Genomic DNA, 218,042 nt, shown 5'->3' with positions numbered 1-218,042 from the left:
TGTAGATAATTTTGGGCAAATAGGTAGGTACCTGTTATTCTATTTCTCGTGATTTTCACAGAGTAGATCAGATTAGGGAAACAATTTTAAACTTGCGATTCTACTTTTAAACAATGGGCTGAGCCACCTTTGACTACGCCATTCAAATGAGCATGGCTTTCGACTGCCAGACTGTTGCTTCTGTCTAAAGAATCCGTCCCGTAAAGAATAAAGATATGATATACATACGAAGTTAAAAACTTCTTTTTCTAATTTTCTTCTACCATCGTATTGCGGGAGACGTCTGAGTTAAACAAACGTTGCTGGTTTATTGGGATCCCAGCACACATACATATATAACATACTTATTACTACGTCTTACACTACATACACCAAAGGGGCTTTTTTAAAAAAAAACAATGTTTACATTTTTTTATTACTACGTCTTACACTACACTACAGTATGCACAACACATGTTTTGAACTTAAGGTGAGCCGTTAGTGTTTTCCTTACTAGTAAATTAGTTGATTGAAACGCAAAAATTGAAAATTAAATAAACAGGTAGAACGTGTCAGAGTTTTTGTTTCAGAAATGTATCGGCTGTAGAAAACAAAAAGCCGCTCCCAGCTCCTAATGGCCGGATGTGGTACTTGCATAATGCATGTGCAGGAAAGTAAGTAGGCACGCATCAATGGAGATAATTGTGTTGGTGTTAGAATACAGTTTAATTCAAATGAATAATTAAGAAAAATTACCTACTACAAATATGAGAAATAATAAAAAAGAATACAAAGTGAAATGGATAAAAAGTCTTACTCTTGTCTCTCGATATAAATAGATATGGCATCATAACAGGTTGTTATCGAACACTAATAAATAGATTATTTTCATCCTAAAAGTAAGTACGTACATACATACCTACACTTTTGAGACCTTCACACGTGAAATAAAATTTATGTGCACTTTTTAAAAAATGCTACACTTTTGAAGTGCATTGCTTACATTACTGTCATTTCTACTATCTCTTCACTTCAATCTTCACGCAAATGCATTTAATAACCTAACGCGTAACTGCCTTTAAATACTTGGAAACAATGTTAGTGGCGAGCTAGCATTACTTATTTAAGACCTGAAGGTGTTGAAAGACTGGACAAATGTTTGCTGGTTCGTAAGTTGCTCTATTATTTGTATTTATTTGGAATTTTTCTCGTAATACTAGGAAAGTGATAAAAAAGTTAGTATAAGCAACCAAAGAGATCTTAATTTATGATTTTGATACACCATAATACCTACATTTCCTTTTTTTGACCGTTCCAGAAAGTGACTTATTGAACGTAAAATATGGTGTCTCTCTTGTACGCTGATAAATGAAGATCAAGAATGTAGATTTTATTTTCCAAATGTATTTACTCCAATAATTAAAGCTGGGAAAGAATATAAAAAATAGTGCACATAAATTCATACAAAAAAATAAATAAACAAAAATTGTTTTTTGTTCCGCCTGCCTCATCTCAATCTACCTTAACGCTGCCTCCTGACATTTTTAAGTTATGTTTTTATATGAATGGCGTGTTATAAATTAACTTCCAAGTTTGCTAGTTCATAAAAAATATTGGCAGGTGAGCATCACGTGGAACAGATGCGCGTACGCGTAGCACACCCCACGGCAATCGTGTGAACGGAAATGTTAGTAGGTAGCGTATAAAAACGACACTTAAAAAAGCAATAAAAAGTTCTGTTATGTATCCGAGACCGTCAAAAAATCTACCATGAACTAACCACCATTAAATATATCAACAATTCGGTCTTTTTTTCTTTATTGACCTTTTAATTTATGGATATCCGCTTATATCAGACATCAACTCTCTTTGTTTAAGATGAACCAATATATTCGCCGTTTAGTTTTCATCAAAAGTCGCCCATTTAGTACCCAACTAAGTGAGCTATTGATTGGTTTGACCCTAATTATTTGATAAACGCTGACTTTTAACGAAATGGCCTCGTTTCGTGTTTGCTCACGTGGTACTGTTTGCGCTTCGTTGGTATTTTATATTTAATGATATATTAAGAAAAACCCACATACATTCAGTTTGCAACCTTATTTTCTGCCGTTAGGTAGGTATGTATATCGAGCACGCAAGGTAGGAAAAATGGAGATGTGTGTTTGTCACGGCCTAACTCAAAAACTAAGGGTAAAAATAACATTATACTATTTATAAATACTACAGGTATTAAACGCGCACGTAACGTATATTTATTTTATCTTGGATGTTTCGCTTCATGTCACTATGATCCGTGGTCATCGAACGACTCAACGTCCGAGATTAAAAATAGGCTTATCATCTGAAGTATTAATAAATAAAAAAAAATGATTGGAATTTAATGGAATAAATTTATTTATTCAGAGGAAACTAGTTAATAAAATTTTCAATTATATAAGAGAAACCTCGATGACCTCTCACTTACATCTTTGCTTTTTCCAAGTATCCTCCTGTAACGTATAAGTACTTATTAAAAAAAATATATATTTACAGACTTAAGTTAACAGTTACAGCATTAAGCTTTTGGATCAAGTTATTAAGAAATGTAGTCTAAACATAGTTTTGCGTAACTTTAGATTAAGTACTTTTTAAAATATCATGAACTTTTTGATGATCAACTCTACCTCGTATCTATTGATATCTTACGAAGAATCTTTGCCTTCCCACGGTCATTCGTGTAATAGTTTTAATAGCAATCATCAGATACAATATCAACTGTTTCTTCTAATGGAAATTCATGGAAACAGTTATTAACAGTTACACAATAAAGAATAAAATTTTGGAATTTTGAATTTGATTTGAAATTGACGAGGATTTCACGGAAATTACATTGCGACAATCGGATAATAAAAGATACCCATTGATTGAGACGTTTAAAAAAATCTGGACATGTTGTATTTATTTTTTAATTAACGCCATCTTTTTTATTACATAAGTATAAAATGTTTATAGTCCAAGTATTTGACTATTCAAACATTTCTGTGTATAATTTTTGTACACACAAAACATATACATATATGTGCCGTGTGGCTCCCGGCACCAATACAGTGCCGTGTGGTTCCCGGCACCAATACAAAAAAGAATAGGATCACTCCATCTCTTTCCCATGGATGTCGTAACAGGTGACTAAGGGATAGGCTTACAAATTTGGGATTCTATTTTTGGCGATGGGCTAGCAACCCGTCACTATTTGAATCTCAATTCTATCATTAAGCCAAATAGCTAAACGTGGCCATTAAGTCTTTTCTAGACTGTTGGCTACGCTACCCCGCAAGGGATATAGACGTGACCACATATATGTATGTATGTACAAAACATATTTAACAAATAAGTATTCTTTCATTTCTTAAATCCTAAAACAAATACAAGCCCTTTCTAGAATAATAAACCCTGCAAATTGATTGGGAAATAGTGAAAATGATACCAAATCGATAGCCTAGAAACACCTTAATTCTATTAGGGGAATCCAAACCCAACTCAGGTTTTCATTTTGGTAGGCAGACCCTATATTACCTTATAGTGAATGGTCTAATTTTTTATATATACCAAAAGGTGAACTTTACGTAACTTAAAAAGACCAAGAGAGATCAATCAATGGTTTTTATCAAGAGAGTGGATCAATCACCTAATGGTAAGAATGAAAAGCGACAACATAATTATTTTAATCCCTGAGATAGGCAAATAAATCCAAAACAATGAATGTCTAGTCTATGGTTGGGAATGTTACGGCCTTTCTCGTCCACATTATGCAATCAGCTAAGATCGTTAAGATACTGAGAATAATGACAGTTGTGTATTTTAATTACAATGGTTGATACTTTAAACTTACATGTATGAAATTACGACCTCAGTGAAAAGTTGTTAAGGGACTTACTTAAATACGAATAAAACTAGAAATTTATATTATCTAAGTATACAGTGCAGTAGAGACAATAAATATGTTGTTGTTCTATATATCTGCTTAAATTCGCAGGATCTTGGAATAATTTATTTTTATTCAAAAGTGGATAAAGTTGTGAAATTAATCTCTGTCCAATGGATGTTGTAAAAGGCGATTAAGGGATAGGCTACTAAACTTAGGAATCTGCTTGTAGGTTATGGGCTAGAAACCTGTCACTATTTGAATCTCAATTCCATCATAAAGCCATATGGATGTGGCCTTTCAGTGTTTTAAAGACTGTTGGCTCATAGACGTGACTATATGTATGTATATAATGATCATTGAAATTAATAAGTGCTTGTATTACTTACCAATACAAAAATCTTTGGAAGCTGTGTATTTCAATGAAAGTAAAAGCGTAACAATCTGTGTACCAAAACTTTTGAAGCCATTAAATCGTAGTCGCATCTTTATAAGTCTTTAAAAAATTGACCCCATAAGACCCTGTCGGTATGAATTTCACTCGTTCACACGCCTGCCAGTGAAAACCGTAGCCACCTTGTAATAGCCAAGCTTTCTCACGCCATAGCACCGTCACGGTCGACGGGAAAATACTACTGCGTCGCGTGTCTTATTTGTTTTTCATCGTCATCTCACGACAATCATGGGACTGTTTCCGCGAGTTTGAAAAGAAAGGAGATTCATTGAGATGCGTTCGGTTGCTTCAAAAGTGTTCACGCAAGTAAAATTTGCTTCAAAAGCAGCTTTTTTTGTTCAGAACTTTGCAATTGACAAAGTAAGCGTGCTAAAAACGAGTCGATTTTTTATTCATTTAGGTAATTTTTACAGTAGGTATGTTTGGACTATGAAACTGATTAAGTTTACATCAGCAAAAAGCAAAAAAATTATAATAATTTTCCATACTAAGACCGATCAGCTGATCCATCATCATATTCAATGGGAGGGTACCTATTTTTTACATTTATTAAGTGTATTTGTGTTATGTTGACTGAGGTTATGTCATCCTCCCGGTAATCAAGTTTGGACCTCACCTCGTTAGAATGAGCCCTGAGTCCGCCTGTTACCAGCTCCAGTCTACGCCGATAAAGAGATACCATCATGTTTGTTCATACATACATACATATAATCACGTTTATATCCCTTGCGGAGTAGACAGAACCAACAGTATTGAAAAGACTGATAGGCCACGTTCAGCTGTTCGGCTGTTTGTTTGTATTCCAAAGAAATATATTTAAGTGAAAACAAAAAGTGAACGAACCATTTAAGTTCGATGTCGTGTCAATCCGATAAATCGTTGAGTAATTCAATTCAATGTGCAATTCATTCTTTATTATTCCAAATGAGAAATGACAGTAAATTTGCACATCGTCGATTTAAAAACGAATTAAGCGACATAAATCAATTTGAATTGATCAATTGACTTGTTTTTGCAGTCCGAATAAAAGTTGATTTAACAATTGACTCTCTAAATAAGTCCATTTTATAAGGATTGCATCTACTTATATGCATTTTTAATAAGTACATTTAAAGGCAGTAAAAAATTTTTGGTCTTCCAATTTCCTTAAGTGGTCCATTGGCCACCATTTTCCATGCGCGGAATATAATACTCGCGTTGTCTTATTTTATTTATTCTAAGTGTGATCTGCAGTCAACTAACGTATCGTACATACATTTACAACTTTGGAATTTTCTTTTAGGCGATGGGCCAGCAACCTGTCTCTATTTGAATCTCAACTTTCAAGCTAAACAGCTGAACGCGGCCTATCAGTCTTTTCATTGGTTCTGTCTACCCCGCAAGGGATTTAAACGTGATTACATATTAGTATGTATGTACGTTTACAAAAAAAATTTATAACATTGAAATAACAGTTAAGTAGATATACTTTTGGAATTTCATTAGTTTGTATCTCGGCGGCGCTAGCCCTAAATATCCAGACGCTTCTCGCTTTTTGTTTGTTTATGGTAGCGCCGACGGCGGACGATTTCGGATGCCCTCTTGATCATTATAAGGGCTAGTCTAATGAGGGCTATATATATATAAATATCCATAATATAAATGGGCAATTTGTTTCTTTGGCTGCTTTTCACGTTTTTCACTGCCAAATACAATAAGTTGCATGCAACCTTCTAAATAAATAAAAACAATTGAATTTGTGTTCATGATATGACTACACGTACCCAATAAACGTTGTGAGTGGTTATATAATTTTGGTTTTATTAAACACGTAAAATATTATTTTGAAACGAAATTTTTTGTTCAACAGTGTAGACGCGTCTTAATGGTAATCAAGACTGCTATTCTGTACAAATAAAGGAGACAATTTTATTGTTAAAAAGTTCAAAAGTTTAGTTTCCTTTTAAGTTTAATTAAAGAATTTTACTAACATGTCTTGTTTCAATTTTATTTTTATACAGAAGATTTTTTATTTGTAAGTTAAATGTTGTTGTGTTTGTTTGGAAATATCTATCTTCTGCTTATCACAGTTGAGGAAATTCTCAATTTCTTCCTCATCTAGATGGCGATGAGGAACAAAAAAAATATTTGTCGAATCGTTGTTGTAAAAAAAATCATTTTTAAAAATAGCGAGGCTCTCTGCTTGAGAAAGTTTATGGCTGAATTAAGTAGAAGCATAGTTATACCAAATATTGATTTAATATACCTATTAGAAATATTATTTTAGTCACGGTTTACAGAACCTCCTCGGTTTGGTTAGTCTTTTTCTTTAAATTCGAATCCGCGAATAGACTTTCAATATAGAAAGTAGGTACTAATTGCATAAACTAGACGAGCTAAACATACGGTGCACATTGTAAGCATCATGTGATGTAAGGCTGGGTTTAGTGTGGGTTTTACGATGAGTCGTAAACCCCATCAATTAAATTGGTATTGGTTCTAAAATTGTACGAATTTAGTTCGCTAGAAACAGTTACATACTTATTGGCATTCTTCGATATTGAAAGTGGTTTTTAGCGGAATTTATAACACAAACTAGCAAAACTTTCTTCGTTTTTGTCTGAATAATAACTTTTTAATTATTTTTTAACAAATTTAGCAAGATAAGAAAAGAAATAAAATGAGTGGTAGAAAATAATCGATTCATGTCATTTATGCACAGATAATTTTGTTTCTCTCTCAGAAGAATAACATTACCTCTTTTATAAAGTAAGTAAAGATTGAAATGCGATTTTAAAATCCTTAATAAGGTTATCTTGTATTTTACTTAAAGCCGAAAGAATCTCATCTTCAACGTGAAATCATCTAATAATCCATAACAATAAGAAATTATCTAATTTCGCCGTTGTAATATTGTAAGAAACAGATGAAATAATCAAAATGGCATTTAGCATGACGAGCACAGCGGGCGGTATTGAATAAGAATTTACTGCACAGGAGAGTTTCTAGAAAATACTTTGTTATGTAAATCCTACACTGTAATAATTATTGAAGGCTTGAGAGCGTCGAATTCAAAAAGCGGATCAAATGCTATCGCAGCCATAATGACTTATTGACTTTTTCTGTTTTGTTATTAATTTCTATCGCTAACCAAATGCTCTTACGGTGAGGTAAAACATTGTGACGTAACCTGCACATTTGTCATTTTGATATACCTAACCAAAACATGACTCAATATACGATAAGATCAGAGGAGAATTGGTTCTTCTTCGTAATCATAGGCTCCCTCTGGTCTCCTCTGCATAGATATGAGAACGTCACTGGCACATAAGCTCTAGTTTCTCAAAAATGCGCGTCTCCCATTCCAAGTTTGAAGATCTCTGGTTGCGTAGCAAAGAAAAAGAAAAGGGAAAAATCGAGGTCAGTCTGTTATCACGATCTCAAAATGGGTAAGTCAAGTTTTTACCTACACGAAATTTATCCCGTCTGACCTCCGCAACCTTTGCAGGGTAACCTAACCCATATTGAATCATCTACTGGTCTGAATATACAGGTTACCTCACGATGTTTTTCTAACAGTATTCCCAATCAAAGCCACCAATCATTGTTATGGCGGTATCTAGCAGCATGAATAAACAATGTGTTACGAGAAAGGAAAGTGCCTTTCTGTTAGTAATGAAAATCTGAGTTATGAACACGATGTGAACTGCGAACACTGTTCAACCATTACGATACAATTTTGGCTATTTAAATACATCTTCTTAAGTCGTTTCACCCTTGATTCTCTGTCTTCTACAATTAGGAATAACATCCCTCTTGTGGAATTTCAGCCCTACTTTGTAACGTTAAGGTAAAACAGCAAAGAGAGATGAGAGATAATTTAAAGATCCATAGAATAACTACAACCTTTTTGGGTGGACTAGTTTATAATTAAGTTAATATTTACGAGGATGTGGGTTTAGCTATAGACACGAGATCTAGCAAGTAGCCTCCAGAGGATAATGAGCTACTTAACTTGGTGAGCTCATCTGGCCAAATTATTCTAAAGTACAGAGTATCACATTAGAGGTCGTTTAATTTTTCCGACCATAACTGGGACTTTCAAGCCATTAATAGAAAATATACAACAAAATTTTGCAGTTAATTTGAGAGGTAATAGGTTTTTCAAGGTATAAAGAGAATAATATAAAGACTGAGAGTTGGTGTTTTATGTAGAAATTTGACATACCTTAGTACTTAGACAATACAAATAACCCGACTTATATATGAACAGAACACAGATATTGTTATGCTATAATAATTAAGTTTTTAATAAGTGAAAAAACATTAGTTATTCCACTAGAATTTATGAGAGAATCGTGAAGGCCTTTCACATTGTAACCGCAAATTACCTGATCGTGTTAATACACTTACCTAATCCTGGCTTCTTTGAAAGGCACGACATCTTTTATTACTTTAACATGACATGTAACCTTAGATCATCATGTAACTAGTAAAGTAAATAAGGTATGTATATATTTCACTAGGCCGACTGCGTGGTTTCCAACACTTCAGAATCATTACACTCCATCTCTTTCCCATGTATATTGTAAAAGGTGACTAAGGGTTAAGCACCCTGGCATATTCGTCAAGTGAAGCTTTTAACCGTAATCCAATAAGGGTTAGGTTCTCCTGCAAAGATTGCGGAGATTAAACCAGGGTTAGTTTCGTGTAAAAACCAGACTTATACAATACAGGGCCTTGTTAAAAAGGCGCACTAAGGGCTCCTCTCCAGAGAGGTTACGATGTGACTCACATTAGTAACATCAGATATTAAAGTGCATATTTCCAGATCTATCATCCATTTTTGACCTTATCAGTCTTCTTCCTCCTGGCTTTAATGCTTATAAATATGTTTTAGGTTCTTATGTGTTAATAATTTATGACTGCGTGGAAACGCATTTATCCGTATTTTGGCTAAACAATTAGATTTGAAACTTGTGGTAAATTCTTTAGATATTAATCGTGGTGTCAGTACTTTCTGCTTAACATTCGTTAGACGATATTTTAACAATAGCTTCGCGATAAAATGCAACGCCGCTTGGCTCATTGGAATACAATGAACATTGATAACAGAAAATCAAAGGAGTTGATTAACTTTTATTTTTGGGAAAATATTGGTTCTTTACAATCATTTTCTCCTCCGTGTCCCTTCTTTTCCCCGAGGACCTGGGGTCCGCAATGGCTCTGCTCTCTTGTGGTCCTTTTTACATTGGTACATGCATACATACATATAATCACGTCTATATCCCTTGCGGGGTAGACAGAGCCAACAGTCTTGTAAAGACTAATGGGCCACGTTCAGCTATTTGGCTTTAAGATAGAATTGAGTTTCAAATAGTGACAGGATTTAGACAGACATTTTACATTGGTCTTCCCTCTATATTGTATTTTCTTTGAAGTGTAAGCAAATCAAATAAATGAATTATCTATCTATTTGTGTTTCCTCCATGTTGCTCATTGCTGTCGGGTTTTGTCTAATGATTAAGGAGGTTGTGGGTTCAAATCCTAGGTGGAAAACACCTGATGTTCAAATAAGAAAGTTGACCGCAGTCTCCTTAAGTGGTGATACCTTTTATAAATATGTAAATTCGTCACTAATACTGGACATTAGGGATATTTTTTGTTTGTGATTTATTTCATTAAAACATCAATACATACTCATACAAAGTCAAAGCAACATAGCCAAATCATTACAAAAAAAAAAATATATACCTACAAACGTCGGGACTTCCAAAAAGTCATGTTCTGGCACATCTACTATATACAGGTACAAGTTAGAATTCAAAGTAACAGGTAAATTGAAACCATGTCAGTTGACCGGTCATCACTTTATCGTGTCATCGTGATGAAGTATTTCACACTCATGTTGAACATTCGTTCCTGAATCACTAATGCATGTGAAACATTATTTAAGCTTAAGAAATATCATGATTTTATTAAAATGTGGGTTTCCTAATTTGGAATTAAATGTACTGCAATGAACCTCTTCCATGTTTTTAAATTTTTACTAGCTTTTGCCTGCAACTTCGTCCGAGTGGTCTTTTCCGTAATAAAAAGTAGCCTTTGTTCGTCCTTGTTCTCTTGCACACTCAGTTTCATCAAAATCGGTTCAGTGCTTTAGACGAGAAAGCATAAGGCACAGACAGACTAACATTTAAATATTTGTAGGGATATATCTAAATTCAGGCGTCAAAGTCCTATAGACAAATGTTTTCTCCAATTTAATCTAGCATTAGTCAAGGTTGTAACAGTAGGTATCATTAATAGAAGTATTCCCAGTCTACGATTTAGTAAATAGGTAAGTAGAAAAATTAAGAACACAGACCATTAAATTATTAACGTGAATGGAAACGTTAGAAGAAAAATGCCTAGACGAACATACCTATTTCGATCAAATCCGAGAAATATAACAGAAAGAAATCTATACCTAATCCATCAAAGCAGAGGATTAGGTATAGATTTCTTCTTCTTCCAAGCAAAAAAATAACCAAGAAACTTTATGAAAGATACAATAGTACACGAATTAAATGAGCAATTCCGCCTTTTGATATTACAATCACCGATTATAGCCGCGCGTGCGATCACGACGCCTTGCCCACGGGTGGGATAGTGGGTCGAACATTGTAATCAAGGAGAATGTAGTAATTTCATAGCGAGAGATCATCTAGATAAGTGTGTTTCAATAGCTTTTCTTTGAGTTCGTGTTGTTGAATTATTGAATAAGTTATCATTCATGTACGTCCAACATTCGTTGCGTGTGGTTCCCGGCACCAATAGAAAAAAGAATATGACCACTCTGTCTTATTACCATGGATGTCGTAAAGGGCGACTAAGGGATTGCTTGTAAACTTGGTATTCTTCTTTTAGGAGATAGGTTAGCAACCTGTCACTATTTGAATCTCAAGTCCATCTTAAAGCCATACAGCTGAACATGGCTTCCGTTATGTTCAAGACTGTTGGCACTGTCTATCCCGCAAGGCATATAGACCTAATTATATATATGTAAGTACTAATTCCATGTCTCCTCCAAAGTTTCAAGTCACCGAGTGTGAAATGTTTGTCAATGATGCGCTACATTCTGAGCGACATATTTTCGGGAAAGCAAATAACATTACGTAAGCAGAAATATTAAAATGTTACGAGTTGCAGTACCTACATTAGTTTAACGATAAGATAGTCATCTTGGCTGTATGACGACACTGAGGAGGAAAATGAGTAAGGTTTGCTGTGAAATTTAAGGATAAATAGGTACTAGCTTTACATAGTTTGTGCCTACTCGCTTTACATACTTTGTGCTTCGTGCGACCGCTCACGTGAAAAGTTCTTTAACTATATTCTTCATACTCACATTATGTACTTATGTAAAATTTAATGGTAATCAGTTCGTTATAATATTTAGTATGGATGTATTTCACTCAAAGTATCCAACACAATGCCTCATTTGTTTTGATAATCCGCGTGCAATGACCCGATGGACGCATGGACATATCGCATTGCATTCTGCATAACACAGAACAATGAAGATCTGGTTCAGCGCTCTGTGGTATAACATAACATCGTACTAGCGCGTGCCGTAATCATACCTTTATTGGCCCTACCTTGTGTCGGGATTCTTCTTAGAAAAGGTTTTAAGAAAACCTTAAGTAAGTATATGATGCAATATTCGTTGGCTGGTTTTATTATGTAAGTAAAAAGATAAATAGGTACCTAATTAACCAACACGTGGTAATAATACTGAGACATACCTACTTACATACATACATACATTCACAAGACCCAGGCCAATCAGAAAAAGTTCTTTTCTCATCATGCCCTGGCCGGGATTCGAACCTCCGATGTCACAAACAAGCGAACTACCGCTGCGCCACAGAGGCCGTCAAATACATTATGGTGTTAAACTATTTCTCAAGCCAAGTAGTCAAAATTTTGCGGAGTACACGCGTTAGAAGAGATTTCTTTAGACATAAGCATAACCCATGTATCTACTATTGTTTCTTGTGTTTATCATTCCTATATGTTTTCAGTGTAAATATTGGTAAATAAATCTGCTGTTTCAGACTACAGTGATGAAAGTAACTTACAAATTTACCGGTAACATCGAAAAATTTGGTACAGGTAATACAACCTTTCGATACATCATGAATGGGACATTGAAACCATAAATACCCTTTCTACTGTCAATGGAAGCGTGGAGTACCCCAGGGCTCGGCTCGTAGTACCAGCTCATGGTACCAGGCGACCAGACAATGGCAACAGTTGCGCTACTCCTTCCTGTGTGAACAGTAACAATGGCCATTGTAGTGGCCGCTACCATTTCACTCTTATGATCAGGGAAATGATGAGATATGGCTGTGGATTTATTGATTTGATCGGTGAAGTCATTATAAACTTGGATAGTTAATAGATAGTATTTTAATTGATTCGAATTTAGATTCGAAATATTAATGTGATCTTTTGATTGGTCTTGGTTGGTCTTTTTTGTAAATATGATAGCCTAAAAAATGCTATAGTTATTTTAATTAAGGCACAAAGATAAACTTAAGTTTTATTCGGCTAAAACGTAGGATACTTATAGAAATTACCATCAATCAATTAACTTTTATTCACTGTGTCATATTTTTGTCTCCCTGCCTACTTGTGTTCAGATTTTTATTTCTTGTCAAACTCAAACCCAAAATATTTCTTGCATAAATGTGTAGACATGTAGATGGAAATACATTTAACAGTATCAACAGTTTGTCCCTTCAGGCATGCAATATTTTTTAGTATTGAAAATAATAGATAATTATATAAAATAATACAGACACAAAACTTTTTCTAAACATAACATTGCATAGAATATTGTTTATATCTGATCTAAGTTTTTATGCTTAATTTTTGCAGAGGTCTTAATAATACAATAACAATAGCGAAATAATCATTAATTTATTGAAACTTTAAAATGTGTAGTAGTTACATCTCCTCGTATTCCTTTAACAGCGATTCCACTAATTACGTACACATGGCCGCTGCAATCACACACCTTATTATTCCGACGGTGCCTTCGTAACAACAAATTAATGAAATGTCATGTTTGCGTTCTGCTTGTAAACAATCATGTGAAAACGAATTCAATGACAATCATTTTAAGTAATATTATACATTTTCGTCGTCAACGCTAATAGTATTTTTAAGACAGGTAGGGTTGATTCACGAACGTTTAAGACATAGTATATCATATCTCCCCTCAATTCCTTATTCTGCGGTTTATACATTGAGTTTATATCAAAATGAGGTGGATAGGGAAAACTATTCTACCTTTCTTATTTTCTGTGGATGTGTGTATGTTTGTTACTCTTTTACGCAAATCTACTTACGGATTGTGATAAAATTTTATACCCGGGTAGAATGTAACTTGGAACTTTTTGGAAGCAAAGCCCCAGGGTGCAGCTAATAATACGCCTTGCCATCAAAGAGTCGGACTCGGATTTCGATGTCCGACACAAAAGCGGGCCACGGCTATTAAAACCAGCAGCCACATTCAGACTTATTAAATTTAAATTTCAATACTAACCTAATCGTGGTCAAAGTCTGAACCTAGGATTCTATTCTTGGAGGATGCAATATGGACTAAGGAACCACTAAGAAAAAATTTCGTAATATCGTGAATCGTGACCATAAGGTAGGTACATCTTAAATATGACGTCGCCACAGTTCTTGATAAGCAAAACTGTAAATCGCGTTGCTTGAACCCGGATGGGTAAGAACTTTATCTTGAGTTCTTCCTTCGTTTTCCAATGTGCTATTTTGGTTGTAAGTTTTGTGGTTGATGTGCCTTTATGCTATGTACTAACCAGTACCATTTCAGTTACTCGTACATATTCTAACAAAATATCAGTATAACAGTTTTTCCCTAAATCATATGTAGCTAACTAAGTTTTGACCGTGGTTTTGACTGCGTACATTACTTCTCTCCCATGGTTGAAAATGCGATTAAGGAATAGGCTTTTATTTACTTGGGATTCCGCTTGTTGGAGATGGTCTCGCACCTGTTACCATTTGAATCTCAATTTCATCGTAAAGCCATATAGCTTAACGTGGCCTTTCAGTGTTTTTATGACTGTGACTCTGTCTACCTCGCCATACGTGACTAAATGTATGTATGTATAGATATGTGCTGTTACTCTCATATCAGTACACTGACCGTTCGCAGCTAACAACAGAATCCATACAAACTAACCGTAACCCCGCCGTTGCGTGTCGATCGAAAGCCGATCGAAACTCGGTCAGCGATCGATTACAATTCGATTGCGTTCGCGGGTCATTTGGCGCGGACAATGGTACGAATGGGGAACTAATCTGTGGTAGGTCAGTGGAAAGTGGGACGTCTTGGTCCAACATACGAGTGTTGTGCATAGCAATTTACTCGTGTGGTTTTACCACTGAATTTCATTAGGTCTCAAGAATTTCTGACTGTACGTTATGACATTTTATATTCCAATATGGAATAACTCGGCGGTAAATTAACGAGCCATTTAACTAAAAAGAGCTTCTTCAGGTTTTGAAATTTTTTCACTCTGGTCTTTGAATGATTATATGAGAAGCTTTCCTTCTTAGAAGTATTATTATTTGTAGTTGGTACACATTGATTTTCACTAAACGTAAAGACTACAGGAGGAAATTTTGATTAGTTATTTGTATGTTACCTCAATAATTACATACAGTTACACCACTAAACCAATCTCAATTTACATATATATGATGTATGAGCGGAGCAGCGGGCGATAGCTAGTAAAATATAACGTAAAAGGGCCAGCCAGCTAAACAATATGGTATATAACTCGAAATAACGTGGGAAGGTGGGAAGGCAAATGGAAATCTAAGATGACAATAAATAACAAGACAATAGGTTTGTTTGGCCCCAAACTAAATACATAAATAAACGGGTTAAGTTCACATTTGTAAGTGATATTGAAGCCTACTCGATTCCCACAGCCTTTTGTGTTCTGACCACGTAGAACCAATTAGCACATAAATCCGACAATGTGATTTGAACTTATCTAAACATCATTAGGAATAATTGTGTATATTATATTCTGTCGTATATCTATATTTATAAGAATTACCTATATAGATTTTAAAAACAAAATCATGTATATTTTTATTTATTTATTCTTTATTGTAACAATTACCTACAATTAGTAAAGTACAATAGGCGGACTTAATGCTAAGAATTTTATCTTTTTTATATTAAAATATAAAATTTAATTTTATTGATGCACATCATAACGTAAACATAATTTTTGAAGAATAAATCTGTATATTAGAATAATTACAGCGTGTATATTTTTAGGCAGTTACCTCGTTGTGTATTTAATTAAAAATAAACCTATAATGTAAATACTATTGAGTAGATATACAACCTTACTTGATACAGCTTTTGCTACTGGATTTGTATTTATTTTCTTTGCACAATTACGAATACACATAGGTACAAGCCATATTTCCATACTAATTAATTTCTAAAAAAATATTTTGGAAATTACTAAAATACTATGCCGACCTCATGTAAAGAGTGAAAGGGTAACGACAAAGAAGAGAGATTACTCGTATTAATTTATTAAAACCACTGAACATGACATTCATATTGTGTGGAGTAAGTAGGGAGAAGGACATGGAGAATTTTTCACGCGGGCGAAGGCGCGGGAGAAAGCTTGTATTTTGTTATACATCCAATAAAATCCCTTACTTGGCTTTTACGTAACACCCTATGCTAACCACGACATGAGGACATGACCGCTATTGTGTAGTCTTAATCGGCGAAACGTGTTCCCAGCCCATGTCGTGATTGTCATGCGCTGAGCATACAATTTGAACTCGAAAACGTTGCCTAATTTCGCGAGATTGATGCACTTTGCGCTTTAAATGTTACGGTCGTTTGTAAACCGCAGAACAGAAATATAACGAAGATACTAATCGCTGCAGCACAATATCAACAGACAGTAAACGTATCAACTTGAGCAACTGTATTCTTTGTATGAAATTCATGTTTGCATTTTTAAATCAACATTTAAGAATGCAACCATAACTATGCTTACATGTAGGTACTCAAAAATATTCAGATAAGTTTGAAATATGGAAAAATTTAGACGTAGCTATATTAAAATGAGAACATCGATAAAAATAGCCGCGTGAAGTCGATCACATCGAATGCACTGTGTCACGACACCGATAAGATACCAGCGGGATCGCACGGCGATATGCAGTGCCACTACTTATTTAAATAACAGGTGATATCTTTTAACCGACTGCAACATATCCATGGCTATGTTTTGGTAAACTTTGATTGCATACAAACATATCTACATAATTACGTCTACATGCCTTGCGCGGAAGACAGAACCTACAGTTTTGAAATAAGGCCACGTCTTTATGGCTTAATGATGGAATTGAGATTCAAATAGTGAACTGTTGCTAATCCATCGCCTCCAAGAATAATATCAAGTTCATTAGACCCTCCCTTTATCAGGTTTTATGATATCCATGAAAGATGGACAAGTCCTATTTGAAAGTGCCGGACACCAAACTTTTGGCTTAATGAATTTAAAGCCGTGCTAAGTACGCCTGAAATTGGGAGATGACTGATAATAATCGGACTATTCTGTTGTTACCTATTAGTTTACAAGTTTTCGCCTGGTCTTCGCCCCCCATTAAAATTTCAAATATTCGTATCAGTCCGTATACTGTAACCCTGGAGCCTAATTTTCCTGAGAACGAAGACCACAGCACGTAACTACTTCTATGTTATTAATGAATTTTTGTTTTAATAAGGTATTCAACCTATTTTCTTTAAATATTGACTTACTTAACACTTCACGAATACAAAATAAGATGTATATTAATATTGTATTAGTTTAAATAAGCTGTCTTTAGCTGCCTTGGATGTTGATGCCAGTTCATCTCAGAACCGGTTAAAATTAAAATCACACACGCTAAAATGATTTGCGGTAAAACTCTTGTCTTAATAAAATAACTTAAGGAGTTAAAAGAGTAAACAACAAACACTTTGTTACTTATATTCCTGCCGATTTATTTCAAGCTTTATTTCTTAAATTTTATATCTTATCTATTTATCGAGATAATTTGTTCTCTAGTGTATTGTTTATGCTTTACATAAGATGACAGCTGTCGACCCCGATACGATAAGAACAAAATAACGGAGTTTAATGTTTTGACACGTCCTTTCACTTAAGGCAAGGTGCCGATTTCTGTGGTGTCGCCTGATGGCGGACCCTGGGTTTCGAAATTTATTTATTTATTTATTTATTTATTTATTGTGACAAAAACGGTTTACACCTATTACAATTATCACACTTTACAATTTGAAACACAGGTATATCATATTAAGTTAACCATATTAAATCATATAAAAAATTTGAATAATGAAATTAAATTTGAATACACATAAATTAAAAACAACAAAAATAATATTTTAAAAATTTTGTCAATAAAAGTTTTGTCCGTCAGATCTTATATTTAATACAATAATTAAGTTAATCACTTTCGTCAGTGTCAGTGTTATTGGTATTAAACCACTGGTCACTCAAATTTTCACAATATATTAGTAGTGCTCGTGCAATGGTTGGCCAGTTGTCAAAATAAGGGTCAAAATCAGTGTTGGCGCTACGAAGTACAACAAAGTACGAAGTACTACGTTTTCAATTACAGAAGTGGAGTAGCAACAACAAGGTATTGCTCCAGTTCATCGGTCAAGATAATCAGAAAACAGCTCCATCAATTCACATTAAGGCTGACAACATGGTAAAAGTTCTGGGCATTTGTTGGAACAGAGATTCAGACGAATTTCAATATACCGTAGAGTTACATGAAGTTAATAAATCACCAACAAAGCGCCAGGTGTTGTCTGATATTGCTCGTATATACGACCCAATGGGTTGGATTGCTCCAGTTGTTTTAACTGCAAAGGTTTTCATTCAAAAATTGTGGAAGTCTGGGTTGTCTTGGGATGATGAACTTCCTGAAGATTTGTTACACGAATGGCTCAAATACAGAGCTCAACTCTCAGAACTGAAAACCATATTTATTCCAAGATGGCTAAATTTTAATCAGGGTTGTGAAGTTGAACTGCATGCCTTCGCAGACGCATCTCAAATGGCTTACGCTGGAGTGGTGTACTTTCGAACAATAAGCTCTAATAACGTAGTTCGCGAATTGAACAAAATTGAAATATAGCAGCGTAAGGTTCAACTGGGAATACGCAAAAATGAGAGAGAGATAGAAGGAGAAGGGTTGCTAAACTTTAACACGTACTTACGAGTATCATGTGAAAGTTTCGTAATTTGAAGTTTTATTACATTAATTAAGGTTTATGGAAATAAATTATTATATGTGTCTCATTTGATATCATATTTTATTGGTATAAGAATCAAGTATCCATCATCTATTTACTTAAGTATGTTTTTTCTTACGTAAGAGAAGCGACATAAATTATGACAATTTTGATGCGTTGAAGTCTTTTCTATGATGGGATTAATATATTTTTTTAAATCTACAGCAGCAACACCTCGGGTTAAAACTTTATTAAGCCGTAATTTCGCTCCCGTGAGAATGTCTTAAAATCATATCTTGTCGTATGATAACGACATTATAGTATTATTACTTAAAATTTTACCCAAAACTATTGAGTGAGGTAATCTATTGATACGAGTACCTTTTAGACGCAGGAACCAAACTCTGCTTGATGAAAGTGATTTTTCCTTTAGTCACGCGTGACGACATCCACGGGAAAAAGATGAAATGTTCTAAAGTGGCAAGAACCATACCGCGAATAGAAACTATCGATCGAATTTTATCTACCAATACAAAAATAAAGTCAATCACGTCGCTGTAGTAAGTTTATACCGAGACTCAATTTGCTTCAGAAATATTATCAAACCGAGGCCGATAGAGTTGTTAAAAATCATTACGCGCATAAGTAAGTTATTGTCACGCTATTTCTCCATAACATTCACATGCTTCAGAAGCAATTAACATTGTCAGATTTAACCTCGAATATGCTGACATTATATTGGGAATGTTGACCTTATAGCTAAGTCATATTAGATTGGTTTGTTGAAACAGAATTTTAGTACCCAATGTTATAAAATTCATACTAACCCTAACGTGTAGAATAACATGCATAATACACCGCGGGATGAACAGATTCACACATGCCATGTAGTACTAATGACTGGCCGGTGCGGTGGTAGCACCTTTAAGGTGTCCAAATAAAACGCATGATGCACCAAGAGTCACAGGTTCAAATGTTTCTACGGCCATGTATCAATAATGAGTATGTTATTAGTAAGTTAATAGGAGGAAATAAATGCCGAAGAAACCTGCACTTTCAAGCAACTGGATGTTCGATTAGTTCTTTTTTAAAATAAACTAATAACCCAAAGATGATGACATCGCTGACGTCACTTAACAGAATTAACTACATTAATTCTAAGTATATCTGTGGATTTTTTATACAATGATACTACATCGCGTGGTAAATAATCCCACGTTGACAAGTAAGAAGTTTCACCGTAATTTTGCGCCTGCGCTTTCCACCATCCGTCAAATGCTGCAAGTTATGCGCGCCACTACACCGCGTCCAGTCGGAGAGCTATCTCACACATGCAATGTTATCGTTAACATAGAAGGCGTTTTCATACCAAAATTTTAGACAATACACATGTTAAATAGACAATAAAATTAATAAAATAAAATATTTCTTTATTTTATTAATTGATAACTATGATCCAAATCTGTGGTCCAACTGGTGATTCATAATTTAGCTTACCTTATTTTTTATTTTTCTATTTAAATTTTTCTAATAGAAAGATGGTGCAGTGCATCGCCTGTTTCATGTTGCAACCAGTATGGGCTATTGATAAGACATACACTAATTTTATTTTATTTCTCTCTCCGATTTCACTTTTATCAATATGTATACACATATGTTATTCTTCCGTACTGAGAGTGTGCTTAGAAAACACAGCTGAAATTACTGAGCGTAGAACGTTGAAAATTGTTATAAATGTTCCTTGGCGAGTGTAGGGGTGCACTAGGAGAGGTAATTATATCTTATAAATATTCGTGAATAGCCCCACAGATGCTCGAGGGTCTCTTCCTTTTCCGAGAAATCCGAGGAGTCCAGTGCTACTCGGAATATAAACAATACTCACCAAATTGATGAGATACTTATCTGATTATGGGATGCTCCTTCTGCACGTTTTATTTCTATGCTGTCTTGCATGTTGAAGTTGTTATTGTATCGTTAGCATTCAGTAGCACTGGATACGTCCAATGGAATATTGATTGAGCAGTGATGTTCAAAATGATGACGAATAACTTTGTAACAGTTTAAAAACAATCATTGTCAATAGAAAGTAAGTACAACCGATTAAAAAGTCATTTTTATCGTGATGAAATACCTTGATATCTTAAATTTCCATCATTCCGTTTTTTAGGTTAAACAAATTTCTTTCTATTTTGTACGCCATTGATATTGTAGTTTTTTTTTTTATAATAAAACAATCACGTATCCTATCATACTTCGTAGGCAAATTGCTATAAAACTCGAAGATCATTATAATAATGATGCAAGAAATTATCATAACAACAATAATAGTTTTTGTTTTGATTTCTAAAGAGTCTCGATGAAAATTCCAATGCAAAAAAAAATTAAGAACTTTTTATCATTTCATTAAGATTATACCAAATAAGTTTCTCTAACTAATATACCTAACTACGAAAGTAACTAAGAAAGAAAGTTTTTGTTTGAATTTTTACATAATCGAGATAAAATTTTTGCGTTTTTTTTTAATTTCTTATAACTTTTTCCAAAACTTATTATGATTCTGAAAATTAGAGTAGTCAATGTTATATTTGTTCAAATTAGTTTCTTTGATAAAAAAAAAATAGTTTTGATATTTGCAAAACTATTATATAGACGTAAAATTCAAACGAGTTATTGTCGAAAGCGAAACGAGTCAAATAAACATATCACCAAATTGCAATTCAAATGAAAACGACTATATTATGACATTTAAGGTAATGCGACTTCAAATGTCTTGTTAATATGGACAACGCCGTCCAATGCTTTATTGATTCTCGCGGGAAAGTCTCACTAGGTATTCTTATAAATATGTAGTAGAACTGTTCTATCTAACTAAAAAAATTTGAAAATATTATTTCTAATACTTCTTGCTTGCTTCTGCGCGGGGCTTCCCGTGGGAATTTCCATAAAAAAGTAGTATCAAATTTCATAAAAATCGGTTTAGTAGTTTTTGAGTTTATTCATTACAAACATACAATTCTTTTCTCTATAATATTATTTTTAAAGGCCCATAATGATAAAATCCTTACTACAAAAAAGTGTAATGGAAGTATTAGAGGGAAAGACTCCATGAAAGGAGTTGATAGCGAAGGAATCTTCCAAATGTCTGACCAACTGCACAGCCGGAACTACTGGGCGTAAAAGGCTGCTATTTCGTAAATTCCTCACTAAGTTTCCTCAGGAAGTGTAGAAGAGTAACTTAAAAATATCCGAAGAGAAATATAGTGTTACGAAAAAGAAATACTTATACACCCGTTAAGGACAACTTAATAAGTTAACGGTAAATAATATTTATCATATTTCAATGATTCACCAACATAAATATCTAAGAAGTATCATGATTCAAACCGTACATTAAACTTTCCTAATTCGATTACATCGATTCGATTACATAACACCAAGTTTTTTTACAAAGGAAGTCGGTCACCCATCGCGTCAGCACTTCAGAATACGGACGCTAGCTCAGCATGTAAGTACCGTATGTAGCATGTAGTTGAGAGGTTTCCGAGAAATACTCGCAACCCGCCTGACGAGTCGAAACGATACTTTCATACTGATTGTGCCGTGTGGTTCCCGGCACCAATACAAAAAAGAATAGGATCACTCCATCTCTTTCCCATGGATGTCGTAAAAGGCGACTAAGGGATAGGCTTACAAACTCGGGATTCTTTTTAGGCGATGGGCAAGCAACCTGTCACTATTTGTATCTCAATTCTATCATTAAGCCGTTAATAGTTTTCAAGACTGTTGGCTCTGTCTACCCCGCAAGGGACATAGACGTGACCATATGTATGTATGTATGATTGGTATCAAATGCGATACTTGTTTATGGTCGAGCAAAAACGCGAATGTAAGGTTCGGTGTAGTTTGAGACTTTATGCATTCTGGGGTGTGACGATGGTATATGTCTATTCAGCGTGCGCAAACCCTAAATAGAGTTAAAAATATTGTTAAACTCAATTTTCTTTTTTATTTATAACTTCTCAGTTGTAACTCTGGTTCATTGTCCATTCTGGGTATGTTATTTATCTTGGGTCTTTTTATGTAGGTTTATAATATTTGTAACATAATTATGTAGGTATATTGACAATAGAATAAGCTATCAGTTCACTTAGCGCCACGTGCATAGCTTTTTTCTGGGTGAAGTTTTATACAAAATTTACCAGGTAACCCGAAGGAGATCGCTTTTTGTGATAAGGTCGACTTTTGCTGCTATATTTTAATACATCATTGTGAATTTGCTGCAATTTATTGTAGTGCAATAAAGAGTAATTGTATTGTTTGTATTTTATTTTAGTGATGATTGGTGTGAGAGTATACTAGTATGTATCGTAAAGTGATTATTAATTTATAATATTCTCTATATCGACAGTTTTCTAGTCATTTAAATACACACACCTAAAGGGTGTGACGTCATAAGTGTATATTTAAAGGATTCACAAATTAAAATATGGCGTGTTAACGAGCCTTTTCTCTAAAGCTGCGCACACACCGGACCATCGAATTGATTTCGCTATCTTTCGGTTCTGTATGGACGGTTGGGTGAACGTAAATTTTAGGTCTATATTTTTAAGCCTAAGAATGAGCATGCCTAAATCCGGTCTTCGTTGGCTCGGGGTATACGCAGCTTATTTAAAATGGATCTTGAATGGATCCGGATATAAAAGATATAAAATAATTTTTGTATACTTTACTGCACAATTTGTAACTTTCATTCTTGCCATATCTCACAAGCTTATGAACGATCGCCTTTCATTTCCTGTTATCAAGATATCAGTTGGAAAGTAACAAGCTATTGTTTAAGATTTTGCAGTAATTTAGAACCCAAGATTTACAAAAGTTCTTGTCAATTAAAATATTTTACTATAGTAATGTTAAGTTATTTATTGAGCCATAAATCTTTATGTGAATTCTATGACATAACTACTTACAAGAAACTAAGAACTGATACAAAAACAATATGATTCAGGAGTCAGCTCGGTCTTTATTCCAGGACTCTTCCGTTCTATCCATCACCTCTGGTGCATCATCGCAATATGCTCTGCCCAAGAAAGTAACCATTTCGTCAAAATTTAAAAAAAAATAGGGTAAAATGCTTAATACCTGTGGGCGAGCGCAGGTGAATTGATACACTATTTCTAGTCCTACAACAAAAAAATTATATCGAACAGACAGGTTATAGTCGCGAAAGCTCCGTCAATGGGCGTGCGCATGTTTTGCTGGCAACGATTCAGCTCATTCCATATAGTATATCTACATACGCAGCAGTACGTCAACTTCGTAAGTTCATGTCGGTCAGTGTTGAGAATTTCGTTTATTACAATGAAGTATATACAAAATTATATTATTAGTATATTTCGTATTCAAATTTCTCGCATAATAATTATATGAGAATTTTTGAAAATATACTGGAAAATTACCATAAATGGGTGTTGAAAGACTACAACGAAATCGAGTTCACCAAATCCATACTACAAATCATGAATTGGTCAGCCAGATGATTTCGATTATAATGCGGGCAATACATCTTACTTTTTTATCTTAATTATATATTTTCCACCTTATTCTTATAAAAATTCTTTAAATATTAATTGTACTTAATTGGTGTAATGAATAATCTATTATCTAATGAATAGTCTATTCATGCTGTTTTTTTTTTGTTCTTTTATTGGAAAATTAAGTCGATAAACCAAAGTGTGTACAGTATATCGAGCTACAATAATATATACCTGTGTATTTAAAAAGAGGCTAATATAAAAAACTCTTTAAAATAACCCTGTTTACATGACAAGTAAAATCTTGAAAACGCGGCCCCCTTTTTGCAGGTGGCGCTTTCTCACAGTTAACTTTCTTATTTCTTTATACTGCACCCAGTGTGAGAATGTGAAATGCATCATATCAATGTTTGTTTCTTTCTGTTTTCTTTGTCCCCAAGTTAATTCGAAAGTAGTTACCGTACCGTCACGCTCAGAAAAGAACAATGTACAGGTGAGAATCCGTGGTAGGTGACAATTTATCTTGTAATTAATATTTTATCAATATCTTTCCATGTTATTATGTTATCAGTTGGTTTATCGGTCAGACTGTAAACAAGGATTTTATTGAGTTGACCGATTTTAAGTGCTATTAATTCCGGATCAGCTGATATTTTATTGTTGAAATACTTACTTACCATACTATAAAAAAGAGAACTTATTTAGAAAGTGTAAATAAACCTGATCCTGCTTTGATTTTGGGTTGCATTAATAAAATGGTGGTGGTAATTTTTGTTACTGTAAACTAGAAAAAATACTTTCTTAGATTAATAGCGAATTAAAATCATCTGTAATAAATTTTAATGGCATCAAAAACAATGAACAAACAAGAAAAGAGAAATGCAGCGTATTAAAATATAGAAATCTTAAAACAAAGAATATCTCGTTAAGTTACGTAAGGATAGTTAAAAATACAATTTAAAGAAAGTAGATCACTGTAACGAGTGGATATAAAAAGCCCTTAAAACAACTAATGTAGAGTAATGTAGAGCGGATGAGTGATAGAGCTGGCGGGGCGCCAGTAACGAGCTATTTCCTAGCTTTCGTATCAATTGAGTAAACAAACAATACCTACTGCTGTACAGTGTTTCAGTTTTACGTTATTACTCGAACGCGTATTTTGATCTATATTTTAGAGTAAGTAAGGAAATCTATTACTGTTCCGGCATTTGCTATTCGTCAAGGCTGAGTGTATGTATTGTCACACTCAATTTGAGTGCAAACTGGTTATAAAATAGGTAAATCAAAAAGATGAATACGTCATGCCACACGCTTAAATTACATTCATAATTTCATTCCTTTCCTAAGTCGCCTCTTACGAAATCAACAGGCAACAGATGTGGATTGGATTTAAATTTGATAGGTACTACATAACACTTTTACCAAGGGTACCTTTGTGGACAATAATCATATACAAATGATCATTGTACTTTCCACTTCTAATTTACAAGTTTGAAATCACTTCCGTCCATTGCCTCTTTCACATAAAGGTTTTTGATTTGGGTTATTTCTATTTTAATGTGGTTGACTGGAAGCAATCCCAATTGGGAAAAGCCGCCATTGTAAGAACATATTTTTTAATTCTAGAAACATCATTTTATCATGTTTTTTTTTTGTGCAATAAAGAGTTTACAAACAAAGGTTAACGTAGAAATATATTGTTAAGTGTTCATGGGGTTGAAAAATGAGGAAAATTAAGGAGGGAGTGCAATGTGGCGGAACGCCGTACGTAGGTGGAGCGTGGGTTGTCGGCTGTGGGTTGTTTTGTACTAAACCCCAGTTTCCTTACGATACCCGCAAAGGTCGAAGTTCACCGACTTTTAAACTGTTTTATTGGTTGTTTTAGAAAACCTCAACTATGCTGTTGTGGATTTCAGGATCTAATTTTAGATTAGCTTCGGATTTTTGTAAGGCTGGCATGTTCCTGACCTGTAGAACCATCTTCTTCCCAGTATATCAGCACCCACTTTTAAGCCATTGGAATTCACAATTTCATGTCTTTTTCAATTCTTGTTACTATCAATGTGTATGAGGATCAAGGTTCGATGCACTATGAATAATGTTTTTCATTCCTTTTCATAGAATTGGCATGCCTTTTTGAGTGTAGGAATTTGTGTCATACAGGACACGAAATCCGTTGATGTTGTCAATTTATTAACATTTACCACCAATCTTATTAACATACGTATAATCTACATAACAACATATCCGGCACATGATCATCAATAACACACATAAAATTGAAAGTTCCATTATAGTGCATTAACTTTTCGAGCTATAAGTACCTATTCATGTTTTTTTTACCATTAATTATAATTACCAGTAAAGTTCATGAGTTTCTTTTCTTGAGATTGGTATCGTTCCGCTTCAATAAAGCAACGACTTTTTTATCTGAAGCGAGATCGTATAATGCGTTTCGTAAAATAAAGCTAAAATCTTGGTGGAAATATATTCACATCACATCACATTTCAAATATATTAATCATAATAATAGGTAATCAATACATAGCTTTGCCAAGAGGGAATTGAAAAATGCTGGCTCAATTAATGCTTTCTGTGCAGGCTGCGTACAAAACATTAAAAGTGTTCAAACTTTATTTAATTCTATAATATTATGCGATAACAAAAATTGGCTAGAAAGAAAGAACCAGCAACTTGTAAAACAGAGGTTCACTATACCTTCGACCCTGGAATGATTAAGCAAGTATTTGTGCATCCTTCTTATATGATTGTTACAAAGGTGTAATTTGTAAAAATGTTGTGTTGAGACCTGTTTGTTAAATTTGTTATTTCACAAACAGGTTTTGGAGCTAAACGACTTTCTCTAAAATCCTCAGATTTGTACTGGTAATCGTCAGACTACAGAATTAATATATAAAGCGGTGAGACGGAAGATTAATCAGATGTCTTCTAAAAATAGTTGCGAGAGACGCGTCTGAGGACCGAAATAGAAACTGGACGTATTCGCAAAATCAATACCAAGTACAGACTCTTCTTGTCGAAATGGTCATATTTTAAATTATTTTTGACCTTTTAACGTCATTCTGCCATCAATCGTTTTTAAACATTGATTACACCACTTCGCAAATAAAGACATCATCTTATGATGTGGTCTTTTGTTCACCAAAACTTGACCTTAAACGTGCGAAGTTTTTACTCTAAGTTCTATCTAACTGCCAATTCTACATCTTTTGTCTCTTTAATACTGCTTCTTTGGTTGACGCAAATCTTGAGAATCTACGAATTCCGGAACTTTTACTTAAATTTCCGACAACCCTTGTCTCCCCATAGTCTGCGTTGTGGTACCTAATGGCCGTTATGGATGTGTGCTTACAAATTAATAAGAATAAAATTAAAAAATATCCCTAGAAGCCTGGCCAAAACCGTCCAGACCAGCGGTTTCACTGGAGCCCGTAAATCTAGTTTCGGTTTCCTTGCAAGGGGCACCGGCACAGCTGGGCTGCCGGCTGCATGTTTTTTTTGTTGCAGCAGACGATAGTTCCACGAGGAGAGATCGCGGCGCGCACGACGCTCCGAGCCAGTCATCCGCCGCACCCCGCCGCGCGCGCCCGTACACCGGCAACGCGCATTTTGTAGTCCGTAGTTCACCTGCCACCGCACCAAATCGACGACCGTTATATGACAGCCTAATGGACGAACGGAGAGGTAGTCCATGCATGCTCGTGTTAACTTTGTGACAGTGGAGTGCAGTGTTGTGTCTATGCCATGGAGGAAGTTCGCATTTCGGATTGGCCTGATCCACCCGGATCGCATGCATGGCTGCCTGCTTATGGTTTCCAGCATGAACTAATGGATAAAGACGACTATTTCTGTTCCAATGGTGAGTGCCGCTCTCTCCGAGCTGCGGTCGCAATCGGTTCCAAGTTTATAAGAACTGGAACTGACCGGAAACCTCATCACACTTGTTTTGAAGTTTCTTTCACTTATTCGATGTCGTTGAACTAAAAGTTACAATGGATATAACTCGCCGAAGTGAATTTCATGAAGGTTGATCATTAGATTCTATAGAGCGTTTTTAAGAACCGATCGAATCGGTCAATTCGTGACATTGTTGATGAAATAGTCCAAAGCATGAAAATGAATTAGTTGTTAGTGCTAACAATAACAATCGTTTTTCATTGTTTCTTTAACAATCTGCATGGTGTTACTATCTTACAAATAGTGTGATCGTGTTCGGATAAGACCATTTGTTTTGTAACATTAATTGCTTTTGATGTAAGACGTTTAAGTAGGTAAGTACTGTAGTGTAGGCACTGTAACAATGGACGTTCTAAATGATAAATTATGTTGTGATTTGGCAACATCATCCATCCATTCAACAAACTGAATAACTATGAGACACTTAGAAACAAATGTTAACTCCTTATTTTGAATTATGGTATCGCCATTTACTTATCAATTTACTAAATTAAATCTATTATTAAACAACAATAATCGCTGGTGATCAAGCAGTTGCGACCGAATCTACAAGTTACGAAACCACAATCAAACTAGCTTTCAAAACCAACAATAGATTTGATTGGCAACAATAAACATAAAGGTGTCTATAAAGCCAAAACACATGAAGAGGTAACTGACACTGAGGGAGACATTAATCATAAACAAAAAGAAAATAAACATAACAATTTCCGACTGCACGCATGATCTCTACACGAGACTGCAAATTGCTGGGAAGGTAGTTCTAACTAATATGCAAAAAGTGAGAGTTTCAGATTTTTCTGAGGAAAGATTCATCATTCATTTTAATAACAGTATTTTAAACATTCCTAGAGAAACGACTAGTCGGAGAAAGTTCGTTAATAGATGATAAGTATGTTTGAAGTATCAAATATCATAAAACGTTATCAAATCTTTGCCTATCTAGGCATTTCGATTTTATAGACATCTAAACAGTGAAATTTGCGAATCTATAAATGTGACGTTGCATAGATATAAAATTCGTTTAGGTAGTTCACTGAACTATCTGTTAGGTGATAGTCTATTCGATAATTTGTTAAATCATTGACTCCTGCTGATATTTAAGGACTAGAGATTTTACCAAAATGTATTCAATGAAGTAGGAAGCGGCCCTTATTTTAGAGTAACTTTAACCACGTAGATACCTCCCTAAAATCCCCGAGTTCAGATGCGTAAGAGTTAAGGCAACTAGATACGCAAATTTGTGTTAATTATGTATTTATCTAGTGTCACTAGATAAAAAGATAGTTAACACAAATTGCCTACGTGGAACCAAAACTCGAATCTTGGGTAATAGAGAGCTTTTGTGGTCAACTCTAGTCAAGTCAAGCTGCAAATTATAACGTTGTAACCACAACCAAGTAGGTATGTTGGACATTTCGTGACCTACTATGATATTGTCATAATGTATTGCATTATTTAGATTTTCTATATAAAAAAACTATGTGAAAGTAACTTTTTGACGCTCTTCATCGAACCCAAATTTTGCCAATATTCGGTCGCCATTTTAACACCTAAATTAGCCACAAAATAAAACTAAATGGAGCCATGAGCACGTAACCACTACTTTGGCCAGACTAAAAAGATTAATTCTAAAAGGTACGCATTTAGGGCTGTCACAAAATTTTTCGAATATTTCCAGAATACTAAAACAAGAAGTGCAAAAATAAATAAATGTCACGAACCATATACGAAGTTGTTAAGCATAACCACATTAAATAATAACACAGGTTCACTGAAAAGCTATGAATTTTCATTAAAATGTCCGTATAATTTAATTTTAAGTCCGAGAACCCTGTTCTGGTTAGAAAGAGCAATTCTCAGAGCGTCAACGACCTCACTATGAATCGCTTAACATATATAATGAGACTATGACAACATTAGACTTAACATTATCACACAAATTTCACGTACACGAGCAATCATCCGCCGCGAATTGCGGGTAATTAATAAAATAAAAACCCCAGAGCCTTAATCTGTGTTATTAATTGAATTCCATCACGCCAAGATTCTCAGTTTATGGGAGTATTCAATCAGACATGAAATAAACTCACTGCGCGTTCATTAACACCTATGTGCACCTTCCTACTAATATCTAAATACGTGAAAATAAAAATTATTAGAAAAAAAAAAATATTGGTTTGAGATTAGAGTGCTGCAGAATAATTATACTGTCAAATTGCTCTTGTGAACTAACATATTCGTGTACTGCTAACTTCTTTTAGATAATATTCTCACTCACATACAAATTGATCAAGTAATACTCATGTTTTATGTACGAGTATCTACGAATATCTATACACACAAGGGTAAACTATGTTGATTTAATCTAAGCAGTCTTTCGTTCAAATTATTGGATTAACACAAACTTTCTCGAGCCATGATAAACCAATTTCCCTTGGGTTGCAGGGTAGCTGTAATTAAGTTGGGAGGAAATAAACCAATGAAATAATTAAATAGAATATCATTTAGACATACATAATGTGGAGATGCAAGATAAATTTCGCAATTCGTGACCACGATGTTGATGTCATAATGTGAGTCAGAATTTAGGATATCAATTTTGTCGGCAATAACTAAAATATAAAGGTATTGTCCATTGCTTTATCCCATGCATGAGCTTTTGTCAAAAAAAAGGCTTCAGCCCTCAATATTATGAAACACTTATTGTTCTGTAGATTCGTTAATCTAAAAACAGCCTTTAATGACTTAAAAGTTTTAATATCAATAGTTTTAGTATGTGCCGTGTGGTTCCCGGCACCAATATAAAAATAAATAGGACCACTCCATCTCATTTCCCGTGGATGTCGCAAGAGGCCACTAAGGGATAGGCTTTTAAACTTGGGATTCTTATTTTAGGCGATGGGCTAGCAACTTGTCACTATGTGAATCTCAATTCTATCATGAAGCCAAACAGCCGAACGTGGCCTGTCAGTCTCTTCAGGACTGTTGGCCCTGTCTACCCCGCAAGGGATATAGACGTCACTATATGTATGTATGTAAGTTTTACTATAATTTTAATATACGCAATTTATAGAGTTTAATAAATAAAACCTATACATGACCTTGTAGAACCCTGGTATTACATTTCATAAACGGAATAACCAGAGTGTAATGTCTCCGTTCGATACAAAACGAAACCAGAGAGTTTTTCAATGAAACCCGTTTTACGGCCAGCGTTCGTGAGACGTTATAAATTCCATAACGGATACGAGGTGAATTTGACCTTTATTCCTTTCGTAATAAAGGTCGGGTTTGAAGTAAAGGTTGGAGTTTAGCTGGTACTGAAGCATGCAGTCGGACCAGTCGCAGCCCTAAAGGTCATTTGTTATCTGTGGGCGAATCGCATACCTTATGCATTCCGCATATTCTCAAACTCCCATAAACAATGGGAATATTAATAGTTAGATTAATCAGAATTTATAAATGTATGTTAAACTATTTTTTCTAAATGTACTTTTTCTTGCTTCATGGCCTGTTAAAAATATTAATGGTCAACTGATTCCGTATTCTATCTCTTTTTTGTTATTCCTCCTAAACTACAACGTTCCTATGAAGTCGCAATTTGGGCCCAAATCAAAGTATAAAGTAATAGCAATTAGGTATTTAAATTTGTTTATTTTGATAAAATTTTTATTGGATACAAATGTTTTGTTTTGCTAAAATAGTTCTACTATTTACTTTTATACCTACGACACAGTTCAGTCTAAGTATTTTTCTTTGATAAACTCATGCCAAGATGAATGGAGTCCTTGAGGTGTCTCTTCTTGACATTTGAGATAAACCTGAAGATAACTCCGACAGTAAACCGGCTAATTTCAGTAGTTCCTATTTCATAAACTTGTTCATTTTAATACAGATGTGTATGAAATTGGTCGGGTTTCACCTACTAAAGAACTGTTTGTTATTTTGCCAGGCTCTTGGAATTCTGTTTTGCAATACATTGAAGGTTACATTCGGGACATAGTCATGATGACCACTTGATAAGCGTTATTACAACAAAACGATCGCCTTATGATTATTGCTTCCATTACTTTCCCACGATGTTATCACATCATCATTATTATAACACTATTGTTTACGTATAAAATAATATAGTACGTAATAAATGTATAAGTTTTTTATGATAGTGTCAAGATAATTAATAGTTTTTATATTCATTATCTTGACACTATCATAAAATCTCAATTTGGAGAAAATGAAATTAATATATTCAGCTATAATAGCACTACCTCAGGCTCTCCAATTCTAATGTTTTAAACTAAAACAAAGTCACCGGCGGAAGTTCGTTGCGTAATAAATCTGGCTGAGAGCCGAATCAAACAGGGTGTCTGCCAAACAGTTTCCAATATTCTTCACAAGTGGAAAACTAGGACAGACGAAGCTTGGCGGCACGATTAGTATTGTAAAATATTTGAAACAGAAGAGCCTGATGTGTAAATTATGTGTTTGAAAACAACCCACAACAACACAAACCTTTCGTGGTCCTGTTTAATCAAACAAGGCTTTTGGTTTCGTTCTACGTATTTCCACTAATTTTATAAATGCGAAAGGATGTGTGTGTGTTTGTTACTCTTTTACGCAAAATCTACTGGACGGATTTCGTACACGGATAGATAATAACTGGAATGACATTTGAGGAACTTTTTATCCCAAAATTCATACTGGGACGAAGCCCCAAGGCAAGAGCTGTGTTCCTCTGTTGGTTATTTGTTTTAATAAATTCTGTTTGACAACCATAAGAAATAGGTTGGTGTCGAATCATGAAACCGGATGAGTGCCGTGTGGTTCCCGGCACCAACAGAAAAAAGTAATAGGACCACTCCATCTCTCTCCCATGGATGTCGTAAAAGGCGACTAAGGGGTAGGCTTATAAACTTGGGATTCTTCTTTTAGGCGATGGGCTAGCAACCTGTCACTATTTGAACCTAAATTCTATCATTAACCCAAATAGCTGAACGTGGCCTATCAGTCTTTTCAAGACTGTTGGCTCTGTCTACCCCGCAAGGGATATAGATTATATGTGATATGTGAATGTGTGAAACGAAGGGTGTGTGTTTAAAAAAACCATATTTAATCTATCTATAATATATCTGACATAAAAAGAACAAACACAATTCGATAGCGTTGATTTTTCTGATAGTGAATTTAAGTGTAAATAACTCTATCAGCAGATGATAAAGTAAGGACGTCACAGTCTAGGTCGCGTCTTATCGTTGGATTAACTTGGTTTATATGACTCTTGTTAGCATAATTTTTATGACCGAATAGAATTGTTTATTCACTTCAAAGAACATTGATAATTTAGTTCGCCAATACGGCTTCTTATATCTTAAACAATTATAATAGGTATTCAAAGTAAAAATGTCTGCACAAGCTTCATGGTTCGATCCGCGCTCAGTTCTTGATAAAAATCTGTGTGGGCTGAATCAGTGTAATTTGTTTTAAAAAACGTTTGTGGAACACAATATTATCTAGGTACTGTGTACCAGCTGTTTCAGTTGCCTTGCAGATTGTAAAAGTCAATCAAGGGTAGTTTTGATAAGCATGAGACTTTTCTTAAAAGCGATTGGCTAGCAATCTGTCACTTTCTGATCTCAACCCCATCCAGGCAGCGTTCAGCTGGATGACCATTGCCTTCAAGACTTTCGGAACTATTTGCTCCGTCTACGCTAAGGGATACAAATATTTCCATCAAAATTTATCCTACCATTCAAACCAAATGATGTTTATACAGCTTTGCGATGGACTATGGTATCGCTTTGTTATCGTGCGAGCAGCCAAGATCAATATCTCATAATCTCTTGCACAACCATATTTTAGTTTCTAAATTAACTTGATTGAATAGCTGAACGTGGCCATTCAGTCTTTTCTAGACTGTTGGCTCTGTCTACCCCGCAAGGGATATAGACGTGACCATATGTATGTATGTATGTATTAACTTGATGTGGTTCAAATATGTGTACTCGTAGCGTGTAGTGATGTCGATAACTAAGTTTAAAACATGTTTCTAAGTTTCAATAATCGGTTACCATTTTGAAAATTCGTCGTTTAGTACGACTATGTATATGTGGGATGGCTTTATGAATGTGTCATGTATCCTGTTTAAATATAAACTAAATAGTAAATTTATGTTACGCTTTATGTGGCTTTTTAGCTATTATTTTTCAATATTTTCTTTCACGTTTCTTCATTTTCCATTATTAAAGAAACTGTTAAGTCTCACTCTGAGGTCTTGCTCACTTTAACGCTTTTCTTAAAACTTTACTGGTCAAAACCTATATATTGGTTAAAATTTAAAGTTTTAAAACCCCACGTCTCAGTTTATCTTATCAATATTATGTTATCTAAATTGTTTGAGGTAATTTCATAACTCTCATAGCTTGTTATTTATTGGGCACTTTGTCCAAGTCCGCCATTGTCTCAGCAAGGTTGTTGGCAAGGACGGGTGATACGTTTGAAGTTCGCACATTATAATGCATGTATTATGTTTATGCCGTGTAGAATAGAACCACTTCGTATTTTCTTCTTTCCCATGGATGTTGTAAAAGACGACTAAGGATATGGCTAGTAAACTTGGACTTCTTGTAGATGATGGGATGTAGCAACCTGTCATTATTTGAATTTCAAGCCATACAGCTGAACGTGGGTTTTCAGTTTTTGCAAGACTATTAGCTCTGTCTGGCTTGTCTGTAATAGACGTGTTTATATGTAAGTATGTATCACATAAGGATTTTTATGACGTGTCTATTATAGCAAGAGCCGTGCACTCCTTCCGAAAGTCTGCCATAACTGAAGGCCGAAAAATAGAGCTAAAGGCTGGTATGAGATAATACCACAATTACGGTACACTATGTCTTCTTTTAATCTGAAATGCTAAATAACATAGTTCCTGAATCTTTATACATGGCAGTTAGTGTTCAGGGATTAAGTTTTCATGTTTTAAATGTTGATTAGCTAAAAAAAAGTGGTAAAAGCGTCGGTCTAACGTTCTCGGAATGTCTTCGGAAGTCGCTAAAATTTCCATATTTCACAAAGGTGTATGATGAATTCGAATGTGTGTTTGATATACGATAAAAATTACCGCAACACGCTGACGTAATAAGAGTCAGTGACACGAGGCGATAAAAATATCTATTTCAAGGGTGCGAAAATATTTAGATTTTTACACACGATGACTTTTAATATCTTAGTATATTTTTCGGTTATCATTAATAATAAATAAATATATATTATTAATGATAACACAGATTGAGTTAACCTCGAAGTAAGTTCAACATTTTTGTGATGATTACAAACTCAATGGTTTAATATTTTATAATAAATACTTATATAGATAAACATCTACCACCCAGGAAAATCAGAAAAAGTTAATTTCTCATCATGCCCTGGCCGGGATTCGAACCTGGGACTTTTGTCCGGGAAATTTGTGGAAATTAAGACCCAAGGTACAGCCAAATTACCATTATCCTTATTTAAATACCAATTTAAACTTTTATTTAAAATGTCAGCTGGGGCCAAGTACTCTTTCTTTCTAGCCTCTAGGCAACCTTGACATTAGTAATTGCGGTAAACAGTTCATTAAACGTGACTAAAATAGCATTAGTTTCATTAGAACCAACTTAGTATTGCCTAGTATCATGCGAGCAACATAGGACTTGAACAATAGCCTGTTAAAAATAAATCTCCGATTTAGTTTAATAGTTTCTAAGTAATTACACAAAAAAGACGTGTTTATACCTATAAGAAAGTGTTCTTATATGCATAAAACACCTCTTTTTTGTATCACCAGTGAGATAAAAGTTTATATTTTATAAAATATATCAGAATACTATTATGAGGATGAGAAGATCAACTAAACGGAGTGAAATTTTGTAAGATGTGGACGTATGACCGGAGAAAGATAGCCTGTTCATAGGCACCACTAAGTTTGGGTCTATTTACTATTCTGAATAGTAAAATATTGATAGAACTTAATGAAAAAAATTATTGTCAGGTTGGCTGAAAGAGATCCCACTAGAGGATAAGCCCGCTATTGTACACAGTTTTATATTTAAAATGTACTCCTTTAGTGAACAATAAAGCATTTACTTAAAAACCATAGTCAAAATTCTATCCTTGTATTGTTGTTCACTGAGAGAATAAATTAGTCGCTCGTTTGTTTGAAAAGAAACAAAGATCGGTTTTTGTATAGTCTGCAAATAAAGCGTATAACCAAACCAATTGTCGCCTTTTGAAAAAGTGAATTCTTAAGAAATTATATTCGGACAATTATCTTATTCCTTAACGATTATCATCTGAAGGTCATTGAACTAGTAGGACAATAAGATAATCTTATTCCGTAAAATTTTCACAAAATATGTATATCACCCCTAAATAAACTGGACATTATTTTGATTAATCTATCTAAAGTTATTATAAGGTAATATGAATTTGCTTACAGTGCAAAGGTGTTTTTTATATTATATTATTATCATATTAGCATGACGCGAATAGAGTTCTCGTATGAGTATAAATGAGCAAGGGATTATTATCTGAATGGTAAACTTTTGCAAGAAGCATGGTGGCATACTTTCGAACAATAAATATGTGGGTGTGCGGAGAGATCGAGATCTATACGCCCTATTAACTGCAAAAGTAAGATTAACATGTTAATAATGCACAATATTGTACAACAACACTACAAGCTTAGGATAATCTTTTTTTTTTCAGTGCGATTAAATCTCTATGAAACAATCCTTGACGATAAACGATAAATTAGTCTTCTGTTTATTTATATATCAAATTATTTATTTATTTAATCAATACTGCTAATAAAAATACAGAAATAAGTGTATGAAATTGACTTATTGTTTAAAAATGGGCAAAAACATCTGCGAAATTATTTTAAAAATAATGTCTTGTATTAGAAAAATTGGGCAGTGTAACTCACAGTTATTGAAGCAGAATTAAGTATTTATTAAATAATTAAAGTACACATTAGTAAATATAAGTAAGTACAAAGTTTCAACTTATAAACGAATATTTTAACAGGCATGTGATTGAAGACATGAAAATAATATTGTCCTATCACGTGTCTGTTATGAATTTGAATTTTCTTCTGAATAAATGATTGAAGTTTGAACTACGACTAAAGCTAACCAATTTATAATTCCATCAAGTACTCAGTATGTATCGATTCCCATGAAACTATATATAGCCATGAAAAGGCCTTGAGAAAGAAACATTGTTCCCGTGAGCTAAGAGGTCTTTTTCTATGCGCTAAACTGTTCCAAGAACTATCTCCTTAATGCGCTCCCAAGCATTGTTTACTGGTTCCCGAGTGACTAATTTAAAGCCCTATTGTCTTGAGAGAATCTGCTGAGAGTTCATATAATTTATAGTCGTTTGAAAAACTTATTTTGGCCTATTTTGATGTTTGGAGCCTAGTTGTAACATCGAAAGGTACAACTTTCATCTTTCCGTGTCCCTAAGTCGAAACAAGGGAAAGGTAATTCATCAATTTCTATTAACTATGTGGCAAACAAGATTCTTTATCTATTTATTTATTTATATTAGGGATGTGACATTGCTGATAAAAAATCGATTTTTATATAATAGATTTATTTTTTAAGTATGAAAAATCGATTAACAAATAATCGATTTTTCTTAAGAAAATAATCGATTTTATTATATTGATAGATTTTTTTCTAATTTTTCAATTTATGTCAAAATAAACGCCATATAAATTATATCAATAGATTTATTCATTAAAAATAAACAATAGAAACAGTTAGTTTTTATATAATCAACACAAATTAAAGTTTTTAACAATCAAGTTTGAAAAATGAAGTTTCAGCAACGAATAATGAATAAAATATCAACCGAATGTCGGTAAAATACTGTTCATCGACTAATTCCATCTAGAGAATGTTTGTTTAAATAAATAAATATAAATGTATACGAGACAAATTACACAGATTGAGTTTGCCTCGAAGTAAGTTCGAGACTTGTGTTACGAGATGCTAACTCAACGATACTATAATTTTTTAATAAATACTTATATAGATAAACATCCAAGACCCAAGCCAATCAGAAAAAGTTCTTTTCTCATCATGCCTCTGGGACCTCAGGTGTCACAGACAAGCGTACTACCGCTGCGCCACAGAGGCCGTCTATAAAGTAAATTAATCATCTAAACTGTTTTAAGAGCACAGAAAGAATGCACAGATGGCGTTAATGTAATATTAAACACTGTACGCTATTCGAAGCCTATAAATAAATGAGAGTGGCACTTCCGTTTCCGTATTCTGTCGTGTTTCCGGCTTGATTTACCGATATTTACCCCCTCCTTTCCCACCGCCACAGGCAGGCCACGTATTAGGTTGTGCGTGGCTCTTGCCTCATTGGCGTCTGTTTCCCCGTCCAAGACGGTTGTATTCTTTGTAAGTCAAAGAAATAATTTTCAGATATTTTTTCGTACAGATACGTAGTCGTAAAAAAAAAAAAAAAAAACAATTTCATAATTACTGGAATTTTGGTAAGATACCTACCAAATTTTTATTATTAATGTTTGCTTGAGCTGCTGCTTCGTTCAGGTAATTTATATTTTCTTACTAAGTTTTATGTAAGAAGACTACAAAAGGTATTTGTAAACAGGTACTTTTTTACCCTCTGGCAAAAGGGTAGAATAATATTTTTCCTGCGGCTACCTTTTATTACTATTTGATGCTTTTACGATAATACGATTTTTTAATACTACCGGCTACCGATTTATATTTTTATTGTGAATTGTAGATTTAACATGAATAATGCTAATAGTAAAGACGATGGTGAGAACGATAACCGAAAAAGTGATAGTTCCAGCAATAGTTCATCAAGCAGTGATTCGGATTCATCATCCAAGAGACGGAATCGTAAGAAGTATAAAAAAGACAGGAGATCAACCAGGCTGCTTAAAAAGCTATCAAAAGAAGTAAGTGAATTACGTAATCAAGTTTTCCATCAACAATGTCAATCTACCCCAAATTATGTTGCTTTAGAGAACGATAATTTTATTGAAGCTAATATTAGTGGTGATTTATTCAGTCCAGCGATAAATATTACGTCTCCCAGTGCGGTGTCTCCTATTAAGGTTACAAATGAACAAAGTTTTAGCATTTGTTTAGACACTAGTCTTAAAGAACCAACTATTGCAAAAGCTTCCGCTGAATATATCACCGCAATAAATAGTCTTCAACGTTTTGGTGACTCTACTTGGAGTGACGTCCGTTACTCTGAGGTTCAGAAAACTTATAGTCACTCCCCGGGATTTATTGAATTAGAAGTAAATGATGAAATTAAATCATTTGACACGGCTAAAAGTTATTCCTTCATTGAAAAAAGTTATGCTACCCTAACATATGCATTACTAAAACAAAAAGAAACTCTGGAATGTGGCATACGAGATTTTCTTAAGTGGTCCCAGGAATCGGAAATGATAACTTATTTAGACATAAAGAACAAGATGGAAGATATTTTCTTGAAAGGTGATTTTCACAAGGTGTCTTCAGACGCTATGCAGTTAGTATGTGGACATAGAGCTGACACGATCCAACAAAGGCGCGACTCCATTTTAAAGTACGTTAAAGATCCCTTAGTTAAAACAGCTCTGAGGAAGATTCCACCATCTTGTTCCCATTTATTTGAAGAGCAGACGTTTACATCAGTGTTGGACAAATATGGCGGAATAAGGAAAATTTTCTGGATGAAGCCGAAAGCCAACAAACCTTCTGTGCAAGCAGGTCCACATAATATATGTCGTCATCCCGCACAGGGGTCTAGAAACAAGCCTGCGCAAGGCCATAATACAAAATATCGCCCACCTGCGCAAGGGGGTAGTTATAGAAAATATTCATCTGCCCAAGATGAACATTATGAATACCGTTCTGCGCAAGAACGCGATCATCAGGGCATGTCAAATGCTTCGCAGTCATTTCGTGGCCGCTCGGGACGTGCTGAAAAAACAAATGACAGACGAACGTCAAAACGAGCCGCATCACCTGCATGGAGAGGAAAATCCCGTGACAAACGGAGGCGATCCTGACTTCAGGAATTTTCAAGCCGGCCAACTCCAGTATTACTGCCAACAATGGCGGGACATGAATGCACCGTCATACATTCTAAAAATAATTCAGGGATATCTCATTCCCTTCGTAAGGAAACCTCCTCTTATAGTTCCAGAACAGGGCACTGCATTACAAATCCCCTATTCTCCGGAAATGTCAAAGGTAATACAAAACTTAAAACACCAGGGAGTACTGGAGATGGCTGTTCGAAGTCCAAGCTTTTTATCAACCCTATTTCTTGTACCCAAAAGCGACGGTTCTTCTCGACCTATATTCAATCTAAAAAGGCTCAACCAGTATGTTCACATGCAACATTTTCGACTGATAAACATTCACAGCGTACCCGACTTCTTGCAAAACGAGGACTGGTTAGTGAAAATAGATTTAAGTCAAGCCTACTTTCACGTGCCCGTAGCAGAGAGACATCGTTGCTTCCTAAGGTTGCTTTTCAAAGGAGAATTGCTACAAATGACGTGTCTACCATTTGGATTAAGTTCGGCACCGAAGGTGTTTGCGACTATAACAAATTGGATTGCTCAGATCCTTCGAGAAAAGGGCATCAGGCTTCTAGTATATTTAGACGATTATCTTTTAGCACATCGGGATCGGAATATTCTGGAAGATCAAGCTTTGACAGTCATCAAAATGTTAGAGCGACTAGGTTGGAAAGTAAATATGGAAAAATCAATTGTTACGCCTCAACGACAAATAGAATACTTGGGAATTTTATGGGATCCCTTGGGAAACCAAAAAGCCCTTCCAGACAAAAAAATACAGAAAATCGTTTCAGTAGTGAAAACATTGCTTGGAGCCAAGAAAATCGGATTGAAACAGTTACAAAGCCTTATAGGTATGCTAAATTTTGCCAGCTTCGTAGTTCCAAGGGGTCGACTACATTATCGGCACCTTCAACTTCTGTTAAATTCCGTTGTATCAAAGAAAGGCAAGTCATTTTTCCAAATCACCTGGGAGGCGAAAAACGAGTTGGCGTGGTGGCTAGAAAACTGTCACACGAAGTCATTGCTGAGAGTACCCGCACCTACTCATTTTCTGACTACCGACGCTTCCGACATAGCGTGGGGTGCGAAACTGAACAACAAAGAGTTGACCGGAAATTGGACTACATCCGAAAAAATGCTGCACAGCAATCAAAAAGAACTGTTGACTATATTGAAAGTACTACAACAAGGGCATCGATTACAGCTGGCAAATACCTCTCTTCTTATTCAAAGCGACAATCGCACTGTGGTAGCCTACTTACGGAACGAAGGAGGAACTCGATCGATGCCACTTCTAGATCTGACTTTTCAGATATTCTCACTGTTAGATTCTTACCAGGCTCATCTAAGAATCTACCATCTACCGGGAATGTACAATTCCGAAGCAGATCACCTTTCCAGGCAGCGCCGCCCTCCTCAGTGGCATCTCTTGCCAATAGCGACTCAAGTGGTATTCGAAAAATGGGGAATACCTTCAATAGATTTATTTGCATCCCAGATAGCCCACGTAGTTCCGGATTATGTATCAATCGACCTTTGGGATCGCCAAGCTGTCTACCACGATGCTCTCAGCCGGAATTGGAACTACCAATTAGCTTGGGTATTTCCACCACCGTGCCTAGTACCTCGAGTATTACTACACATGAACCAAGCAAAGGGCATATTTTTAATAGTGGTTCCACGTTGGGAACAAGTATTTTGGCGCACAGACCTCGAGAAAAGAGCAGTAGCACCACCACATACAATTTCGGAACTGCACGAGGTCCTTATCGATGCGACTACCAACCGGCCACCACCGAACATCAAATCGATAATTCTAGAAGTTTGGAAATGTGGGGGTGGGCCAGTGACCTAACTGATTGGACCGAAGAACAAAAACATATGCTAAAATCTGGATGGCGACAATCAACTTTAAAAACTTACAAGTCTGCATGGATGCGATGGGTTCGTTGGGCAGAGCAAAATCATGTTAACCGTAATGATCCACAAGGATCAGACTTAGCACGCTACTTGATTGATTTATCTCAAAAAGAGGGTCTGTCTTATAAAACTATACTCTTGCATAAGTCCGTAGTAGCTACACTCAGTAATACTAATTCATCATGTTTGAGTTCTCATATATTAGTCAAACACGCTTTGAAGGCAATTTCTTTAAAATCACCAGTTCCAGGAAAACCACCTATATGGGATGTTTCCCATTTATTAAGCTATTTGTCTAACTGTCAAAAAGAAAACAGTAGTTTGTTCAGAATATCCCAGCTAACTGCTATTTTATTATTGCTTTGTTCTGGAAGGCGTGTACATGATTTGACCCTGCTCGATGTCACACCCCAGCACATGATTATAAAAGAAAACTGCATAATCCTTTGGCCGCGCTTTGGGTCAAAAACTGATTCCTGTGATTATAGACAGTCTGGCTGGAAAATTATTGCAAATGAAAATTGTCAGTTATTAGACCCTGTTTATTGGATAAAACAATTAGTAAATGCGTCCCAATCAAGGAGACTAGAATGTAGTCAAAGATTACGCAATGCTCTATTCTTAACAGTAAGAGGTGACCCTAAACCTGCCTCTCGCACCGTGATCGGAGGCTGGGTAAAAGCCTTACTCAATGAAGCTGGTATTAAAGCTACTCCTGGTAGCGTCCGAGCAGCAGTAGCTTCTAAGAATTGGGTGGATAACTTTCCTTTAGATTCAATTCTAGCTCAAGGAAATTGGCGGTCAGCAGAAACTTTTCGCCAATTTTATCGTCGTGAGATTATGCAAAACAATCTATATAATGAAAATAGAAATAATATTAGCATTTTATTTAATCCAGTCTAGCAGCACTTGCTAATTAAAATGAATGAATATGAAAGTTAACATGTTTTAATTTACACTACGCATACGTAGTAATATTGTTTTAGTTTTGTTTGAGAAAATAGAACTTTGAATGATTATACTTAAGTCAAGACTTATATATACCTATATAAAATAAATGATATTTTTGCAATTATTTACTTTAACTTCCCCTCTATCATACAGCCTATCTTCTCAGAAATAGCATTTCCAGTGTGTTCTCGTCAATTACAACGACATCACATTGGCGCTTTCCACCGCCAGGCGATAACAAACACGTCTCTCATTTATTTATAGGCTTCGAATAGCGTACAGTGTTTAATATGAGCGTTTTACCTTACAATAAAACGCTTATTAAATACTTACCTATTCGAAGCCTATACAATAATACCTGCCTGGCTCATAAACGAGACACAATGAGGCAAGAGCCACGCACAACCTAATACGTGGCCTGCCTGTGGCGGTGGGAAAGGAGGGGGTAAATATCGGTAAATCAAGCCGGAAACACGACAGAATACGGAAACGGAAGTGCCACTCTCATTTATTTATAGGCTTCGAATAGGTAAGTATTTAATAAGCGTTTTATTGTAAGGTAAAACGCTCATATTATGGAGCTATGATAGTATTCTTTGGCAGTTCGCGTTCCGGGCTCCAAGCCAGAAGACAAAAACGTAATGTCGGAGGGCATTAATTGTATGATTATAAAAATCGATTTTTAATCGATTAATAATTTAAAAAAAATCACGTAATTAAATCGATTTTTACTTAAAAAAATCGATTTTTAATCGATTTTTTCCATAATCGATTTTTTTTTCACATTCCTAATTTATATATTTACGTACCTACATCAAGAAAAAAAAATAAGAATAGAACTTTATCTAAAGAGAAATACAGTACAAGGGCACTACTTATTTCTAGAGAAATTTGTTCCAGCAGGCCCACGACAGGAAAATGTAAAGACAGGCATTGGCTTGTGTACTATAATAAATAAGATATAAACTTACTGATATTAATAAACCTGAAATATATTATCAGATTATTCTTTCTCAGAAATCAGACAAATTTCTCAAACTTATGTTTGACTTTTATTAGCAGCATTTGTAAAGCTGGAGGGAAAGTTGCTAAAGGAAATTTATGCCGCGGAAAAAAGGTGAAATGTAACTGGTTGTGTTTGTTGTTAGCAAATGTTCTCAATGATTCACAAGGTTTTTGTACGAATAAATTAGACAACTACTGAGCAATTACAGATATATGATCAATATGGAGAGCAATAAACAACACTAGCTGACGAATAAATAAGCATTATCAAGGAGTACTTCATTAAATTAATTAAAATTTTAATTACATTTGTATACCAATATATATTTAAAATGTTAATATAAGATATAGTAGCGGTGAATAGTTAATTATTTGTGCATATAGTTTATAGCACATACATACATTATAATCACGTCTATATCCATTGCGGGGTAGACAGAGCCAACAGCCTTGAAAAGACTGATAGGCCACGTGGCCACGGCCATAGAATTGAGATTCAGATATGAGGTTGCTAGCCCATCGCATAAAAAAAGAATCCCAAGTTATCTATCCTATCCGCTGGTCGCCTTTTACGACATCAATGGGAACGAGATGGAGTGGTCCTATTCTTTATAGTACAGTTTAACCTATCCAAAATACCTTTGTTGATTATTATTTTATCATTGACCGATCCCATTCACTTCCTTAAAGTTTATACACTAATTAGAAGATTGGAAATTATACCTATGTTGCCTAGGTCCGAATTTAAATTGTTAAAGTGTATATCGACCGGCATAATTTATTCACATGTTATATGTATATAATACAGATTAGCACTTGCTCATACTTTGTTGCCTTTTGTGTAAACGTGCGTGGGAGAACTGGTCGTGTTAATGCCCTAATGAGCTACAGTTTCTTTTTCACGTATGACATCAGTAGTCAGAAAATATTTAAAAAAATAAGCAAGAAGGTACCTCAGATAAAGGCAGGATATATGTAAATTCTATGGAAACGCTGAAACTTTTTACACACTTCTATTTTTTTATACATAGTTACTTACCATTAAATTATTATGAAGAGAAAAATTGCTGGATCAATTTTGTACAAATATGGCACAGAGATAGATTAGATCTAAATAAAAGTTAAGGCTTAATTCCGATCCGATATTATCTCGAAAGCGAAACCACGGGCAATAGTCAGATGTTTTTACATAAATCCTCATCTATTTGAAAACATAAAACGTCGTTTTTAAGCAGTAATGTAAAAATATTAAGAGCTACCATATATGAGAAAGTATATCGGACCTTCATAAATCTTCGTTAATAAGTGGTAATTTCATAGTACACCGTTTTCAAGCCATATTTTTCGGTCGGTTGCCTTCGGTTGCTTTACTTTCTCTTTTTATAAGTACTTAGAGTGATGAGTCGAATATTAAAATTGAAGTTGTTTGAAAACAACAGCCTATGGTATTTACATAACTTCTTAACCTTTTTGACAAATGTTTGGAGTCAGACGTGCAATAATCTAGACAGCATATATATACACTACACATAGATATTTCAAGCAGAAAAGCGACTCTTGGCTGTAACACCGAAGCACAAAAAGATTGGGAGTTCAATCCCCAAAATTGTAGGAATCTCCCACAAATTACGGTGAAAGATTTGAAAGAACGTGCTTGGATTGACTTAGTTTCAACGCCAACAACCGGCTTCAGTATTAGCTTAACAATAAACACTTAAAGACTCCAAACATGAATGAGGATGAGTTTGTTTTGGTAATTTACAAATCTATTCAAATATTTACATATACATATTTACGGCTGGCGCATTCCTTGCCTTAGACCGATTTACATAACCGACCATTAGAGATACTGAGGACAAACTGACAGACCGACACACTGGAGCCTTGGTCTTGACATACGGTCACTCAGCACGCATATTAATAGATCCAAGTGATGTGAATCACTTTAGTTTAACGAAGCTCGTATGAGCGACGAACGCGCGGAGTGTTCAATAGTTTGTCAAAATGTGTGATGCAGATTCAAGAGATGTGGAGTGATGTGTGCGTGTGTGATGTCCCCGAGGAGGTGCAGAGTAGGTTAGTAAGGACCAACTGAGACATCCTAATATTGCATGATCTGCAACCTTATCAACATGACATTCCTGAGCTATTTAATAATAATGTTCATTGTCTTGTATGCGTACCGTTGACCACATATAAAAACTTTATTATACGTCTTCAATAAAGTTTATATATAGACTTAGTTTATATTTAAGACTGCAAAGATTAGGGGGACTTGTGTTGTTTTACGACCAATCATTGGGTCAAATAAAAGTCTTCTTGTCTATTCTTTTTTACTCAATTCTACCTAGTTAACATCAAACTGAATACTTCAACGAATATTGCAAAAGAAACTCTTTACACAACAAAAATCTGAATACTAGTATTTTTGTGTCTTAACAGGGTCTATAATACATATTTTCATATTTTCAACCTTTAAATATGGTATTTTAATGAATATGCGTGCTATCTATATGAATGAACTCAAGGGTTAATATTTCTTTCTCAAACTCAGTCCAGCTTTCAGAACTATCCTTACGATTTAGACCTTAAAGTCGCAGAAGTTAAGCAGTCTATATGAATTAGTAACTTCGACCAATTATCTCTATTAAGTCTCCGGGCTTTATCGCCTACCAACTGATGTGAGAGTACGTAACAGATGTTTAAAGAAACTACTTGAATAGACTAGTACATAACTTGTATTATTCTAGCACCGCCGTAATTTACACATACGTACCAACCTTCCGGTTTTACGAGCCGAATCACAGAAGGAGCGCCCTGCTCTCGCGTCTGTTCTCTAACAACGCACCCTTTCTTAACTCCGTACAAAATCTCTTTAGTGTAATACCTTTAGTTGTGATACGAATGAAAGAGAATTCATAACAGTTATTGCTCGGCGTAAGAAAGGATCCTTTGAATGGATGTCAGATAATGGTTCTGGCCTTACTCTAATATTAGCCCGTCACGTGTTACTGTTAAAAGCCTTTTTAATAATCTATACACACACGTATCACGTAAAATCCCTTACGGGGTAGACAGTGGCATCTAACCGATGGTATTAAGATTTAGATAGTGGGAGGTTGCTGTTCTTGTGTTGCTGTGAGCCAATCGCTCAATCCTTTTTAATTTAACAATTTTTGGCAAGAGGATATATTAACTATAATCAAGATTAATGAAGAGACCAGTACGAATCGTCTAATTACTTGATAACATGCAAGATTCCATTGACAATTGATCGAAAGATAAAACAAGCCGACAAACGGTACACGTTGTTATTGAGATACGGTTCTATAAGAACAGTTTTTAGAGCGTCTTAAACGCCATGTCCCACTTGCTCATCGGTTGATTCTTGAATTGTTTTGTGAGTCTCTTTTTGATTTGATGATCCATTTTAAGTGTTGATCCCAGTTACATTCTTCTTAGGGGTATATCCACTAACATTAACAAAGCATTATGTATCACTATACCTGAGGTTTACCGTAAATATAGAAAAAGGAAAGATTAATATGTCAACCTTGTCAACTTGTCAATGTTGAAGCGGCCCACAAAGGACTGTGGCGGAGGGCGCAACTAGAAACAGGCAAAGACGAGAGACAGAATTTAAAACTAGTTGTTCTAATTTAAAATGCTTAAAACCACAAATCAATATTTTCTTTCATGTAGATAGGGAAAGATAAACTTGAGATTCTTCTTTGAGGCGATGGGCTAGCAACCTCTCACTATTTGAATCTCAATTCTATTAGCAGGCAAGCAGCTGAACGTGGCCTATTAGTCGTTTCAAGTCTGTTGGCTCTGTCTTTCCCGCAAGGGATATAGACGTGATTATATGTATGTATGTATAGACACAGTTGGTATTGGTTTGCATTTCATTAGTTGTGCGACACACCTGTGTAATGTTATGAGTCAAATTTAATCATTTGTCGAATTACTTAATTATAATTGCGTAATTATATCATCATTTGTTTAACCTGTTATTATTTATTTGAACAACAATGTCATCTGCATGGAAATAATTTTATATCTATCTAACTCGTGTGGTAAAAGGGTGAATAATTACTGATTTTTCTTTACTAAACTCGTCTATTATGACTTTAAAGGTCTCTCTTTACTGACAAGGGATAAAGAGCTTTTTTGTCTACACGGTAAGCGTTAAATTTAAACGAGCTTGTGTCTAGCCTGACTTAGGTCTGTGATCAACTGCAGTCAAATTGTGCAAAATGATCCTATCCTATTTATATTATATTTGCAAAAGTTTACAAAGATTCTTGCACAAATTACTTAAGGGATTTTCATAAAACTTTGGAGTAACAGTTATGAAGCTTAGATTTATTTAAGGCAGACCAAGTCGCGGGCAACTGCTAGTATATTTATAACTCTACAATCAACATTCGTGCTATCAGCATAAAATAGGCAGTGTGTCGTGCATTCCATAGTCTGTGTATAAATAAATTATATTAAGGTGTCTAATTTACAACCGGTTTTATATCTAGATGTAAAGACCGGTCTTACAGTATATCATTGCAATGTATTAATGTTTTTATTATTGTTATTGTACAGTTAATAGAGGAAATATATGATGATTATATAAATAAAAAAGAGAAAGGTTTTTCTTCATCCTGGTGTAAGTTCTGGTAACATCTCTGAAGACGAACCGGGGGTGTCCATTTAAGTTCCGTTCCTCTGTCATTGACTTTATAAATTCTCTAAAGCCATAATATTGTGTCAATTAAGTTATTTTTAATAGACTAAGTCACATATAATTAATGTTAAAGAACGAGCGATCGAATAGTTAGTTTTTTTATCTAATATAACTGTATGAGCTATGTACTCGTAAGACAAACATTGTATTACTATTCAGACATTAATACACGACAAAAAATAAACTCGTAAAATTGCAAACAGACCGTAATTAGCAATCATTCATATGCATTATTTTTGCAACTCATATTCAATTGAATACAGTCGCCTGAATGTGCAGGTTTCACGATTCTCTTACGCGATAGGACGAACTATGTGTTTATTTTTTTATAAAACATTGTCATAATATCAAAAAAGTCCTTTGGCTTGCCAAAGCCTTGGTTATTTAACCTGTGACAGCGACCCCGGGACCGGTTAGGTTTCCTGGCCAAAGCCTTAATTACGGTTCGCGATAACAATTTAATTGCCGTATCTTTAGCCTCAAGGACAGTAAGCTCTATGGTCGGTCGAAAAGATAATATAGCTCTCATGAAGGTTGATATGGCACTTAGTTTCTTTAACGGAAGAAAAGGAAAGAGAATAATTAAAATGTGTCTTCTAAATGTCCGAGAAATACGGGTTCTTCTCACGTATCAGCAGCTTATATTTGTGGATGTATGTTTTGCAATTATTTAGATCTATATAGTCTATCTAATAGATTTATAAACCCGATGTGTATAATTATTCCTCTGTACCGTTACGGGACGATTTTCGCGCGTTAAATTAAGGTTTTTAAATGTTTAAGAACGAATTAAAATATGTGTACCTACTAACCATTGTTAATAACGAAAAGCGATCCAATTAAAGATGAATTATAAATTCAACTCATTCTTCTACTACGAGTACCTATTTGCGGCACCTGATAAAAATGAAACGGTTAATTTTGCCTCAATTCAAAAAGGTGCGCGCTCTACCGCGTCTCATGCATATTCGAGTAGATCTCATTTCATGATTTCATGAGAATAGCACTTAAACGAAAAATAATAATATCTGTTATCGCCTTAATAGTTGAGTGATAAGTGAAAAGAAAAATGTTTAATATAAAAAAATACTTTGAAATATTTAGGAGGTCAGCCTATCGCATAAAAGCATTCCAAGTTCATTAGATTTTCCCTTGATTGACTTTTACAATATGCACGGGAAGAGAAGCAGGCATAATATTATTTGTCCGTTACCAGACTACCATGTAAGCTCTGCATGGAAGCTATAAAGAAATGAAGGAATATTTATATGTATATACATTTGTATGTTCTCAAAATCAGACATTCCTTGCGTGCAAACATCTAATTGAATTTAAATCGTCATGAGGCAACGCCATTGAACAATTTAATTCAAATCAGAATCAATTTTGAAAGGAATTTATTGCAGCGGGTCGCACGTCAGTGTGAGACATGGTTTCTACAACATTTATTTCATTAAAAAATGTATAGACCTTTACCTAGCAACAAGTTAGTTATTTTTGGTGGTATTAAACCCAGTTAACGAACGTTTTATAAGTTGTGGTGGTTGGTTATAAGAAATATATTTGCAAAACATTTTGCGTATGCGAATGAAGCATATATGCGAAATAACTTAAACGAAAATTCTCTATCTAATCTCCAGACTCAAGCCATTATTGTGCCATCCTCGGATATAGCCATAGGTCATCAAGCAATGTGAAAACGTATGAATGATAGCTCATGCAAGAATTTCGTTTAATATTTTCCAGTACGGCTAACCGCATACTTTTGCGTAGAATCTTAGGCTGACGTTGACGGCTGCTTACTATAAATTATTCAAACCGATTTCTCAATGGATTCCTGAACGCAGCTGCAACCGTCACCGTCTATTGGCTGCTGGACGCCGCCATTTTCAAATTAAAACTTTTTTATCAGGTGCCATGCACCTTGGTTTTTTGCTCGAGTTAACGTAATGCTTGTAGAATGTTACACTGTAGTGGAAATCTATTGTGTCGTAATTGTGACAACTATTATGATTCAGTTGAAATATGCAGTATTTAAATAACTGAGATATTTAAACAAGTAGGTACGAGGTAATAAGTGTAATTTGTTACTTTAGAGTTCGATACATATCGGAAAGCAAACCGATCACCCAATACCTGACTATGCCAAATTAATTAACCAACCAAATGACAAGTAACAAACTTCCATAATAAAAGAACGTTAAAATCATGATAAATAATTGATTGCTTGCTATATTTTGATTTTAGTCGATCAATCTTTAGCGCACAAACTTCCTGCCTAAATTTATATTTATATAGAAGTAACTGGAGATAATATACTCTGTATGCGTCTTTTCTTTAAATACATTTCTGATATTAAGCATGGTTATTTTGCAAAAGTAATCCATTATGACAACTGATGACGTTTTGTTTTTCTTCTATTAATATATTATTCAACAAAAAGACAAGTCAAGTATACCTTTATTTTAGTACTATAGAAATGGGCTTCAGATATGCCATCCTGCCGTGAGATAAGTATCACATGCGCGGGAACATAAGCATCTTACTTTAATTGTGAATATAATAGAAACAGGAAACTGTTTCATTCTTTTAAATATATCCCTCAATATTCCTTTTAATTTATATTTTTTTTTACCTACTCGTGACCATTTTTCTTTTATTCCTTCTCCGGACACGAAAAAGGACGAACCGGGTCTTCGTGACTCTCGCTTTTTTCTATCTTTGCATGTTCCCAAAAGCACCGAGCGCCAATTCTCAATTGCCAAAGTAATAAATAAAACAATCCTATCATGCGTTTATATAACACGCGAACCATGCACAGCACACTTGAAGTGCGTAAGAGATTGGGACAAATCAGAGCAATTAACTGAATAGAGCAGCCGCCACGGTATATTAAGTGGAATTGAGTGCTGGTAACGTTTTCAAGGTGATTGCAATTCCTTCACGTGATCTGACTGGGTCTGTTTAGATCAATTTTTGCATAAATTACTTAAAAGTGGTGTTAAGCTTAATAAACTTTTTTTTCGACACACTGACTAGGATTTTCAAGAAAAGATACTTAGGTCCAGATATCAAAAAATACAGATTAAACTGTTGTTCTACTTATAAGTACTCTTCTAAATCTATCGCTGTCCCGTTTTACGTGATAATAACAAGCGAAACAGCGATAGTTTTTCCGCGCGATGCTGTGCTTCATGACCCAGGTCCACTTTTCAACATCTCTTTTCTCTCTCAGCTCAGAATCATCATTACTTATCCTTCTGAGACGGGATTTTTTAAAAAATCCGAACGAAAATACGACATCGGTATTTTATCTGCGTGCTCAAATCCGCTACCTGTTGAGCACGTGTATCCGAGTGGTTTCTGTCGTCACAGCGACCGCAAACGGGTCCACCTCGACCATGACGAGATAGCGGTCTGGATATAATGTTGTTACAAGTTACTTACTTAAGTACTTCATAGTACCTACTACCAGTGGTAGGTATTATGAAGTACTGATTTTTCACATTTCACACAGAGCTTTTGCACATCATGCAAACCCTTCAGTGTGTAAGTTCCTAGAACCATAGACTAAAAAATGTTAATATATTTTACCTAGATGATTACCTACACGGAACCTCAATTCCAGAAAAAAAGTTTTTAATTTAACTTAAAAAAACTGATAACACATAATTTCAAAGGCTTGAGCCATATAGAATAGGTTCGTTATACAGCTGGTATGATGTTGCATGAAAATAAATTCCATCTCTGGTATTGTATTTAGATGAGCGATTGTGAAATTATGTAAGGTATATATCTATTCATTGGTAATAAGTTTATTTAATAGTTATTTATTTCTGTAAACATTAATCTATAGTACAATGGCACACAATGATAAGATTGAAAACTAGTGTCGGAAAGAATAATACTTGTTTTAATTTTTGTTGCCATTGGTTTCAAAGTCGTGAAACCAATTAATTATAATCATTGGAAATAGGGGAAAAGGGGAAAGATATGTGGAACCCCAAAAACAATTTCTTTTTTAGACTATTATTCCCTTTAACTAGGTAAATAAATAACGATATGCACCGTAAATTTTATGAAAACGCAAGGTTATTTATTCCTTATTTTTATTGAAATAGCGCAAAGAGAATATACATATTTTTTATATCATTATACATTAAAGTAACTTTACAACAATAAACAAATCAAATTAAGATTTTCCATTTTTACATTTGAACTTGCAGACTGAAAGATCCGAAGTAACACGAACTGGATACCTTTTCACTGAGTTCCTAGTGTTATTTAAGCGCTATTACACTGCTTATATCGATAAATGGATTATAAATCATGGTTTAACATTACCTGTGCAATGTTATGCTTTTTGCTATCGATGTTATATACCGATCGGATTTCCGTGAACGATCCGCTTGAGCGCAATTTGCTATTAACTACTGAATGACTAAAGATTTTCAATTAATATTATTAAAATTGTGAACAGGAAAATACTTACCACTAGTAAAATAAGGAATATATTATATATATACCTAGTATATTCCTTATTTTGCTATCGCAAAGGTACGTCTCATTTCTGGAATTTCACGGTGTCTACGGTACGTGAAATTCCAGAAATGTAAAAATGCTTATTTACAATTCTAACCGGAATCAATAAAACAGCGACGCAAAAAACGCTTATCGACCTTACGGGGCATTCTTGAAATTTTTAATATCTAACAAAAATACCCTTCCTTTGATCCACCTTACGAAAGTGGCGAGGTCTAGTTTTTTCTATACTTTGTGTTTGGCATAATGTTCCTTTATTTGGGTGCATTTTTTGTCCACATTCTAAAAAGAGTTTTGGTATGCGTCCCTGTTAGCGAAGAGATATGAAGTAAGATTTGTATGTAGGTAAACAAAAGGTTACAGTTTCGTCAATATTATCCTCTATACATATATAAAATCACGCCTCTTTCCCGGATGGGTAGGCAGAGACTACATCTTTCCACTTGCCACGATCTCTCCTCTATTATGATATTATTGTGACATTTCCTTTTTTATAATATTATTTTATAATAAATATTTTTAGATAGTAGCGCCATGATGTACATAATAAAGGTTAATTTATAACAGAATTTCCTAAAGCTAACTTTCACTATTGAAAAATATTGTGTCATAAAAAATCTATGATTGAACAATACAATGGTTTTGCAAGTTGTTTTGCATAGAGATTAAGAAAATTATTAATTTTCATTGTACGTAATAAAGTTATTGTGTCTAACAATAAAAGTAATTGTAATCTACATAGCGCATTTTACAATTAGGTACAAGTTTAAATAAAAGTAGCGCGTGAAATATTAGCTGATGGCTTTTTATCTATATCACAATAGGTAGGTAATAAATATATAACACTATTTTGTAAATGCATTTGCAATAACATGTAATGTAATTTAAGTCTTACGTTAATCATTTAAGATTGATTATTGACTGACACTTAATACGTCAACGCGAAGTAATGCTCAATGAACTAATTAGTCTGGTCAATTGGCGTATCATAAGGCATTCCAGAATTATCTAAATATTGCGACGTTCATTTGCACAACTTGTAACATACAACAATGCATGCGAATTACATCAAAATGTACTCTTTTGTGATACAATTATGGTCTTGTAGTTTATTTAGGTAGGTACTATATAGTATACCAGCCATATTTTGACTAAGTAAAACATAAAAGTACTAACCTTCTTTCTCCTGGCTTTAGTCCCTGTTGCATCTACACCTTTCTGGAGAGGATTGGGTGAGTCAGGTTTTTACTTCACAAAAGTACTTACCTACCATGACCATTCCCAATTATACTTAATTAAACTTAAAGTCGAGTTAACGGCGGTATGGTTCATAATTTGTTTTTTCCTAACTTAACAAAACAATAATTTATAAATTCTTATTTTAAGTCAAAGTAATTTCTCATCACTCAACCATACTTTTTGTTCCTACCATTTAAAAACCAGATATAAATATGTAGGTATATATCTTCCGGGGAAAATTTCTATACAAACTGGTTTCTTAGGTATGTTAATCCACCTGGCGCCTATTTTGGAAAGTCAATGAACTGTGATTCCATTACCTTAATGAACTAATATAAATTAGAAATTGATTTAGTGATAATGACCTTACAAGTTTTGACATTGATCAATGATTTTAATAATATTCTTTGGGTTAATTCACAAGGTTAATGAATGAAATGGCAATTAAATATATATAGAAATAGAAACAACTATCTATTTTATTTAGTAAACTTTTTTGTATACCTTTGTTCTTCTCTTTATGTAAAGATTATTCATTAACTTACAACTCATTAAATTAATGATCTTTATATGTACAGTGTGAAGTACCTACTTACTAAGGTACCAAAAATCAACGCAGTACCTACTTCATTTAGCTGTACTTCTTTTAAGCTGTTCCCTGTTGTAAAGTATACTTTTTTATTGAGAGTTGTAGCTTTCTAGTGAAAGGCAAATTTTCATCCGTTCTTGAATTTAAGAATTGACATAGTTACAAAAAAAATCAAATCTTTCCTAATCATTTCCTCCAAATTATAACCCCAGGTATAATACCTACTCGTTAAAACATTTAAAAGTTGCAATACAAAGTAAAGCATTATACTAAACAGCTACTGAGAACATAACAAATGAAGCATTTACTCGAAGCACGTAGGATTCGAACTCTGGTACCCTGAATACGAGCGACCGTTATAACATCATGTCCGACAGGTGTACACCTGCTATTCCCACGCGGGCATTTGGTTTGTAGAACAACTATAAGGTCAGAATAATAATACCACAAAAATGACCACAACCCGGACACTGTTAAAATTTATTTTGCACTACATGTATCTTGCCCGCGACTTCGTTCGCTGTAAAACGAAATCTTTACGTTCACTGATAATAATCTCAATAAAAAAAAGCTGACTCCCTTTATTGCCCCCTTAGAAAGATGGGGGAGAAACTTTTGTATATTTGTTTATTTGGACAAAGCCTAACACATCTGCAAAACCGCATTCAATTCGAAGCAATAATTTTCCCGTGATGCGACTACAAACATACGTACAGACAGATTTTCTGATAATCACAATTTTTGCTTTGTTAGTCATATATATATCAATCCTATATCATTCATTCACACGCTTCATGAACATACTTAATCCTTTTGCTTCATTCACATTCTTTCTTGTAAACTTTAAGGTTATATTTTGGCAATTTTTTAAACTATTTAAACAATTCCCATAATAAGTAGTTGTGTTATTGCAAAAACTGTAGTGGGCGGTATTTGGTTGAGGTGATAGACAGATGGGCTTGAACAAGCTTGCACGTAATGTAAGTAATTATAACGACCTAAATTTATGCAACCAAACGACGGGTTAAATTTTGTAATCTTGGTAATAAATTGCGTCTAATAGTGCGCGGTCTTTGGGGTCACTCTAAAATATCAACATAATTTTGATAGAAATATTATACTTACTTACTAGTAGATAATTTAATTTTTAAAAAGTTTAAATAGAAGGTAGTTTAGATTTCATGAAATGAAATAATACTAGGTAAGGCAGTACCTACATAGGTATATTACATTTCCATGAAATTTTGGCAAAGAATTTTGAAAAAAGATCACTAAAGAAATTATTTTTTTACAATAAAAATAAATAAGTCGACAAAAAAAATAGTGAAAAATATGAAAAAATATTTGTGCTGTTTAGTTCCCGGCACAAAAATAAAAACAATTAATAGGTTCACTCCATCTCTTTCCGATGGATGCCGTAAAAGGCGACCAAGGGTTAGGCTATAAGGGTTGGGTTATAAACTTGGGATTCTTCATTTAGGCGATGAGCTAGCAACCTGTCACTATTTGAATCTCAATTCTATCATTAAGCCAAACAGCTGAACGTTGCTTTTCAGGTTTTATGTAGAAAAATAGGAGAAAATTTTTTCAACAAACGGTTCAAACTGAAAAAAAATACTAAGTCCCCTAAGTTGGAATATTAAACTCTTTAAACTACGTTTTGGTCAAAAAAAAAACAACCGAATCGAAAAAAAAGTTCCAGACTCTAAAATTCAAGACGTGAGCAGTTCTCACTATCCGGAATTTGTCGTTACTATTATAATCATATCACGATCATGACATGAACTAGGAAGTCGTTATGTGTGTTCATAAAAAAATCGGCCTGGTGACCACGCATGCGCGGTTCCCGCCATCCGCTCCGCTGCGCCGGCGCCACCTGCCGGCCGTTCACCTCTAGCATAAAGCTGAGGTTATCTTAACTAATATTATAAATACGAAAATAAGTTTGTTCTTTATCTCTTTAAAGTAATGAACCGATCTACCTATTTTAAATTTTAAATGAAAACTGAAAGTTTATACCTGTATGATTTCATTGTTCATAATGATATGCTTATAATAATCTTGTAGCACGTGAACTCCACTAAACGAAAAGGCTGAAAGAGATAAACAAAGAAATAATTCGTTGTCAAAATTTACATTTGTTTTTTCATCTATTTGCTAGCTAAAGGTTGGCTGTCAGATAACTTTAATCTGAAAGAAAGAAAGAAAAATCTTTATTCGGCGCAAAAGGTAACATTACATTGTTTATAATCATAGAAATAAAAAATTACATACATACATACACACATACATATATCACGTCTATATCCCGTGCGGGGTAGACAGAACCAACAGTCTTGAAAAATTACATGATGCGATCAAAAGAGTTTCCACTCAGCATATGCATGTGTATGATGAGGTAACACAATGCGATGATTTTCAGTGAAACATAGTATCAGTCTGTATTCTTTAATGTGATAATTTGTCCGCTTGAAGTCAAACCTTAGCCTATAAGTTGATCACATTCGCTGCACTTTGCCACTTCCTGTGTCATCAAACTCTTTTAATTAGTAAAAAATGGAGCAGTGTTCTTTTATTTCATTGGTGTTTCATAACTTTCGATAACGTTAATAAACGAAACACTTAAAATCCGGCTCGAAGGATCATGAAGATTTAAGTAGTTGACAGTTTACATACAAACATATGTATAATCACGTCTTTATCTCTTATGGGATAGAAAGAGGTCTTGAAACTTAAAGGCCACGTTAAACATTGTCACAATTTTTTTATTTACCATTTGTAGGTACACTAAAGAAATTAGTTTTCACAATAAAAATAAATTAGCTCACAGAAAAATAAGAGATATTGTTTTCGTTTCAAAGTAAAAATAAAAGGCTGAATATTCATTGTCAATTATATTATTATACTTATATACCTTTGGTCCTGTCAATAATACTTATAATATTATTGTACACCTTTGGTTGCTGATACATACGACTAGTTAGTAGCTACGTGTAACTCGATGATTAAGTAATACCGATGACTTAGAAATAAATAAGCTTATTTATTATTTACCATAAATAAATATATTTAATGATATATATGTATGTTAGTGCAAGTGGCTGACACAAGCAAATTAGAATTTATATTACATCCTTACTTGACTTTGAATTTAGGCGATAGTATTTTTCATAAGAAATTAAATTAATAACATGTGGTTTATGTTATAAGATAAATTAAAATATTTAGTAAACTGACACCTGGAGGTCGTCGTAAAAACCGTCTAGACGCGGATGCAAATTCGCTGAGCGTGCGAAACGGAACTACCTAACACAGTAAAGAGTTAAACTGTACTTATATAAAAAGTAAAATAATAAAATGGTGGTGTCTTTTTCCTCATCACATGACTAGAAGCGTTTTTAGTCCCTTTTCTGGTTATCTGTACTTCCATTTTTTCTAATAATAATAAAAAGGCAGAATTATTGCAACTGTTTATGTATTTCATGTGGAAAATAGCTTAAATATACATAAGACAATATTAGGTAGTATATAGTAACGGGAATTGAAAAGGGAATGATTAGATGGTTTGGTTATGTCGAGAGGATGAATGAAAGTAGTGTGAACAAGCAAATATACATATACATATTAAGGGAATGTGAATGGGACGGGTAGAGTGGGGAGGCCTAGACGAACGTACTTTGATCAAATCGGAGACGTTCTGGCAAAAGGTCAGGTCAAGTCAAGAGTACCCGGAACCGACGAGCTTGCTAGGATGAAGCGAAAGAAGTATGCAGGGATCGTGGCAAGTGGAAAGATGTAGTCTCTGCCTACCCCTCTGGGAAAAAGGCGTGATTTATAAATGTTTATAGGTAAGCGAACTCTCGCAAAATACCTACTATCTTATAAATACCTATTTGGAAAAAGAAGCAAATCAACTTGGTATGCGAATTCGAAGTACTTAGACTAAATTTCAGTACTAAAAATAACGGCCGAATTGAAAACCTCCTCCTTTTTTGAAGGCGGTTAAAAATATACTGCACTAATTCATTTTCTTAACTTCCAAAATGAGCTATTCTTTAGGGTATAAAGTTTAATCCTTAGATTTTTTAATTGGCATTTACCTACCTACATGCCTAAAACATGACTGTATCAATTATTACATCAGCTTAATGGAGAGAAAGTTAGGGGAACAATGGTTACCAGATAATAATGTTTACAATTGAACATGCGTCACTTCACTGTTATGGAATTTAGATAGGTTCTTTATCTCAAATTGGTTATGATTTAGTAGAAATTCTTCAAACAGAATAGCGTAAGCTAAAAATCTAACATTGCTTTCAAGTTGAGGATGTTTCAATGATTCTTGTTAGTTTAAGTTCGTTTTATCATTGAAGAAACAGATATGTAAAGAAAACTAATTATTTATAAAATAATTACTTCCAAAGTAAGTTTATAACGTCTGTGCCTGCTTATAGTGATTTTTGAAACCATGCCTGAAAAATACTCGTAGCGCCATCTTTTGTCGAGTAGTAAACAATAAAAATTAAATGTTTTTCTTTACTTAATATTGTAATGAAATATATCTTTTTGTTCCCAGGTGACAATGGCAGTACCCATGCTTTGTACCTCGAAACGATAGTGGAAGAGACAAGCGATGACTTACGCTCAGAAAGATCTTCAGCTGCGACCTGGCTTTCTGATTCAGATGCTGACTCCGTCATACAAGTCCGCGGGACAGCAGGTAATAAATTTATTTTAATACGATAAAATAATTATTAAAAATACAAATTCTACACAACTATCTTCAGTTTATTTTCGTAGATAGCGCCATCTATTAATAAGTAGCGTAACTATATCATAAGGTTCCACCCAACAATATTCGTTGTTCTTTGAAATATGTAAAGATGGCGCTGTTGCGATTTTATATCATACAAGACAATGTATAACACATTTGGGTGATAACGGCAGGTATTTTAATCAAATGTTATAAAGGATCGACTTCTCTATGCATCCTTGTAATAGTTTTTAGATTTAAAGTGAAACCCCATGTCACGGGCAATTTCTTTTATTTCCCATTTAGTCCGTAGATTTAGTGTGACATTGAGGGTTGAATTGAGATTTGGACTTCTTCCAAATGTTTTATGATTCAAGACAAGAGTGAGCTTCAAATAAACAATTTAGTGTCACTGTCATTACCAGCGTCGCACTGTTGCGATTGCGACGTATTTCAGTTCGGTCTGCATAGTATTTTCATAGTGACACTTATCCTAGGTTCCGAGGACAGCGAGTCAGAGCGGGAGTGGGCTTGTCCTGCGAAGCGGAGACGGCGCGAGCGAGCAGCGTCGCCGGCCAGCTCGGGGTCGCTCTCGCGCTCCTCCAGCCTCGCCCAGTTCGAGTCCCTCGAGCGATCCTGCGCCGCTCCCGTGTCGCCCAGCCTCTCGCCGGACTCCCTCGAATCACCGCCCGCCTCACCGCCACCCACACGAGCGCCTGCGCCCCGCACGCATCTCTCCGCCGAAAACCTCAGCGAAGACAGCGGCTACAGCGAGCGCTCGCGACGACCGCCGCCGCCCGCGCAGCGCCGCCCGCCAGAAATAGCTCACCGGCCGCCCGCCGCCGGCAGCACGCCGTGTCTCGCCTCACCCAGTGCAGAACGCCGCCCGCCCAGAGCTGCGCGCGCTCTATCGCTGCCCGCAGAGCTGGACGTGTGCGCCGAACCGCTGCGGCACGTCACACATCGCGCACATTTCCGGCAAACCTTCGAAGTCAGCGAGAGCCTTACCGTCAGCGTGGCCGACCTGACTGCCCTCGACTACCGTGGCGGCCCGCGCCGCCCGCGCTTACCACCGCCGCCGCCGCCGCCGCGCGCCGCCCGCCTGCCACTGCCTCCCCCGCCGCCGCCACCGGTAGAGGTCATCACGAGATGTCCGTCGGCGTCACCTTCGCCGGCCCGCGAGCCGAGCGCCGGCAGCGACTCCACCACGGAGTCGGAGCGCGCGTTTGCCCGGGAAATGGAGACCACCGCGAAGCGTCTTGACGAAAACGCGCGAAGAGCCCTCGCGGAAAGTGGTGATTTCGATCGTGGACTGTCAGTGTTGACCGCGACAAGACTGCAAGAATCTTGGGGCGTGTGGGACGATGTGTTAGATGAGTTAAGAAGACGAATGGAACCCCAATCCGCCACTCCTACCCCGCCGAGAACGCCGTCCCCGAACCCTATTAGAGAACCAGCATTTACTTCGACACCCTTAAGATCGGGCGATGCGCGAGTACGCTCTACCCCTGAATTACGAACGCGAACGACACCGCATCGTGAAACACCTGAAGAACTCCGCGCGTCATTACAATTAGTAGCGCCGCCTCCGCCCGGCTCGGCACCCCCGGCGCGCTCCGTGTCCGCGGGCTCTAAGGGAGTGACGTTCTCGCCGGTAGTAGCGGAAGTCAGCTGGCGAGAGACGAGCACGACCACAACAGAGAGCGAGACGACTTCGAGCGATGACGCGGCGGACGCTGAAGTAGTAGTGGTAGTGGAGGGGGGAGGCGAGGAAACGCGCGCGCCGTCCACAGAGTGTTCCGCCGTCATGACGGATGCGGGCGCGCGCGTGCCGCGCAGCCGCATCGCCGGCTTCCTCTCGCGGTTCGCGAACTTCCGATTTTCGGGGCGCAAGGAGAAAAAATCCCGGGGCGCAGGCGCGAACGGCAGGCCGATCCAGACCGCGTCTTCGGCGGCAGACGCGGGGCAGGGACCGCGCGGGGCGGCCGCCGGGCCGCAATATGTGAGAATCCCGCTGAAGGAGGAGGGTGTGTCGCGGGCCGCGGCGCCCCCGGTGCCGGGCGGCGTGGCGCACAAGCCGCCCCGGCCGCGCCCGCCGCCGGCCCCGGCGCCCGGCGTGCTGGAGACCGATGTGGACACGCAGCGCACCGTGCTGCACGCGCGATCCTTACTCGCGCTCGCGCCGCCCGACCAGCGCGCTCCTCGACCGCACAAGTCCATGGAGTTCCTGCTCGACAAAGAGAGCGCACAGACTGTTCAGGTGAGTCTACATTTCCTATAAGTCTAGAAGACGCCCAATGTTTACAAACAGCGCGATCGATGCCGGCCGACGACCCCCGCCGCACACGGCGCGACCCTCTTTGCCATTAGACATCTGATTGTTCACACAATACATATTCATGCGACCCGCCAACGAAGGCGGCGAAAGTATGGATAGCATCACGTCCGAACTGCGTGCTACTGCAGTTTTCCGAAACAATAGATTTTCGAAACTGTTCCCAATAAAAAGCATGTAACAAGTAATGCCGGTATTTGATCCCAAAGCCATATAGTCACACGGGCTGATAACTAGATACGTAATAAATTACGAAGGGCCCGTTGCCCCGAGAGGGCATTACGCCATTCGGCCGTGTTCACACGCGACGCATTCGCACAGGACGGAGGTGAAAGTGCGCACATCTGCACATTGCCGCTGAGCATTATAATAGCGACACTACACTCCACATTCACAGCCACAGTGGGCGTAACTGTAATTTTATCGCAGTGAGTGCGTAGATACTGATATTTGACTACATTCCGAAAACTAAATGATACGAACGATACATTATGAATCCAAAGATATTTAACATTATCATAGAATAATGGAATTTAAGTTGAGGGTCGAGTAAGATCAAGATAAGATAACAAAGGGACCCTTAACAATAGAATCTGGGACTGAACAAATACGTCATCACATCCACAAAAAATACCACAAACAATTCCCACGAGTTCTAAACTTATAATCTATATAACTTATTATAAATAGGGAAAACGACACTTAGATGCTTGTTAAGTTTAAAAAATACCATGATTTTAACTTCTAGATTATTCATATTGATAATTGTCCAGTCAAAGTCGAAGGTATTGCTTAATGCACATACGTATATAAATATTTGTTTGCCATGCCGTGTAGGTTTGTTGGTTCTAGACAGGGCGTGGCAAATGTCTGCTGTTCACATCTGGAATCCAACTAAACCAATTCTAAATTAAGACTTCGCAAAATTTACTCTACTTTAATGTGCAAAACATAAGAAAAATACATAACAGGAGAAGGCTCGCGCGTGTGAAGTGCATTTCATGTACACTCACAGCCGAAACCACTGTAGCAATTTCTCTAAAATCAACATTTATAAAGATACTAGCCCGCGGCCCTGTTCACATGAAATAAAAAAAAACAAATTCCAAAAATCCTCCCCTAATAAATCTTCATACCAAATTTTAATGTTCCACGCTCAGTACTTCGGTTGTGCGTTGCGCGTCAGCCACTCAGTAACAATGGAATTATATATATATTGATGAATAATCATCAAAATACCTGTACGCAATCAATATATGTATGTGCAACGCATTATAAAGGGTTCTTCCTTCTCTTCCTTCTTAGTCTACTACACGATCCGAAAGTAAGTTTCACTGGCTCCGAATGGCCACCCAGATTGCATTAAATTTGCAATTTGTTTGCAAATCCCTATTGTTAATGCGAAATGTTACAACAAAATGTCATATAATGTTAATAATAGCGCATCTTTCAAATGTCGGAACGTGGTTGCGACAAATTCAATTTTTGTTTTTTTTGACGACAGTGCATGCAACGTGTATGATATCACTGTTTGGTGTTATAACCGAACATAATAATGGAAAACACTTGCATAATTCAGAATACATTGAAATGGAACCAAGTCCCAGTGGAACAGTTAGGAAATACGATAGTAACGTCGAGTGTTGCATAACAATGATCACCCATGACACAGTAATCGATGTAATGATGTCATTCCGCCTCCGACAGTAAACAATGCTACCAAATTACAAGTATTTTGCTCAAACGCTTAATATTATTGTCTCTTTATGGGCAGGCAAAAACTATAAGGAGGTCAGGCTGGAGTAGATTTGTTTAAATATCTGATGTGGTCGCGACGGACGGGCACAAACGGCAGAAGGAAGCTGTGTATTATTGTTAATTCAAAAGACGAATTCTATAATTATCTCACAAACGTGACTAATTAACACAATGATCTGTCACGCCCTACACCATTCTACAAACGCAATATTCCTAAAGTTTCCTGTCGAAAATGTCCTTATTTACTCACACGTGAATCATTCTCACGCGCCATTCATGTCTTATCCCTAACGTATATAATATACGTGCTTCGACTAAGGAATGTTACTGTCTCGAACATTATCAGAAGATAAAATTTGCCAAACAATAAGAGTTCTTCACTTTACGTTTAATTCTTTAAACTGAATTCTTCTGGAGCTGTTCCATAAACACTGATAAAAAAACAACCTAACGGACTATCAATCATGCTGAAAATATTTGAGCTCCGTCGTCTGAAACAACAATGCATCGGCCATGACCACTTTGGTCACCTTCAGCCTTGGTACGCGTATTCACTTTCGCCATCGATAAATACGATTTCTAAGATGAGATTTACTATGAAGAAACACGTCCTAGTTTCGAAGGCAACTGTTTTAAGAGATTATGCAGAAATTTAAAATTGTAAAACAAAGAGATTTCACGAAATATTTCTTTTATATTTTAATAACAATTACCTTCCTGAAATCCTGCTTTTGATTTTGCAAAACCTTAACCACTGATTAGTACCCGAGTATAAAGTAAATAAAGTTTGTGATCTTTCTTCAGCCAATCTAAAAACTCCGGTTCAAGAAAATGCTAAGATTGATCTTAATTGGCTGTAATCCTCGCATCACGTGTGCTAGAATTAAAGGCTTAAAGCGTAGATTGCAATCGATACGTTTCCGTTAAAGCCTGGCTCACGATCGTCCTTTGATTACTTAAAAAAATTAGTAAAAAACAACGGGTAAAATCTTTTATCTAATTATCCTAGAATTTATTCATTTGTAACCCAAACGATTACATAGAAAATGTTAAACTAAAATAATTATTAGATTTCAAGTTATAATAATTATGTAACCATTGAGAAAACTTAGGTTGACTTCATTCTTATATTAGGTAAACCTTAGCCGTATTGCTTCTTGGCTACTCAACTCATTCCACTTATTGATTTAAGGTCACCTTCATAAGAAAATCACCTACGATAAGAACCGTGAAAAGATGAGTGCACATGATCACATGATAGATAAAAAAAAACACGGATCAGTGGTAATCTGTTTACTTGAAGACAAGATAAGTAGAAAATGTAACAACACAAACCCTCAAAAACATACAAGAATTCACTTCGAACTTGAGGAATTAATTAAAATTAAAAAAACAAACATAATGTCAAATTGTTATTAAACGTAAGACAAATAATTGAAATCTAACCAGCATGAATCATTCTCATGAGAACCATGCTATTATCTAAATAAAGGACAAGGTCATTTGCTGGATACTAAACTGTTAATTATAATCATTACGACACAAAAAACCGAATGACAATGACAAAATTATACAAACCGATATAAAATTTACAGTTATCTGTCAAAACGGAAGCAAAGCTCAAACTGATAAAGCTAATAATGTGAACCACGATTTCCGTGATAATCTATATATTGATATTGCATATATTCGTGTACTGCTAGGTAAACAAGGTAAGTACCCACTGCTTGTAAATAAACATAGATGGGTCAACAAATCCTTACATTCTGAGCCTCAAACTGGTTTGGTCACATCTCAGTTTAGCGGCCTTGTTGTGCTTCGTCGCTTGCATAATAACCTATGCAAACTGTAAACTACCTACTACATCCTCCTTATAAGTGCATAGCATAACGCCCATAGATAATACTTTACCTTGATATTGTTTTTATTCTTCATTAAATCCTTTATTCTTAGGACCTTATAATGGATTCTATCTTTGATTTTCAATTCCATTGGTAAAACATCCAGTCTAATGAGGCCTTCAATTCTTCCGAATAAATGCTTTGTCTTCCTTGAAAGGACTAATGATGTGACATATTATTATATGTTATAAGGGGTTTCTTTATGTATATGTGAAATCAATGGGTTGTAGCGTCCCCTGAGTGTAGTGTACCCAACATTTGTTAAAAAGGCGTTTAATAAATTATAACTTTATTTGAAACAAGGATATAATACTCTTGTAAATCTACTGGCTATAAAAAAACCTGTCACCCCTTGAGTCTCTAGGGCCTATAGGCCAAACAATTTTTTTTAATTGCTCAGCAATTTCGTACGAAAGTTTTTTCCGGAATTAATAACTTGTCAGTCACCTTTTTTAAACATTAAACCTTTCATCTGTCGGTTATATCTTGCAGATACCATTTGTATTCATGACATAACTATTTGATGGAAAAGTTACCGAAAGTCAGACCAAATGAATGAACTTTCATGAGAGGAATGACTTCGAAATCCATCATTTAATTACACCGTGGCCTCTCTACACCAGTTATTAGTAGCAATAAACACTTGTTTCTTTTGAGCCAAGCTTGTGGTGTGAAATAATAAACTGGAATGCAGCTTCGTTGGATTGTGCGCCTGCGCACGTGTATGTGAATCATTCGGTTATAAGTGGCTGGTTGTGTAGGTGCTTCTAACTAATAGATGGAATAGAATTCTGGAGAAATGTCTCTGACCTCATTTCACATGAGTCTTTTTTTAATTCCGCACGCATAAAGGATTTTGTAAGTTTTTGTTGATACGTACAGGGATATATAGGAAGAAGTTGACGCTCAAAGGATAAGAAGTTTTGATGATTACAGAAATATTTTGATAGATACCATGGTTAGGCTTATGGAACAATCATAAGAGATAATTACGAGTAAGCTCCTCGTATACCAAAAAATTGAGTCGTCTCATATGTTGTTGGAACTTGAAGAAATATCGAACAATTTCTTTACATGCTTTCTTGTACCTAGTACAAGAAGTTTAATATTATAACTTCAAATTTATTTGTACGCTATATACATACATATTTGTCACTTACTATCTTTTTGTTCAATTGATTACTAAAGGTTTACCGAAAGAGTGACACGATTTTTTGCATAGATATTTCAAATATTTGTAGTAGATTATCTCCTCTGATGGCTGTGTTATGTCATTATTGTGGAGTCACCTTCAACGTAAGTCCTATTTATAATCACTTAACTATTCAAAATCCAAACAAAAACTACAATGCATAATTATCTGCCCCTATCTGTGTAACTTCGGAATTATTATTGCCTATTGTAGGGTTTATTTATTAACATTTGCTGTATATATATATTATGATCTTAATTCGTTATCTTTATAATCGTGTTGCTGACGCTTTAAATCTCTATTTGGAGACGTTTTTACAAAATTTACTACAAATTAACAATATTAGTATCAGTTATACTTAACATTAATTGATGTAACAATTTATTTGATGAAAGATAGACTAAATAATTGAAATAACACTTAGGGCTAGTTTTTAAATTGGCTGGCCGAAAACTAAGTAAGTTTATTTAGTAGCGGGAAAGTCACCATTGGCAATTAGTATGGTTGTTTTTTGCCTATGACCTATTAAATAACCTAGCTCTATATCGTCTAGTTCTATACCACAGTATATGTATATAATAGTAATAACTTAAACCCAAAAGAGACAAAAAGCAATTAACTCGCCCGTCCGTCGTTCCTGGATACGGATATTTGGTATTACGCATATCCGGGCTGGGTAGGACGTGTCCCGTTAATTGACTACCAAATCACCAGCACTAGGCACGCTTTGTGTCTAGTACCTACATTTTCTAACCAAAAGTAATAAGATTTAAAATCAACGAACTGCCTATTGTTCTATTATTTAAATTTGATTATTTGATTATATCATGGGTAGATTCGAAGAAAATGTACTGTATGTAAATTAAATACTAAATAATGTAACTTTATAATGTACTAAATTAAAAATGTACGATTTCACATCGGAAATCTCTCCGTATGTAATTGACAACGCATTTCTCATGCCTGGTTTCAAGAAAATTTCGGAAAAATATGTTAGTACTCACGATACATTCCAGATTGATTTGTTGCAGCCTGTGTCTATTTATCATTTAATGAACCGTTTTCTTATTTTCCTCATACTTACTTAACTAAGGAAATAAGCGTCAAAGTACCCACAAAGTGTCTCAATGTAATGAGCCATCAACCAACGTTGAACGACAGTTATTTTTGCTCACCGATAATATATTTTATAGCTTCAGCCAGACACTGAACGGCTTTAGAGGCTATGACGTAACATTTTTGTTTTTTAACTAACCAGATGGTGATCAGATATTATTTTAAGTGGGGCCAATAGTCTTCGAATACTATACAATTTGAAGTCTTCGCTTTTTTTTTAAAACTCCATTGGCAACTTCAAGTCAATTCAATCTTATATATGAACTTCTCGTATCACAATGTTTGTTTCCGTACTCCTCCGAAACGGCTCCGATTCTTATGAAATTTTGTGAGCATATTGAGTCGGTCTGAGAATCGGCCAACATCTATATTTTCATACACACAAAATGCATAACATCGGTTGCCGGGACAGCTAGTATTTTAATAAAAACTTAATTTAACGCGGGTGGAGCCGCAAATGTACTTCTACATAAAAATTTGATTTGCCAGTAGAAAATATGTTAAAAGAAGCTGTTTTAAATCATTAACTATATGGATGCTTATAGCCAAAGTACAAAACCGAACCTACACCTACATACACCTGTGTAGATTACTTGTAGATAAGACACAAAGTAACTTTCGTTTGCTACATGTAATAAATTTATTTTTATTACTCTGCCACCAACTAAATTGTAAATAAAAAAGTATCTTTATTATGTCGAGCTGAGAATTTCGCCTCAGTAGGTGTCTATCCGGTGTCCCACTTCCAGATATAGCTTATCCGGCCGCTCCAGCCAGCCGGTCATCCGTGGAGATACGGTGTTACCTAACCATACAAAGTAATTGAATGAGTTTGCTCCACTTAAAGGTATCTCTCCCGACACATATTGTTCGTTATTTACCACTGGATGTGAATTATTGTTGTTAAAATTTATTCGGTTGCAATAATAAAATAAGCAAAGGTAGTCTCAAAGGGCTAGCAAGTGACAGGTAACAGGTACTAGTAATAGAAACATGAGCGCAGAAGGCATATTTTTTAAATTAGTTTAAAAAAATTGTGACAGTGACAAATTGGGATGGAGATCGACCTCCGACATTTTTGATAGCGATAACTCTCAGATCAATTACATAGGGTTCTTTGGATGGTAGTGGTATCTAAGGAAATCTGCAGGCTCCTATACATTTTGATGAATGAACCAAAAAAAAGTCGTGTTTTTAAAACTATTGTGATTTTGCTATAACATCGTTACTTTATTAAGAAAGGATGGTAATCAATAAAAATAAGTTTGCAATATCAGCTACTTCCTTCGTCAAAGTGGCAATGATTCAGCAGCAAAACGTTTCGTCACAGTTCACAGGCATCCAGACCTGCATTTCTCTGTACAAGTTCAATACAAGCAAAACATCAAGAGAAGATCTTATAAATCAAAAACTTCCTATTTAAAATAATCATTATTGAATCATCATTACATATATCAGTTTTTTCTCTGTATGCGCGGATGTTCTTCGTAGGTATATACTCTTCTTCTCGTTAGACAGCTAAGATTAGTAATGGCGGGAAATAGAATGTCACCTGTCAAACAGCTGTCATCGATTTGTATCCGTTTCCCTCAACTAACCAAAACTTACGGTGTATGTGTAGCTTGTTGCCTTCTTTCCGTTTTATAGTGATGTGTTTAGAAAATATCAAGAACCTAAAAATATTAAAAAATATACTGTCGAGTGTCAATCCGTAGACCAACAATGTAAGTACGTCAGATTGCCATATTGAGTAACGATTAGCGGAAGCAAATTTAAATTTGGAATTACAACGCAACCATAGACGCGATCTTCGAATGTTAATTTAATTCCAGAAGCAATTTGAATTCTAAACATGCTGGCGAGTTATACTTTCCGAGGCAAATTGAATTCCTTTGCTAATATAAAAACATTTACACGCATTAAGTATTTATATCTGGCTGCATGTGTCGGACAGAGTAATCATTATAAGGTGAAGGTTCACACTGCTCTCTTTAATTAAAGATCATAATGTTACTGTCAGTGCATTAACAACAAACAAAGGTTTATTGAAATTAATACAAGTATTTCAATAGCTTAGTAAATTATGTTCCAAGAAAATAACCTTGTGCGATCAAAAATATCATAACAGACATTCTTAATTTTCGTCGAATTAAGGCTGTATGAAATACACAAAATTATCTTAAACGTCTGGCCAGAATGAAAACGTCTGACCTAATTATCTAATTAAGCGCTTGTTCATAACAAATTGCATTATCCCGGACAGAGTTTGGTCACTGAATAACAAGTAGGTAAGCACTTACCTAGATCTAGCTACAGAAAAACACACGGATACTTCAATAATCTAAAAATTACGTCCACTTTCAATTTTACTTCTGCTTTTATTGAAATATCCTTTTTTATGATGCTATAAAAAGAGTTTAACGCCGTTGTTCCAAATACATTGGCGCGGTCGTCCGAAAGACATCAAGCTGCAATAGTTTACCGATTCAATGTACACGGAAATTGTCGTCTCCAGATATCCCATAAGAGACGCTTTATGGCCTCGTAATAATGAAAATAGTTTCCTTTAGTCGCTATAAATCCGCAATGCGTCCAGCTCTATGTGAACTCAGAAACGGATGCGCACATAAGATAAAAAAATATACATACCAGCTTTCGGAACAGAAATAATGCATAATCTGTTTTGGTAGTAGATTCCCAATCTAACAGGGAATACTTAATTAAATAAAGTCTAATATTTTCACTAACACGATCATCATGTTTTGTGAGTAATTGAAACTGAACAACTAAATTAAATTGAAAAGAGGCTTCATACTTTGTGCTACTTTCATGACCTCATTTCCGTTCCCGGGCTGGTTCCACTTAGCTACAATATTGTGGATCTGTAGTGCCATAGACAACGCTGACGGTGTACTATTGTATCGTGTTAGAAAGTTGACTATGGTTTAATATATAGATCCGGGTGAGATGTAGAATACCTAACATGACCAACAATAATAGGCTTTACCTCAGATTGACTTGTGGGAACTTTCATAAACGTTTAAGCCCTTTGGTGTATTCTTCATCCCATCATGGCTTTCCATCAGAACCATTCCCAAGGCACAATTCACTACATAGTATAAAACAAAGTCGCTATTTTAGTCTGTTTGTCTGTTTGCTTAAATCTTTAAAATAACGCAACGGATTTTGATGCGGTTTTTTGTAACAGGTAGAGTGATTCAAGAGGAAGGTTTTTATGTATAATAACATTTATAATTTTGCACCCGTGCGAAGCCGGGGCAGGTCACTAGTTAGATATATACCAAATATAAAAAATAACAAACTGCTGTAATATTTTTATACATAAATATCCAATATAATTATAAGAGAAATAACAGGTTAAGTACTTGGTTATATTATTTCCATACTGATAGAATCTCAAACTTTTTTGTAAAAAATCTCGAAGTCATAACAAAACAAGACAAAAACAAAAAAAAAAAAAACTAAACACACGCACCGTAATGGATAAGTTTCGTTCTACACTGAAAAGATTAAAGGTCACCGTTGTGTTATGACGAAAAAATAAGGATTCCGCAAATTCCATTAAGAATTTCCATGCTTATATTAAAAACGCGGAAATATATCAAGCAGTGAAAACTTTGTCAAATTAAACTGTATGTATAAACTTAAATATTTCAGTTTCTCCACAGAATGTAGATGAAATGTCTTTATTCTGTGAGACTCTCCATACCTTTAGTTAGACGTACAATATAAAAAATAATTTTATTAATAAACTTTGTATCAATGTTAGGTTCTTCAAACAGTACTACGCTATGGTTAGATAAAAATATATAGAAGCCTAGGGGAGACGATTATTATTCTTTCGGGTCGTAAATGGCTAATTATGTCACGAAATACATACTATAGGCAATACTAAAACCACACAGGGAGAGCCGACAGCAAAACAGTTATTTCAAAGCCTCCGAGAATATAAACGTAGATTATTGCAATTTGCATAATAAATTTGATTAAGCCAGTAAGTTGTTAGAAGCAGGAACAGGTATAACGTGGAAGTGGAACCTTGGCGTGCAGCCAAATGGAAGATTTGAAATCAGCTCCCAAACGAGCGCTCTTCAGAGCACGTTGACTCCAATTTTCCACGTTCATGCACTTGTCTATAAGCAGTTACATGCATTTCTGCAAAGACATGCAGAAGGGCATGAATATATCACAAAATATATATTTTTTGTGACGGCAACGATTGAAGTTGGCTTCAAAATCCATAGTAATATTATAAATGCGAAATTACGTTTGTGTGTAAAGTTTCGCGGCTAAACGCTGGACGATTTTAATAAATTTTCGCCTAGATTTTATCTTAATAGTATATCTTAATTATGCTATCCGAACTAATTTGTAAATTTTCACCGGTGTGAAAAAGAAAAGTAATTTTAGTAGTAAAAAAGTAAGGCTAAAATAAAAATAATAGGCAATTAAACACGAAATCCTGCTTATTTAACCTAGAAATCTAAGTATGTACACATACTTAGAACTTGCAGATTAAGGTCTTTCGTTCGAAATTAGAAAATTGATAAGGAAGAGGTATGCTGAAGTGCTTACATGAAAAATCTTTCATTGTATCATATTTGTTATTTTCTATCATAAGCTTAATATATCTTCTAGCTGGCTCAATGCCGAAGGAAATTAATAACAAATCGTCTAATGAACGGTCTGTGTGTTTATCATAAGTCCATAGGACTTTCATTACTGTTATGGGCCATTTATTTAATGATGATTGTGGGGTGCGCTGCCTCGTATTTGTTCAGACATTACAGGATTTACGTATCAATCCCATGAAAATACTTTTACTTCTCTCATTTCACTTTGCTCAATATTTCAGCCAAAAATATTTTCAATGTCAATCAATGTTGACAAAATGGAGTTTGCATTTTATAGAATTAAAATATTATAAATTTTTACCGTGTCATATATACCTACTCATGTAAAGTTTTGAAGGATCAATTTGTTCTAATAAAATTGATTTGGACAGACCATAATAGGCTACAGTTTAATAAATATTGTTGAAATTTGTATTCAGAAGAAGTACGCGGGGATCGTGATATTGGAAAGATGTAATCTCTGCCAACCCCTCTGGGAAAGAATCGTGCTTTTATGTAGTACCTATTCAGTCACACATAATTCCTCAGCGATTGCCACAGGCTCATGAAACGCATCTGTGGCCAGGGGCATGTAGTTCCGTGTCTCCAGAAATAGTTCAAACCCGGGATCTCCGCATTCCAGTGGTAAGATCGACGTATAAAGAGCTTACTGGCATAACTCCTGTCTGTACTCTGATTTAAAAAAAAACATGCCAAATTGTTCTCAAAATTTTTAAATAAGAATTTTATTGTGTCAATCATATTTCGTTAAAGAAAAAAAAGTCTTTTAATTATTTATTCGTGAGTTTTAAGCGTTTACACTTTTATAAAATCGGAGTATTTTTGTTAATCATAAAAAAAATCTAAGGATAGTGGATAAATATCTAACCTAGAAAACTGAAAAGGTCAAACTATTGGCATTTAAATACCGTTACACTCTTTATGAACAAGAGACACTCGTTTCCCGCGTTAATGGATATAAATAAAAGCAAGTCCACCTCATTTAAAGAACTCATCTTCTAAACATTATTTAAAGAATATTATCATTATACATATATAATAATTGCAATTTTTTTTTATAAATAACACTTTTATTGTTGATTCAAGTAACTTGAATAAACCCATGTAATGAGGTAGATTTTTCTTATAAAATTCTCCCTATGAAGAGGTTTCCCCTAATATTTAAATTAATGAATAATTTGTTTTAGTTGACAATTTACTGTCTGATTTATCCAAGTAGATGTATTTATTTGTTTTTGTAAGGTAAAACCAATTTCCATTATTATTATTGGCAAACTATAGTAGTTACTTTTATGCTGTGTACACCTCGTGGGGAGAGGCTGTGCTTAATTCAAACACCAGTCTCTCACAGTCATTTATAAGTTAAACCATGTAACTTTTACTATAAGTCTGTGTCATGTTTAGATTGTGGAGAAAAATAAAGAAATTTGAATTTGTCCTGACTTAACATTTTTTTTCAAACGATAATAATCAAAGTAGGGTATAAAAAGAAATTAATTAAAAGCAAACCCAGTTCATTCACCATTTAATATTCCTCTTGGTAAAGGCTTGACCACAACTCGCTTTATTCCTAGAAAGGTATATGCCACTTCACTGGACTTAAGTGGTCCGAGGTGAAATTATCTGCACATGCGTGAACCCTTTGATGTGTCCGCCAACGAGATAAAAAGAATGGATGAGTTTGCTTGAGTTAATATGACTAAATCTAATGTCATTCTAATGCTTAACTCATAAACTATTATTACTAATTAAGTTTTTTATCACCTGGTTTGTTAAATCAGTGCGCTTCTTTTGTACTCGATCATGGTTTTATGCTTCGTCGATAAATAATTATAGAGTGCCTCAAACACACAACACAACCTACATCGTATACGGTGTTTGAATTTAAAATACGACAATTCAATGTGATAAAGCAATGGTGACACATGACTTGGTTGCAAAAACGTTAATCGCTTTACGATCTGTCTATTGTTTTTGCCGCGTCCAGTAGTTTCTGCTGTTGTCCATGACCATTGCATTGTTTATGGTGTATTTGTAGAGAAAGCCGGCCTCGCTGGTTTTATTGCAAGCGGTTCTTTTGTCGGTAGCTCGCTCAACGATAGTGCAAACATTCATTACCCACAGATGCGCTCCACAAAGGCAGCCTGTTCCATTCAGTTGTAGGTCTATGGAATTTTTGAAATATAAGCGCTCGTGTTCCATTTTTAAGTTGATTGAATTAGTTCTTGCACTCGTGGCCGTATCGTAAATTCCACGCAGCCAGAAATAAATACGCCTCTGTATTTCGTATTAGGAATGTTATGCTGAAGACATTATGAATCGATTGCGTTTATTTCTGGGTTAATGAAAATTATAAAGGTTCCTATAACTGGAATAGGACTATCTTTTTCTTGATTGAGATTTGCAGGATTTTATTAAATTTGGATTCTTCTTCTAAGAAATGAGCCAGCATCCTGTTATTACCTAAGTATTTGAATTTCAATGTTATCATTAAGTCATCCAGCTGTTGGTTCTGTCTACCCCGTAAGAGACAAGAACGTGATATATTTATGCATGAATTATTAAAAAAAACATACGAATAAGAATCGAACACCCGTACGGAAATATGTTCCTCGTGTTATTTAAACATTATTCGTTCCCCATCTATTTCTACAATTGTTTACAGCGGGAACACGCTCCCCCAAAACTAAAACAATCAAACAAATCGTTTGAGAGTACTGGCCAAGGCCCGGCCTCGAACGGCACCTTGATAGTGAAGCTATTTAGGCTCACTCGATAATCGAATCGATATAAATCGATTCTATTCTCGATTAGCTTTTATAGACAGCCAAGTTGAACAGTTATGTAGGTGAAGCAGAGGCTTTCCTTTGGCAATTACAGCTATACATGTAAAAGGCTTTAAATTTTTAAATTTAGTTTTACTCTTCCAAAAACCACATGCCTCCTTGGCTCCCTATAAGACATTTTCTCTATTATTCTTGATTGAGTATTCTACTCTATAGAGGAGTGTAGTCTATCTGGAGCCAACTGTACTTACTTGCTGCATGTGCACCCTTAGAACGGGCACGCTTTTCTAGACGTATATTTTAACCACACGACCACCGGCCCCCTTTATGCCATCAACACATAATTATGCTAATAATGACCATAACATCGTCCCATATGAGTCACAGAGTCGAGGTATGCGGGTGAGGCCTGTGTTGTATTGTCAGAATAATTATTAAAATTTATATCTATGTATGTATGTCTATTGAGGGAGTGCAGAGTCACTGTTGATTACCTGACCTGATTAATCAAAATCTAATGTTTTTTAAAAATCAGTGTAGTGTACATTAGGTACAAATCTGTGAACAGCATTTGAAAATAGGTAGTCTTTAATTTTTATAGCAGACTTTATAAAATAAAAGTACACTTATAGTCACATCTATATCCCAATTTTTTAAGCGTATCCCTTAGTTTCCTTTTACAACATCCATGAGAAAGATATGGTTCTATTCTATAGTGCGGGAAACCACACGGCTCAATAAAAGTAAGTAGGTATTCCAGATTTCTAAAATAAAAAGTATATTCATGTTTCTACTTCGTACCTACTTACGGTTTGTGAGCATATACTCTGGCTTTTAAAAGACTAGAACGAAGTTACCTAAAACATACCTATCCTGACTGAAAACCTCAACGAAACTAAAAGTATAAACAAAACTCATAATACATCCATCATTTCGAGTCACTACAAAAATAGCCACAATATTTAGACATAATTCGTCGTGAGAAGGGTAGAGCTGTAGCAAGAGACCGGAAACATTTCTTTTTATCATTTTTTACACGTGATTTCTTGTGGTCTTAAAATAGTAAATACATACATAAACGTATATATTTTAAAATAAATAATACATATTTTCTGATATAGCGGTACAATCTATCATATCTTGTCTCATCGTGGCTAAAAAGCATTTGCCTGGTAACATTATTAATTTACATGAATGCATATGGGTGTGTAGCGAAAGAAGTATGCAGGGATCGTGGAAAGTGGATGTCTCTGCCTACTCCTCTGGTAAAGAGGCGTGATTTTATTAATGTTTTACTTACCTACATCTTAGAAACTCCTACGGGAACTGAAAGCTATTTTCATAAACGCTTAAAGAAACTAGAATTTTATTCATCAGAATTTCAAAGTAAACAATGAATTAATTAAAGCAATGAGAACAGCAGCGGCCATGTTGATGACGTCACGTATTGCACCAGCAGGAACCTAAGCCAGGAATGCACTGATAACAATGTGGGGGGCCGCGTTCTCGAGATGAGATAAACTAGCTTTAGTAATTTGCTTTTATGATGCCTCTCGAAAGTTGTTGGCAAAAGATCATTTGAATTAAGAATGATATTTTTTTTATTTCGCTTCGTTTTTAAAAATTTCTATTAAATATTCACACAAGTAACATTTGGATAAGAAACCGTTTTAAAATATAAGTAAAAGAGTACAGTGCACCTATTGCTTTATTCAAGCTTCATTCTGATCGTATTTCAAAAAAATATACTGTGCCGTGTGATTCCTGGCACCAATACAAAAAAGAATAGGCTTACAAAATTCTTTTCTAGGCGATGGGCTAGCAACCTGCCACTATTTGAATCTCAATTAAGCCAAAAAGCAGAACGTGGCCATTCAGTCTTTTCAAGACTGTTGGCTCTGTCTACCCCGCAAGGGATATAGACGTGACCATATGTATGTATACTTACCTACTCCATCAAATGTTTAGTCTGCTCATAGCCACTAAGATCCCACAAATAGTCTGTGGGCTACAACCCACACTAGCAATCTGGTTCGCAATATTTCGCAATCCGCCATATGGCGTCTACTGTCTAGGTTATCTAACTGAAAACTCACAATGGGTAGGTATATTATTTTAATCACAATAGTTAACGTGTATAGGGAAATAAAGTAGAAGAAAAAAATTGTTGGCTTTTTTTAATCACACAGATTGAGCTAGCCCCAAAATATATTCGAACCTTTATGGGTTAAACGCAACTACTTATATTTTACAGTAAATACCTACCCAAAATCCACTAACCGTTCATAAGTACTTTACTTTTGATTTAAAAACATGTTTGAAACTTAGGTATATAAAAATGCTATTTTGCTCGTTTACATATTTTTCGAAGGAAAACTGCACATTTAAATAATTATCTATCATCATGTGGTTTACACAGGTTTAATATTTTACCATTTCTAGAAAAATTATAAACATTTTAAACGAATTTCTGAACTTTCCATTAGAATTCCATTTACAAAACCTGAGCTGCAGTGCAGTTTGTTACCGCTTCTTCTGCACTGACGCGGCAGTAAACTTAATTTTAAGCAATTTATTCGATGTCAACCAATGTTGTGAAATCAAAAGTTATTGAATATCCCATAATAATGAATAAAAATTTCGAATTTGAATTTTTTACTTAGTGACACGCTCAAAGTTCTATACTCCTTATATACGCTCTAAAAGTTCTCCCATTGTACAATATCAAAGAGTCGATCGTTTTAGAATTGTTTAATACTATACGCGTCTCGCATATTTCCAGTCTGGCAGTAAATTCGAAAATAGCTCTCCAGTAAGTGTAATATTGGCACAGCTTCCAGGCATATTCTATAGGCACCCATTACTCAGCTGAGAAAGGAAGTATTCGATTACGGCATAATCCGTTGCGTCTGAGAGTAGCCATATTCAGTAAATAGATAGTTGTTAGTACGGTGTCGGTAGCTGATACTGGTTTTGCTAACAATATGCATACTAGTCTATTGCAAATTCGTGTAGCATCACTATAGACAATTGACAAAACACTTGCCGAAGTGCCAATAAAAAAAAAACTTTATATCTCTCTACAATCTCTACAATTTTTCTTCTTGAAATGAGCTGAAATACAAGTAATAAATTAAAGAAAGTAATATTGTGAGAGACTGGCGTCTGAACTCTGAACTGAGTGGAGTTTGTACCTCAGAGCGCCAGCCTTTCCCCAATAAGAGTATGGCAGGGATATACTTGTCAGAATTTACATAGTATAGTATTATTGCCGAATGTATGTATACATTAGCTTAATACGAGGAAACTTACCTTAATATGTAACAAAGATCCTTCTTCGACAATTTTTACGCAAATAATATTATTTATGTTTATGTACCTATCCAATTAAAAAAAAGGAAAACATCAGCTTTTCTAATATTTAGGACAATGGAAATATTAAAATACAATCGAGCGTTTGTATATTCGAGAGCTTTTAAAAAGGACATTGATAGATTCCCATTAAGTATATATAAGTCCTCGGATTTTAATTATAAACATAAAACTAACTATGCTTCTCATTTTGTTTCAGGTAAATATTTACGGCAGATAAGCAGCATTTTCACCTGTCTAGCAGTTTCTTATTTTATCTATTTCTTCTGGTGTCGGGTATGATCAACGCACTACTTACCCAGCTTATATTTTAGACAAAGCCAATAAATAAGTCGACGCGATCTCCATCTAAAGTTTGCTATAGAAACGCCGTGAAGTTTTTAGAAATTCCTTTATACCATACAAAATATATTTTTTTCTTTTATTTTATATATTTGGATGATCAACAGCAAGTTTTACAATCATTAGCTTATGAAATATAGATTTAAAAGCCAATTATATGTCTTCACTAATAAAAATTGTTTACAAAAAGAAAATTTTCGAGAATGCAAACTTTCACCTTTTAACTCTGTGTGACTATAAACAACAATGATATATTTACATCATTTGTATGTAAAATACCCGTGCTGAGTGCAGACTGTAGAGTTAATTTTCCGTTCAGCCAGTAAATTGGATTAACCGAGTGTCGCTGAGTGCCCTTTCATCCAATTTAGTATCTGCTTTTACAACGGCAATGTTTTAATTAAATATCTCAAATTGTGCAATGAGTATGTACTTGCATGGCAGGCGTCATAAAAGATATTAATAAGTTCTAGTAGTAATTAATGCTACTTTGTCTAACAGCCCGTAGCAAAATAACCAGTTCAGCCAAATATATATATAGTCTTTCCATGATATAAGAGGTATTATATATATATAATGGATCGACAAGCGACCTGCCCCGGCTTAGCTCGGGTAGCATTATAAATTACATACAGAGGAAGACTTCAAAAAAAAATTACGAGTAAATATTTTTGGTACATGCATACCAAATTTCACTTTTTCACTTCGCATGTATAATATTAGTTAGGGATACTCTCCTCAGCCTTGTAGGAAAATATAAAAAGTTAGATATATGTAGTTACCTTGAAGGAAAATATAAGCTGAATATAAAAGCGAGAAAGAGGACAGTAACACTCAGAATCCCTGCATCCTATCCCATTCACCCGCCAGGCATTAGCCATTCAGCCGGCGTTCATTTTGCGGTGCATTCAGCCCCGCTCGTTCAATGGACCCTTTCAGTCTACAGGTGAATATAAAACGCTATGTCTTGAAGGATGCGGAAAACATGAATTATTTTGCGGTCTCGTTAGTTTTGAATAAAATGTTTATAAAAAGGGAATGGTAATAGTGACGGGTTAGTATAAAAAGTACTACACCTTTTGACTATTCGGTCTTAGGTGGACCTTGAGTACCTCCCCAGTAACTGATACAAACGCGCCATTAAGATGACGATAACATTATTCTTTTTTCTTGTTAGACGTAAATAGCTAACTTGAAACATTTCATCAGTCACTTGTTATCAAAAGGAGTTCTATCCCAAATCACAAGGAAACACTCCAATTTCCATATATGTATGTCATACTAATAATACTCCCAAATTGCGTTTGGAAATTTTACAAAGATTGGTTAAACATATAAAGCGTGACGAGATTACAAGCAAAAAAATCTACTAACCCAGCTCTGCATACTTAAACGAACAAACACAAAATCTAGATAAAATATTTACCACAATCAAACGCCTCACTCTTCAAGACTTTAAACCTGTGGTTTAAAAAATACTAAAACACTCCTTTCCAATGTGCAGAGAAGGTAACATCTTTGACCGCTGTTATTTATTTGTGTAAGCTTAAATTTTCATTAAATAATTTTCGACAAAAACGTGCATTAAAGCTGAAGGTAATGTTGCGGTAAGATTATAAAAAAACTAACATTACTAGAGATGACTGTTACGGCGAAATGTAATTTTCCCAACCGCATAATAATAAAGTATGCAATCCACCGAAGTAATTTTTAATTCGCGTCGTCGGAGTTGTGCAACGGTAACTCGTGCCAAGAAACGTTTTCCTCCCAAAATAAAGTCACATTTAGACTCTTTTATTTCCCAATATTGGATATAATCATAGCAGTCGCAACTGATGGCCATTCACAAACAGCATTTACATATAACAGTCACCATAATGTTAAAACATTGCATTTTAATTCTGACTTTTATTTGACACCAACTGCTTAAAAAACTCATCAATCGTCACGTCATTCATACAGTTTTAAATACAAGATAGCATTTCTCTTGTCTCATAATATTCTGCTTTCTACTTGATGTTGTTGACGTTAAAATCAAAGCTTCCGAAATGTACATCACAGCATTTTTTTAACGACGACGTCTCAATTAAAGCTATAATTCAAACGGTAGATACTTTTACCAAAATGTTTAGTCCTATTTGTTAGATAGGTGTGATAAAATGATTGTATCCGTACCCGGTTTTAAATTATAACACTCCGAGAGCAGTTGAGCAAACATTTTATTCAATTACACCTCCATTCTGTCCAAAATAGCCCGTAACCATCCGACGGATCCCAACCCGTCTCAATCGAAATAAAGTCATTCACTTAATTAAATAGGCGTTCCTACCAGACCACCGTTTAGATCTAAATTTGTTTCTTTTCTCTACCATTTTAACGTTTCTATCGAGACTGTTTCTCGTGGCTTTGCTCCGGTGGGAATTTCCGTAAAGAAAAGAAGCCAATGCTTTTCAAGTCTACTCGCTGTGCTTAATTTCTATATAAATATGTTTGTTTTTAAGCTTTTCGTTTGAAATAAACAAGTTTAACTTTAGAAAAAATATATAAAAATACTTTCAAATTATGGAAGAAAGTCCACTATTGTGCATAATTGTTGGTATCATACTATGATTTTTGCCATTCTGTTATGTACTCAGAATTAATTATTTTACAAACACACAAAACTCTCTTAACTATTAGTCCATTTGTATGGATAGTTCCATCCTGGTTTAAAAATAGACTTCTAAAAGCGGTTGCACTGAAAACGACGTCGTCCACCAACACTTAATGTTATTTTTTGAACTTTTACTTTTGTTTACATCGTAACAACTTCATTCAGTTTTTACGATGACTGATGATCTTGTTAATCGTGGCCGATAAATAACTTTGTTTTTTATAGGTAGATGATTTGTATTTATTTTTAAGTACGCTTTTCGACCTACGCAACGTAACACTAGATATGACGGTATATGATTTATCAAAATTACATGTGCCCCTAAGAAGTATGCAGGGATACTGGCAAGTGGCGAGCATACATATTTCAGTCTCTGCCTACCTCTCCTTGAAAGAGAAATGATTTATGTATTTAAGTACATATGTATTCTTAAGATATGAACTTATGTATTGATGCCGTGTGGTTCCCGGCACCAATACAAAAAAGAATAGAACCACTCCATTTCTTTCCCATGGATGTCGTAAAAGGCGACTAAGGGATAGGCTCACAAACTTGGAATTCTTTTTTAGGCGATATGCTAGCAACCTGTCTCTATCGAATCTCAATTCTACCATTAAGCCAAATAGCTGAACGTGGCCATTCAGTCTTTTCTAGACTGTTGGCTCTGTCTACCCCGCAAGGGATATAGACGTGACCATATGTATGTATGAACTCACGTTGTATGTAAAATCGAAATCTCTCAGACACCTCTTTGATTATTTTTGCTAAAGAAATTTTAAGTCGATCAGTCAACATTACCCTACACAATCAATCGAATAGGAAAATGTAAACACGACCTGTCTTTCTAATTTATCACTTCGATTTAACTCTTCAGCTCCCAATGACTTAGTTTCCAATAGACATCACTCATCGTTAGTCCAGTATTTCCAAATGGTTCTCTATCGTGGTCAATTTAATCCAATTTAGCTTTTCCCGCCGCACCCACTTTAGATAGATTGGACAGATGGCAGGATATGGATTAGACGCTAACTTTTATATATAAGATCACGTGACTTAGCTTTTCAGGCCTTTGCCACTCGCGGGATAGGCAGAGCTAACAATCTCGAAAATATGAAATTGACGTTGTTGAAGAAAATGCTGCAGTGCAGGTTGCAGGTTTTTTACCGCTTTTTCTGCTCTGGAAGCGGCAGTAAACTTAAGCGGTTGTGAAACCAAAAGATATAACAATTATTAAGTGATGTTGAAGTGTCCCATAATAATGAATAAAAGTTTGGAATTTGAACTTATTGGTAGGCCACGTTCCGCCTACGATGGAATTGAGATTCAAATAGTGACAGGTTCCTATGGCATAAAAAGAGCAAAAGAGCTTATAAACCTTTCCCTTGATTGACTTTTACACTCTGAATGTAAAGAGACGCATGAACTTTATATTTTCTTCACTACTAGACCAGCATGGAACCTTGCACTAGATAAATGCGCCTTAATGAACCGCGCCATTTCTCTTATTCGCCTTTTACGACATTGATGAGAAAGAGATGGAGTGGTCCTATTTCAAAGTAACGGGAACCACACGGCACTGCGGAAGAGTTGTTTGAGTTTTACAGTTATATATACTTTCTAAGTCTTGTGAAATATGCAAATTGCGATCCGTATTGATATCTGGCACTTCCCAATCTGAACCCACCATTAGCATTCACCATGACGCCGCAAGCCCACCACTATTAGCTACCATCGTTTATCACCATGACTCGTAAGAACCTATCGAGCTATTAGAAAAGGTGTACATTGGGAAAGTTGACTTATTTATCGAGCAAGTACTGACTTTATGCCAAATCAGCTTACAGCAAATAAAAATCATTTGATTGATATATACATACATATGGTCATACATACATACGTATGGTCACGTCTATATCCCTTGCGGGGTAGACAGAGCCAACAGTCTTGAAAAGACTGAATGGCCGCGTTCAGCTATTTGGCTTAGTGATAGAATTGAGATTCAAATAGTGACAGGTTGCTAGCCCATCGCCTAAAAAAAATCCCAAGTTTGTAAGCCTATCCCTTGGTCGCCTTTTACGACATCCATGGGAAAGAAATGGTGTGGTCCTATTCTTTTTTGTATTGGTGCCGGGAACCAAACAGCAGATCGTTTTCTTGACGATAAATCTCGTTGAGAACCACTATACCATCACATCTACAACCTTACAATTAAACGAACTCAATCATGTGAGGGTTCTCCTTTTCCCCTTGACTAGTGACTCCCTACAAAACCTATTTAATATCATTTAGTTCTGTATTTCTAATTCCTTATAATAAAGAGGGCTGACACAATTTACGCCTCACGTAGCTGGTATATCGCATGCTATCACCGAAAGTTTATCCTGAAAACTTGCATTTAGAGTCACTTTTTTAAATTTACAATATCCAATCCTTGAATTAAAGATAAAAGAATAAACAAATGATCTAAAATAATACGGGTAATTATTAAAACTACTACAACTCATTTGAAAATCACTCGTATCAAGCTTTCCAATTTTCGTTTCTAATCAAAACATGAACATACGAACTCACCAACTTCTTTGTTCACCAACTTCTCTAATTCCACAACGCTGTCGTGGCTAGTGGAATGTGGAGCAACTAGTATAAAGTACTCACCATTTCACTCGCCCAATGTATTTGCATTTACCTTGCACTTGCCATCCGTTTTCATTGCGAGGGCAATGTACTCCAATTAAGGGTTTATTTTCCTTTAACACTGTTAGCGTGAGATAAGATAGCGTGCCGCGACTGACGTAACTTTCAACTAAGTTAAAAATTATGGAAGCGCTCGTGTATTTATTTGCGTTTGTGTTAAGACCGCACAAATTAACATGTTTCTGTATTAATTTAGCATTTTTGATAGGTAAAGTTTTTTTTGCGAATTTCTTTTACATTTTGTAAAATTTTTGAACATCGTCACGCCATTGTGATCATATAACACAAATTGTTTCGTCTACATGGCTGTAAAGAATTTTTGAATTTCTCGTTGCCAGTAGACTAAATGTGGGCACAAAGTGCATGGATAGGTTATTTTTAAATTGTTTAAATCTCTAACATATTTTTTTTTATCGTCTATGACTTTTATCTTAAAACATTCCTTTAGAAACAGAAACACCTACCTTAATTTCATTCATTCATATAATCACGTCTATATCCCTTGCGAGGTAGACAGAGCCAGCAGTCTTGAAAAGACTGGTAAGCCACGTTCACCTGCTTCGCTTAATAATAGAATTGAGATTAAAATAGTGACAGGCTGTTAGCCTATCACCTTAAAGTAGAATCCCAAGTTTATAAGCCTTACACTCGCCTTTTACGACATCCAAGAGATGGAGCGGTCCACCTGAATTTGTTTGCTTTATTCTTATTACAACATTCAATCTGTGTACATGGATTGGTAGTTTACCTGAGACGTCGTAAAGAGAAACGAGAAGTGGTTCGATCTTGGCCTCGCGCCAGCGCATCAGTTTGGAAACAAATGGAACGGATAAAAATGTAGGTTTGTCGTTTGCCGTCGGCCTTTTCACGAACGTTTAATAATCTCTTACTTATCTTTTCTCTCGCTCTATCGTTTCGGTCGACCTGATCAATAAAAAAAGAGAAAATATAAAAGCATACTGCGCTGTTTGTAAAGCCGTAATCTATATCTGACTGGTTCGTACTGGATGTAGTATTCTTTTCTAAATATGCTATGTATTTTACACAAATTTTCAGAAAAAATAATATGACAACAGAAAAATGATTTCGAAAAGTATGAGCGTGGAACTTTCAATTTTAAGAAAATTAGTTAGCAAGTAGGTATGTTTATTCATATTCAGTCATACCGATGCTATGTCACGTAATAACCAGATATGACAATTAATTAATTTGCATTTGTCCATGAGACAAAGTCTTATTCATAATGGTCGAGCGATTCTTGTGAGTATGAGTGTTAGCGAAAAATGAAACTGCAATTAAAAAACTGAAGTGTAGATACACTCTACAGGGTTTTAAGAGATCAAGCGTTGTAACATACTAACATTATACAAGTAGGTATATAAAATAATAAATGTACTAATATTGTGTCGATTGATGATAGGTACTTACATTGATAGATAGATAGATAAAACTCTTTATTGCACCATAAGAGTAAAACATACAAAACAGATAGAGATGGTACAAAGGCGGACTTATCGCTAATGCAATCCCTTCCAGTCAGTCAGTCAGTCATTGCACCATGATTCTACATGGGCAGGCTCCTACAAAAACTAAATCAGAAGCGTTTTTATGTGTCACAATAAAAAAAAAATCTGATTTCCTCAATCCTCGCTCACGCAAACGGGACACAGGTATACAAGATTGGAACGCACTTCTACGCAAATACAATTTTTTCTAAGTCAGTCTTATTTACAAATAAAAAATGAGAAATTCCCCTCGGCCAATGTGAAATCCGTCTCATCACGAGGCGACAATTACAAGTAACTCGACTCTCATTAGAGGGCGAGGCGCAAATTGTGCCTATTAGCACTTCCAGCTGCATACACCTAGAGCACTTGCTAATTTGTTGCTCTAAGGAAAGTGTTTTTGAAAACGGTTAACAATAAAGCGCTTGTTTCATGATTGATATAATAATTTTTCATGCAAGTTGTCCACTGCGAACTTAAATCTCGCGAACTCTTAAAATTTTCACAATTTTGTGAATATCTCAAAAATGCAATTCGATTTTCTTGCCTTACGAGCTTAATAATCTATCCAATAGATTTTTAGAAAAACAGAAAAAAACATACATCTTTTTAACAAAATTTTCTAGCTGTCTCTACGATATTATGCTACGAAGCTACGGGTTACAGTCCGATGCTACGTTCACGTAGCTTCGTAGCACGCTTAAGTAATATAGTTTTTATAAAGTTTTTTTTTAACTTTTAACGATATTACGTGATAGAAAGTGAACAGCCAAAAAATAAACTAGACGTTTATTTATTCCACTGAATGACTTTAAACTATAACCTAATAATGTTCAAATTGCGTGTCACAAAACCTTTGTTGGCAGTTCACTTTCACTCAGTGTTAGGTAATACATTTCTTTTATAATAATCGGTCAATTTTAGTCTATACACAATTCGTATTTAATGGTCAATCGTGGGGAAATTTTGAAGGTAATGTTAATTCTGTGAATGTTTTCATAACTAGCTTTCGCACACAGCTCCGCCCGTGTTAACGTTCCCGTTTTTCCCTTTCCAAAGTCTAAGCCAAATATTTGTTGTACTAAGTTTTATCAAACCCGGTTCAGTAGTTTAACTATGAAGAGGCTACACATAAATAAACTTACATAATATCGCATTTATAATTTCAGTTGAGATTAGGATTCGCAACTTAGTATATATTTTCTTTACTACTGGAAAATTTACTACTGGCAAACTGGAAAAACAGAAACATTTTTAGTTTCGGATATTTTCAGACATACACTTAAATAGTCTATACCCCGCTATTAAGTCTGTACCCATTTCATTCATTTCTCAAAAGGTCACGAGACGATTAATCTACCCAACTACTCCTAATGGAATAACTTATTAGGATTATCAAACCCAACATCACTGGCCATAAATTTTGAACGATTTGAGTATTTATCGAACTAATTTGAAACGTCGTAATCATACTTAGGTTCTTTGACTTTATGGAGGCTTTATTTGATTACAACTGGTATGCTAAGGCGTTAAAATATAAAGTCTGCCCGTAACCCGGCACTCACGACGCCGTTTTTATCGCGCGTTTCAAACTATCGCTGTCTCGTTTCACATTTTAATAAAAGCTAAATAGCGGTAATTTTTCGCGCAATCTAATTGTCTGCGAATGAGGGGATGCTAAGATAAGCCATCTTTTTAAAATTTCGTCTTCTTACGAAAGTTAGCGACCAACTGCTTAAAATCACCGTTTAGAATAGAGATAATCGTATGCTTAGTCAGTCTGTTCAGTTATCTTTCCTTCATTGTACCATGTCTATTGATTTCAAGCAGTATTTGTGACTTCTCATTACATGTACCGTAATATTATTTTCATTGTTTTGATGATTTTTATTATCTTTACATAGTTCCCTATTCTCTTCAGGATTACTTTGTTGCTTATTTAATTTTCGTCATAAGTCTCTCATAATCTTGCTTATTTGTAAAATAAGTTCTCTGTACATTTCTTCTGCTCTGACGCTTTGGAAACGGCACTTAACTTAATTTTCATTTATTCGATGTCAACTAATGTGAAACTAAAAGATATGACTCCAGATGTCACATAATCTATACATATAATAAATCTGTAGAAGGGTCAATTCTGTACATTGAAAATATTGAAAATATAAATAGCAGGGGGTGTTACTGGATCGATACCAAACACAAATATGTGATTAAAAAAATTTTTGTCTGTCTGTCTGTATGTTCAGGCATCACGTGAAAACTAACGGTTCGATTTTGATGAAACTTGGTATAATTATACCTTATTATCCTGGGCATAAAATAGGATACTTTTTATCCTGAAAAAATATAAAGAAAAAAAAATCTTAACTTAGACGTTGTTCTGTAGAACCGCGAACACACGTTACGTTATCCGCAGTGGATTCAGCGCCGTAACATGTAGCGCCGAAAGTCGGATTTAGCTTGAACCGTTTGCGGCACACGCGGGCCGTTACTAATTACTATGAAAAAAATACTTTAGTCCGGTCAATCTAGACATTCGAAGCTACATTAATTCCCATTAAGCTGAGAATGAGTATAATTGTTTAAAACACAATCAAAAGCATTATTTCAAAATTCCCATGATTCCGGTTTAAGGAAAAAATTACCCAAGGTCAAAGGTAAAAAATGGGTGTTTCGCGATTTTCTTCAAAATGGTAAGTTTTTCAAATCGGAAAATTACCTCAGACATAAATTGTAGATCATAAAGTTATCTATAAAAAAGGTATCAATAATTGTTTTCAATAAAGCTACCGTTTCTGAGATATAACGATGCAAAAAGTTGCAAGTGTCATAATATGCACACGATTCCACGCCACCTCTGAGGTAGTGTACTATTAGCGCGTTTTTTTAAACATTTTTATTATTAAACTTGAAAAAGTCTGAAATAGATTAGAATAAACACGTGTTTTTACTACGCAGTGGTACTCAAGACTAACATTCGCATTTATTATTTAAAAAAATTTGAATAACCCTAAGTGAAGAAAATCATCTTAGGGCAATAATAGATGCATATGATCATGTCTATATCCCTAGCGGGGTAGACAGAGCCAACAGTCTTGAAAAGACTGATAGGCCACGCTCAGCTGTTTGGCTTTGTGATGGAATTGAGATTCAAATAGTGACAGGTTGCTAGCCCATCGCCTAAAAGAGGAATCCCAAGTTTATAAGCCTATCCCATAGTCGCCTTTTACGACATCCGTGGGAAAGAGATGGAGTGGTCCTATTCTTTTTTGTAATGGTGCCGGGAACCACACGGCACATCACACACACAATAATAGAGATTACAATTAAATCAAATTAAAACTAAAACTACTTATAAAAAGAAAGAAAAAAAGATGACTACAAACTAAAATTTAATTTATAAATTGTACAGTCCCTTGCATAGCATCAACATGCGGGAGTGTGCCCAAAAGGCTGGCAGCATTGCCAATTTGAATGGCAATGCTGATTCTCTGAGCCACATAATTTCCAGCCCTCCGGTCAAGAGATACCTCAGTCAGCTTTTTCGACAATTGTCGGAAAAGCTGATGGGCAGATAGGCCCCCGGTCCCAGAGTTTCTACCCCAAAAGGTTCAAAAGTATAGGTATTACCGATACCTACATATTTGCGCCTTTTGAGGTTTTTTGCCTCATATGAAGCAGAACCGGCCTTAGATTTAGTAACCTGAAGATGAGACGGCGCAAGTGTGTCGACACAAGTAGCATCCCACACCAAAGGCCGCCCCAATCTCCAGGGTACCAAAGTCATACTTTCCGGTCTCTTGGCATCATCCCGAACCAGACCGTTTAGTTCTAGAATGGCTGGAACATGGATGGAGGCAAGAGCATGGAGGATTATATTATTTAGGGCGGCATGGCGCCCTAAACGGCCGGCACTCCTAGGGCATGAGAGGCTGTGGTGTCCATAGCCGTCAACGGTATCCCCGCAAGGACTACTATTATTAAATACTAACGGTATTTCATGTGTTGAGCATTCTTAGATAAAGCAGGTATACGACCCTAGCCACGTATACAATTAAACAGAGAGACAGATGTTGTCTAAGGTTTCACTACAGTATAAATGAAGGGACTGGGTTTAAAATTACCCACAGAACAATATTTTTACTTATATTACTGCTACACAGAGTATATACGAGACGATTATGACGCTTGCAACTTTTTGCATCGTTATATCTCAGAAACGGTAGCTTTATTGAAAAAAAATATTGATTCCATTTTATAGATAACTTTATGATCTACAATCTATGTCTGAGGTAATTTTCCGATAAAACTTACCGTTTTGAAGAAAATCGTGAAAACCCCATTTTTTACCTTTGACCTTGGGTAATTTTTTTCCTTAAACCGGAATCATGGGGAATTTTGAAATGATGCTTTTGAATGTGTTTTAAACAATTATACTCATTTTCAGCTTGATGGGAATTAATGTAGCTTCATTTTTATTTTTTGGTCTAAATTGACCGGACTACTTACCACAAAACGCGAACTCAACAGCAGTAGCTCAATAGAGGGATCACCTTAATTATTATAGGCCTAGCCGTAATTGGGTCCAATAGATATTTATAAGATGTCATTGTCAGAGTTACTCAAAATGGAGAAATAAACCATCCACGCGAAGACCGACATCCGCGCGGACGGAGTCGCGGGGGAAAGCTAGTAATGAATAAAAAGTTTAAATTTGAATTTCCATGTTACATTTCAGCTTATATTTGAATTGACAATGGAGGCTGTAAATCAATTAGGTTAACCTTGTTCCTATTTATTAATTTGGGTCATTGGATTTCAATCACGTCACGCAATGCCACACCCTCTGAAATTAAAAGTGCACAACTTTTTTATATGATCTATAATAATTCCAAATTTGTAAGGGACAAGTAAATAAAAACTAATTAAAGTTGGTTATAAAAGATTCACAACCATGTAACCGCTGTACTATAACTTATACTTATGATCAACTAAAATGATAAATAAACGAAATAATTACACTGCTACTCTTTCCAATAAGTCAATATCCAGCGGTTGAGTTCCCATAGACAATAGAGACGTGTGGACACCCCGTTACGGAATGTCGCGTGTCAACCTGCATTAGCGACGAACACAAAGCTAAGAAGAGCCGTACCATCTCAATGTTCGCATTGTTGAAGCCACTAGAAAACTTAGTAAAGGGTGTGAGTACGCGTGCGCGCTGGCCAAGGACACGCGCCGCGCCTCAGTCTCGCCGAGGCAGCGCCGCGGCCGCCTGTCTCCGGCTGCCTCTATGTACCATGCGGAGACCCGCAGTGGCCGACGCGTAAGCCCGACCCCAGAGCAGGCCAGAGCCGACCCTCACACTGGCCCACCACGCAGAACGAGCCTAAGCTCCGAAGCCCCGCGATCACTCCGTTTCAGTCTTGTAATTGGATATGTCGTTCAATAACCGTTATTCAGATTTGATTGGCGAACGCTTTCCGCTTCGATATTGCAGCTTGCTTCTTCACTTCCTCTAAGAGGCTCAGTAGGCTTTGGTTGTAGCGCTTTATTTGTTTTTCAAGTATTTTATCAGTGCGATATGAGAACTTACGTAACGGTATTACGGAACCACTGGTGCATTACGATGCGATAATAGGATACATGCGTATATGCAGCGGACTGGCCGTGAGTGCGAGGCCCTGGTCTGGACATGACTTGTTGGGAAAGTGTAGGATTGCTGGGCCCGTGCGCGCTACTCGCCTCCTCTGACCCCAGGGTGAGTCCTCATCCCCAAAACGCATGATATCTATTATTTTGCAGCCCCGTTATGTTCTGACTTCGATATGAATTCTATATTCAAAGTTTCGGACCTAACAACTGACCCTTGAAATTGTTCCAAAACTTATTTTCCGATTCAGTGAACCATGCTTCGCACTAAAGTTTGGAACTGGATTTCCATTACAATAGTTTAAGACGATTAAGTTGTGATATAGCACGGTGACCTTAGCCCATAATATCAGTATAGTAAAAGTAAGTAAATATATTACGTTATTTTTTTGTAATTGTTTGTTTACATATGCATTTCATTAACTAATTCAATCATTTAACTTCAAAACATTTTAATGTGTTTACATCTCATTAAAGGTAGCTTAAGCGCCTTTAGAGGGATTATTTTACAAATAAATATGCACAGACAACAGTTTGGCTGGGAGGTAGTAACTTTGTTTCAAAATGGTGTCAATAGTGCTACTTACAACTGAAGAGATATTGCAAAGAAATCGATACTGGCATTGCTTAGACAATATATGGATCACAGAAGACCTGGAGCCATTTGAAGAAGTAAAACCGGAACATGTGTTCTCTAAACCTCTCTCAAGAGATCTGTATTACAACAAGTTTCCAGATATACCAAGAAGTGAATCAGAAGACGAAACTTCTATAAGTGTTAATGGATTCCGAATGAAACATTACGAATGGAAAAATAAGATTATTGTTAGAAAATTTGAAGCACAGCGTAGAAATTCATTACAATCTAATGGAAGCATACGCTCGACAAACAGCAATACATCAATCAATAATAAAAGATCTGCATCGGTCGGAGATAAGATCAACGAGAATTCTTTAACTGCGGCTAACTTCAAAACAAATGATGATAAAGTTCGCGATTTCTTCCAAAGATTACTTGAAAGTGTTCCGCCGCCGCCCATGCCCGTAGAAGATTCACAACAAGATGTTCCTAAATTAGATTGTTCAATAATTCAGAAGCCAGTGGAAATAAATGATATGGATGATATAGATCTACCTGATTATGAAGATTTTGAGAGAAATAAGATTCCACAATTAAATGTTGACGCTGCTCCTAGTAGTTCCACTTTAAAAAGATCCCAAAGAAGAGTGAGCTTTAACTTTGAATCTTTGAAGCGCGATCGTAATGATTCTTGGTATGAATCAATTTATGGCGTCTCAGATGTGATGATAGAAGATTTTGATGGGATTAATAGCTCCCAAAGAATTGAAAATGAATTAAATTTTATGAATACTGAAGATACCAATCAGCCTGAAAATATGAATAATTCCGATTATTTTGAATCATGGAGTGAAATAGTAAATGAATGTGGCATAAATGGCAGCATTCTAAAAACTGGGGAGTGCTCTATGGAAGAGCTTATAAGTAGATCGCACTGGGTCGCAGCTGCAAATACAGATTGGTCTGATGACGAAGACGAATCTATTGGATATGCTAGATTTGCGATTTATAAAATACATCAAACGCTAAAAATTGAAGCAGGAATGATTGATTCCTCCCCGCTGAAGAATCTTAACGAAGAAGAGAGTGGCGATGAAATAAAAAGTCGTCCTGAAACTAACACTTCATTTCATGGATCACTTTATTGTTTAGCGCCTAATGATATTCTTACTGATAATCCGGTAAATGTGAATTAATATTTCAATAAATAAATTTATTTAACGATCATAAAGTTGTTTTATTTCATTATTGCCAGGCTTTCCTTGTTGTAGTTGGGCGCTGACTTAGGTATATGTTTTTTCTTTATACTTATTTTTATAAGAAGAAATATTATTTTAACGTAGAATATTGTTTATTTCAGCCTCCAGAGAACGAATTGCAGAAGAATTCTGACCGCGTGCTGTCGGAGCACGAGCTTCGGGTACAAAGATCGCTGCAGAAGCTCAATGTTCCGGAATGGTAGGTGTATCTCTTTTTTTGTAAAGCATTTGGCACCCAAAAGGTAGTTGAGATATATTTATCAAGGTATATACTAGCGGGGAATATCCTAACTAAAATTCCTGCTTTTTTGTAAGTACCCGTTTGAATTTCAAGGAAAACGTAGCCTTTATTTATTTAACAACAGATAATCAACTATTTACAAGTAATAACATAGCGAACGTATGGATAAATAATATGACCAATTTTCTATTATTTCTGAATTATTATCCTTACCTTACCTTAATATCAATTAGATTTACGAAAATCAGAAATGTGATGGCGGTCTTGGTGAATTTTGTGTATTGAAAGGAGTACCTCCTTGCATTAATTTTATTCATGTATAGAAGTTATTCCAAGCTATTATTTTAATTGCATAACGCCCAGCTGATAGGAAGTGTACACCATTTCAGTGCCTACTACGTAGAAGTATCACCCTTAAGAGACACCAATTGAATAGTTTTAAGGGAAATATAATCAGTATAATACTTGTGACCATGGTCTCACGCTCCCGTGCCGCTCGGCTTGCCTTTGTTAATTAAATGCTAATTGTAACTCGTGCGAATACGACTTGTCAACCATGCGGGAATTATGAAGTCTATGACAAACGACTTGTTACACAATCACCTTTATATAACTTGAATAAGTACTTATTCAGGTTATATTTGTAAGATTATCTCTCGGAAGCTGGTCTGGTAGCAAAGAAAAATCATGGTGTGGTTCGGCTGCTTTTCTGCGCGTGAGAAATCGAGAGAAAGTTTTATTAACTTGGAATTCTTCTTTATGCCAATAGGCAAGTGATATATGTGAATGCGTATGTATTATTATTCACTTGTATTTTGGATTTAGGCTTCGCACCCTAGCATTAGTCTTTTGAAATTCTGCCATTTCTTTCTCTATTTCCTACGAGTTTAAAATGAACGCGCCCGAATTGTGTCAACGAGACAATTTTGTGGAAACATAAAAATGTGACGCTAAAATATATTCATCAAATTTTACATCTCAGTTACTTTTACTCTGCAGTTAATCTCCAACATGAAAAGAGAGAAATTAAGACATGGCTTGTCAACGTTCGTTAATAAGGGGTTAAGTCAGAACTTAGAATAGCAGTAGTACGAATAACCGACCCAATTAATACTGTCACAAAATCCACCTTAATGGCAACAATGAATTACCATTCCAGGTATAAGAACGCGCCTGCCCCACGCGAGGGCTTCCTTCTCCGTAAGCGGTTATCTGACGCGTCGGCATCAGCCACGCGATGGAGTGGTCTCAACTCGAAGACCACGTCTCTTGGTAGCCTGGGCGGTGCCAATGCCCAGCCGCCTCCGCCTCAACTGTCTCCGCATACGACCAGCTTCGGCCGGTGGTCTACTAGCAGGCTTAATTCGAACCAAGTAAGATTATTAACCGCTTCACTTTTTTTTAAATACATAAAATCGCGCCTCTTTCCCGAAGGCGTAGGCAAAGACTACCTCTTACCACTTGCCACGATCTCTGCATACTTCCATCGCTTTATCCACATTTATAACTCTCTTCATGCAAGCTCGGCGGTTTCGGGTAACTTTTTTATACAAGTGGTTATTACCTGTTTTGGATGATACAGATTAGTAAGAATATAGAGAAGTTGTTTTTACACATGAGCTATCGTTTAGAAAAAGGTTTAAAGCACTCTTGATTGCAACGCAACAAGTTAAATTTGATCCTTTTATACATCTTCTCTCTCTGGTCATAGGGGATGCTCGATTTAATTTTCTCAGCTAAAAACTAAAATCTGCACATTTAGCACAGTTTTTCGAGCCTTTTTTGGCTGACATTATTTCTTTAAAAAGTCTAATCTAATTATTAATTTTAAAATTAAAAAGTCTAATCCGTTATTTTTTTTTATATTGTTATAAATCAATAAAAACAATGTCAAAATTGCAGACTTCCCCGTGCTCATCGACGCGCAGCAGCATCCGAGGCACCAGTCCACTATGCTCGCCCTCCGCCAGATCTTCGTTTAGCGCGAGACAGCCCTACCTCGGCTGGCGGAGTCAGGAACGGCTGAATAACACGCCGCGAACGCCGCATGAAAGGTAACCCGCCTTTATATATCTTATATATAAAATTTTCGTGTCACAATGTTCGTTCCCGTACTCCGCCGAAATTTATATTATATTGAATTTATATATATATAGTATATTGAGTAAGTCTGAGAATCGGCCTACATGTATTTTTCATACCCCTTAGTGATAAGGGTTGTCCACCCTTAACGTTTTTTTATTAAAACCGAAACCAAGACCAATGCTCAAGTTTATCTGCATAAAAGACAGAAGCTTATACAGTACTTAATAAGTACATAGTATTTTAGTGATAGTAATGTAATGTAATGAAGGTAGAAAAATTACTAACTCTATACAAAATCTTTCCAGGCTAGCTTCATCTCTCCTCCAGCAGTCAGCATCTTCTAAAGCCTCCGAGGAGATCCAGACGTCTATCAAAGAGGTGACGTCTGCGATAGTCCACTACGTGTCTGGGTTGGAGCCAGCGAACGGAGATATAGACAGACAACCCTCGCCTCGATCCAGTCAAAAACTGTACTGGCTTGAGAGTTCCTTTGTTGGTAAGGAATAATTCTTATTTTTTTGTATCAAGTCCATCTAGGAAGCCATGCCTACGTGGCAAGCGCAATCAAGGCAAAGGACGGAATGATACTAAATGGGAGTTATTTTTATAATGAAATGGCCAGAGCCAAGCGGTATGTTTGGTACCGTTTTGTAAACTTTAACGGTTTTTGTCGTTTAATGAAGTTTCCGTTTCTTTTATTTTCAGGTACGAAACCTCTAGACTCGCCCCAGACACCTCTAGTAGTGTCCGAGGCGCTACCTCCCCCTCACCCCCGGCCGCCGTCTTCCCTCCGCCTCGACCACCGCGCGGCGCCCGGTGAGCGAGCGTGACTACACCACGTTCACCACTGCAGGTTCAGATAGATGATCAAGCGCTACATTCCCATATAGTACAGCAATGTACGCCGAAATTTACCATGACCACGGAGCTATACAATTTCGTGACGATGCTCGATTAGTGTTGCTATTAAAGAAAAGTCAGAACGTTTCGGTAGAAAAATTATGCATTTAGTCTCTAATATCTGAACCTCCAGTGCCTATTTGTTATTTAATGTTACGTTTCAAATACTCGTGCATTATTTTTTGTGCTGTTCTATGTATTTAGTTTGTAAAAATGAACCCCAGTTTGTGAACTGGGTTCATTATGTTGAACCTTGTGTAATAGAGCTTTATAGACTGTTTAAGACTCAGGACCATTACGATATGATATTATTTTAATTTGTGACTGTATGCACTATTTTTGGAATTCCAATTTGTATTCATTTTGTACAAGTGTTACACTGCATTGTGGATTTATAGCACCAGCTTGTAGTGGCTTATTATTTTATTTATTTAATGGACTCGTCTTCCTTGATTTGGCGGATTTAAGTAAGGTTGCCAGTACAAAATATTTATAAATAAATAATGGCATCTCCGCTAATTTCAGTAAGTTGAACTCGTTACTACCACTTCAAGAAAAATGTTTATTTTTGCATTTCTTAAGTGTGGTTTATTCTTATAATAAAATTAGTTATTAATTATTTTTCAACATATCAATGCACCCATTAGTAAATTTGGTACCTAAATCATTTAAATAGTCAATAGTTAAGAAAGTCTAAGAAGTATTGCCATAAATGTAATTCATTAGCAATATCGAACGTAAAACCAGTTATTTCTTTTCGCAATTTCAATTAATGTACAGAATAAATTATTTTATTTGTGTGTTTATTTTAAATTCTTTAGTTTTTATTTAAAGCTAGTTCATAGTGTTGTAAATAAATATTATGTTGCTATATTTTTTAGGTGCTAACTTGACTATATTTTATTTCTATTTTATTATGATTCACTTGATTTCTTGCTTAATTATATTCAGTCGTAACAATCAAGTATTTTTGTGTCACAAACTAGCGTCCATCACCTATTTCCAAATATATTTATAGCTAAGGCAACAGTTATCAGAACCATAAGTAAAATGTGGTGGTGAGAAGTGACCTATAAGACTGAAGTCTCTAAAAATCAAGTTCCTTCTACTTAAATCACCTCGTAATTTATGTTAGGGCTTTGAATAGTCCCTTAAGTAAATTACTCGGGTTCTGATTAGGTTAGAAAACGTAATGCGTTCCAAATTCGCACCGCCGAAAATTCGAATTATTCGCGCCACGAACATTTAGTCTATGGACTAAACGTTTAGAAATTTAAAACAGATTTTAACATTTACAATTTTTTTTTCATACTTATATATTTAGCTCATTTTTCTAATAACAGGCGCCCAAAAGTAACTGTTAGCTCTACAATAGCTTCATAATTCCAAAAAAAACGTACATGCAGTAAATTATGTAAACCTGTTGCTACGTAGTATAGTGATATACCTATGTTATAACTATAGAATCTCGGTACCTTTGTATAGTTACAGAAATGAAGACAAAGATATAGCACGTCTTCTTTAATTATTTTGATCATTGTACGTTTAGTTATGTTTTAATTTTAATGATAATTGAATATATTCTTTTTATTTTATATATTTTGTTTTATTTGTTTTTCTTTTTTTAAGTTTGATGAAGTACATTTTATTAACAGTATTTTCACCAAGTTCTGGTACGTGACTAACAGAAAGTAAGTATTCATGTTATTACTTTTTGAACCCTTACAATGCATCGCATCGTTTTTTAACTACATATAATTTTACTTAAATAATACAAATATGTATCTACCTACCTAGATTTTATTTTATCTAATTTCTAACATGCAATTTAATCCAAAATTGTACTTTTTAGCAATGTTTTCACAATCGCACACTCAATTATAATTTAATCACTCACTTGAATCCTCAAATGTTGTCTCCAAATATATTTACGTTCTCCTTACAACCCCAAAAGTATCAGTCCAACCCTAAAACGTTTCGAAACTAAGAATTTTAATAGCAAGCTATATGGATTGGTTCCTGCTTTCAGACTGGCAAGATTCGCAACGGTCCCTGAACCTGGGCATAACTCGGCCATCGCCGGGGTCGACGACCTTAGAAGACGTGCTGGACTCGCTGCTGGGCTTGCCTTCCCAACCCACTAGGATACCAACTCCTCAACCTAGTCCTCGGAAAGCGACAAGCCCGTATTACTTAATGGGTGGAAAGGTACTTCACAATAAAACTAAATAGTTATTACTATTACATACTACTGAACTCTTAAATTTTATTACTGGTTGGGACAAGGTAAGTCATTCAATGAGTTAAGATAAAAACAAAAAATCCCACACTACTCACTAAGTATCTATTTTTTCACATATTTCACAACGTGACCTAACTTAAAGGAACAAAATTCTAATGATATTTATATCTCCATTTGGCCATATTTATGTGACATTAAGAAATCAAAATTCTATTTCTCTGTAAATAGTTAAGTTTTCGCCGAAAAAGCACTTGTATGTTTGGAATAAGGCAAATCAGAGAATATTTAATCAACTTCGGTAATTTAGTGTGAGGTTTAAAAATATTATGCTCCTCAGAGCCCTCGGTACGAGCAGTTGGCTAGCAGCGGCCACAGCAGCAGCTCCCCTGCTTCCCGCTTTCTGGGCACTCCCAGCGAAGGTCTTAGCTCCATAACTGACCCCAGTCCAGACCGACCAGGTAGGAACGATATGTAAGTCTGAGCCGTTCCAATTTTTATATCTTACCTACCGCTAACACTAATCCTATAAGGTCTGTCATGAGTAAATTGCACTACGTAACGTTTAATTACAAAAGTCTCAATTAGCTGATGTAGTCGTCTTAGTAATGTACCTAATGTGTCGTCAGGACAATTATTAACGTACTCTGCTTAGTTATAGTGGGTCTATGGTATAAAGTAAAGTTTATTTTATTTTTCGAATGTAATTCAATAATTCTAGTACAAAGGTGCTACTTATTTCACAAGAAATCTCTTCCAGTAGACCCATGAGAGGAAAGATGAATTTTAGAGCGGTATGGCGTGTGCATAAATAACGTTTAACATATTTAACTAAACATACATGCTAGTACTTAAATAAATGACAGTAATAAACTACATAAACATACCAATATATATATAATATATATAAGTCTATTTGGAGAGATAATAGTCTTTAACTCGTCGTTTGAATGAAGAGAGAGTTTGGGAATCGCGAATATCATGCGGTAAGGAATTCCACAGTCGTACAGCATGAGTAGAGAAGGAGAAAGAGTAGAAGGAAGTCTTGTGGGTAGGAATAGTAAGAATGGTGCGCAAATGGGATCTGCAAGGAGAATTAGACGAATGACGGAAAGAGAAACGATCTTTAAGATAGGAAGGAAAGGCGGGATTAAATAAAATATTAAAAAGAAGACAGAGAATGCGAGTATTTCTACGAAAGCGAATGGGAAGCCATTTCAGCTTAGTACGGTAAATGGAAACATGATCGTATTTTCTTAAGCCAAAAATGAAACGGATACAGAGATTTTGTAACCGTTCCAATTTATCCAGTTGCTCCTCTGTGGCATCAAGATAGCACGCATCAGCATAGTCCAGAATAGGAAGAATCAGACTCTGCATGAGAGAGACCCTTGTTTGAAAAGGTAGGAAATATTGAAGGCATCTTAGAGTATGAAAAGAGTAGTAGATCTTACGACTAACCTCCTTAATATGGGCCGACCAGTTAAGGTTTGAATCTATAGTAAGACCAAGGTTCCTTGCAGATTTGGTGAATTCAATTGGAGACCCATTATAGTACAGGCTTGGCAGTATATCAATGTTGATTTGATTGCACATATAATAACTACCAATTATCATAGCCTTAGATTTGACAGGATTAACCAAGAGACCATAACACTTCGCCCATTCAGAAACCCGATCAAGTTCCGCATTCATCTCCGCAATGGCTGTCAAGGAGTCTTTCTCTTTAAAATGACAATATATTTGTAAATCATCAGCGAAAAGATGATAATTGCATGTCAGTAGTTTAGAGACTGATGTTATAAATACCGAAAATAGCAACGGCGAGAGTATACCGCCCTGGGGCACACCAGCACTAAGTTTACACCAATCAGAAACCGACTCACCAACACGGACAAGCTGTGATCGATCGCGAAGATATGAATCAAACCATGATAGGGAAGAGGGAGAGATATTACTTGACCGCAGCACGCCCAACAAAACGTCAAAGTCAATAGAATTAAATGCACTAGTGAAATCCAGTAACACAATCAAAGTGAGTGACTTATTTTCCATTGCCCAACGGATGTCGTCCGTTACATTAATTAGAGCGGTGGTTGTGCTATGTCCAGGTCTGAAACCAGATTGAAATGGGCTAATAAGATTATTTTTATAGAGAAATGAAGAAAACTGGTTGTGAGAGAGATGTTCAAGAACTTTAGAGAGGTATGGTAAAATAGATATAGGACGAAGGTCAGAGAAGGATGAAGGATTAGAAGTTTTTGGCAATGGTATAACATTAGCCCGCTTCCAAGCCAAAGGAAACGTACCCGATGAAAATGAATAATTAAAGATGTGAGTTAGTACTGGTAGTAGTATGGGTAAAAGTAAACTGATCATCTTGGAGCATACTAAGTCGTTTCCCACTGCATCAGAAGAAATATGTTGAATAGCTTTAGTAACGTCATCTTGAAGAACTGCAGAAAACTCAAAGGCAGGATAAGTGGGGGTGGGTATATCTAATAATTTGGAGAGAGTAGCAGATTTAATAGTTGGATCTAAACTTATAGGGGGATGTGAGAAATGTTTATTGAGATCATTAAGGTTAAAATGAGAGAAAGTAGAAGAAGAGGATTTTCCCACACCAACAGACCTCAAAAATTTCCACGTCTCGGCAGGGCTTCGATTCACAAGCGATTCGTAATGGTGAAACCTAAAAGTATCTATTTTTTAACCTATAAAAATATTGATCTTTTTTATTTACATTTTTTTGTAATAAATCAAACTTTTACTTAGATGAAATTAAAGTGTGTAAATACCTACCTGTTTTTTACAAGTTACTTGCAAAAAATATCATGACAGATTTTATACATGATGCAAACTTCTTTTCTAAATTAGTATCTACAGATATTTTGATTGTACTATATTATTATTTTTCTAATCATGAAAATTTGCGTCATGTTTTATTAAACGCTCCTCTACACAAATATGAAATAATATTTTATAAATACTCACATAATCTTTTTATCTTCTAGGAAAAATTTGTGTGTCCACCGGATATATAACAACTTACTAATATAAGTTTTGATGAAATTTTTCTATTTATCATACTTAGCTTTTTTAGTCTAAATACTTTAATAACTTTCCTTTACGTTTTTAAATAAATTAGATATGTATAATTAATTACCTGCATATAAAGATATATTTTTTAATATAGTGAAATGTGTAGAGCAGCCAAGAATTTATTGTATTCACAATAGGAAGTCCGCTTTGTACTTCTAGTTCTTTTGACTTTTATAACTAAGAACCTGTTAAATATAAAAACAATCATTGTATCTTAATTTTCATCACTTATTTTATTTTGCTAGATATATTTATTATCCCTAATAATTTGTAATTATTTTATCAGAAATTCAAGATATGTTGTAAGTAGCAATTCTTTAACGCGTGCGTTAGGAACCCTGGTAAAGCGTTGTTATGTAAGGCATGATTGTCCCTGTAGCATGACTGTCCTGTGATTTTGTTTTTGCGTAATGTCCAAAATTTCGTTTTAAGTGGTTCTGAGTCTTAATATATACATATTATCCTGGTAAGAAAAATAAGCAATATAGATGACATTGTACAAAAAAAATGCTGATATATTTTTTGTACATTTACAGGCAAGGATATAGTTGATACTCCTGGAACGATGCAAGAGCCGAGACGGTCGAGGTCGGCGCAAGGCGAGCACTCGCGCCGCAGGAGTGAACCCTTTGTCCAGCCCAACGCAACCTTTGACCGCCGCACCAGTCTTGATGCAGCAGCCCTTAGACCCTCTGAGTCCCAACTCACCCACCATGATTCTAAAGCCTCCCTAGCCTCTTTACAGACAGAAAATAGCACTGATGAAACTTTCATCAAATGCAAATACCCTAAATGCACCTCCAGAGCTCCACTTGCGGATGCCAAAAGACATTACAAGACATGTCATAATTGTTCCACTATGTACTGCTCGAGGGAATGTAGACGAGCACATTGGGAAAAGCATAGAAAGGTATGCCTACATTCCCGAGCCAGTGCACTATGTCGACAGATCATAGCAGCAGCGAAAGAAGACGCTGATTCCCTGCATCAAATCAGCACGATAGCTCACAAAGGGTATCTCGCACAGGGAAGAGGAGTTGTCAAAGTATTTTTCACCAGTCCCGAGTCGGCAGAAAAGTTCACAACACATGGATACCAATATCTTTCCGAACCAGAATTCGTGAAATGGACAGCCCTCCAACCGAATGAAATGGGAGTAGAGTTATACACCGAAGTGGTGAAGTTATGCAAAGCTTACAATCCAGAGACAAGGGTAATCTTGTATGTGGCTGTGTGCATCATCAGTGAGGTACCAACCAAGGGCGCAGTTAAGTGGGAGAGGCAAATGGTGTCAAGATGCGCTAAGTTGCGACTTAGTAAGACAGTTACAGCTGCTATACAGGAGCAGAATCGACGGCGTCACAGAAGAGACAGCAAAGGAACGCCGGAAGATAGAGAAACGTTAATTTTAACATCTAAAGCCCCAGTGTTGCAAGGCGAAAAAAATGCTGCGACAGCCCACAAATTTAGAGAAATTTGTTTTAGAAACATATCGAATGAGTTGGAGAAGCGAGGCGTAGCACTGAAAAAGCATTTTCCAGAAGTCTTCTCGCGTTTGGCAGCGTACGTGGACGGAACGAGCGATAGGTTTATTCCGATGACAATTTACCCAAAAGACGTGACTAGTGGCAAATCCTTTATGTGCGTGATCATGCCGGATAGTGAAGTGGAATGTGTAACACCGGTAGACGGAAAAGTTGTGACTATCGATGTTGGTGTGGACCGGTCGAGACATCAGCTGTCAACCCCCATGTGAAAATGACAGCTTTCGCTAGTTAGTATCATTAGACTATGCATGAGATCATCGCCTGACGCTTCTCAATTTGTCATCGTTATTATAACAGAAATCAAAATAATTCCGATTTCTGTGGTAACGATAACGATGTTTTTTTTTTAATTTACATTAGATCTCCTATTATGAATCTCGTTTCTAAATTTAAATCTAATGTGCCCTTCAAATTTATGATTATTTTCTATAATTACTTATCTAACTTATATATATAGATAAGAGAAAATAAATTTTCTGGATAGCATTTATTCACATTCCTAAGAATTAAAAAAAAAAATAAACAAAATGATCTTGCGACTCTTAAAAGTGAAAGCTGATTGATTACTTATCAAAAGTTTTCGTATAATTAAATATACGAAATGTTGGCAAAAATAGTCAAAAACTTAGAAAAATATTTACTATTCGACATATTATATTAGTCCGGAACTGATGGTTAGAAAATATAAAAAGTGTTCTACATATTTAGTGCTTATTATTATCATTGTTAATTTTCTCTTTAATGAATGTGCACTTATTTTAGATAATTTATGTAAATTATACAATGTTGTGAAGCGTGTTACCGAAGTAAATTTCTTCTATTTATAAGCATTTTAAATATATGTTATTTAAGAAATTGTTTCTGCAATTTGACAATAGTTTAATTAAATCCTATTTGTTGGTAGCCAAATAACTCAAAAGTAGGCTTTACTTATTTAAATATGAAATAATTAAAACAATATGCTTTAATGACTCAAAAATCAATTTTATACAAAAACACTGCAATACATGCTTTAAATGCATGCGTGCGAAAAAATTAAGTGTTTGTCTTTAGATAGAAGAAAAATAGTACCTATGAACATGAAACAATCCTACTACTATTATAAAGGCGAAAGTTTGTATGGATGTATGGATGTTTGTTACTCTTTCACGCAAAAACTACTGAACCGATTACCATGAAATTTGGTATGTAGGTAGCTGAAGACCCAGAATAACACATAGGCTACTTTTTATCCCAGAGTTCCCGCGGGATTGATAGGGTTTCCATGCGGACGAAGTCGCGGGCGGCCTCTAGTATCATATAATACGTCTATAAAGAGAGGCTTAAATCCTTTCTCTGAAGTCCTGATTTTATATTAAAACCGTAAAAATACTTTGGAACATCCCATGAAAAAGTTGTTTAACGGCACAAAACTAAAATATATTTTAGAAATGATAGTGCCAATCGATTTGTACCTACATACGTACAATGTAAACGTAGTTTGGTAATCGCTTGTCGAAAGGTTTTTCACAGTAAACACTTATTGTTATATTACCATTCCTTATGTTGTTTTCTATTAAAGTTTTAATAAGTACAATATATTTAAAGACATATTAACAACTACAAGTGGCCAAGTCCTAATATTAATGAAAAATAAATTATGTGTTATGATAATGATCAAGAATAAATTCGATGTGATATGTATTAATGATGACATATATGTATGTATTACTAAATAAAATTCGAAATGAATTTTATTAACCTTCCTTCGATCAGTTCATCTAATTTAATTTTTTTTAAAGAATGTATATAACCATAAAAATGCATTTTTACCCAATAAATAATACTGTTTTCATTTGAACTACCATTTTTAAATACTGTATACTATACGCAGGTTTGAATGCGCACATACATACTTATATTTTTAGTATGAACTTGTTCAACCTGTGTAAATTACAATTTATACTTAATAGCGCAAAACGCAAAACTATCTATATTGTACTACAGGTAGTAATTTGAAATGAAAGTTGATCACTATTTATCAGTATTTTCATTAGAAACTACGGTAATTTCTAGTCTTTTCGAACTAATTTTACCATACCTATCCTACTAAATACGCCTCTTAATTATAAATGTATAAAAAAAAACAATTCATACATTGCTATATATTCATAATGTTGTCATATCAGTTGTTTTTCATAGTCTGGAATACAGATTTTTTATCTAGTTGTCCCCATATAATGTATTTCAAATAAACGGCCCAGCTATAATTTCTGCTTTATTTATTTCTACCTTGCTCTGAACTAATGCAATAAAAGGTTTCCTGTGTTGTTGAATGGGATGTCAAAGTCGAATTTAATTCTTAGGTACGCAAGATGCTTCACAAGTAGGTAGGTAGAAAAGCAAGTTGCTTAATGCTGTCAAAGTGCTAAACAGCCCACATAGGTACATTGATATCATCACAAGAAAACCTGCTAAGTCAGTCAGGTTAACGTAGGTACTAAGTTAATTCATCATTTAGGTACCTATTAAGAATATATATTATATACATACGTATACCTGAGCTATATAAAACAATTTTAACAGTTACAGTTTCTCTTTCTGGTTTTTACTGTACATTTGTATACAAACAAAATTGGTAATAATAATACCTATATATACATACGAGACTATCTAGCTCGTATTTTATTTTGCATCAGCATAAGGTGACTTTCATCTACCTAACTAAATGCTCTGCATGCAATCCGCATTCATAACGTTGCTTGTCAATTATGAACCAATTTTAAATACTTACTTTATATATATATATTTATATATATAATATATATATATATTTATATATATAATATATATATATATATATATTATACGGGACAGATTACACAGATTGAGTACCCTCGAAGTAAGTTCGAGACTTGTGTTATGAAATAATACTAAAACAACGACCTTGAAACCATAAAAACTGCTGATAGATAAGATTCGAACCTGGGTTTCTCTTTCCTTTAGTAGTAAACTATATAGAATATCATTTTAAGAATCACGAAGTAGTTTCTATTCTGTGCTTAGATAGAGTTTGAGGATATGAACAGCTATCTCTATCTATGACTAATTAATGATATGGATCAGACACCAATATATAAGCTTGAGATAAGACGACAAAATCATAAAAGCGTAGAATCTGAGTGATTAAATTCATAAATGTGGAATACAACACATTAGCGCATTATGGACATTTTTAATACCAATATTATTAAATAAATAAATGAAAGTGTGACGTAGATTACAACAAACTTCAAGACATAACCACACTTTGTGTCTAAGTCGGCTTTTGTATCAATTATTTTTGCCGCTAGTTTACCGGTGCCTGCCATGCTTGAAACATTACAAATGTTTCAATCGTATGGTAAGTAGAAACATGTTATGGTGAATGTGTACTGTTTATCTGATAAAGTAATTAATTCAATAATTCTTACAACTTTAGTACGTAGTAAGTGACATTTTGGAAAGATAAATTATCTCTTCATGAGATATTTTGTAGAATTTCAGAACTATTTCCGAACGAATTTATTGTCTATAACCTTTGACCATTTGACATTTCTATGACATTTCCTAAGTGTTGAGTACATTGCGCACCGCGTAGTTTTTGTTGAAATTAAACTAAATTAAACTAAAATACTAATAAAAACAAAATTAACGATGGCTTCTTCAGCAGTTCTTTATGCGGCCGTTCCAGTATCAGTGATCGTGGCCTTAGGCTTGTTCCGTAAGTGGAGGTCAAGGAATTGGGCGAAATGTTTAAGTAATACCTGTCTGAGGGGTAAAACATTCTTAATTACTGGAGCCAACAGTGGCATTGGGCTCGAGACAGGCAAAGCTCTGGTTAAGAGGAAGGCCCGAGTAATTTTTGCTTGCAGAGATCTAAGTAAAGCCAAAGAAGCAATCGCAAACATTAGGAAGGGTCAGCCCACTGGAGGCGAAATGGTTAGTTCTTATTTTTTATTTACGTTTATTTCCTTCCTTGTTGTAAATTTATCTATCTCTCTTCTATGTTTTTTTCTTTTCAAGGCAGTAATAAGGAAACAATAGAGCAGATAAAATGACATTAGTTGTTAGATGTAGGTAGTTCGAATATTTTATTAAGTCTTACTAGACAAAAGATGTTTTTCCTATATATCCTTAGTAATTGAAAATAATGACAACAAAGTTCTAATAAAAATTTTCTTCTTTAAGATTCCAATGCAATTGGACCTAGCCTCATTTGAGTCAATAGAAAAATTTGTAGAAGTTATAAAAACTGGTTTCCACAAGATTGATGTGTTAATAAACAATGCTGGTGTGGTGGTGCCTTTAGACAGAGATGTTAAAACAAAGGAAGGTTTTGAGATACACTTTGGAGTGAATCACTTGGGACATTTCTATCTCACAAACCTGCTGTTGGATCACCTTAAGAGAGCATCACCAAGCAGGTATGTAAGGACTGGTTAAGAAGAGTATTCTATTTTTAAAATCAAAAATGTGACATTATAAACATTATAAGCAAAAAAAAGCAAACCACAAAAAAATTTGGTTCCGTTAGTGGCCTTTCTAAATGAAACATGTTTTTAATGCAATGTTTAAATAGTATTTTCTTTTAAAGTCACCTTAATACCAGTAAAAGATGAAATTATTACTAATTTAATTGGAGATATTTCACACAGTTGAATTATCTGTGGAAATTTTTTAAATCACATTTGCACTCAGTAATCAATCATCTTGCTACAGCAAATAGTCCAATCTCATTCCTTTCCAGTCCCAAAATTTTGTTGGGGATGCAACAGGAAGTGAGATAAGTGGATGGCAGTGCCTTTGTTTTATCATGATGAAAAATTAAGTAAATATAATTTAATAATTTACAACAGATAGACAAAGTTTAAGCACTGTTTAAAATATATACATAAAATCACGTCTATATCACTTTCGGGGTAAAAAAAATTAAACTACTCTCTGAAAATAAAATAAATTAACATTGTTAGATCCCCCAGCAAATTGTAACCTTGTACCACAAAAAGTATGTTGCTATAATATTGAATGGCTTAGTTGATGAGATGTTATGGACCCAGGATTAAACCTATAGTCTTGAATATGTAGTTATATGTACCATCATTGTAGCCTTCATGACAAATTACCTTGAAAATTATTTTAAAATATACTTCATTGACAAAAAAAGTGTAAAAATTTACCTAAAAGATATGAAAAAAACCCCAGCAAATTTTTATCACTACTATTGTTCTAATGTAGGTATAACTGTAAACGAAAACAATAGCTTGTGTTTTAAATATGAAATGAGAATTTTCAATGCTTGTCCAAACAATGAGGTGTTGAAATATGTATTTAAATTTTTTAGCTCTCATCCCATACAGATTATAAATTCAATCAAAGGAAATGTTTAACATGAACTTCGTCTTTTAGGCAATGTGCTAGCAACCTTTCACTATCTCACTACCATCACTAAGCACACAAGGTAACCAATAAAATTCCCTGTCTGCACTGTAAGGGATAAAAATGTGATAATTAAAAGTGAGAATTGGTATAATTATTTCTTATGCCATCAAAACTGTTAAAACTATATGACAGCCTTGATCAATCATTCTGACCTTTCAGTTATTATCACTGACCTTAAAATGCTGTAGGTACCTTTTACATACACAAATGTTTAAGATTAAATGAATATCTACACCACATAAAGATATAGTTCAGAAAGTAGTTCTAGTAACACATACAGCCCTAAAATAAATAAATAATCAAACAAGATTGTCGTCTTTACTTAAATACCAAACTATTGTGTCAAGTAATGTTAATTTCTGTACATAAAAGAGAAACAGGTAATTTGTAAAAAATTAAATAAACTTTGTTTTGTCAGCATCGCCGTCACGTTTGACGTATATGTAGGCCTATAATAGTAGGTAGATAGCATAAAAAAAAACAATTTTCTTGGGCGATAAATTATAGACGATAACTAATAAATGAAAAAAATCACTAAATTACCTCCTGTAATGGGTATCTATGTCGGAGGTTAATTAGTTTTTATTATCAGTTATTAATTTGATTTAAGGCAAGGTGTCCGAGCGACGTTCAAACATGATATGCGGTTTACTGTCTTACGTACAGTAAACAGCATATCAACCTACCCAAATTCGTGTGTTTTACCACGTAATAGTGTTCCATGCAGGGTAACTTAATCTGGGCATGATTGCACTCTCTTCCCGAACAATGGGTAGTGGATTATAATAATGATAACGCATTTCGATTCCCGGGTTATTGGGTTATTATAATGGCCATAATTATTTAAAAAAGCAGAAAAAACATGTCATTTAATATACAATAGATAAAAGAACTTCAAGGCTACATTTAATTTATGCATCTATGAATCTTAACCTTTGTTACCTAACTAACTGACTTTGTATTTTTATTGTAGAGTACATCCTGTACTTAATTTTTTATCTTATCATAAAATTGTTATATGAAATTGTCAAATAGGATTAATTTTAATTATGCACTTGATATGTACTTACGTAGATATAAATAAATCATATATATTAGGTGTCCTATATGTGAATGAACTGTGAATTTTTATCAGTAATATTGTGACAAGAGTTCTGGAATTTAAATTCGTTGTGCGTTACTGTAAGACTTTCATATTGTGTATAAGAATAGTCAATTAGACCAGAATGCGCCGTTTACCGAAAATTACCCTGTTTGTACCTATATGTATGAGTTACATATATTATATATATGTGGGATTGCTCAGTTGGATAAATAGCAAACAAATATTTCTTAATTTTTTTTTAATAGGTCTTACATCTTACAAACTTAAACATCTTCTTGACACTCTTTGACATTTCACACATCATACTTTTTTTTCTAAAATCAAAGTTGCCAGTACTAACAATAAAAAAAATAAATAACGAAAACGACTTACTTAATTAAAACACGTTCACAACCCACACACACACATATATATATATATATAGAGTTATCAATAGTTAAATTTTACAGAATCGTGATCGTATCATCGACCCTCCACCAGAGCGGAAAACTCGACTTCGACGATTTGAACCTGACGAAGGAAATTGAGGCTGCGAAGCTTGGCCGAAGCAGCGCCCGCCGCAACCCCGGCTACTGTAACTCAAAGCTGATGAACGTGTACTTCGCCAAGGCGCTGGCCGACAAGCTGAGCGGCACCGGCGTCGATGTGTACGCGTGCTGTCCCGGGTTCTGTTACACGGATCTGTTCAGGTAGGGGGATGCGTTTTAAATTTATGCTTCGAAATAGAAAGAGATAGACTCTTCCTCTTTGCCGTGTTGTTTCTTTAGAATAGAAACACTCCATATCTTTGCCATGGATGTCGTAAAAGGCGACTAAGGGATAGGCTTATATACTTGGGTTTCTTCTTGTAGGCGATGGGATGGCAACCTTTAACTATTTGAATCTCAATTCTATCATTAAGCCAAAGAGCTGAATGTAGCCTTTCAGTTTTTTGGACTGTTGGCTCTGTCAAACCCGCAAGGGATATAGACGTGATTATATGTATACGTATGTACATAAGTATCTAATAAAATAATAAATAGGTAGTTCAAATGAAATACCTAACAAGGTACTTCATTTCAAACGCTACAGCGTTTGCCAACCATTATCACCTTAAAGTGCTTGCCTTTCACAATTTACTTTCAACTTCAATGATTATTGTTGAGACTGACAATCTTATCCATAATTAAATAATACTCCATTCAATAGAATAGATAGGGGATTGAGACAAACAAGATGATAGCAATTTAAATTAAGCAATGTCCTAATCTTGCATCTATACTTATATTATAAAGCTGAAGAGTTTGTTTGGGTGTTTGTTTGAACGCGCTAATCTCAGGAATTGAAAAATTATTTTTGTGTTGAAGAGACCATTTATCGAGAAAGGCATTAGGCTATATAAAATTACGGTGCAACTTTAGGGAGCGAAGAAAATGTGAAAATAAAACGGGGAAATGATTCCTCCTTGAGGGCTTCAATGATGCCCAAAATAACTATTCCACGCGGATGAAGTTACGGGCACAGCTAGTCTTTATATAAAAGGGGGCAATGACTGATTGACTCACTTATAATCAGATCGCCTTTTACGACATCCTTACTTTACTAGGAGTTACTCCATCTCTTTCCCATGGATGTCGTAAAATTCAAACACCAATAGAAAAAAAGAATAGAAAGGACCACTCCGAATGGTGTATGTGTGTGGTGGTGAGTGGTGAATGACTTCTTCTTATGCGTTACACTCTTGTCAGAGTGGTCGTGGTCGTACAGAAGGGTTAGTGGCTCGCTTTACAATCCTTCGCCACTCGTCGCGCATCGCTGCCTTTCTGGAGCATTCACAGAGAGGGTCACCTAGTGCTGATTTTATTTGATCTGTCCACCTCATGGGTGACCTGCCTCGAGGTCGAGTACCCTCAACTCGCCCCTGCACCACCAGTTGTTCAATGGATGCCTCGTTACGACGCGACACGTGCCCGAAGAAAGTGAGCATTCGAGCCTGCACTAAGGAAGATAAGCGATGCTTGATTCTGAGTTCCTGGAGAATGGACTGATTGGTGCGAAAGTCTGTCTACACTACTCCAAGCATTCTTCTCCAGCACCACATCTCCAGAGCATCTATGCGTTTTCTCTCAGTGTCTCGTAGGGTCCACGTTTCCGCTGCGTAAAGGAAAATTGGGAAGATCAATGCACGTACAAGCCGGACTTTGGTCGCTTATGTGATTTTCCGGCTCTTCCAGATCTTCCTCATCCTATCCATGGCAGATCTTGACATGGCCATGCGTCCCTTTATCTCCTCGGCGCATCCTCCATTGTTGGTGATCAACGCTCCCAGATATATGTATGAATGTACAACCTCACAACCCGCAATACTAGTGACTTCTGTTTCGGCCATTTCATAGAATCAAACGCCTTTGAAAAGTCAACAAAACATACGTAAACCGGTTTATTGAATTCTCGGGCTTTTTCTACGATTTGGCGTACTATCAAGATCTGTTCCCGAGTGCCCTTACCTTTGACAAAACCAGCCTGTTCGGGGGCAATTTCACTAGATAGGTACGCTTTGAGACGCTCATTCAATATATGCAACAGGATTTTACTTGCATGCGAAATGAGTGCAATGAGTCGGTAATTACTACATCTCTTTGTAGACCCCTTCTTGTGAAGCGGAATAAAAACAGTGTGACACCATTCCTTAGGCCACATTCCCGTTTGCCATACTTTGTTGCACAGTACATGGAAGATCTGAACGCCATATTCACCAGTAGCTTTAATTATTTCGATTGGTAGAAGGTCTCTTCCCGTCGCCTTTCTATTCTTGAGGTGTTTGATTGCAGACCTGACTTCGTCTTTTAGAATACTTGGCTCTAGTTCAGATTCCATAGGTTCCGTATTCTCAAAACAGTGCGACTGCGGATCTAGATATAAGGATTGACAGTACTCCTTCCAAGTTTCGGTTATCGCATCAATTTCCGTATCAACCCCTCCACGAGAATTCTCGATTGCCCAGGTTTTAGAGGTAAATGATTTCGTGATCGCTTTAATTTTCTGATACAGATCTCTAGCTTCATGCTTGTCTGCATGAGCGTCCACTTCCTCCCAAACACTTTTGAGATGACGATTCATATCTCGGCAGCAGGCTGCTTGAATTTGGGCCGATTTTATGTTTAGTGTCCTTACGTCCACTCCCAAGGATTTATGTTTTCGTCTCTCCTCCACAAGTGCCAATGTATTACCGCTCATCCAATGTTGGCGTTTGCGAGTTGTCTGAGCATCAGTTTCGGATGTTTTAACTGATGTTTCTATCAGCTCACGTGATCGTTCCCATAGCTGATCCGGGGTTTCTATGCCACCGTCTACATTTGTCCATTGCATCTAGTTTTGTTCCAATGCAGCCAAAACCCCCGAAGGGTCCGTTGTTTCCAGTCTTCTTTTGCGTTGCAATTTCCTGGCCGCTCTTAGTTTCAGCCGAATTTTAGCAATAAGCAGTTGGTGATCAGAACCGCAGTCGGCCCCGGGAAGGGTATGTGTTGATCGTACCATCGTTTTCCATCGTGCTTTCACCATGATGTAGTCAATTTGGTTTCGGTAATTACCATCAGGCGAGGTCCAGGTGTATAGCCTTTGGCGATGGTTCTGAAAGAAGCTGTTCGATATTACCAAGTTATTTTCCGCCGCAAACTGTATCAAGCGCTCTCCTCTCTCGTTGCGCTGTCCAAGTCCAAATTTCCCGACACAATCACTAAGCTGATGGGCATTCGCACCAATTTTTGCGTTAAAACTGCCAAGAATCAACAGCAACTCTCTGTTAGGGATTTTGGACATTAATGTCTCTAGTACCTTGTAGAAGCTTTCTATATCCGCGTCGCTAGAGGTACTGGTTGGGGCATAAGTTTGGATGATATTTAGGTTCACTGGCGTTGATCTGAGCTTAATACCTAAAACTCGATCGCTGACAGCCTCGTATCCTATCACAGTATTCATTAGGTTTTTTGGAATGAGACACGCTACACCATTTCTACTGCTGGTTTCATTTCCTGAGAAGTAGACTGCATGACTCTCTGTGAGAAAGTGACCGTTACCCTTCCAATGGGTTTCGCTAAGGCCGCAGATGTTAAGAGGACACCTTTTAATTTCTTCCTCTACAATTTTTAGTTTCCCGGGTTGGAGCAAACCTCGCACATTCCACGTTCCAATCCTTTGGATATGCGCCATTTTTATGGGTTTACCAGTCGCATATTTTCCATGTGATGCCTGGTTCACCACATCAGCACGGCCGGTAGCCAATTTCTCACCGTCTGCCCCGGACGCAGTACGGCGCCGGTTGCTAAGCGGGTCGTCAGGCTACGTTACTTTCATTATTTTACCCTTCATAACGACTTTCTTGGGAAAATAGTGCAGTGGTTTCCCGTTGCCTTCTGCACCAGGCATTTAAGACGTTATTTAATACGTCTAGGTCGCTGTGCCCTCTTCCAGTCTAGCCGACTGGGTGAATGGTTATACCGCCATTAACTCGGTCGCCAGAGCCTCGTCTGTTGTCTAGCAGGGAGCACCGTGACACTCGGATGAGGGCCGCCGCCCAGTTATTCATACGAACCACCAGACGCGAGCAGGTGAGGTTGACTATTGGGTCGGATAAGTTGTTAGTTCCGTTCCCCCTTACTCCCTGACTGACTTAACGTGACCTATAAAGCGAGTAGAAAAAAAATCGAACATCCTGTAATTTTTTTTTCATAATATAATTTTTTTTTCAAAATATGTAAAAAAAATATTTTTTTTTTCCAGGTACTCTCTCAAATGGTACCAATACCTCATGTTGGCGCCCGTGTTAGTACTCTTCATGAGGTCGGCCAAAGAAGTAAGTAAATGATAACTTATCACAACACATATTAATTTAGGTAATCTCAGTTATCTACATATTACCCGAAACCGACGAGCTAGCATGAAGTGAATTATGAATGTCGATGAAGCGAATGAAGTTTGGTGAGATCGTTGTGGCAATTTAAAAGATGCGGTCTCTGCCTACCCCTTCGAGAAATAGAGGTGATATTTTAGATTGCTTCATCTACATTCATGTAAGTAAATTAATATTTACATACATATTATATAGTCACGTCTATATCCCTTACGGGGTAGTCAGAGCCAACAATCTCGAAAAGATTGAAAGAGCACATCCCGCTGTATAGCTTCACGATGGAATTGATATTCAAATAGTGACAGGGTGCTAGCCTATCCCTTAGTTGCCTTTTACGACATGGGAAAGAGATAGAGTGGTACATATTTGTATGAATCCTGGTACAAAAACTAAGCTTTCACGAATTACATCAGAAATGATTCGGCTATATCGCGTGATATCATATCGCAATAGAATACCAATCAATCACTGCGAATTATCTAAGAATTTTTTTTTTGTGTATTCTCTAAATCTGGATAATTGATATATTGTTTTTGAAGGGTTTATCTAATGAAATTCTTATCGATAAGGTAGGCTGTAAAAGTTTGTCAACCATTTGGTGTAGTGGTGACATCTGGGCTTCGACTTCCCAGTCAATATAAAAACAAAATAATCCAATAAATAAATTAAAATTCTAAATTTTGATTCATTATTATGGGACATTTCAAACATCACTTAATAATTGTCAAATCTTTTAGTTTCACAACATTAGTTGACGTCCAGTAAATTAGGTACCTACTTAAAACTAAGCTGCCATAGCGTTAGTGCAGAAGAAGCGGTATTAACTGCACTGCAGCATTTTCTTCAATAACGTGAACTTCACCATTACCTGTCCAAACAGAAATGTAGACGAGAGAAGACATTGAAATAACCATAAGTTTGTTTTAATTTTTCAAACGCCGTATATACAATTAATTGGAATTCTATTTATTGCGTCTGTTATTCTAACGTTTGACGTATTCAGTTATAATCAATCATCTCAATTATCATACTTAGTTAAGCGTAATAGACCTACGGACAACTTTTTAGTTTTAATATACAATACAAACGATCGAACAAGTAACCATGATGGATCCAATACGTGTTAGGTTTTCCTGCTAAGGTTGCGGAGAGAGTTCAGACGGGAGTCGCTTCGTATAAAAACCTGACTCGTCCAATTCAAGATCCATGGTCAAAGGCATACCCCGGACTCCTCTACAGAGTGGTGAGGATGCAAAATGAACTAAAGCCAGGAGGAAGACAAACAATCGTATAGATGTTGATGAAATTTTTAATTTGCAAATATCCAGTATCTAAAACATCCAGCAATACTTGAAAAAAAGACATGAAAAAGTCTTAAAGTGTAGTTAACGATCAATTAAAATCTTTCAGGGCTCAGAAACCGTACTCTACTGCGCTACGGACTACAGCATCGAAGGTACGAGCGGGAAGTTCTACAGGAACTGCAGCCCTTTCGAATCCAAGTATCCCTTCAACAAGGAGGAGGAAATTAAGCTGTGGAACGTCAGCGAAGAACTGGTGAAAGCCAGAAAGCCGATTCCGTTGTAAACAAGTGCCTTTTATAATATGAAAGCTGATTTCAAAGTTATACATTCAATGCGCAGGTCAACGGCGCGTCTCTCCGATGTCACTCTGAAATCAGCTAACTGAAATTAAAACCTGACAACGTAGACATAGATCTAGCTAGATACCGCAAGTTTACCCATCTGTATGAACCAAGCGTGTCAAGTACAGTCAAGCTGTAAAAAAATATAAAATGATGGCGTAATTTTTAGTACATTTTACTGCTACAGCCCAATATAGCAAGATTATAAATAATATCAACAACTATTAATACTACACTAGAGAGGTCTAGCTAGATCTATGTCTGTGACCGGCTTATATGTTGAACGAAAATGGCGGCGGTTTGTGCTGGTGCTAACCTAATTGACAGTGGAAATTTGTAGTTACTTTCCGGCCACTCTACACTGTTAAATATCTTTTTGCATGTATGTTCGTGTCTTCGTTGTCTTTGATTCGGTTTCTTGTTTTTTTTTTGTCTTGTTTTGAGTTAATATTTTTACAAATCCATTAAAAGTTATAAATAAAGTACAATTTAATATCAAATTTTCTAAGAAATAAATCATAAAGGTATATGAATGATTTAACGTTACATTTGCCTGAAGGAATAAAATCCCATTGCAATATGACCCAAACAAGTGGCCTTATAACCTGCATAATAGTTTTATAATTAGTGTCTCATAGGCGGTGCCATATTTTTTTATATTGCAAATAGTAATGTATTTGTTGTTACGTAAACGATGAATTTTTAAATTCGTGCCTTTTTCTTAAAAAGAATAGTAACGAAATAAAGACAGTTTATACATTCGCAAGAATTTTTTTATGTTTTTAACGATCGCATCTTCAGACAATTAGTTTATTTAACTGTTATAAAATCTATTGGCTAATTTTTATTAGATTGGTCAAAATGTTGCCAAAGTATGAAAATTTTAACCCTGACCAAAGAATTCTAAAATAGACGTTATTTATAATAAGGCCATAATAACCGCTGTTGCGTTTGTTACTTTTTCTGCCGAGCAATTGTCGATATTTTACATTTGAAGCAAGTAAGCGAGATGTGTGGAATCTACCAAAGAAATCCATTTTTAGAATGTGACCAACTGGGTTATTTGCAAACTTTGATCAGGCAATCTCTTATCTTGACAATAAGTCTCATTTTATACTAAAAAATTGAAAGAGAAGATGAGACACGTGCCTTCTCAAGGGACGACCTTCGAGAAGGCACGTGACTTTATAACGAAATAAGACCGCCATATTGGAACCAAAGAATGGCTGAGAGAAAATAAGACATTTGCCGTGTCAAAATTCGTGAATATACCCATTGATTAATAAACTTTTCCATGTCTCCACTTCTTTGAATGTGTTGTTAACCCGACCCGTCATTTTTATGTACTAGTTAAGTTTCTGGCCAATTAAAATCCTGGTTTACAAGGAAAAAATAAACCAAGCCCAGATATTTATCTCAGTTTATATAATAGGTACTTAAAATCAAAAAAATTGTGCAATCAATATCTTATTAGCATGTTTTATTTTATAAATTGTTTGTATCTAAGTGCCGATTGAAAAAGAAATAATTTTATCATATAACATTATACATTTTATTACTTCTATGGTGAAATCGGCACTCTATAAATATTTATTAAGCGGGACACAGACGCAGCGGCTACGTGTTGGGTCGGGAGTACGATATATACGATACTATCTGATTTAATATACTACAAAATACACGACGCAAATCGGGCACGCGTCTTGTGTGTTGTCGTGTATTAAACCATATAGAAATGTTGCCACACTCCCGATCAGAGACCTGCTTTCAGTCTGTGTAATGCTTTAATTTAGTTCTTCTAATTACACGTTTCGAATACAAATATTATGTGCCAGTTTTTAATGGTAGAAGTATATTATATGTTACTATTTAGTTTTATTCGTTGTTGTACATATTGGGTAATGTAGCATAGAGTTAATCCAAAGAATTCACAAAGTGTTTTAATAAAAAAATGGGTATATGAAGGATTTCAGAATTTTATTTTTCTTAATTTTTTCGAATTCCCCATTGCATTGGCTTCAGACAGTATGATGTTTTGATGCTTGATACGAATCTAAAGATGTCAAAGACCGAAGTGAAGAGAAGCGCGGAAGGCGTACCTTGAGGCCTGAAGAGCGGTGGAACCAAGAAGGCATCCCCCGTTATCTGTAACTTGAGAGTATAGAAGAAATGGTCGCATGGGATGGCAAAAAAAACAACATCGTGCATTTAACAGACCCTTTATTTTGCATATTGTAAAAAAGTATTAAGCACTTCAGACTAAAATATAGGTACATGTATAGTTTCATATGACGATAAACCTACAACAAATGCGTTATAAATTATACGATTACCTGGGTAGACGAAGATAAAAAGTCAAACCGCTGCTTCTGAAAAGTATTTCGAGTGTGTAGAACTGCGCATATATTTCATCTAATAAATAATTTTATGTCTTCCCAGTCTAAAATCTTATTTAAAAGGGCCATGAAAAAACACTCTTAGCGCCTCTGGTCTCTAATGTAGCAATAAATACTTTTATAAACCCTAATTTTATACATTTAAAGCGCAAAATATACAATCACAGTCCTACAAGTTTCCCAACAATATATCTACTACTACAGTCGGAAGATCGCACACAGTGCATTTATTTAGTTTTGTTCCCTTATTTAATTAACAAGTCGTTTAGGAAAAGCTCGAAATCAATAGAAAGATTAATGGGTCACGTGTCTAGACGATAAAAATATAAGTTCTTGGTATACGTACCTACATAATATTTAAAAGGTCAATAATTGATTGCAAATTTAAACGAAGTGAATGATTTTGCCGTGTAGCCTGTACGAAATGAAGTTTAAAATCATAAATGCATAGGGGAGTAGAATATGAGAATTAATAGCGACAATTTTTTTTAAAATACGAAGCATAGATATGAAAACGGATAATGCATATATTATATACCTAACCTATCCGATATACTTTATATCCCATTATGTTACATAACACAGATTTAGTTTAAAAAAAAACACATTTAACAAATATTACTACACCAAAACTATGTCGTTCGAATTCCCGTCTAAAAGTAACACGTATGAGGTAGCTTGCATATCTATAAACATCAATACAGTTTGTAATATTCGAAATACGGCAGTTCAAAGTGTGACAGATGTATACAGACAAATTTATTATTTTAATAGGTATATCAACTGAAAACAAGCCACACTTTTTTTTAATTTTAATAAAAACCTAAATTATATAACCGAAGTAGCTTCTCTTTGCAGTGTAAAGAAAAATATTTTTACTTTTGCCATAACCATTTACTTTAGATCATAAGATAATATTTGACCTATATCTGATCTGTTTTATTTTCATAGCAGAAAGTTATCAATGGTATTTTAAGACAAATTAGATAGGTTGGTAGCTTAAAAAAAAAGTATTTTCTACTATATAACAGGACATGAAAAATATAATATAAAAACATTTTACTTTTTATATAAGAAAATAAATTAAGAACATGTACACTGTTTTTTGTGCTGGCATAAATACAATATTTTGTGTTGCAATATTAATTACAAAGCTAGGCACTTCGTGAGAAAAATGTATATATAAACTAGTCTATTTAATAAGTACCTTAATGTCTTAAATAAATAAAATACGTTTACAATTTCAGCATTGTACCATCCAGTTGAACGTGGCCTTTGAGTATGTTAGAGATTATTGGCTCTGTCTACCCTGGGAATAAAGACGTGCTAAATGTATATACTTCGTGTTTTTACAGATTTCATTATAGGTACTACGGATACATAAATGAACAAGTTTTATATAATTATGGAATTTACAAGTTCACTTTGGTCCGCCAGGGGCGCATTAGGGGATTTTGTAAACACGAAATTCCAAGTTTGGTTACATATTTATCGTACTGGACAGTAGTATTTTTGAGTGAAAAAACAAAGATTCTTAATTGTAAAATAAAGATTTTCCTTTGACGTTTTATGTCACCTTTATGAAAGTACTATCATTTATTATAATGCTAGGTATCTAAGTGCATAACTCAAGACAGTATAAGCTTTATGGCAAAATCGTTGTTTCGTTTAATATTTTACTAATGAAATGGAATGGAAAACCATAGCTATGCAAAAAATTAAACAATTTTATAAATTTTGTCCTAAAAAATATGAATAGGATGGAATGTCTTTGGTATCTAAAGCCTAAAGTGGCACAAAACTTTTAATTTGGGATCATTAATTATATAAAAGAAGACTTCGAAGGAGCAACCAAGCAGCAACAATGTGTCATAACTATCATAATAAAATTTGTGTCATCTATATACAATATCTATGAGATAATAAAACTGTATCGTACGCGCATTTCATAACACGGAATATGTCACGTAAAGCAGATTGTTGCATATTTTTTATGGTCAAACGTGTTAAGAACCAAAACTAAAGAATATCATAGGATTACTAATTATTTTCTAGTTCATCTTTAAAGTCCATAATAAAACTGCAACCAAGTTAAGTAATTATTTCACAACCAATTTTAAGTTATTTTATTAATCAACGATACAGTGAATACGAGATTCAAATGAAGATATTGAGTATGAAAAATAATATGATATTAAATTAACAATTTAAGTAGTTTATTACATTATTATTAAAATATCTGGGGCATTTGCATTACATTGTTTATTATTGGGATTCATTATTTACAAGACGATTATAATCGAGAAATCTACCTAAATCATATAAATTTCACGGGTGTAACAAATTGGCTTATATATAAAAACACCTTTATACAATACATAAATAGTAACCTAAATCTTGAGTTAATAAGGCCATGTTAAATATTTAATAAACTGAACGTGGAATGTGTCATCGATATTTCTTATCTTAAAAAAACAAAACACCTGGTTTACGAAAGATGCAGGTCTAAGGCAATCAGTTCCCTTATTTACATACGAAAGCATAAGACTTATGTTCCTACTCTTTCATCACTTCAGCTAATCTCCTGTCAAGTTTGACATTTCACATTTGTCAAATCCTAATTTTAATTGGCGGACAAGCGAAAACGTAAAATTTGACAGATCTGCACCCGTAGCATGGAATGAGTGACGCCGTTTTTATCGCGCGAAAAACTATCTGTGTTTCGCTTTTAATTATGACGCAATACGCGACAGCGTCAGTTTTTCGCGCAACAAAAACGGCGTCACGCCTTGCCATGCTACGAGGGCTGGTGTAAAGAATAATACCACGTAAATATACACGGCATGATGAATGATATCATAAAATCAATCGAATAAGGGATAGCTTTATTTTTGTAACTCTCGCTAGGATACCGATTATTATTGAATTTGGGTGCAACACGCCCCCCATTTCATCAAAGTAAACTGACCCTATACGGGCGATATTGGGATTCCTTCTCCGCTACCATATTCCCCCTCGTGGATAATGCACAGCATGTGGACTCCATCATCCTGGCCCCCAGTTGCCTGAATGTGCAAATTTCCTCACGATGTTTTCCCTCGCCGTAAGAGCCTCAGTTATACTTAGAAAAGTGTTTTTGGTCTTGGCAGGATTTGAACATGTGCACCATGCTTTTTAGTTGATCTCCTAAACCACCGACGCTCTTAGCGAAAGTAACAGAAAATTAAGTTATCTCTTGAAAAAAAAAATCCGCACCAAGCACCTCACAGTAAGAGTTCTAAATAGTCCACAAACGTCACACAATAATGGATCATGCGTCCGTGAACCTAGAGCAGCAAGTCGCTCGGATCGCCGACGCGGTGCTGGACCCGTGAAGGGTCACAGTGTCTGGATGCTGCATTGCGCCTAGCTCTCGCTCTGCTTTTTGGTCTAAGTCCACCCACCTGAGAAACGATGAGAAACATATGATACAGTTTTTTATTTTTATGTTACGTATTCTGGGCGGCAACACACAATGGCCTACATAATGATTGTCTCCACTCGTACACTTATGCTTCTTGAGAACGCAGGTTTTCAATGTCAAGTATGACGACAGTATTGGGCCACAAAGCTTGCCTGAAGTGTACGAGTATTATATATATGATATATAATATTATATATATGATATGTGTGTGCATGTAGAAAGATGTAGACTCTGCCTAGCCCTCCGTGAAAGAGGCATGATTTTTTTATAAGTATTACCTTTGGACAGCCATCGAGAACGCTTCAACCACGTTGTTGGCATTCTTAGCCGATGTTTCTAAATAAGTTGCGATTTTGTTCTCCTCACACCAACGCTTCAAGGACTCGTGTGGCACCTCTCGGTCTTTCGACGGCACGTCGGACTGAAAAAATTATAAACAGGTGGTCAAGCAGCTCAAAAAAAATTAAGAGAAGTTTAATGAAGTCAAGTGGTTATATACGACTTAAAAAGGCAAATGACATTGGAATTTTCTTTAACATGTCACATACATACTAACACACAGGTATTTATTAAGCAAAGTCTCTGAAATGCCACGTTCAGTGTATCGGGTCATAAAGGCGGCCAATCAAAAATAAAAAAAAATAACTTCAGAACACATTGTTTTCGTTCAACTACATAGTTTGGATGTTGAATAATATATTCAGATAAATGGGAATCCCGTTTAGGTAATACCTAGGTATATGTATTCCAAGAATCCGGACGCCAAGTTATAAAATTATAAGGATATTTTACTTTAGTTTTAATGTAGAAGTAGAATGTTTAATGTCTCTGTTTCCGGCATTTTGAATAGGACCATTCCATCTTTATTACATGGTCGCCGTAAAAGACGACTACGTGAATAGACAATTTCATCCTATACAATTTTACCATGATCTGAAATGGGTTAGGTTCCCCTAGAAAGGTTGTGACGATCAGCTGGGTCAAAAGGCTCCTCTCCAGATGTGAGGATGTAGCCTATGCTTACACCAGGTAGAAAAAAAGAGGAAAGCTAAATGTGCATTAGCTACATCATTTGACGGTTACAAATGTCGTTATTTCGATCGGCGTTCAATCTACCACTCTTCCGGATTGCACAGAATGTAAGATAATTATAAAACCATCAAGTGAAATTGTCTCGTGCATAATTTATTATGATATAACACAATGCTCGTATTATTGCTAGAAGGAAAGCCTATCTAGGAATATTATAGAGGTAAACGCGAAAGTTAATCTGGCTACCTGTCTTTTTTAAGCCCAAAACGCCGAACCGATTGTGATGAAATTTGATACAGAAATAAGATAAACCCTATAAGATTTAGAAGAGGGGATAAAAATGTTAAAAAAAAGAAAAAAATGTTCGCGAGGGTGAACCTAGTAAATTAACTGTACGAGTAGATATTACAAAACATAACCAGCAGTCGGGTAATATAAAGAGACGTCGTCAGCAATCATAATAGGTTCTACTATTCTATGCGTAGCCTATAAAAACACTTTTAACTTTATTTTTAAGCTTATTATCCCACGAATATTATAAATGCGAAAGTTTGTAAGGATGAGATTGTGTGTGTGTGTGTGTGTATTGTTACTGTTACTCTTTTACGCAAATTCACTGGACTGATTTTTATAAATTTCAGTACATACCTACTCTGATAGTGATAGTATATAACCAGGAATAACATAATAAGTATTTTTCATACCAAATTCCTTTACACGAGCAAAGCCCTATGGCGCAGCTTGTAGTTACATAATCGAGTAAGATGTTGACCCCTTAAGTCGAATTTCTTTTAGACCAAGCCAGGGCGCGTGGCGAGTGAATAATACATTGACCTTATTAACGATCAACGAGTAATGGCTGTCGCGTGGGCGACCCCAATTATATGCTTTACTTTAAACCGGGTCATTTTGTGGTCTGCGGTTAAGCGGTTACCGATCGCAGAAGGTTTATGAAGAAGGACATTTAAGATATCAACATTTTCAGATGAGATAAGATCATTTGATGGTAACACAAATTCAGTAGAACTTATTATTATAAATTTGTATATATATATACATATTGTCACGTCCATATCCCTTGCGGGGTAGACAGAGCCAACAATATCGAAGACTGAACGTGACCTAAGTTGACGACATCCATGAGAAAGATATGGAGTGGTTCTATTCTAAAATGCCGGAAACCGCACGGCACATATAAATTAGTCTCTTGTAAAACAAAAAGTACCCAGCCGGAATCTAGATAAAAATAACAAATGTCTATTTAAAACACGTCTTCCTCCTGGCTTTAGTCCCGGTTCCGTTCCCACGTCTCTATAGCCTGGGTTGTGCGCCTAGACCACTACTTTGGAGTGGGCCACTCAGATTTTTACTCGAAACGACTCCAGTCTGACTTTCATCCTTTCAGGAAAACCTTACCCACATAGGATCATGGTTACATTTGTTAGTTGCTGTAATGCACAGGCATCCTAACGACATTTTGTTTCCCGTAAGAGCATCCGTTCGCAATGTACGTAAATCTGAAGAGAGTTGTTAGTTCATGGCCGCAGAACGATTCGAATCTGTACAGCACACTTATTTTTGATACCATGCAATCAGGAATAGATTAGATAGATTTTTCTAGAAAAAATCTGATTTTCATTCTAGTTTCACAGCACAGACAAAAATCGGACCAAACATCAAAGCATCGACCTAGGTCTTCCCTAGTTGTGTACATGCGTAGTGGCTTGCAAAACTGATAGTTTCACAAACCTATGTTACGACATCAAATACCAATCATTGTTATGATTGATGCACTTTACTTACAGGCAATAGGACAGAATATAGTTACGTAATGAAAATAATTTAATAATTACGCTCATATAGCTAAACTAAGTACAAAATAATAGAAATAAAGGCTAAACAATTGTATCCACCTACACATGTATACATAATCACGTCTGTCAAAGACAATACTGAACACATGACAAGATATAGCTGTATGAAATGGACAATATTGAATAGTATTTTCTAATACTATATTGTATTTTGCGTCAGTAGTAAAGGCTTAAATAAATAAACATGTCTAAGGGATATAGGGATCTCAATAGGCCTACCTTATTACCAACAACAATGAAGGGAAACTTCTCTATGCCGTTTTTAACTCCAGCATAGTGCAGGAACTCATTGAGCCACATCTTGATGTTGTTGAATGAACTACGGTCATCTATCGCATATGCCAGGATACAAATATCTGAACCTCGGTAAAATGGGGTCCGGAGAGACTTGAAACGTTCCTGGCCTGCTGTGTCCCATACCTGTAAAGGTTGAGCCTTTTAAATAACATGTCACAGTATAAGTATATAAGTCATGGGAATAAAATATTACAGATAAAACTAGAAATATTGATTTATTTGTATTTTTAATAGCTTTATACTGTTAAATTATTTCTATTATTTGGTCATCGGCTCATCTGTTTTTAGATATTTTTACATGCAATTTACCTCCTTAAAATATGAGTCTTACACAAAATATGGTCAATTTGTAGTGTAGTAAACCACGTGGTTATCAAAATTTCTCAATATAAAACCAAGAAGAAATCTATCCTTTTTAGATGAATTATTATTATTGCAATAAAAATGGTTTCATTGAAAAATGAGAAACATCCATGACACTGTATTATACTCTACCTATTTCTTACATAAGAATGATATTACCTTTTATCTTACTAGATGTTTATGATTTGTGCAAACAACTCACAAGGTCAGTACCAAAAGATTGAAGGTTACATAGTCTTGCTCTTGTCTAAGTATTCATCACTGTTTTAAATTGAAATAAATCGAGCAGATTTTTTTTAATGATACCATGATTACAGTTGTTGGATAAATGAAATTCAAGTAAAGGATTTAAAGACTTTGTTGCTGTTATATGTCAAAATATTAGATATCTTTAGTTTCTTCACTTGAGTTCATCTTTAAAGTATACATCTAACCAAGCAGTCAGATCTACCAAACAGATTTGCATATGTTTGTTAGACCTTAAAGTGCAAAAAGTAAAAAAGTTTTCAGTTTCAAATTATTGCAGTTATGTTAGAATAACATTAAAGTAAGACCCACCTGTAGTGTATATTCTTTGCCATTTACTTCAATGGTTTTATTCATGAACTCTACTCCAATTGTATGGAAGCTGTGATCGTCGAAATGGTTTGATATGAACCTACTCATTAAACAGGATTTGCCCACTCCTCCATCGCCCAAAATGACGATTTTCAATAAGGTGTTCTTGTTGGCAGTCCTTCCGTACGTGCGATCATTATCCTCGACCATTATGCTTGAGTAATCACCATTATACGAACTAAAATGCTTCTTTATAAGTGTAGCCTTGAGAGCAAACGCGAATCACGCTTAATAAGTGAGTCATAGTCTGATTTGAATAACTACTTCAAATCTTTTCGTCGCACCGATAAAACACACAAAGTCTTGAGCGTTTAATTTTTATGTTAATTTCTATGAGCGATATTATTACAAAAATATTTTCCACACTTAGAACAGCAGAGACGTACACACAGCTGTTTCGAAAATTTCGTTTCCTGAATTGTAATGTCAAAAATATATACCTCACCGTTAACTGTCAATGGTGGCTGTCATTGTCAATTGTTCATTTACTTCACTCATTCAAATCTTCAAATCATTCGGTCACTTGAAAAATGTAGCCAGCTCTACCTCTTTTTAAATATGTTTAGATCTATATTTTCGAAATAACGAAATTCAAAAAATTCAATTGATAACGAAAGAAGACGCATCTTGTTTACTGTTACCTCTTTATGATTAGGAGAAAAAGGTCATGTAATATAAAATAAACATAAACCATAAAAATATGTATTTCTTGTGAATAAAATTTAATGGAGTTTGACTAAATTTTTATTGTTTATGCTAGTAAAGAAATCTGAAATTTGTTTTGATGAGTAGGTTTCCCTCACCTAATTAAAGTAAATTAATAAGCAATCAATGTACCTAATGTTCGTCACTACATCACTCAGAAAAGATCGAAAATGTAAAACCTATGTATCAAGCTTTTTTATTCTACCTGATAACCTTAACCGAAACATTTACTTTTTCTGATTTTCTTTGGTCTTGGATGTTACCTTTTATAAGTATTTATTATAAAATATAACATGGTCAAATTAGTATCTTGTAATACAAGTTTCGAACTCGTCCCGTATGTACATATTTAGTTATGTAGGACTTGAGGACCTGTCAATAGGATATTGAAGTTCGTAGGCATCAAAATTGGTTAAATCGATTTTGAGATATTCATAATATTGCAAAAAATAAAAGTGTTCGCGAGGTCTAAGTTTGCGTCAAACAAATAGTTTTATGCACTGCCTTAACAATCAAGCATAATTTTAAATATTTTGCCCGCTTTTAAATTTAGCATTAAAAAAGTTGCCTCCTTTTTAAAATCCAAGGCAGCAACACTGCCAACTTGATTCGTTCGTTCCGTCGTTCGTCAATTTATTTTATTCCGCTTTGTTTTGCGGAGGTGTGAGGTCGTGTGTGTTTATTTGCGTGTCCAACGTTTGTGTTCAATGTTTTTCTTCATAAAAGTAGTTTTCGTATGAATAGACAACAACAGTTTGTTTGAAAAGTGATTTCTTATTAGACTGAAGACTGTGTATGTGATAGAAAATAAATACACATTTGCGCAATCGTTGTGAGACTTGATGTCAATAAACTTGTCGGTGGTATTTTATGAGAAAGGTGTGCCGCGTCGTGTCGGTACCTGTACACGGCGAACTGGTATTTGCCTGGATGATGGCTGCCAGGGTGTACCTGGTGCCTGAATCTGGAGCCGTGATGTTGTAAGGAGTGAGGTGAGTGGCATTAGGTATAGCGTTCGGGGCCGCGACAAGGCAGCGGCGGAGTGCGAGGCGCGGGCGGGGGGCGAGGCAGCGTGCATTCACCTCTGACCCGCGCGGGGCGAGCGGCGCTTCAAGGTCGGTGCGCCGCCTGAAGGTCGCTCGTCACGTGACGAAGGGTGCTCACCCCCGCTCTCACTTCTCGCCCCCTGTTTGTTTGGGTGCACACAGTGCATCGGATACCAAAGTGTTACATTTTTTTGGTGGATGTTTATAATAATTTTATATGTTGGGGCTCCTTGTAAATTGAATTAATATTTATATATATCTCTTTAAGTATGTAGAGGGACACTGTCTTTTTCTAATTGTCGAGTTGTTGATTGTAAGTAAACAAATTCGCTCCTAGATTTTTAACTCTGAACCTATTTCTAACATAGAATGAATTTCCTGTAACAGAGAACAGACTGGCATGTAATGTTTATACCTATATTATGTAGGTAGCGTTTATCTATACGTATAATAAAACAGTAAAAATATTTTGTCTGTACATTCAGTATTTTTAACTGAAATGGATAGAGGGACACTTGGAATGAATAATATAAAGCAAAAAAATTTATTTTTATTTTTTGTCTGTATGTATGATCACGCTTATCTCCGAAAGTACTGAACCGATTTACTTAAAACTTTCACCAATATCTTTGTTTTAACTCAGAAAAACATTTAAAGTTTGTTTCAATCAAAATCGGTTCACTAAACAAAAGTTATCGTTATTTGAATGAACTCAAGGCATGGGTTTGCCTGCAAATAAGTTTACGCGGAAAAATTCGAAATTTACGCGTACTAAGTCGCGGGCAACAGCTAGTTGTAAATATTACAATAAGAAACACGTAACTACCTAGGTACCTATCTTACTTTGGCTGTTTTAAATAGATAGATGTATGGTAGGTATAATAATTATAATCAAAAAACCTGTATCCATAAAAGAACAGATAAGTTTTTGCGAATATTTTGTATCTATTTACCAGTTACGTAGGTAATATCGTTACCAATAAAAATAAGACCCCAAGGTCAAGATAAAAATATATCGCGAAAACAAACAAAAAATAAAAATAAACTACAAATATTGATAGCAGGCGAGAAAAGGCTAAATTATTAAATAAATCGCATTTAATCCCAAGTTCGAAACTTCGTATTGTTTGCATCACTGTTCGTATCTTTTCATATCAATCGTTTATCAATATGCAAGATATTTCTGATAAGTTTTAAGTTGGTACTACTTCTTCCATCAACTTCAGTCACAGTCTTCAACCATCATTATTGTGTTCATTAAATGACATCATGTTTCTTCCCTCACAGCTTGTTCTTAGTTGTAGCATCCTCTGATTTGCTTCGGAGACCAAACCTTTGAGATATCTTCAACTGACTTCAAAAGACAAGGTTTCAACCGTACATATTTTGAAGTCATTCGTCGCTTCGCTTTCTTTATCAGTCTGCAGATATATTTTTATCAAACGCACTAGTGTTTCATTGCCACGTCAGAAATATTTTTTGAGAATATACGTCAGTGATTTTTATGTGACTGATAATCCTTACAGAACGTTTCGAAAACACCAGCGCGTAAGTAATACAATATTGTCACGTTCTTGTTGTAAAACAGAGCCGCGGTTAGCTTGAGCCTTGCAGGTGATTCATTATTATGACTAAACTCACTGGCAAAGAGCAGGTGCCAAATACTTCGTCTTATGTGCCCTAAGTCTTAAGTGTGTATATTAGCGATTTCGTCATCATTTCTCTTTTAAAATAATTAAAAAGACATAGGTTACGGTATGTGCCATTTGTATCGTTGGTTAAATATACCTTCTATTAACTATTAAATACCTTAAAAAAGAAATTACGAAACGCTGAACCCGAATTGATTTAGACTGTTCGGAAGTAGCTTACATGCCAATACATACATGAGTATGTATTATGATGCCTATGCAACAACGGATGCCAGCTTATTAGCAATAGCAACAGGTTTTCAAAATGGTCCTACTGCTTGACTCATGTTAAAAGTTGTAGTAGGTACCTTGAGTACAGACACGCCTTCCAACAAAGCGGCAATCGTTTCGTCACACTGTCTGTGGGTGGTAATTGTTGCTGATCTCAAAAATCGATTAAGTAAATATATGTGCTTCTAGATTTACATCTAATTAAAACAACGGTTCATAAGCTCCGTTGGTTGGGCAATAGTCTTGCATATAAATTAGTCGTGATTGCATTTATGTTCAAGTAGGTATAATGCTTAATGCGCGTCTAAAAAGTACCTAACATCGGTTTCCATATGCGTGGTGCAAAGTTTTGGCTGCAGACTTATCTTCTGATCTACTGACTTATCAGACTGCTACAAGAGTTATCTATGCCACTAGATTTGAGAGATTTTAAGACTAATGGTGGGTGTTGTTTACTATCGTATGAAACATTACAATTTTACAATTTCTTGACCATGGTATTAAGCTTTAAATTGATCTGCCAATTATATTAGTGAATTAGTTCATTAAAGACAATTACTTTAATGATAATGACCCATAATATTATTACATTGAAACTGGCAGCAGCTACTTCTATTTTGTTATCGTAAGTAGATCTTTCCGCAGAACATTCTCCTGTAGCATTGGTTATTTAATTGCAAAATGAATGTTGAAATAGGATCTTGACTAGCTCATTGTTTGCTCTAAGCCGGATGGAATTGATTAATAGGCGAACTACTTTAGTAATTAGCCATTGAATTAACAGTTACTGGATTGATAAAATCTTAACTTTTTGGTGAAAAAACCGCAAACGAATGACAGTTTCCTATTTAACTGTTCTGTTTAAGTATATATTATAATAAGAACGATTATTACCCTGATTGTATCTGTATATATCCAAGAACGAGGCCAAAGGCGCATTCTAAGCTCCTTACCAGAGAGATGAAATGTAACCAAAAGTAAGAAGAATGATTTGAGTAGAGATTAAGATAAATGCAAATACTCGTATAAGGCAAATCAAAACTTGTTTGCATGCACCGCGGTGTGCGAGTACGATAAGATTTGTGAAACTTAGAAATTCTTGAACATTTCAATCCCTTTCTGTGAAAAGGATGAAGGGTCCCCTCGCCAATAATGTGGTGTTAGGTAATTATAATCAATGATTAATTTATAATCAATGACACCAGAATGTATTAAAAACGCACGTGATTTTTTTCTTTGCGAATTAAAATTCAACAATTTGAAGATTGCGTCGACGTCCTCTAATTTTATTTCTACAGAAATAGCTTGTTTTGACGGCGACTTTGAGTATTGTGATCTTCAATCCAATAAAAATTCACCCTGTATTGCGAAGATTTCATAGTGACAATTTAAATATTAATTTATATTTGCATTTTACAGCTATTAATTAACCAAATAGATGTAAACTGATAGGTACCTATGACAAAATTTGTCAACGTTTTCTGTACATTTTCTCTTAAAAACATGGCGATAAATTTGAAAACTTGTTGATACTTACTTGAACCTTTCAAAACGAATGTACTATGTTTTTAGTAATAATAATTGAGCAAACTATTACCCTAAGTTGGTCACGATTGAATTCAGAATAATAGTAGGTACATATAAGACTTTGGAAGTGGTATGGCGCTCTAGTGAATATGTTATCACCATAAGAATTTCATATCGCACCGCAATTTTTTAATTTTATGTGAGATTCTTTTTAAACTTTGCAGAAAACTCCGGTTCTAGCAAGTCGATGGCATACCTATATCTTATACCATGTACCTGTAATAACCCAATACATTATGGCTTTATTTTCGATATTAAAAGTATAAGAGAAGATTGAAAAAATCCTTTACGACGAAGAACGCGAGTGTACTCTCACTACTTTCACGTTTGCTAGTGTGTGTAATGTGTACTTGTGTGTGTGGCGGCCGGTGACCTTGCTATCAGGCGGAAGCGCGCGGCCGCGTGAGTCAGAGCGCGTCTGCCAGTTCGAGGGAGCAGGGACCTTCACGTTCTAACAATTTTACTACCTATGTAGGTACTACCGCCCCATGGTAGTTTAGGAGTATCAAAGAACAATGGAAATGAGTGCAGCCAGCCAGCACCTAGCCTATGGTCATGTATGCAATACCTTAAATTGATACAGCCAAGTGCGATTTTTCCATCTCGTTTTCTAGTTGTTAATGTCTGATCCTAGCGGAGGAACGGTCCCCGGACCCGTAACATTACGACTGGCTGACGACGTGCAAATAAAAAAAAAACAAAATTTTCTTGTAAGAAATCCTCACTCTCACCATCTGTATTTCATAAACCCATAATCATAACAACACCAGCACCTATAATTGTCTAGTCTATAGGGTTGGTCCTACAGGAAAAACAGCAAAAGTGCTACGCCGTGAGCGAACCATAAAAGATTTGCCCACAGGAACCGCAAATATTCCCCTTTTCGAACGGACACGGTTATTCGATATCGGATAGTTTGCGGCCAGTCTCATCGATATAGATTTTCTTCTTACATGTACTGTCGGGGGCAAAACTTGACCCTGTTGTAAGACGTTTTGGTTTGCATTGCACATAGAAATAAAACTATGTATTTACTAAGCCTTTGCTGGTCATATACTTTCGCTTTTTTAATTTTGTGCGTTGAGGTTCATTGATAAAGCAATATGTTACATACCTACATAAAATTATAAATGAAAAACATTTGAAATATGTGTATATTATGTAATTTTTTTATTCAAATTTTAATTACCTATTATCTTTTAGATCATTTTAGATACTCGTAGACGCAAGAATGAAGAATATCTATATATTTCACAATTAATATTTACTCAGTATATTGTACCTGCAAAACTTTAAAAAATAAGGCAATTTTTTAAAAAAAGATCATTTAGACTTCCTTTGTTCAGTTTTATATTCGAGGTCAGAGATGTAACCATCAAATTGAGTTGTGCGATGATTCACCGAATCGTATTTTGTATGAATCCTTGAAATTGTTAAATATTTTCTGCAAGGATAGATTGATTACAAAAAAAATGGAATTGCTTTTAATTTGAAATCACTCTTGGTTCTCAATTTACTTATATTTTATGTCAATAGGTACATATAATGCAGAATGGAAAAAATAAGTACCTACATGTATATACAGTAGGCAATCGCATATAGAAAATTTAAAAGCGCTGGCAGTTGATCTTTTATCCGTTGCGTATTTGATTACCTAATTGTAAAATAAAAAAAATACATGATGAACATGAGTAACGTCATTTATTTTAGAAAGGTGTTTGGTTGAATCCTTGGTGACACCCCATAATCACTTGCAAAATTCTTACTGGTTACTTTTAGAGACGATCTTATTTAACAAAAAAATAAGACAAGGACCATCACTTAAACAAGTATAATTGTCTATTTCTAAATGGTATTTTTATACCTCACCATTTACATAAGGATTGTTACATGATTTATATTCAGTTACCCAAATGATTTAAGTTTAAACTTCGAATATCAGCGAGGTGCAGGTGCTTCGTCGTTTGTTTCTGTAAAATGCAGGCACCGCTTATTATGTTAAATTTTTTTTTATTTAAAAATCGGAGCGCACAACTTTCTCCAGTATCCTTCGGCTGATGCTGCAGACCGCGCCGTTTCGTAATCCATTTGGCAAAATTCCGCGAACCCAATGCTGCGTGAGTCATGTTGGGAACCAGTCTTGAAAGCTTATTGTCTCTGTCGAATAGTATGACGTTGAATATTCTTTGAAGGCAACGCCGTCGAAGCGAGTTAGAAAAAAATCCTTTTAAATTAATATTTTAAAGGTTTTATTACGACTCGGGTAGTACCTCAAACAAAAAAAAAAAACTAGCGCGCCTAGGAAAGTACAAAATTAAAGCACGGAAAAAAATTTATTTACCTGTATGAACAACTAAAAAAAATCAGTATACACTAACTTCCACACGTTAAAATAATATTCCAATTTCAAACACGGTCAAAAGGCGTGATCACACGGCGTAGTAATTTCCGGAATACTTTTTTAGTTACACCTATACCTACGGTCCAATTAAGTTGATTTAATTTTGGCGCAGGAAAACGCAGGCAGCCGACGACTGTTGGACCGGTTTGACTAGACAGATTGGATTGGTGATCCGATATAGCATGACGGCAAAAGAGATACATGTATATTTCTAGAATGACATACATGGAAGAGCAAATAATTGATTAGGTGCCTACTAATATTATACGACCAGTTTACTCCAAAGTTAAAGGGGTTCTTAATACTGAGGCTAACATAGTCAATACATATTATCTTTTTCATACATTTTATAATATTTACACACACTTTGCTTTTGAAAAATCGTATCTGTCATTGTGGCATAGTCCTATCTCAAGTTAGGAGTCCAGTTCAGGGTCGAATCCGCCTGACAACACGACAAAGTCAAATAGGTAATTCAGAGATCCCTGATCTGATCCTTTCGTAGTATATTTGGCTAGAACTGAGGGTTCCCTCCCCATGTTCCCCCACACCGTCTAGACGGGGTAAGGTCGTCAGATTGATTTTTGATAAAACTGTTAAGCTTTTATTTTCCAAGCCAGTAGCTAGCTAGTAGACTATTATAATTAATTGAAGCTGTGAAATAGAATGTAATTTTGTTGTTTTTAGTCAATGACACACACACACACACACATAAGGATATGTTTTCCTTTCACAACATATGCATGCACTCGGTGAATGGTTGAGAAACACAAACTAAATTCGTTACACAGAAGTAACGAATAAGTTAACATAGCGGGAAAAAATGTTCTTAAGATCAGACAGATCGGATTAGAAAATGAGAGTGTGCAACTGTCGAACAGGAAATTGCTAAGCTTTGAGAAGGTGAGCAATACCAGTGACATTCTCGATGCTGCATGATGAGGAAAGTTGACGAAAAAGCGATGACGAATTGGACATATTTCTTTCTTCTTATTTGAAAGAAAACTGTAAATAAATATCTTATATTATCTATCAGCCATAGCTGATTTATTAAAATTATGCGGGCTATTTTCCTAGTCCCTACCAGCTGTCTCTTGACAAACAAATATTCAGGTAGCGTAGAGGGATTTTGATCCAGCTCTGCACTAAAATCCCGTGACCGCTTTCCGAATAAGCAGCTATCTGTTATTTTTCCCAAAGCCACCAAACAGTTCGCATGCACAATTTTCCTGAGAAATGTCAACCGGCACGGAATGCGGCTGCGGCGCCCTATTTACCATGGCGCCCCCTGCACCGCACGCCTCGGAGACCATCCCCCCTACTGGTGGTGGGTACCGGTCCTGCGTGCCCTCGATGCGTCGATTCCGCCTGCCTCCGCGCAAACTGTCGAGCAAAATCTAGAGGTGAGCGGTGCTCTTTGGACGCGACCTGTTTGGTGAAATGAACCTTATTTTTAGAGCCTTATTATCATTGTTTTTTCTAAGTTATGAATTTATTTTTAACATCGCGTATTTAAATTTCATAGAAAATACATTACATATAGTCACACCTTTATCCCTTACGGGGGAGACAGAGCCAACAGTAGAACTTTCATAGAACACCGTCATTGAAACCCGGTGCTTTTTTACAGAAGTGCCCCAAATTTACAAGTATTTTGCTGTTACAAATCTTATTTTGTTAATTGAATAGTTTTTCGATATGAAAAAAACTTTATGTAAGTTATTCCCATGCTTTCATCATGGCTTACTCAATTAACAATATGGCCAGTAAAATAAGTCCAAAGTTTAAAATATGTAAAGCCTTGTTGGCAGAACCTAGAGTCCGTGAGCTGCGACCAAAGTCCGCATTCTTCACGAAAAGTGACTGTCGCTGACAATCTCCGAATGTCCACAAATGCTAGGTCTTACAAGACTGTCAGATATCCCAAGAATTTCCATTCCATTATCAATCAAGGTCAGAATGACTCACCGGCTAAAAATAAAGAGGTATGCTGCCTAGTAGGCTTGCATTCATTAAATATTTTGTCCTGTTATTTACTGGGCATTGCACTGTCATCGCTATCTTGATGATAAGAGCTGTTTTGGGATGAAGTATTGTGTGTTTGCGCATATTTTTATAGGTAGGTACTTACGTATAAAAGCAGTGTCTCCTGCGACAGTGTTTTGTATTTTCTAACAGCTATATTTAATCATCTAACGAAATTCGCGTGAATATTTCGTACTTAGTTGGTGACGACTACTCATTTCAAGTCTCTAAGAAACGTAAAAAATGGGGTATTCAAATACATCTAGTAGACTATCAAAAGTCAAAAACTTATTTCATTATTAAAGAGATCAAATCATAGGAATAATTATTTTAGTTTGATAAGGGCTGTGTTAAGACCATTTACGATTAGACGTGATGTATCTACGTTTTTTTTATGTCTACGTGTGACAAAAACATTCCTCTATTTATGGTGGTAGATGTTATCTTTAATGGGAGTTCTTAAAACCAGTATATTACTGGTTATATATAGCATAAGAAGCTACCAAAGGTTCATCTATCACTTGAAATCTCGTGTTTCATGTATTGAAAAGAATCTCATTGGTAAGACTACACAGCAGTTATTGAGATAAGTCATTCCAGCAATAGATCAACGACCGAGTACTGTCGTCATACAACCACTAATGCGGAACCGAAAATAAATGAAAAATGCGTCACTGTTCTTCAGAAGTTAGGCTCACGTGGTTATATTTCATCATTTTAGTCTATACGGGAGAGTTCTCGGAATGAAGGATTTATATATTCTAACCGTCTCTTGTTTGATACAGGATACAGCCCTCTCGTATGTTGGTTTCTTTGACCATGTTGGTGTAAGTTTCAAGAATACGTTAAATCTAATGGAACCTTTGTTAAGCCCAGAAATTTTATAGTACTGACACTATGTTGTCATATCAAGAGTTAGCGACAGCTAGAAGGTTAATTCCGTAATCAGGGAGTAGGGACGAGGTCTCCATAAGATGTATGGCTTGTATACATCTTATGGAGATAAGTGAGGTTCTAATATGTAGAGGACGTCACCATCCTAGTAATAGTAACCAAAAGAGCAGCTAGGTTTTCTTCTCCATCTACCTTAGACAAATGCAGACCAGTGCATGAGTTTACTGCTATAAGGCTAACAATCAAGTGTTTATTAATTTAATTTTTTCAAGTCAACAGTAGAATTATTTTAATACAGCAAAGCAAACAACAGAAAAAGATAGATATAATAGATTTTAGTACACAATTAGTACCTTCTTATGTTTTATCCAGACAGTAAATAATATTTAATTACTGTCATGTCATACGTCATTGCACAAACATTTGCATGTAATTGTATATGTACTACCTATATGGTTAATCATGTAGTTTTAGGCGAATACATATCATCCTTCGAGGGATGCGGCAAATTCAGACTAAGAGCGTACCGTATCTAAATTTTTCCAAAATTATTAGCATTTGAATTTTGCTTTCCTTAAAAATATCAGTTTGTTAATTCGCTTCATGATAATACGTTGTTTAATTCAAATTTATATAGCGGTACTTTTGAAAATAATTACTAAAAACTTCAAAGATGTTTGTCTAACATGTATAATAATACATTTAGTTTGTTTCCCAGAATTGCCAACGGAAATCGTTACTAATACACATTTGAATATTTTTTGTGTTAAAGTTTTAACCACGTTTCGCCAGTTCGATTGTATTGAAATTTTAGTAAACTCAGCGTGACTCAGTACGCAATTGGATATAACTTGCTAAATAACTAATAGGTACTTGTGATTCTTGTTTTAGGCGATTGGCTAGCAACCTACCACTATTTGAATCTCAATTCTATCATTAAGCCAAACAGCTGTACGTGGCTTAAAAGTCTTTTCAAGACTGTTCGGCTCTGTCCACCCTGAAAAGAATATAGATGACTATATGTATGAATGTATGTATGTAACTAATACGTGCACTTAGTTCTTAGATTATTGAACAAGTGGACCACATAGAAAATTACCGTCCATCCCACTAGTCCTATTGATCAGTCCTATGGCCTAGATAAGTCCTTTTTTTTCTAAGTGAAAAAGAATGACCTTTATTTTGTCCCAATTCGAAATTGTATACCAGTAGAAAATAAACTTCGATTGCAATTATTATTAATTTGATGATGTGAAAATTTTTTCACCACCGTTGTATTGACTTCATGCGTTTGCGCTTGTATATACGTCGTTTAAAAAATATGTTGTCAAGGAGTCTACTTATTTTACCCAGATTAATTTTGATGTTTTTAGTTTTTAAACGCCGTCATTAACTAGATTCGCAACACAACATTTACAAATACTACTGAGAAATGTCGACTGGTAAATGTTGAACACCTTGGTGAGCAGTGTAATTGCCTCGTGGCTGTCTGTATGACCAGTGTAGCGTTGCCGAACTATCGATAGTTTTACTATCGATAGTACAGTAGCTCAGATTGGTACAATGGTATCTAAGACTACAATACTATCGACAGCTTGTTTTAATCGTCAGCAGCAATAGTATCGATACTATCGATAGTATCGCAACTATCGATACTATTTTATGAAGCCAACGCACACTACTTTATGCAGCAAAGACGAAAATTATTTCGCTTTATTTTTGCACATGTTTGAGGCATTAGACCTAGATTTACACAACTTTAGGTAACCTTGTTAAAATGGGAAGGTCACGCACGACTAGTTTTATTGTATTGAGGAATGCGAAGCAAAGAGTGGGTGGTTCAAATAATCATCATATCACTTTATATCAATGACAAATATTAAATTACTTATCAATAAAACTATCTTTCTAAAAGCCTGTCCAAGAGAGAACGAAGGTACTCTGCAAACTACCTACTGGAAATTGACATGCAAGAAGCTGAGCAGAGCACTAAGAGGGGATGTCCCGATATTCCAAAGGGAACAAAAGTAAACCAGATTCTGAATAAGAGATAATCTGTCTACATACATACATATAATCACGTCTATATCCCTTGCGGGGTAGACAGAGCCAACAGTCTTGAAAAGACTGATAGGCCACGTTCAGCTGTTTGGCTTTATGATGGAATTGAGATTCAAATAGTGACAGGTTGCTAGCTCATCGCCTAAAATAAGAATCCAAAGTTTATAAGCCTATCCCTTAGTCGCCTTTTACGACATCGATGGAAACGAGATGGAGTGGTCCCATTCTTTTTTATTGGTGCCGGTAACCACACGGCACTTTAATCTGTCTGTATAAAAGAAAACGAGAGTAATTAAATAACATTAAGAAATAAGTTAAATGTTATAATTTTTAAATTTTCGAGGTCGTCTCGAACTGTTTGCCCTCTCAGTTTGGACAGTTGGTGTCTGAGTTGTAAGTCTAGTAGAAATAACAAAACACGACAAATGCACGACAAATGAACAAGGTCCTCGTGTAACTTAATACGTATAATTTATATGTACTTTGCTGTTTAATTGAGTAAAAAATTACTAGCTGTTGCCGTAAAAGTTCACTGACAATCATTCGTCCGCTCTTTTCTTCTCCCCTTTCCCAATTAAATCTATGCCTTTGTTCTTCCTCAGGGTCAACTCTATGTATGTACCAAAATTCGACAAAATCCGCTTAGTGGTTTAGCCGTAAAAGCGTAAAAAAAACAGGCAGAAAGAGTTACTTTCGCATTTAAAATATTAGTAGGGATTAATTAACTCTTATAGGAAATTAACTCAATCACGGCTAACACCAACTTTGGAGAAGAAAACTAGCATTTATAAACGTGTTTGGTACACAACAACCACATTTCAAAATAACTATTAGCTAGTCATACCCCACAAATTGTAAGACTATTGCGTTCTCTTGACAAGTCATTTAGCTAGACTGCTAACTGAACTAGGTATGTCGTAGCGCACCGCGGCACCATTGAAGTTTCGTTCAGGAAATATTATTACTAGGTTTCGAAAATGTGTCTGTCTGTATGTACTTACTCAAAATGTAATTATCAATCATATAAATTAGAATGGTATTGGACTATTATTATATTATTCAGATTTCTGTCGTGTCAGAAATAAATATACAATCACAAAGTAAATAGAGATACTACGTATATATATATAATATGGCAAATTTAATATGGGAGATTCCGACCCGTGTATACAATACGGGACAAATTACAAAGATTAAATTAGTCTCGAAGTAAGTTCGAAACTTGTGACGAGCTTTTATTATAATTTCAATTCTGTAAAATCAAATGAATGTGGTTAATGTGGTAATGCAAACTACACATCAGTGCCGTGTGGATCCCGGCACGAAAAGAAAAAATAATAGGACCACTCCATCTATTACCCATGGATATCGTAAAAGGCGACTAAGGGATAGGCTTCTTAACTTGGGATTCTTCTTTTGCTACACTACGATGGCGATGTGCTAGCAACCTGTCACTATTTGAATCTCAATTCTCAATCATTAAGCCAAACAGCCGAACGTGGCCTATCATTCTTTTCAAGATTGTTGGCTGTGTCTACCTCGCAAGGGATATAGACGTGACTATATGTATGTATGTAACTACACATTTTAATATTCCGAAATACTGTCTGGGTCGTCGTATAATTAGTTGCTAGTTACTTTGTCTTTTACTCGAACAGGTGAAGCACCATTGCTTTGTTTCGAGCTAGGATCAGCGAGGGTATTGACCTCATCTATTTCAGAGCGCGTGGGCGACAGGGTGCGACGCACTCTAGGGATACACGGCCCCTCAGCCATCGAGGTCAAGGACACCGCTAACTGCATTGTCAATTTGGCAGTACCGTTAATCAACCTGGTACTGTGTTAGGCAGGCAGATCCACTTTCGTGATTAGACGGTACCAAAAACTCGTTCTGTGCAGGGGCTATATTTAGCAATTATTTTATTGTTATTATGTTGAATAAATTTCCGTGTTCGAAATTGTATTTTGATACAGTTTTATTTTAGGTTAGTTAGGTGACTATTTTAAGTTCACCTGAATGAGACTTTCATCGATGGGTCGCATTGAACAAACCTTGATTAGGTCTGTGTGATGTGTACCTAAATCGTACTTGTCTTATCCCGTTTTGTTTTAAAAGATATCTTGTCAGTTTGTTGGTGTCCAATGTCGGATTTGTGCTACCGATAATGTACAACAATCATTTGGAATCGATTAAAGGTACAAGGTATAATTGCTGTTATTTAAGTGCATACTGAATTCAGTAATTTATCGAAATGTTTTTGTTGTTTTTGTACACCTGTCTCTCACCCCGCTATCGCGTCACTTTATAGATAGTGCTGCGACCTTAAGATAATTATCGGTCGACGGCTCGCCTCTCCTTATCGATAATTTTACGAAGCAAGGACATCACTCTACCAAGCCTATAAATACAACTATACTAGGTTTTCCTTGTGAGTTTCAGCTGCGTTTTATTATGAAGCAACGGTTACGTTGCAACTAAGATAGATTGTGTTCTGGTAAATGTACTGCTGGAACTTTGGTATTGTGTAATGAAATATTTTGTATGATGTACGTCGCACCTAAGAATTGATGAACTATAAAAATTATTTACATGTAATCGTTATGTGTATAAAATATTATACTCACAAAGAATATTATTAAGCGAATGGTAAAACTGTAAATTAATGGTTTTGTCAGTATAATATGTCGATATTCGACTATAATTTTCTCCATTATAACATCTTCGTATAATATAAACATAGTTGCAAGTACTCATCAGACAAAGCACTCGTCTGGCGTATGGTACAAATGACCGCTCGGCCTTGTCTAGGCCACGATGACGCCATCGCGCAGATGAACTCCTTTTATTGGGACACAAAATGTATACTCGTCTCTCTCAGTTGTTCCTCATTCCTAATCCGAAAAACGAGAGAGCAGATGTCTACGCTTGAAGTACTTATATAAATTATTACCGGATTAAATTAGGTACTTTATTGCTGGGTGTTTTTCCTTGATAAATTTTTCTCTGAAAGCTCTACTAACGCGAAACGGCAACTATTATTTTTATGTTTCATTTTGTATTATGTTAGAATTCTTTCTCGATTGGTGTATGTCGCCGCTATTGTTGTCCAAAAAAGCGAAGATATATATGATTATACATATAAAATAGTGGTGCATGTTTATGACAAATGTGTGTCAGAATGGCGGGTGTACCTCACGGATTTTAATATCTGTTTTGGATTAAAAACGTACTTGATGTGTACCTCAGTGTACCTCTCCCTAAAAATCTGTGTACCTCCTTCTATGTAAAGATTTTAAATAAAATAGGTACACCCGCCATCCTGACGTCAGGACCGCGGGTGTACTTCTAGTTAGCATATGAAGGTAAGTAAACTGTATATGTAGATTTGGTACCTCTTGTGTACCTGCAAAAACAAATATTAAATAAATAAAAAATATAAAGGGTGCTGAGAAAATAAAAAAAAACATTTTTTTTATGACGTCGTTTTTAGGGTTACGTACCCAAATTGTAAAACGGGACCCTATTACTAAGCTTCCACTGTCTGTCTGTCTATCCGTCTGTCTCCAGGCTGTAAATAAACCGTGATAGCTAGAGAGCTGAAATTTTCATAAATGATGTATTTCTGTTGCCGCTATGACAACAAGTACTAAAAATGATAGTACGGAACCCTTCGTGCGCGAGTCCGACTCACACATGGCCGGTTTTTATTACATAAAAATAACTACAGTATTAATTACTTAAAATAAATTTTATTAATGACACCTGTTTCAATTAATTTATAAATTTATAATCATTCAACACTTATACTGTAGTTATTTTTAAAAAATATACGACGTCAAAGAAAAAAACATTTTTTTTTTCATTTTCTCAGCACCCTTAATATTTTTTATTCATTTAATATTTGTTTCTGCAGGTACACAAGAGGTACCAAATCTACATATACAGTTTACTTACCTTCATATGCTAACTAGAAGTACACCCGCGGTCCTGACGTCAGGATGGCGGGTGTAACTATTTTATTTAAAATCTTTACATAGAAGGAGGTACACAGATTTTTAGGAGAGGTACACTGAGGTACACATCAAGTACGTTTTTAATCCAAAACAGATATTAAAATCCGAGAGGTACACCCGCCATTCTGACACACATTATGACAAAGCTCTCTAGTTCAAATAAGCTACGAGTATTTCAGCGTAGGCTCACGGATTGTGCAACAACCAATTAAATGGTTGCTACAGCGACAGACTGATACCGATAACTGAGACTTGTCTGGGGGCAAGGGACTCTATAGGAGACTAATTGGACTGCCAGACGATTGTGACGGATATCTTTTCCTTTTATTGTAGCGAGATATTGTCTGAGGATCATACAAATGTTTACTGAGATTATACAAGAATAGATTAAAGAGGCGTAGACTGATGTATTTGTAGAAGGCCTGTGATTCCTCGAATTAATGTTTACTTCCACAACCTTCTAACAAAATGAAACTGAAGAATGTATGTAAATGTTTAATAAAGAAATGCGACAACATGCGATTTGAACCAGAGCTATATGTGGAGTGAAGGATCGGCTCGGCGATGAAGTCTCAAGCGGCGTCTTGCGCGCGCAGACATCGTTCTTAGTTTTTCAAATTCAAACGGCACGCCACATCACTCCCCTTCCAGACCGTTACTACGGTCGATAGCAAACAGGCAGTCTGACTCTTCTGCCGCTACGAGTTTTCTTCTCTTCTAATTCTCCATTTCTTTCTTCCTCTTCTAATCTTCTTTCGGTCTCCGCTGAAGTAGTTATGGAAGTGGGAATTGGGATCTCACGTGCTAAATAGGCTGGCTTCAGTCTATCGGTCGAGACATTTGTGGTCTTGCCTCTGATTTCGATTTTGTAAAACTTCGGTTGCCTTTTCAAAACTTTGAAGGGACCAGCATAAGGAGGTTCAAGTGCACCACGTACATGATCTTGACGGAGAAAGACGTGAGAAGTTGCGTTAAGATCACGTGGTATATAGAAAGGCACTTTAGAATGCCACGAAGTAGGTTTAGGGGAAAGTTTCCCCATAGTAGCTCGAAGGCGTGTCACGTACTGAGTGATGTCTGAAGTGGTGTAGTCATCAACAGGAGCGAGAAATTGGCCAGGCAGCTGAAGCGGCTCGCCATACACGAGCTCGGCTGGACTGGCATGGAGATCTTCTTTCCAGGAACTTCGTAGCCCAAGGAGAACCAGTGGAAGAGATTCTGTCCATTGCGAAGTGTCGTGACACATGATGGCGGCTTTCAACTGGCGGTGCAGACGCTCAACGATCCCGTTAGCAGCCGGATGGTAAGCAGTAGTGCGGAGGTGTCGCGCGCCGATCATAGTTGTGAGCGCCTTAAACAGATGGCTCTCAAATTGGCGGCCACGGTCGGTGGTCACACGCGCGGGACAACCGAATCTGGCTATCCAGCCAGACACGAGGGCGGCTGCGCAGGTCTCTGCCGTGATGTCTTGCAGTGGAATCGCCTCAGGCCATCGCGTAAATCTGTCAATGATCGTGAGGCAGTACCTGTAACTACAAGACAGTGGTAAGGGTCCAACGAGGTCGATGTGAATATGAGAGAACCTCGCTGATGGAGTGATAAATGAGGAGAGAGGAGTGCGAGTATGACGAGTGATTTTACTTGTTTGGCATTTCAAGCATTGCCGTGCCCACTCTCTACAGTGCTTACGAATCCCTGGCCACACAAATTTCTGGGCGACCAGTCGTGCTGTAGCTGAGCTTCCAGGATGATTCCAGCTATGGATCATGTCAAAAACTTGCCGTCTGAGCTTTGGAGTGATATACGGTCTTTGAGGATGAATAGAAGTGTCGCAATAAATCGGTAAATTACTATTATTCTTTATCTTCTTCAGTTTAAGAGCCGAACCAGAGGTGAGGAGTTCTTGCAGCTCAGGATCGTCTTCCTGTGATTTTGCAAGCTCTTCATAATCGAGTGCCACAGTGATTTCATCAACACGTGAGAGAGCGTCAGCAACCACGTTATCCGGTCCAGGTATATACCGTATATCTGTCGTGAACTGTGATATAAAATCGAGATACCGGAACTGTCTTGGAGAACAATGCTGCCTATTAACAGTGAAGGCAAACGTCAAAGGTTTGTGGTCCGTGTAGATGGTGAAGTTTGCGGTTTCCACCATATGCCGAAAATATTTTATCGCTTCGTAAACGGCTAAAAGCTCTCTGTCATAAGGGCTATACTTTTTCTGAGTTGATGAAAGTTTGTGTGAGTAAAATGCTAGAGGTTGCCAAACGTTATTAATACGCTGCTGAAGTACTGCTCCGATCGCAACGTCTGAAGCGTCTGTAACAATTGCGAGTTCGGCCGAGTAATCTGGGTGAGCAAGGAGTGTAGCTTCGGATAATGAAGTTTTGCAAGCTTCAAATGATTGAACTAGCTCAGGGGTCATGTCAACTGGATGCGAGCCTTTGATTTTGGGTCCCTGAAGTAATCAACGGCGCCTGTAGTTTAGCAGCGTTAGGGATGAATCTGCGATAGAAATTGAGCATTCCCAAGAAACGCCGGAGTTCTTTGACAGTCTTGGGAATAGGGTACTCCCTTACAGCCTGAACTTTGTCATCGACAGGTTTTGATCCTGCAGCAGATACCATATAACCTAAAAACTTGACAACATTTTGGCCAAATGTGCACTTCGAAGTGTTAATAAGCAATCCATACTCTTTGAGACGTTCAAACAACTGACGTACGTGCTTCCTGTGCTCCTCTGCGCTTCTCGAAAAAACGAGAATATCGTCGATGTAACCATAACAGAAATCTAGGCCAGATAGAACTTCATCGATAAATCTTTGAAATGTTTGAGCTGCGTTTCGTAATCCGAATGTCATGTACGGAAATTCAAACATTCCAAAGGGTGTCGTGATCGCCGTTTTGGGAATATCATCTGGATGTACAGCAATCTGATTATAGGCTTTCACCAGGTCTACAGTTGTGAAGATGGAGCATCCTGCAAGCTGGTGTGCAAAGTCCTGTATATGGCGGATTGGATAGCGGTCAGGTATGGTCCTAGCATTAAGTGCCCTATAGTCACCACATGGTCTCCAGCTGTCATCTTTCTTCTTAACCAGGTGAAGAGCAGAAGACCAAGGGCTTTCCGATCGCCGGGCTGTACCAACTGCTAACATGTCCTCAAATTCCTTTTTAGCTGCCTTAGCACGGACGGGATCAAGACGTCGTGGCTTACATGAGACTGGATGTCCAGGTGTTGTCCTGATATAATGTAGCGTGGTATGTTTTGCAACAGATCGCATACCTGCAGGTCTGGTAATCTCTGGATATTCACGCAGAATCTCATGGTATTCGGTTTCACCCATTACTGCCTTAACTGAAGCAATGTCGTCAGTAGTTCCTGCCTTCTCAGAGATCGCAGCCACGTGCAAAGTCGTTATGCCGTCAACTAAACGTTGATTTCTGCAATCAACCAGTAGATTGTAGTGACTTAGAAAATCCACACCAATGATGGGTTTCGATACATCAGCTAAAGTGAAACTCCAAGAAAAATCTCGACGAAGACCAAGGTTCAGGTGCAACTGTATAGGTCCATAGGTATTAATAATAGTTCCGTTCGCTGCAATAAGATCGTACTTAGATCGGGTACAGGGCGTCCTGACAGCTGATCGTGGGAAAACGCACAAGTCTGAGCCAGTGTCCACCAGGAACTGCGCTTTCGAGGCACGGTCGGTGACGAAGAGACGGCCTGTAGATGAGGGGCAGTCGTTGGCCGCTACTTCCGACCGCCCTGTTCGTTTCCCGTCTGGAATGAGCAAGGTTGTCTGCATTTATTCGCTTTTGATCCAAATGTGTAATGGTAGAAACAATGAGGGTGGTCTGGCGGTGGCTGTCTCGGCCTCGAGCGACTTCTTGAGCGGTTGAACTTGCGGAATCTAGATTTGGAGCGCGATCGATTTCTGCCATTAAAGTTGCCGGTAAGAGAAGCTAGTTGTCTAGTCAGCTCACTGACCTGTTTTGCCAGTTCATCTAAGGTCGAGAGACTTCCAGTAGAGGTGCTTACCGCGCAGGCTTGAGGTGTTGTAGGAGCGATCTCATGTACCTTGTCCGCCAACTCTCCCAACTTATCTATGGAAAGATCCATCTGTGAAGCAATTACTGTTTGAATATTTTGAGGTAAACGACTTGTCCAAATAGTGGTAAGAAAATCCTTAGGCACAGAGGGACCTGCTAAGCTAAAATGACGTAAAAATTGGGAGGGTTTCCTATCGCCGAGTTCCTCATGCATCAATAATTGTTTAACGCGCTTTTCTTTCGACGCGGACAACCGTCCAATCAGTTCCGTTTTTAATTTATTGTATTTGTCCCTTTCCGGAGGCCTAGTTATAACATCTTTCACTTCTATTGCATATTGATGATCAAGTTGTGCCACCAAATAACTAAATTTAGTTTCATCTGTAGTTATTTTCGAGAGTTCGAACTGACATTCTAACTGGGCGAACCACAACGCCGGTTCTTCGGGCCAAAATGGTGGAACTCGTACACCAACTCGCCAAACCTCATCAATTTTATCCACTTTTTCCGAGACAGACATAATAAAATTAAAAATCGCTCACCGCTTGTATAGACCAAACCCTTTAAATGAAAATCCGTTTTGTTTTGTTTCTTTTTGACAGAACTTTTTCTAGAATGTTTGAGAAAAATTCAGAAGGAACAACAAAAATTCTTCTTTGTCGGGGTCACCAATGTAGAAGGCCTGTGATTCCTCGAATTAATGTTTACTTCCACAACCTTCTAACAAAATGAAACTGAAGAATGTATGTAAATGTTTAATAAAGAAATGCGACAACATGCGATTTGAACCAGAGCTATATGTGGAGTGAAGGATCGGCTCGGCGATGAAGTCTCAAGCGGCGTCTTGCGCGCGCAGACATCGTTCTTAGTTTTTCAAATTCAAACGGCACGCCACATATTCTTTAAAATTGGTATGGGAATATTTAAAGTTCCTTTTTGTGTGGTTTCTGTCACTTTAGAATAGAACGTCTCCATATCTTTCCCATGGATGTCGTAAAAGACTAAGTGATAGACCTTAACTTGGGATTCCACTTGTAGGTGATGGGCTAGCAACCTGTCAATATTTGATTCCCAATTCCATCATAAAGCCGTACAGCTGAACGTGGCCTTTCGGTCTTTTAAAGACTGTTGGCTCTGTTTACTCCGCAAGGGATATAGACGTGACTATATGCGTGTTACCTAAAATACCATTTGCTTTATTTTTTATGTTTTATCAGCATATATTGGCCTATTGTTGAATATACAGAACATACTTTTTTCACCATTTACGGCCCTGTAATTTATATGACTACTTCTCAATTTGTTGATTATTTTTCTTCTAAACATTGTGTAAAAAAAATTGACATTTAATTAAATGAAGCGTGTGAAGCATTCATAAGAATTACGTGTGATGTTTCGTTGCATATGTTATTGAGTTGAGTGTATTAACGTGCAACTCGTTATTGGGAGCGGCGACCAGACCCGCGCGAAAGGCGAAATGCTCGCGGCCGGTCGCTCCAACCGGCTCTGTGAAGGCCGTGTCGCCTCCCCCTCACCTCCGCGCTCACTGAGCTTGCCGTGGTTTTATCGATACCGTAAAAACAAATTATAACAACGGCTTCAATCAAATTATTCCATGCAGTCTTGAAGTCACATTTAAAACGAAGTTTCATTCAATAAAGTGTCTCTGACGCATTACTTACGTTATCGCTGCGAGCTTCGTCCTCGGCTCTGTAAACAAAATGCCAATGACACGGGGTCGGCTCGTCGACATCGTCGTCGCTCGGTGTATCGATAATTAATAACGCAGCACTAGTGGGGCGTGCAAGGCCGCGGCGCGACGCGTCGCGTACACAAACAGTTTCAAAATTACTACCTCTCAATCCAAATTTAAATAGTGCGTGAATCGTTTTTTATCGTTCTAAATTTGACTGTTATGCTGGTGTGGGCTGTTTTGGTAATTTATTAACTGCCAGTTGTTAAAAAATTATTGTTGGATTTCCGTTTTGTTATAATAAGGAAAAATATTTATACAAAGAATTTCGTAAGGTTTCATTTCAATTAAATTGAATTTTTCTTTGTTTGCAGGCAAGACAAGATGCAAGTTTCATCTGATTGCATCCCTCGACATACACTTTTAATTACAAAAAAGGAAAAATTTACGAGGTATTGCATGGAAATAGAAAATCCGAACAAAATATGTAAAATCGACGTCGACACCTCAAGACTGATATTCGATGCCTTAAACATGAGCAGCGACACAAGATGAAGATGTAACCAATATTTTAACATGATGTGGAAGAAAGAAAATAGTTTTTGAAAAATTTTGAAAGTTATTTTTGGATAATTTATAGACCAATGTGTATGGTGCTTTATAGTTAGGGAGGTGGAAAGGTCGATAGTCGAATATCGGCAAATTTGTGGTAATGTGTATTCGTGGCATCAGACGATAGATACCGTAATGTCGAGTGAGCCAGACGCGGTGAAGGTGGAAGGAGTCCACGTTTCAGTAACCGCGATCAATATGACGGGACCGGAGACAAGCAATGGTATGTTTATGCTTATCGGATTTAAGGTTACTTAATTTTTACCTACATTTAAATACAAAAAGATAAGAAGTCACGTAGAATACATTTAAATATTGATATGCATATCCGTTGTCGAAATAAGTAGGTATCTCTGCACAAACAACCGCATTATTGAGATAATATTATTTGTCACTTATTATGAAAAAAAGTGTGATAACAGCTGGGTTGTTGACCTACAAGACTGGGATCCATAAAGGTCCAGTGCCTTGTGTATGTATTTATTATATAATTTAAAAATATTAGGAACGAGGATACTTTTTCTTTCCTTCTTTAAATCTTCAATAAAGTTTTCTTATTTTTTAGTTCAATTCTCGTACAGTTCGAGCGGTGTCCGCATCTGTGTTCCTTCAAACCCTCATGATGAAGACTCCACTGATGCAGAAATTTCCAAGATAGATTTCAACCAACATCAACATGAGGTACAGATATCGCCTTTATTTTTTTAACATCTAACAAAATTGATTCAGTACATTCTCGTATTTTTTGGGAATCCATAAAACAACATCAAGGTATTACAATAATGATTGCAATTACCAATGTATCTTTTAACTTAACGATATACATAAACTGTTGTATTTTATATATATGAACTAATCATATGTTGAACAGTTTACCCTATTTTAGTACTTATAAATGAATAACACGGACTATTTCAGGTGAATATGCGCAATAAAAAGAAGCGATCATCGAGTGGTACCCGATGTGACAGTCAAAGCAACGACAGAGAGCGCCCAATGTCCTGGGAGGGGGAGTTATCGGATTCTGAGATGGTCATCGATACTAGTGTCAATAACGGTCAGTTCCCCTAATCACTATTTTATGACCGAAATTTAAATTCATGTATCGATAAAATTAGGTCTAAAGATATATATCGATACAAAAGAAATGAGCGCGCCCATCACTATTCAGTGCGCTGAAATTCATGTTGCCAAGGTTAATTCAGTTAAAAAGACATGTTTAGACAAATGTCTTTACAGATGTTTTTGATACTGAAGAGTAAATGCTCTCATTTTTACTCAGGGGATATTGTGACACTCGAGGCAATATAATTGCCTGAGGTCACGAATTCAGTCCAATATAATGGAAAATTTTGTGAATAAAATGGGGGGCTAACTACCCGTTAGCTATAGCCATGCCATCGTCGAACTATTAGTTAGATCTAATTGTTTGAATTATTATTTGTGTATGCAGATGAGAACAGTAGCTCGCTAGACCTCCAATCGTCCCGAGACTCCATCGACACGCTGCGCAATGTGACCATCAAGACGGAACCTCTTAAAACGGAGCCTTTCCAATGCGTGGACGACCAGAGGGTACTGGACCTGAAGTACACAGCGCCGCTTCAGCCGCACCAGAGAAGCCATAGCATGAATAGGGTAATTCTTCTCTCTTTACGAGTATATTTCTTTCGTTAACCTGTAAGAACGGTGCTTTGTGGTTCCCGGCACCATTACAAAAAAGAATAGGACCACTCCATCTCTTTCCCACGGATGTCGTAAAAGGCGACTAAGGGATAGGCTTATAAACTTGGGATTCCTCTTTTAGGCGATGGGCTAGCAACCTGTCACTATTTGAATCTCAATTCTATCACTAAACCAAACAGCTGAGCGTGGCCTAATAGTATTTTCAAGACTGGTGGCTCTGTCTACCCCGCTAGGGATATAGACGTGATCATATGTATGTATGTCTTTTTATCTCTCTCCTTAACATCATTATAATCACCGTATAGTGACATGAGCAAATAAGGGAATCAGCGTCTTTATTCAGAGCAATAACCAAATCCAATCTGGATTAACAGGGCAAATACGCAGTAGAGAACAGAAACGCAAATGTTTATAGCAGAGCCACGTTTTTTGGTTTATCATATCCAGTTCTATTAGCTTCTTGGTCTGGAGAAAAATGAGAAACGAAATTGATATAAAATCTGCAATTAAATCTGCTTACAATGATCGAAAACATGTTATTTTGAAATATAACTCAATTATCTCCTCTCCTCCCAGATATCTGTCCTCACCGACAATACGCCTCTCTCGCTCGCACGAAGGCCTATTTCACCGACGAACAGTGCGAAATCACTGGGCCTCAACGATCAAAACATTATGCCGATGATGCCACAGACCTCTTTGGGTGAAGTCCAGAATTTGACCATAAAGAAGGAGACGCAACTGTCAGGTGAGAAAATTTGTTTGGTTTAATTCAGATAGTTTTTAAAGTTACATAGTTGTTTCAACGTATTGTATAATTCAACTCGCGTTCTAGACGAGTCATAGGCACACGAAATAGCCGTGAGATCAAATAGCAGTGATTTCTCCAGGTGACTTCAGTCAATCTCTTCTTTGACACACTATCGATTTTCATTTTATTTTTAAGCCTTCATATATTTGTACTGTTTTCCCCGTAGAACTGAAATGCGAGGCTTCAGTAGGAGTGGATAAGTTGCTTAATGCTCTGCACGGCTCGCCGCTGCTGGGCCGGCTGCCCCGCGTCCAGTCCAGCGCTAGCACCGACTCCGCAGTACATTCTATGTACACACACAGGTATGTTTGTTATTGGTAATTATTTGAATATAGAACATATGAGACGTCAGCAGCAAAGCACATTATATTATAATATGCACAGCGTATTTTAATTTAATTTGAAAATAGAAACTAGTAGGAATGGATAATACACACCGTTGTGTTTTTGCAACGTGTTTTTGAATTCAGAACATAAATGTCAGCCATCTTTAGGAATGGACAGGTCGGTACTGGTGATATGTGATTTGAATAAAGAACATAAATGCGAGTCATCTAGGAATGAACTTAGAACATTCATCACACTTTCTTAAGTACAATCTTCCTTCATATATAGGTACATTGACCATTATCACATTCCTATTTAATTTCACATTAAATTTAGTTCTTCTTTACACTGCTTTCTACGAACTCGGTAATTTCGGGAGTACATTGTCTGCCACTCAAGAAAACTATTAACCCGCCAGCACACGCGCCTCTAGAAGTTACACGAGCACTCGCGCGTAGAGCATTTTGCTCACGTTTATGAAACATTATTAAATGCAGGTTTTACCAGATAATATTTTTACTATCTGGTAAACTTTACATTAATTTTTTTTTATTTTAATTAACATTCATACTAACTAATTTGCCAGTCTTCTAAGGCAGTCTTATGGAAAAAATTTAACAAATTAAAATCTTTTCAAACAATAACTTAAATGAGTAGAAATAATTATTCTTCATCGTATATGTGAGCTGTACACATATCGCATAATGTATGACTATGCTTGTTACATAAAAATTTTTGGCAGTAAATACAGCACTTTTTGGTCTTGCGGTTTTTGCGTCTTGGGCAAACCGCGCAGAATCTCAGAATCTGGTACAAAACGTTTCATCGCTTGCTGTAGAGGATATGCAATGTTTTTCAAGGTGCTTCTTCTTTGGATATGCGGCTGTTTTAGTTGAAGAGCTAGTTGTTTCAAGTAATCTCTGCGCGTTATGATTATATTCGTGTTTTCCTTGTAAATGATTTGACTGTTGATTCCGGCTATGTTTAGGATCTACAGGCTACTCTTGCAACAGAATATTCTTCTTTTAGTCGATCCACAACATCAACACCTTTTGTTTGATTATAGTAAGTGATAATTTCGGGTTTTGCTGTAACGCCAGTAGTTGAATCGATTCGGTCATCGTTGTGAAGTGTACTTATCATAAGAATTTTTTTTTAATTTTTTTTGTTTGGTACGTAAGACACCAAAACCTTGCCCTCGTGAAAACCAAAAATACTACTAGGTTTTGGTCTTTGATGAAAATTGATCCTTAATATTCCTAATGTGGGTATTTGAAAAGCCAACTATATCATTCAGCATTTCTTCACTCACAGATTACATTAGAACGTCCTATTAGTCCTTACATTATCCATCTATAATAAAAATACATAATAGTGTTCTATGACGGTAATTTAAAACTATAATATTACATAAAAGTAGCAGTAAATCTATCAATATGATGATAAAAAAAATAAGTTAGTAGAAGAAAAGTACTTACGTTAATGCTCGCGCGATGAGCAAAACGCCGCATGATGGTACACGGCGCAACAAACCTCCTCGTCTGAGCGACTTTCACACACTAGCGAAAAGCGAACTGTATCCAGGGGCGGGAGAAGGGTTAAAACTCAGCTACCGAAAGAACGATGCTCGTACGCATAATTTTGACAAAATGGCACGTGTTTCAAATTTACTGTGAGCAAAATGCTCATAGCGCGAGTGCTCGCGGGTTAAGCTTTGAGTTTTGCGCCCGCGGAAATGTCCGAGATTTCCTTCCATAGTCCTCCTCTTCAGGGAAAGCCGTTAAGAAGCGTATCAGTCACCATTTCTTTGTTTATTTAAAGAAGATTAATATTGATTTTTCTGTTTTTTTTTTTCTTTTTTTACAGTGTATACAGCAGTCCGTCGGCCAGTCCCCGAGCGTCCCGACATTATACGCCGTCTCTTTCTCGCAACAACAGCGACGCGTCCTACTCGTCATGCTATTCATATGGATCAGAGTTCTCGCCTACGCATTCTCCAGTGCAGGTTAGATATTTACATACATATATCTATATAATTACGTCTTTATTTCTTACGGAAAAAACAGAGTCAACAATCTCGAAAGATTGGACTGGCAACGTTAGAATTGAGATTCAAATAAAGGTTGCTAGCCCATCGTCTAAAAGAAGAATCCCAAGTACAAAAGCCTTTCCCTTGATTGACTTACAATCTGCATTGAAAAAGAAGCAGTTGGCACACAATATAAGTTATTAATTAAAAAAGCGAGAATTTTTCACTGATGCCGGTCAAATCTTATGCATGCATTAGGTATACATGCATTTTTTCACGTAACGTTCATAAAGTGATTTGCATTTCGAATAGAAAAAATACAGGTAGGCTGTTATTAATTGTGAATTGTTCTATCGTGGTGCTTTTCTATAAAAATTGTTGTTAGTTGCACATTCAAACGCTACACCACATGATGTTTCATCAAAAGATTATTGAAAATTTATAAGTATTAATAATAAACATAAAAGATGCGATCATAAAATCAGCTCATTTTATATTACGATTATTTATGAGCGAAAATTATATTAAGTGCTCACTTAGTTACCTCTAACGAGTCTGGTAAACCATGGCATGGTCTGGTGGTGATCACTCATCTTGTAACAATTTTTTAGGTTTAGGTTTATAGACTTTTATTCTCGCAAAGACATATTTTACATCACTTACATAATAACATATAATACAAAAAATAAAATAAAAATAAGTTCGTAGTCACAATAATAAACGAAATATAACTGTGAAAGTTCAGTAAATTGAGATAATGTGCTCGGCTAATTGTTTTTTGGGATACATCGAACGAGGTAATATTTTTGATATCAAAGGGTATCTTGTTAAAAAGGCGCGCACCTTCGCACGTTATTGTCGACTGGCCATAATATTTGGTTCGTGTCCTAGGCAAAATGATGAAGTTCGCGCGTTTTTAAGAAATATAAACCCATTCGCAGGGCCGCCACCCCCACGTGGCGTACCGCGAAGCCCCGGGCCCGGTGTTCCCCGCGTCCCCGGCGCACGACGAGGACGCTGACACCACCGATGACAGGTTACATCATCACCAGGGCATCAGCAGACAGCAGCTTATCAACAGGTAATGTCTTTGCCATCATAATATGAAGGAATTTTATATGGACCCAATATATATTTTATTTGGCATATTCCTATTTTAGTCTGGTTGACTGGATGAAATCCCAATTGGGATAAGTCCGCCATTCTACATATTTTATTTTTAATTCCAAACTGATTAATTTTTTTTTGTGCAATAAAGAGTTTACAAACAAGCAATATATAGCCTTGTAATCCAGAGTAAATGGGCCTATAATATAAATATATATATTAATATGGATTTATTGGATAAAAAAAATATCGTCTCAGCTTATGCCATGAGAAATGCCCTTTTTTGACCTAACTACCTGGAGAAGATCCCGGAGCTCGTCTTTGATATTTTATCAGAAATTTGTTTCGAATATCGTAAACTATCTGACATATATACAATCAAGTCCATATTCCTTGTGGGGTTGACAAAGCCAACAATCTTGAAATACTGAAAGGCCGTTTATCTTTATTTTTCTTTTTTTCCAGCCCATGTCCAATATGCGGCGACAAGATAAGCGGCTTCCACTACGGCATATACTCGTGCGAGTCCTGCAAGGGTTTCTTCAAGAGGACGGTTCAGAACCGCAAGAACTACTCGTGCTTGCGCGGCGGCAGCTGTCCCGTCACGGTCGCCACGAGGAAGAAGTGTCCCGCTTGCAGGTTCGAGAAGTGTCTCGTTTGTGGGATGAAACTTGAAGGTAGGCACTTCTATTTATAACTTCTATTAGAGACCCGCTTCGGCTTCGCTCGGGTAACATTATTGATTTTCATATTTCAAACTCACCTCCCATATTAGAATTTTGGGGGTTTATTTTTTAAAAAGGTCCTAAAATAGGATACTTCCTATTTTAGAACGCGCGTTTTTAAATATATGCATACAAAATTTCATTCGAATCGGTCTAGCGGTTTAGCTGTGAAAATGCTGTAAAAGCTGAACAGACAGACATTTATTAATAATTGATTACAGTGTTACCACTTTTGTAATTTGCAACGATGTACCTGAACAGAGGTAAACATTTTGTATGGCGCGCGCGGATATCGGAGCGCGCCATTTGAACCCGTGAAATAAACTATCCGCCATTACAAGCGAGATAGTAGAAGACATTTTGTTGATGGATTTTAAGTTTAATTGACTTGTAATAAGAGTTTTCATTAAAGTGACTGGTGAAATCTTATCAATCTGTATTCTTTATCGACATGGTCGGACATGTTGTTTGAAGCCAAACGGCCTATTCCCCGAAGTCTAGTGTCTTCATTTGCATATTTAGCTGTTGACTGGCAACACCTGAAGATTCAATAGAGAAAGCGTGTAAATTACATACATACATATAGTCACGTCTAAATCCCTTGCGGGGTAGACAGGACCAACAGTCTTGAAAAGACTGATAGGCCACGTTCAGCTATTTATTAAATAGTGACAGGTTGCTAGCCCATCGCCTCAAAAAAAGAATCTCAAGTTTATAAGTCTATCCCTAAGTCGCCTTTTCAACATAACCACACGGTATTTAAATCAATTAATTGTATTATTTCCAGCAATACGCGAAGACCGCACCAGAGGCGGCCGCTCCACGTACCAGTGCTCGTACTCGCTGTCGGGCGCGGCGTCCACCGGCTCGCTGCTGCCGGCGCACGCGCCTAACACGCTGCGGCACGCGTCCTCGCTCACCTGTGTGAGTTGTGTTCCATTTTCAAATGAAGAATGGCCTTTCGGTCTTTTCATGGTTGTTGGCTCTGTTTACTGAGCAAGGGATATGGACGTTTGTAAACTAGGTTCATCACCTGTGTAAGTTGTGTTCCATTTTTGAAATGAAAAATGGCCTTTCGGTCTTTTCCAAGGTTGTTGGCTCTGTTTACTGAGCAAGGGATATGAACGTTTGTAAACTAGGTTTATCACCTGTGTAAGTTGTGTTCCATTTTTGAAATTTTTAGGTACATATGTATATAAAGGCTTGTGTAAGTTCTACCCAGCATCGTGTAATCGAGAAACGTGAATAATATTCAAGTTCCCATTAATTTCCGTTTGGAAATTTCCACTGGTTAAAAGCTTCTTTTGTTTTTAGTTACTTAAATTTTTTGTTTTTATATTTTAGGTAAATGGTCCAGGGTCATATAACAACAGCAGAGGAGAGTCGAGCAACAGTCGGCTAACACCAGACATTCCGCCATTATTACGGGTATTCTATTGATTTTATTTACAGTTGCATTTTGTTTTCTCTTTTCTTTCAAATGTATGCATTTTGACAGAAACAAAGGGTGAGCCTTTTGATCATGATCGTGGTTTGAGTCGCTTCTTCTCTTATTTCTGGATATAGTTCCGGTTGCATCCTCACAATTCTGAAGAGGAGCCCGGGGTAATCTCTTAACCATGGATCCTGGATTGGGTGAGTTAGGTTTTTACACGAATCCACTCCCGTCTGACATCCACATTCTTTTGGAAGGTAGACCTGACCCATTATTACTACTCCAAAGAGGCCAAGCGTTTGCCAAATCCACGTTTGCAAAGTCTTTTCACATATTGTAAGTTAAATGCTACACTTACCCTCAACTTTTAAACTATCACATGATTGCAATCGGGGTCTTCCACCGTGGCCGTGAATTAAATCAATTCATCGTAACTATGTATTCTCTCGTCCACATTTCTATTCTAATTCTGAGTTTGGATAATTGTAAAATTGTCGTTATTGAAGAAAATGCTTGTTTATTTTTATTTTATTTATTAAGGTACACATACAGACAGATTACAGAATTGCATTATTATCCTTAGGAAATGTATATATAATGAACAAGTAAAATGTCCAACTTTAGTGTACACAGCATGATCATGTAAAATGAGTCATTAACAGAACATGAACTCAAACAACAAGACATTAAAACAAAAACAACGAAGTAGCTCAGAAAGTTATCACAAATCAATGGTTTTTATAAAGTGAGGAAAAGGATACAAAAATAAAATAAAATAGACTCTAGGGGAACAACATAATTAAAAAAATTTCGGAATTGCTTGATACTCTGGCTAAAAATATCTAATCCATGAATATTAGCTTTATTATACGATCTACACATGACCGAGAGCGGATTGTTGAAGGAGATCCTGTTTCGGAAAAACGGAACAAAAAATGTTGGAGCATGGCGGGAACGGTGATTGGTATTAAAATTTATTTGCATTAAGAGTTCAGGGCAATCAATATCGGAATTTATGATTTTATATAAAAATATAAGCTCATTTCTTTGCCTGCGACATATCAAGGAAGACGTTTTAAAGTAATGTAACTTAGCATCGTAACAATCTAATTCTCTACAAAGTCTATATCTGCGACAAACAGCAGTTAAATATCGCTTTTGGATTCTCTCAATATTATCCTGGTGAACCTTATAATATGGTGACCAAATTATAGAACCATATTCTACCAATGGACGCACTATGGCTGTGTATAGGTAATTTGCAGTGTTTGGATTTCGAAACTCTTTTGATATACGAAGGATAAAACCATTAAGTCTATTGCATTTGTTCATGATTTGGCTAAAATGAGTACGGAAGGAAAGCTGATAATCAAACATTACTCCCAAGTCCCTAGCCACGTTCTTACGTTCCAAATTTTGGCAATTGATGTTGTAGTTAAATCTAAATTTTGGTTCTTTCGTGCAAAATGATATAACAAAACATTTGTTAATATTTAGGTACATGGAGTTTAAAAGACACCATTCATGTACTTTATCAATATCGGATTGTAATGTATTACAATCACTGTAATTAGAAATGGATCGAAACAATTTTAAATCATCTGCGTATAGTAAGCAATTGCTGTCAATAGCATCAACCAAATCGTTTATAAAAATTATGAAGAGTAATGGGCCTAGAATTGAGCCCTGTGGCACGCCAGATGTTACTGCTATTGGACCCGACAAATAACCCTTGACAGCTACCATTAGACTACGATTGGAGATGTATGAATTAATCCAACGTAAGAGTGAACCGTGAACTCCATAACGTGCAAGTTTCCTGATCAACAAAGGGTGATTCACCTTATCGAATGCCTTCGAGAAGTCGGTATATATGGAGTCTACTTGATGCCGCTTATCAAAGGCATTGCATATGTAAGATTTGTAAACCAATAAATTACTAATAGTGGATCGACCAGGGATAAAACCATGCTGAAATTGTGATATATGATGTTTAAAATGACTTAAGAGAAAGGGATAAACAAGGAACTCAAAAAGCTTAGCCAGACATGACAGTATGCTTATGGGACGGTAATTTTCGCACTTATGTTTGTCTCCAGATTTAAATATAGGTATTAAATAACTTGATTTCCAATAATCTGGAAAGCGACCAGCTTTCAGTGATTTATTAAATAGGATTTCTAATGGGATACTCAATTCATTAGCACAAGTTTTAATAAATCTAACCGGTATTGCATCAGGTCCAGCACCCTTGTTAGGGTCAAGTTCCTTGATAGCCCTGATAATATCCTCGTGTTTAATATAAATATGATCTAAAATAATTCGGTTCGACATATGGGTTGTATCAGTGGGACAAACTGTAGGTAACTCGTATACAGATTTAAAATAATTCGCAAATAATTCACAGACACCCTGAGGGTCTGACGATGTTTCATTCATATGGGACATATTCTGGGGAATGGAATTAGAAGTCTTCTTACTATTGACATACCTCCAAAAAGCTTTTACATTATGTCGCATATCACTTTCTGTAGTTTGTATAAAATGTTTATAGCATTCATGTATCATCTTTTTGCTTCTATGACGCAACAAATCAAATGTATCGTAATCCCGAGGGTTCCCGTACTTTTTAAATTTTATGTGATATTTATGTTTTTCTTTTAAACAATTAATTAAAGCATTACTATACCAGTGTGGAAATTTAGGAGACTTACATTTTTGCAAAGGAGTGTATCTGCGTATTATGTTATTCAGTTTTTTGTAAAAAATGTTAAGGGCAACATCAATGTTGGGATCGGATAGAAGATCTTGCCAATCGATAGATGCTAAAGATTCCTTTATTTGAGTATATTGACATTTCCAATAATTAAGTCTATGGGAATTAGGATTATGATTAATACATGAAAATGGCTGCGATTCAATGATCTCCACTAATATGGATGGGTGATGTCCTTCCAATTTGAGAAGAGGTTCAACACTGTCTACTTTTATATTATTGTTATTATACAAAATAAGATCAAGCAGTCTGTCATTAACATTTAGTAAGTGATTATACTGCTGCAAATCGCACAGCGTCATTGTTTCCAACAGGATAGGGCCACGAGCATGAGTCACGTCGTTCGGTTCAAGATAGTTATGAGAGTTACTTTTCTTCCAAGATACTTTAGGGATATTAAAATCTCCGAGCAATAGGAATGAGTCATTTAGACCATTACTTAGTATTACATTCTGGCAGTGCTCAAAAAACTGAATAACGTTGTTCAAGCTCATGTCGGGTGGTAAATAACAGAGACATATATGAAATGGCGATCGTTTATTTGAGTTCGGAATCAAAGATAGCCAAATGTCTTCAAATTGACTTTCCCATTCATGCCTACGTACTATTTTAAGGTATTTTTTAGCTGCCATAACAATACCACCTCCTTCAACTTTCTCAGCAGATGAGCAGTCGGATCGATCTCTACGAAAAATATTATACCGCTTATCAAACAATTCCGCATCGAAAACACTAGAGTTGAGATTAGTTTCGTTCAAACAAATTAGGTCGTAATCATTATTCAACACATTTAAAAATAGTTCGGTCGTTTTTGTTCTCATGCGATTAACATTTTGGTAATATATAAACATTAAAAATACAAAAGAAAACTACGTAATATTTAATGTGACTTAAACTACTTTCTTTAAACTTTCCAAGTCTCGGATCAAAATGGCAGGAGATTTCTCATTCTTTCTCATGAAAATTTGACCGAATTTCACCCATACAAATGTGTGAGCCTTTTCTTTAGCCACTTTTCGTGCGGCTGCATAAAGTTTCTTGCAGTCAGGTGACAAGTGCTCCACCACGTATACTTTTTGCCTAGTGCCACTTATTTCGAGGTGATCTGTGTTCAGTGGATTAGAGGAGTTCGATTTGTTGAAACGCCTGACGGCCGACAGGATGCTATCCCGGTGACGCGGAGAGGGGAGAGTGACCAATAAATTGCGTGGGCGACTTGACGTACTATCAATTTTCGCGACTCTGCGGCATGCATATATTTCGGAGTCTGAGATTGAGTAACCAACGATGTCGCATATTTTTTTAAATATAGTCACAACATTTTCTCCGCGCTTTTCTGGTAAAGCTTGAATCTCTAAATTTGAGCTTCGAGATAACATTTCATGTGACTTAACCCTACGGTCAAGGTCACAAATGTCGTTTAATAACTTTGTTTTTTGGGAATCCAGATCTCGAACCCTCACATCAATAGAGCTTAAATTGCATTTGATTTCTTTTTGTCCATCTTCTAACAGGTGAGTCGTGCTACTAAAGTCACTCTTCCAGTCAGTGATCACAGCCTGCACTTCTAATTTCACCACTGCCTTTATTTCTGTAAAGATGTCATCCTTGAATGTTTTAAATTTTGAATCCAATAATAGGCTTATCTGACGAAGTGTGACGGACCCGCTTTCTTGAGTGACATCAGTTTGATCAATTATTGAGTTATCGCAGGACATCGATGAGTCATTAAGCCCGTGCACACGGCGCACCGGGGTATGAGTGTTATCACCTTTACGTCTCGTTATATTGGCGCAAGTGGGGCAACTCCACGTATTTTTGCTATTCAAGATCGTTTTATATGTGATTAAATCCATATTCAAACATTTATAGTGATAAGCTCCTTGACAATGGTCGCAACGAAGCAACTCGGTCGATATAATGTTCGAATTACAGCCCAAGCATTTCTCCATGATAGCAATTAGTAAGTAGTATAATGAGAAGTGTCAGCGCAGCAACAAATACAACTTAATAAACGAAACTAAATTAGCGAGCGATAGAAGGTAGGATGCAGGTAGCTCGGTCGCTCGCTGTGACTCACCGCCTTGTGTCGCGTAAACAATGCACGAAGATTACACCAATATGAGCGGGTTATAATTCACTTATTAGTAGCACAATAGAAGTGATTTAATGGACACTGACAGTAGGGAAAGATCGGCCACTATTTTGTCTGCACCATGATATACATTTTGTCCGAGATCGTAATAAAATTACATACTTTACAATTTAATTTGTTCGGAACACAAAAAGTTACTGCTAACCGACTCGACGCGCGGACGTTACACTTCTTCGGCACTGAGGCTTTGGAAGCGGCAGCAAATTTAGTATTAAGTAATTTATTCAACGTCGAACAATGTTGTGAAACCAAAAGATATGAGTCCGAAATGAATAATAATTTTGAATTTTGCATTTATTTTTTAATCTTGTCGCGTGAGCAAAGATAATTAAAAAAAAAACCCGCTTTATTTTCGTCAGGAAATAATGGAAGTAGAACACCTGTGGCAGTACAACGAGTCTGAACTGAACCGACTCGGCAAATCCACTGGCAGTCCTTCCGCCAATCCGTTGTTGGCCGCGAGCGGGATCACAGCGCAGAACTCAAGCCCTGACTTCCTGGCAGACCTGTGCAATATAGCCGATCATAGGCTGTACAAAATTGTCAAGTGGTGCAAGAGTTTGCCGCTTTTTAAGAATATATCCGTGAGTAAATTGTATACTAGTTTCACAGTTTACCGCTTTTACAGTTACACTATTGTTACTATTCAATATTCTGTATTTTTTTGGTATTGTTATATGACACAGAAAAAGCACTCTCTTTGTTAGATCTCAGTTTCTTAATAGGTATGAAAACAAAATAAATTAGCAAATAACACTATAGAATGCACGTAATTTATTTATGTGAATTTTTAGTTTGAATTTTTACGCCATAAATGTTTTAAAAATACTATTCCATTAGAGAATAAAAAAATATTCAACTTTTATTAAGACATCCAAACCAATAAGGTTCATGACGCGAACAAAAAACGCGGTATGACTCGTTTTGGACTCGCACAAATATGTGTTATGTACTTCGTTATAGCTCAGACAGTTTTTTGTTTATTGATGTGATTATTTCACCAATATTTTATTTGTAGTGAAACTAAATTAATAAACACCAAAACAAAAATCGTCATGCCTATTGTAATTTGTATTGTTATCAGATCGACGACCAGATCTGCCTGCTGATAAACAGCTGGTGCGAGCTGCTGGTGCTGTCGTGCTGTTACCGCGGCGTCAGCACGCCCGGCGAGGTGCGCGTGGGCGGCGGCCGGGGGATCACGCTCTCGCAGAGCGCCAAGTGAGTTTTTTAGTTTGAATTTTGACGCAATAAATGTTTTATACTTATTCAAAATACGACGGAAAAGTCCATTTAAAAATTCAAAATTTAATAAAAAAAAAATTCTTTTTCATAAGTGAACATACGGTTGTACGTCATTCAATAGGGTCTGATGATGTCCGCTGTTAAGCAGCACGCCGGCCGGAAGGCGGTTATGCTCTTCCAGCATTACTTTTCAAGATTGGTTTCCGCCTGAGTAAGGACTGTGTGAAGTTGTGACAGACTATCTAAACAGATACTGTAAAAATTTGAGTATAGCTGGTACAAAATGTCTGTAAGCCGATACAAAGAGCTCCAGTTGCTTGATAACCATCAAATTACATGTTGCGCTAAGTCTGCGTAGTTCAGATGACAATCGCTCCTTTATAATGGTCTGAATTTATCACTTCGAGATCCTACGATAGGTAGACCCCAGCACCCATGTGGAATATAATATAATGATTAAATGTTGATAATATTTTTACAGATTGGGATTGACGCCTTGTATAGAGAGAATGCTGAGCTTCACCGACCACTTGAGAAGACTAAGAGTTGATCGATACGAATACGTCGCCTTGAAGGTCATCGTACTTCTTACTTCAGGTAATTTATAATTTACTTAATTAGTGACCTGAGTCTCTGTTTATAGTAGCCACAAAACGTTTAACCAAATTTAGTATGATGAATTGATGTTGATAGAAAATTTCTGGGCTCTTCTCTAGAGATATGATTATGCAACTCCAGAATAAATGATATTTCTACTGCGGATACAAGCTTTAATACAATAAATGATTCTTTATACATTTTCTTGAAGATGTTTCTCAAGTTAGTTCATCATGAGAAATTAACTGAGAAATATTTTAGATTTATTGCGTTGCATATAGACAAACTCTCGCAATAAATAAACAATATTATTTGATCAATCCAGATGCGCCAGAACTACGCGAAGCGGAGAAAGTGCGAGCGTCCCAAGAGAAAGCGTTGGCAGCTTTACAAGCGTACATCAACGCGCACTCCCCCGAAACTCCCGCCAAGTTCGGGGAGCTTCTGCTGCGGATACCGGAGCTGCAGCGGACTTGCCAAGTAAGATAGAGAGAGAGATAAGATATTCCTTTCTTTTCTTCTGGCGTTAGTTCTACATCCTCACTTCTCTGAAGAGGTGTCATGGATGCGCTTTAGACCATGATTTTGGTTTGGCTAAGTCAAGTTACGAAGCAACTTTCGTATGAATTCTGCTACCTGAGCAGGGAACCTAACCTGTATTGATTCATGGTTGTACGTCCAGTTGCCTGCATGTGAAGGTTTTCTCGCAATTTCTCACAGTTTCTCAACAAAGGGAGATCGTGATCTCTCTGTAGGCTGACAAAAATGAACTATTCGTAGCCAAACAATTGTGGGTGAACCGTTTCTCGTATCAAGCTGATTGATTGGTCTTTTATGACATATTTTGACAGAAAAATAAATATTGTTTCAGTTTTTCATGCAAGTCGGCAAAGAAATGCTCAACCCAGCAAACAAAGGTAAAGATGGCGACGGACCTAGCTTTAACCTGCTCATGGAACTCCTGAGAGGTGACCACTGACCTCGTTGACCTTCAGCCACTCTTGAGGTGACCCTGGGGTAACCTTTAGTCAACCTTGAGGTGACCCTGAGGTAACCTTTAGACAACCTTGAGGTGACCTTTAGCCATCCTTGACCGGATGGCTCCTACCATTGCTCAAGAGAGAAATTCTAGTTTTCTACGACATTTATCCACAAGATGTATGAAGCAAGTGACGTTATATTTGCTCAAATAATTCGAATCGACTTATCGTTGATGTCTTTTGAAACAAGTTCAAGAGACAAATTTCTTTTCATAGTCATATATTTTTGATAACAACTTACATCTGGACTCAGTCATGTAAAATGTACTGATACCAGTCATGTAACACTAGCTTGAAAATGAATTTATTTTTCGGCATGAAGAAATTAAAAGAAATAAATGAAATTTTCATCAACTTATTACCTTATAAAAACACGTTTATTAACTGAATACTGTTAAAGTCATTGCATTACTCCATTACGACTGGTGTGCCAATTTTATTTTATTTTTCATGAAATTCAATGCATTTATTGTCATTTTTTTCACTGTACAGTCACATTGCATATTTTTACTATACACACATGTATTTTTATCTGCAGGGTAAATAACAATATAAATATTTTTGTATGAATGATAGTTATCGTTTGTGAGTACCTGCACATTTGGAAACTATCTCTAGGAGACCGATTCCTAAATCACCCTCCTTTGAAAAGTTAGTTACCAAACGTGCTACTCCTTTTATATGTATAGATTAGCTAGAGTGTGGAAAAAGCCTTACATTGTAATAGTTTGTTTTTTAGGTTATAAAAAAAAGTAAAACAAAAAGTCACGTGATTCGAATAATTCAGTCAATAGCGTCTTTCCGCTGATAAAACAGATTACTTTGATTGGCGGAAAGGCGGTTCACGTCAATTTTTTTGTCTACATTTTTTTTAATACCAGTAAATCCAACATTTCCGTGATACCTTATTGCCTCATTGATATAACTGTCACTGCCACTATGCTTTTATAATATTTTTATACTCTATACTTATACAAATAAGGCTACGGGAACAACTACATAATTCAATAGACATAAGTAAGTTAAACTTAACGTAGAGAAAGTATTGAAAATTTTATAAAATACAGGCGTATAAATTTAGCGGTATATTTAACTTTTGCTTCAAGTATACAAAACCCAACCAAAAGTTATACAATTAATAGCGTATATTGTGAACTAATGTGAATCAATGTTATAATAATAATATGACGCGAAAGTAAAAAATGGCAAAACCTTAAATGAAATGCAATAGCATAAAATTAAGCAATCAATTTTTACACACTTATGTATAATCATTAACGTTCAAAATAAGAATACAATAGTGATATAATCACTTCGCTGTTTACTTGACCTTACCTACTTAATGTGAAGCAGGATCAAGTGGTTTTTTTATGATGCGCATTAAAAAAAACTATCATCGATTGGTCCTAAATAAATTCAAGCATTGTTTTCTTAAAGTCCTGTTATTATAATCCATTGTATTATAGAAGATTACTTGCCTAGATTTTTGGTACTAAGGGAACAACGACAAATAAACTGCCAAAACATTCTAAACTAGTTAGTTGACTTTAGTTACTAATACTCAATTGAACCATTAACTAGGCACGAGAAAATGAACAAAAAGAAATCGAACTGACTTTATATCACCATAAATGGAATTGGTTAGATACTTTTTTTGTTTATTTTTTCGTAACACTCATTTGTAATGAAAATATAAGACGAGAATTTAGATTCATTTGAAAATCTTGCCTTCTGCATTTTATGTTGACCTGATTTGGGAACAGAATTTAGGTCATAATATGTAATTTAGAAATTTTCGGACAAAAAAAATGTAAATTATACGATAAAAGTAACATCGATACTGAATAAGAGACTGTGAGATATTTTTCCCTGTTTAATATTAATATGGTACTCATCATCCAAAAACAAAAGTCTGGTTTTACATTGAAAAATAGTGGGTACACTAAATGCTATTATATGTTGTAAAATAAAATTATATGTAGCCGTCGTTTATTTTATTTTGAACTTGTACCTAAAAAAATTAGGTATCTGCCATAAGTAAAAGAAAATAATATTTCCGAAACAAAAATTCTGATCTATTTTTGTAATATTATGCTAAAAGACGAAATACGTTCTTGCACTACTGTAATATTGTGTAAATATGACTTAATTATTTAGTAAACGCGGCCCTACATGCGGGGGGGCGCTTGTAATCATTGCCATTTCGATTAAGTTAAATAAATGTGCAGCTTAGTTAAGTATAGTTGTGTATCGGATAAGTTTCTAAGAAACAGGTGACCAGTTTTTAAAGAACTGCAACTAATTGGCGCGCAAAATGTTTTTTTTTTAATTCTAATTTTTTGTTTTTGACGAAATTAACATTTTCGTGCAATACACACGGCATTAAAGTATTATAATTCTTATTTTGATATAGACTTGTTTGTCCAACATTTATTTATTGTTTGAAATATATATTTATGCACTTTAAAGCAGAAAAATGCTTAAAAATAATAAAAACCAGTCATTCACTGCCGATATAAATTAAGACATTGCTATAAGCAAAGCCGTTTTTGTTGCAATACTTATAATTAAAATGGTAATTCTCTTTTAGGTTTATTTAGGAAAATAAGTAGATTAAAAAAATGAGATAAACTGCGTATTCGGAGTTGCCTTAACGTTTAACGTTAGATTTCTACAAAACTAAATATTTATCTACACTCCATTACAATAATGTATATAACATGGTGTCAACCATTTCCATTCAGTTCAGCTGTATGGATTAATGATGAATAAAATAAGATATTCTTTTCAATACTGATTTCTAAATTGTAATTTCAAATAAATATAACGCTAACGTCAAATAGTCCTTCATAAAGCGAAGTAGTAGCCACAAACTCAAGATCCTGAACGTCCACAAACAAGCCAATATGATAGTATTATGTGTAAACTATTTTCATTATCAATACAAGGTATGTAATAAAAGGGCACAAGTACTTCAATAGGTGTAATGTGTCGGAGCTCATATAGAATGTTAAGAATTTAATACTTAATATATTTGTTTTTAAAAAACAACGTGCCACATGAAGAGAGTCGTGTCAACTTGTTATGAAGAAAGAAAACATGTTGTAAAAAACAATTCAATCTCTATTTACTACTATTATTGGTTTGTGTGATAAAAATCTATGACATAAAAGCCGGCTCTTTTACTTATATATTTTTTGTTATTATTCTTTACGGATCGGTACGGTATTGGACTTAAATAAGTTACAAATTTATCATTACTTTCCAGTAATTTCCATAAAGTAATAAAAAAGTATGTTACAGATTTCGGTAATTTTAATACATTTGTTTATTTGTAATACGATCTTTAAAATAAGTTGGAGCGACTCTCACTCGAGATTTATTTTATGTGATTTGTAATTTCGCATTCGCAAAATTTGCCTATAGACAGCTAGTTTGTAAGCAGTGTAAGCGGCATCTATAAATGTTAGTCTTGTAAACTTTATTGAACTGATAATATAAGATGTTAGTCGTAAAGAATTATTTTTGTATTCATGAGGTAATGTGTGTGGGCAGAGGGTGGATGGTCCTGATAATTTTTATATTAAAAATTAAAAGGAGCGAAAGAATGTTGATGATAACGTCCAATATTTTAAATATTATTTTTACTTTTGTTATAATTTTATAAATTAGTATTATAGTGAAATTCACTTCTTTATTTTGTAGAATTATGAAAAGATTTTTTATATATAGAGAAAAAATAAATGCAATTTTGGAATAAATATATTGTTTTTTTTTTTTTTATAATTTCTACAACCCTTTATCTGCTTCAACTTTTTAAGAGTGCAACATTATAAAAAAGATTTGCTAAAATTAATTCAAATCAAATTTATTAAAGATTAATTTGCTGATCTATCCCATTCAAGATAATCCTTTTCACAAGAAAATCTTTATCTGTAAAAATCCACATCTTTCCGAGATTAGCGCATACATACGATCAGACAAAAAAGGGGGTTATTACTATAATGTCGAAGTGATAATATATAAGGTATCATAGGCATTTAACGCCCGCTTAATTTCAATTCAATATATTATTGAATAAAATGATTGGATTAAAAAACTGTTTAGAAAAATAGTTTTATTGTCAAAAAAAGAATACAAAAAACTAACACATATATGTTATCAGTCATATAAGATTATGAAAACAAAGACTTTCTGAATAGCCTGTCATTGGCGTTACTGAACATACAGTTTTTAGTAACGCCCATATATTTATTTACGTAATATCTTAATAAACACATATATTTCGACTTAGAGCCGTACAAAACTTAAAAGTATATTATATTATCTTTTTTTAGATAGCATCATAATTATCATTATATGAACTACAAATACTAAAATATTATAATTTTATAACACTTTCAAACATCTCGTAATTTCTACTTAATCATCTATAACAAAAATATTTCACTTTTAACATGTTCTATAACAATAGAAGATCAATTTTTAAAGGATTTTAATAAAAAATCAGATTATTATTAAAATGCCTATTGGGCGCTATTCACCGTAGGTGGCTAATGACGCCCCAAAACAGTACGTCAATTAACGCCCTGAAATGAAGTAAATTAATATTATAGCTTAAACATAAATGAGATCAGTAATCAACTTATATATCCTACGGACTATTCAGAGTATCAGTAATCAGTCCCGGATCTGTTAAAAGCAAATCATTATGAAATAAAACACATCGATTTTCGCCTTGTATAAATACGCCCACTTAGGATAATAGCGCCCATACAGGCTATTGACGCCCAAACCTCACGTCACGGGGCGTTATTACCCGAATAGCACCTTGTACCTAGTTCTCATATTTTCACACATAATTACAAACAAATCAATCAAATTGTCAATGAAATATGAATAAAGATATCTAAATAGAACGCTTATCACAAAATGAGACATGTAAATTTCAGAAAATGAATTAAAACTTACGGATTTGTCGGAGTATTTTTTATAAGAACAGCGTGCACTGCCGGCGTCCTTCAAGTTCGGTTCACAACTGAGCGACCGATGGCCTGAGCGGCGCCGCGTCGCGTCCGCGCGTTCCTATTGGTTTATTCTATGTGTGCATGAAGTATAACGTAACTCGTGCGGCATTATCTCCGATTTTTAGCATTCGGGCGTTTTTACACATTGGGCGTTAAATGCCATACCTACCTTACTTTTGAAAAACAAATGCGTTGTGATGTGGTTCCCGGCACCGGCACTTCGAATAATATTCTCTATATCTTTTCCATGGATTTCATAAAAGGCAACTAAAGAGAATGGTGAAAAAAACTTGGGTTTCTTCTTGTTGGGTGATAGTGTACTTGGCTGTTCGTGGACTTTCAGTCGTTACAATAATGATGGCTCTGTCTATCCTGCAAGGGATATAGACGTAGTTATAATTGTATGATTGTACCAATTACTACCTACTCATAGACTGCAAATAAACAAATCGTCGATAAGGGACATAGGTACTCTGATTTAAGATAAAACTTATCTAAAGACTTCATTTTTTTGGATAATAATATGTAAATTAATTATCGACCTTATTGAATTAAGACAGGGATTAGATTAACGAATCATTTGAAAACAGGCACGTTACAATATGGAAAGACATTGAAATATGATTAATTATGATATAAATATAATCTCGGATAGTTCAGATTATTGCAATGCGCCATGGTGATATAAAAGCGGATTAATTATTTTGGTATTTATTATATAAAAAAATAATCATGAAGTTTGTCGTTTTGTTGTGTTTAGTAGCGAGTGTGGTTGCCTGCCCTACAGTCACCAGGACTAGCCAAGAGATAGAATCCTTTAGAAGTTTCCTAGAAAATACCCAAAAAGGTATGAGAGTTTCCTAATACTAAATGTGTGATTGTACTCTCGTAAAAATTAACTCTAAGTTGTTAATTTACTCTCAACTATAAGTTAACAACTTTTTGAAAGAATTTTCTGACCTCTTCCCCTGTCCACCGTGATCATGCTCACTACCGATGGTTTCTCAGTTGTTGGCGTTTAGATGAATTCTTGGGTAAAATACGACACTGAAAAGAATTAAGATTTAGCCTATTTGATTGTCCATGCGTATACATGGACTTTGAGCCATGTTTAGTTTGTCATACTCGTATTATAGGAGGATAAAACATAATATTACATAGTAGCCACCTTTTGTTTCTTCCCCTCACGAATAACCAATGAGGGCATTTCCTTAAACCTACATAAAATGCAACAACCATTGGTAAATGTTTAACTAAAATGAGAAGATTTGAAGTAAAACTGCACTTATTCTTAATTTGACTTGTATTATTTATGGACTGATCATAACAAAGAACTCTATCTTTATGATTTAAGATTGTACTAAAATAACAAAAAAAAATATAGCTCTTCCCGCGTCGTTCTTACTTTATGTTTTTTTTTCAGTCATAATCTATGAATTTTGTGCACAGAGGTTGTGTGACAAATTATATGTATTAACCAATTCTCTGTAACAGAAAATGAGGAACCACTATCTGCACGCATGGCTGTCAACCCCAAAGCTAAGGAGTGGGAGAACAGCGGGAAGTACCAGGGCGACATAATCTTGGATGACGAGCAGATAGACGCCATGGTGGACGACTATGTGGGGAGGAATGCTTACATCTGGCCCAACTCTAAGTGGCCTGCTGATACTATTGTGTATGAATTTGGGGAAGGGGAATTTGGTAAGTAGGTATTTCATACTGAAGAGACTTAGGAGTTCTTCGTTAAACGTGTGTCTGATGATAATAAAATATGGATTTGAGAAATATCTAATTAAGTATAGCAATCCACTGTAGAAATTCTAAAACCACGACAAGATGGTAAGCGCAAGACTTCTGTGTACCAAGAAGATAATGTTTCTAGCATTAAGTCCGTCTATTGTCCTATACAATTGTATTTTTTGTACAGTAAAGCTTAATTAATAAAAATAAACAAAATTTGTTTGTTAGTCTTTATCGCCTTTCTGCTTTTTATTTAGATTATATGCAACAAGCCGCCATAATCAGAGGCATTGAGGAGATCGAGAGGAACACATGTATAAAATTCCGGCTCAGGAATCCAGGGGAGGTGAACTACGTCAGACTTACGGTAACTGTAATTTATGTATATCATATTATATTTATATTACTTGAAGTATAATTCACTAATGGGTAAAATTTTCTTATTGGACACCTTTATATATTGTTTTCACAATTTATTTAAGCGGCACTAGGTACATTTAGTACAAAGCATTCATTTTAGTAGTATAATTATGTGCTCGTAATTAGTTATTGGTGATTGTTGTTAACATGACGACATTAGTGCACTAATACATGTATGTAAACGCCATAATGTAGTAGTTACCTATAGAAATTATTTTATCTATAAAAAAATTCATGTTCTACCACGGTCGACTGTTTTAATACTATTGAAGCGAATTTCTTGCCGTTCATCGAGGTCTTCGGTTTCCAAGTGACCTCAATTGCGAATGTTTTACTCTTCTTCTAGGGCAGGCCAGACGGCTGCTACGCCCACGTCGGCTACTGGCAGCCCCGCGGGGTCCACACTTACAACCTGGCCCGCAACACGCCCGGCAGCGGCTGCTTCCGCCACACGACCATCATCCACGAGTGGCTGCACATCATAGGGATGCTCCACATGCAGTCCACTTACAATAGGGACAACTATGTGGATGTCAAGTGGGAGAACATGTGGCCAGGTATCATTTTGCTGTGGTGATGGAATTGACAGGAAAAAAAGATATGTGTACTGTTAGGGTTAGAAACCCATATTCTCATATCTTTTTTTCTCAAACAAAAATACTGCGGTACGGAAGGCAAATGGGGAAACCACAGTAGGTACTATGTTCTCTAAAATGGATTTAGGAAGAAGAATCATCTTCCTTCTTCGTTTAAACTGGTTTAAAGCCTCAGCTCTCTGGAGACGAGCGCGGGATGCGCCTTGTGACCATGATCCTGTTTTGGGAAAATCATGCCTTCACGAAGCGACTTTTGTCTGACGGCAACCTTTGCAGGGGACCTAACCCATATAGCTTCTCATAGGTACTTCAGCTATTTTTGGCGGAGTTCTATCAGCTTGCCAGTTCTATCGCTCAGAATAAAATTTTATCTAAATAAATAAATAAATATATACGGGACAAATTACACTGATTGAGTTAGCCTCGAAGTAAGTTCGAGACTTGTGTTACGAGATACTAACTCAACGATACTATATTTTATAATAAATACTTATATAGATAAACATCCAAGACCCAGGCCAATCAGAAAAAGTTCTTTTCTCATCATGCCCTGGCCGGGATTCGAACCCGGGACCTCCGGTGTCACAGACAAGCGTACTACCGCTGAGCCACAGAGGCCGTCAGCCATCTCATGATCGCATCGTTAATTTTTTCTATAAGTAGATGGTAGAAGTAGTTATGAAATAGGTATCTGACACATAACTACTTACTCGACTATTAAGAAAATAGTTAATGAATAGAAAAGCAGGACAAATGTGGTTTTCTCCGATTAAACCCACTACAGCCAATCATATGTGAATGAAATATTTTCATATCACTGTTATCACTATATCTATTAACAGGGATGGAACACAACTTCGACTACTACTCGAGAGACGTGGTGAGCAACCTCGGCCTGCCTTACGAGTATGACAGCAACATGCATTACGGAGGGTACGGGTTCAGTACCAATGGGGAGCCTACGTTGGTTCCCTATTATGTAAGTAATAGATAAAGTACTTAACTTAAGAATGTAATACCTACTTACAGTCAAATTTATTGGTATATTAGAGTTTTATGTAGATATACTTATTGTTTATTTGTTGTAGTTTTTATGTATGTTTATTATAATTAATTTTTGTATTTTGTTTAGATATAAAAACATATTTATTTAGACTCTACATAAAGTTCTCCGTCAGACCCAATGGTTGATTGGTATATAGTACTTCTAGCATTAAGTCCGCCAATTGTGCTATGCGTTTGTATTTTGTACAATAAAAGTTAAATAAATAAAAAAAAAGCTTAGAGTACGCCCGTGGCTTTGCCCGGAAAAAAATAAAAATACAGTTCGCTGTGTGTATCGGCAATAAAATGTTTTTAATACAAAGCGACTGCCGTCTGACCTCCACAACCTTTGTAGGGGAACTTAACACGAATTGGAATATGATAGACGTTGCACCGTAGAATGTGCATGTTCCCTTGGCCGCATTTACGACATGCATAGGAAAGAGTGGTCCTATTTAAGAGTGCTGAGAGCTACAATTATCCATATTTATGTTATAAATGCTAAAGTCTATCTGTTACGATTCACGGCTAAAATTGTTAATGACTTGAGAAAATGAACTTTTGTCTAACTAAACATTTTCTACCAGGACTATCTTCACCGAATGGGTCAGACTGAGTACGTGACCACCGTGGACTGGCTGAGGGTCAACCGCCATTACGACTGCCCTGGAGCATGGTGGTGAAGCACGGATCAAGACTGAATCTTTTAGATTGTAAATACCAATAAACGTTGAACATATTTTTATTGACTTTAATTATTCTTCTCTTCTTCTTTGCATAGATATATATACACCCCGGAAGGCATATAAACGTGATTATATTTAGCTATTTTTTATCCTGTATAGAGCCAACAGTCTTCAAAAGACTGGTAGGCCACGTTCAGCTGTTTGGCTTAATGATAGAATTGAAAACTTCTTCTTTGTCCAACCATTATCCCATTATTTGGGGTCGGATATCCTCACTAATTTGCGTCAGGTTAATCTTATTAATAAAGTTTTCATTGACTTTGATTGAAGCTACAAAAATTTCACCTAAGATTAAACCCATAATATGTTTCATAATTTCAAATCTTATATTCCTCCCTATACTTGACTTGCATGATGTAAAAAATCAGATACCGACTTTTGGGATTCTTGAAGGCGCTGGTCTACGCGTCCCATTTTACCTAAAAAAAGTCTGACTACGTGAGAAGACTTTTTTATAGTAAAAAAAATCATGTAGGTCTAATATTTGAAGAAAATCGAGTCAATAATTTCAAAGTATTAATTTATTTGGCATATGCCTAAATATTGAATACATAAAGTAAAAAAGAATTACTTATGTAAAAAAGGAGCTCCTGCTCTGATCTGCCTCCAATCGATATCCTCCTTTTTTAAAACCTTCTAAATGTAACAAACATTTGCCTTCAGCGAAACGCGAGTTAATCGCGGACAAACATACACACATACTTAGGTATATTCAAACTTGTTATAGTATGTTGGTTAGAGAGTATTTTTAGATCAATGGAAGAAGAACGAAAGGTACTTACATGTGGGGAACGTGTGGTTCCCGGCACAAGTACAAAGAAGAATAGCACCACCCCATTTCTTTTTCATGGATGTCGGAAAAGCGACTAAGGGATTGGCTTATAAACTTGGAAACTTTTCACTTTTTGAATGCCAATTCTATTTTTAAGCCAAACAGCTGAGAGCGGCCTATCCGTCTTTTTAAGACTGTTGGCTCTGTCCACCCCGCAAGGGATATAGACGTGATTGTATGTATATGTATGCATTATCTTTTTTCATTATCCTACTTATGTTATAAATGCGAAAGTTTGTGTTCATATCAGGACGGATGTTTGTTTTTTTTTTTTTTTTTTTTTTTTTTTAAAAAAAAAGCACGGATGTTTGTTACTCTTTCACGCAAAAACTACTGATCTGATTACGATGAAATTTGGTATGCAGGTAACTGAAGACCCAAAATAACATATAGGCTACTTTTAATCCCGGTGTACCCGCGGGATTGATAAGGTTTCCATGCGGACGAAACGAGCGGCCTCTAGTATAGAATAAAAGAAAAAAGCAAGCCCGTAAGTTCAAACAAAGTACCGAATATATTTTTTCTTTATTTGGCCTAACAGTATTTGCAAATCATCGAAAGTTGAGACAACACAAAAAACTCAAAACTATCTTTGCAGTGATTTGATAAATTATCATGGAATAATTACTTTATATTATCTTTGTTAATCCCAACCCGCACATTTTTATTTGACGTCAGCAATGTTAAGAGGGAATCCTAAACACCATTTCTTCTATTAATCAAACTTTTTCCTCTTAATTTCAATCTAATAATAAATGTACAGTGTCTTATAACATACATACATACATATAATAACGTCTATTTCCCCTGCGGGGTTAACAGAGCAAACAACGTGCATGTCTTAAAACAACATTATTTATAAAGATTCGACTGTACCATACAAATCAGAACAAACCAAAATTCCATTAAACGTACAAATATTTATATTAAGTAGATAAAACTATACTTACTCAATTTGTGACAAACTTTACAGAGGTGGGACATTTCAAATCAATCAATGGAGGGAGAATGCACGGCAATTAAAATTTTTCAACATAAATATTTTATTCCTGTTTGATATGTCGGAAACAGAGTTTTGTAGAACCAAGGCAGGTCGCTAGGTTTTCATAAAGCTCTTTGGAATCACACTATTCTGGGAGGCCCATTTCTTCCAATTGAAGCAGTGGAATACTATAGCACCCTGTGCATTTTTTACCTGGTTCCACCACCTTGGCTGTTGCACTAGTTGAATATGCTTACCGAAAGAGAATAGAAGTTTCTTTTTTTAAATACTAGCAAACACATGGCAATGTTATTATTATTATCATTTAAGTATTTAGCAATCATTATTATTAGATTACTTCTAAAGTCGTGTCTGTTTGTTTGTAATTCCAAGTGATTCATATTATTTTTTATTTTATCTCTAATAATATTTATCAATGAACAGACACAACGAACATTTTATTAGTAGTGATTCCTAATCGATCATAATTTAATATAAATCATTGTGTTTTACGTGTTTTCAATGACGAAATTACCGTCATACTTTTTATACAATCAAAAATACACTGACATAATAATATTTTTTTCTTCCAACACTGATATATAGTAAAGTACCTAACGGACGGATGTATAAAATATTTATGTATATAGTTATATATCTATATTTCTTAGAGCTTTAGGTTATTAAAAAAATATGCATATAAAATTTAACTCGAGAATGTACCTTATACTAAGTTGACTAACTTTCATTTTTTCTCTCTGATATAAGGTAACTTTTAATTTTGAAATTTTAGGCGGGATCTGCCGTCCTTCACTAATAGTTTCAAAGCTGTTAACAAAACAAACACATACTTATTACATTTTTGGTAAGTTTCAAAGAATGAGGTCAGCTCACGATAGCGTGTCAGAGAAATTTATATATGTAATGTGAAAAGGCAGGCAGTTTTTGGTTTTAGTTCCCTGTCTGATTAACTTAGCTAAGGGATTTTAGATACAAATATTCATTTTTGTAGCTTTATTTGATTCGCTTTCTAAAACAACCACAGGAAAAGGTACAGAAAATCCTTTTTTCACACTAACGTAAACTGTAGCAGCATTTTTAATTCAATTTTATTCATTCAAAAACTTTTTTCATTCACAGTTCAAGGTCAAAGTTTCGTAGAAATGTGCATAACAAGGCATCCAAATTAGATTAATGACTATGATTATAATTATCAGTATAGATAACCAGTATAAAACAAACAGAAGACCATCTCGGTTTGCTGTTAGACTGGGCAATATGTTGAAGGCAGTCGTATTAGTTTGTCTGCTCGGAGTTGCTTTGGCCACTCCTCCGCTGGTCAGGAGTAGGGAGGAGATCCAGGCTTTTAGGCACTACCTGGAGAGTACAAAGTCTGGTAAGTTGGTATAACTGTTTGTCAATAAACTAGGTGGTTACTCGGTAAGACGGCGCTAAAAATGAGCGTGCCAATGGTCTTAAAACTAAAGACGAAAAAGGTCGGAATGCGGACTAAAGCCCTGAAGACGTTGCGGCGGAGCAACTGGGAACACGCAAAGATGAGAAATAGAGAGAGAAACTAGGTGGTTACTCTTCTTATGGTAAGGAGAAAGGAGGACATTCAGAGGTTTCAAGCTCTGCGTCTGATCCCACTATTTCACAACGTTACACCTTTAATAAAGCTGAAGACAAAGCCAACACTAGCTACCGTTATTACTCACCGTGAGGACAATTAGACACAGAGTCGAAAATAAGAGCGTGCGGTAAATGTTAATTCTAATAAACTAAATATACTGTTTAAAATCATATTTGAAAAAATCAGTATCTTCCACAGACGATGGCAACTTTCTTGCTCGGACGCAGGCCTTCCTCGGCAACCCTGAGGAGAACAGCGGCAAGTTCGACGGAGACATCATCCTGGATGACTTCATCATTGAGGATATGATCAAGGAGTTTGCCATGGGCCGCAACGCGTACACCTGGCCTAACACCAAGTGGCCCAATAACACCGTCGTTTGGGAGTTCGGAGACGGAGAATTTGGTGAGTCACTTTATACATACATACATACATAAAATCACGCCTCTTTCCCGGAGGGGTAGGCAGAGACTACCTCTTTCCACTTGCCACGATCTCTGCATACTTCCTTCGCTTCGTCCACATTCATAACTCTCTTCATGCAAACTCGGCGGTTTCGGGTACTTTTGACCTGACCCTTTACCAGGAGTCACTTTATACCGGCATTTAATAACTGTTTGATTGACGCAAGTGACGTCAAATTAATCTAGTCCAAGCTGCGATGCTGGTCTGCACCTACTCAATCAAAAAAAGCTTAAACTCCTTGGCATTTTTATCTTCGATTGTACAGCAAACTGTCACCGCCTGAATTAAGTTACCCAGCTGAATATAACATTTCAGTCTTTTTATGTTCTGTCTACCCTGTAAGAGATAATGAAGTAAAGAGGTTGACGATTGATCACAGAAAATGGAATAATACGACGGAAGGGCAAATTTTTTTTACTGTTTCTTTTGTGCACCTCAGGCAACACTAAGATAAAAATAGATGAACGAAAAGAAAATATAGAATATTTTATTCTAATGCATGCATATGTACATACATCACGTATTATACCTTGTGAAAAATCCAAATATCTTGACCGACTGACTGATAGACGTTTAGTAATGGCGGAATTTCACATTCACATATTGACAGGTTGCTAGCTCATGTTACTACTCACATCACATCCCATTAAAATGCTTTTTAATTTCAAATCTTTCTAACCCGGGCAAAACTGGTTTGCTAAACTAGTTTAATGATAAAATTTTATCGCAATTTAAAGATATCCTTGATACGTTAATCCTTGATATCACATCAAGTAATTAGTACCTATCCGTGATTGATTTTGTTAATTAATCAGCGTATTTTTATTAATAACATACCTAGTAGGTATGTTTTGTTTGTAATTTACAACATAAGACCAAATGAGGGGTGTTATTAAGCTTAAATGTAACTTAAACGTGAATAAATCATCATTAATTTAAGAAGTCGGCTAATATTCACACACTAAAATCTTTTATATCTTATATTTTTACTACGCTTTTATTAGCTTGGGTTGTATGTATGTATGTATGTATGTATGTATGTATGTATGTAACGGAATCTTTGAGCTTAATTTTCACTGATTTTTGGTATTTCTTTTAATATTTCTCACGCAGTATGTAAGCAATATATCTGGTTCATAGTGACGTATAATTTCAGGACCACTTCAGTCGGAAGCCATTGAAGAAGGGATCAGAGACATTGAGAGGCACACCTGTATCAAGTTCCGTTATAGGGAGCCTCAAGATAGGGCTTTCGTCAGATTGACGGTAAGAGCCCACGTTGAAAATAATCGATTAATTAGTACACTATCGATACCCGCATCGGGCTCGTACGGGTTGCGTGCATAGAGAAAATAGGCGGACTTAAATTAAGATTATGTAGTGATTAAAAAAGATTGTGACTGAACGATGACTGTCTGTATCTGAAAGATATTGGCAAAAAAAAACATATAAAGGATATACTTATAAATATATATACAAAGGCCGAAACTGTAATTTTTAGAATTTCTATCTGTATGTTTGTACTATCGCATCACGCGAAAACTAATTAAGTAAGTATTGCTCCTATTTTTTTAATGAAGTTTTTCGAAGTATTTTTTTTATTTGGTCCATCGCAATCCTGGTATATAAAAATTCAAACGTTAAATCAAACAGTCTTAACCTTTCAGTCTTTTCAAGACTGTTGGCTATGTCTACGCCGCAAGGGTATGTATGTCTGTAAATAAAAAAAATCTCTCTACTCTAACGGGGGTAATTTTTTTATTATTTAACAGCGGATGAAGTCGCGAGCAATAACTAGTTTTCCTGTAAGTTTATATGTTGATCACTATTTGAATCTCAATTCTATCTTAAAGCCAAATAGCTGAACGTGGCCTATCAGTCTTTACAAGACTGTTGGCTCTGTCTACCCCGCAAGGGATATAGACGTGATAATATGTATTATATGTTGATTGTTACCAGGGTCTCGCCGGCGGGTGCTACGCCAACGTGGGCTACTGGGAATCCCGTGGGGTCCACACTCTGAACCTGGCCCGCAACGTGCCAGGCGTGGGCTGCTTCCGCCACGCGACCATTGTGCACGAGTGGATGCACATCCTCGGATTCCTGCATATGCAGGCAACCCATGATAGGGATAACTACGTGAGGATCGTCGAGGAAAACCTTACTGCTGGTAAGTGAAGTCATAATTAAGTATGTTAGATCTGGGTAGTTGTTATGTATAAATGTATTCTTATTCCCGTCTGTCGGCTTCTGTTAAAAGGGATTTTTCCGTTAGACTAAGGATACCTATAATGCTTCTGGGTAACCCACGTTCCAGAGAGTTCAGTGGATTTATGGTCAATTGGTCTAGTACATACATATTCGGACATAGATCTTTTATTATATGTAGATTCTAATTAGATTTTTTAGATAAGCTCTCCGTTGATACTTAACGTAACTAGATCAACATAGTCGCTTACCTCCGTCAGGTGCCATCCCAGAATTGAAAAAAAAACCAAAAATTAAAGAAAAAAGTTTTTTTTTTATAATTCACCAGATCCGTCGTCACATGTTATTCCTCCTACGTATTTTCCTAGACTTATCAACATTATAATGCGTTAGGTTCTGAACACAACTTCAACATCTACACCTCTGACCTGGTGGACAACCTGGACGTGCCCTATGACTACGTGAGCTGCCTCCACTACGGACCCTACGCCTTCAGCAACAATGGCCAGCCCACTATCATAGCTCTTCAGGTGAGATGTGATTTGGCGTTATACTAGCCAGCTTTTGTTATATGCCGTGCCGTGTGGTTACCGGCGCTTTAAAATAGGATAACTAGGTGTAAATGTCTGCCAACTTTCACTTTTTACCAACCGTATTTTGTGGTTACCGATTTAGCCTAGTAGCCTAGAGTAGTGACTTTTAGTGGAAAAACCAGGATGTTCGTTATTTAAATACATATACATATAATCACGTATGTATCCCTTGCAGGGTAGACGGAGCCAACAGTCTTGAAAAGACTGACAGGCCACGTTGAGCTGTTTGGCTTAATGATAGAATTGAGATTCAAATAGTGACAGGTTGCTAGCCCATTGCCTAAAAGAAGAATCCTAAGTTTAATAGCCTATCCCATATCGTCCCATATCACGAAATCCATGGGAACGAGATGGAGTTACTTACATCCTGTTAATACCTATTATAAAAGCGAAAGTTTATAAAATGTGTAGTTTTGTTAAGAAACAGCAAGAGAGAACAAGAAATAAGTACTATGTCGAGGATACCTCAATTTGAATTTAGTATTTTTTTAATTTTTACATTAAATACATAAATCCTCTTTCCCGGAGCCTTGCCAATATCTTGACATATTTAATAAAAAAAAAAATCAAATATTTCAGGAGCACGAAGGTACCATGGGCCAACGCGAATACATCACAGATAGCGACTGGCTTCGTATCAACAGACATTACAACTGTCCTGGAGCTTGGGACTGAATCATGAACTGAACATTTATTATTAAAAGTATTATTATAAAACCTAGTACATCTTTTTTTTTCATAGAAATCTGATCTTTTTTGACCTGGCGTCTAAACTAACACAAATTTCTGCAAATGTGGGGCAGACTAATAGTTCTTCCTCCGCTTTTGAAGGTATACCTACCGGAAAGAAACAAGAATGATAATGGTAATCATAAATTTATATCATACAATTCAAACAAAATATTTCCTTTGCAACATACATACATAATCCGCAAGGGATACAGACGTGACTATGTGTAATAGTCACGTCTGTATCCCTTGCGGATTAAACAGAGCCAACAGTCTTGAAAAGACAAAGGCCATAATCAGCTGCATAGCTCTTTGGAACTACTGAAAAAGATGTTTTAATTTACTAGTTTATCTCCAATTAGGTTATCTTCGAAACTAATCGGCTAGTTGTGTTTTTATTTCTATAAAAAAACATCTTTAAAAGTGTGCTTATTCCAAAACTGGCATAAAAACATCTGAGAGAGCGCCAAAAAGGTATTATTTTCAAAACATACGAAACGATTTTTTTTTTAACTGCTCCCCAAGGATGACCCGACCTCCTTGCTGTACACGTGACGGCTTTGATCTCGGCGTACACAAACTAGTACAGAAATAAAGCTTTTGGCATTACCATGTGTATTTATAATTCGTTTATAAGAATCTGTACTCGTAATAAATTCTTTTATACCTTAGAATTTATACATATTTCACGTTCTATCCGTTACGGGGTGAATAGAATATCAGCAGGAGAGATCTTAAAAGGAGAAAGGAAGTTTCTTTATATAAAAAAAAATTAAGTTATTTCAATTATTTCATCACTAAGCCAGTAAGTAAGTAATCAGAGTAAAAATGCAATTATCGAAAGCAACATTTGCTTTCGATAATTGCATTTTTACTCTGACGTGCTTTATTCATATACATATATTGTTTTCTAAAAATAATTATATTTAAGGCCAATATAACGTGTTAGTGAGTAGATATAATTTGATGGATAGATGATGAAAAACATTCAAAGTCAAACAAAATGTCAAAGTGAAAGTTGATTAAATACAAAACTAAAAAAAGGAATATATTTTAGTCTAGGTACTTAAAAATTGTCGTTATGTCAGAGAATGTATGATAAATATGAGTATGTGTAATAAATAACAACAAGTAAAATTTCGCACCGGGTTTACTTTGATACTGTAGATGTTTTGTAATATCGGACTGTCATTATAAATATCTTCGAGACAAATTCTACTCTTTGAAATTAAATTTAAACTGATTTGATTAGATTTATTGGGTTTTGGATAAAATGGTGGGGTTGGTAATAAAGAAGATGTTTTGATAGGTCACGGATGTTCAACAAATCCTTTATTTTTGTGATAATGGATTAGTATGACTGGGTTTGGTTGAATTACTCATCATTAAATGTCTAAAAATAATTAATAAGTCTCGAACTTACTTTCAGGCTAACTCAATCTGTGTAATCTTTCCCTTATTTTTATTGTTAAGTACAGTAATAATTGATATTAATCTATACTAATATTATAAAGCTGAAGAGTTTGTTTTGTTTGTTTGTTTGTTTGTTTAAACGCGCTAATCTCAGAAACTACTGAACCGATTTGAATAATTCTTTCACTGTTAGATAGTCTATTTATCGAGGAAGGCTATAGGCTACATTTTATCCCGGATTTCCTACGGGAAACGTCAACAATGCAGGTAAAAGTTGAATGAGTCGGCCATCTGCGAGCTTTCCACGCGAACGCTGCGCAAACCAACAAAGATATAGTAAAACAATGTACTAAAGATGTGAAGTACTCATTTTTTGCCACAAAAAAGTCCGCGAGAGCATATATCTATCTCTTAAGGTTTACTTACAATAACCACTTTTATGTTCATTTTTTAAGATTATTTTTTCATTATAAACATGAGTTATTTTGAAGCCAATTTTCTTTAATTCAGTATTAATCCTTATCCAAATAAATATGTTTATTACTTTCGGCTTTTCATGTAGACTAAAATTGCCATTTACAGTATATAAATCAGACGAATAGGTTTTGAGATATAGTCGTTATAAGCAATTTGCAGCGAAACATTTAATACGGCGAACCAGCGTTCTTTCTAATACCTACGCGTGACCGCCTGACCTTTTATTTATTAAAATCGGACCAGTAGTTTTGGAGATATATGCTAACATTGGTTTGCACAAACAAACACACAAACGCACAACCTCTCACCCTAAACGCATATATACGGTCTCCGTTCGGTCGCGGGTAATGATGTGGGCCAAGTCGTCGCCAAGTTGCATAATAATTAGCAGCTATAATTGATAAAGCCGAGGAGGATGTTTGCAAAAATAAATATGATGCCCAAAATAACTATTCCACGCGGACGAAGTCGCGGGCACAGCTAGTTGGTGAATATATGTATATCTGATTTTGATTGCCAAGCGATGCTCTTACGGCTGAGAGCGAAACAGTCATATTTTGCATATTTAGTGATTCCCCTGCAAATGTCGCGATAAGACGTTCTGAACCTTCATATCAATAAAAGCTATTTTTATTCATAGGCACACATACGCCTCCTTACCCCAACTCTCCAACAAACATTGACTGACGATGCACCAGCATATCGCGGGGTGGTCGTTCAGCGCTCTGTGACAAGTACAGTAACTACCTATATCATTTCTCGTTATGGTCTAGTGACACACATGTTGACAGAAGTGTAACTGATACGATTCCCGGCGCTGTCGGATATTTATATAGATACAAGTTCGGGGAAGGGCTACCATATTGCGTTACATCGTCGGTACACTTCTTTGAATGAATGCTTATTGTAGTAGTTTATATATTAAGGTCTGTTTATTTTTTATTTGTTTATTTAAAGTAGCCAACGAAGAAAAAAAGAAATACCTAAAGAAATAGTTATACTCTATCCAAAGGATAACCATATCATTCAGAGTTCTGTAACCTACATTAACCTACGATGAATGAGAGCCCATGGCGTCGGAGGTCGAATCAGTATGGTGCTCGGTTAAAATGCATGATGAGCAGCAAGGCACAGGTTCGAATCGGCTTAGATCATTAATAATGATCAAAGGACCTCGGCCATTAACTAATGATTATTTTCATAGTTGTGTACATGAATTTAAATACTAACCGATGCTCTTACGGTGAGGAAAAAAAAATATCGTGAGGCAACCTGCACACGATCCAATACGGTCAGACGGGAGTCGCTTCGTGTAAACACTTCACTCTCCAGAATTTTGAGGATGCACCGGGACTAAACTGAAGTTCAGTAGAAGTATTTAAAAAATAAATAAGTAAGCCAGGAAGTGTTTTATCGATCATTAAGACAACTGACATGATTGTAATAAATTAAGATATTGGACTCTTTAACATATTACATCTGAGACCAGTGGAGTCATAGTCAGTCTGAATGATTTTTAAGTACTTATAAGAGAATGACGCGTGTTAGGCGTTTAAAAAATTTGACAGGGGTTTAACTAAATCAAGTAAGTTAACTTCTTAAGTGATTTTAAATAGATACTTTTGTCTACAAAACACACAACCACGCTTTTTCAGAGAGTGCCAACACAGCAATGACAATGTGACATGGGTACTCATCCTTTTTTAGCATCTTCCTTTTTAGTTTTTACGTAAAAACACTTATGCTTAAATCTCGTCATCTGCATAGAACTTGTACCTACCTATGTCAAATCAAACAGTTTAATTCCCAAGGGAGAGCCGGCGGTAACGACACAGGACTGAAACACTGTCAGCCACTTAACGAAATGTCAAAAACAAAGATAAAACCGTAAAAAAGTGTCAAAGTTTAACGACATCTAACTAAAATAAGAATAAAAAACACCACCGTAAACTCGACTGGTTTTTGTAGGAGTGTTACTGATTAAATTTGTGTTAGTTAAAAACGCACAAATTACAGATTTCCTCAGGAAACGCTTGATTAGCCGATATTTTTATCAAAGTTATTTGTAATGTGTGTTTCAAGAGTCTTTTTTTGTTCGAAAAAATAATGAATAATTCAGACTTCAGTGAGGTTATATTGAACATAACTACAGTAGGTTATAATTTAATTTATTTCTTTTACCTACTCAGAGTGAGACAATGTATTCAGAAATTTAGTACTGTACATAGGTAGTTTAATCTTTTTCCATTTCCAAAATCTTCTTTGCTGTATTTAAAAATCTTTTTATGCAAGTTCGTCTATTTAACTCTGAGAAAGTAGGTACACATAGATGGTGAATCGGCATCTGTCTATCGTACCTTCTCCGTAAGCTCAGGAATCACTTTGTTTTATCAGATAAAAAAACTATATCAAGAAAATTCAATCAACGAATTCAAAAAACAAACGGATAAACGTGACAAAGAATAATTTGTTAATGAATAATGAATGATAAATAAAATTATTAAGACGACTACATCAGCCAATTGAGACTTTTATAATTCATAGTGTAGACGATTCACTGTATTGATACTTCTCAAAAAATATATGTCATTCTAGGGGACATATGTAAGAAAAATACAAATCTCAAAACATCATATCAATATTTTGACTCGATAGATTTTTCTATCGATATATAATCACAAATGTAGGTCTAAAAATACCTTTTGCCCCTTAAGTCTGAATAATAAGGAAACTTATGAAAAAAAACACATCCTATACCGGTGACGCCTAAAACCCTATACTATGTATGTTAGGTAACCGTCCAGAAGCGAAAGTGCAAACTCACCCAGAATTGCATGGCCCGTTAGCAGGATCCGCCATTAATTTACCAGAACCATCAACATAGCTTATTAAGCGATCAGCTGTAGCCATGATGGGAGATACGCGACTGAATTATGACGTAGCGTTCAGTAGGGTCTAGATTAAATAGACCCTTTTTTAAAGGTCAAGGAGATGGAGTGGTCCTATTCTTTTTTCAATTCAATTGGTGCCGGTAACCATACGTTTGTGAAGATATTTGCTTATAATAGTTATAATCATTCTATCTTTTTTCTTAAAATGTAAACATTTTTATACGCTTTAAGGATTATGTTCCACAATTTTGCGACCGTTCTCTACTCTCTTTTTAGAATGCTCAGTCTTTAAAACACAATGCGTATTCTACATATACGTTGCTCACACTGCCGTTCTCTATTGATGTAGCATTTGTTTTTTGTCGTCGGAACTGTCTAATTTAGGAAATATTTTTAGGTGGGTGGCGCCACGATCGCCCATGGCATCCGTCCGGAAGCGTATATGCAAATCGCACGCATCGTTTGCCGCAACCGCCATTAATTTGCAGTGATGTCAACACGGAGTGGTTTGCGATGAGCTAGAACGCTGCAGTGATTTATTGTTCAGCGGATTGAGTTTTTATGCCTACTTTGTTTGGGTTTTGTCCAATTATGATTCAGGCTTTTGGTAGAGCGTTGAACGTACTATTTCTCTATATTTTTACCAGACTGCGACAGAAGGAGAGTAAAACACTGATAATATGTTACGAGTGTATGTATATAGATTTTTTGTTACCCTAACCTTTTTGTGTCGTGAAAAGTGGTAAAAATTTTACCCAGCCTGAAACTGATCTCGCTTAGTTTAGTAGGATAGAACTAAGCATGAGAGTTATTTCTTTATGTCGTCTTCTAGGACCATACAAACTTGGTACTCCACACATATATTTTTACTGCAACAAACAAACAAACGAACCAATAACATCATATGTTATTTGTTACATACATCTAGATAGGAGAATGCAAACGTGACACTTAAGGATTGGGGTATTGTATATGCACAATTTTTTACACTTAACCAATTAGATAACACTTTTAATATAAATGGTGCGAATTTTTTTTTAAAACACTCGATTACTATGTACCCACAACAAAACTATTTCCGTTACCGCAACACGAAGAGCGCGTATTTCAAAATAGCAATTCATCATCAATTATCGAGTCTATTTGGGTAGCATTTAATTGTGTTTTGAGCATTTTTCAAGTGCTAAAATTATTCTAATTAATCGCTGGGGTGCCGGACGTGACTGATGGGCTCTCTGACTTGATGTAATTGTGAGAAGGGAGTGGAGGTGTCCAAGTGTTCAGAAAAATTTAGGAAAGGTGGTTTGTGTAAAACACGTATAAATTATAAGGGTTGGTGTTGCGATAATAAATCGAATCGACTCTTCTCCAAACGCCAGGAGGAAAAGGAGACTAAAAATGATCGTAGTTGTATTCAATCCATGAAAAACTTTTTATACCAAAAATGAAACAAAAGCCATTAAATGAGGTAAAACATTTAATATCGTAGGCCCTACGAACCTACAGAAAATGCTATAATAAAGAGCATACTTTAGAAATTCAACATTTTTAACTATCTTTAATTCATATGATAAGAAAATTAAGGCAGTGAGTCACACGAACTTTTTTATACTACAAATTAGAAATTAAACCTAACAAAAATTAGACAATTGTTGTTAACACTATGTATTTTCTGTGCATAAATACTGCTTAAAGGTGAGCTATACGGCCTTCTTGCATCAACAACAAAATCAAGTTATTTTGTCGTGACATTAATGCGAACTTATAAATCGTTCAGGAGATTTAACTAAATTTTTAGAAGTCATGGCCACCATACCGGATGATGGCTTGACAAATGATCATGTTCACGCATTATTGAGACGCCACCCCGGGATGAACACGTACGCCAATGGACCACACCGTGTCGGGGATAATAAAAACAAGATTAAATATTTTACATCATTTACTTTGTATATCAGAATTAAAAATTGGGGGAAATCGTGATTTACTGGCTGAAATATGATGAAATTCTTAATTTAATACTATTTAAAATTGATTCTTCAACTTCATCATCATAAGAGTACCTGAAGAAAAAATTCTCTTTCGTTTCGTTTTGCAAAATGCTTCATTCATATAGTATATTCCACTTTGACCACCCAGGTAATATTACCTGGGTGATCAAATTCCACATTATTGTATGGGTGGGTAGTAGAAAACTAATGACGAACTTTATTCTCGTAGTAAAAAGCTACGACTCGTTATAGTCTTTCTCATTTAGAAGAAAGAAAACTCTTTTCATATATTTAAACAACGGAAATTGGCAATGTTACTTTTAAATTAAATTACATTTGCTTTTAATGTTAGTCTGTATATATTATTATCAAAGAAAAGACGAGCGTTCGTTCTCGTTACGCGCGCACGCAAACGAGCTGTCTTGCGCGCGTTCCCGGCAACAACTGTCACCTCCAATTATGGCCGCCATGACATTTTCGCGCGCTTGCTTTTGTATTTAGAATGGTAAATCAAATTATTCCTGGTGGGCTAGTATCTTCTATTTACATATTGATTATAACGTAATTAAAGTAAACATGGAAATATCTGTTATACTTAAATAAGAATTACCTTATTATTTTAATTTGTGTGTTGCAATTTTTTATAAGTATCAACTTATTGAAATTTTGAACGTATACTTAATTACAGTTAGTACTTAATCCAACCTTTTTTATAACTACATTACACACTATCATATAAACGTTTTTTTAAAGCTTTTAAAATGTTGTTAATATTTGTTTGGTTTCGTTAATAAATAAATATCTAAACCACGGGAACTAAATCAATAAACAAAGCATAATGAATTAAATCAAAAAAATGCCATTTTTTAATCATCATAATAAATATAATAATTAAGCTTTTTATTTATATAGATTCAAAAATGACGAAATTCCATACAAACTTGCACCCCCTATTTCATCCTCTTGGGATAGATTTTCAGGATAAAAAGTAGCCTATATTCTAATCCAGGTTACTTACTATATCTGTGCCGAATTTCGTTCAGATCCGTTTAGTAGATTTTGTGTGATGCGCGTACAAACATACAGACATACAGACGGACAGACAGACAGACAAAAATTAAAAAAAAAAGGTTTGGCTTCTTTTGACCCTAAAAACACCCCTTATATTTTTTTTTCTTAAATATCTTCAATGTACAGACAAAGTTCAGTCACAGTTTTATTATAAGTACGTATGGATAGTAGGTACAGTCAAGGAAAACTAGCTACAGTATCTAAATCTTTCTTCAAGGCAATAATGTTTAAAAAAATATATCTTTATTAGATTTTTTGGATTAAAGTATTTTTAAACAAAAGGGCGTCTTTTTTGTTACATGTTGAGCGTCGTCGGTTCGTATTCAACACAAGCGTTTTTCATGATTTTACACTAATTCGAAGCGACAGGTCGCCGGTTCTATTCCCGGCGCGGCAGCAGACGAGAAAGTTGGCCTGTACAGCAGATGCCTTAGAAATTACAGCCGACCGCAAACTTTGATGTTAATTTTGTTTTAGAATATAATCAAATAAAATACGTGTTCATGTCTTTATTGTTTTCGAAATGAGTTATGACTAAAGAGTTCTATCAGATCGAAATAAACTTTAGTGTCTTTTTTATATTTAAAATAGATAGGATTTCATAGGAATAAATCCGCTTTTGTGTTATTCATGTTGTTATAGGTTCCCTCTTATGTAGGTACAATAAATAATACATACCTACATACTTACTTATTATTTTAAACTAGCTGTGCCCGCGACTTCGTCCGCGTGGAAAAGTTATTTTGGGCATCATATTTATTTTTGCAAACATCCTCCTCGGCTATTTCCTAGTCCTAGTCAGGCGGTCAGGCGTTCGTCGTATTAAATGTTTCGCTGCAAATTGCTTATAACGACTATATCTCAAAACCTATTCGTCTGATTTATATACTGTAAATGGCAATTTTAGTCTACATGAAAAGCCGAAAGTAATAAACATATTTATTTGGATAAGGATTAATACTGAATTAAAGAAAATTAATTTCAAAATAACTTATGTTTATAATGAAAAAATAATCTTAAAAAATGAACATAAAAGTGGTTATTGTAAGTAAACCTTAAGAGATAGATATATGCTCTCGCGGACTTTTTTGTGGCAAAAAATGAGTATTTCATATCTTTAGTACATTGTTTTACTATATCTTTGTTGGTTTGCGCAGCGTTCGCGTGGAAAGCTCGCAGATGGCCGACTCATTCAACTTTCACCTGCATTGTTGACGTTTCCCGTAGGAAATCCGGGATAAAATGTAGCCTATAGCCTTCCTCGATAAATAGACTATCTAACAGTGAAAGAATTATTCAAATCGGTTCAGTAGTTTCTGAGATTAGCGCGTTTAAACAAACAAACAAACAAACAAACAAAACAAACTCTTCAGCTTTATAATATTAGTATAGAAATCGGTTCAGTAGTTTCTGAGATTAGCGCGTTTAAACAAACAAACAAACAAACAAAACAAACTCTTCAGCTTTATAATATTAGTATAGATTTAATTTCTAAAAGCGAAGGCGAAGTGCAGTGTGCCTCCGACGGCCAGTCGCTAGGTCGGCCGAAGTCAGCGACTCGCTGCACGGGTCCTAATCTTCTATACCTGAATATTTAAAGGTAGGATTATCAATATTGATGATGTATCAACGCACAGCTCTATAAGCGCTGAGTCTAGAGATTTGAAATTTGGATTGAGATTCTTTGTTTTAGATGCATTTGCATTTAAAAGGATTTCCAGTAGTTCTCGCAAAACCTAAAATTATAGCGATATTTTGCATGGCGTACTCTTATATAGTTACCTAATATATAGTAGAAAAATGCAAGAGGTACCGCTATTTACTAGGTACTGACTTTGTTATGTAAGTAGGTAGGTATGCCGCCTCTGCTGGGCGCACGTTTAAGAACCCAGACAGACTAAAGGAATTCTTTCGAGACGAATACCAATCAGGAATAAGTATAAGAGGTCGTAAACATTAAAAAAACGTAGTTGACTATTCAAAGCAATATGTCTTTGGCAATGATTCTTATTTCAACATCATCGAATAATCCGATTGGGCGGCTTTTCTTGGCATGTTGGTCTATATGCAGTCAAGTGTGACGATGGAGGCAATCATTTTGGAATAAATCAGTTGCAACAAAGATGTTGGATGAAAGATTTATTCGTAACATGATTAAAAAAAATTAAATTTACCGTTATAAACAAAGTCCTTTTTATAAAATGTGCAAAATTTATAAACAGGAAATAATATTTGAAGCTTTACATATTATTTTACCTATAAAGTCAAATAGACTTAAAAAAATAAATGCGATGGATATTCCGATATTTTGATAAAATATTTAGTACGTAGGCAGGTACTTACCTACTTACTTACTGCACTGATATTCCTATACTGCATCTCTTTGGCATCCCTAGCTTCTGATTTTATGGAATTAAATTAGTATTTACATATAATCATTAGTTAGGTAATACCTACTTTACCTTACAAATATAGAAACAGAAATTATTCTTTACACAAAAATCTCGTCTCTAATTCTGAAGATCGTAAAAACTTCTACATCCTACGGACGGATCCAGCGCAACATAAACTTTTCAAAACCAATTACTTAAAAACTTTATACTAATTTTCTTCTCGGCCCACAATAAATAATACATGTTGACATGTCAATTATTGGTTTAAATCGTTTCCCGCTCAAAAAACTTTTTTTTTCTCTTAACGGGCGGGCTTTATGTAAACCACGCCTCGCTCAGATTTGAATCTTTAAAATTAGAAACACATGTAACACCCTATCCTATAAATTAAGCTAAAATATGCTCTATTGCTAGAATATATGTTACAATTTTGTATTGGCGAATGGTTCTTGTGAATTGCATTATTGGTTTTTCAAAATTGGAACTTGAAACGTTTGAAATAGAAAGGAAATTAATAATTTGTGTTCTTACAGTGGGTGTGTTCGAAATTTGAAAGGAGATGTTTACAAGATATTTTTTCAGGCACACATGTCTTTGGAATGGTACCAGAACAGCCAGATCACTGCACAAACTCCATTAGTTCGCACATTAGGATGAGTTAGTCGAATTATTTAATTAAATAAAGTAATTCAATAAGTTAGTGGATTAATAACAGTTGGTTCGCGATCGAAGTTATATTGGACAGGTCGAAATTGTAATTTTTAAAAGTTTGTGAAGTAATAAATAGTGATTTAGGGAAGTGTTTCGTTGAAATTAAAGAAAATATCTACTTAATATATTTTTGGGAAATCTAAGATGGATTCAAATAAAGGTTAGTACATTATTAAATTTATATTTCAGTTTTTATATCATCTATGCATAATATAATAACTTAGTTTTATAATTTCATCGAGAACTAAATAAAAAAAAATGTGATAAAAAGTGCACGTCGAAGCGAGTCGTTGGTCAATCGTAGACACTATTTGTAGCATAAAGATAATCTTTGCTACGAAATTGAGCGTAGCTGTTCGCTCAGCGTAGGTCAGTCATAGACACTTGATACGCATAGAACAAGGTGTTTTTTTTTACACTGTCTCCATGATTTTATGTCGTATTGTTAATGGATTTAGGTATATATAGATTTTCACCAAACAACAGTGTAATCAAGAAAATTTATGGATAAATGCCGACTTAATTAATAGGCACATTCATCTAGTCTAACTTTTACCTTGATCCTACACATTTTACGCAAGGCCCTAACTCTTATGTAAAATCCAAATGCAAATTTTGTGGCACTCAGACGGGAGTTGATTTGTATAACAATCTGACGCACCCCGGGTTCCCCTTCAGAGAGGTGACGAAGGAAGGAAAAAATGTTATTAAGAAAATTCTAAATAACTAATAAACTGGGAATCATTAAGTGCCTAAATACATGTAGGTACTTATTGTTTTTGATAATGGGAGAATTTACAGAGGTAGGTATGTGTACTTACCTACCATCTCCGTATGTTACCGTCTGGGTTAAGAACCAACTATTCCAATTAATATAGATAATAAATTACAAAATAAAAGTACATGATTTTGTTTGTTCACGCTGCTAAACAGTTATAATAGGTTAACGAAACTTTATACAAATATAAGAAGGAAAATTGAATGCGGGCGGACCTGTGGGGGAAAGCTAGTTATATAATAAGTTATATCTACAAAAATCTAGTCGAGATCTTTATTGAAAAAATGACTTTTGTCATTTCTGTAGTTCGTCAGTTATTATAAACAAACGATAAAAACAACTACATATGTACATACCTACTTATAATCTTGTCTATATCCCTTGCGGGGTAGACATAGCCAACAGTCTTGAAAAGACTGCTAGGCCACGTTCAGCTGTCCGACTTAAAGATAGAATTGAGATTCAAATATTGACAGGTTGCTAGCCATTGCCAAAAAAGAACTGCAAGTTATTTAAGCCTATCTCTTAGTCGCCTTTTACGACATGCATGGTAAAGAGATGGAGTGGTCCTATTCTTTTTTATGTTAGTGCCGGGAATCGCACGGCAGTATACAACTAGGTACCTACTACTAAAGAATATAGTAACTGGGTTTTGTTACATACACATACCTATAAATTCATGCCTTTTTCCTGTAGAGTTAGGAAAAAAGATGATGAAAATCAAAGATGACATCTTTTTATTTTAAAGGTATAGCATCTTCCTATTACTAAGAGTTTTTAGGGTTTCGTACCTTAAAGGTAAAAACGGGACGTTAATTATTACTTAACCTCCGCTGTCTATCTGTTCGTCTGTCTGCCACCAGACTGTATCTCATAAACCGCGATATATACTCGTAGAAAGCTGAAATTTTCACAAATTAAGTATGCATTTCCGTTATTTCCACTATAAAAACAAATATTAAAAATTTAAAAGAGATATTATTATTTTTTTAGAATCGTAAAATAAATATGGTTTTTTTTGCTCAATATTAATAACGGTAAAGTTCTTCATAAGTAAAAACTAAAAATAATATAACATTATTATATAGTACCTACCTAATTTTGTATAATACCAAAAGAACTTTAAAGTTAAATAAGTACAAAGGTTTTAAATATTATATTTTGGTTTTCAATTTTGTTTGTTAAGCTCTTGTTCGTGTATTATTTTCACAGTAAAAGGATAAAAATATAGGTAGTCTAGAACCAAACCTAGGATCGTTCATTTTTTATTTTAGTTTGGTTTAGTTACTTTTGCAAACAGATATTTATTTTACTGTATTTTTGTCGATCTGAAAGCATATTTCCTTATATTTTAAGTTAGACAGCATTAAAATTTCATAGCCACTTATGAAACAGCGGCAGTCCGTCTCAAAGACCACCAAGATTCAAGGAACAACAGTCGAAGCGCACACGCAAAACCATGTGTGCGCAAATTGATAGGGCTGCGCGCGCGCCGACCGACCATGTTGAACTGTAGGGTTTCCATTTCATAAATTTTCGAGGAAACAAGACAATTTGAACTGTATCGCATAACTTTGTGATTTAAATTGACTAGGTGAATTTATAAGCCAGCAATATTGGGAAAATACATCCCAGCATACATGACCCTCGTTCTCCCAGCAATAGTACCTACTTAGTGCAGTCTGAGAAGTTAGTATTCCTATAATATTATGTTAAGTTTTAACTGGCCTTCCCTTAACTTACTTTTCTCTTTTCCGCTCACTATCTGCGAAATACTACTGGATTTATGACTAGGAACGAGACTAATTTAGTCATAAGCGAGCCAATACCATGATGTTGGGCGCATCCAGTTAAAAGCTAGTTCTACCTTGGTATCTTCTTCATCCTGACTTTACTCCCGGCTATATCCTCATAGCTCTTTCTTTTATCAATCTTTAATTTTATTAATATTTGTGAAAACATGTTACAAAGATGTTACATTTTGTTTTACTCAGTGCTCTGCTTCCTGTTAGATTCCATAAACCAATAAATATTAATTTATCATTTAAGAAGTCAACCAGTATTTAAGTAGTCTCTGCCTACCCCTCCAGGAAAGAGGCGTGATTTTATGTATGTATGTATGTAAGAAGTCAACCAGAATTGACATGCTAGTTCATAATAATATTTTTGTGTAAGAAGATTATGTAGGCTCTTTTTGGTAGGTACTCATATTCATAATCTATCGTAACGTATGTGAAGCTGTAAATTTCGCATGTGTGGGTACCCTAGCCTAACAACAAGAGCTGCATTCATATATTTCTTTGCCGGCTGTGTTATGTGGATACCGAGTGGTTGGCGCCGACGTTAGTAGGCAGCTTTTAACCTGGTTTTAATTACCTACCAATACTTAAGTTTATTTTATTTCATATTGATAGAGCATAAAAGAGTTCTTTCTCAGTCAACCTTCAAAGAATGGTCAACAGATTAACTTAAATGCAATGGCGCAGAAAGTTTCTTTATGGTTTTATCTTCACGCTAAACTACTCGACCAATGTTCATGGACTTATATTCATTCCAAACAAATTGAATTACCTACCTTAATTATTAAGATAAAAATCTTTGTCCACAGAAATTCACAACAGCAGACAAGATCCTATCACCAAGAATTACGAGACTAAAACCCAAATGCCCGTAAATTACAACGTCAACAACGGAACTTACTCCGAAAACCACAACCTCTTCCAAATGATCAAGTGTCATGAAGACAGCCTTCTAAGACTCCATCATTTGACAGCAGGTCGTCAAATCAACGGCAACTATGAACCGACATACCAAAACGATATCACTTGGTACCAAAAAGACTTGCAACGCCAGTACATCAAACCTAGCTATATGGCTTATGAAGACATGAGACGGAAGTATGACGAAGTAAAGGGTGCGAAAGAGAAAGAAGTTCAGAAGGAATCGGAGGAAGAGAGAGAGGGTAAGGCTGATGATAGGAAGAAGCCTAGAAGAAATAGGACAACGTTCACAAGTCAGCAGCTGGCCGCTTTGGAGAAAGTTTTTGAGAAGACTCATTACCCTGATGCCTTCGTAAGGGAAGACTTAGCTGCGAGGGTTAATTTGACGGAAGCCAGGGTACAGGTATAAGTTTATAATTTTTTATTATTAACTAATTTGATTTGCTGGGATATATCTTTAAAATTATTGATCACATTATTACTTTTAACGAGCCTCTGAATACCTAATGTAAAAACAAGAGATGACAAACTGCAAAATATAATGTGCAAATAAATAATGTTTCTCTTGAAGCATGTCTGAAATTACACTTTTTTTTACTTTCTTATCAATCCTTATTTCAGGTATGGTTCCAAAACAGAAGAGCAAAATTTCGACGAAACGAGAGGTCTGCTATCTCCAGTCATAGAAGTTCGACCAGCCAGAGTTCGCCAGAGCCAATCCCTGTCCCAATAGGGATTCCCCACCAAGTTGAGCCACGACAAGACTTCCCAAGAAATACCAAGGAACCCTGGCTGCATCATTTTCAAGCCAATAACTTAAATCTAAATCTGGGGCTCCCAATACCCAACTCTGGTTTATATCAAAATGACTACTCTCTGATGATGCAGAATATGGGCAGTAGGCAATATGTGCCCAATTCTAATACTCTGATGGGGCAAAGTATGGTTAGTTATGGTGGGCCAAGTGAAAATAGCTACGGATCCTGTGCTCTGATTGGTGGCTACAGTGGACCATTGCAACCAGCTCATCATAGTTCGTACAATCTGAATTTAAGATTGAGACCACATGATTTTAGTGTAAATAATATAAGTTTATGATATTTGACCTCCTGACTGCCTGTCTTCATAAAACTTGTAAATAATATCGTTTCATGTACCTATACATTTGTTTTATTTCACCCCGATCAATAACATAATAATTATGATCTAATAATTTCGTATATGCCTAATTTATTTGTAACATTCCTAATATTGAGATTTTCCATGCCAGTGACATATAGTGAAGTGTGCGGAAATAAACTTGGGGACGGGTTTAAACGGACAGTAAAACAAAAAGCAAAATATTATGATTAACATATGTCATAGTCAATGTCAAAAGAGCGGTAAAATAGAGATGTTGATGATTGTCAACCAACAAATCAAAATCTAACAAAACATTTGATTTGCAGAGTTGGCGGTATAATGAAGAACTTTGTAAAAGAATATGAGGTAGTGTTTGTGTATCAATCAGTAATTCGTTAAGTTCTGAAATTTACCAAAGACATAATGCCGTTATCAACTTACTTCAACCTGTTTTTGTTAACCATTACTTTCGCATTTGGATCGCATATTGCTTACAAATACATAATAGCAGCGAGTACTAAGAAAAAGGTACAAAAAGAAATTCATGAGGTGATTATGTTTTCTTACAATGACAGAGGGTTGAAAAGGAGTAAATATTCCCGTTGTAGTATCACTCAAAGCATGGAAAGGTTACTTTACTATTTAAATACTCCAAAATATACCATGGATATATGCATGTATGTGTTAACCAATTTAGACCTTACCAATGCTGTAATGAAGATGCGTCTTAAAGGAGTCAAAATAAGAATTATTGTGGATGCTGATATGGCCTATTCGTCAGGCTCAAACATTAGAAAATTGGAGAAACATGGTATCCCAGTGCGGTGGATGAAATCAACTAATTTGATGCACCATAAATTTATTCTCATAGATGCTTCAAGTGAACAAGAATTTGCAACTCCATTGGTTATGATGGGTTCATTAAATTGGACCAATCAGGCATTGAACGGTAACTGGGAAGATGTAGCAGTCACTTCACAGCAAGAGCTTGTGAGACAATATAAAGAAGAGTTTGAAAAACTGTGGGTAGCATTTAAGCCTATTGTTGATTAAAATTTAAATACCGAAACTTTATATTATTAAAATAAGGAAAAGTGACAACTTCTGTAACTGGGTACTTTAACCCATTAACCATCTTATATCTTACATATATGTGCCATATACATTGCATTTTGGATGTGTAAAGGGTTAAAGTAACTCATGTGATTAATTATTATGGACATATTAAATATATGAAACAAAAATTTATTGAGAAATCACTAAGATAAAATTAGAGTAGGTAGGGCAAATATTTTCTTTGAGAAAATAGTTTTATATGTATTTGAACTGAATTAGACGCACTTAGCAAGTAAAATTGATGCACAGACAAAGTCTGGAAGAATTATTTTCTAAAAAGTTTGTAAAAAGCTTAAAGTATTGAAATGTCTATTTATATACATAGTAGACAAGTGCAATATTGTTGCAAATGAATAATGAAACAATATACCATAATGCAAATTTCTCATGTTTTAGTAATATTGAATCCATCTGCCTTTTATTGTAAGATCCATAATCTTTCTCTTAAGTCTAATTTTGTATTTTTATTCACAGCAAAGACAGCTATGGAAACAGGTAACATAATGCAAAGGTGGTAAAATAAATTGTATCATGTTCATATTATACTATAACTCCTTGATAAGCAAAGGATGGATTACCCATATAAAATCACTTATACACACACACAAACATTTTATAACTGTGGTGTAATTTTGCTACACTGTTTACTACCTCTGTATTATTCCTTCTGAAATAATGTACATTCAGGATGGCTCTGTTGTGATATAAACATGAACCATATAAATAACAATGATGATAAGTACAAAATAAATACAAAATGATATATATTTCATAGACAATGTCTTTTAATAACCCTGGGGAGTTTTACTTAGTTTAAGTTTAGTTAAAGTGGGCTCTAGACCCTTTTAATTGCTGGTTTGCCCAACATAAATTATAGCAGAATAAAAATTGTGGGATGGGCACGGCCCGGCCCTATATAAAAGGAAAAGTTTGAGACGGTCCACTCAGATGTCAAAGTCATTATTTTGCTTTGTTGCGCAGACGCAAGTGGCAGGTAACATGACAGTGACATTTCTTATCAGTAGTAGGTTCTGTAATAGGCAGGGCTTATCAAATCAAGATTTATTCAAGTTCACACCACATCAAAACCACCCGCGGCACTTGCGCAGTGTCACCGCCTTTACAGTTCAAAGTCAAATCCTTATAACTTTTTAGTTCGTTGTTGATTTTATAAGTGGACATATAAAATGTCGACTGGTTTAGTAGCTGGAAAACTTGCTCTAGTCACTGGTGAGTTGAACTGAATAGAGTTTCAATCAAGCAATTTCTATACTTATATCTATTAAATCTTCGATAGGTACTAGGTACTATTATAAGCATCCATATAATTTTTGTTTTACGAATAATTTCTATTGATAACATAACCTATCTTTCTCTTAATGATTAAAAAATTATAATATCCTTTATTCCAAAGGGAAAGGCATTATTTTGATGGATTACTTCTTCCTCCTTATCTTCTTATTCATCCCTAACAATTAAGGTATAGTGCCTTTATGTTCTGTTTGCTGAAATTGAACTCACAAATTCTTTCACTCAGTTTTAATTTGTTCCTTTCCGTTTTCAATTAACCCTTTCAATATTCCATCATTAAATCCATTTTCTCTCCTGACAGTCGTCAATATTTCTCATATAAAAAAGTCAGTAAAAAGAAAACAATTGAACAATGTATTTTTTTAATAAATTTGTCTTTAGGTGCAGGATCTGGTTTGGGCCGCGCAGCATGCCAAGTGTTATCTCGCGAAGGTGCAACAGTCATAGCGGCTGATAAAAATTATGCTTCAGCCGTGGAAACTATAAAAAAACATACAGCTCTAGCAAGTGGATCAAATGGTAAGTGGTCTTTGACCATATATTCCACACTAACAATTTAATTTGAAGTGAAAGAGTCACTTGTTTCAATATTTAGAACTTAATATCATTCTTTCTCCATGTGTTGTGTGGTTCCTGACACTTTAAAATAGGACCTCTTTATCCCTTTCCTATGCATGTTGTACAAGGCAACTAAAGGATAGGCTAATAAATTTAGGATTCTTCTTGAAGGCGATGGGCTAGCAACCTGTCACTTTTTGAATCCCAATGCCATCATTAAGCTGTACAGTTGAATTTTGCCCTTTAGGCTACATTGCAAGGGATATAGATGTGATTATTATGTATGTATGTATTGGTCTTTCATCATACAGTTTTTAATTGTTGATTTTGAAGCTCTGGAACCTGTTACAAAGACCATAAAAGTAATACTTCATCTGCCATGAAACACCTTTGTAGCTTTTTGTCATTAATTATGAATTTTTCTACCCATGCATTTTTTATAGATACCTTTTGGTTTCACAAAGAATAACCTACTTAAAATCTCTCAACTATGCGATGATTTTGTTTGAATAAAAATGTTACAGGTGCAGAACACAGTGCAGTAGAACTGGATGTATCTGATTCTGGTGCTGTACAGAAACTAGTGCAGACGACTTTACAGCAGTACAAGTCTCCACCGACCATTGTCATCAACTCTGCTGGCATTACCAGAGATAACTGGTTGCTGAAGATGTCTGAGGAAGACTACAGTGTAGTTCAGAATGTCAATTTAAAGGTGTGTGTCTGAGAGCAGTATTCTAATGAGTTTTACATGACATTCCTACTCCTGAATGAAGGTCAAAGGTAAAGCTAGACCTGTGTTCTTAAAAAACTTGGCAAATCTTTTTACAGCATTTAAAGCATTAACTTATTTTGAACCACACTTTTTTTTTTAAATATTGACTTGTTACCTAAATTTATTATTGGTTATTTTTGACTGAGTTTGAACCCGGGTTAACTACCGTTCAAGAAGACAATAACCTTTTTCTTTGAAGGCATTGTATTAGTATGCAAATGTTGGGCTATGTTCGCCATTGTTTTGTTTTAGGTAACTCAAAATTTTCACGAATCGAAATCACAAAGTGATGTCTGGTAATATTTAAATGAATAACAATCTTATATGTATAATGATCTTCCTCCTGGCGTTAGTTCCAGTTACGTATAAAATTCTCTGGAGAGGACTTCGTGGTTTGGGAAAGTAAGGTTTTTATACTCCCCTCACCGTAAGAGCATCGGTTATATCAAACGAAACTTGCTACTGTCCGAGACAAGTTATTGGCAAATATCATAAAAACTTTTTTTTGCAGGGCACATTCCTCGTCATGCAAGCCTTTGCCAAGGCAATGACAGAAGCTTCACTGCCTGGATCCATCGTTAACATTTCGTCGATTGTCGGCAAATATGGAAATATTGGTGTGTATTCTTATTTATTCTAAGTATCTATTTTAATAAAAAAAAATGGGGTATTCAATATGTTTTTTAACTCTTCAGCATTTTTGTTAGTGCGCTAGGTAGGTAAGCTTTCGCCATTGTCGGTCATAGAATGGGTGAGCGAAAACTTAACATCTCGAGCTTCTCACACTTCGGATCCTTATAATTGCTACTTTGGTGTATTCGTTGATAAAGTTTTATCTCATGTAGCCCTACTAATGTTGCAAATGCGAAAGTAAGTTGTGCCTTCACGCGTTTTCTGCTGAATCAATCTTAAAATTTTGCATATTTATTATTTTTTGTTATTAAGAGTCTGCAGAAGGACATTATTAGCGGGCGAAGCTGCTGGTAAAAGCAAATACTATACGATTAGTACATAACAGTATAGTACCTATAGTTTTTAACGATCGCTAGTAAATTATTTAATAAAGAAACTAGTGTACCGTGTGGTTCCCGGCACCAATAAAAAAGAATAGGACCACTCCATCTCTTTCCCATGGATGTCGTAAAAGGCGACTAAGGGATAGGCTTAGAAACTTGGGATTATTTTTTAGGCGATGGGCTAGCAACCTGTCACCAGTTGAATCTCAATTCTATCGTTCAGCCAAAAAGCTGAACGTGGCCATTCAGTCTTTTCAAGACTGTTGGCTCTGTCCACCCCGCAAGGGAGATAGACGTGACCATATGTGTGTATGTAAGAAACTAGTTAACTAAATGATAATTTACTTATTTATATATTACTATTTTACGTGAACACTCACTTCATAATAAAAAAATAAAATGATTGTGTTTGTTCATATAATTTTATCTAGCTCCAATAAAAAAAGATTATGCAAGACATGATACTAAAGTGAGAACGCCGATAAATTTCACTTATCTGTTACATTATTCATTGTATTTTATTTATATCCCATTTATATAATAATCGTACTAAAGTCCATTTGTTTAGGTAGAAACTAGAGAGGTAAACAATCATAAAATGTATTTTAATAATAAAAAAGAAATTCTCAATACAAATGAGTATTAGGGTTAATAGCAAAAACTGTTAATTAATCAAATGGCATCCTTGAGAAAGTTCATGACCTGACCTTTCACAAGGACGCCCCTGAAACCGACGAGCTTGTATGAAGAAAGTTATGAATGTGGATTGAAAGAGATTTTATTAATTTCAATTTATTTTTAGGTCAAACAAATTATGCTGGAAGCAAGGCCGGCGTGGTCGCCATGTCGCAGTCAGCTGCTAAAGAGTTGGGCAAATTTAATATAAGGTAAGTGTCGTGTGGTTCCTGGCTCCAATACAAAAAAGAATAGAACCACTCCGTCTCTTTCCCATGAATGTCGTAAAAGGCGACTTAGGGATAGGCTTACAAACTTGGGATTCTTTTTTAGGCGATGGGCTAGCAATTCTATCATTAAGCCAAATAGCTGAATGTGGCCATTCAGTCTTCAAGACTGGTGGCTCTGTCTACCCCGCAAGGGATATAGACGTGACCATATGTATGTAAGGTAAAAAACTGGCCAAGTGCTAGTCTGATTCGCGGAGTCGGAGACTGAAAGGCCACGTTCAGCTGCATGGCTTAATGAAGGAATTGAGTCTAGCTATTAGTACATCGAACAAATTCAATGAGACCTTTTTGATCATGCCTGTAATAATTTATAATATACTTGTGATAATTTTTTCAGAGTGAACGCAATTCTGCCTGGCTTTATTGACACGCCGATCATCCAAACTGTTCCGGAGAAGGTACTGCAGGGCATGCTGAAAATGGTACCCCTGGGCCGGCTTGGAAAACCATCTGGTGAGGAATTTTATCTATTTATTTAACACTTTAGTGAACCTCGAATGTAAAATAGGTGACCTTAATGCTAAAAGCATTCTCTATTAGTCAACCTTTGGTAAATAGCAAAGAGATAAATAATTTGAAGTCAATTTGAGAGAAAAATGCACAAATATAAGTAAGTACATACATACGTACATCACGAATATCCCTTGCGGGGTAAATAGAGCCAAAAGTCTGTATGGCTTTATAATGGAATTGAGATTCAAATAATTACACCGAAAAAGATATACATATATTTAAATGCATACACAAATAAGAATATAGATAAATATATACGGGACAAATAACACTGATTGAGTTAGCCTCGAAGTAAGTTAAAAAACTTGTGTTACGAGATACTAACTCAACGATACTATATTTTATCATAAATACTTATATAGATAAACATCCAAGACCCAGGCCAATCAGAAAACTTCTTTTCTCATCCTCGCCGGGATTCGAACCCGGGAACTCCAGTGTCACAGACAAGCGTACTACCGCTGCGCCTCAGTTGCCGTTACATATAATTATGATTTCTGAAATCAAATTAATAAATATTTTTATTTGATCCTTGTGTTTTTTCAGAGGTGGCCGAACTCATAGCATTCCTTAGTTCCGACAAGAGTTCTTTCATCACGGGAGCTTCGATTGACATCACTGGTGGATTTTAAAGCTTCGCTCAAACTCCTACACAATTATTTTGATATTAATCGTTATTGTCCGTTTCAAATGTTGAATATGGATTGAGTTTAAGGTTCTACTTACCACATTACTGATAAGTGTGACAATAAGTTTTATAAGATAATTTTAATGGAAATAAGTGAGCTTCAGAACAATGTGAAATGAGCAGATACTCTTTAAGTCGGGTTTAATGTATTTTGCTGAAAATATGGATGGCGAAATCAATGTGCTTAACTTTTTACTGGCCATATTGTCGGCTATGTGGCCCATATAGCTATACATATACCTCAGCTGTACCGATATGTTGTAATAGATTTGTATGGTAAATCCGGTCTTACGCAGCTCAAAGGTATTAGGTACTATGAGGTTTCTAATTCATTTTTAGAATAGATAGGATGATCGAATTTATTAAAAGAAACTTTGTAATACAAATGTTAATGAACTCCACAGGAATAGGCTTTTTGTTGCAATACCTATCGATAAAATCGAGTAAGTTAAAGCTAAATTTTTTTTATTTAAGACCATGATGACCATGTAACGGTTTTAAAATAGATAAAACAATTAATGAACAAATAAAAATATATATTCGCAAATAACATGTTAAGGTGGATGGATGTGTGCATAATAGGTATGTAATAAGTTTATTATAAGAATCAACACGGGTTTTTGATATACTATTTATACGCTATTTAATAAAAAGATAGCAACCGCTCAGGTACAGAGGGCAAAAAAACATACAATACTTTTTTGTGGTAGGTACTTAAACATATCAATGTGGTATATATTTTTATGTGGTCTTCTATGTATATGAACTAGGTATGTACCTAGTGTATTATCCTTTAGGTATATTAACTACATCATAATAAATCAAATATTTACTTACATTATTTTTGTACACATTGTGCCTTTTTACGATAAATATACCTAGTAACTTAATAATACCTACAATATTTGGTAAAACCTACTTGTATGGCTTTTGTCCATTGATTTTGTGACCGCGTCTTCCCTCCCAAGTCTGTGATATATCCAGTTTCTTGTTATGGAATTTGTAAAACAGATTTTGTATGAATTTATTCTTTAAATAAATGGAACATAATACCTTTGTTTTTATATTTATTATATTAACACATTGCTTGCCTAGAATCAAAGCCAAATTACTTCTTGAGGTCCAAATCTAAATGGGCACATTTCTTATCATTTTTGATTAGAGAGAGGGTCATGCTTGTTGAAGACATGACGAGGATGGTTCTTCCTCTTGGCTTTAGCACCATTTGCATCCTCCCCTCTCTGGAAAGGAGCCTAGGATATGCCTTTGATTGACCATGGATACTGGATTGAGTGAGTCAGGTTTTTACACGAAGTGACTACCATCTGACTTCGGCAACCTTTGCAGTTCATGGATCCATTGTTACACCATCCAGTTGCCTGAACGTGCAGGTTTCCTCAAGATATTTTCCGTCACCGTAAGAGTATCGGTTAGTATTCAAACTAATGTACATAACTTTGAAAATAGCCATTGGTATGTACATGGTAGAGGTGGGATTTAAACTTGTGCCTTTCTACGCATTTTAACCGGGTAAATACACGTACCTAAACGATTCGACCATTGACGCACGACGTTGGTTAGAGATCCAATTCACTTGCATTGACATGCTATACTAATAGATAAATTCTGATTTATTTGAAACTACTGCACTCTATAAAATTAGGTAAAAGGCAGACTTAAATGCCATATGGCATTTCTGTTGTATAGCTAAATGATGGAATTGAGATTCAAATAGTGTCAGGTTGCTAGGCCATTGCCTACTAAAAGAATCCCAAGTTTATTAGCCTTTTCCTTAGTCGCCTTATATGACATCCATGGGAAATATATGGAGTGATAAAGATTGAGATTTATAATGACTTACTTTTATTAGGGAGGGAGTATAAAATAATAAGGAAATTTTAATTAATAAACATTTATTTGCTAACTCTTAGCTTTCTTAATATTAAGTTTACTTTTCTTGAGCTCCGCCTTGTTTTTCTGCCTCTTATCCTTCATGAAGGTCCTATACTCCCTCTTTCTCTTATCATCAACAATCTCTTTGTATTTCTTCTTGTTGTACTTCTGGAACTCTGCATCTGCTAGAAGTTCATCGACCATGGTTCTTTTCCTTTCCTTCCTTGTCAACCTCTCGTTGACATGATCTAGTGGTGAATCCATAACTTTTCCAACCTAAAAAATAAACGAATAATTTCATTGGGTTTTAATTTGGAAAATGAAATTTCAATAAGGATTCATGCATTTCTAAGCTTCTTTGCATTTTTATACACTAAACACACCTATAACAATATACACCAACTATATAATGTACTTATAGTGAGTTGGTCTCAGACAGATAATTGGTTTTAAACTTTCGATCGATAAATGTTAATACTGTTATAAATATTTCACAGCATAAAGAGAATTAATACATGTGTGTAGACCTAAGTGTTTTTTTGTGAACAATCAGGAAAGTAAGCCCTGATGATATAACACTTACTTGGAAATATTTTGGTAGGACTTCCATATCATTCTTCTTGTAGAAATGTTTGGGGTCCAAGGCTGATCTCATCTTGAGGATCTGCAGGTCGTTCTTGAGTTCTTCTGTTATTTCAGGAGCAGGCAGGTTAAACCAACCAGGGCCCTTGGTTTTTTCTCTCTCCTTCTGCGAATGTATAAAAACAATTGAATATTGTAAACACAAATGTTAATACTGTTTTATATGTATTGATGATTATAAATATTTACATACCTTTCGTAATGCTTTTAATTTTTTATCACTGACATTGTATCCAGGCAAACTATGCTCTTTTTCAATTCCTGGCTTCAAGATGGACTTCCTCATTTCTTTTTCTACATCCACAGAACCGAGTTTAGATTTAAGTGTTCCTGTATCAACATCCAACTGTTCAAAACGAAACTTTCTTTCTTTACGTTTCTTAACAGCAACAGAGTAACCCCATTTCATGTCATCAAAAAATGTATTGAACGAAGTGTCTATTTTCAAACCCTTTAGTTTATTTTGGATCTCTTCTTCAGCCTCAGATTTCTTATCCAATTCTTTCTTTTTCTTTTCGAATAATTCTAAAATGGCTTGAGTTCTATTTTCATTTTCTGTGAAGCAAAATAGAAGCTTATTTAATTTTATACTGACTCGAAGATAGCAATAATAGTCGGGCAAGTAAGATGAAATTGGTTACATATAATTGACTAATGAGTTACAAGTTACGAACATTACAAGTAATACTGTAAAAATGAAGCAATTTATTTACCTGTGAAAAACGTGTCTTTGTTATCCAATTCCGTTTTCAAGTTCAGGTCATTGTCTCCTACTGTATCTATTATAAAATCCATCTTAGGGATTTTATAAATATATTACTTGTTATAAATTAAAATTGATGACACGTGCGTTGAGGTTATGTGTTTGTTTTGACTTATGTTTCACTGCTTCTTTCTGCTTCTCTTTTTCTCTCATGCCATTATGAATGAATGAAACGACTGACTGATGTTTACGTTGGTATCCTTGACAGTGACACACATCACGCACATGACATTGACAACCAAAATTATTAAAAAAATTAAACAAGTCAATCTAAATAAAATCTTTTCAAAATTAATCATTTTGACTTTCAGATTACTATTTGTGATTAGTACATACATAGATATGATGCTGATGAATACCATGGTTGACTACATTCCTTAAAAAAAAATTAAACACATTTGTACAACTTAATATCATACATACCCCTTAAACGGACATGGTACTACACGTCCAGTTCCCTGAATGTGTAGTATTGGGTTTATTCCACTTTGATCGCCCATATGATATCACATAGGTGATCAATGGAATAAACCATAACAAATAAACCAAATTCCACATTTTTGTGTACACAAATTGCAGGTTTTCTCACGTTTTTCCCTCCGTAAAGGGTAGAATTGCTTCGTGTTTAGAAACTGAAGTAGGTACCTAGAACAGAACTAAGAAAGAGTCGGTAGTAGGATTTAAACCAGTGCCTCAATGCGCATCACGCTGAAAAAGACCACACAAGATATATTTTGTGTAAACACCTTAATAATTTTTAGCCAGTGCTACTCTGTACTGTAAGTAAGTACATATAAGTTGCCATTTTTCACCGATTTCAGATGCTTTGTAGGTACTTAATTAATAAGTACTAAGGCTTGGCTTGTGTTAGCAACCGAAGAAATATCTCATACAATGGCCATGATTCAATGGGGCTGGTTCAAAGACAAGGGTCCTTGAGACTCGCGACAATAACGACCGCGCTCCAAACGAGCTCTCAAGAAACCTTGAATAATTAATGGCGAAAAATGCAGGAATGGTAACAGCGGTGAAGTGAAAAAGTCTAAGAAGATTTTAGGCGTATCGCGAGAACGCTAGGGATTATGTCAAAATATAAATTTGATGCGACTGGACGTGTAGATATTGCTATTTCATCATACGTTGAAAATTAAAAAATAAGAGTTTCTGTTTCGTGAAAAAGATGAGGATTATTTTTTGTAAAAGGCATGAATGACAGTAACCTACAATTTTTGGACCTCGGCTTATTCTGTTATACCTACTCGCCTAATACCTCTCTTTGACTATACCTATACTTCTCGACTTGTGGTACTTAAGTTATCCTCCAAAAAGATGTTATTAAATTTTACAATTCGGGGACTTAGCGATAATCAAAGAGAGAGAGGAGAGAGCTCTACCTTTACTGTTTTGAATATGAGAAGCATAAAATATAAGTTTGCGGCTAGTACCTACCAAAGAATTTATTTTTCTTTGTTTAAGACCTACCTAGACTGTCGTGGCTAAGCAGCGCTACCACAACTTTAAAATGGCCTCCATTGAGTTGTGTGCGCAGATACGACGTCACACTGAGAAAATGACAACACTACAAAACCAAGCTTGTATAAATATCATTACTGTATAATTCACCTACCTACTTGATTGAATTTACTGAAACTCAGTATTTCAGTCTCCTAGCAAGTTTGTTTCCATTTCAACTACCTCATTGTTTAGTACAATGAATTAGATTAAACAAGACGTATTGTCTAAGTTGTGCCAATGTACAATCGCTTTCACTCGATTAAGCAGATAACCAACTTTATAAAGCTGAAAGTAGATTTACTAAATTTAGCTGATAAATCTGTATCTGTCCGTCTTTTCAAAGAACGCAATAAAGCGTGTTTGGTTTTTTCACGCTTTTTCTGCTTGACTAATCGCCATGAAATTTTTCACGCACATAGGTAGTATGAGGATATAAGGATATAGATTAAAAGGAATATAGAAAATCAAATTCGTTCTCGTGGGACTTAAATATATCATTATGATCGCCCGAAACTGCGGATAAAAGTTATAAAAAAAATTACTGTTTTTTTTTTAATTTTCATTGTTTCTTTTTTTGGCTCTTTATACTTTTTTTTAAGTTATCTGTAAAGCACCATTCCTTTTTCCGTTAGACCCGGTAACGCCCTCATAATGGAGGTACCCTGGGTCGCCTATGACCTGGCCACCATCCAGTTTAAGAACCCACTTAGACTGGAGACTAATATACTGAGTCACATAATTTAACGGAGAACTTGCCTTGAGAGACTGGACACTTCAGTTCCTAGACGACCTCATAAACTTTTATTACACATTTATGAAGTCTAGGAGATATTAAATCACAACTGTATTTACAATGGTACGTATAAGACACCTATACCTTGATCTTGACGTTCTCCTACCTTCATATATACATACAATTTTATCAGATTTTATTATCAGTCTTTATCCCTTACAGGATAGACACGGTCAACAGTCTTGAAAATACAGTATTTAAGGGTACGTTCAGCTGTTGGCTACATCATAGAATTGTGATTCAAATAGTGAGGACTGCCAGAATCAGGCCGTCAAATAAAAAGTTCGGAGTATAAACATTAATGCAATTTACATACGAGTACATACCTACATACGCCTGTACGCCTGTCTCCCATTGGGGTAGGCAGAGACTATGGAATTTGACTTACTACGATCCTTGCAGGCTTCTTCCGCTTCCTCCATACTCATTACTCTTTTCATGCATGTTCGACGATTACGGGTAGATACTCCTAACATCTCCATTTTTAAGCTTTTTGGCTTGATGATAGAATTGAGATTCAAATAGTGACAAGTTGCTAGCCCATCGCCTACAAGAAGAAACCCAATTTAATAAGCCTATCCCTTAGTCACCTTTTACGACATCCATGGGAAAGAGAATTCTAAGAGGTTCTATTTTTTTATTGCTGCCGGGAACCACACGATGAATTGTATTGATACAAACATACATACATGTATCTATCCCGTATTGATGGTTCGAAAAACCAATCGTACTCATCTGAAGTTGGCCTTGAACGTGGTGCCTTGAGTCCGTATCGACCTCTCGGCCGGGGGTCGTAACATTGACCTACTTCCACCTACATACGGGCAATACGGGCTCTACAATTGCAATAAACAATTGTTTGCGGAACTACTGCAATTCTGTGTTCGTTTGTTCAATTCAGGGCCGCCCTTGAGGTTATTGAATTCCTGAGAAAGTCACGTTTTGATTTAATAGTAATATGGTATCTTCGAAACTGTTTATGGTAGAAATTAGCGATATAACGCACAAACACAAAGCACGTAATAAAACTTTACCTTAATACTTGATTTACTGTTACTGTATGGGCGGGGTGAAAATAGTTATTTTTTTTTTGCAAAAGAAGCTAGTGTTTAAGTACATACTATACTATAGAAATTGGCAGAGAGCTCCCTAATGCGCTGACAAACCATAAAGGAATTGAAATAAATAACGGTGGGACATGGTGATGTTACCAAGCAGAGACTGATATTTTTTATTCAATATTGGATGCGGATTTTGTCTTCCATCTCACGTGATGGTAAGTGACGATTAAGACGAAGATTTTACATGCCTATCCAAGAGATACCCATTTATTCTACTTTTGAATGTTCGCGGACAGTACTTGTCTGGGAATAAAGACGCAGGCAGTTAATTCCACACCTTAGTCACTCGAACCAAAAAGGAACTATCGAAACGTTTAGTTCGACTATTTGGTATTTCAACGACCAAGAAGAAAGATGAAACTACATTCTGCATCTCGTACTCCGATGGAGGAAAGGTTAAGATTCTATACGTTCAAAGATGATATGGACTTCTATAGCGAAAAGAAATAATAAAATAGTCGCATGTTCTTCCTGTACATGTTGTAGAAGGCTAATAAGCTCTAAGTACTATACAAAGGATGTTTCCCCAAAGGTAAAAAAATAAAGTAAGCGAATAAACTTTGAGATTGCTAGCACAAATACTTGAGGAAAGTGGATAAGAATAATACCTACATAAGATATGTACACACGTCCAATCAGATAAAACAAATACGTACTTGTTCATGTTCTTTCCCATTTTATATTTACTTAGCAGTCAAAGGAATATCAGCGTAAAAGGTCAACAAACTACCGATTTCTTAAGAAGATTTTGAGATTGTCTATTTATCTATTGGATTTAGTGATGTGGCAGAAATTTACGGGACAAAATAGGAAACTCAGATCCATAGTACCTAGTAACACTAAAACTTTCGAACTACTTGCCTACCGATCCTCTTCCCATCCTACTTATAATATAAATGCGAAAGTAAGGATGCGTGCATGTGTGGATGTATGTTTATTACTCTTTCACGCAAAAATTGAACTGAACGGATTTTCATGAAAATTTGCAGAAATATAGCTTAGACATTGGAATAACATAATAAGTTTTAGAATTTATACAGATTTCAGATGAAAGAAGTAATCGCCAACAACTAACATATCATTTAAACCTCTTTTTATTCCCTGCTTCTACATCTTTCTACACTCTGTAGTTAATATAATCTCTAGATGAAACTACTTTCATTTCTCCAATATAAGTCATTGAGGAAGACGAAGTTGTTTATCACAAACATAGATTTATATTATGTACATCTCTAAATATTGAGTTGATATAATATATCTATCTGTAGTGTTGACTGTTAGGCCCTTGGGAGATATCATGTTTGTTTTGATTAGTTTTGATGGGTTATTACTTTTCTACCTTTTCACATACCGAAATGAGATTAACGTATCTAAGTCAAAAGATATAGTCAGATCTGAAAACCTACATAAATGAACCCTGGTTCTTGCTGGAAATTTTAAGCGTTTATGTATTTTTTTAAGAACTAGCTTATGGAAAATATGGATTCTGAAGAAGAAAATATGAAGTCGATTATGGAAAATACACGTCCTGTGTTCTGGTTATTGAAATAAATAATTTCCCTGGCTTTAAAATAGCTATTTTATTGTATATTAACGTTATGTTTACAAAATTGTAAAAAGTATATACGTATTTAAGAAAATTTTATTAAAATTCGAAATATGTAACATAGTCTAATAGGTATTATTGGAATTTTTAACAAATTTTATACACGTTTTATAAAAGAATTTTTCTAAGCGGATCGGGCGAAAACTATCAGATTGTTATAACGAAGTCTTGTTCGTGCAATACCTCGGTATCCACTTCTGAGTTTTATAGTTTTTACGAGATCCGAATAGAAGAAGTCTCAATGGCGGCGGTTTTATTTTTATACCCTTTTCTGAGGACGCCTTTTACAAGCAGATATTTTAAACGACCAAGTAAATAATTTTATATGTAGTAGCAAGTAAGATATATAAAGTTTTGTGTGATTCTTAGATTTTTCTCAGGCAGAACATTCGAGCATGATTTAATATTTGCTAATTTTTTTTGTAACAAATTGCCTTTTAATAGTGTGAGGCAAATATTTAAGTTAACGTGTGAATTACGTGCATCCACTTATACAAGTTATTTACCACCCTTTCACATTAAAATATGTTTTAAAACATAAATTTTTTATATTAAAAACAAATTTATATTTTTACGTTGGAATTCTGGATGGGATGACACGATAGAACGTATAGTACGTACGTTTTAAATTATAATGAGAAGTATAGATACTTACTTCTGTGAACCAGAAAGTTTACTTAATTTTTTTGCTGCATTGTCGACTTCCAGGATTTACACAAGGTATTCTGGAACTGGTGGAAGTGAACACTTTTGAACTTCTGACTTGGCTGGAAAAGAGCCCGGGGTCCGCTTGAAACCATCAAATTTTTATACGAAGCGACTCTCGGCTCTCCTCCGTAACCTTTGCAAACCATGACACATATTGGATATTTCCTCATGATTCCGTTAGCATCTGCGATGTCAGTTCATAACTCGAAAGTCTGATGTTTTATTAAACATCAGACTCAGAAAAGGTTAAAGTCAAGGGATTTGAACCTTTTGCATCACGCTTTTTAATTCGGGTTCGATCACCGACGCATTGCACATATATTATGTTCCTAATCAAACGCAAATCGCTGACTTCACCTTCGCCCTCACGTGCTTAAGAAAACACGTGTAACGCCTTCATGTCACTTCCAGCAATAAGACGACTGCTCCGTGGCCCGCAAACTTTCAGCAAACGCAAACCGTATCGTGTTTCCGTTTAATTGCACTTTGAATCGCGTTTCTCTAATTGCACGTGAGTAGTTTGATTACAACAACTTCCCTCGTGTCGGGAACCAATTGAAACTTAATTACGCTAGAACTTTTCATGTAGTTGAATGAAAAAATGCAGTGATTTTAAATATTTTGGCTTTTACTCGCGAGTACGTATAACGTTAACTTGTGAAAGGCTATCCGCTTCCAAAGCGCAAGTGTAAAAGAAGCGGCTGAACAAACTACACGCAGCATTTTCATTGTCACATTCATTGTCATAGAAAGATCTATGTTTACTGATTTACAAACAGACGAAATTAAAAGAGAGAAACCAAATTCTTCCTCCTGGCTTTCAGTCCTGGTTGCATCCTCACCACTCTAGAGACGAGCCCGGGGTTTGCCTTTGACCCCGGATTGGGTGAGGCGCTCCGCAACCTTTGCAGGTAACCCCGTATTGGATCGATCATGGTTACACACATCTAGTTTTCTGAATATGCAGATAGGTTTCCCTCCGATATTTTTTCCCTCAACCGATGCTGGTTAGTATTCAAACAAATGTACATTATGTTCGAAAATCGTCATTGGTATATGGCCGTGGTGCGATTCGAACCTGTGCCTTTCTGCGCAACACGCATTTTATACGGACACCTTACCAATTCGACCACCGACGCTCTCAAGAAGAGAAGCCAAATATTGTAATATAATGGGAACTAAAAATGTTGGAAAGAAATGTTCTAGTCGGAACAAAGTGGCTAAATGAAGTTCAGCGAAGATTTATTGGATTTGAAAAAGGCAACGATGCGACTTCAGAGTAAAATGCCCTTTTCAAAGTCCGACAATAAAACAAAATTTTAACTTTGAACATATTGCCTTATTTCTCTGAAAGTGGAGATAATACAGTTAAAAAAGATATGATTAAAATATTAGGTATTTCACTACATTCAACTTGTAAATTTCTAAATGAAATCATTTACTTATTAGTAGTAGAAAGAAAGAAGGATAGGACTACTCCATCGCTTTCCCATGGATGTCGTAAAAGGCGACTAACAGATGGGTTTATAAACTTTGGATTCTTCTATAGGCGAAAGGCAACCTGTCACTATTTGAATGCCAATTCTATCATTAAGCCAAACAGCTGAACGTGGCCTTTCAGTTTTTTCGGAACCCGCAAGAATGTCGTGAATATATGTATGACTATGTGTATTACAAATTGAATGCAACATTCACGTGAAAATTCCAAAATTCATGACTCATTTGTCCTCAAAGAGCAGTGTGTTAACACTCATTTATTTATTCATTTGATGTCAATTAATGGAAGGTGTATTGAATGTAATATAGGTAACTCCCTATTTATTGTAAACATCATACATGATTTGACTAAATTACGAAGTGGCATCAAAGGGAAATATTTAAAGGTTATATTTATGTGGAAAATTGGAGCTTACGTTGAAAGCTCCGGCTCGAATGATAAGGCTTCTGATACGTGGATTCGAGATGAATCGCAAAATAATGTTTAAGTTGTTACCTTTTCAAGTCATTTCAAAATATATTTTAGGCGACTAAGGGAAAGACTAATAAACTTTTGAATCTTCTTGTAAATAAATAAATAAATAATAAATATATATGGGAAAAATTACACAGATTGAGTTAGACTCGAAGTAAGTTAGAAACTTGTAGGTCAAGAATTAGGTATATACCTTTTATGGTATAACGAGTTCGACATAGACGTTTAGGTGAAACGTCGCAGGTAGGGGTGATGAGAGATTATTTAAAAAATCATAAAATAACGACAATCTTTATAAGGACAAGTTTTACAAATTTTAAGAGGGCGTGGGTTTATCTGTAGATCCAGCAAGAGCCGCTTGAGGATAGCAAGCTACTTAACTTGGTAAGCACTGAAGTAAACCAAAGGAGTAGGTCGGGACGCGCGAGCGCATTTATCATAAGTAAAGGGTCAACGGGCAGATAAGTGGGCACAGGGAACCGTGGAGACCCCAGCGGCACAACGTCAAAGATAGCCACTGTAGTCTCAAGGTAAAATTCAGAGGTTCCATGTTCAATATCACAAAAAAGTTTGATACTTAAGTATGAAAACATATAGAGATATACATTGTATATTGATACGCAAAAAAGATGTAATTTTTTTATGCACTGTCATACTTAGTACTGTCATAATTTTTATTGACAACCACATACATTACTTGGTTGGTGTAAGGAATACAAAGATAATTTATGGCTTTATCCAACTCAACTCAGTCTTGAGAATACTCCAAGATGACTTAGCGAACACACATGACTTGGCTTGGTAATAATTCCTTCCCCAGTTTAACAACTTGCATATTTTTTTTATCACTAAAACGTTTATTTGAACTAATATAATTTCACTAAAATACGGTCGAATTGAGAATCTCCTCCTTTTTGAAGTCAGTTAAAAAACTGAAAATAGTTTTACTTTCTTTTTGTGTGAAATCAGTGAAATTTACATATATACCAGACTTTATGTCTAATGGAAATATTTAATTAAAGACTTTCATAATTGATTATTTAATGCAACGCTAGTCTATATGCGTCAAAAGTCAATGGATGTAAATATATAACGTTGTTTTCAACATCAGCCAATTTCATTTAGCACTTATTTGTTCTTTGCCGTTCGCAAATGTCACATATCCTATGAGGCAAATTAGATTTTTGAGAGATAAGAGTGAAAAATTGAATTACTCGCAAGTGAAATACCGTATCGTAAAACATTTAAGGCGGGGAATTGCAAAATAATACCATTTTATACCTTATAGCCGTATCAAGATTTATCAAGGTATATAAACAGTTATAACTAGATTGGGAAATAAGTGAAACATTTTCGGTTTTGATACCTACTTACAATGCTTTGTATTGAAAATTGGACTGGTGGTGGATTGAGCTTGTCGGACGAAAATGCTCCCCAA

At 35.6% G+C, this 218,042-nt stretch overlaps 10 protein-coding genes across 14 annotated transcripts; 8 read left to right on the top strand and 2 right to left on the bottom strand.

Annotated features, from left to right (window-relative positions):
- The first annotated feature begins 27,796 nt into the window (after window positions 1–27,796).
- On the top strand, window positions 27,797–105,054 carry LOC106129391 (striated muscle-specific serine/threonine-protein kinase). Its single transcript, XM_013327940.2, has 11 exons — window positions 27,797–28,098; window positions 59,881–60,024; window positions 60,555–62,317; window positions 93,959–94,056; window positions 95,258–95,471; window positions 96,001–96,152; window positions 96,489–96,679; window positions 96,889–96,999; window positions 99,113–99,291; window positions 99,663–99,783; window positions 102,961–105,054. The coding sequence occupies exons 1-11, from the start codon at window positions 27,984–27,986 to the stop codon at window positions 104,178–104,180; spliced, it is 4,308 nt and encodes a 1,435-aa protein (XP_013183394.2). The 5' UTR covers window positions 27,797–27,983; the 3' UTR covers window positions 104,181–105,054.
- A 2,047-nt stretch (window positions 105,055–107,101) lies between these two features.
- On the top strand, window positions 107,102–117,599 carry LOC106129387 (retinol dehydrogenase 12). Of its 3 annotated transcripts, none has more exons than XM_013327934.2 (6): window positions 107,102–107,353; window positions 107,663–107,931; window positions 108,181–108,416; window positions 110,986–111,225; window positions 115,295–115,367; window positions 116,835–117,599. In XM_013327934.2, exons 1-6 carry the CDS (start codon window positions 107,320–107,322, stop codon window positions 117,009–117,011), a joined length of 1,029 nt encoding a protein of 342 aa, XP_013183388.2. In that variant the 5' UTR covers window positions 107,102–107,319; the 3' UTR covers window positions 117,012–117,599. The 3 variants fall into 3 exon arrangements, with proteins under 3 accessions (XP_013183388.2, XP_013183387.2, XP_060809741.1); XM_013327933.2 differs by having other exon boundaries at window positions 107,660–107,931; XM_060953758.1 differs by lacking the exon at window positions 107,102–107,353 and having other exon boundaries at window positions 107,420–107,931.
- A 1,663-nt stretch (window positions 117,600–119,262) lies between these two features.
- LOC106129388 (ras-related protein Rab-9A) lies at window positions 119,263–127,539 on the bottom strand. The gene is made up of 4 exons (XM_013327935.2): window positions 127,053–127,539; window positions 126,054–126,254; window positions 123,207–123,349; window positions 119,263–122,908 (listed from the first exon to the last, which is right to left on the bottom strand). The coding sequence occupies exons 1-4, from the start codon at window positions 127,260–127,262 to the stop codon at window positions 122,776–122,778; spliced, it is 687 nt and encodes a 228-aa protein (XP_013183389.1). The 5' UTR covers window positions 127,263–127,539; the 3' UTR covers window positions 119,263–122,775.
- A 935-nt stretch (window positions 127,540–128,474) lies between these two features.
- Window positions 128,475–169,825, top strand: LOC106129420 (nuclear hormone receptor FTZ-F1 beta). 3 transcript variants are annotated; one of them, XM_060954372.1, is made up of 17 exons: window positions 128,475–128,809; window positions 149,894–150,354; window positions 150,697–150,812; window positions 151,050–151,188; window positions 151,585–151,769; window positions 152,394–152,565; window positions 152,795–152,930; window positions 154,822–154,960; window positions 155,926–156,065; window positions 156,557–156,768; window positions 157,604–157,740; window positions 158,161–158,244; window positions 163,542–163,766; window positions 164,267–164,403; window positions 164,909–165,024; window positions 165,350–165,504; window positions 165,896–169,825. In XM_060954372.1, exons 2-17 carry the CDS (start codon window positions 150,267–150,269, stop codon window positions 166,001–166,003), a joined length of 2,289 nt encoding a protein of 762 aa, XP_060810355.1. In that variant the 5' UTR covers window positions 128,475–128,809; window positions 149,894–150,266; the 3' UTR covers window positions 166,004–169,825. The 3 variants fall into 3 exon arrangements, with proteins under 3 accessions (XP_060810355.1, XP_060810357.1, XP_060810356.1); XM_060954374.1 differs by lacking the exon at window positions 128,475–128,809 and adding an exon at window positions 149,606–149,702; XM_060954373.1 differs by lacking the exon at window positions 128,475–128,809 and adding an exon at window positions 149,650–149,762.
- Window positions 169,826–171,778: 1,953 nt separating this feature from the next.
- LOC106129458 (zinc metalloproteinase nas-4) lies at window positions 171,779–175,634 on the top strand. The gene is made up of 6 exons (XM_013328025.2): window positions 171,779–171,938; window positions 172,586–172,795; window positions 173,092–173,201; window positions 173,601–173,811; window positions 174,693–174,829; window positions 175,482–175,634. Exons 1-6 carry the CDS (start codon window positions 171,824–171,826, stop codon window positions 175,575–175,577), a joined length of 879 nt encoding a protein of 292 aa, XP_013183479.2. The 5' UTR covers window positions 171,779–171,823; the 3' UTR covers window positions 175,578–175,634.
- Window positions 175,635–178,689: 3,055 nt separating this feature from the next.
- On the top strand, window positions 178,690–183,074 carry LOC106129423 (zinc metalloproteinase nas-4). Its single transcript, XM_013327980.2, has 6 exons — window positions 178,690–178,850; window positions 179,286–179,492; window positions 180,709–180,818; window positions 181,512–181,722; window positions 182,154–182,290; window positions 182,933–183,074. The coding sequence occupies exons 1-6, from the start codon at window positions 178,733–178,735 to the stop codon at window positions 183,026–183,028; spliced, it is 879 nt and encodes a 292-aa protein (XP_013183434.2). The 5' UTR covers window positions 178,690–178,732; the 3' UTR covers window positions 183,029–183,074.
- Window positions 183,075–197,405: 14,331 nt separating this feature from the next.
- On the top strand, window positions 197,406–198,635 carry LOC106129422 (paired box protein Pax-6-like). The gene is made up of 2 exons (XM_013327979.2): window positions 197,406–197,930; window positions 198,149–198,635. The coding sequence occupies exons 1-2, from the start codon at window positions 197,472–197,474 to the stop codon at window positions 198,623–198,625; spliced, it is 936 nt and encodes a 311-aa protein (XP_013183433.1). The 5' UTR covers window positions 197,406–197,471; the 3' UTR covers window positions 198,626–198,635.
- Window positions 198,636–198,928: 293 nt separating this feature from the next.
- On the top strand, window positions 198,929–200,535 carry LOC106129339 (uncharacterized). The gene has a single exon (XM_013327871.2). It carries the CDS (start codon window positions 199,073–199,075, stop codon window positions 199,700–199,702), a length of 630 nt encoding a protein of 209 aa, XP_013183325.1. The 5' UTR covers window positions 198,929–199,072; the 3' UTR covers window positions 199,703–200,535.
- A 278-nt stretch (window positions 200,536–200,813) lies between these two features.
- On the top strand, window positions 200,814–206,643 carry LOC106129342 (estradiol 17-beta-dehydrogenase 8). Its single transcript, XM_013327875.2, has 7 exons — window positions 200,814–200,995; window positions 201,458–201,595; window positions 202,159–202,349; window positions 202,921–203,026; window positions 204,228–204,312; window positions 204,728–204,843; window positions 205,450–206,643. The coding sequence occupies exons 1-7, from the start codon at window positions 200,953–200,955 to the stop codon at window positions 205,533–205,535; spliced, it is 765 nt and encodes a 254-aa protein (XP_013183329.1). The 5' UTR covers window positions 200,814–200,952; the 3' UTR covers window positions 205,536–206,643.
- An 844-nt stretch (window positions 206,644–207,487) lies between these two features.
- On the bottom strand, window positions 207,488–209,048 carry LOC106129359 (deoxynucleotidyltransferase terminal-interacting protein 2). The gene is made up of 4 exons (XM_013327893.2): window positions 208,840–209,048; window positions 208,320–208,681; window positions 208,068–208,232; window positions 207,488–207,760 (listed from the first exon to the last, which is right to left on the bottom strand). Exons 1-4 carry the CDS (start codon window positions 208,919–208,921, stop codon window positions 207,512–207,514), a joined length of 858 nt encoding a protein of 285 aa, XP_013183347.2. The 5' UTR covers window positions 208,922–209,048; the 3' UTR covers window positions 207,488–207,511.
- Between the last annotated feature and the right edge of the window lie 8,994 nt (window positions 209,049–218,042).

The sequence above is a fragment of the Amyelois transitella genome, chromosome 4 (genome assembly GCF_032362555.1).
Source record: "Amyelois transitella isolate CPQ chromosome 4, ilAmyTran1.1, whole genome shotgun sequence".
NCBI classification, from domain to species: domain Eukaryota; kingdom Metazoa; phylum Arthropoda; class Insecta; order Lepidoptera; family Pyralidae; genus Amyelois; species Amyelois transitella.
Note: the sequence above shows the minus strand (reverse complement) of the source record. Positions and strands in the feature narration are given on the sequence as shown.

Excerpts from the sequence above, each read along its gene's own strand:
- LOC106129342 (XM_013327875.2), top strand. The coding sequence starts at position 200,953 with ATGTCGACTGGTTTAGTAGCTGGAAAACTTGCTCTAGTCACTG. Across the intron at positions 200,996-201,457 it reads AAAACTTGCTCTAGTCACTG|GTGCAGGATCTGGTTTGGGC; the intron begins GTGAGTTGAACT and ends ATTTGTCTTTAG. Across the intron at positions 204,313-204,727 it reads TTGGGCAAATTTAATATAAG|AGTGAACGCAATTCTGCCTG; the intron begins GTAAGTGTCGTG and ends TAATTTTTTCAG.
- LOC106129339 (XM_013327871.2), top strand. The coding sequence starts at position 199,073 with ATGCCGTTATCAACTTACTTCAACCTGTTTTTGTTAACCATTACTTTC.
- LOC106129458 (XM_013328025.2), top strand. The coding sequence starts at position 171,824 with ATGAAGTTTGTCGTTTTGTTGTGTTTAGTAGCGAGTGTGGTTGCCTGC. Across the intron at positions 171,939-172,585 it reads CCTAGAAAATACCCAAAAAG|AAAATGAGGAACCACTATCT; the intron begins GTATGAGAGTTT and ends TCTCTGTAACAG. Across the intron at positions 173,202-173,600 it reads TGAACTACGTCAGACTTACG|GGCAGGCCAGACGGCTGCTA; the intron begins GTAACTGTAATT and ends CTCTTCTTCTAG.
- LOC106129388 (XM_013327935.2), bottom strand. The coding sequence starts at position 127,262 with ATGGTCGAGGATAATGATCGCACGTACGGAAGGACTGCCAACAAGAAC. Across the intron at positions 126,255-127,052 it reads GCAAAGAATATACACTACAG|GTATGGGACACAGCAGGCCA; the intron begins GTGGGTCTTACT and ends CAACCTTTACAG. Across the intron at positions 122,909-123,206 it reads TTCTCGATGGCTGTCCAAAG|GTGGGTGGACTTAGACCAAA; the intron begins GTAATACTTATA and ends ATCGTTTCTCAG.
- LOC106129423 (XM_013327980.2), top strand. The coding sequence starts at position 178,733 with ATGTTGAAGGCAGTCGTATTAGTTTGTCTGCTCGGAGTTGCTTTGGCC. Across the intron at positions 178,851-179,285 it reads CCTGGAGAGTACAAAGTCTG|ACGATGGCAACTTTCTTGCT; the intron begins GTAAGTTGGTAT and ends TATCTTCCACAG. Across the intron at positions 179,493-180,708 it reads GTTCGGAGACGGAGAATTTG|GACCACTTCAGTCGGAAGCC; the intron begins GTGAGTCACTTT and ends GTATAATTTCAG.
- LOC106129387 (XM_013327933.2), top strand. The coding sequence starts at position 107,320 with ATGCTTGAAACATTACAAATGTTTCAATCGTATG. Across the intron at positions 107,932-108,180 it reads AGCCCACTGGAGGCGAAATG|ATTCCAATGCAATTGGACCT; the intron begins GTTAGTTCTTAT and ends TTCTTCTTTAAG. Across the intron at positions 115,368-116,834 it reads TCATGAGGTCGGCCAAAGAA|GGCTCAGAAACCGTACTCTA; the intron begins GTAAGTAAATGA and ends AAAATCTTTCAG.
- LOC106129422 (XM_013327979.2), top strand. The coding sequence starts at position 197,472 with ATGCCCGTAAATTACAACGTCAACAACGGAACTTACTCCGAAAACCAC. Across the intron at positions 197,931-198,148 it reads TGACGGAAGCCAGGGTACAG|GTATGGTTCCAAAACAGAAG; the intron begins GTATAAGTTTAT and ends TCCTTATTTCAG.
- LOC106129391 (XM_013327940.2), top strand. The coding sequence starts at position 27,984 with ATGGAGGAAGTTCGCATTTCGGATTGGCCTGATCCACCCGGATCGCAT. Across the intron at positions 62,318-93,958 it reads AGAGCGCACAGACTGTTCAG|CCTCCAGAGAACGAATTGCA; the intron begins GTGAGTCTACAT and ends TGTTTATTTCAG. Across the intron at positions 97,000-99,112 it reads CGACCACCGCGCGGCGCCCG|ACTGGCAAGATTCGCAACGG; the intron begins GTGAGCGAGCGT and ends TCCTGCTTTCAG.
- LOC106129420 (XM_060954372.1), top strand. The coding sequence starts at position 150,267 with ATGTCGAGTGAGCCAGACGCGGTGAAGGTGGAAGGAGTCCACGTTTCA. Across the intron at positions 151,189-151,584 it reads CGATACTAGTGTCAATAACG|ATGAGAACAGTAGCTCGCTA; the intron begins GTCAGTTCCCCT and ends TTGTGTATGCAG. Across the intron at positions 165,025-165,349 it reads CATCGTACTTCTTACTTCAG|ATGCGCCAGAACTACGCGAA; the intron begins GTAATTTATAAT and ends TGATCAATCCAG.
- LOC106129359 (XM_013327893.2), bottom strand. The coding sequence starts at position 208,921 with ATGGATTTTATAATAGATACAGTAGGAGACAATGACCTGAACTTGAAA. Across the intron at positions 208,682-208,839 it reads CAAAGACACGTTTTTCACAG|AAAATGAAAATAGAACTCAA; the intron begins GTAAATAAATTG and ends TTTGCTTCACAG. Across the intron at positions 208,233-208,319 it reads AATTAAAAGCATTACGAAAG|AAGGAGAGAGAAAAAACCAA; the intron begins GTATGTAAATAT and ends ATACATTCGCAG.